The following is a 283,236-nucleotide window of genomic DNA, read 5'->3' as shown; positions in this document are numbered from 1 at the left end:
CCTCGGCCAGGCGATGGAATTTCAGCCCTGTGGGATGGCTCCGGAGGAGTGTCTCCTGTCTTTGGACGTCCTGTCTTGACGCTCTGGGTCTTTTCAGGGCCCGGGAGTGTTCTCACTTGAGCCACTAGAGGGAGGATTTTGTCGTTCTTCACCTGCAGCTCTGAGCTTGAAGGCAGGCGACCCGGGCCTCGCAGGGGGTGCTCCCGGTGAAAATCGAGGGTCCCCAGGCACACACCTCTGGGGATAACAGGGTACTCGAACTGCGGGTCAGTAGTAAGAACGTTGCCCGATGCTGTCAGCTCCCTCCTGAGAGCGTTGTTGCTCAGACGGGGAGTAACTTATATGTGACTTTTAAGGCTCAAGGAAGAGGTTGGGGGCAGGGAAGGAAGTCAAAAGCCTTGCCAGACTTCATGACTGCAGGCGCAAGAAAGTGCTGCCAGGTCTCTGGGCTGCTCAGAATTGAAAACAGGTGGCTTTGGATTAAATACAAACTTTAATGCTATTATTCCTTTTGTGTGTGTGTGTGTGTGTGCGTGTGTGTGTGACAGATTTGATCTAGGTTATTCCACTGCTCATTGACACAAAATACGGATCATAAACGAGACTACAGGTATCTCCTACCCTCTAGTATCCCTGAAACCACTTCCTCTCCTTGAATACCTCCAGTGACTGGGCACTTCCCACCTCTCTTGGCATCCTGTATCTTTTTGGAACTGCTCTCAAACTTGCTTATGGAGTCAAATTTGCATCTTTGTAATTTCTACCTGTCAGCCTTAGTTCTGCCAACTGAGATGCCACAGAATAAGTCCATCATTCCCATTCCTGAAAAGACAAAAGCATAGTGACAGACGACACATCAGTGATTGCCAGGAGTTAAAAGGGGACAGGAGGATGTGACCATAAAGGGATAGCACAGGGGAATTTGGGGGGGATGATGAAACTTTTATATCCTGATGGTGGTAGTTACACAAATCTACATATGAGCTAAAATTCATAGAGCTGTATACCCCAAAATTCTATTTTAATGTACAGCCATTTATTCAAAAAACTTTTTTAAAAATGAGACAAGTCAGTCATTTCTCAAATGTGGAGAACTCCTGGCTCCACAAATCTTCTCTGGGTTGAACATTCCTTGTGGCTTTAACTGTTACTCTTCAGCTCTGGCTCACCATCAGGTCACCCTCCAGATGCACCACAGGTGACTCAAGATAAAACCCAGAACCCCAGGAATAGCCTGGGGCTTCACCTGTCTCCCCGGCTCAGCCCCATCCGTCTGCTGCAGGTGAAATGGTCTCCTTCTTGACTTCCCAGTTCTTAAAGCTTGTAGCCAATTAAAATCCCGGTTTCTTTTTTTTTTTTTGTCACAATGATTAATTATAATAGACATGCAATGGAATATTACGTAGCCATTTTTAAATGAAGACATTTTCACAGCATGAAAAATACTCAGGATTTAAGGTGAACAGAAACTCTCAGGCACAGAACTGTAGATATAGTATGCTCATAATTATGAAGCAGTATTTAAGTATAAAAGATGAGGAGGAGGTACTTCAAAGTGCTTAGCTGTGGGTGAAAGGTTATGGAAAGTTTGTATTTTCTCATTTATACTTTTCCAAATATTTCTAGTTGTCTACAATGAAAACATTTTATAATCAGGAAAAAAAAAGTTTTAAAAGAATGTTGTCAGATCATCCTAAAATTATGCAAGTTGCTATGTTCATTATATTCCAATTCAGCACATTCAACTAATTTTTTTTTCCATTTAAAAGATACTGCACCAGACATCAGAAGACACAAAGAGGACATGATGTGGTCCCAGTCCTCAAGGAACATTCTGTGAGGAGACTATGTATAAATGACAATAGTTCAAGGAGAAGTAACAAAAGTGTGATCTAAATAAAGAGCTTTGGGAGCGCTGTGAGGGGCCCAGACAGCATAAACGCTCTCTCCTGAGGTTCTTGTCAGTTTCACATTACCAACCACTTAGTTCCTTTCTTACTGATCAGAATTTACTCCAAAGCATCCATTTCCTCACTAGTTCCTCTGCCTCCTGACAGATGAAATTGTCGGGCAGACAAATGAAGTCTTTGGTAGCTCTGCCCTCGCCAGAGTGGGACTTGGAGCAGATGTCCAAAGAGTTGACTTCTTTCGTCACTCCTGCTCTGAAAATATTGGGATATGTAACAAGAAAGTGTCATCTTGTTTTGTTTTGTTTTGTCGTGAACAGTCAGGGTGTAGGATACTTTTTCTTAATAATGTCATCTTCTTTAACCTACCTCGGTCAGATGTTCTGCACACACCAGAGTGTGGATTTGCAAACACCTGTGTAGTTTTCTGACTGCCTCCCCCGCAACCTCCACTCTAGTCTTGAGAACTCATGTTTATTACTTTCTTCACAGAAGTCTAGCCAGCAATCTCATCATATCCACTTTGTTACACATTGCTTTGACATGTGCAGGAATAATACGTATATTATTTCCCTCAACTTTCACTCTCCCAGCGATTCGTCTGTCTCTGTTTTACAAACCTTTATTTTTACAAAGGTTTGAAGCAACTTACCAGAAACACAGTAAAATAAATGTAAAAATCAGGGCTTGAGAAGTTAACAGTGAAAAGAGATAAAGAGAGCACAGAAAGTAGCTCTGCAAGCCAAAAGGCCTCCATCATCCCTATAGTTGAACCTCAATGATTTTGAGTTTCCTGGCAGCCAAGGTGACAAGGGAGAAAGGTACATACGTCTATAGCTTTTATTTTCAAAGGGAGCAAAGACTACCAGATCCTCTGGGAAAAGACAGTATTTACTAGATTTCGATAGGAACTCCTGCAGGCAGCACTGGACAGTGTCTTCCGCCACCTTTCTGTGCCAATACAATCGCACTTTCCCAAGGTGGTTTCAGGTAGGGCCTCTGAATGAAAGTCAAGGACAGCATCCCAAAGCACCACTCCGTGAAAGTTACTCTGGAATGCTATAGACTCGTAAGGGACGTTTTCAGTTAAGCCTCTTCTCAAATGTTCTTAGGCGGTATACTTCATCCCTCTCACCAAGCCCATTGCTCTACTTCTGAAGGACAAAAGTCTGTTTTGCAACAGCACAAACATTCCAGGTGCTCCTTTCACTTCCACATTCAGATCCTAAAAGGAAAAAGAGGTGCCAGGCCCAAGTCATCCTGCGGCTTACTGAGCACTCCCAGTGATGCCTAAGGCCCTGTCGTGTTTCTTCCATTCCACTGGAAGCAGCAGCTCGGGGGCAAGTGGCTGGGCTGGCTCGTTTGGTCAGGCACTTGCTCCTTTGTGGCAAGGCCTGTGAGTTGGGAAGCAGGATCGTGGCACTTCCCATTACCTAAGACTGCAGCTTTCCAAAGACTCTCAAAATTAATAATGCTTCTCTATTTTTTCATCAAAGGACCCTTGAGAGGTGAGAAGAAAGCATAGGGAACTCCAGGGATGTCGAAGCACAGCTCTGTGTGGCCCACCATGAACACAAAATTTCTCATGTTTTCTCAATGGGAACCTTGTGTTTACTTTATAACATCTTTCTCTTTTCCCCCGAAGTGGTTGTGCCTTTGAATTTATTTCTTAATTTAAAAAAAAATTTTGAAACACAAAAATTGCAAGTACAGTACAAAAAAGAAAAAAAAAAACTTTTATCCTGATATATTTGAGAGCAAATTATCAACCCAAAGCTCCATGACCCTCTACAAACAAGGACATTCTCCCATATAACCACAATACAACCATCAAAATAAGGAAAGGCATGCTGAAACATCACTAATTATTCCAGTAATGCCTTTGGAGTAAAAAGATCCAGTTCAAAAATCATGCGTTGCCTTTAGCCGTCGTGTTCCTTTGGTCTCCTTCAGTCTAATATATCTCCTCGGTCTTTAGTTGACTTTTGTGATTTGGACACAATTGAAGATTCCAGGCCAGTTATTTTGCAGTGTCCTCAGACTGGTTTGTTTGATATTTCTGTGTGGTTCTGCACCTTTTGCAGAAATATCACCAAAGTAGAGCTGTGTTCTCCTCGCTGCATCCCGTCGGGAGGTGCATGATTTCAATTTGTCTCATTATCAATGATGTTCCCTTTGATCACTTAATTAAGGTGGTGTCTGCCAGGCGTCTCCCCTGTAAAGTTACTCCTTCCCACTTTGCAGTTAATAAGTAGTTTGTGGGGAGATGTTTTGGAACCATGAAAACGTGCTGAACTTCCTCAAACTCGAATTTATTCATTTACTTATTTCTATGAGTATGGACTCAGGGTGTCCTTTTTGTTCAATGGATGCAAATCCGTAATCGCTATGTGTTTTGATGCTCAAATTGTCCCTAACTTGGCCGGTGGGAACTCCTGCAAGCCACCGTCTGTGTTTTTAAAGATGTGTCCCCATTATTCTTCAAGAACCTCCTTGCTTTGCTGGCCCCGCCAGACGTGCCAAGCTGTCCTTGTACTTCCCCTGTTCCAGTCCTAGATTCAGCCATTTCTCCAAAGAGTCCTGGTTCCTTTTAGCAGAGAACGGTGTTTAGAAGGTAAGGTTTGGGCACTAGATATACTCATTGCTACTGACGTGTCACTGTTCTCCAGCCCCGTCAGTAAATGGGGATAAGGAGTGTGTGTGTGGGTATAAGCGTGCAACACACACACTTACATCTGTATTTTCTCCATGATCTATACATATTGAAAAACATACATCTGCATCCATACCTCCAAGTCCTTTCCAACACGACAGCATTCATTTTCCCTTATTTGTAGTTCTCTTTGCTGACACCAAGGAACCTGGCTCCCGACATCCTTGATCTTGTACTCATTCGATCAGATCCCCTGTCTGTGACCAACCTCCCATCTCTGACACCGTCTCAGCAGGACAGATGCCTCAGCCTTACTCTCCTGCTCAGGCTCTCACACCTCACTCTGCGTGGGAGTCTGGGGTGGCGAGGAGGTTAGTTCTCCTCCTACCCTGCCCAGAGGGAGATGGAACCGTATGTCAGGGGACAGGGGTCATTCTGTCATAAGAGGGTGAGTGCTCTCCAGAGGAAGGGGTCCTTTTGTGATGCCATAAATTTGCCCCATGAAGTCTGCTTTCCTCCCACTGTCAGATGGAATGCGGTCAAAGTTTAGAAACAGAAAGTTGAAGAACAGGAATGGTGTGGAAGTGGAAAACCCAAAAAGGAGACATAAAAAGAGACATGGAAGGATGGCAGAAAGAAGAGAAAGAAAGGAAGAAGGAAAGAGCAACTTAGAAAGGGACCTAGGTAGGAAAACGAATATTAGACAGTTTGAGTGGAAGAGAAAAAGAAGATAAAAGGAACTCCGTTGATTGACATCACCCTCGCAAAGCTGTCCCCCAAGGGCCTGGTAAACACGCTGGTCTCTCACAAGCTCTCAGTCACCAAATTTGGTGTGTATTAAATTAAAGAAACAGAGACGTTTCTAAGATGGCTGCACTGAGTTGCCATCTCTCAGGCCCCAAATCCAACATTTTGCAGAAACTCCAATGCAGCAGCCCCCTGATTTCCCCAGATGTTTTTCCAGTGCCTCGCAAGCGAATCCAGTCCAGCGTCACAAAGCGCGGGGTTACTTTCTTACCAAGTTGAACCATCTCGTTACCCATGAGTTAATTCTGAAGTCTCTGAAATAAATGCCTTTGAGTTTTTGAGAATAGAAAGAGCTACAACCTTTTGTGGTCATGGAGAAAGAGTGAATTCACCGATCTAAACCGTCTCATGTCTCTTTTCCTCCAACTGGGCCTCCCTGCAGCAGCGGCCAGGGTGATGTCTCCACTTCCCTGCCTCCAGTCCCACCTCATCCTACTGTGATCTGGGCTCTGCTGCCAGCTCTCCACTGCACCATTCCCATCCCGGCTGGACAGGGACCTCCGAGTCCCAAGTCAGAGAACTCTCAATCCTGATCTGAATGAACTCTTGGCTGCATTTGTCACTGTTGACAGGCCTCCTCTTCTTGAAATTTCATCCCCCTGCTTGAAGACTTCCACAGCCCAAGTCTAAAATGCCTGGCTCCCCCAGGACCTCATTTCCACTGGCTTTGGGACCTCACCTCCAGCCACACCCCATCTCGAACTTTAAAATCTCAGAAGCGTTCTGTAATCTGCACCTTTGCCCCTTCTTGTCTCACTCCTAGGATGGTCTCCTCCACCTGGATAACTTCTATTTATCCTTTGAGAGTCAACTCAGTACTTAAACTCCTTGAGAATAATTAGGCACTAAATAACTGCTTTCTTTTGAACTTTTTTTCAGTTGTGAAATAAGCTTAGAAAAGTGCATAAACCATAGATGTACAGCTCAAAGTCTTGTAGCAAAATGAGTACCTGGACCTCCACCCGAGTTGAGAAATAGAACACGGCCCCCTCCCTAGGTGCCCCGACAGCTGTGCCTCTCGACAGTCATCAACCCCTCCTTCAGCTCAGTAGGTAAGACTCCACAGACTTCATGTTATTCACCTCCTTGCTTTTCTTTATGATTGTATCACCTAAATATGCTTCCCTAAAACCTAGAGTTTATAGTTTTGTCCATATTTGAACTTTATATAAGTGGAATCGTGCTTTCAATATTTTGTTGTGTCTGGCATCTTTTGCTCAATATTGTATCTTGAAGATTTAATCGTGCATTTTTGCTTAGCTGTAATTTATTTTTATCATTGCATAGTATTTCATTGTATAAATATACCAAAGTGTGTCTATTTTATTTTTGATAGACGTGGGAGCTCTTGACTATTCTGAACATGCTATGATGAAAATGCTCGGTGCATCTGTGCCTGTATTTCTGCAGGGTATATGCCCAGGAGCAGAGTTGCTGGTTCATGGGGTATGCCTAGCTTCAGCTTTACAGGATAATGCCAAAATGTTTTCAAAGTGGTCATCACAGACCCTAAGATTAGATGAAATAACTGTCTTTTGTGCAAAGAATACCTCTACTTGAGATTTAAAACAAAACAAAACAAAAACAAAAACAAAAACTAGTAGTAAGGGTCCAGTGGGTGAGAGGTGAGTATTGACAAAGATCAGCAGGGAGGATGAGGAACCAGAGCGGAGGGGTCTAGCCCTCACGGGAAGGGGAAGGTGCAGGGTCAAGGTGTAACCAGTGTACAATCCCACGTAGAGTTGTGTTGGCCTCCCGCTGTAAACGCTGAAAAAGAGCTCCTCTCCTTTCTCTGGAAAAGAAGGAACGGGGCTTGACTAAGCAAGGATGCCATTCATTGTCACGGTGCTCTGGCGCTGCGGATGTTGTTTCCGCGGTGTCCATGGACACCCAAAGCAGCTGTGGATCAGACCAGGTTGCTCCTGGGCCAGCCCCCCTCACCCTCCACCCTTCTTCCCACTGGCTCCCACCCCTCAGCCTCAGGAATGCTCCTCCACTCCTGGCCCAGCAGTGGCTCTCATGGGTCTCTCCCAGTCTCAGCCCTTCCAGCCCAACAGCAGCCTCATGTTGCCACCACCTGGGTGGGGTGTGGAATGTTCTCCTTCCAGACCTTTCACTTCTCAATCACCGATAGCACTCAGCGATCACTGAGAGGGTGGGGCAGGTGGAGGTGGCTCCTCCGGGCATTATTCTGAAGCTGAGGCTGAGGGGGTACCCAGGTGTCCTCCTCTTCACTGTATGGAGAAGTTGGGACCATGTCTTCGTCTTCACTGGGTCCTTCCCTTTCCCCAGACCACTCCAGTGCCCAGCAGAGTTCCTCACACACAGCTACCTAACCTAAGTTGGTCACTTACCCAACCAGCAGCTTTGTAACGACTGGGGACACAGGAGGTACACTGTTCTTAGACCTCCGTACTGCACCTGCCAGAAAATGGTCAAAATGACCATACAAATCTACAATGACTATGTGAATGGCGCCCCCAGAGTTGTGTAGAGCACAGTTTTCTCGCCGTAAGCCGCATTCTGGCTGATGGATAAATAAAATCCAATGCTTATATGCACATCTCCTGTTCGTCAGTAATCCCAAACTCTTAAAATGGGGTTACCAGAGTGCTAACAAGGAACGATTATCTAAATGACATTAATGGCTCCCTTTAGGTGGACGATCCACCAAATTGTTATTTAAGTTCAAGTCAGCCAGAAAATGCCAGCAAAGGGGGATTGATTGATTTAATAAAAGAGGCAGTGATAAATTCTTCTATAGCTTAATGATTCTTCCCATGTGAACTAGAAGGAAACCAGTTCGCAGGGTATAGCAGACAGGACATCAAAGTCTATCCTTCCATTTCTTCATGATGAGGGGCTGGAACGAAGGGCTGATGGCTTGTCGACTCTGAATCTGGGTCCATGATAAGGGTGGCTCCCCAGTGTCCTGCAGGGGGTGCTTCGCTGAGGACGGTGAATGGTGAGCTCATAAAAGGACCGCTCAGCCCAGATGAAGCCTCCTTTCTCCAATTTGTCTGCCCACAGGGATGTCTTTTTCTAATTTTTGCAAGGACTAGTGCTGTGTAAGATTTTCAAACTGTTTCCACAAACCCAAGCCTCATAACAGCATTTCTGTGAAACTAGCATCTCTTTTGCAATCCACAAGGCCAAACACCCTGGTTTATCTGGCTTCTTTCCTTCTTTCTATGTTAAATTATTTATAGCACTATAGGTCAACGAAATCTCTGTTTTCTAAGTTCAGCGCTGCGAGCCAGGTGTTCTCTGTTTGCTCCTCCAGATTACTCTTTTTAACTCTCTGTGTCTCAGGAGACTGACCTTCAGGATGGCATCAAGCTGGCTCCCTTGCCTCTGGCTTCCATCTGGGGTTGGCCAATGTGAGGTACCTGCAACCAGTGGGCTAGAGGGATGATTAATCAAGGTTTATTGCCCAGGCTTCCTCCCTGTGGCCCGCAGATTGGCAGTGTCCCCATCACGGGTTGAATCGTGTCTCCCCTAAATCCATATGTGAAGGCCTGATCCCCAGGACCTCAGCATGTAACTGTATTTAGAAATAGGGCCTTTAGAGAGGTAATTAAGTTAAAATGAGGTCATTAGGATGGGCCCTAATCAAATATGACTGATGTCTCTATAAGAAGAGATTTGGACACAGATACACGCACAAAGGGAAGACCATGTGAAGACACAGGGAGAAGACAGCCATCTATAAACCAAGAAGAGACACCTCAGAAGAAGCCAACACTGCCAACACCTTGATCTTGGACTTCTAGCCTCTAGAATTGTGAGAAAATAAATTTCCGTTCTTTAAGGTGCCCAATCATGGTACTTTGTTAGGGCCTTCTACCAAAGTCACAGGTGCAGACCCTGCTCCCTGTCCTAGAGCCACAGTTCTCTCCATGGCTTGTGTCACCGCTCCCTCCCGGGACTCCAGGCTTAGGGGAAGGAAGAAAGGGCTCCCTGCTGTTGCTGCTCTATCGTGGCTGGTTTCCCTTTGCTTTTATTATGATATGATATAATATAATATAATATAATATGCCGTCTTTATTAAACCCTCTTCAATTACCCCATTTGTGTGCATCAGCGGTTACTTGCCAGAACGTAGACTCATCCACCTGTTTCCAGCAATTTGTCTGGGTTGTTCCCAAAATGTAATCCTACCCAGCAGACCCAGACCAGAACGGTTCATCAGGTGAGATGAACCCTTCTGCCATCTTACCATGTGAAAAACATTTTCTGAAATTTCCAACGGCGACAAGAAGCTATTAGAATACGCAACCTAGTGGTGAGCTCTTCGTAAATAAAGACGCCACATCGGTCTAGCCCAGGAAATGCTGACATCGTTGTACCAGGGAGTGAGAAAGTGACTGTCCTGAAAAAGAAATTCATGCTATGGAGAGAACACTCTGGAAATGGATATTTAGAATTGTTTCCACCATTGTGTAAATCGCTTCTGAAAACAATGTTTTCTCTGTTAAAAATTCCGATAAATACACATTTTAAAAACTTGGAAGTAGGAGTTAAAGAAATTATTTAAAAACCTTTCAAATGTATAATTTCAGAGAGCTTTGAGCATATCTCTATCTATCTATCTGCTATCTGCAAAAATGGTGCTTCAGTGAGGCTTCTTTGCCTTCTGACTTTCTCTAGGTTTGGCCAATTGGAAGCACTTTTTCATTAGATTATAAGAGCAATTGATTGATGCCAAAAAAGATGGAAATTTATTAATAAACTTTCATCAGAATCTTTGCCTAGTTAGTGGATGTGGCCAAAAACATGTCAAGATGGAGTCATTACAGACAACAATGTGCTTCTTGCATATCTTTGTAGCATTGCTTTTAGACACAGTAGTCACTAATCAGGTACCAAAATAAACTGTGCTTAGAATCAGACTTTTGAATCAAATCACAAAGTGGTAATGCAAGCTTTTCGAGTGAAGTGTATAAATATAAAATGAGCATACAATGTTAATAGCTAGTGAAAGCAAGAAGGGCTTTTTTTGCCATCCAGAAAACAAAGAACTTAATATTGTCTCACTTTAAAAAGCATTCTCTTTGTTTGTTTTTAATTAATAATGTATTAGTTCAATAGTACATGTGTATCTATAAACAAATAACAGTATTGGGAGTATCTGCTTTAGCATCTTTTACTGATTCTGGTGAGGCATCCAAAAAGTTGGAGACCACTGAGCGTTCAAGCATAAGGGGCTGCAAAAGAAAAATCCACTGTATCTGTAATCTTAGAACTTCAGGTTCACAGTTCTATCTTGCTCAAACTGACTTCAAAGCCAGCGAAGGAGGAAAGCACAGAGGAATGCTGTGCCCGAGGGACAGCCAGCGCCACCCAGCCTCCTGCCGGAGGCAGGGGAGTCCGCTCCTGGGGTAGAACTGCCACCCCTCAGAGAGTTTGGAAATATTTGGAATGTAGTGGGAGGCCCAAGGGACCACCCAGTAGTAAAAACCCGGAGGAAAGCCTTCCAAAAACAACAGAGGGCAGAATGAGGGTAGCTCCTCCCCAGTTCCACCTCCTGGCCAGGCCCGTGCGGGAGCGGTCCATCTTCCTGCGTTCCTGACTGTCACAGAGGCTACGAGCCTTGGAAATAATGCTATCACAGTTGCAATGTTTGGAGGTGACAGAAAACATCCTGGTCACGTCAGAGAAAATAGCCGTTTAGACTAGACTACGGGAAAATGCCCCTGGCACTCAACTCAGCATGCCTTCTCTCAAATGCCACCAGCAAAACAAGAACCCAGCTCCGGGCAGAGCTCTGGACCGTATGTATGCCTTTCAGGAAAAAGGCTATGAAAATACATTGATGGAGTGGAGATGTCATTATGTGATTTTGAAATCAATGCCACTTCCCAGCTGTTTTTTGTTACTGTTTTTACAGGATGCCTCAGTGATTAAAATTAAAATGTGGTTACAGAACAAGGGACCCAGAGAGCTGTTCATTTCTCTGCATTCCTACAAAGGCATCCTGCTGTTTCCAGCTTTTCTCCTTAAAGGCAGGGTGAATTTAAATCGGCTTCTCAGCACTGAAGGATGCACCAGAGCAGTTTCATCTCCCTGTAGAAGCCTCTAGAGGAGATTATCTGAATGCTTGAAGAATCCATTCTTCTTTACAATTATCCAAAAGAAGTCAGGTGATGTTAACAAGACATTCTTTCTGCTCCCCACATTCAGAGCTGTAGCTTTGTGTCTTAGATACTGGTGATTTGTTGTAGTTTTGTTTTTTAAGTCCATTCAGTGGTGGTCTGAGTAGAGATTAATGGGATTTTGTAATCTAAGTGAGGTGAGCTCATTCCTGAGTTTTGCTAAACTCTACTATTCAGCCTCCTGCTCAGCTCACAGGGGACCTTCTAAACCCCAAGAGCCTCCAGCTGAATGGAAGCACGAACACTCTGCCCCGAGCCACGCTCGGTGGAGCCAAAGCTGGCAGATGCTGCCATTTTACATGACTGTACCCTCCAAACTGGATTTGCCTTCTTTTCACTCCTACAAAGAATAAGAAGGCCACATGGTCCCAAATTATTTTCCAAGATGACCTTCCAAATGGATACCTGGGGCCTCCAAACTCCCTCCTACCGGGAGGTGTCTTTCATTTTCTCCACACACCATGCTCCAGCAAAACCAGACTTCTCACCTTGAAGAATGAAGCACATATTTTCATCCAGTCGGTTTTTTGAAGAATGAAGCTGAGACCTTGATTTACTGTGGTTTGCCTGCCCTGCTCTATAATGCCAACAGATTACTGGGCCTTGTGGCAACCTTGTCCTTCACGTTTTGTGGCCAGGGCCATTCCTATCTTGGCTGGAGAGCTAAGAGTGGAATTTTAACTATGAGTTTCCTTGTGTTTAATAGGCTCACGTCAAAAGGCCGCATTCTGCCTCAGATATGCATGAACAACTTCCACTGGCGTTACTCATGTGTCTCTGAGTTTAGTTAAAATACTCCAACACTTGGGCACTATTGAAAGACATTCTTCTTCTCGTTTAATTGCTTTAATGTGCATGTGGGAGGGTGAAACAGCACGTGGAAATTAATCAAAAATTCACTCCGTTCTAGGTAATGTTTGGTTTTTTAAGGGAACAAAGCCATTTGGACAATCCCGCTAATCAATTCCATCATTGTACATACCAACCACGGAGCCCCTCCAAGCTACTCTTGGAGGCCTCATTAGCCCAGACCCATCTGGTTATTTAAGGGGCAGCTGTGGTAGAATGAAGCACACAACAGGTCTGGACTCAAAATAGGCAAGATCAAATTCCAGCTCTGTTAATATTGTACCGACTTGGGCAAGTCACTTAATCTTTCCCAGCATCTATTCATCTGTAGACTGTTGAATTTACAAGGTTATTGTATGAATTAAATAAATAATGGGTGTTAAATTTGTTTTTTATTCAAAAGTGTTTTGCCTGATATAAAGGCAAAATATGTAAACTAATAAACAAAAGCCCAATAATTATGGAGATAGTAAGGAGAGACTGACTTATGGTCAAACAATGGTAAAGCAAGCATAGATTGGTATAACTCCTTTGGAAAGTAGTTGCAATGCATACTGATAACACTAAGCAAATAAAATTGTCTTCTTTGATCCAATAATTCCACATATGAGAATTTGTCATTGGAAATACAATAAATAAATAAATAAATAAGGGGAAACCTTTGTGTGTAAAGTTTTCTTCATAGCATTTTCTTTTTATCATGGGAAATAAGTGGAAGCAACCTAGATTTTAAGTAAATAAGGAAATGTTTAAGTACATCATCACATGCTTAGATGATACTTAAATTCTTACAGTGTTAAATGAATAAAAATGGATTCAAAATACATATTCTGTATGATCACATACAGAGTCATTTGTACCAAGGAAACATAAGTATTAAAAAGGACTGGAAGGAAATAGGACAAAATTTCCAACAATTATGGGTAGAAGAAAACCAGAAGATGCTTTGGATAAAAGCACTGTATGAACTTTTGCCCCTCTTTGCATTCGTAATACCTTATACATAGATGGCACTCTGTACATAGTAAATGAATTTTTTTTAAGTATTATACCTTAGCTCCTAATTAACTAGAACACTCGGCTCAACTAACTTTCCAATCCATCAAAGCTTTACCTTAATTAGCCCTGCAAAATAGTTTTGAAATATTTTCTTCTGGTGGTTTGTTCTTATTTTTCCATCCAGCTATCTGTAAGATCATAGATATTCAGGAACTAGGACATTGGCATTTGGTCAAATAGCAAAAGCTTGGATTCAGTCATTGAGTGTCACAAGGCGCAACATCAAAGGAATTTTCCAACATTGCTCCCCACATACAGCTGGGCCCATGTCACTTGATCCTAAAGAATGCCAAGCAGTGCGCAGCGGGTGGTGACCGCTCATGGCAGGGGAGCCAATGTATATGTTTCCCTCAACAGGAAAATGGGTGCAAGCCTAACAAGCCGGGGGTTGGGGGGGTGAGGGGGTGGAACGGGGGACACTTTAAGTGTAGACAGCAGTTTTCAGAGAAAGTTCATCAGCATTATCATAGTGAGTTATGCACAAGGAGGGAATGCAATAAATAAAACCTCATTAATTTACAGAAATAGAACCAAAGCATCCAAAACAGGTAACGACATGAATATTCGGTTCTCGGAGCCACTGGAAGTAACATTTATTGCCTTCAGATGAGAGCCACCTTTAGTGGCTTTCTTTTGAAATAACATTATAAAATACCATTTTGTATTTCTAGCACGTCCTATGGGCCTCTCTATGACTCCTTTGGGAACAGAGCGCCATGCTCAGCATACAATGGAGTTTTCCACCCGGGAAATGGAAGCTAGCCTGTGTTGGGGCAGTCCACAGAGGAAATGAATTTTGCAGAGAAGGAATAATATCTCTAGGGCAGAAATTAACTCAGTCTTTGAATTTCAAATAGAAGTGTTTTCTCACTGCTGAGTTCACCTAAAGAGCAAAAGAACAAACTTGCACCTCAATTACAGGAAAGGAAAAGCCCCTTGAAGGCTCATGGGATCACAGAAGGTTAGAAATGAACAGTACTAATATGCCACCACACACAAGACACACATAGATGAGGAGACAGTTGGAAGAGGTTAGAAATTTTTCGGAGATGACACAGCCAGTAAATGGTAGAGTCAGGATTCAAACCCAAGTCTCCTGGATCTCTGCTGCTCTGGCTTCTACACTACTCAAATACCACAGGGCTTGCAATCTGCCAAACGGCCACCAGTACTGTTCATCAGAAGTTCAAGAAGCAGTGTAGCACCATGGCAAGTGCTTTGGAGTCCGACTGGAGTTTAAATCTTAACTCTGTCACTGCCTAGTGCGTGACCTTGGGCAAGTCATCTCTCTGAGCGGCAGGCTCATCTATAAAGCAAGATCATAAACCCAACCCCACAGTGTGGTGGGAAGAATTAAGTGAGATAATGCACCTCAAGCGCTGAGCAGGGGGCCTGGACCACCACGGGGACTCAATGAACAGTATCTGTCATTACTATCCTACCCCTGTCCTTGAAGGCAGACCCAAAGCCCTGAACAATCAGCTCAGCCACGGAGGAAGAATGTGGTCCAAACACTTCATCCTTCTTCACAAAAGCTGTATGGATGTCTCTTGTCCTCCTTTGTGCCCAGCAGGAATAAATCAAACCCAATCTAGACCATTTAGTGCTTGTCACCATTTTTGATACTAACTTCATCAGTTTTTATTTTCATGTTCTAGTCTACCCAAACCAGCCATTTTTAGAGGCTAGTGACTTTAAACCAAGGTTGCCAATAAATTAGACTCATCTTGAAAACACCAGGATCCTTCTGAGGGAATATCAATATAAACACACACAATACAGGGGAAAAATTTTTTTTAATTTATTTTTTATTGAAGTATAGTTGATTTACAATGTTGTGCTATCTTCTGGTGTACAGCAAATTGATTCAGCCATATATATATACATGTATATACATATATTCTTTTTCATATCCTTTTCTATTATGGTTTATTACAGAATGTTGAATGTAGTTCCCTGTGCTATACAGTAGGACCTTGTTGTTTATCCATTCTATATGTAATAGTTTGCATCTGCTAACCCAAACTCCCAATCCTCCCCTCCCCAATCCCCCTCCCCCTTGGCAACCACAAGTCTGTTCTCTATGTCTCTGAGTCAATACAGGAAAATTTGATAGGGGTTTGGTCATCGGCTTGAATATCAGCTCAACTCTAAATTTGCCCAGTACTATTTTGGGGTATTAAAATCTATATGTGCTTAATACCCCACCACCCTGCCGTCCATGAGGTTTGAATGTCCTTTATGGAATGAACTTGATCCTCCCGCCTTACTTTCTGTCTCTCTCCAGAGAAGCTAACACACTGGCATAACTCTGCCATTTGTCAGCCAGAAGTGTTGTTACACATTTGCTCGTCAATCTAAACCTAACTTATTCTCATACAACCACTTGGGGTTTCGTGTAAATCAACCAGACGTTCTGTCATTCACCAGCAGTATCTCTCCATAGTGTTCTACACCCATGTGCCTTCATGAACTAGTTCACTATGTTTGTGGAAGAAACATTCAAATGAATGTGCTTTTTCAGGAATAGTGACACCAGAATGTTATAAATCTGTTCATTACCACAGCAAGGATAAGTGGTATTTCTGCCAAAGACTTTTGATAACGGGTGCAGTAATGCATCTCAGCACTTTCTGAGATTAAAGGTCTGCCCTGAGAGGTAAGTAGGATAATGCATGACTAACAAAAACAAACCCAAATTTCGGAGCTAAGTTTTCCTTGTCAGTGTAACTGATCGTTTCGAGCAGATGCTGCCTTAGAAAGTTCATAATGTTATTTCTAGTCTCTTCATCTTAACGTCCAGGTGAGGCTGACCCCATAGTTTGTAAAAGGGCAGATCCTTATTAACTTAGCATGCTTTATTGTGATGTTTCTTATATTGGAATTCACACATGTTTTTAACAGTTGTGCTTCAAAAATCTGCTATGGTTTAAGGATAATATTTCACAGAACTATTAGTTCATCACTTATTAAAATACCTTAACGTTCAGTTGATTAGTCTCTTAAGAAGCTTTTTAAGATATTTGTTTCTGATTAGAGTGATTAATTGTTAACATTTTTTAAAAAATAGGTGATTTGACTCTAGCCCTCACTAGCTCTTTTAGCATTTGCAAGAGGCACAAAGGAACTAAGGAACTGGAAATTTAAACAAGAAAAATAACAGTTCTCATTGACACACGCTTTACGTTGGGCCAGTTAACTTCAATGTTTCCGGATTGTAAAATGGTGTTTAAATGTAGAGCTAATTCATGAGAACTATGGAGAAAATGAAGGGGAAATCCTTCAATCTAGGATGTCTACAAAGAGCATGTTTTATTCCTACAAGTGTCTGAAAATGCCTGGTGTCATTACTATTCACTTTTGTATCATTTCTATTCACTTTGAGCACTTGGGAGTATCAGTGCTGTAAAAAAAAATCCGATATCTGTGAAAGGTTATTCATCCAAATAACATGTCCTCTCAAGTTAAAGCCTCACAGATAGAGCTATGTCATATTGGCTTTCCAGATTCCTAAAATGGACAGAATATAGATTCTGGTCAGAGAGTAATGGCTGTTATTTACTGTTTTGGTTTCTGATCAGGCTCAGCAGATCACAGTTAAAGTTTTGGGGTACAGGGTTTCAAGTCACTTGGTGATAGTATAAAGATTAGTGTCTACCTAAGTAAAATTCTGAGCCTCTGTGAAATGGAGAAATGCCTTCCTCCCCAGCCATCTCTCCTCTTCATTCCTTTCATCCTCATGGTAGCCTTTTTCCTCTATCTGACGTACTCCCTCTAGCGTTTCCTAGATGAAGTACAGAAGCTAAAGCTCAATTTACAAACAAACAAAAAACATTATTGCAGTCTCACAATATTATCCCCAGTTACCATACACTAAAACAAACTTACCACCAGATGTTTTGACGTGAACTTTAAGTGATTGCCAGAATTTTTCATCTGAGTGTCTCAAAGTTAGATTCTTGTATTCCAACTTCAGATCCCAAAAGGGGACATTGATTTCTACTCTGTTAAGGTTGGATTCCTTCCCTGCCTTTGAATCCTTATATTCTAATTTACTTTTATTGAAACATGTGGGGAGGCGGTAGGGAGAGTGGGGGTGAGATTCGGTACTGAACTAAAACATACAAGCAGGCATTTCTTCGACCTATTTTCCAGGGGTAGAACTTACACTGAATTCTCCTAAGTTACCCAAGAGGTTCAAGGTATTTTGACTCAAGAAAAAAGTGATGAATTTTTTTAAATGGTTTTACGGAAACCATGGGCATATTTTCCACCATAGAAGCCCTTAGTCAAACCAGAAAGAGTAGCTACTTGGGAAATGTATTGCTTATGAGCACTTTTTCTTGACAGAGAAGAAAATATACTTGACAGAGAAGAAAACCTGTCAGCTGCTGTTGCTGCTGCTTTGGAAACCAGCTGCAGCTGATTGTGAGACCTAACTATAGGCCAAGGTCATCTGGGGATCCACATTGCTCACAGGAATGTCACCCACACCTTGCCTGCCAATTCAGCCAGCACAGCCCGGAGAGCTATTTTCAGCTGGCCTTCCCACAAGAAGGCCCTGGACTGTCCTTCATGCCACCGCCATCTAGTTTTATACTTAACTATTCTGAACCATAATCTGATCTCTTCTCTCCTTCACAACATCCTACCTTTTTGAGACCCCCATAGCAGGTTGATAGATATGTCGAATTTTAACATTAACACTGATCATTTGCTTAAACAGCACAAAGCTCACCCACACAGATAGCCCTACTATATCAAATTACTTCAACCAAGTGCCTGAGCAGGAGACCTCAGCCTTATTTAGCCTCCTTCATCTATACAGCCATCTGCCACCTCCCATCACTGTCAGGCCTGGTCCATTCAGATTCCTAAGGATCTGTTGTTGATCCTCTCCCCTTCCATGTTTACTGTCATTACATTTCACCCACGTTTGCCTAGACTTCTGTAATAGCCTCCTAGCCAATCTCCCCGCCTCCAGTTCACCAATATTCTACCCTTAGTTATCTTTCAAAATCACAAATCAGAATGCATCACTCTTCTGTTTAAAATCCTTCCATGGTTCCTCATCACCTATGAGATAAATTTCAAACTGCCTAGACCAGTATGCAAGATCCTTCAAGATCCAGAAACTCCTGCCTACTTTTCCAGCTCATTCCTTATCATTTCCTTCATGCCATCTTTCCATCTCTCCTTTCATCACATAAATATACTCTATGCTTTGACCAAACTAAGTATCTACTCTTCCCTAAACCCACCATGCTCTTCTGTGTCTCCAGATCTGCCTAGTGACCTTACCTACCTAATGATTTTCTAGTTTTCTCCCATCAAGATTCAGTTTGAGAATTACCTTTTTAATGGAGTTTTCCCTGACTCTCTTCCAAAGCAACACACACACACACACACACACACACACACACAGCTCACATAAACATTTTGGACTCTCCAGTTAGACTATGAGGCTTTTAAGGTAGGCACCTTATATTATTCATTTTTGTGTTCCCATCATTTAGAGCCATACCTCAATTGAATCAGTAAATACATTTTGTTGTATTAATTAATAAAAATATAAATCTCATGAACAAATCAGCCAGTTGCCTTCACAAAAGTATATCTGAATCCAAGGCCCATCTTAACCTATGCCCTTCACTAAACAGAACTTGACTTACCAGGTTTGAAGTTGGGTCGTAGTCTAAGGACCCATATCTGCATTACAGAAAAATGGATGCTTCTACCAAGAGATGACCTAGAAAAGTCTTGGGGGCCAGGGAATTAGGTCAGAGAAAAAGAGTCAGGAGCAAGGATGTGTAGGGCTAGGGCTTGTCACCTGATGTGGACTGTCCAATCCTGGAAGACTTAGGAACCCAAGAGGCTGTTAAAATTGAGACAGACATCATGCATGTGTCTTATCCATGGAGTGCCTCTAGGCTGTCTCTTCTTCACTGCTCATCTCTGCAAGTTCCCAGCTTGGATCTCAGGTTTAACCTGGTAACCTTGACTTCAAGATCAATTACCAGCACAGTTTCTACCTTTGCCATTCTGGGTTAGTCGTTTCCCCCATGCAGTTTTCCCCAAGATAAATACTTCTTTGAGAGGTTTCCGAGGTTTAATTAATCATGCCTATCGTGGTGACATTTGGCAACCACAGTTCATGACCCACGGTCTTCTTGGCATCTCCTTATCACACCAAGTATTGACTCTGCTTAAGTTCTGCTCAAAGCTCAGGCAGATGTTGATCCCTCACCAGCTGAGAAAGATTGACTCCCAGAAAAATATGTCAACCATATAGTTCTTCACAAACCTGGCTAGCCTTCATATCCAAACCTCTCTAACTCTTCATCTATACACACTCCCCATTTTTTCATTATATCATTAAAAAAAAAAATTACTGAGCCTTTATTTGCCAGACCAGGGATGGAGACAGTGAACAAGACAAACACAATCCTTACCCCGCAAATCTTGCAGTCCAGCCATCTCTCCATTGTCCCTTGAATCCTGCCTTTATACAGGACTCTTCTGTTTGCATTGAATATGCTCCTACCTGCCATCCCTCTGGGCCTGTGTGAATCCTTGTAATTCATCAAGTCTCCATTCAAGTCTTCCTACCAATGTTCTGTGTAGCCTCTCTCTTACAGTGAAGTGGATATTATGAACTGATTAAAGGACCATATCTAAGGATGCTGTGTGCAGAACCAATGCTGATCCTAAGGAGGCTTCTAGAAGTACCTCCAAGGGCTCCGTCATACCTATAATTTGTATCAGTTGGAGGTTTTGATATATGTAGAAAGTACACACTTACTCCTTGTGTGAACAACATGAAGTTGGACAGGAAGAATGATATCCAACACAGAATCAAGATGTATTAGTTATCTCTTGCCACGCAGCAAATCATACCATAACTGAGGGGCTTAAAACAACAAACATTTATTATCTCACAGTTTCTCTAGTGCAAAGAACTCAGACTATCCCTGTGAGCAGACAAAGAGGGAAACCCCTCAGCCTTCATTGGGGAGCCTCCCATCCACTTGGGGGAAATGGAAGGGCAAGACGAGCCTGAAGAAATCCAAGGAGAGAAATGGCAACATACTCCATGTCATGTAGGGGGAAGAACAGCGCTTTAGAAGATTTTTTTTTAATTAATTAATTAATTAATTTTATTTTTGGCTGCACTGGGTCTTCATTGCTACGCGCGGGCTCTCTCTAGTTGCGGCGAGCTGGGGCTACTCTTCTTTGCAGTGCGCGGGCTTTTCATTGCAGTGGCTTCTCTTGTTGCGGAGCATGGGCTCCAGGTGCGCGGGCTTCAGTAGTTGCAGCACACGGGCTCAGTAGTTGTGACTCACGGGTTCTAGAACGCAGGCTCAGTAGTTACAGCACACCGGCTCAGTAGCTGTGGCTCACGGGCTCTAGAGCACAGGCTCAGTAGTTGTGGCCCACAGGCTCAGTTGCTCCGCGGCATGTGGGATCTTCCTGGACCAGGGCTTGAACCTGTGTCCCCTGAGTTGGCAGGCGGATTCTTAACCACTGCGCCACCAGGGAAGCCCAGAAGAGTTTGAAAATATACTCGGGGCTCCCATTTTCACTTAGCAATAAGGCAACAGGGCCCTTAGTAAGCAGCTGCTCCCTTGTGATAACCTATAATCTCTAACTGGACTCAGTCCTCACGCTGCCTTGTAGCATCTCCAGTCGTCTCAACACTGAATCTGCTGTCGGTTGCCATTTCAATCGGCATTTACCCTATTGTCATCTTATAGAAGGGTTGAGGAAGATAGCCCTGTCTCTTTTAAAAATGTGAAAACCGAAGGTAGACCAACAGGGCTCTGACTTTGTGAGGGAAAGAATATTCTTGTGTATTAAATATACAAGGAAAACCGATGTGTATAAAAAAAGTATCTTAAGATGCTATTATGAAACAGCTTCATTCATTCACTCATTCATTCATGTTGCCCACCTGGCCCTGTTCTCATTTGAATTTTCCACTCTTCCAAGCCAAGCCTTTAAGAACTTGTAGGGTTTTACTTCTGGCTGCACGCCGCCCTTTGTAAAAAATGGGAGGTGGTGAGCGCTGCCAGCAAATATTTGATTGACTAACTGATAGGGTGGGTCAAGTTTCTGGGAGAGAATAAATTTGAGGGCAAGGTACCCCCTTCCTCATTTAGAGAATATTTTGTCAAACCCAAATGGCCAGTTTCTATCTCATCAGTGTATTTTAAGCAGGGACAGCTGGAGCTTACTGCTTGCATCCTGCCCAGTCTTTATTCCTTCAATAAAGACAGGAAACAGCAGGGCTCTGCACACAGCAGTCACAGATCCTCATCAGAGACAAACCACTGACATGGGCACTTAATAAGAGCAGCCTCGCTGGCCCAGTGTTGGCTTTGGTGAGCCACATGCAGGCACACACCAAGGAGCGCCATAAGCAGCCTTCTCCTTTCCTCCTTTGGGGGCCAAGGGCTGAGGAACAAGGCTCCCTCCGTTTTGTAACAAATGACCTATTTCAGTGAAATAAGAAAGGGAGGGCAACCAGTCAGTTATATGCCACGTTGCAGCAATGTTAGTATTTCATGCCAGTAATTCTGTCTAACAGAAACTCATCTTGGCTTTTTCCCATTCCTTTTAGCAAGATTGCAGTTGTAAATCAGCAAGAGTGTCCTGGAGGCTGCTTCAGGTTGGCTGTCAGGAGCAGTCTAAGGGGAAGAATCTTCAGAATAATTTAGAATCTGAGTCTAAGAGGGAAGGTCAATTTTGCTATTTAGAATCGGAGCACTATGCCAATCTTGGCTTCGAAGGGAGGCTCTAAATGTCAGCCTTGGAATTTGAATTTAGAATATCTGAAAACACAGTTCATACTTTTACCCCCATGTGGCTTAGTTCAGGTTCTCAGTTCTGACCTCTGAGCATCCTCTGAATTTGGGAGGCCACTTTAATAATAATCCATTTTGGATTGGTAAAATCCCTTTTTAGGTGTAAGAACAGTTTTATTTGTAGCTCCAAGAGGAAAATAGAGTGGGTGTCTTTCTGATCTGAAAGGCATTATGAACAGAAACTGAATTTGCTGGGAGAGTTCAGGTCTTGGCCCTACCTCTTTTTTTCTTTTTTTTAACCAGTCTCTTCTTATTTCCCTTTTTCCCTACCCCCCAAGCCCCTGGCAGCCACATTTCTACCTCTGTCTTTATGAGTTTGACTTTTTTTTTTTTTTTTGAGATTCCATGTATAAGAGATACCTTGCAGTATTTGTCTTTTTCTGTCTGGCTTATTTCACTTAGCGTAATAGCCTCAAGGTCCATCCATGGTGTGGCCTATGGCAGGGTTCCTTCCTTCTCATAGCTGAATAATATTCCATTGTTTATATAGACCACATCTCCTTTGTCCATTTATCTATTGATAGACACTCAGGTTGTTTCCACATCTTGGCTATTGTGAATAATGTTGAAGTGAACACGGGGGGTGCAGATATCTTTTCGATGTCCTGTTTTCATTTCCTTTGGATAAATACGCAGAAGTGGGATTGCTGGATTATAAGGTAATTCTATTTTTTATTCTTTTGATCCTATCTCTTAATAACAGTGTGGTCTTAGGCAAGTACCTTGACCTCTCTGGGCCTTTCCTTCTTTATCTCTAAAATTAAGAGACAGAGCTATTCAGAGGAATAAATGAGAAAGATTTTTTTTTTTTAAGTGTTAAGAAAGTGGAGTTAGAAACCATGGTGCAGGGAGATAAATGGCTCAAGTCAGTCAACCAGCAGCTGCAGAATAAAGGCTGGAATCTATGTTTCATGACCCAGCACTCACCTAGCAGCAGCTGGTTTGTTAACTGAATGCAAACATGCATTAGAGGTCAGTCCCTCTAAGCTAAGGAGGGATTGGTAAGAGGCACAAATTAAGTAGAGCATAGAAGGATGGATCAACCCACTTCCGAGGGCCCTCATGTGTAGACTGCAACTACCGCCAGATTTACCTAACCCCTGGCAAGTCACAGACCAACGCATGACTTGGTAGGCATTCCTTGATGGAAAGAATCTAATGCAGGAATTTATTATGGCCCCATGGTTGGGAAGCATGAGTGAGGAGGGGACTGGGAGATTTGGAAACAATCCACACAAATAGATACAATCCATAGATGTGGACTCCATTGCAACTCCCTGCTTAAAGCTCCTGCTCTGGCCCCGGCCCTGTATGCTATGAATGCTTCCCCTCAGTAGGGTCACTACTGAATTACACAAGAGACATCTCTCCCCCACTACCATTGCTATTGCACAATATTTCTCACTCTCTGTGGAGTTAAAGAGGAAAAACTGAGATCCCTGGAGACAAAAAACAACCCCCTTTCCATAAAAGCATCATTCTTGGCTAGTTCCACCCTCGCTTCTTCTTACAGAAGCCATTGGGAAAGAAAGAAAGACCTCAAGTAATATTTAACTCTGATCACACTGTTTGTTTTAACTATTAACATTTGGCAGCCAGAGGAAACAAACAACAGCACTTCATCCAGACACTTAAGAAAGAAAAAGGAACAGCTCATACCCTGGTCTTTATGTTTGAGCAATCACTTTGAATGGGCACATGCAGTCTTCATACATACCAGCAAACGCTCCAAAGTGGGATGCCTGATTCACTCACTCTGCAAATATTTATTGAACTGGCACTGTTCTAGGTGCTGGGAATATATCAGAGAACAAAACAGACAAGAATCCCTGTTCTTGTGGAGCTTATATTCTAGTGAGAGGTAGAGGAGGCACATTTTTTCTGGAAGTATAGCTGATTTACAATATTGTGTTAGTTTCAGGTGTACAGCAAAGTGAGTAATATGTATCTATTCTTTTTCAGATTCTTTTCCATTATAGGTTATTACAAGATATTGAATACAGTTCTATATGCTCTACAGTAAATTCTTGTTGCTTATCTATTTTATATATGATTGTGTGTATCGGTTTATCCCATACCCCTAATTTATCCCTATCCCCCTTTCCCCTTTGGTAACCATAGGTTTGTTTTCTATGTCTGTGAGGCTATTTCTGTTTTGTATATAGATTCATTTGTATTACTTTTTAGATTCCACATGTAAGTGATATAATATTTGTCTTTCTGTGTCTGACTTACTTCACTGAGTATGATAATCTCTAGGTCCATCCATGTTGCTGCAAATGGCATTCTTTCATTCTTTTTTATGGTTGAGTAGTATTCCATTGTGTGTATGTACCACATCTTCTTTATCCATTCATCTGTCAATGGACATCAGGTTGCTTCCATGTCTTGGCTATTGTAAATAGTGCTGCTATGAACATTGGGACGCATGTATCTTTTCAAATTAGAGTTTTTGTCTTTTCCGGATATATGCCCAGGAGTGGGATTGCTGGATCAAATGGTAGCTCTATTTTTAGTTTTTTAAGAAACCTCCATATTGTTTCCCTTAGTGGCTGCACCAATTTACATTTGCACCAACAGTGTAGGAGGGTTCCCTTTTCTCTACACCCAGTCCAGAATGTATTATTTGTAGACATACAGATGGCCAATAGGCACATACAAAGATGCTCGACATTGCTAATTATTAGAGAAATGCAAATCAAAACTACAATGAGGTATCACCTCACACCAGTCAGAATGGCCATCATCAAAAAGTCTACAAATAATACATGCTGGAGAGGGGGCAAACGTATAACAACACAACATATAAGGAAATTATATAGCATGTTAGGAGGCAAGAGAAAAATATAGTAGGATAAGAGGAATAAGGAGTGTTGGGGGTGGGGAGTCCTATTTTACATGGGGTGGTCAATGTTGGCCTTAATAAGAGGGTGAAATTTTAACAATGACCTAAAGGAAAAGAAGAAGGCAGCCAAGTGGATATCTGGAAAGCAGTGCTATAGAGAGATAAGAGTAGCCAGGGCAAAGGTCCTGAGGTAGGAGCTGAAGTGTTGGTAGAACAACAAAGAAGCTGGTTTGTTTGGAATGAAGTGGGTGAGGAATAGAACAGAGGAAATGAAGTCACAGAGGAAACAGTGGCCAGATAAGTGGAACCCTGTAGGCTCATATATAAACTTTGCTTTCCTTTAGAGATATGGAGCCACTGGGGCCTTTGGAGAAGAGGTGTAACACTGCCTGCTTTGGGTTTTAATAGGATCCCACTCTGGCTCCTGTGTGGTGTCTTCATTAAATGCTCAGTTAAGGCCAGGGATAGGGCCTTTGCCCACTTTTACTTCTTTTTCTCAAAGATGTTCCAAGTTGGTGGATTTCCATGCTGACACATCAGCATCCCCCATGAACTGAGCTTTTCTGTGGCCTCAACCATGACTCCCCGCCCCCTGGAAGCACAGTCCTAGCATATTACATCCCAGCATCACATGGAGATGGACAAAGAAAGGGAAGAATCTTCTCTTCCCCTCTGTTTGCCGACTTCTCAATAATTCCAGCTCCACCTAGCAAGATCCATTAGAGCTAATTAACGACCCTCCTTTCAGGAGGTGTCTCTTCATGATGATTAATTCTGGGTCAGAGACAGAAAGCTTGTTCCATTATAGTTCTTTTTTAAAAAATTATTATTATTCAGGCTTCTAATACTGGCATGAACTGCGGGTGAATTTCTGAAGTCATGTTACTTAGCTGTCACAACTAGTAATAGAAAAATTCAATTTATAAAGAATTAGGAGAGGCAGGAGAGGCATGCTCTTCGGTTTAGAACAAAGGAGATCAATCCTGACACAATGGCAGCATGACATTCGTGGACTTTGAAGATTCCAGGCTTCCTCTTCATTAATTAGAGAGAATCAAGAGTTCTGGTGGTTAATTATTTGCAGAAATTGTGCTCTGCAAAAGCAGATGCCAACTCACTCCAGCCACTTCCAGCTGCAGCTCTGCATGATAATTAAACTGCGTGTCAGTCCTAAGCTCTATCTGGGCTGGCAAATAAACCCTGGGATAGCCACTGCCATCCCCCATCCCCCAGGTTTAGTGGGGGTCATGGGACTTCCTGGCACAGGGGCCCCAGGAGGCTGACACTGTTCTGAATGGATTGCCCTGGATAGATAGTGCCTTTAAATCCACATCAAGAAACATGAGATCAGCAAAGGAAACCATAAACAAGATGAAAAGACGACCCTCAGAATGGGAGAAAATATTTGCAAATGAAGCAACTGACAAAGGATTAGTCTCCAAAATTTACAAGCAGCCCATGAAACTCAATATCAAAAAAACAAACAACCCAATCCAAAAATGGGCAGAAGACCTAAATAGACATTTCTCCAAAGAAGATATACAGATAGCCAACAAACACATGAAAGAATGCTCAACATCATTAATCATTAGAGAAATACAAATCAAAACTACAATGAGGTATCACCTCACACCAGTCAGAATGGCCATCATCAAAAAATCTACAAACAATAAATGCTGGAGAGGGTGTGGAGAAAAGGGAACCCTCTTGCACTGTTGGTGGGAATGTAAATTGATACAGCCACTATGGAGAACAGTATGGAGCTTCCTTAAAAAACTAAAAATGAAGCTACCATATGACCCAGCAATCCCACTACTGGGCATATACCCTGAGAAAACCATAATTCCAAAAGAGTCATGTACCACAATGTTCATTGCAGCTCTATTTACAATAGCCAGGACATGGAAGTAACCTAAGTGTCCATCGACAGATGAATGGATAAAGAAGATGTGGCACACATATACAATGGTATATTAGTCAGCCATAAAAAGAAACGAAATTGAGTTTTTTGTAGTGAGGTGGATGGACTTAGAGTCTGTCATACAGAGTGAAGTAAGTCAGAAAGAGAAAAGCAAATACCGTATGCTAACACATATATATGGAATCTAAAGAAAAATGGTCATGAAGAACCTAGGGGCAGGACAGGAATAAAGACGCAGACGTAGAGAATGGACTTGAGGACACGGGGAGGTGGAAGGGTAAGCTGGGACGAAGTGAGAGAGTAGCATGGACATATATACACTACCAAATGTAAAATAGATAGCTAGTGGGAAGCAGCCGCATAGCACAGGGAGGTCAGCTCCGTGCTTTGTGACCACCTAGAGGGGTGGGATAGGGAGGGTGGGAGGGAGGGAGATGCAAGAGGGAGGGGATATGGGGATATATGTATATGTATAGCTGATTCACTTTGTTATAAAGCAGAAACTAACACACCATTGTAAAGCAATTATACTCCAATAAAGATGTTTAAAAAAAAAAATTCCCAAGAAAAAAAAAGAAGAGGAAACGTAAGATCAAAGTTACCTATAATCTGCTCTTACAAAGTATATGTTTGGAAGGGAGGGGGTCTAGGGAAGTTCAGGTCAAGGTCAGCTGGTGCACTTGGGTTGTTGCTGCTGTTACCATTGTTGTTACAGGGTTGAGTAATCAATTGTCTTAAAAAACAACTTGAATTGTTCTTAATTTTTTAATTACAAAAGTAATTAAAAGTATACCTCCTTCATATCAAATTCAAGCACTGTAGAAGTGTACACGTAGGAACGGAGGGCTCCTCTCTGCCCCCTTCCCACCCCACCCTCCTGAGAGAACCCCATGAGGTTTGAGACATTTTCTTTCAGACTTTTCCTAGGCTTCAGGTTGCAGCCTTTGAATCCTCTTCTGATGAGCCAGATCCTGACGACTGGATACGACATCTTAGCACCCCTGCTGCTTCTCCTGTACCCCCAAGTCTCCTTACTGTCCTCAGTTTCTCTGCTTCCACAAGACTCAGATTTAACATAAGGGAATCCCTGTTTGGGAGTCTTGCCATTGGATTTGACTGCATGGGCTGCCCTAAGAATGCAGAGACTTTGGTTCTTATTTGTATGATCTTAATGTTTCCACGCAGGAGACAAATGGTAAATCTGACAACCCCATTGTGGTGTTAGCAAGGCATCCCAACTCAATCTGTTGAGCCCAATCTTTAATTTGACCACAGATACAGTTGGAAAGAAAGTAGAAGAGCATGCGCATTATAAAAGCTGTCAACCCTGTTGATGGGAACAGATGCCAGCGGTCTGCTCACATCCACTGGGGCAGGGGAAACAGGACGCAATGCTGGTCTTCCAGAAATAGAAATGTAGTGACGTTAGCCCGGGGCCTCCAGTACCCTCGGTAAGGCAGCAGGCAGAGCCTCGTCTCTAACCTGCCCTTTCAGGCATCAGTTTCTTGGGGTGTTTATCCAGATGACTTCAGATCTCAAGCTGTGGAGGGCCTTGGGTATCTGATTGGCATTCAGGAAGAGCCACGGGTGGCGGGATGAGAGTGGCTTCCTGGGAGGCCTTTCCCCAAATACCCAGTTTGCTTTGAGTGGTTTGATATTTACTGGCATTAAGACCCTTTGGCCATTTCACAGTCCATTTATTTAAGGTATTTGAAACTCTCTCTGCAGAGCAGCTAAGGTTATAATATTAGCCTGGCTGACATCAGACCCTCTCTCGGGTTACCAAGGGTATTCTCAACCCTTAGAGGTTATCCAACTTTAAATGGCAGTAGCAAGTTTTGTCCACATCTTGATTACAGCATTTGTTACACTCCTTTGTAAACTATCTGTCTACCCGACTCTCTCCCCAACTAGAGAGTTACCTCCTGAGGGCAATGAATGTGTTTTAAGCATCTTGGTGTGCCAGCTCTTAGCTGGACATGGGGTACAGGTTTCAGGTCAACTCCGTTTTACTGGGCTTTTATGATATAGTATTTGTTTGTTTGGTGGCAGGTTTTTTGGTGGTAGTGGTGGTGGTTGTTTGTTTCAATGAACATAATTTGACACAGGATGTAATGGTTAGTTTTGTGTGTCGACTTGCTAGACTATAGTACCCAGTGATTTAATCAGACACTAATCTAGGTGTTTCTATGAAGATATTTTGTAGATGGAATTATCATCTACAACCAGTTGACTTTAAATAAAAGAAATTGCTCTCAATAATATGGGTAGACCTAGCCAACCAGCCTTAAGAGTAAAAACTGAGGTTTCCTGGAAAAGAAATTCTGACTTAAGACGACAGCATCCAGTCCTGCTTGCGTTTCCAAGCCACCAGCCTGCCCTATGGATTTGGACTAGCCAGGCTCCACAACTGTGTGAGCCAATTCCTTAAAATAAATATCTTTATATAAATAAATAAAATCTCCTATTGGTTCTGTTTCTCCGGAGAATCCTGACTGATACATATAATATACGTAAGTTCATGTAAAACACACTATTTATCTATTTATCTATCTGTCTATATATTTATTTGGGTCACTCGGCAAATATTTTTTGAGTGCTTGCCACGCTCCGGGTATTGTGCTCAGCCCTAAGAATAATGGTAGGAAGAGACCGTCCCTGAACTCAAAAAATGGTTTGATTTCAGGCAAGTCCAGGGCTGTGCTGGAGGTTTCCTAAAGAAACAAACCCAGCCTAGAATCTGCAGGAACTGGACTCAGGCAGTGAGTCACCTGCAGCTGCCTTGGCCTGGGGCACGGCCAGCCTGGACTGGCACAGAGCCAAGAGGGAACAAAACACACTTGCCCATGCATCCAGGGCACCTGGTTTTCGTGGTGCCAAAAAGGGAAAAAGAAAAGACACCAAGCCAGGGGCAGGGAGAGATGGTTTTTCTTGCTACAGGCAACCTTGAGGCTGAAAAAACTTTCCTCCCTACCAGCACCAATTCCCAAGAATTTCCCTTCCTGCCGCGATGCGATGACCTCACTTCCTTTCCAGGAGCCCTGGGGATTTCTCATCAGCCCAGAAGCTTCCGGGAAGGGCTGGCTCTGGGCTCTATCATTACACCTTTGGCCCAGAGGAACGGCTGGCGGGAGGAGCAGAAAGACCCTCAGCTCTTTGCAGCTTCTCCAAAAGTGGCGCCTTTTAAATGAACCTTGGAAAGAATAGGCAAGCCTGATGTTTATGAGTCTCAGTTGGAAGATGTAGGAGAAAGCACGAGTGCTTGTGAGCACAAAGAGTGTGCACAAGACCAGCCAGAAAGTTCAGAGAAAAGGTATTCAGAGGTGTGTTAGCCTTTCGATGAGCCAGGTCCTGCTCTGACCAGGTTTATGCCCTGCCAGCCCCAGGTCTCTCTCCACAGGGAGAACGTGGCACATTTTCCCTCCTCATCCTCGGGGCTAGTAGCAAGAAGCGAAGGCAAGGCTCAGATTAGGCATTGCTGCTCCTGTGAGCAGTTCAGGGTTCAGGCAGTACTGAGTGAGCCCGCATAGCACTGTTTATGAAAGAGAAAAAATGACACCTTCCTCAAGACACTTGACTGTTGTCTGCCCTAAAATGGTCTCCATCAATATACAAATCTACGCTGCAGAGGACTGAAAGATCATCTTTGGAGTTCTGCAAGGCACAACCATTCACCTGGCCCTGGGACCATCTAGGCTTCCTCTTGGGAGCTCTAGCCTCGAGCCACTGTGGTTTCCTTTACCTCAGGGAGCTGCTGTATTTGGGGGCCTGCCGGATTTAACTAAGAGGCATCCACATGCCCAGATCTCTCCCTAAAGGGGACTCAATCCTCCACGGCTTTCCCTGAGGCTGAGGACGTCGGTGCTACCCACCTGGCAACCTGTGGTAGAATTTTCCAGGTTCCCACAATCATCTTACTCTTGCTTGCAAGTGCTTCTTCTATCTTCCCAGCATAGGTATTTATCTAAGAATCTCAAAAAACTTAACACTTCCTCGGCTGAAAAAGATGCTGCTAATTTTGATGGAGCCATGTCAGCCCAGGGTGAAGCCCAGCACGGTGACAGGCAGACCGGGTGTCCCCCTTCCACTCCCCCTTCAGGGTCTCATCCTGGGGATGCAAATGGTGGGTGAGTCACGCTCCGGACAAAGGCTCTGGCTGTGGACGAGCCACTTAGACTCCACTGGCCTCCAGCAGCCTCAGTGCTGAGGACACAGGCCCAGAGATACCTTCCTCTCAGCCTTGACTTGATCAGCCTGGACCCTGTCACCGTTATCCTTCTGAGAGAGAAAAAGGGCGCTCCCCTGGTCCTCACCCCACACGCTGTTACCGATGCCCACTTATGTGATGTGAGGTGGAGGAGGATATGCCTATCATAGCTCCAGAAAGACTCCACTCTGTGTTAAGGGGGCCCCTTTCTGGGAGTTCTGCAGACAGGTCACCACCAAACTTACCCCTCTTTCCGGCTGAGTCTTTGATTATCCACAGTTCTCCCCTGTATTGTCTTCTATTCCTGGCCTGACAGGCTTCTTAGTAAAAGGAAAAGAAAAGCTACCTGGATGCATGTGTGCCCTCGGCAAAATGATGCCGCCTTCTCTCTCCAAATACACAAAGCTGTTTTCTGCGCTTACAACTCATTCCCAGGAGGGGCCTTTTCCCCAGGCTTCTGGAAGGAATTGCTGCAAAGGAGTAGCCATACGAAAGCCTTAACAAGTGGCTGGGAGAGCGCTAATGGGTCCCGGTATGATTTTTAAGCATCATCACGAATGGAAAGGCAACAGCGAGGTGAATTGCTCACTAACTGGGTGATTTGAGATGTCCGTCATTATTCCTGCTTCATAAAGTTTCTTGAGAACTTTAAATGAGATGAGGTACTTGAAGTGTTTGGTGCACAGTGGGTACAAAATGAGCACTGATTTCACTCTTAGCAAAGTTTCGTATAAAGCCAAGCGACAGAGAGGCCCGTGTGGCATGCGTCCCTAGAGGGGGGGGCTAAAAGCAGGGTTCCTGGGGACAGAACCCTGAGCTCAAAGCCCTCGTCTGTCACTTAATAGTGGTGTGGATTGCGTAGATCTCTTAACCTCTCTGCATTTTGTTTCCCCATCTGTGAAATGGGACCGATGGTAATAGTGCTTTCCTCATAAGAATTTTTGTGAGGATTAAGTGAATCCTAGAGCAGTGCCAGGTACGGAAGGAAGCATATGGCTATTTTACTGTGTTATTACGCTACTGATGATTATTCCATTTCTGTGTGTGCATGAGTTGCCATGTCATCGCAGTTCATTCCTTATTTCACAAATATTCTTGCACGCATCCAAGATAACATTGTAAAATTATGTGCTGCAAGATTATAATTTTTCAGGGTATTAATAGATGCTTTGTGGGGAAAAAAGTAGTTCGGCAAAGAAATATGTGATTCTTTGGCTTAATGATGCTAAACAGGTATTTTTACTGCAGGATTCACAGAACACTTAACATGCTGAACACACCCCAAGCAGAAGCCTTTTCTCCCACAGTCCCTCCCAGGTCTGGTGTCACCAGAACACACTTTGAGAAGTGCTGGCCTAGGATCAGGTAAAAAATAAGTCAATAAGCTTCTCTGGCTGTAAGCATAGCAGGTAGGGACACACGAAAGGTGCTGTCGGAAACAGCAGAGAGTCAAAGCGTCAGGAAAAGCCAGGCTGGGAAGAACTTGGCGGAACTAGCCTGGGAAGGATGAAAGTTACATTGCTGGGAGTTAGCAACACCCAAAGATAAAGCAGGCTGTAGCTCAGAACAGGTAAAAACTAAAAGTAAGGGGGACAAGAAGATTGTGTGAGCTATCACTTCATTCTTTCTCCGAACTCCGACATCAACTTTTTATTGAGCACATACTGTACTCCACACACTGTCCTTGAAGCGGAATGTCCTGCATGCCCAGGAGGACAGCACACTCATGAATGGAGCCAGCAGGGAGGGAGACAGGCTCTATGGAAAGAGCAAAGGATAAAGAGCTCTGGGGGCTTGGGAGGGGAACATGCTCCAGGCGGGGGGTTGGAGAAAGGCCTCCAAAAGGATGTTCTTTGAGCTGAGTCTAGAAAAATGCTTATTATGTCAGGCGGAAATGATAAGAGGAGTGTTTCAGGTATAAGAGGTCCCTTGAGCAAAAATGAAACAATACTGGCGGGATTTGGTGACAGATGCACCGTGAACTTGGTTAGGGTGTGTGGGGACAGGGCGGGGACAGCCACAAGTTCAGGCTGAAGAATATTGTCCAGACAAGATTGTGGATGCCATGAAAGCCACATTTACATGCCTCATTCATTCATTCATTCAGCAAATATTTATTGAGCACCTACTATGGGCCAGGCACCATCCTAAGTGCTTAGGGATAGAACAGTGGCACAACAAAGCTCCTGTTCTCCTAGAACTTATAATCCTGGTATGGAGAAAAACAGTAAACAAATAAACATATAACACAACATCAGGTAGCAATAGGTGCTATAAAGCAAAATAAAGCAAGACTGGAAAATAGAGAGTGAATGAAGTGCTATTTTAGATGGGGTGGCCAGGGGTAGCTAAAAGGAGATGACACTTGAACAGAAACCTGACTGAATTCCTGAATGAAAAGAGGGGGTCAGCCAAGCAAATAAGCAGAGGAATTATGTTCCCAGCAGAGGGGACAGTCAGCACAGAGGTCTGAGGCAGTGGGTACAGGGAGGGTCCTGGAGCAAGTCCCATGGGTGGCTGGAGAGGGCTGTGTGAGGGGACAGGAGGGAAGGACATCACTGAGGCCAGATGGGTCACTGCAAGAACCCTGCATTTTATTCAAAGTGTAATGGGATCTTGGGCTTTATTTTATTGGCAATTGGGGTGTTGAAGGTCTTGGAGCAAAAGGGTGACAGAGTGATATGATGTGAGCTGTTGTTTTAGGTCAGTGGTTTTCCAGTTTGAAGGGCAAGAAGAAATCTCACACAGAGATGTCATACTTCAGTCTGAAATCAAGGGACACTCCAGCTGAAGTGGGGATGGGAGTCCAGAGCCCCAACAACTGCCTCCTTCTCTTGCCTTCCCCAGGGACCCCGTGGGACCCTCAGAACTTGGTATCAGTGGGGTGGCTGGGCCAGGTGTGTGGAATGCCTATGAGCTACAGACACTGGAGGCAGGACAAGAGCTTGAGGCTTCTGCAATAACCCAGAGGAGAGAGGTTGGGATGTTAGGCTGGGGTAAAGGGAGCAGAAATGGAGCAGAGTTGATGAAGCGAATCTGGTCTATTCTGCTTACCCCTCTCAGCTAATGTGCTGCGCATGCTGTGCACAAGTAAGAAATAAGCATATCCATGCCAAAGAGATGACCATCTTCAGGGTTTGGCAGGGATAGTTTTTTTCTGGATGAGTGGTCTGCACAGAGATGAGGGAAACTGCAGAGTAATTTCTACTTGTTGGGAGGATACTATCAGATGGTTGGAATGGTCTCTTCTTCCCTCTCCCCATATAAGGCAAATATTAAATATTGCCTCTTGGAGAAATCAAAGATGACACACACAGATGGAGAGATATACCATGTTCTTGGATTGGAAGGATCAATACTGTGAAAATGACTATACTACCCAAAGCAATCTACAGATTCAATGCAATCCCTATCAAACTACCACTGGCATTTTTTAAAGAACTAGAACAAAAAATCTTAAAAATTTGTATGGAGACACAAAAGACCCCGAATAGCCAAACCAGTCTTGAGGGAAAAAAACAGAGCTGGAGCAATCAGACGCCCTGACTTCAGACTATATTACAAAGCCACAGTAATCAAGACAATATGGTACTGGCACAAAAACAGAAATATAGATCAATAGAACAAGATAGAAAGCCCAGAGGCAAGCCTACGCACCTATGGTCAACTAATCTATGACAAAGGAGGCAAGGATATACAATGGAGAAAAGACAGCCTCTTCAATAAGTGGTGCTGGGAAAACTGGACAGCTACATGTAAAAGAATGAAATTAGAACACTCCCTAACACCATACACAAAAATAAACTCGAAATGAATTAAAGACCTAAATGTAAGATCGGACACTATAAAACTCTTAGAGGAAAACATAGGAAGAACACTCTGACATAAATCACAGCAAGATCTTTTTTGACCCGCCTCCTAGAGTAATGGCAATAAAAACAAAAATTAACAAATGGGACCTAATGAAACTTAAAAGCTTTTGCACAGCAGAGGAAACTATAAACAAGATGAAAAGACAACCCTCAGAATGGGAGATAATATTTGCAAACGAATCAACAGACAAAGGATTAATCTCCAAAATATATAAACAGCTCACGCAGCTCAATATTTAAAAAACAAACAACCCAATTAAAAAATGGGCAGAAGGGCTTCCCTGTTGGCACAGTGGTTAAGAATCCGCCTGCCAATGCAGGGGACATGGGTTCGATCCGTGGTCTGGGAGGATCCCACGTGCTGTGGAGCAACTAAACCTGTGCGCCACAACTACTGAGCCTGAGCTCTAGAGCCCGCAAGCCACAACTACTGAGCCCATGTGCCACAACTACTGAAGCCTGCGTGTCTAGAGCCCGTGCTCAGCAAAAAGAGAAGCCACGACAATGAGAAGCCTGCGCACTGCAATGAAGAGTAGCCCCTGCTCACCGCAACTAGAGAAAGCCCACACACAGCAATGAAGACCCAACACAGCCAAAAATAAAATTAATTAATTAATTAATTAATTAATTTTTAAAAAATGGGCAGAAGACCTAAATAGACATTTCTCCAAAGAAGACATACAGATGGCCAAGGGGCACATAAAAATCTGCTCAACGTCACTAATTATTAGAGGAATGAACATCAAAACTACAATGAGGTATCACCTCACACCAGTTAGAATGGGCATCATCAGAAAATCTACAAACAACAAATGCTGGAGAGGGTGTGGAGAAAAGGGAACCCTCTTGCACTGTTGGTGGGAATGTAAATTGATACAGCCACTATGGAGAACAGTATGGAAGTTCCTTTAAAAACTAAAAATAGAATTACCATATGACCCAGCAATCCCACTACTGGGCATATACCCGGAGAAAACCATAATTCAAAAGACACATGCACCCGAATGTTCATTGCAGCACTATTTACAATAGCCAGGTCATGGAAGCAACCTAAATGCCCATTGACAGACGAATGGATAAAGAAGATGTGGTACATATATACAATGGAATATTACTCAGCCATAAAAAGGAACGAAATTGGGTCATTTGTAGAGACGTGGATGGACCTAGAGACTGTCATACAGAGTGAAGTAAGTCAGAAAGAGAAAAACAAATATCGTATATTACTGCGTATATGTGGAATCTAGAAAAATGGTACAGATGAACCTGTTTGCAAGGCAGAAATAGAGACACAATGTAGAGAACAAACGTATGAACACTGGGGGTGGTGGTGGGATGAACTGGGAGATTGGGATTGACAAATAGACACCAATATGTATAAAATTGATAACTGATAAGAACCTGCTGTATAAAAAAATAAAATAAAATTCAAATATTAAAAAAAATTGCCCCTTGATTTTTATTATCTTCCATTTCCCCATCATTTTTGCCATCTTTGTTGGCTTCCTCCATCCTCCTTGACTACATCAGACATGCTCCTGCCTCAGGCCCTTTGCATCTATTGTCCTTTCTGCCTTGGAGGCTCCACTTCAGAAATCCGATTGGCTGAGCCTTCACTGCCTTCAGGTTTCACTCAAATGTCACATCTCAATGAGGGCTTCATGTCCACTCTACCTCCTTGACGGTTCCTAGCTCCTTTCCTTGCTTTGTTTTCTTTATTCTTTAGCACTTTTTAGTGTTTAATGAACTCTATAGTTAATTTTTCAATATCATTTATTGTCTCTCTCCTCTTACTTAGGATATAAGCTCTCTGAGAGCAGGGACCTCTGCCTATTGAATGTCCCCAAGGCCAGCAGTAGTGTTTCGCATAATGGAAGTTTCATAGAGACTTATGGAGTGAAGGAAGGATTTTTCCTTGCATGAGTAACTGTCACAGGGTCTGGAACCAGTTAAATAATTTAATACAAAGGACTGGTTACTTATACATTTTTTAAGGCAGCAAAACACATTTATTGTGGGCCATGTGGTGATCAGAAAATCATTATTTTATTCCCTGATTTGTTAAAAATACAAAACATATGCTAAACAAGGGGTATGTTAGTCCACTTGAGGATGTGAGACTTCTTTTGGCAAACATTTCCCCAGAAATACCCAGTGGCCAGTATTGTGCTAGGCACTGGGGTGCAGTGATGAGTGAATTTGGTAAAACATGTAATTTCTTGAAGCAATTCTAAGATGCATAACCTACGTCTGCAACTCACTCCTGCAGAATCACTGTACTTACAGACAGCCTCCAACTGACAACCAGGTTGCGTTCTTAAGACTCACTTTTAATTCAACTGATGGAACTTGGAATACATTGTCTTATAGAACCTGCATGATCAATGCAGGAGAGTTTCACAGGCTGGGCTACAAAATCGCATTTAAGAATAATGCAATTGACATACCATAAATTCAAGATGAAAAACTGTAGAAAAGAATATTGTTGGATTACTAAACAAAATATAACTTGAGTTAGAAACTCTGTTGTTATGTATGTTGGGTGGCCACACTTGAGAAAAGCATTCGAAGATGTTGAAGAAAATCTTTGGCTTCCTCAAGGGAAGCTGAACTCTGGATTTTAATTTGGTGACCTCACACTGGATGTCTCATCCTGAGCCAGTGCCCTTTTCCCCCATTCCTCCCCTCTCTTGACTTTTCCTTGGTCTTTTCTTTCCCTTTCCCTTTGGCTGGCTGTGTACATCTTTATTTATCTCTGTCTTCTCTCTCTGAAGGTTGATGCCTCTCCCACCTCTTTACTGAGCATACGGCCTTAGTAAAATCTCCTCCCTTTTTTTCCCCTTACAATAGAAAAAGGGCCACAGGAAGAAAGCCTATCAAGATCACCCATTTGGAAGGATGTGGTCTTTCATCTGGATTCCTAGAGAGAGAGAGAGAGAGAGAGAGAGAGACGTTCCCCAGGTCCTTCAAAAACTGTGGCAAATTCAATACTTTTGGTGGTTTTTTGTTTTTTGCTTTTTTGATTTCTTAAATTCATGTTATAAATAATCTTCATGACTTAGGTCAGGCGATAGAATCAAAAGAGTATGAAGGTTTATATCTACTTTTCGCCTGCATAATGTTCAAGGCAATGTAATAATGTACTATGTTGTAATGGGGTTCAGCTCTTCTCAGGAAGAAAAGCTAAAGATGTCTTAGGTCCTCACTGCTTCTGCTCTCATAGAAAGAAACATACGGGGACCAGGAGACACCTGGTCCTATCATTATCTAGGTGAGTCATAGGGTCAGTTTCCTAGGACTCCATTTCCTTATCTTTAAAATGTGGATAGTAAATCTGTACTTCCGATCTCATTAGACTGTTGACAGGAACAGATAGCCCAGTAGAAATGAAATTGCTCTTTAAGACTTGAAAACCCTAGAAGCCATGGTATTATAAATTATCAAAAAGTTAACTCTGGTCATCTCTGCAATGTTATGATAACCTGGATAATTTGGAAAGTCTCAGCCTTCTTACCTCACCCAGGGAAGTCCCAGGTTTTACGCAAGAAATTACTCAGGATCTGGTATTTGGTTTGGAACCATTACCAATAACATAAGCAGGCAGTTTAAGTCTTAAGTGCCATGAAATGTATTTGCAAAAGGAGAGGCCAGAAAGAATAAATGCTATGTTGAGTGAATGCTAAATTTCATACCTGCATGTTTTTCTACTAACTGGGTTGGGCCATTCCCACTTCAGAATTGGGAAGCAGGCACAAGCATTTAGAATATGCCCTAGGTGAAAATCTTTCTGTGTCAACTGCAGATTCAGGAGCCTTTCTTCCCCTGGGGCCTGACTCAGGTGTCTAGAATGTATACTTGTTCATACATAACAGGAGTATTCAGCTTTGTGATTATTTTTCTCCACTGGGTTGTTTGGGGATTTCAGTTCACTCTGGGTAAATGACGAGTGTGTGTCCTTGTCGAATAAATGCTATGATGTATGAGAGCGCTTCATTAGGACACAAGCCATTTGTACCATTTCCTAGCCAGCCAGAGACCAGTATGGGTATGGCATCTTTTGCTCTAAGACTCACTTACACACCTGGCGGAGTGTTTCAGCTCATCAAGATCCTTTGTTGGAGGCAAACCTTGGTGCAGACAGAAGATACTGTGTGCTGTGTTAAAGGATCAGTGGGCAGAGAATCGGGAGCCCAACATCCTTGTCCTGAGCAAGTGACAGTGTGACTGTGGATGAGCCTCTTGTCCTCTCTGTGCTTCAGTATCTCATCTATAAAGGGAGAGGACTCTTCCAGCTCTACAAATGTCAAGAGGCAAAGTCAATGTTATAAGCACTACCTGTTCAGTTTACCACACATCTCACCAGCTGGCCCTTATATATACAGGTAAATCAAGAGGTAGAAAACTGAGGCCAAATGGGCCAAATAGAGGCCTAAGGCAGATTTTATAGGCCCTTTATAATGTTTGTTAAAAGTTTTATTTTGTTGCAAATCTTTGAAAATCAGGAGACCTCCTATAAGAATCTAGATTTCTGGTTGCTCTTGAAAAATCAAAAGGTCTGGCCACCTTGGGCCCAGATTCCAAAATAGCAACCATTAGCTGGAGCTGAGAGGTGGCTGTTTCCTTTGGATCAGGCACATGCTCTTCATTTTGCCACAGTCCCTACCACTCTCTATTGCCACCTACACATGGTCTACCTTATGGTACCTTCCTGACGCCTGTAGACATTTGAAATAGTAATAGTTGCCCTAATATCTCTCCCTATCCCAGATGTATTAACTTCCACTTTCAGTACCTTTTCTAAAAGGAGATTTTCTGCAGATTGAGAGACGGGGGAAGAGAGAGAGAGAGCTCATTAACACTCTGGCATAAAGTAGGTGAGCAGATCACTGCTCTCCAGACAGGAGGATCTCAGAGTCTTGGTGAGGAGGGAGAAGGGCTGAGAGGCCCAGGGATACTTGTGGAAGGGCAAAGAGTTAGGTAGAGCAGCTCTTTACAATAGAAATATCATGCAAGCCACAAATGCAAGCCAGATATGCAACTGAAAATTTCTAGTAGCCACATTAGAAGGAAGTAAAAAGAAATAAGTGAAACACTTAACTGAACATACCCAAAGTATTTTCATTGCATCATGTAATCAATTTTAAAATCATTAATGAGAAGGACCTACTGTATAGTGCAGGGAACTATACTCAATATCTCATAATAACCTACAATGGAAAAGAATCTGAAAAAGATTATATACACACACACACACATATATATGTATAACTGAATCACTTAGCTGTACACTTGAAACTAACACATTGTAAATTAACTATACTTCAATTTTAAAAAATTATTGAGATATTTTACGTATTTTTCACACTGTCTCTGAAATCCAGTGTATATTTTATACTTGCATCTCTTCTTGGTTCAGACTAACCACATTCCAAGTGTTTATAGCCACATATGGGAGTGGCCACCATAGGGGACAGCACTGAGGCAAGGAACCCCCTTCCCATTGTTGCCCAGAGCTCTTGCTAGCTACCGAATGGGATTCAAAAGGGAACCTCATGTATGCACTATACAAAATACAAATATGGCTTGCTTTCTTTTAGTTTGTGTGTCTCACTAAAAAAGATAGCTAGAGCTCAGGGAAACACCACTGAAACGGTATTGCAACTGGTACCCAACTCTGTCTCCTACCATTGTATGTCCCTGGACTTAGTATTTTTTAGCTTCAGTTTTCTCATATCTAAAGTTGGTAATGATTGTATTTACCCTAAAAGATTATTGAAAAATTCATGAGAGTGCTTTACAAACAGTAAATAACTATAGAGGTTTAATAAAAAGAAAAATAGCTATATTTTATTGAATGTTAGCCTCTGTGCTAACACTTTGCACGTCATTGTAATCTTTATAATACCCTTATCAAATGATATTTTTATGCAGACTTTAAAAAGAAGAAACTGAAGTTTGTAGAAATAAGTGTCTGTGCAAAGTCACACAGGTAGTGAGTGGCAGAGCCAACCATGGCTTTGAAAATAGGCTGGATTATACTCACGGTATTACTCTAGTTAGAGAGAGAGTGGCGGTGAGAGAAAGAAAGAATGAATCTTACCTTTCACTTTCTTAAGTGTTTTCAAGGTGAAGAAATTGGGCTTTATAACTATATTCAGATCACACACGTAGCAAATTAATGGCCCTGATAATTTAGAATTGAACAATATCTAGAGTTGTCATTCTGGTTTTAAGTCCACTGAACCTTCTGAGCCAAAGGAATCTCCTGATTTTTGAGATTATTTTTAATTCCAAAAATGAAGAGCATTTTTGAGGTCGAACCTCTTCAGTGGAGGAAATGAAGGCATAGGCCCGGCAGGTAAATTCATTATCATTTGTTGATTCTGCCTCTTCTTTGCTCAAGTGACTTCAATAATACCAGTCCATCCCAATTCTTCCTACTTCCCGGGAGGTGAGTTACCACTTCTATAATGAGATGATTTATCATCAACATTTCCAGCTCCAGCCTGACTTATGCAAATATAGACGAGAAAGATCACTTGTGATGAACTTCCTCCACAATTGCGCGCAGACTCAGTGTAAGCTGAGGCATTATTGACTCCAAAATGATATTGTTTTTATCACAGCAAATGATGTGACTGGTGTTAGTCTACATTTTTTTTAAATTAATTAATTTATTTATTTATTTATTTTTGGCTGTGTTGGGTCTTCGTTTCTGTGCGAGGGCTTCCTCTAGTTGCGGCAAGCGGGGGCCACTCTTCATCGCGGTGCGCGGGCCTCGCACTATCGCGGCCTCTCTTGTTGCGGAGCACAGGCTCCAGACGCGCAGGCTCAGTAGTTGTGGCTCACGGGCCTAGTTGCTCCGCGGCATGTGGGATCTTCCCAGACCAGGGCTCGAACCCGTGTCCCCTGCATTGGCAGGCAGATTCTCAACCACTGAGCCACCAGGGAAGCCCAAGTCTACATTTTTTTCAGTGCATCCCCACCAAACCTTCTCACCAGGGGGAGCCCTCTCTTGCACACACACTAATCTTTCCCAATGAGGTCCCCTTGTATGCGCTGCTCCCACTGCCTGGAGTGCCGTGTCCCTCAGTCTGTCTCATTCAAATAAGTCTGTCCTTCAAGGAGCACTCAGCTGAGGTCAGGAATCTGATGATTTCCAGCTGCATTGTTTCTATGTCTTTCACTTCCAAGCACATATTCCCTGTACCTCTCATTTTAGCCCATCTCATGCTCCACTGTGTTTTGTCACTGAACTAGTTCGTGTGTATGTTTTTACCCAATGAGATGAAGATTCCTTGAAGACAGGCCCCTCGTATCTACAGTGTTTTACACTTCAGCAGCACCTAAAATATTTTATTTACTGACCCCCTGAATATACTTATTCTGTATAATGGTGCTGGGTTATAAGAGGTGTGTAAGATCTGCTGAATTAAATAAACTTTACATTAGAAAACCATGTAGAATAGTGAGTTCTTCCAGTGGTTACAAAGCTCTGCCACGATGTCAAGGCTCTTAATTGTCTCATTCTCCTTCCCTCTCTGCCCATCTCTTGAAGGTGAGATACTAAATCTTGCGGTATTTCCATTTTTTACATCTATTTATGAGTACTTTGATAATGCTACTCCCCACTTACAATATGTGTTATTAATATCCTCCAGCAAAAGACTGAATTATCTTGTGAAGTATATGATCAGAGTAACATGGAAAGCAATAAAATTGGTATGGATATAGAAAAGCTTTGCTCCAGGTGAAATGGAAAAACTAATTGAAAACTATGACTCAGCCATCTCCATTTTTCCTGGTTTAACAAAACAGCACAGAATGTACAGTTGCCATGAATAAACTCTTAGAGCCCTTCCAGGTAATGAGTAACTGTGTGTGACTAAGACAGATTAGGAGAAAGTCTCGGACCTTGGGAAAGAAAAAAGTTCCCCTGACTAGCTAGATAACTGGGTACTTCCAGTTCTGGGAAAGATGATCATCTCAGAGGCTTTAGGGGCGTTAGTGCTCTTGTTTGTCAATAAGAACCTGTAAGGAAAATATTGTCTCTAATTAAAAAATAAGTACAGTGATAAAATTCAGGGATCTGTAAATTCCTTGAGGTCCAGGGGGTCCTTATTTCATTTACCCTTTTGTGGGGCTTTTCATATTTTCATTGAGTTGTGTTGTGAAGTCAGCAAACACCAGGACACAGGTAAAGCCAAATGTTCCTTTGGGGTCTGGGTTTTCAGGTCCTTGGAGAATAGACAGGGCTGGCAGCCTTCATGAGAACAGGCACACGGGTTTACCTTTGAGTAATACAATTAAATTCCTAGGCGAAGACTGTTATCAGCAGTCCCTAAGCCCAGCCCAAACCCTGAACTCTCCCTCCCGCTGTCAGGGATATTTCAACAGGTAAACAGAACCACTGGCTACTTTAACGCACTCTACCTGCCTTGGGCTATGTTAAAGTTATTTGACTTTCTAGCCCCTGGAACTGGGGCTTTGGTTTGCTTTCAGAAAAAAAGAAAAATCAGAAACCAAATGATTTTTTCTAGCAGGTTCTCTTCTGAGAAGACAGAGAGAGAGAGAGAGAATGAGAGAGAGAGAGAGTGCTGGTGCCCCTTTTTCCTCGTACAGAATCAGCCACCCTCCAGATACTTTGACAATCACCCAAGTCCAGTCCACCCATATTCCACGCTGTGAGGGGCTTCCCTTGCCAGTCTAGGAATCCTTCTGAAGTTCCTCAGTTCCTCACTCTCCACATCCAAATAATCAGCAAGTCATGTCAGCTCTACTTCCAAAGACCCCAAATCTGTCGGCTTTCCAGGTCTGATTCAGTCACCCAATCACCGTCCGATCCCATCTGTCCTCCCACATCAAACCCTGCCCCTTCTCCCTGCTCCACTAAAATCCATTCTTCCCACAGCAGCCTAAGTTATCCTTTTAGAGCATAATCAGATTATGTGGCTCCTCTGTTTCAAACTCCAACTGTTTCCATTTGCCTAAAGCAAAATATGAATGTCTCTCCTGCCTTACAGAGCCATCTGCCATCTGGTCCTCTCGTGCAGACAGGACCGACCTCTTCTGGCACCACTGTCCCTGCCCTAGACACCCTAGATTCTTTCCGTCACCAGATCCCACAGAGCTCGCCTCTGCCCACTTTCCTTTGCTGCCGCTCTGCCTGGAATCCTCTTTCCTCTGATCTCTGCATTGATGGTTCATCCTTCCTTCTAATCTCGATTTACTGTCATCTCCTCATGGAAGCCTTCCCTGGTGTCCCACTGTAACAGAAGCTCCTCATCGCCCTCTACCACATCACCCTAAATCAATTCTCTGCAGAGCACTTATCATAATCTGATATTTTCTTATTTATCACCTTAAATGTATTTAGCATTCATCTTTCTCCATTAGGATATTTTTTCTTACTCACCCTTATATCTCCAGTGTCTAGAACAGAGCCTGTCACATAGTAGGTGCTTAATATGTATTTTTTGAATGAATGACTAGATAAATAGTAAGTGTCATGGCCAGTGGCCATTCTGTAATGGTATCTATTGAGCATCTACAGTAGGCAGGGTCGTAACCTCATATTACGATGATGTGGCCAGTTGCAGTTTAGGTATAACTTTCTCCACATTGTCTCATTTGATCCTTGTGGGAAACTGTGGGGAAATTAATGAAAAGGAATCACAGGACCTTGCTGCCAAGAAGCTATAAGCTGCTTTCTAATGCCAGAAAAAGGAATATGCATGTTAGACGTGTAGTGCTTTGCTTGTTAGAGGCTCAGCAGGGCCCACTGAGCCTAAGTGGAGATCAGGCACGTGAGACCAGGACCCACGCACAGTTTCCAAGTATTTATTTGCACAGCTGAGCTGCATCATCTTGTTTTTCAGCTGAGGGAACGAGGAAGAGTTTAATGAATGAGGGATGGGTGCTAAGGGAGAAGTGGGGGAAAGAGGAAGGGTATGCAAGACAGGGAGGGAGGCCTAGCCGGGCTTGAGCCCTGAGGGAGGACGAGGCCAGAGCCAGAAGCTAAGGACCTGTTTGCACGAGAGGGAGCTATGGATGCCCAGGCAGAAGCAGAGGGGCTTTGGGATGCAGAATATAGAAAACGACACGGGGCAGGCGAGGGCATTTTCCTTACCTCTGCAAGGAAGGTGGCGTGGTCGCAGCATGAGGAGGGATCACAGGAGACAGACACAGAGCCGAGGTGCTTGCAGGAGGGGCAGGGGCCAAGGCGCAGCTTTGTGGCACTGGAAATCAGGCCTAGTGAGAGCGTTTCCATGGGGAATATCATGGCACTCTGCTCTAAGCAGCACCAGAGTCCCAGGTCCACTAAAAGCATCCCGAGGACACTGAAGAGGTCTGCATGGCCTCGGCACTGAAGGCTCACAGATGCCCCAGCCAGCAGCTGTCCCCTGGGACAGGTAGGGCCAAAGCCAAGACGTGGATCCCCAGTAGAGGGGTTGGCACGCAGGGTACCAACAGAGTGGCAGTTTCCAGTGACCAACAAGCCATGACCATGCACGAGCTGTAAACTGTTTTTTGAGCACACTCAATACATCCTGTGGACCCTCCCCAAATAAGTGAAGAGATTTTGAGAAAGGGGAGGCATGGAGGGCCGGCGTTATGAAGGTGGAGCATTCAGCTAGCAGAATTTGAGTGAAAATGTGATTTAATTGGCCTCACAGGCTGGTGAGTCCTGGGGACATTTGGTTACATCCCTGCCAAGGAGCTCAGTAAACAGGTTCAGACCTACTCAACTGGGAGGCAATTAAGTACCAAGGCCAAGGGGGAGCCAGAGGCAATGATGGGCAGAACAACGGCCCTGTTGTGGCACCCAGACCTCCGTGGGCTGCTGGGATGGTGCTCCAAGCCCGTCAGCTGCTCTACTTCTGCACTTAAATAGACATAATTAATAACAAGAGCTAATTGTAATCATTTCTGCCCAAGGGCCACATTCTGCCTAAGTTTACAAACTATGGAAAAGAGTTTCTTGCCCTGCCATGGCACCGTTAACTCCCACAGAAAGTGCCCCAGATTGTCCAAAAGGGTTCCATTCAGATTGGGTCTGCGAAGTCACTTACTAAGGGGTTAACTATAAATGCATGTAATTGCCTTCCACATCACTAACAAAGAAACTCAGCTTTCTTCCTTAGGGGGCAGAGACTGGAACTTATGCTTTTTTATTTATTTATTTAAATTTTTATTTTATATTGGAGCATAGTCGATTAACACTGTTGTGTTGGTTTCAGGTGTACAGCAAAGTGATTTAGTTTACAGATACATGCATCTGTTCTTTTCCAAATTCTTTTTCCATTTAGGTTATTACAGAATATTGAGGAGAGTTTCCCTGTGCAATACAGTAGGTCCTTGTTCATTATCTATTTTTTTTTAATAGATCTTAACTGGAGTATAATTGCTTCACAATACTGTGTTAGTTTCTGTTGTATAACAAAGTGAATCAGCCATATGCATACACCTGTCCCCATATCCCCTCCCTCTTGGGCCTCCCTCCCACCCTCCCTATCCCACCCCTCTAGGTCATCGCAAAGCACGGAGCTGATCTCCCTATGCTATGCTGCTGCTTCCCATTAGGTAACTATTTTACATTTGGTAGTGTATATATGTCGATGTTACTCTAGACATAGAGAATGGACCTGAGGACACAAGGGGGAAGGAGGAAGCTGGGACGAAGTGGTTATCTATCTTAAATATAGCAGTGTATACATGTCAACCCAAACTCCCAATCTATCCCTCTCCCCACCCCTCCCCCCTGGTAACCATAAGTTTGTTCTCTAAGTCTGTGAGTCTGTTTCTGTTTTGTAAATAAGTTCATTTGTATCATTTTCTTTTAAGATTCTGCGTATAAGCAATATCATATGATATTTGTCTTTCTCTGTCTGACTTACTTCACTTAGTAGGATTATGCATTTTTACATCTTCCGAAGCCTCATGGGGATCTTACACATAGTAGGTGCTGAACATCTGTTGCATGAAAGAAGTGAAAGCCAACAAGAATGGAGTGTTCTTTCTAACTTTGAAGCGCACCTCCAGAGGTAAAGCCCTGGAGTGTGGTGTGCAGGAGGCACGTTCCTAATGACATGGAGAGAACCAGGTCCTTTCCCATCAACACCCCCGGGAAAAAGAAAACAATGCTACTGAAACAGAGCTGAATTCTAAGTACAATAAGAAGTTAATGCAACAACGCTACCTTTTGTGGTGGTCTAGCTGTCCCCACTCAAGAAAAGGTTCCCACATTTGGTTTTGTCCCATTGATGGGGAACCTCTGAGTGTGTATGTGTGGGTACGGTCTGTGGGGTGTGTGCGCCCATGCGTGTTTGTGTGTAAAGTTACCACAGGATAGAAATCAACACAGCCTAGGGCCACAGTGGTGAGCCCTGCAAACGCCACTGCTAAGTTCATCAGTGGGCAGGATGGACACTTAAAAGCTAGCCTAAAAGCAATGGGCTACTGCCATCATTGAGTAGCCCAGGGACCTCTGAACGGTCAGAAAAGAAAGCCCTGGGTCAGTGTGGGGTAGAGGAGAGGGTTGGTTTTTGTGACTAAAGAGGGTGAAAATGGTCATAGAGTGGCAGATGTCTGCTGCAGCTGAGTAAGGACCTCACAGCTACACCTCATTTACCCCTCCTTAGATGGGCCTCCCTGGGGCCGCTCAGCGGACCAGCTGGTCACGTTGGTCCCACGTGGAATCCAGGCAGCATGGCCACCAGCTCTGGGAAGTCTGCCTGTCTCAGAGTTGACTTCACAAATGGATCTCCCAGGGATTGTCAGGCGAAGGCCTTGGACTTCAGCATTTCGGGGCTATTTGGTGCACTGCAATCATTATTGTTGCATCACTTCAGCTGCTGTTACCAGGAAGGCAATGTATGCTTTAGGAAACATATCAGTCCTTGTAAGGTAACCCTCCTTTTAGAGAGTTCAGGCTATCCCAAGACCCTGACTTCAAATTCATATGACTTTTGGCAGCCATACATCCAAGTTTCCTAGAATACCCCCAACCTCTGATATCCCGCTCCCTTGCAGGCTGGGTAGACTTTGTGAATGCCGGCGCTTCCTATGGGTTGGGAATGTATAATTGCCCTAGTCAGATCACAAAACTAGCTTCTTTCCATTAGCTGTTCCTTCTGAAATGATGGTGATTCATCTGTCCCCACCACCTTCGGAGCTGAAGGTGAATCATCACAGAGGCCGGAGATGGCTGTCCAGACCGTGAGGGCCTGGGTTAGGAATGAGAAGAGTGAGTCAGACACGACAGGAACAAGCCAACAGTCCTTAGCCACCCTCTCTGAGCTGAGCCACGTTAAGCTTTAAATAAATGGAATCCAGTTTTTCTCCCACCACTTTTCATTTTTATTTATTACTACCCATTGAGCCAGAAGCAGAATGGTCAAAACGTTTCCAATGAAGCTGAATTTTCAGGGTATTTACAGTCAGCCTGGAAGCAGGAGGAAGAGGGATTTATAGATTTGTATTACCAGACAGGCAATCTCCCAAAAGCCTCAGCATTGGGACTTGTTTTTAATTAAATAAATGTGCGGCTTTAATCGGACTGGATCTCGGGAAACCTGGAGGGTCTCCCAATAAATTGAGATAAGATCCTTAACCCAGGGGCATTTGCATCCCCTAGAGAATGCAGACAGGTGGGCGTTCCAGAAAGTGGGAAGGATGATTGCAGTGAAATACATTCCTGGGAGGTCAGAAAGGACTTGGCAGGAATGGAAGGTGCTGTCACATCTATGACTAGGTTAGAAGGGAAAGGTTCTTGAGGCATAATGAGTTTTTTCAGCAGTGGAGAGGCAGAAGCCATTGGTGATAAAAAGCATGGCTCATTCAGCTTGGGTTCAAATCCCAAATATCTCCACCAAAGGTTGCTATCAGGCAAACCTCAAATGGCTGCTGATTTAAAAGCCTTATCTGCATACATAGCATCTCACGTTACTCCTCTGCTCAAAACCCTCCAATGCTTTCTAGCTCATCGAGAGGGAAACCCAAGTGCTCTCTCGGACCTTCAAGGTCTGGTCCCCTGCTAGCTCTCTGCCCCACCTCAATCACTCTCCCCGAACCCATGGCCCCAGCCCACCTGACGGTCCTGGCACACAGAGCAGCCTGCATGCTCCAGCCTCAAGGCCTTCGAACTTGTTCTTTCCTCCTGAAATGCCCCTTACCCCCATGCACTCCTCCTCTAGAGTCATTTGAGATAAAGTGTCACCTCCTTAGAGAAGACCACCCTGACCACACTGGATAAACTTCCCCAACACTCCCTGAAAATTTGGTGACTGAAAAGCAGCAAGATCTCAGCATCACCCAAAGGTCTCCCAGATATTGCCCAGGGGTTGGCTTCTAAATCTGTGAGGTGTGTAGTTATGGCCACAAAGACAATTAGCATCTCTCATCCCGGGGGCCCCCTGGTCCCTGTTCCTCACTCACAAAGCTCCGGGCAACCTCTCTGCCACCAGCCATCCTGGGGTGGGCAGGGTTCCCAATCCCGAGGCCCGCAGTCCTCGGGGGCAGAAGAGTCCCGGGCGCTGGGCAGAGAGGAGAGGGACTCCTTCCCAAGTGGCTGTCACTGGGCCCGAGGCAGTTCACTGGCCACACTTCGCCTCCCGAGGCCTCCTGAGCAGCCTTTGTCTCCTTTGGGCACCTCCCACCACCCCCATGACCAGAGTTCGGAGTCCTCCAAGCAGGAGGAGGATAGAGAACACACCAGTTCCCTCCTCCAGCAGCTGCTTCCCCAATTTCCCTCCCCAAGAGGAAAGAAAAGAGCTCTGTGCAACTACTGGATAGAGACACCAATAGACGCAAACAGAAATCAATAGCGGGGCATGTGTGTGCGGAGGGGCGTGATCCAAGGAGACAGATAGTACCCGTGTGGTACCTTTACGCGAAATTAGAAAAGGAGGTACCCCTTCCTCAAGATACTTTACTTTTATCTCTTAGGAAATTGTCATAATAATTAGACAAATCTACAAGGTCAACAACGGAATTGTTTGCCCAGATGCCCCACTATGCGAGTTACCTGAATTAAGCAGGCACCTTCATCCAGCGCCTGCAACACTGTAAGCAACCTTTGGGTTCTTCAGTTAATCATGTCCATCGACATCAGGGGCACAGTCAACAGCCTGGCCCCTCCCACAATTCTCAGCTGTCTGCAGATGACTGATCCTCCCAGCCTCTCTCTCTCAATCTGTGAAATGGGAGCAAGGACATTGTGAGGGACATGAGGGTCCTGCCTGCCCCCAGACCACTCCCAACCACCTTCCAGGTGTCGGTCATCCCACCCAGAGCCAGAATGAGTAGAAGGCAGGGGCTCAAGGCGGAGGGCAGGCCGGGTTAGGCCTGGAGCAGCTTCCCCCTCCCCTCCAGGCTCTGCTGAGGAGTCAGCAAGGACGGTTCAGGGAGGGAGCCCCGGGGCTGGGGCTCACCTCCTTCCCCATCCCACCAGTCTCAGCCTCACCCACAGCACAGGCCTCCACGTCAGACCTGCAGGAAACTCCCAGGCCTGGAAACCGGTGGCTGGGAGGATGGACTGTTTGCATTGTTCTGCCTGTTTGGTTTGAAGAAGGGCCTTCCAGCTATGGGGCTAAGCAAAACCCCATCACCCTGGGCTGACTTAATTCATGGAGGACCAAGATTTAAAGCCTCAGCTTCCTTCTCAAACACACAGGCCAAACACTTGGGAGCCCCCAGCAGATCCCAGCGCCTGCTCGCTCCTGCCAGGCGTGCCCCCTGCCCCCCACCCCTGCCCCGGGTTCCTGGCTGTCCTGACTGCACACCCTGGTGCTCCATTTCTCTCCACGTGAAGCAGAGAGAACTCTCAGGCAGGGCTGCAAAGTGCCTCCTGGGATGCCAGGTCTTGAACTCTCGACATGGCAGGTGTGGGCCCCAGCAGCAGCTGGACAGGCCATCTCTCTGGTCCCAGACCGGGCTGCACTCATGCCGTCTACACCACCCCCTCCCTGGGCCTGCTACCCTGCACCCAGAGGGGCGGCAGAGGGGGGGAAGAGCAGCCTTCTGAGTGATGGCACACGGGGATACAAAGGAGACAAGTGCTCACAAAAGTGAGCAAGATAATGAGACCCAAAATGGGAGTTACGACCAGGGCTCTGGAGTTAAAAGGGGGGTCTGAATCCTGACTTGAATTCAATTATTATCAGCATGACATTGGGCAAGTTACTTAATGGCTCTTAATACCAAGCATCAGCTATCTTATTTATGAAAGGAAAGAAGGAGAATATTTACCTCACTGTACCAGGTGGAGTCCCAGCAGGAGACAGAAACTACACCAGTTATTTCAACAGAAAGAATTAACTATAAGAAATTGTTGACTGGGTACAAAGTTTCTACCTAGACATCTGAAAGGGTAAAAAGATATTACAGTATCACTGAAGTAGCAACTGCAGGAAGTAGCTCCCACCCTTAGGATTGGGAGAAAAAAAGGAGGGATCTGGAATTATTAATTTAGAAATTTAAGGAGGGTTCTCAAAGGACCAAGACTCAGAGCTCTGAGGAGGGGCATTGCTGGGCTGGCACTGGAGTCTCTGAGTGAGCGCGAGAAGGCTGGTTCTGCCTCCTGGTTCTGACTGTTGAAAAAACAGCAAACTGGATTCAACCCTCATTATTGCAATGAACTCCACTGCCAGGGCTGGGAGGTGCTGCTTGGGAGACTTTGGAACAGGAATCAGACAAGAAGAGGCAGGTCCCTTCTCCCTCCCCTGGCCTTGCAGCCTCCCTCCATGGCTCCTGTTGGCAGAGCCTAACACGAAGCAGCTGGCAAAGCAGAAATGTGGTTTGCAGAGTCCTGGTTTCAGCATTGCAAAGCAGGGTCTAGAGGGCTGGGTCTGGAGCTCAGAGACATTAGTTTAACAAATGGCCCATTCACAGTTAGGGTTAAATGAAAAAATGTACAGTCATCCCCCGTTGTTCTCAGTTTTGCTCTCCACAGTTTCAGTTACCCGTGGTCAATCCCAGTCTGAAAATATTAGATGGAAAATTTCAGAAATAAGCCATTCCTCAGTTTTAAATTATGTGCTCTTCTGAGTAGCGTGATGAAATCTCATTCTGTTCTGCTCTGTCCCGCCCGGGATGCGAATCATCCCTTTGTCCAGCACATCCCAACTGTTAGTCATTTATTAGCCGTCTTGGTTATCAGATCAGATCAACTGTGGAGGTATCACAGTGCTTGTGTTCAAGTAACCCTTATTTTACTTAATAATGGCCCCAAAACTCAAGAGTAGTGATGCTGGCAATTCGGATACACCAAGGAGAAGCCGCAAAGTCCTTCCTCTAAGTGAAAAGGTGAAAGTTCTCAACTTAACAAGGAAAGAAAAAAAAATCACATGCTGCGGTAGTTAGGATCTATGGTAAGAAGGAATCTTCTATCCATGAAATTCTGAAGAAGAAAAAACATTGTGCTAGTTTTATTGTCACACTTTAAACTGCAAAAGTTATGGCCACAGTGTGTAATAAGTGCTTAGTTAAGTCAGAAAATGCATTAAATTTGTACAAGATATTTTGAGAGAGAGAGACCACATGCACATAACTTTTACTGCAGTATATTGTTATAATTGTTCTATTTTGTTATTAGTTATTGTTGTTAATCTCTTACTGTGCCTAATTTATAAATTAAACTTTATCATATGTATGTGTGTTTAGGAAACAACACAGTACATATAGGGGTCAGTACTATCCGTGGTTTCAGGCATCCACTGGGGGGTCTTGAAGTATATCCGCCATGGATAAGGGGGTCTACTGTATACAAGATGCTTAGCGCAATGCCAGGCATAGTAGTTGCTAAGTAACTACTATTATCATTTATCATTATGATAGATAAGTGGGCTTGGCAATTAGATGGAAGATAAGCAGACTCTGTGATGAGTTGATAGTGAGAGTGGAGATAATTTTGGATTCCTTTTTGGAAGGTTCACTGATTTCAGGTGTAATATAAAGGACAAGAGTGACATCAAATAGTAGGAAGTCTGTAAATCAGTCACATGAATTTGATCTCTAAAATGTCCACCCCTCTTCACTCGCAATGCCCTGCACTAGATCAGATACCCTCACCTCTTGCTCAGCTTCATTAATGCCCTTCTCCCACCTCAAGTCCATCTAAATCATGGCTCTAGGTCCAACAGTCATTCTTACTGCACTGTTGTCATCTCATTAGACTCCCATCACCTGCAGATGAAAAGCCAAATTCCTGTGATTGACATTTAACACACTCAGTGATCTGGTGGGAGCCCCAGAAATACTACTTTCCATTGGATCTAGTGCTGCCCTCCCCATGTCAGGGTCAAATTAGAAAAGTGAGGAGTGGGAAGGAAGTCAGGTTTGGTCTGACACCTGAGGAATCTCCCTCCGGTTGCCCTAATGTCAGCTCTAATTCAGAATGTCAGAGCAGGACAACTTTAGTAAGTTCCTTGTCATTGCTGAGATGACATCCTAATGCCCGAAGCCCATGAGATGCTGCTCTTCTTTCCCTCATTAAATTAGCAAATCCCTTCTCCCTGTGTTCTCTTTAATGAAGTCTTCTTTTATTGTTATCTGCATCGTCAGCTAAGGCTAACATAAGTTGCAGTAACAAATAATTCCAATTTAGAGATTATCATACTAAGTAAAGTAAGTCAAACAGAGAAAGACAAATATTATATGATATCCCTTATATGTGGCATCTAAAACACGAAACAGATTATTTACAAAACAGAAACAGACTCACAGACATAGAAAACAAACTTATAGTTACCAAAGGGGAAAGGGGAGGCTAAGTTTAGAGGAAAATTAAGTCATCTAGCTCCTTGTTACTATTCTTCCCCATATCAATTTGCCTTTTTAAATTTATATCTATTTCTCCAACAAGATGATAACCTGCTTTAGGGTGGGGATGTCTCATTAATTATCTGTTATAAAAGACCCTTGACATATATTATCTCTAATTCTAACAACAACGTTGCCGGGTAGCAATTATTCTTATTTTACCAGTGAGAAGACTAAGGGCTAGATAAGTCAAGTTATGGACCCAAGATTAAATAATCAGTAAATGACAAAGCCAGGGTTTATTGAACACTTACTGTGTGCTTGAAATTGTGCTAGTTCTCACTTCAAAAAAAAAAAAAAGAAATACAATTTACTTAAAAAATAAATGCCACAACTTCAATATTGTTCGTAACAAATCCCAAATGAGTAATGTATTTAGGACTATGGAAATTCATGTAAGACAGGCATTGTGGCCAAGATACTTAGAAAGAGATTGGACTTGAGCTTGGGAATTAAGAATGCACAGGATACGTTTAATCTAAGCAGATGTGGTGGATGAGTGCAGGCATTTGCAACAAGGGTAAGGGAGTAAGCAGAAATTGGTAAAAAATGGGTTGCTTGGAAATAGGGAAAAACCTGTTTGGCAGAAGCCATAGTTTTCATAGGAGAGTCATGCACAATAAGTTATAACAATAGATCAGGGCAAAGTTATGGAAGGCTTTGAATGTCAAGTTAAGGTATTTGGAATTTATTCTGTAGGTTATGGGGAATCACCAAAGATAGTTGACATATAAAAGTAGTGTTTTAGCCAGTTGTGTAATGGGTAAAGGGAGGAAAAAGGACTGGGAAATAAGGGATTACTTAAAGACATCATAAAGTGGATTAAAGATTATTTTAATCACTTACTCTAACTGAGAAGCCTGGCATAGGGATGGACAGGTTTGGAGGGTGATGGAAATAATATTATTGATACTGGAATTATTACTGTTGTTTGTGGAGGTGGGAGTTGGCAACATGAAATATAAATATTTTAAGTTGTTTGTTTAAAAGCTGACAGTCCTGTTTTCCTGAAAACATGTATGGAAGTTAAGGGTATAAAAGCTAATCAAAATAATTCCTTGAGAGGCGGGGAGGGAGATTCTGTTCCCAGAGAATTAAAAAGATTTATACCCACAATCCCATTCTACCTATTCTCTGCATGGTCTTCAGTGGTGTGCTTCTAATACATATTCTTTAATTTGGCTCTTTTCTTTCATAAGTAAACCTACAGTTCAACGAGCATCTGTATGAGGCTAGATATGTGCTGCTTTCTACCTAATGGCTTCTAAGTTCACGATATCTCTTCTTCTTATAGATATTACCAGCACCTTTATTTTTTTCTATCCAATTCTTTGAAAAATAAAAGAGCCAAATTTACTTAATTTAACAAAATATTCAATTTGTTGCCCAAATGGGAATCAGTAGGTAGGGTAGGGATGTTATACCCACAATGAAGTTTGAATAAATGTTGAATTTAAGACGTATAAATCAATGCATTAATTATTTGCATACATTTCTTTAAAACTTTCTTTAAGAACTTTTTGTTTTCAACCCTGGAATCATTGTTGGGACTCCCCTCTGGCCCCTCTCAAAACTCAGGGTCTCTCTTAACTTTGGGGTTCAGGAGGGTCTGGAAGTATTGGCCTAACCAACATCAATGGTAGTCAAAATTGACCTCATAACTCCCAAATACTATACCTTATTCAGGTCATGCTTGTTTTACCTTTCACAGGGCCAACTTATACATTTAATTGGGTGATCCAAGAACAACTCTGTGGCCTGCATCTGTATATCTGATGTCTCAATCTCATTTCAGGGATAAAGGGATGAAGAACATTTCAGTGGATTTTTGAAGGTCTAGAAAAAGGGTCTTCAGCCAGCATGACTAGTTTCCTTTCCTTACTTAGGGGTTCTGAACTTTTTTGGTGTGACATGAACCTCTTTGACTATCTAATAAACCTATGGACCCCTTTTCAGAAAAAAAATGTCTGAAAATTTCTGAAATAAAATACATACAATTAGAAAGAAAGCCAATTAGATTGAAAAATAGCTATCAAAATACTGAAAAACAAATTTTTGTTATAGTAACACGCATACCTCTTTATTAACACTTTATCAAAGCCCAGTGGCAGGTCTAGTGACTACTGTGATTTGGACACAATGATAAGTGTTGACAACATTTTGAGATACCTGCAACAACTATAAAGTGATATGAAAAATATGTGTGATTCCTCTTGGTGAGAATTACAGGTACTGTTAATGACAGTGGTTTCTTGTCTACATTTATAATGGAGGAAATGTTTAATTTCAGTTTGGGATAGTGCAAATGAAGATACAACTTATTTCCCCTTCCAAGGTCATGGACTTCCCCCCCCCCCGCCCCGCCACCAAGGTGCTGTTAATAGATAGACCTCAGGTGAAGAACACATATATTAAAGAATTGTTTCTAAGTAAAACATAAGCTATCAGTGCTCATGGGAGATCATCTGGATGCCTACTCAGTGTGGAGGTGACCCACTGTCGCTCTGGGAAGCTGCTCTGTAACTAGCACCTAGCATCATGCCTTACCCAGGGTAGATGCTCAGTACAAATCTATTGACTGACTGAAGAAAGGGTCGAGAGACAATGGAGTGGGGTTGGACTTGGCTCTCTAAAGGCGCTTCCTGCTGCTCTAACATTCTGAGACTCTGTGGCTCTCTGACAAATGCAGAAGGAATTCAGCGAAGCCAGCTCGGAGCCCTGTGGCTGCCAGAAGTGACCGCAGGAGACAGTGCAGGCGGGGGGTGGAGAAGCAATGCAATGCAGTGGGGTTGGAGTGAGTTGTAACTCTGTCCCCAAGATAAAGATCCAGATCAGAAAGGGGGATGGCTGCATCCAGTGACTGCAGAGGGTAACCAAAGGGCAGAGAAACAGCTGAGACTTCCCAGCTGTTTTTTCTGCTGCATGTCTATCAGCCTGGGCAACGGACAGGAAATTCATTCCTCAGCACCCTGGCTCATAATTCTCTTGAAGAGGAAATCATTTATAAGCTTAAAGTCCTTTAGTGTTTCTGACAAGTGTCATTAGCTAAAAAGTGTTGACTGAGGATGCCCCTCACTGCTTAGCACCTAGAAAACGTATAAGAAAGGCTGAATTCAACCTTGTGAAGTTCCTGGCAGGGCTATATGTTAGAAACTGAGAAGACTATAATATGAAGCAATTGTTAAGGATAATAATAGTCATATAAACTAGACATAGATGAATGAATTTATTTCAGTTGAGACATTTACCTAAGTTATCACTTTTGTAACGGGGGCCTCATATTGTACAAAAGAGTAATAATAAAAAGGGTGGCTGTTTTTGAAACATGTCTAAGCCAGCATCAGGTATCTAATGTAATTTTATCTCATTTCATCCTCACAACAACGCTGTGTGCATTACCGGCTCCTATAGTGGTTTGAATGGTGGTCCCATCAAAAGATATGTCCACCCAGAATCTGTGATCTTATTTGGAAAAGGGTCTTTGCAGATGTAATTAAGTGAAGGATTTTGAGATGAGATTATCTTGGATTATTGGGTGGGCCCTAAATCCAATGACAAGCGTCTTCATAAGAAGAGGAAAAGATACAGAGAAGGAGAACACACAGAAGAGAAGGCATTGGAGTGATGAGTCTACAAGTCAAGGAATGCCAAGGGTTGCTGGCAGCCACCAGGAGCGACGAGAGAGGCATGGAACGGATTCTCCCTCAGAGCCTCCAGAAGGAAGCAACCCTGCCAACACCTTGATTTTGGACTTCTGACCTTTTGAACTGTGAGAGAATAAATTTCAGTTGTTTTAAGCCACCTGGCTTCCTCCAGAATCTATCTACTCAAGGCTCTGAGAATCAGGGAGCTATTGTCCTATTACTGAAAACTGCCCACGTGACTATGGCCAGTCCCAGACTAGGGACACCTGGATCAGGTATGCTCACCTCTCTGCTGCCTGAACTGACAAATAACTTAAGAAATTCATGTTGAAATAATACTACTAGGGTAACAATAGACAAAGGATAACCACATGCCTGGAGTCAGACTGCCTAGATTTGAGGCCAACTTTTCCACTTAGTAACTATGAGACCATGGGCAAGTTATTCAGCCTCTCTCTGGGCCACATTTTTTCCTTTTGTATGATGGAGAAAATTCAAGAGGAGCCTGAGGAGACGTGACAACAGATGTAATGTGGTTTCCTGGATGGGATTTTTTTTTTTTCAGATTCTTTTTCATTACAAGTTATTAGAAGATATTGAATATAGTTCCCTGTGCTATACAGTAGGTCCCTGTTTTTTATTCATGGATTGGATTCTTCAATCAAAAAAGGACATTAAGTAAAAACTAAGGAAATCTAAATAAAGTTTGGACTTCAGATAATAATAATGTATTGGTTTATTAACTGTAACAAATGTACTATACTAATGTAAGATGTTACTAATAGGGAAAAATAGAGAAGACTGGTGTGAGGTATATGGGAACTCTCCGTACTAATCTAAAACTCTTCTAAAATATTAAATTAAATTAAATTAAAAGTAAATATTATTTTTTAAATGGGGAAAATTTCAGTACCTCACAGTGTGATAAAGATTTAGAACAGTGCTTGGCACATTGTAAGAGCCATCGTTAGCAATTATTGTTTTACAGACAGTATCGAGACCAAGGAATTAGTATTTGCAGTGTTCCATGAAATAGGCTAAATAATTTTTTTTTAAAGTAAGATGATGCTATATTTTTTAGATGCTATATATTTTCTTTTTATAAATCAAGAACCTTTATTAAACAACCTTTTTTAAAAATTTATTTTATTTATTTATTTTTCCTGCGTTGGGTCTTCATTGCTGCTCACTGGCTTTCTCTAGTCGCGGAGAGCGGAGGCTACTCTTCCATGTGGTGCGCAGACTTCTCATTGCAGTGGCTTCTCTTGTTGCAGAGCACGGGCTCTAGGCGTGCGGGCTTCAGTAGTTGTGGCACGCGGGCTCAGTAGTTGTGGCTCACGGACTCTAGAGCGCAGGCTCAGTAGTTGTGGCGCACGGGCTCAGTTGCTCCGCGGCATGTGGGATCTTCCCGGACCAGGGATCGAACCCGTGTCCCCATCATTTGCAGGCTGATTCTTAACCACTGTGCCACCAGGGAAGTCCTAGATGCTATATTTTTAGAGTAAGGTTGTCCAAAATCTGCTACTAGATTCAATTTTTTTTAAACACCTACATTGCATTTTACCTTCTTTTTTGGCAAATCAAGCAGAATGAGTTACAATGACTCTTCTATTTTGACATCCCACGAGGTAGACAAATTATGTTTCTTATATATTCACTTAGATTCCCATCTCAATGAAAGAATAGCACTTTTATTGTTAAAGAAGGACATGAAACTGACCATTGTAAGAAGAGAGGTTTTTCAGGAGAATGATGATGTCAAGAGCAGAGATCCAGACTCAAGCAAACTGTTCCCACCTTGCCTGAAGCCGTGTGTCCTAAGACCCTGAGAAAGCAGGAAAGGAAACAGATTTGTAACAAATTGTTGCACGCTTTCTCACCTGAAGAGAAGCTTCCTACCCAAAGGAGAGAATGCTGTTGTCTTAAGGGAACTACTCTTCTAGACCTTCTGCAAGCAAGATGGGTTGGTTGATAGACAGATGAGAGCTTGAATACGAGCTCAACTGCTCGAAAAGGAATAGGCAAAGGGTCGACTTATGCAGCAGTGGGGTGCCCCCTGCCCAGGTGAGAGTGTATCATAGGACAGCAACATACAGCGGCGCTTGGAATCCATTTCACGAGGGAAACTAACCTAGCTTAAGACTGTAATGTTTGGGCTTTTAAGTAATCAAGGTCAAGGCCTGGGTATGAGTTTAGAGATGAGTCATCACTACTCCAAGTACTTCATCTCAACTATCATCTAAATGGACCTGCCCTCTGGACTTCCCTCAGAAAAAAGAATTTTCTCCAAGAAAATCCATCTTGAAAGGTCTTTGAATTGGATAATGCATTCACAATGCAGCAGGAAACAAATGAATTCACATGAGGATTTTCTTAAGAAATCTGGCTACAATTTTTTAATTTGATTCTGGGTCTCCTTGACAGCAGGATAGGTAAAATTTCATAAAACTTTCAGTACATCTGTACTCTCTTCAAGCACCCCTGAAACTATATCAGATAGAAATGTTAATAAGTACATGGAGGAAAAAAAGGCTTTCTCTAAGCAAATACTTTTTGTTTAATTGTTACACAAAGGTAAGCAATTTTCTTCAGTGTGGGGCTTCTTAGGGTGCTTAATAGATGAGTGTGTAGCACCAGTTTCTAAGAGGGGAGATTTAATGGTCTATATTAACTAAACTATTGGAACTTTTCATTTTTAGGGCAAGGAGTACAGTTTGCGAAATAATATTGATACATGATTATTATCTAAAGTCCATACTTTATTCAGTGCTCTTCCTCTAGGGACATACATAAAAATAAGTCATTCTGTTGGTTAACATTTAAATCCTGTCTTCCTCACCCTTGATTGCCTGAAGTTTAGGCTCCACACCATTTCAATAGATTATACCATGCAGCAAATGGCCAGTAATCCACCAAGGTCTGGACTGAGACCAGGGCTCACAGCTGCATTTTCCATGCTATTGGACACGACTCTATTAGTGTCCAAGATATCATAACTTCATCCATGTGTAAGGAATATTTGCCCCCCAAACCTCCCAAAATATATGCAACTAACAGTAGTTTTCTCCTGTCAAAAATTTTTCACTATATGTGTTTGGATCGGAACTTTAAAACTTTGAACTTGATATGAAGAAAATTCTTTTTTTTTTTTGTTGTTTTGGCTGCGTTGGGTCAGTTGCGGCATGCAGGATCTTTTCCTTGTGGCGCAAGCTCTTCGTTGTGGCGTGCGGGCTTCTCTCTAGTTGTGGTGTGTGGGTTTTCTCTCTCTAGTTGTGGCGCACGGGCTCCAGGGCGCGTGGGCTCTCTAGTTGAGGGGCGCGAGCTCAGTAGTTGTGGCGCGTGAGCTTAGTTGCCCCGCGGCATGTGGGATCTTAGTTCCCCGACCGGGGATTGAACTCACATCCCCTGCATTGCAAGGCGGATTGTTTACCACTGGACCACCAGGGAAGTCCCAAGAAAATTCTTAATAAATGTTGAAACTACGGTTGAGCCGTTCACTGCATCAGGCATGGGTTGAAACCCTGTCACTCTCCCGTCAGCTACGTGACATCTGGAAGGGCCATCTGCAAACACAGCTTCACCCAGAGTGGTGCTGAGACGACAGGTCGCAGGACAGGCGGGCGGCTGTCATACTGCCTCAAACTAGCCTCTCACGTCTGACAGCTCATTGGAACCACTTTTTGTCTGAAAGTAATTACGCCCAGCAGTATATAGATTCATTGCTTCTGTTGCATAAAAATCCAACTTACCTTTGAATTAGATGCCAGCAGAGTTTGCTTTTAAATGTTTTTCTTCTTTCACCTCTTCTAATCCGGTTAATTTTGAATAGCTTTTTAGAATAATTTACTGTTTAGTCTTTTTAACGATTAGGGTGTTTGCATCACACTCAGTCCTTTTCCCTATCCGATTTTGTGTAAACGTGCTGATAGGATTCAGGGAGTGGGCATCAGCCACAATCAGAGAGGTCCCTACAATGGCAGCTGAAATAAATCATCCATGGACCTCCTCAAGGATATTCCTCAAACGTAATCATTGGTCACCATTTTCCCCAGCTTTTTAAAGAATAACAAGCTTCCTTAGTGTTGCGGCTTCATAAACTGCATCTTTAAGGTGAAAAGAAGTCTGAAATCCTACTTTGTAAGATTTTTTTTTTTTAATGTAAAATATGTCCATCTCACCTGCCTTCCTACAGTGGCCTAATGACGAATATGTTGTTTTGAAACTCTGTCAGGACGGACTCTTTTGCTCCTGAAGCTGACCCCGATAGTCTACCTGTGCAGCCAGAGAGGGCTGCAGGACCACGGGGGTATTGCAGGTTTTCTTTTGCTCCCACAAACCAAGTCATGGTGAATTCCAGAACAGAAGATGTCAGCCAATCAGACTTTCACGGGACTGAAGGAATGCTGACAACACAAGCGTGCAGACGGTCTCACCCTAGAGCACTTCCGGCATAGTTCTGGCCTTTGCTGTTCTGCCACAGAACACCTTTCGCACGATTATGACTTCATGGGTTATGAGAGTCGACTAGAGCTCACTGTGACTCTTCTGATGGGCATGCACTAGACCACGTCTCTCTGACACATCTGGAGAAACCTGTTGGTGATGGTGGGGTTACCACGTGGGAGCCTCCATTACTCTTGGAGTCATCTTTGAGCCCCCGATTTCTCTCCTTCCCCACAAGCAATCCATTTGTAAATCCTGTCTACCCTGGAAGTATATCCAGAAACCAATCACTTCTCACAGCCTTCCTCGTCCAAGCCTTCATCTTTGGCCTCAAAGGCTGAAATGGCCTCTGATAGGTCTCCTTGCTTCATCCTTGCTGCTTCTACAGCCTGCTCAGTGATCCTTTCAAAACATAAGCTGTATCATGACCCACTGAAACCCCATAAAAACTTCCCTTCGCACTCAGAATACAAATCCAGGGTCCTGACCGTGGCCCACGGGGCTCTCCTGACAGCTCTTCACCGTCCCTGTGCCTCTCTGGCTGGTCCCCTGTTACCTCCTTGTGGTCACCCCTCACTCCACTCCAGTCTCACCAGCCACCTTGCCTTGCTTGTCCCCAGACACTCCTGCCAGGGGGGCCTTGTACTAATGTCACCTTATCAGAGGCTTCCCTGGCCACCACACCCTGCTCACTCTCTGACCTCTTACCATTCTTTGTTTTGTGCAGCACGGATCACCATCTGACATCTTTATTTGTTTGGGTGTTTATTGTCTGTCTCTCCTGCAAGAACACAAGCTCCACGAGGCAGAGACCTTGTTGGTTTTAATCAACACTGCGTTCCCAGAACAGTGCCTGGCACATAGTAGGATCTTAGTAGATACTTCCTGAATGAGTGAGTGAGTGAATGAATGAATGAATGAATCAGAGCTTATTTTTGCTAATAATGTCCACCCCATGGCAACCCCAGACGTAAGAGATGGTGCTCATCAGAAAAAAAAGAAAAAATTTGCTTAAAACGAAGGAATTCTAATGTAGGGTTAGACTGCTAGAGTTATCTTTTAAAAAGGAAAGAGAAAAGAGTGCTCAGCAGTTTTGCAAGCTGTGAACGAGTGAATTACTCTGCAATCAAAGTTTCCGTCTGTTCACATGGACTTCCTGCCATGACATACCATTTGCTTCATAGATGGGGAAACAGGGGCAACGAAGAGAGAGTCGTTCTGAGAGTCGAAGCAGATTAAACTCATATTCTCTGATATTTTATGGAAAATCTCATCTGTGGATTTATTCCACAGCTCAAAGACAGAAGGAGCTCAGTTCTTTTAGGATTTCAAAATAAGTTCCCTAACAATTTCCTTGAGTGCTTTTCCCAAGCAGGTCTGACGTACAAGATTGGCATCAGACTTGCTGAGGGAGAACCGTCCTCCTTTTCCTAGTAGGTGGCTGACTCCTGCACTCCAGAGTGAGGTGCAGGGTGGCTGCCACCGGAGGCCCAGGAGTTAATCAATCCTGAGTCATCGCCAGCCCACAGGAAATGCCGGCCACCGCCCTCTCCTGGACACAGTGCCAGGCCCAGCGCTGTCACCTTCCCCTGAGGGCAACAGGTTTTGTTTCCTTTGCTTTTAAGTGATTTTACGGGATGTAAATCAAAGGAGGAGTAAGAAAAATGTTGTGCAATCCAGGACCACATTTCTGTCTCATTTTTGGTGGTGAATGATCCACAGGATGAACAACAAACAAACCAGAAAGGAGACAGCTGGATACAGAGCTAGAGCTGGAACGAGGGGTCTAGAGATGGAGAGACAGACTTATCTAAAGGTTCCTTGGCGAATTTCATTTCTTGCTGACAGCTGCCTTAGGATTCTCCGAACATCTCTTATCTACCAGGAGGCAGTTTGCACGGTGATGCGGAGCTTGGACTGGGGGAGAAATCCGTCTCCAGGGCTCTGCTGCCTGAGCAGCGTTGCAACAGTGGGCAAGTTCCATAGCTTCTCCTGCCTCAGTTTCCTCATCTGGTAAATGGAGGTCAAACTGTTCCTGCTTCTGAGGGGTATTGTGAGAATGAAATAGGTCAATACTAGTAAAATATTGAACAATGCCTGACACTAAGGAAGTGCCCAATAAAGCTATCTACAATAAACACAAATCCTGAGTGAATTCAGATGGGGATTTACCATAAACAGAAGGCGCCTCAGTCCCAGCCCCTAGCTTGCCCAGGTGCCTGGGAGCTGCAGGTGGCTCCAGGTGGGGATGGGAAGCCAGATTACCACCAGGAAGCATTTCTGGGTAAGCATCTCTGGGTAATTGCCTAATGTGATATCAAGAAGAAAGGGCCCGGAATCTCTAAGGCTTCAGTAATTTGTTGTCATGGTTTTGGGTTTTTTTTTCCCCCCTCTCTTTCTCACTTTAAATAAATATACACTTTTATATCCACTTTATTTCCCATTTGCGTTCCTTTTCTTAAACAGGGTCCCCCAAATTATACAATTTTCAGGCCCTACCCAATCTGGATTCATCCCAGAATGGTATAATTAAATCTTCACCATAATCCTGAAAAGTGGATATTATCGCTATTTCACAGACTAGAAACTAAAGTGCCAAGAGATACGTGTTATCCCCAAGGATATACAGTTGGACTAGACTCAGATACTGGTACACCAATATTCATAGCAGCATTATTCACAACAGTCAAAAGGTGAAAACACCCCAAATGTCCAGCGACAGATGAATGATAAATAAAATGTGGTATATCCACACAATGGAATATTGTTCAGCCTTAAAAAGGAATGGAATTCTGCTACATGCCACAATGTAGATAAACCTTGAAAACATTATGCTAAGGGAAATAAGACAGACAAAAAAGGCTTCACTGTATGATTCCACTTATATGAAGTACCTAGAACACTCGAATTCATAGAGACAGAAAGTAGAATGAATGGTAGTTTCCAGGGGATAGTGGGTGGGGGAAATGGGAAGTTATTGCTTAATGGACACAGAGCTTTGGTTTGGAATGATGAAAAATTTTTGGAGGTGGACACTGAAGGTTGCACAACAATGTAAATGTACTTGATGCCAATGAACTATACACTTGAAAACAGGTATAATGATAAATTTTATGTTATGTATATTTTATCAAATTAAAAAAAGTAAACTCCAGACTAGAATGTAAGTCCCAGGCCACAAAAAATTTCTCTAGCACTTAGCATGTTGTGGGCATTACACACTAAGGTGATGATATGAAACTGTTACACATCCTTCTTTAAAAGAATTTTTCTGAAGATCTTGAAATGTGAAATGAAGGTGTCCACTTCCAGATTCTGTGCCCCCAAGTTACACACATCTGAGGTCAGCCATAGCATCCTGTGAACAGCCCGCCATGCAGTGTATCACACACACAGTTACAGCACTGCCAGACACAAAGGGATAGCATTCGTTTCTACGTTTCCTTTCAGCTACTCACTATGAAATGCTTCATAGAAAGACAGCTGGAGGGAGACTTGTCACTGGTACTTGAAAGAAAGCCGGTAACATAGCAAGGCCATCCCAAGAGCTGGCAGTCATTACTAAGTTCCCTATGGTTCAAATTGGCTCCCAGCCAGGTTTACTCAGTGTTTACTCTCCCAGGAGTGTTTTCAGGTGCCCTGGGGCTGGCCCAGCTGACCCTAGATGGTTATTCTCTGATGTGAATGATGGGCTGGGTCTGGGAGAGACCCAAGCAAATACAGTGAGTCAGATGGGTTCACACGGCCTCCTGAGGTCAGGGTTCCACTGAAGACAATCTCAGAAGCAAAAGCCAGCTGAAGAGTGGAGTGCAGGGGATGTTGCTTTCCTGGGCTGTGTGGTGCTCTGCTATTCCACGCACACCTCAGCTCAGACGTCTTGCAGAGGATCAGGCCCCCAGATGGCGTCAGAGTCCCCGGCTGGGGCTCTGAGCATTTGGGATGGTAGGATTCTATCCTATGGGCCCAAGCAGCCTGTCTGAAAATCTAAATGGTGTGACTTAGGATCTCTCGATTTTAAGAAATACAGAGACACCCTTAACCACCCGTAAGCAATGGGAATTTTTTCTAAGAACACACATTGTTCCAAGAGACAAGATCCTGGGGAAACCCAGGAAGGGCCGGGCCTCAGAAAGATCCAATCTGGAAGGGCATTTGGGATCATGGCAGCTGTCGGCCTGGGCAGTGTTCCTTCCCCTCAACAAAGTAAGTTTGTGGGTCTAACTCTAGTGTTTTCCATTCATGTGGCTCAGGGGCCCTTCTCGGCTGCTTTGACTAGTGATACTCTCAACCCACCCCCTTGTCTACTCATTATAGTTTTCCTCTGCCTTGGGCTTCTGTCTCCTCGTAGCTGCCGACTCTTCCTAATATGGACTCACTCCAGAGGCATCATTTTTCCTTCCACCTGAGGTCGTCTCTCTGCCAGCTTCAGCTCCCATTATGGAACCCCAGTTTTAGTCTGTATTTCCCAGTTTAAATTCCGTATGTATACAGAAACAGAGGTAATTAATCTGGTTGGCTTGGCTAAGGGGACGGAGTTTTCATTCGGGAGGGTTTATGCAGCGCTGGCCAGTTTATGGAACAAGTAGGGCTCCCTGTACCCCCAGGGGCGTGGACGGGTACTTTCCAGGAGAGGACACCAGGCACCACGTCTTCAGGAAGCAAGAATACTTCCCCTGTGCCGAATAGCCTGGTACGGATTCTCCACAGTGGTGCCAAGATAAAAACAGAGTGGATGGAGGTTTTCTTGTAGCGTTGTTCTACTTTATATGTTCTCTTAAATTCTGCCCCTGTCCTCCACCCTGCATTTTAAGTCTTTACTCAGCTTCCTCAGAACCCAAGCAGGGGACTTCTTTCCTCGTTCCTAACTGCACTGCGTGTCTTCTAAAACCATTTATTCATTTACACATCTGTTTACTCAGTATTGGAGTAGTAGCTGCTTTGGCACAGGTAAAATACTAGACAGCCAAGACATAAAATTTATCCATTTACCTGATGAATATTAATTGACTACTTGCAAAGTCTGGCATTATGCTACTTGCTGGGACTATAAAGACAACTGAGACACAGTCCCTGCCTGAGACATAGTAAAGAATTCAGTAAATACTTGTTGAATAAATCAATGCCTTAAAGAACTTCACAGTCTACTGGGGGAGAGAGGCAAGGATTTTGGCAATTACAAGCAGATTGGAAAGGGCCATCCTGGGGAAAGTCCACAGGAAGGGAGGCCCGGCGAGACCAAAAAGGTCTCCCTAGGGGCATTGATGTCTGTGCTGAGACTTGGACAGCGAGCTGAGTCAGCCAAGTGAGAAGAATGAGGAGGAAGCACACGCCTCCAGACAGCACAGGTGGTGTGTGCTCAGCCTTGGCAGTAGGGGAGGGAGGGAGCATCACAGGGGCTGTGATGGAGGACAGATAGTAAATAAAGCAGCACAGCTAGGATTTTAGGGGTGGGGTGGAAGTCTGTACGTAGGCTAGTGAAATAACACACCCTTCCTACCCCTCTTTCCTCTTTTTTTTTTTTTTAAAGATTTATTTATTGATTGATTGATTGATTGCTATGTTGGGTCTTCGTTTCTGTGCTAAGGCTTTCTCTAGTTGCGGCGAGCGGGGGCCACTCTTCATCGCGGTGCGCGGGCCTCTCACTATCGTGACCTCTCTTGTTGCGGAGCATAGGCTCCAGAGGCGCAGGCTCAGTAGTTGTGGCTCACGGGCCCAGTTGCTCCGCGGCATGTGGGATCCTCCCAGACCAGGGCTCGAACCCGTGTCCCCTGCATTAGCAGGCAGATTCTCAACCACTGCGCCACCAGGGAAGCCCCCTCTTTCCTCTTGAACCCAGATTTATCATTTTTCATAGCCCTTAGGACAGCCTGATTTTAAGAATCTGTCTGTTCCCCAGCCTAGAATATATGCTTCACAGGCCAAGAGCTTGGCTTTGTTCACTGACATATCCTCTGCTTCTAGAACAATACTTAGCACAAAGTAGATGCTCAATAAATATTTATTGAATAATGGATGAATGAATGAATAAATGAATGATGGCTAATACAGAATACCAGTATTAACCAGAGGTAATATGAGGGACACAGATATCTGTGCCTTAATCTTCCTTCTTCAAGCTAAATCAACTGATTTCATATAACTGTATTTTTCTCCCAAAAGGTATCCTCCCAAGTCTTTAATAATTCTGGTTTCTCTCTGCAGGATTCTCGCCATGTTCTTGCAGATTCCTGTGTATGATGGAGTTCAAAATTGAACATAGCTTTCTGAGAAGAACCCGAGCAGACTATAATTAGTTTTCTCTCTTCACAAGTTTCACATGCTTGCCTAGAAATATACTTTTAAAAGATAATCTCCCAGGACATAAGCAAGCCACAAAGAAGCCTGTCTAAGGTCAAGCAGTTTGGAGAGTAATGAAATAAATATTTGTTTGCAGTATCTGCAAACCCCAAACACTGTCTGGAATATATTAGGAGAAATTCATAATCAAACTCCTGAAATTAGCCATAGATTGTTATATTTTAAATGTGTCACTTTTCTGCTCAACAAATAAATATCTTCTATGGGCCAAGTAGTGAGCTGGGAGCAGGGACCGTACATGAGAAAGAGAACTTGGTCGCTATGCGGAGGAGAGGGATTCAGAATCTTGGGCACCATTGTTTCTGTTTCCATTGTTATTGTTTGAGACTAATTTTGAAATATTATATTTTTTCTAATAATGCATTTAAATAGGAATTTTATACTTATGGAAAAATATCTTTCATCCAACTTAAAAAACAAGGGAACACAGTATTTTGCTTTCCCTAGACTGCCTTCTAAATGATAAAATAATGATTTTTATTTTTCAGAGTTCATCTCAATTCTCTGAAAGGATTTAACAATGGAACATAAAAATCTCAGGTATTTTCCTTTAGCTCATTTTTTAAACCCTCCTTATACATAACTTACATATTTGTGTTTTATTTATCATCTTTATTGTTTACATTAAATTATAATTATTTTAGAAACAACTTTAGATCATATTTCAATTGCTCTTTTGACATCTCATCGATCAATATTTTACTAAAGGTGTCAACTTTCTCTAGGATGCAGAGAGACTAATAGAATTTACACAAAAATTTCTACTGAATGAATTTCCCCCACCTTCTTGGTGATTGTACACCTGCCTTCCTTATAAGGAGAACAAGGAAGTAAATCATGCTGAAGTTGCTCTTAAGCACAGCTTTTCTTCTTTACCTGTCCAGGTAGCTTCTGTTTTCATTTCAGTCTTAATGAAAACTTTTTTATTTACATCTCAAGTTTCTTTTCAAAGCAGTGTAAGTAGTATTTACAATTTTACACTTCAAGAAAGAAAGACTTTTAACGATGTTCAGCTTTAGTCTTGTAATGTTGAAGGTAATTCATTTTTTAATCTGTCTGCACAGCGAGAACTGAAACGGATGGGGATTGAACTGCTTTGCCTGTTCTTTCTATTTCTAGGAAGGAATGATCACGTACAAGGTAAGACTTTAGTTCTCTAATATATTGCTTTCGTAGTGTGCTTGACAAACCTGTTGTGTGATTCAGAAACTAGATCAGAAGTCATTTTTTATTTGATCTGTTCAATTGCTCTTTTGCCATTGAACGAACACTTTAACAAATTACAGGCAGACGCAAGGCTGTTCCCACAGCGAATGCTCCGGGCTTAAGATAAATAAATACAAAGGTTGCATGGGCACCTTAATGAGAGAATTAAACAGCACTACTGCACAAGAGGACTTCTTAATACTCTTGTGACAACCATTTTGGTAACTTTTCTAGCTACCTTATTGTACAACAGGGCCTTTCACTTGAGAGTGATAACCTTGAGAGAGAAAAGGGACTTAGTTTTTAAATAAAAATACAGTACATTTAAGAGAGAAGCATTCTTTAATGGGTGCGAATAATTTTTAAAAAGTTAAAGGGGGATGATACTGAATGAGGATGATAAATATGATGATCCTGTATTTGTGAACGTTGAGATATTTTCATATTTTAAGAAAAAAGAGAATGATTATTTTTGGCTACTAAGACATGCCTATTTTCAATGTGACAGATGTAAAATATGAACTTTACTATGGATTGCTCACATTTTGAGGACTGATCTTTGAAGACTAAAAAATGAACTTTGATATTGTTTTGTTCAAGTACTTTAAGAGCTGTAGATCTCATGAATGGAGTGGCGGAGTGTGCTGAATCCCTTATGTCTTGCTGGGTTTAAAAACAGGTGGCTGTGCCATGGGGGATGCAGAGACCTGTGAGGACTGCTTACTCATTGGACCTCAGTGTGCCTGGTGTTCTCAGGAGGTAAAACAAATGACCTCAGCCTGTTTGTAAAAAGTGCACTTACATTTACGGTAATTCCATCCTTGAGTGTTCTGATAGCGTCCTGCTTTCTCTGGGGTTATAGAAGTAAAACAGATCAGGAAAGGAAAATGTAAGCATTTGTGATTCCAAGTGTCCTTCGTGTGATTACATTCAAAAGCAATTTGAGGACGGAGTGAGTGTCAGATTATTCTGAAATATACATAACTCAAGATTCTTTATTTAACCTGATGCCTCCTCTGATTTTAAAGCCATTTCTAACTGCTTACATGTAAAATGCTGAGGCTCTGGGTAACCAGAGATCATGAAGTTGATAATTTTCAAACATACATTTGATTTCAATATCATAGCTGTATTCCATCTGTGGAACAGCATCCTTTCTGAATCATTACTTGGATCTGAGGGAAGTGTTCTAGGCTTGGGGTAAACTTTACTGTTCAGACATTATCCTATTCTTTTAAAAACTACATGAGCTTGGTGACTCTGTACCACACTGATGACAAAACCCGAAACAGACATTCCTTATCTGATCAAACTGAAAACTACGTGAAGGTAGCAGAAGGGGATTGGGGAATGCATAACAAGCCATCCAGAATCAGTGTCTCCTGTGACACGACTGGGCAATCTGTAAATGATTCCTGGTATGAAGGAGCTGCCTTAGCTTTTTCTGGAATGAAAGGAGTTCTCTGCTGAATCTCATAAAGAGAATCTAAACACAAATCCAACTGTACGAATGCCAAGTTCAGCAAGAATTGAGTAGCATGTTCAAGGGGAACAAACCTGGTCGCCTAACTCAGGTCCAGGCTGTCACTGTTAAAACCCACATTTCGGTTACATGTGTCCATGGAGGGGCTCGCAGACCGGAGTACAGACACAGCTCACTCCCCCTCTATTGCCTCTGCCGAGGGGGCTCAAGCAGAAGGGCAGACAGTTATGCCATTTGGAGCTCACGTATCAAAAGAAGGTTTGGGAATATACAAAGAGGGAAAACCCCACATTTTTTGACATTGACTCTCTGAAGAAGTCAATGTTAGTTTCGTGATAGAGACATAAAACAACAAATCAGTCTAACAGAATGCCCATCTCTAGAATTTTCACTTACGTGCTTCTGTAGCACTTATTGAAGAGAGGGTTTTAAGTTACTATGGATAGCTTTGCTTGTGGACAATACTCCGTAGTCAAATTGTCATCAAATTTGAAGGCCAGATTATTCTGAGAGGTCACTCACTGATATAACTAATAGTAGAAGTAGATATCAGTAGAGACAGTTGGAGCAAAAAGTAAATTAGGCTGGCTTCTGCTTAGAGCAGATAGAAAATAGGTTCCAGGGTTAACACTTCCTCTGACCTTTTGGCAGACAGAGTGATTACAGGTGGTAGCAGTGACACTGTGTTAAGAAGGATTCTGAGGTCTTGTCAAGCCATGGTTTGCTTTGGATACATCATGGGAAGTTACAGAATTTGCTACCTCTCTCTAAGGCCTCAAATATACACAGGCCTTGCCGATAGATAACACATTATATTCTCAAAAAATCAATTTCAGAAGAAATGTAACTTTCTTAGTTGGTGAAACAGCAAGAGTGGTTTAGAATTCTGAATGAGGAAAAACAATATGAGCTTGGTTTGCTTCTCTCCAAGTATGAGAATCAATGGGCCTCAAGTTCAACCTTGCCCAGAGCCTCACCCGCTCTAGAGCAGCCGTGGCTATTAGGTGAGATAGGTGTTTATCTCTCTACTGCATCTCTCTGTTCTGGGTGTTCCAGGGTTGGATGGCCACATATCTGCCTGAAAACACTTCACCTCACCACCTCCAGATACCCAGGTGGATCAGAGGGGAGCTGGGAAACTCCCGAGTCCTACACAGAAAAGCAGTCTTTTACACAATTTCTCTTTCACTTCCCTTCCCCACATCCAAATGTTGGAGAAATTTCTAAAAGACCTTAAACTGGAACACTTTAAGACCCTGAGTTTAAAGTCCCCAAGAGGTCAACTTTAGTGAAGTAATACTGTAATAGAAGGGTAAATATATCCATAAATTAAACTGGGACAGAGAGTAGATAGGGAGATGTCACAATCTTTGCCCTTTAGGAAGCCACAGAAAAAGCTCTTTGTCACTGGATTTGGTAATAGACACACTGAGAGTCTGGACAGTCCTAGGATTCCACAAACCTACAGGTTATCCTGAACAGATAATTCACATGATGATATCAACTCTATGACCCAGCTATTTCAAGGATCTGGTCACAGCACAGGAGACGTTGTAAAGGAGTGAGCATTTTAAAAAAAAGAAAGAAAGAAAGAAAGAAAAGAAAAGAAAAAGAAAAAAAAAACCTGTTAAGTGAATTCACTTGAATATAATTAAAGGAAACTCCAATTTTACTCAGAATTTTACTAGCAGAATTCTCTGGTTATTCTGCTATAACTTTAGACCTACAATCAATGTCAGGCATGTGGGGATATGATATACTATGACAAGATGCCTAACTAGAAAGCAAGCAAAAAGTAATCATAAGAAATGTCTTTTTTTTGTCTTCATTGTCGTCTTTTTCTCTTTATTGTTTTTTTTTTCTTTTTTAGAATTTTACCCATCTATCTGGAGTTGGAGAAAGGTGTGATACTCCAGCAAATCTTTTAGCTAAAGGATGTCAACTAACCTTCATCGAAAACCCTGTCTCCCAAGTAGAAATACTTATAAATAAGCCTCTCAGCGTAGGCAGACAGAAAAATAGTTCCAGCATCGTTCAGATTGCCCCTCAAAACTTGGCTCTTAAACTGAGACCAGGTATGTTATGATTTACACAATCACTGGCTCATGTAAATAAATCTAACATCGCATGTAGTAATACTGCTATTCCATTAATACACCTTGTACCGTATTACAAACCATTGTTTGTGATGACTCAGATTTCCCATTCTTAAGGAAATAGAGAGTTGCTAGGCTAACACTTTTCTTTATTCACATTGGTCACTTTGCACTCCAAATGTGTTACCAAAAAGAGCCTTATCTAATAGTAACCATTTGAATTACTCAAATGTTGCTAAGGCTTACCTCACATTTCTTCAAGTGTTGTAATGTAGTTTTAAACCCCTCTTTATTTTCTTCTCCTTTTCTAAACCCACACACACACACACAAAATTCACCTTATCTTCCATCTAAATGGATGCTAGTTCTCCCAAGGAGATGTAAAATATCCTAACTTTCACCTCCTTCAGTTACTCTAAATTCACTGCTGAAAGATTTTCATGGGTTTGTTCATTTATAAACTTTACCACACAGTGTATGAAATTGTAAGTATCTTCAGTAAGTTCTTATTGAAATGAAATAGCCAGTGATTGCCTAGTCACAAAGAAGTCTCCATGTGTTTTTATGATTTGCTTTTCTTGCGGGGGTGTTGCAGGCAGTGAACAGACTCTGCAAGTTCAAGTTCGCCAGACCGAGGATTACCCGGTGGACTTGTATTACCTCATGGACCTCTCAGCCTCCATGGACGATGACCTCAACACAATCAAAGAGCTAGGCTCCCTGCTTTCCAAGGAGATGTCTAAATTAACTAGCAACTTTAGACTGGGCTTCGGCTCTTTTGTAGAAAAACCCATCTCCCCTTTTATGAAAACAACACCAGAAGAAATCGCCAACCCCTGCAGGTAAGTAAATGATTTCCTGGCATCTTTGAACACTGATTTCCTGTAGAGCTGGCCCTGCTCTGAGCTGCAGGAGCTTGCTAAGTGGCTGGCAGTTCCATCCCATCCAGTTGGATCTCTGCAGCTCTCAGTTGCCCGGGTTTTCAGAGCCAAGGGGAAGTCAACTTAGTACCTGGTTCTAGCTTGGGTCCTCACAGCATCTGCAGCATCTGTCTCACTGCGGAGGTCAGTCTGTGACAAATTTGGCTTTGTGCTCTGCAGACAAGCGGACCAAGTCTTTCACTGCAGGTTCCACTGGCCTGAGCCCTTCCCCAGCCCCTCAGAGGCCTTCTATCCTCAATGACCACCACTCTCTGAGGCTATTTGACAGTAACCCACACTTTCTCAGTGTATATGTCTCCACTCCAATGATTGCTGCCAAAATAACAGCTTTTGTAGCTACCTCTTATATACTTTGGGAAATGTGAATTTCTCTTATTGCTTGGAAAAGCCCTTTGTAGCCTTCACTGTTGTCAAATTCATTAGGAAATTAGGCAATGACTCCATTATAATATGCTCTGATCGGCTACTAAAACCATGTATTATCCAGGTGATGGTCAAGGGCAAGTTGCTTTGTGATGACTTACCTGTACATGTCAATGACATGGTCAAAATAAAATTATTTGATATCCTTCTATTGAAAAAGAGCTTCCATTTGCTCTGTGCCAGACCCTATGCTGAAGATTTTACATACATGACCTCATTCAACCTTCATAATAACTTCAGGTCAAAGCAGGCTTCATCATCCCTATACTCAGAGGAAGTAACAGAGGCTCTGAGAGGTTGGTAATTTGCCTGAGGCCACCTGACTAATCAGTGATCTGTACCAAGATCTGGGCTGGTCCAAAGCCAAGCCCTTTACTCCTATAAATATAGTTTATGTGAAATAGCTTTCCAAACATATATTGACTTTGAACACTAGTATACACCAAAGGAATCAATCTCTATAGAAGACAGTTTTTATAGTATCGTTTTAAGACATTTCAATGCGGTTCCCAACTAGAATCTGACAGCCAAAAATATTTTGACCTTGAAAAGAATTCATCACTGATTGCAACTCTTAGGAATTGTGTTTGGTTGCAAATATCAGAGATAATATCTGTTCCCAACCCCCCTTCTTGAGGTATAATTGACAGGTACTAAAATACACACAGCAGAAATGTTCAGTTTCATGAGTTTTGACAGTTGAATATACGAATGTAAGCACCACTTAAAACATGACATAGAACATTTCCATCACCACAGAAAGTTTCCTTATGCCCCATTACAGTCAGTTCTGCTTCCCCAGAGGCAACTACTTTCTGATTTCTATCAGTTAGATTGGTTTTGCCTATTCTTGGATTTCATACGAATGGAAAAAATGGTATATACCTTTTGTGTCTGGCTCTTTTGCTCAACATAATGTTTTTGAGATTCTTCCTTGATTTTGTGTTTACCAGTAGTTTGTTCCTTTTTGTTTTAAGTAATAGTCCCTTGTATGAATTTATTATACTACACTTTATTTATTCATCTATCGATGGACATTTGGGTTGTTTCCCAATTTCTGGTGATCATGAAAAAATACTGCTATGATCATTTGCATATAAGTCTTTGTGTGGATGTATGTTTTTGTTTCTCTTGGCTAGATACCTAGAATTAGAATTGCTGAATTGTACGATAAGTATAGTTTTAATTTTTTTTAAGAAACTATCAAATTGTTTTCCAAAGTGGATGTACCATTCTGCATTTCCATCAGCAATGTGTGAGGGTTCCATTTATTTCGAATCCTTGTTAATACTTGGTAATTTCAGTCTTTTTAGTTTTAACCATTCTAATAGGTGTGTATCTCATTGTAGCTTTACTTTGCATTTCCCTAATGACAAATGATGTTGAACATCTTTTCATGTATTTTTTTCCCATTCTCATATCTTATTTTGTGAAGTATCTTTTCAAATCTTTTTCCTATTTTTAAAAATTAGATTTTCTTCTTAATATTGTATTGTATAAGTTCTTTATATATTTGGACAAAAGTTCTTTGTCAAATATATTTTGCAAATATCTCCTCCCAGGCAGTGGATTGTATTTTTATTTTTCTATCAGTGTCTTTGGTCAAGCAAGTTTTTAATTTCGATGAAGTCCAATTAATCAATTTTTAGTTTTATGATTAGTGTATTTTTTTGTCCTGAGACATCTTTGCCTATCCTAACGTCTCAAAGATTCCTCCTATGTTTTCTTCTAGAAGCTTTGTGGTTGAAGCTTTTACACTTAGGTCTATGATCTCAAATTAGTGTTTCTATTTGGAATGAGGAAAAAGTCTAGGTTTATCTTTTGTTTACATGCAGCTATCCAATTGTTTCAGCACTATTTGTTAAGCAGGATTTTCCTTTCCCCATTGAATTATCTTGATGCCTTTGTTAAAAAGCAATTGACTGTATGTGTGTCTAATTCTGGACATTCTATTCTGTTCCACTGATCCCTTGAATACACCCATGTAACCAGGTAACCATTCATCTACTCACTCATAATGTCACCTTAGGGAAACCGCTTCACTTCTCAGAGCTTTAGTTTGGAATAACAATACCGATCACACAGAGGGGTTGTAAGGAGTGGGGGAGATAATGAAAGGAAGCATTTGATATTGGGCTTGACCGTGAAGCTCTCAGTAGGTGGTAACTACTATCAACACCAACAGAGTGGGGTAAAGGGAGGCCAGAGCACTGCCCAAGGTTCGGTGAATGGGAACCCAAAGGAGGATCACATATTTGAGCTCTTGAAAGGTCAGCGTCTTCCTATTTCATAGAGGTTTTTCTTTTATTCTTGTTGGCAAAATTTACCATTAGCTAAAGTTATAAGTAATGAGTTCTTTTTTGCTGCAACATTATATTTTTTCCTTTCTAATCACGCCCTTAATTCTCCCAGTTTCTCTGTCCAGATTCCACTTGCCACACATTTACACACCAAGAACCCAAACACCAAACACAGAAGTCAATCCTTTGATCAATCCAAACCTTATAATTATGGAATAAAATGTTCTTTAGTACAAAGGCAATGAGAGGTAAGAGAAAAGAGCATGGCGTTTTCCAGACCTGGGCTTAAATCATAACCTTGGCGCTCCCAACTCTTCATTTATAAATGAGGATAATAATATTCACTTCCTGGGCTAATCATGAGAACTGAATAGGCTCAGAACATAACAGACATTCAAAACCAGTTTTAATTTTTTTTCTCTCATTAACACTTATTTTCTCTAGTTATTTTGGTCTAATGGTCCTCAAACTTTTAGATCTCAGGACTCTCTTACACTCTTAAAAATTAAGACCTCCAAAAGAGCTTTATATCTATCAATATTCAGTGTCTTAGAGTGTAAAACTAAGAAAATATAAAAATAATTATTTATCATTTTATTTAATAATTACAATGAGAAACACACTGCATATTACTATAATAACACACCTTTAGGAAAAATAACTACATTTTCCAAAACAGAACAGAAGTTAACAAGATGAGTGGCACTATTTTACATTTTTACAAATCTCTTAAAATATCTGATTTAAAAGGAGACAACTGGATTATCATACCTGCTTCTCCGTTTAATCTGTTGTAATATTTTGTTTTGGTTGAATTCCATGAAGAAAGTCAAACTTCACACAGATATATAGTTGGAAAAGGGAGAAGCAGTTAATAGATTTTTCCAATAACTGTAGACATTCTTCTTTGATATTACATTCAAACCATACAAGAGGTAAATTTATTTTCAATGTGGAATCTGAAAAAATATCAATGAACTTCATATTTTGTTACATTAAAAACCATTGGTCTGTTTTGCACTTTGAATCTCTCTTTTACTGGTGTGTGTGTGTGTCTGTGTGTGTGTATGTGTGTGTGTGCATGTGGTTTTGTAATATAACGCTTTGGTCATTTGGAAAATGAAGTTTCAGTGAGTTATGGAGATCTTCCAAATTTCATGATATAATATCTAAAAAAATCATATTTGTTAATATCATCATTAATCCCATCAGATAAATCTTGAAGTATTGGGAAGCCATTAAGCCATGGGTGGCAGATGATAATTTTCTGAAGTTCTAATTTTCTAGTTACTTCAGATTTCATCATTGGCAACAAATACTGATAGTCGTTTTCCTGGAAGTAGCAGGCTTACTTTCTTCATTCTTAAGAACATGTCTGCCAAAAACTTAAGTTGGAATGATAGTTTGGCTTTCAGGTCAAATGATTGTTCCATAAAAGAGGCCAGTTCAGTTCAAACAATCGCAAGTGTTTTTCCACTATAAACACGTATTTCAATGTGCAGCAGTAATGCTGTATGCATATTCCCTGTGTGGTCACACAGAAATATTTTTTTAAAAACACGTATCCAAGGGTGTAGACTTAATAAAATTAATATCTTTTACCGCTTCATCAAGGACAATCAAGTGAAACTAGCATTTAAAAAAAAATTATAAGGAATACTAGGCAGTTTGGTGCCACTGCCTTGATCTGTGCTAAGGCACCAGCAGTTTTATTCACCATTGCTTTGCATCATCAGTGAAAATGTCAACAGTGAAGAAGACAAATGATATCTCTTATTATTATGAAAAACGTTTGACCTGAAAAACTCTCTGAAAAGGTCTCAGGGACCTCTGTGGGTCTGCACACCACACTTTTAAAACCTTAGTTTTAATCTAGTCTCTAGTGCTTTTTGAAGTAGCTTGCTTTCTTTATCTTCGTTAGATGGACGGTCACTAAAAAGTCGTTTCACCACGTAAGAAGCCTGAATGGTTTACTCTTTTGAAAGAAGTTTCTCTTATGCTGCTGTGTAAGAAACATCAAGAAAAACCATGTTTTCTCCATTTTCCTATTTGTAATGACTTGTAATATGCATTTAAAAATATTTAACAGCACGAAGATAAAATTTTCTCCATCGAACATTTTGAGGGATTTTTTTTTAACATCATTTCACGTTTGATTTGGTGTTTTGTTTTGTTTTTGAAGACATGAACAGTGAGGAATTCATTGTAGTTTTGCAAAAGAGATAACTGAACCATGAAATGCTTAGATTTCCTATATGTACACACAAAAAAACATATATGAGTATATAATATAATTTTTAATAACAAGCCCAAGTGAGAATACAGACAAAAAGAAGAAAATGGAAATCATTTCTAATCCCATTCAAAAAAGATTGTGTTAACCTTTTAGTATATATCATTATAGTCTTATTTTATGAATTTTATTTAAAGTTTTAATCAAAATATAAGTAGCACTTTTTATATTGTGTTTTACAATTTTAAATTTGAATGCATTTTAAATGCAAATCTATTGCTGTCTAGGGACTCAAAATCAAATTATTCAGCAATGAGTAGTTCCTTCAATTTCTATCTTAGAAAATAACAACCAAATATAAGCATTTGTTGGAGGAAGAACTCTGACCAAAATAGGCAGCCTCCACTCAAAATTTTCTGGTGTGACCCAGCTCTGACATTCTGCTTTGCTTTAGCTACATTCATCTCCCAGCACATGAATATGTTTATTGAATTAAATAAATGTATTCCCCTTTCCAAAAGATTAGAGTTCTAGTAAGAACTACATAGCAAATAATTCTAACCAACAAGGATGCAAATTTCTTACCAAAAGATAGGAATACTAGTTCTCTGGCTCCAGAAGATGCTCAAATGCCATTTTGGTACAGTGTGAACCAACACCGCCAAATAAAAGATTAAACAAAAAATTTCCAAGACTAGTTGGGCTCCAGGGACAATGGTATACTTCACACAGTTACATACCTTTTATAAAATACTTTTTATGTAATTTTTACAACAACCTTGTGAAGTAACTATTATTATCACCCTCATTTTATAGATGAGGACACTGAGGTCTGGGGTAAGTAACTTGCCCAAAGATAGATAACTAGTTAGTCTTTTTATTCTAAATCTAATGCATTTTCTTCTACCCTGTAGCTGCTTTAAATACTACAGGAGCAATTAGGACAAATGCTACATTATTATCATTTAATAGGTTAACTTTTTTCTTAATTCCTCATTTCACATTTCAAAATACATTCATATTTGAAGGTGGGAAAAAATCGACTACATAAAAAGTTTTAAGGTATATATCCAAAAACACTGTAAACAAAATTTAAAAACAAACTACAAAGACAAAAGTTTAATACTATTTAGAGATAGAGCTCTTAAAATCATTAGAAAATAAAAAAATACCCCATTAAGAAAATGGGACATCTCAGACTGTACCATTCAGTGCTGGGCACCTTTAACACCCCCTTGTTCTGAAGTCTGAGGACCCATCAGATTATGACCTACTTTTTGTGAAAGTCTACTGACAGGAAGTAAATGATTATCCTTGCAGACACCAGCATTCTGGTTCTGGCAGAGCTTCATTTTTCAGTGTAAACAAATCCATAGTCATTCTGACTTATATATATATATGGTTGATTCTCATCATTTACGGAAGTCTTGTTCTGTAAATTCTCCTCAACAACTGCATTAGAGAATGCTGAGCATTTCTCCTAGGGGAGACACAGGGTTAGGTTCCTGCGAGTCTCTGGTCACATTTCACCAACTGAACAATACATAACTTTGTTTTCTGTGTGTTTCTGTTTAAAGACATCTTATTTAATATACATTGTTGATTTATTAATGTTGAAATCACAGCCAACAGCACTATAACTCATGCCAGAATAAAGTTTAGCTAACACGTGTATTTTCCCCATAAGACATCACAGTCTTCCTGCACTTAGGAATACCAGACAGCACTTCAGCACTACACTTGAGGGCCACTCTAAACAGCAAAATCACCCAAAAAGCACAAAAACGTAAAAAAAAACCCCATGGCACCAGATAGACCACAAAAAGGACATTTGTTTACAGTATGAGAGCTGGAACAAGAAGGCAGTCTTATTTGACCTCAGCTGGAAACATACGTATCATATCAGGCGACTCAACTTTTTTTTTTTTTTGGCTGTATTGGGTCTTCGTTGCTGCGCGCGGGCTTTCTCTAGTTGCGGCGAGCAGGCGCTACTCTTCCTTGCGGTGCGCGGGCTTCTCATTGTGGTGGCTTCTCTTGTTGCGGAGCACGGGCTCCAGGTGCATGGGCCTCAGTAGCTGTGCCCCGTGGGCTCTAGAGCGCAGGCTCAGTAGTTGTGGCACACGGGCTTGGTTGTTCCGCGACATGTGGGATTTTCCCGGACCAGGGTTCGAACCCGTGTGCCCTGCATTGGCAGGCGGATTCTTAACCACTGCGCCACCAGGAAAGCCCGACTCAACTTTTTTGTCACGCTGTGCATGTACACGGATGATAGAGAAAGTACTGAAAGGATTGATTTGGAGGTTAAAATACATTTTAGCTATATGAATTTTCAAAGATATGGAATCTGTAAATAATGAGAAATGACTGTATACCTCAGGCAGATGAATATGGTGAAAAAGAGCCTACTCCTCAAAGATGCATCAGCTCCTTGTATGCTGACAAGACAGGCTGTTGAACTTGCAAACATGCTCACCTAAGTCAACCAGCTCTCCTCGGAAGCACACCACAGCCTCACTGGGGGCTACTCCTTTTTGTCTCTGTGCTTCTACACCCATGTTTCTCAAACTTTGGAATGCATCAGGAAGACTTGGCTCAACACAGGTCTCTGAGCCCACACCTAACATTTCTGATTCAGCAGGTCTGGATCCAGTCATACCCCAGATTTTGCATTTATAACAAGTTCCCATGTGATGCTCATGTGGCTGGTCCAGGGACCACACTTTGAGGATCTCTGCTCTATGTTATTATCTCTAGTTTACAAAGGAAAACCTAAAGCTCAGAAGGGTTGAGTAACTTGCCCAAAGTCTCATGCACAGCTACTAGCTGGCTTTCAGAATAAAATGTGGCTGATTCAGGATTAGCAATTTCTGTTCTAACGTGATGTCTTTAGGGCAGATCTCATCCTAACATGGCATTTTCCTCACAGATAAACTGTTTTTAGTGGTGGTTTTACCCCAGGCTTGTCCACAATAGTCTGTTCTATCACAATAAAGTTGGGCTTTAGAATCAAGAGCCTTGCTTTGATTTTCAGGCCCTGGGCAGGCAGGACTGAGCAGAGGACGAAGAAGACAGGTTCCTCTCTCAGTCTTGCTACAGGGTGACTCATCCTTGATGACAGTTTAAGCTATCAAAATACAAAGGAATTGTTGTCATCATGTAAACTTAATGGTGGATTTTGGTTGAGCGGCAATAGAAGGTAGTGATTACACACACACACACACACACACAAACACACACGGGGAGTCTGATCACCTGATTATCTGTTTTCTGTGTTTGAACCAATGCAAGCCACACAGCAAGCTCTAAGTGTTAGCTAATGTGGCCAATTTGGAAGGGCTGGGTGGGAGATGATGAAAACAACCTTAACAGTGAAACTCGCAGCCAAGTTACGGAGTCGGGCACTTTAGAAAAATGCATCTTCATTGAAGGAAATGCTGTTAGGCTATTAAACCATTCCTTGTGTGTTGTATCATATTTCATCAAGAATATTTTACATCTTCCTTTTGCAGTAGTATTCCATACATTTGTTTACCTACATTTGGATTCAAGCACATTTTGCCGTTGACAAATGATGCAGAAAGATTCAATGAAATTGTGAAGAATCAGAAAATTTCTGCTAATATTGACACCCCAGAAGGTGGATTTGATGCAATTATGCAAGCTGCTGTATGTAAGGTATGCTGAGGGGAGCAGTGTTTCATTCTGTTAACACAAATTTCATCTCTTGTGAACAAATCTCCTTTGAAAAGCTTAGCTAACTTTATCTTTCCTTTAATCACCGTATTTCTACAACAGATACTTAAAATTTTTGTACGTTTTTTAATTCCATCATGTTGAAACGGGGACAATTTTTTATGCCTAATATTCAAATAGTCTAATAACATTGTAGTACTGTTGGGAAAAATTGGTTAAAAGAATAGTCATGTATGATTAATTTTCAAAGATCCAGATCATATTCATTAGTTTTTGAATTAACCATGGTGAAAAAAAAAAAAACTAAGACGCAATTAACGAAAAAAAGTAAAAATGTTCTGATTCAGAATAAACGTCTACACATGATCAGACATCTATTGTTTCGAACAACAAAATAAGCATCAGAAGCCACAGTGTCTCTACAACAATGCAAGAATACCTCTCCTCCTTGACAATCAGACCCATATCCATGGGAACGATTCCCCTGTCTTCAGATGACAGTCTTCATGGAAAATATCAGGAAACAGATAGGGCCGAAGGTCCTAGAACGTGGGAGGGCCAAAGAATTAAGGAAGGAAGGAAAAAGATAAGGTACCATGGGGCAGCTACGATGAGCTTCTGTCCAACTAGTTCCTTGACTAATCTTAATTAAAGGGGAGAGCTCTGCAAAGAAACAGAAAACAGACCATCTTAATTAGCAGTACTCTGCAGTCATACTTTGATAAGCAGTTTTTATCCTTGTATTACGTTTATAATTTTTGGATGATATCAGTAGAAAGAGAAATAAGTGCCTACAGGTTGGGTGAAATTTTAATAAAACAGGCTTACTTCGGGTCCATTCTGTATTGCATTCTTACTAGCTCTGCTTCAGCTTGGATTTGGGATAATCTATGACCTCCCTCACTCCCTTCTGTCATTTTTCTGGTAAATTGAAAACTGGACAGTAAAAATAATTAACTGTGTAAATGTCAAGATCAACTGGTTACTGATTGTAGTGGAACCATTTTTTTCTGAAGCATAAATCATCTGAAAATGTAATCCAGGATAAAACAAAGGTCACAGAATTTCATGTTTTTAATATGTTAATATTACCAACTCACAATAGATGAAATAGTCTAAAATAGATTGAGCAGCAATATATATTTTAATAATCTGAATGTGTCCAAGCATAACTGATCCACTCTCACCTCGTATGGGAGGTATCCACGTCTGCCTCTCTCCCATACAAGCCAAATGCTTCTTTCTCACTGTAGGAAAAAATTGGCTGGCGTAACGACTCCCTCCATCTCCTGGTCTTTGTGAGTGATGCCGATTCTCATTTTGGAATGGACAGCAAACTGGCAGGCATCGTCATTCCTAACGATGGGCTCTGTCACTTGGACAGCAAGAATGAATACTCCATGTCAACAGTCTTGGTGTGTAACCTACACTCTACACTGTTTTCAGGGCTACAAGTAGGCGAATGGAGCAATTGCTGTAACACATAGCAGAGTAACCCACCCTTGGTAGAAGCAGTGCACATTTTCCGATTTGAGATTAACACATTGGCCTTTCTCAATCCTCATCGCCCTTAGAGGTTCCCTCAAGAGCACAGATGGGTGGTGGGGATGTGTGATACGTTCAGATTTGCTATAGTACGAATGATCCCAGAACCTCCCCAATTTTTCAAAGAGCCCGAGGCCAGCAAAATGTAATACAGTCAGCTCATTCTGTTTGAACCATAGCCCTGGAAAGGAAGGCTCAGACCAGAGCAGTAGTCACCTAGGAGTTGTTTTAAATGATGGTCCCAGAGTCATGCTGCCTCAATAATTCCATGTTTTCCTGGACCCTGGGGCTCCCTGGGAAACCACTAGTCAGGTGCTGCTTGGCTGGTGCTTATTAAATTTGGCTTATTTTTGTCATTTAAAAAATGCTCGTGACATTCAAAGAAAAAAAAAAAACTTGACTTTTGTAAAACAGGGTAAAAATTTCAGAGCTCTTTTGATGTACATGATCTCATTTGATCCTCAGCAGAACCCTATGTGTCTAATTGTTTCCCTTGAACAGACCATCAGGCTGCCACGCTGGTGCACGTGTCATTCCCTCTGTCTGGAATGCCCTTTCCTCCAAGGCTGCTGAGAAACTCTTACTGATCTTTTAAAACCCAGCTCGATCATGACTGCTCCGGGGACGGGGAGGGCCCTGTTTGACCTCCGCTGGGCCCCAAAGCGATTACGTCTCCCCTGGCTCTTATACATAGATGGCTTCTTGGCCATCGCCATACGGAAATGTGCTTGTTGGTTTCTGTCTGTCTTTAACATACATCCTCAGTACCAGAACTGGTTTATTATCTCTATTTGCTGACAGCACAGTGCCTGGAACACACTAAAATAGAATTGAGTTATGAAGCAGCAACCTGGAAAGGTCATATTATCCCAATTTAACACTTGGGGAAAAAAATGGTACAGAGAATTTAAGTGACTTTTTAAAGTGACAATGCTGTAGAAGTGTGTGTAGGGGAGAGAAAGAAAGAGGGAAGAGAACCCAGGATTCTAATATCAGATTGGAAAAACTATCCTCTAAAAACAGGATTTAGTGAGATAATGTACAGAAATTCTTACTACAGTGCTGGCAATTAGTTTTAAAAAATCTAATGGTTCATGAATTATCTGCTCTCATTTCTTGACCTAAATTTCTAAACTTCAACATGGCTGTTTCTACCTAACTTTTGATCAATAGTGTTCACCAAATTTATATATTTTTAATTGTATCGGTTGTCCTTCCGTATTACAGGATTAGTGAGGGTAGCCACATTTTGTCTTTTAGCCAATGAGGGGTAATAAACTGTGAGAAGTGGATCCCTTTTTTGTTACTTTTTTCTTGCAACTATTCAAATGTCCCATAATAGACATCTCAGACAAAGCAGGATCACAGAAGCAAATACTGCCTGTTGCCTAATATGACCTTCTCCTCTAATACATGTTCCAGTGATTCTTATTGAGTAAGTCGCTTCAATGCACAGAGCCGTGGGCTATTTCCCTGCCTGCAACATAGCCCCCGGGGTCCTCTGAGCACTTTCTATGCTCTCAACACTGGGCCAGGCTCCTGGGGCCACAAAATAACAGGACATGATCCCTGGCCTTGAGGAACTTAGAATATAGTTGTGGGAATTAAACCAATAGATCTGGATCAAATAGAAAGCCATATTCACCCACCTATGGAGGGCTACGTGGTGCCATCCTGGCTACGTGGTGCCATCCTGGCTACACAGGCACAGCAGTTGAAAGTTCAGAGAACATATGGAGATAAGGAGGGACCAGCATTGGAGGACTTCAGGCTTAAGGTTGAAGGATACTTAATGTGTGGGCAATTGAAACACAGAGGAGACTGAGAATGTCAGACTCAGAAAGCTTTATAGATAGTATCTGGATTCTGCTAATATCCACTAATAAAAATCCAAATGGGATAGAAAGCACGCATTACACAGCCAGATTTGCAGTTGGGTAATTGACCTATCTCAGGCAAAACTATACTTTTCCCTCAACTTTAATTTTGTGGCTGAAGACAAAAATATTCCGGGAGTGCTGAGAATATATGAACACACCACATTCGTGTGCAAGAAGGCTTATTCGTCAGTGTTCCTGCACTTTGGCTGACTGCGGTCATAACCAACATGGTATTCTTAGTTCCCTTGTTTGCAGGCCACTCCCTCATTTGAGGTTTTTTTTTGCACATTATTCACATTTGGAGTCATACGCCAGGCAAATGTGCTCCAGGTTTTCCAGGCTTGGAAAGTAAAGGTCATCTGCAAATATGATAATTAATGACTTTATATTTTAAAGTACTTGTATCACTCAGGAATGAATGCCTCAATGGAACAGAAGTAAATTGAATACAATGGCTTTTCAATTGCCCTGTAAAAATATTGCAGCATCCCATAAAACCAATTGGTGACATCAAAAAAGGCAGTAAGACCAAACTGGAGAACTGGTACAGGAATTTCTCAAGTCAGAGGGATTTAGGAGTGGCAGTGTGTCCTTCCTCAGCAGGTTGGTCCTTCCTCAACCCTCATCCCGCCCCATCCAATTCCAGTCGGAGTTTCAGAACTGCAAGAGTCACCTTGGTCTCATTCATCATGCTCATGGCCCCTCTCTCAATTGTAACATTCCCTCCGATACTTGCCTGCAGGCAGGTGGCACTTAGAAAAAGACATGTATCTCTACCCTTGAAAAGATGACACACTGTAAGTCTTTAAATAAATTTAGTGATCTCCTTGGAAGTGACAGAGCATTATACACCACGTTGTCAGGCACTGACTCTAAGGAATTAAATCGATTTACAATATCTAGGAAACAATTACTAAACCAATTAAGAAAATAATGCTAATTGTGTATTTGTTTACTTGGAGTGATAGACACAATAATGCCTGTGGGAATTGAAAATGCCAAACTCAGTAAGATATCTTTGAAAGAAATATTCCTTTATTTTACATACTTTTGTTAAGAAGATACTTAAAATCTTTGTGTTAAATTTTAGGAATATCCAACAATTGGACAACTCATTGATAAACTGGTGCAAAATAACGTGTTATTGATCTTTGCTGTAACCCAAGAACAAGTTCATTTGTATGAGGTAAGCAAACATGATTTGGGAAATTCCTTCAGGGAGATTATTGGACATGAAACTTTAACTCTGAATTGAATACATGGGAGGCCAATAGGTAATCATGAACATGTACCAGATATACTGGACGCTGGCAAAGTAGATTCAGTTACTGTTTGCAATTTAAATTATAAACACAGAGGTGCGGCAGAGAGTGGAGGACAGATATGGTGGGATAAGGAAGAAACATTATGGAAATGAAAAGTTGGAAGAGAGTACCAATAAACATAGGACGACCTATCTAACGGAAAATCAATCTATCTTCCCTTGAGCTCTTTCATCTGATGAGGAGAGTTAACGGTGAGCAGAGAAAATTATGAGAATGGGAGGAGACTTGACTTAAATCTCTGACATTTGCAAATTCGATACATAGAAAATACACAAGTAGAGATACAACTCAAACTATTGAGAAGTGAAAAGTTGAAAGAAAAAAACTTGTTAAACCCTGGGCCAAAAAATAATTTCTCCCTTAAAGTAGTTGGATTTGCAGTTCAAGTTTTTGAATGGAAAGCACCAATGGCAGAAAGGAAATTGTTTCGTTAGATGAAAAAAATGTTCATAAATCACTGCACACACGGTAAAACACATATTACAAGTGCAAAAGTTTTCTGTGGCTTCTTTCCAGCCTCAGAAAAACAATATGTCAAAATGCCATGCATTGGAGTACTAGCAAATGATCTATTATTCCTAATGGGCAGTTTCACAGAGGAGGAATCTCTAGCCTGAGTCCTAGAAAATGTTGAGAAAATATGTGTCCGTTAAATTGTCTGTACCTTCTATGCAGAAGCTTCAAATACTCCTAAATTCAAAGTCTGATCTCCCATTCCTTTTGAAAGGACCTCTTAACTCGCTTGGTGAATTTACAGGGCTCAGGAAACACTGAGATTATTTCACAGAAGGCTTTGATTAAATGCCACTCACTGCTCAGGACAGTACAATCCATGAACTTGCATCAGGTTCTGTAGAAAGGATCCAGGAGGAGATCCTATCTTGCATTTTTAATGAGAGGAGGGTATTGTACTCCAGGTGAGATTGCCTTCTGCTGAAAACCAAGGAAGTCCCTTGCAATCAAGCTACATACTCGAGGGCTTTGTTCTACTCAGAGACCATGTGGGTTCACCTGATCTAGGCATTTTCTTAAGGCTTTTTAGTATGTGATACTTGTTTCCAGTGGTTTTAAGTAGTAGAGTTGCAGTAAAGATTTTTTAAAAGTACCCCAAATACAATAGTGAGTCTATTCTGCCTTTGATTCGTAAGGCTAGAGTGAGAGGACCCTGGGGGTCACCACACCTCCTCCAAAGCAAGGCTCCTGTTTAGAAAGGGGAGGAGGAGTTGCACAAAGTTTTCTTAAAAGGGGGATCTGGGAAACACGATTGATGATCATGAACAGAGACACCCATAACTCACTTTGGTAATAGACGTTAAGACACAACTCATTTAAATGCCTCCTCAAAATTGCTATTAAAAAGACAGAGCAAGGTGAAAAATAGCTCTGTGGCAAAACAGAATCTGTCGGATTTAAACAGGTTGCATCCACGGTTCCCTGTTGCAAAGGAAATGATCATTTCCAAGGAAAACACCAGATTAGAGCCTGCCTCTAACGTAACAGCAGGACATTTATTTTGCCTGCCTACTAATCTCATTATGAGGTGAATTTGTGTTCCGTTGTGATCTGCGGTTTTTACCATCTAGGCTCCACTAAATTCAAAGGGACATTTGCAGGGAGCCACGCAGTGGACCAGGTCAGCCGCCCACTCTGCGACTCTGATCCTTTCATTATTTTATTTTTATTCTGATGGACTCATCATTTCCTCTGCATTAGTGGGGGTAGGCGGCAGCCTGGTCTAAGGATAATGACAGCAGCATTGCACTTCCCTGAAGCTTTTGCACAGCATGAAAATGCTGGTTTCTTGTTTTATTGATAATGGAAACTGAAAATAGGCCAATAATGGCTTAGGTTGCCTTTCCATTTAAATCTCTTAGAAGGAGCCCTATGTGTGCAGGAGCCCTATGTGACCTGATGTTTGGATAGCTGTGATAGAGGCAGCATAACAACCAGACAATCACGGAAAAATAAAACCAGTGATAGGATAGATAAAGCAACTAAGTGGTTGGATCTAATGGAAATTCCAGGAGGCAAACTGTTTGCCCCAGTTCTGTGTTAAGCACAGTTATGTGCACACATCCGGGGCAGGAGCTAGGTCAGGTTCAATGGTGCCCATCTTGCAGCAAATAAAGAGTTATGTTTCCCGTTCATGGAATGCAAGAAAAAATGACTATTTTTTAAAATAATTTTGGTAAGATGCCTTGGACTGCCCACGTGTGTATGTTGCCGTACTTTGTGGTAACAGAGATGAACAAACAATGGAAAGGCTACAGTGAGCAGTTTTGCCTCCTGTTCAATATGACTGCAGTGTGTGCCCCAGACTCCAGCAAACAGATGCTTTTGAACAAACTTATTATTATGGATAGTTTCCTGTTTGTCCAATTACAGGGTTCAAAAGATAATGATAGATAATAGACTGAGCAGTAGGTAGTATATTACATTCAACTGCTAAATACCATTTTGAATCAGGATTCAATTACCCAAGCTTAAAAAAAATTTTTTTGTCTCCTCTGTTGTTTTCAAATATTTACTGTTAATTTACATCAGTTTAGTATCAGGCTACTAAGCCCCAACTGTCTAATTTGACTAGTCTTTCCTTCCTAATGAGAGACTGAGAGAAAAGCAATTAAATTAGCATTTTTTACTACATAGTCAAATCCTATTATTAATCACCTGGGATTATTTGCAAGACTTTGAAATATCCCATTATCTTTCAAAATGTCTACCTCTGGCTGGAAAAGATGAGTTTTATGACGTTAATTGTTATTATATATATATATAATAATTGTATGACCTGGTGTTTATGATGTAATGTTGAAACACCACTTAGAAAGTAAACAAGATGTATTGGTAAAAGATACTTCACTAACATCTGTGGCCACTAATTGATGTCCCTGTGGTTATTAGGACAGAATGATGTGTCTAAAGCATGGGGACAGGGGCCCAAGCAGGTTGTTCTACCAACCAAAAGGCCCTCCCCTCTGGAGGTAAAAAACCTTCTATTATTAACTCTGTAAAGAGCATGGTGGGTCTCGCTCATCTTTCTGTTTAGGCCAATTCTCAATACAAAGTAGATTCTCAGTAAATATTTGTTGAATGAATTAAAAAAAAAAACTGCAATGCAAGCACTTCATTTTTTTCTCAAATGGGTTCAAAGTTTCTAAATAGGGATTCGGAGTTTTGTGTGACAAATGCCTGTCAAGGTCAAGGGAGCCCATGTCCAAGAGCAGGTGGGGGAGCCTGACCTACCGTTATGGTCACCTGCAGCCTTGGCTGTTTCTTCTCCACTTGGATCCAGTTGGCACGAGAGAGGAAAGGAACACTCTGCCATCAGCCTTGGGATCACCCTGTTGGATAAGCTCCAGAGCCTTCTTCCTAGTCTGTAAAAGGAAAACCTGAGTGATTAACCACTTGATGGTCATTAATCTAAAAACAAACACAAAGGCTGCTGCAATATGCTATGAGCCTGATGTTTCAGAAGTGTGGCTTCTGACATTGTCTACCATATACAAGTTTCAATTTTTCAGGAATCAAAAACCCAGTTTTTATTTCACCCTTTCTTTCCTCTTTTTCCTTATCTTTTGAGCTTTTCACCATAGCGAGGGAACTGAAAGGAGGCAGAGAAATTAGGGAGGGAGATAAAACAAATATTGGACCCTTTTGCTATTTGTTAGCCTGTTCTATTATTGTTTTGCTTTATAATGTTTACAGTTGGAAAAGACCAAAACAATTTTTTTCCAATGAAAATCCCTTTATCTCTGGGATCGGTTTTTACTGAATAAAAGGACTGGAGTGGACGACCTCCAGCTTTGGTAGTCAATGATTCTGGACCTGGAGGGGGCGCAAATCACCATAAATTCCAATGGTTTACACACGGATAAAGTATAGCTAGCTGTAATATAGCTAATTTTAGGGCACGGTCTAAAAAATTGTTCTTTATCTATGACCCCCATCCTGTAATTATGGGGATTCCAAATTTATGCTTTTAATGAAAATAAAATCATGTAGGAATTAAAAAGAGAACTTCTGGATTATGAGAAACGTCCGTGGAGTTAATAAATTGCTCTCAATTCAAGTGTAATGGAAAAGGATTTTGATTTCTCTTTATTCGCTGGTATCTGGGAATAAAGACCAAGGAGAGCCAGCTGCCTGCACTTTCCTCATTAATAAAAACACCTCTCAGAGACGGAGATTTTGGGGAAAAAACTCGTGTCCTCAGATTATCAGGGCAAAGTGGTTGGAAGTATTTTCCAGACTAATTAATAAACCATAAACATGAAAAATCATCAGTAGTTACCCCCTAGGTTACACAGAGTACTTTTCTTCTAAAGAACACAAGGACTCATAATCCAGAAAATAAACACCCAGACACAGAAAAAAAGATACAGATTTATAGTCAGGGTCTTAATGAGATGCCTTCTTAGGCCAACCCATGTAGAAATATAAAATGGGATTTCATCAGTACTAGGCCTAAATATTTCAAGATTTACATAATACCCAGAATGTCTAACATCATTAGAACCAGGGTGCTATTGACCATAGTCTTCATTCGTTCATTCATTTATCAAACATCCATGACCCAGGCCAGGGTTGGTGACTAGAGAGAAGAAGACACAGCGTCTGCCTCAAGAGCATTAGCAGACTTGTAGGCCAATGATTTACCTAAAGAACACATTTTAGAGGTTGTGTTCTAGAGACCCCAAGGCAGAGTTTTACTGAGGGGCCAGAGTTTTCACATCTGTCAATGTTTTTACTCTTTTCTATTCACCATTTTTATTAGAAGGGGCAGCAAATTAATTGGCAATCTTCAAACTACCTTCGATGCTGAGGGTATCATAGTGCTGGCCCTTCACTTTATAGAGGTGGAAACTGAGGGCCAGAGAGAATCAGCAACTATGACCATGAGAATAATAGGGAAGGTTTGCTGAGGGCTTGTTAGGTGGCAGCTGGGGTTAACTATTTTAACTCACTTTATCATTTAATCTCCTTTTCGGCGCCCCCAAAAATCCAAAAGCAAGTTGCATGTGAGAGCCAGGATTTGAGCCCAGACAGTTTGAGTCAACAGCCCCAAACACTGAGTTGAGTCAACAGCCCCAAACACTGAGTTGAGTCACAATTGAACTTGAGTTTCTGCAGTGAAAGAGCAGGCCCATTCCTAACCACTAGGCCAGCAGAGAAGCAGCCTTTTCACAAAGTAGCCGACTTTTGAAAATCACTGAACAGTGAGAGCACAGAGCCCACGGGAGCAGCAGAGCCTTCCCTGCAAACGGCAGAGTCCTTCAAGGCCAGTAAACACCGGATTTTACTTACTGTTGCTGTTAACTTAGACAAATAGAGCAATTTGAATCTGTGTGGACTTGAAAAGAGACACATCTGGATTCTGCCTTGTGTGATATTTAAGCCCTGAGCGGTAAGAAGGGGTCCCAGAGTTAGGGAGCTTATGCCATTGGCCAACCCACCAAAAATAGCTAGTCTCTAAGGTGACCGCTATCGAGGTTTCGGCCAAAGGGGGAAGAGCGGACACATGGTCTGACCCAGGCTGTAGGCCTCTTATGATGATACCGTTCAAGCACATGGAAAACTAGAGTAACACAGTGAGCACCCACATACCTCCTGCCCAGCTTTCTCCAATCTTAACATTTTGCCACTATATTTGCTTCCGATATTTTACAGAAATAAAACATTTCAGATCCAGTTGCCTGCTGTGTAACTGCCCACCTCCCTCTTTCCTTCCATAGAAGTAACCAGTATCCTGAACTTAGTGTTTATCATTCCCATGTTTATTATGTGAAACATTAAAACCTATGTCTACCCATAACTAATTACATAGTTTGGGCTCACAAGTTTAATTTCATGCTGTATATATTATTTCTACAATTTGCTTTTTGACTCAATGTTATGTTTTGGGTTTTTCATTTTAATTATGGTAAAATATACACAACATAAAATTTACCATTTTATAGGTTAAGTATATAGTTCTGTGGCATTAAGTATATTTACATTGTGATGCTCAAAGTTACGTTTTTGAGGCTTATCCGTGGAAACACTTAGAGCTCTTGTTTACTCTGTTCCACTGCTATACATATTGCATTACGTGTATTTACTGCAGCATGTTCATTTGTACCTGAGGGCTTCAGATCATTTCCAGTCCTGCAGCATTACAATTGTTGCAGCCATGAACATCCTTGCAGGCATGTTCTCTGTTGAGGATCCATGTCTGGAAGTGAAGCCCCTGGGTCACAAGGGAGTGGCATCCTCAAGCCCCCTGGGTGTATCCAAGTTGCTTTCCAAAGTGGTTGTTATCACTTACTCAGTTACTCTCCTACCAAAAACATGGGAGTGTGGGAAAAAAAACCCAAAAAACAAAACAGAAAAAAGAAAAACCACACATTAAATTACTCTTTTTCTGATGATAAAATTAATACATTATTAAAAAAAAAAAGAGGGGGATACAGAAAAGCACAATGAAAAAAATGAAGATCACTCATAAACTCACTACTCAGACACAGCTAACCATTCTTGACATTTTAGAATGTCTTCTCTTTTGTTTTTACATGCATTTACATGTTTTAACATAATTGGTATCAGATTGTACATATTAAGTATGTTCAAATTTTTGGAATGTGTTTATATATTTACAGTCTTAAAAAGGCATAAAAATTAAGTTGCACTTAGTTATATGTCGAGCAACCATTTTTATTAATAAGAATAGCATTAGATGAAATCAGGGTCATTCTACAGAATTCTGAATCTGTGGTTGCCAGACTTAGAGGGTGTGTGTTTTAAAATAAAAGCAAACTTGCTGCCCACCCCTAGCAGCCCCAGAACACCCACAGTTACTACACTTTTACCTACCAGGTCACTTTTTTACATATTCCAATGGTACTTGGTTACTTTTTTATACATTCATGCAACATCTTTAATAGGACCAACAAATTATTTCTAGTACCCGTTTTCTTATCCCTGAAAGTGCCCTACTGGTGAGGACTCTGACATCTGTGAACAAACTCAGTTTCTTCAAAGGCTCTTCTCCGTGCTGCAAAGTGCTCAAAGCTGTGTACATACACTTCCCTTCCTAGGAGGGTCCACAGTGTGAGGGGACTCAGTTACCCATCTATCCCCTGAAGCCTTTCCTATGGCTGCAGGTGGCCACTCTGTATCTGTGAGGCTGGACCAAATTACAGCTATGATTAAAGGAAGCTCACCCCTTCTTGGACCAGCATGCAGAGTTTAACTGTACCCATGCATTCTCCACATGGCACAGCCTTTCACACAATTACAGAGGACATCAAGGCACAAGGGACAAGTTAAACTGACAGCTCCCACACATAAGAGAAATTTGAGAGTATTATATGTTTTAACTTTATGGCTCATTATCTGAAAGAGCTCAAACTATGCTACAACGGGGCCACTGTTAGTTACAACATAGTTCAGTATCTTGTTGCCCTTACAGTCTTGAATCTTCAAAAAGTAAACAGAAAATTTTTGAAACAGAAAATTTTGTTGAGCTTGAACAATTGGGGCACATTTTATTCACTAATTCAGGGGTTGGCATACTTCTTCTATAGGGTTGCCAGATTTAGCACGTAAAAATACAGGATGTCCAATTAAATTTGAATTTCTAAACAACAGATAATTTTTTATGTTTTAGTATGTTCATGCAATATTTGGGCCACATACTAAAAGCTCTGAAAGAATTACTAAGAAAATGGAAAAGAGTGTACAGCAATGGGCAATAATGGAAGAAGAGAGTGTGAGACCTTACTTCCATAGGATCTTCAGGGAAGACCCTTTTTAAGAAGTGATGAAAAAAGCAGCAACCTGAAGGTTAAGAGCAGTCAAGAGGAGAAGGAATGTGCAAAGGCCCTGAGGTAGCAAAGTACTCAGTGCTCAGTGTGTTTGACAAACTGAAAAGAGGTTTGTCAGCCTGATGTGAGCTGGGGTAGAAGGGGATGGAGTGGGAAAGGTAGGCTAAAACAAGACCCCACAGTCTTGAAGGCCAAGGGAGGCAAGCATAGTGCTATTCCATGGGTAGAAGGCATTCGAAAACACCACTTTTGTTGTTGAGTAGAAAATAGATGTCACAGGTGTATGACAAACTGAGGACCCCATATGCATTACAGGTGTATAGTTTTAAAAACATAACACCTTTATTTTCCAAATTGCCAGAGCTATTCCTGGAAGCATCCTCCTGACAACAAGAATGGTGTGGACAGGTCATTCTGTACCAGACATTCTTAAACTTTGGCGCTCATTAGAATCACCTAAGAAGCTTTCTAAAAAACCCAAGGCCCAGGTCACACCCTGATCCAATTAAATCAGTATCTCGGGGGCTGAGACCCAGGCATCAGTATTTTTAAAAATCTCCCTTGGTGTCTCCAATCACCCAGGGAGTCTGTTAAAATATAGACTTTGATTTAGGAGGTCTGGGCTGAGGCCTGAGATTTTGCATTTTTTTCTTTTCTTTTTTTTTATTGAGGTATAATTGATATATAACATTATGTTAGTTTTGGCTGTACAACATAACAATTCAATATTTGTATACACAGCCCAAAGTGATCACCCCAATAAGTCTAGTTACTGCCTGTCATCACACTGTTACAAAATCTTTTTCTTGTGATGGGAACTTTTAAATTTACTATCTTAGCAACTTTCAAATACGCAACACAGTGTTATTAACTATAGTTACCATGCTGTACATTACATTCCATGACTTATGTATTTTATAACTGAAAGTTTATACCTTTTGACTCCTTCACTCATTTCACTCACACTTCCTCCCCCACCCTCACCTCCCCACCTCCGGCAAACACCAATCTGTTCCCTGAATCTATGAACTTGGCTTTTTTGTTTGTTTATTTTGTTTTGATTTGATTAGTTTGTTTGTTTTTAGATTCCATGTGTAAGTGAAATCATATGGTATTTGTCTTTCTCTGTCTGACTTATTTAACTTAGCATAATGCCCTCAAGGTCCATTCACGTAGCAAATGGGAAGATTCCTTTCTTTTTCATCACTGAGTAATATTCCATTGTTTATGTATACAATATCTTCTTTTTTTTTTAACACTTTTATTATTTATTTATTTATTTATTATTTTTTTTTTTTTGGCTGTGTTGGGTCTTCGTTTCTGTGCAAGGGCCCTCTCCAGTCATGGCAAGCGGGGGCCACTCCTCATTGCGGTGCGCGGGCCTCTCACCATCGCGGCCTCTCTCATTGCAGAGCACAGGCTCCAGTCGCGCAGGCTCAGCAGCTGTGGCTCACGGGCCCAGCTGCTCCGCGGCATGTGGGATCCTCCCAGACCAGGGCTCGAACCCATGTCCCCCGCACTGGCAGGCAGACTCTCAACCACTGTGCCACCAGGGAAGCCCCTACAATATCTTCTTTATCCATTCATCCATTGATGGGCCCTTAGGTTGCTTCCATATCTTGGCTATTGTAATAATGCTGCAATGAACATGGAGTGCATGTATCTTTTCAAATTAGTGTTTTCATTTTCTTTGGATAAATACCCAGAAGTGGAATTGCTGGATCATATGATAGAAATAAACCCACTCATGTGTAGTCAATCAATCTCTAATGAAGGAGGCAAGAATATACAATGGGAAAAGGACCATCTCTTCAATAAACGGTGCTGGGAAAACTGGACATCCACGTGTGAAAGAATGAAACTAGACCACTATCTTCCACAATACACAAAAATTAACTCAAAATGGATTAAAGACTTAAATGTAAAACCTAAGACTGTAAAACTCCTAGAAGAAAACATAGGCGGTAAGCTCCTCTTGACATCAGTCTTGGCAGTAGTTGTTTGGATCTGACTCCAAAGGCAAAGGCAACAAAAGTTAAAATGAATAAGTGGGACTACATCAAACTAAAAAACCTCTGCACAGCAAGGGAAACCATCAACAAAATGAAAAGGCAACCAAAGAATAGGAGAAAATATTTGCAACCAGATAAAGGGTTAATAACCGAAATATATAAAAAACTCATACAATTCAACAGTTTTTTAAAAAATCTGATTTTAAAATGGACAGGGAACCTGAATAGACATTTTTCCAAAGAAGACCTACAGATGGCCAACAGGCACATGAAAAGATGCTGAACATCACTCATCATCAGGAAAATGCAAATCTAAACGACAGTAAGATATTACCTCACACCTGGTAGAAATAGCTATCGTCAGAAAGACAAGAAATGACAAGGGTTGCAAGGTGGTGGAGAAGAGGGAACTCTCGTGCACTGTTGGTGAGAATGTAAATTGGTGCAGCCACTATGGAAAAGAGTATGGCGTTACCTCAAAAAATTAAAAATGAGATTTTTCATCTCTCACAAGCTTCCAGATGACACCGATGCTGCTAGCCCACTCCCCACCCTTGCAGTAGCGAGGGCCATTACCTCTTTAGCCGTCCTCACCTAGACACCTGCTTTCTATTTTCTGGTCCCCTTCACTGTGCTACTACCAGTCATCCTTCAAAGTTTTATTACCTGCCTTTTGGTCTGCAGAGCACATAGGTTCCTAGCTACTGAACCCAAGGTCCCTTCCCATTTTGAAAGAAGCTTTCCAAAGCCTTGGGACTTGCATTCACCAGCAAAGCGCTGCAATCCCTCTAAAAAGGCAGGGTAATCTTATTAAGAGAAGATCTGAAGTATCTTCAGGAACAAATACTCAGTGTAGGCCCTTTGTTCTCTCAGCCTCCATTCTCCAATGCCTCTCTGTGCATTTGTTTGTCTCAGAACAGTCACGCACGGTGGGCCATTTGTCTTCCCTTATCGCACTGTGACTGCTGCCGAGCACTCGTTCAGCTGTGCGCTGCAGCTTCTCGTCTGACAAGATAATTACATTCCAGGGCAGACTGGGAGAAAGACAGGGAGTGCTCAAAAGTTCCGAAGACGACTACCTAGTCATCGCTGGTACAGACTTCAAGATCAAGCACCTGATCTAATTAGCACACCCCCATCGCTGCCCGTCTGACTGTGGAATGCTGACAATTAAAAGCCTGAAGGCAAAGCCGATATCAGGCAACCCAGAGACAGGCATTCACGCTACCGCTACCTAGTGCCAGAAACAATTACATATTCTTTTTGGAATCTTGGGAGTCCTAGTAACACAGTCGAGCCTGGGGGTAAACTTTTGCATAATACCGGGGACCTGGAGCCCTGCGTTTACCGATAATGAACAGGAGAATAAAACCTCACAAGAATGAAAGAGCTCACGGGAAGAAAGCCTTCTGATTACCTTCAGAAGGGCTTATTTCAGCCAACCCAGCCGGCCCCCAGCTCTGGAGGAAGCACACTTCCTGACAAAAGCGGGCTTTCACCTGCAAAGAGCTGTTTTCCTTTGACCAGATAAAAAGTGCAGTACAGTCCCCCAGGAAAAAAACATGTTTTTGCCTCTATGGTTTCACGACTTCTTACATTTCTTTCAAGATGTAGCCTTTCAATGTGAAAGTGATTACGGACACAACTCTTTTTCTTCCTTTCTTTTTGCTTTGAGTAGGAAAGTGTTCTATAATCTGTAAACCCCTATATGTATAAATACCAGGCATTATTACCTTAATTTCCCAATGAGACTCCCCCGCGATGGCTGTTGGCATTTGCAAAGTGAGCAGGTAGAGCCAAGTGAGCGCTTGCTTTAAAGTCAAGACCTGTTTCTACCACTTATTAGCCCTGTGACCAGGCAAGGTACTCACTTTTCCAGGTAAAACGAAGGCTTAAAATCTTTAAAGGTTAGGGACTTCCCTGGTGGCACAGTGGTTAAGAATCTGCCTGCCAATGCAGGGGACACCGGTTCGAGCCCTGGTCCGGGAAGATCCCACATGCCGCGGAGCAACTAAGCCCATGCACCACAACTACTGAGGCTGCACTCTAGAGCCCGTGAGCCGCAACTACTGAGCCTGCGCTCTAGAGGCCACGAGCCACAACTGCTGAGCCTGCGCTCCACAGCTACTGAAACCCGTGCACCTAGAGCCCATGCTCCGTAACAAGAGAAGCCACCACAATGAGAAGTCTGCGCACAGCAACGAAGAGTAACCCCCGCTCACCGCTACTAGAGAAAAGCCCGCGTGCAGCAACGAAGACCCAATGCAGCCAAAAATAAGTAGAATAAATAAATCAAAAAATATATATCTTTAAAGGTTAAAGAAATCAAAAGAGCCCTAGCAGAATCTTATGGGTTGAATTGTGCCTGTGCCCCACCCCGCCCCGCCGCAAAGATATGTTAAAGTCCTAACACCTAGAACCTCAGAACGTGACCTTATTTGGCAATAGGGCCTTGCGGATGTAATTAGTTAAGATGAGGTTATACTTGAGCAGGGTAGACCCTTAATCCATTATGACTGGTGTTCTTAGAAGAGACACAGAGACAGAAATACAGAAAGGGGCACCATGTGACTATGGAGGCAGAGACTGGAAGACGATCTACAAGCCAAGGACAGCCATGGATTACCAGCAACCACCAGAAGCGAGAAAGAGGCAAGGAGAGACTCTCCCTTACTGGTTTCAGAGGGAGCGTGAGGCACCTTGTGCTCAGACTTCTGGCCTCTAGAACTGTGAAACAATTAATTTCTGTTGTTGTATGCCACCCAGTTTGTGGTACTTAGTTACAGCAGCCCCAGGAAGTGAATACATTCAGTTAACTTAGGTTTACTCATTAACCTCTCTCTGGCTCACCAATGATATCACCAGACCAGGAGAGCAATTTCCAGGCACCTAATGTCAGTGGCCTGGTTAAGAGATCTAACTCCAGGGCAGCGCATGGCAAGTGGGTCTAGCTCTACTACTTCCAGGCTGGTTGACTTCAGGCAAGTTACCTAAACTCTCTTGGCCTCAGTATCTTCGTATAATAATGGATATTATTATGGATAATAATGGTACCTAAGTACAGTAAATAGAGCTTCTGTGGAGAATGAAAGAGATGACACTGTCAGGTAGGAATGTCAGTGCCAGTTATTCTCTCCCAGATCATGGTAGTTCAGCGGATCAGGCGAGCTCTGGTGCCTTTAGCCCCATCTGCAGGATGGGCTCATCATACCAGACCAGTGAGTGGACGTAGAATGGAGGAGACAAAGAGCAATGTGATGCCCTCCTCGGCATTCCTGCCACTTCCCTGGTGCTGCCCCAGAGTCCCCACACAACAGATGCTCCAGGAGCCTTGGGTTTCTGAGGATGTGGGTGTCGAAAAGCAGGAGGTGCTTGTAGATGTCAGGAAGCTTATGAGAACCTCTCCACCCTGTTACGAGGTTCCCTGAATTGGTAACTGCGGCTCAGGAGGACTCGGTCCTGGGACCAGCTCCTGTGGAAGGAGTGAGATTAAGAAAGAGGCAGGCTGTGCTGTGAATGCCGAGAAGTTTGCCCAGTATACACCTCCCTTGGGTCCACCCCCAGGTAGAAGGAATCCTGGTAGGAACTGATTACTCCTTGTGGCCAAACACCTGAAAGATCTGAGACTGTTTCAGAATTACTGGCACTTTCTCTGATTTAGGTGACATCTTGATTACTGAGAAGCATCCTCTTGACAGCAACAAGAATGAATGCCTCTCTGCACATTTGCTCATCTCAGAACAGCCAAACACTGTGGGTTCATTTCTGTTGTACGGATATACCTAAGAGTGGAACTGCTAGGTCAAGTTCAGCTACAGTAGCTACTACTGGTTTTCCAAAGTGGTTGCACCAATTTAGACTCCAGTGGGAAGTGTGTGAGGGCATCATCAGTTTTTTTCAATTGTAGCCATTGTAGTGGGTGCAGCCTGGCATCTCATTGTGGTTTCAGTGTATATTTCTCTAATGATTAATGATGTTGAACACTTTTCACATACTCTTTCGCCTCTGACCTATCCATTTTTTATCAAGAGATGTCTTCTCCTTGCTGGTGTGTAGGAGTTGTTAGAACATTCTGGTGCTGATCCAGATGCATGTGTTACAGATATTTTCTCCCATTCAGTAGCTTCTTCTCAGTCTCTTAAAGGCATCTTTTCAGAGCAGAAATTCTTAATTTTATTTATCAGTCTTTTCCTTTATAGGTCATGCTTTGGTGTCCTACTTAAGACATTTTTGTTATCCCTAAGGCAACGAAGATATCTCCCCCGACTTCTACAGTGATAAAAGTTAAAATAGTGGGTAGACTTTTACTGGAGAAGTAACGACTAGGAAGCAGTACAAGGGAGGATTCTAGGGGCTGATTGTGTTTTATTTCTTGATCTTGGTGGTGGTTACACTTGCTTGTTTACTTTTTAAATATTCATTGAACTGTATACTTATTCCTTGTACATTGTGTATGTGTGTTATACTGCTACTAAAGTTGAGAGAGAGAGAGAGAGAGAGAGAGAGAGAGAGAGAATGCCCAAACAGGAGCCACTAACTAAAGTGGGTCATCACAAGATGATGACCAAAAAAATACTGTAAAAGATTAGAGAAAATATCTGTGAGAAGCTTACATAAGATCATAGGGTCTTAATCTATACAAGCCAACCTTTTAATAAATATATTTTAGTAAAAAAACATTTAGTAAGTATAGCTAAAGAACAAGAACAGTGGCATTGGTTAATCATATAATATTGAAAATAAACGGCGCTGAGCATAAAATCCCTCCACATCAGTGAGGCTCCACAGAAAGAGTTAAGCAAGCACAAATCCTGAAGAGAAGCAGCAGGTTGCTCTAAATACTTGGTTTTACAAATTCTTTATTAAAATGCTACTAGCAGATATAGGGCCAGTTGACTTCTGACTTCCCACCCTCTGACAAGGCACATGAGTAGTGTGGTCTGTATAAAATAGTGGCTGGTGGGTCTGAGGTGGTGAGGAACCCATGATGCTACAGCAGAAATGTCACCAGAGGAGGACATGAGGGCACGTTAGAGTCACCATCCAAGGCAAGAACCCAATCACAATGCCCAGCAAGGATACAGCTAATAATAAACTGTATCCCAGAACAGAGTCAGACTCTGAACCTGAAGATGAGAGTTAACCCAACAGGAAGTGCAGTCAAAGCAGGAACGAAGGCCCCGTCGGGAGCTGTCTCTTCCATGGGGAGAACAGCAAGATAGCACCAAGAGCAGCCGGGAGGCTGCCAAGGTCCTCAACCTGAGTCTCTTTAAAGAGAAAACCAACCAACAGACGGTCCACGGCTACCTGGGGCTGCAGGTATGTGGGGCTGCAGCTCCTCTGCCCTCAGCCGAGCAGGAGTGCACCCCTGATTTCTGGCAGCCAGACGCCCAGAGGCCCTGAACTTAGAGATGCTCTCCGAGAGGAGCCTGAAGTGTGCAGGTGTGAATCCAGGCACTATCCTCTGAAGCCTTCAATGCCTGCCCGCTAAATCACAGCCTGTCCATTTCTGATCCTCTACCCTTGGCAAACAGGAGATTTCTAGGGAGCAAATGCAGACTGTGGGACAAATACAAAATCTTTTTTGAGGTTGGGGCAACGTGAACAAAAAAATAGGGCTTGATGAAGGAAGTTAAGGAAACGAAGGTGAGCAGAAAAAGCCAACCTTGCAAACACGAGTGAGAAAAGCAACCTCAGGAACTCCTGGGTGGCATGGTGGGGAGGAAAGGGAGAAAATCCATAATTAAGATAATCCAGGGACAGATAACAGGGAACGCAAGCCCAAGAAATTCAAGTCCAAGCATAAGAGTTTGCATTTCTAATCAGCTCATGCCACGTCGCGTTTTCAGAGTTCATCATTTCTAATATCCAAGAGCTCTCTTTTCCGGTCACACTGCTATAATTTATCACATCCAGGCATGCAAAATCATCCTTTTTCTAACATTAAACATGTTTAATCAGGACAATTTATAATAACACTTTAGGGCTTTAGTAACAGAAATGAATTTGACACATGATATTTACAGTAATCATAATACTACTACAAGATTTAAAGTGTAATTTTTTACAGTATTGGATCAAGAAGCCAAATTGTCCATGTTCTTAGTTAGTTATTTGCAATGCTTTTGTGGGGAATCAGCATCCAGAAATTAATTAATAGTCTTCCTCTCCACAATGATCAGTGTCATCCCTGGGTACTGCTCCTAGACGCCAACCCCTTTATACCCTCACTCTGGGACAATCAGCAAATGTGATTAATGTTAAACCACTTGTCCCAGTAGCCAAAAGCCAAATGTCATACCACATGCAGGATCATAATTATGCTTTAGGAAGTAGATGGATTTGGCTTTGTTAACCAAGAATTAACCCAAAATCTGGAGGCCCCTTGAACTATTGCGTCTGGAAAATACCCATTATGTCTTGGCCTTGGGGATACCAGGACGTTTTTCAAGGATAGCAGTTTCATGCAAAGCTAAGGGCCTTGAAATTCTTTTTCAAAAGGCTCTAAACCTTTCTTTGTCAAACTCTAAAGTTTCCCTCCGCCTTCTCTTCTGGAACCAGTCAAATTTACACACATTCCAGCTCCACTTGAGTGAAATTCAAGTTCCCATTTAGGTATTTGCTGTTAACCACGGGTCTCATGCTTCATGGCCCTTTTGACATGTGTTTATTTGAAAAGGTGAGTCGATGAACCGGTGCCTTCCTCATATTTGACAAGTTCTATCTGACCTGGGGACCCACCCCAATAGGCAGTGATGGAGGGGCCCAAAGTAACGGGAGGGATGTTACCTGGATTACTATCCACAGCCCCTTCAATAAGGGGCCGTCCATCAGACGGACGACTGACACTTTTTTAACAGTTCAGCTTTCCATCAACTTCAAACTTAAACACAATTAGGAATGGTGAAATAAGTAGAACATTGCAAAACCCACAAATTAAAACCAAAGCCCATTTTTCCATAAATGAGGAGTAGAAGGTTTGGACTTGAGCCGGGTGCCCACCTCTTGCATGTGCCCAGGACCTCCCAAAACATGTTGGTGTTCCCACATCACCCTGGCTTCATCTGTTCCTCTCTTGGGTTCCCCTCATCCTGATTTATTTACTTAGTATCATGATTATTAATTCTAATTTAGTTTTGTGCATTTTCTAAACTACTTAAATCTTCTTTGGAATAAGATAGGATATCATTATGCTTGAACTTTAGGAGATGCCCTAAATTCTTCACTCAAAGCTTATTTTTCTTTTTTTACCTACAATTGTAATAAATTCAGTCATCGGATTTCACAATACACGGAAACTTTAGAAGAGAACAGCTGACAAAATGAGTGATTGTTTCTTCTTGATGTAGCACAGCATATTAAGCCTACTTAATAGATGTTGGTGAATGCAACAGTAGATGAATAAATGAGTGAATTGGTAGGCGAGTGATACCTTACAGCTTAACAAGAAGACAGAAACTATTTAAAAACAAATAAATGAAACAAAAGCATAGCAGTTGGGGTCCACTTGGTAAGGATGTGATCTATCTGCAAATTCTATGGATAGAAGCCTTTGATGATTATAGAGTTATAGTTAATATTGATAAGTATGACTATTTCTTCAAGAAAAAAGTCAAGGTATGCTTGAATGTCTTTATTTATGAAGACAAGAATGTGTCCTGTACATTTTCGAAAACTTTCTGTTTGAAAATAAAGTTTTAAAACATCAAACTTAAGGAAGGGATAATTTTCAGCTGTCTAGAAAGTTGCCTTCTTTGAAATGCTTCAGTCCTTGGCCATGTTTGGTACCTGAAGGGATGAGCTAATATTGTGAGTTCTCCTCTGGTAGGAACGACATCTCAGGAGAAGCAATGTAGGTGGAGAATGCAGATAGCTTAAAGGTAGGTGCTGATTCACAGCGTCATGATGTGTGGGGAGCGATCCCAACCAACCCCAGTACCATGCTGACATCCCTAAAAGCGTACTCATTACTGCTAGGAAAGGGGGAGTTAACAGCAAGCATCCAAACAATTCACTCCTTTGCTCCACCAAGCGATTGACAATGATTGACAATTAAGACCTCTGGACTGAATGACCTGCAGGGTGACCTGAGAGCAGTGAGGGACACACGTGACCCAAACCTTAGTTTCTGCAATGCTACAAAAAAGAGAAGACAGTTCCTGGTAGTATGCTCAGAACTTTTTAGACAAAGGATACTCCACGAATGGCAGATGTTATATAAGTGTTATTTCTATCTGAGACTTGACTCCCATTGTGATGTAAATCACAGCCCTAGACTAAGGCCACCACAGGTGCTAGATTTCCCCAGCAGCAGCTCTGGCCTTTTCATTTCCCACTTGAGCAAAGGAAGCAGCACCAGACAGGGCTACAGTTTCAGGAGAAGCACCCGTTTATTATCCGGAGCCTGTTTCTCCTGGCCAGTTAAATAGAGGTGATCTCAACCAGCAGGTTGAACCCACACTTAATGCTTCTCAATTACAGTGAGCAAAGATTGACTTATTCCTTTTTGTTTACAGAATTATGCAAAACTCATTCCTGGAGCTACAGTAGGGGTACTTCAGAAGGACTCTGGAAACATTCTCCAGCTGATCATCTCGGCTTATGAAGTATGATATTTTACTGTTGGGTTTTCTTTTTGCATTTCTTTGGTATTTAAACACTAAGATATGTTTTAGGCTGTTAAATGCACTCTCCTTTGTTGGTAGAGACAGTGCTTATCCAAAGAAAATCTCTCTGCATTAATGGATATAAAAAATTATATCCAAAATATAAATTTTGTTCACCTTATTTGCAGATATTCTTCCCGGAAGGTGGGGCAGAATGTAGAAAAATCATAAACCTGATCATAAAGGCTGTTTTTATAGTAATAACCAAAAACAGCACTGTCACCTGCAAAATTTTAATTCTACTGAAAAGGCTTCATGAGTCGTACAATTAAGCTTCCCTCTTCTCTGCCTGAAAAAAAATTAAGTTTAAATTGCCAACGAGTAACAGAGCTCTGAGAACTAACTCCACAGGCTTCATGAGACTAAATCATAACTCAAGGGAAAAAACACCAAAGCACACCAGGAACCACTTTGTAGATTCTCTGCTTTTGAGAACCAAGGAAATTTTCCACTGGTTTTATGTCATATATGTACATAAATACATTTTTTTTTCTTTTGCCTTGTCTTTGTAAATTAGTGCCTGAGGACAGAATTCTTCCCTTAAAATAAGATACATACCTACAGGGTTGCTGTGTTTTCTCTCTATGTCACCGTTTTATAACTCAATCAACAGTGGATGACCAGTTGCCAACTCTTTTTTATTTTGGTTCCTAAATATCATTATCATACCCCCTTTTTGCCTTTACTTACAAAGAAACACACACACACACACACACACACACACACACACACAAAGATGAAGCTCTAAATTAGGACAGGAATGAAAAAAATAAACTTTTATAAAGCAGTAAAGTTCTAATATTTGCTCTAAACAGAGTTACATAATAGCAAATGAATAAAATTCTAACTTTGATCCTTTAAAATGACAAATAAATGACCCATATGCACTCTATGCCAATATTTAGCATATACTGAACCAGTGTTCCTTGACATTTCAGAATCATCTGGAAAGTTTTTTAAAGATAGGTGTGTCCAGATTCCTCTCACAGATGTCTTGGGAGAATTTTAAGGGAAGGAAGAGTTACGTATTTTGAGAAAAACCCCCAGTGTTTTTGACATCACCCCACCAATTTTGAAACTCACCTTAATAGGGTAAAGCAAACTATTTTTTCTTGAATACATTTTCTCAAAGAAGAAAATACAGATGGTCCATTAAAGTTATAGGATGAGGGGTTTTTTAAAATTCATACCCTCAGAAACTTCAGTTTTCTTAGCTCACATAAAAATTTAATCACCATGCTAGTTCACGCTTGAAATTCTTCCAGACAGGAAAGCTTGTCAACAAAATACTATAAAAACCTTCCTCCCTCTCATGCAGTAAAGTTTTAATGTGTAGAATCAATGCCAAATCACATGGCAATTCTTCACTGAATTAGAACACACTCAATTTTCTTTAACTCAGGACTCTCAAAAGTGCTGGCCACTAATATTTTCAAAGGAGTTAAGCAAAGTAGAAAACAGTGAATTGTCAAAAATATTTCCCCTCCTGTCTGACCAGCCCTGTCTGTGCCCCTGCTTGCTCTGTCAGAGTTTATGTCTCACTTTACATCCCCAATCACTCACATAATTTACAGAGTAGTTGAAATCAAGACATCAGGCATTTGAAGTGAATCTTGTGTCTTTATTCTACTGTCTCAAAAATATGAAGTGTCTGTTATTCTTATATCAAATCATCTTGCTCTGGAGTTATGATTGAAACTCTATGAGTCACTGTGAGGTATGCAACAGATCTTGGCACTGGTTCAAATTATTTTTCTGTTGTGTTATTTTTTAAATGTATCCTAAAAGGACCTTAAAATATGGGGATCCATAGACTAGATTTCTTTCCAACCTATAAAAAAAAGAGAGAGAAGGAAAGAGACTATATTGAGAGAAGACATAAAATGCTTCCGACTTGTAGTGGGGCAGAGGCAAACAATTTGTGTTTATGATTAGAGACTATAAACTTCAGCTCAGTATTTTACAGCGCTGCATTGACATTTAAAAAGCCTTAAATACCAGATGTGTATTCACCTGGCCATCATTCACTACTTTCCTTCCTTCCCTAACCACATAATAAAAGCTGCTGAAATATCCATACTCTCAAGGGTAAGGTCCTCTGTTGGCATTTAAGTTCCAGAAGGGAAGTGACTTGTTTTGTTTTGTTTTGTTTTACCTGGTTCATAGTATATGCTCAATAAATGAATGAGTGAAAAGATGAAATATACAAACATTTATGTCCTTTCTTTGGGAAATTCACATTAAAATATTCCTGGTGAAATTTGCAATATGATATTCCAATTAGATCATTGCTGAGGTTTCCTTCATTTTAGTTAGATTATGTCACTCACTACTCCTAATTGCTGTCATCTACAAACTTTCAGGTCATATCCCTCATTTCTCATTTAGTTCACAGTGCCACTGTCTCCAACACCACTCCTGTCTTATTTCTTGATGATTTCAGCCCATGTGTATACATATATATGATCCTTCCCGTACCCTGGACTCTCAGTTTCTTGAACTCTGCTTCTGAAATGATCTTGTTCCCTTCCCTCTTAATTACCTCCTCATACCTTCACGCTCTTGTCACACCTTAAACCTTATCATTGCCGATAGTCTCAATTACATGCAACCCATTCTCTGCTCACCATTTCCAATCTTTTCACCTCACTCTTGCTGGTTCCCCTAATATTTCTTCCAACCCATCAGGATCTCCAATTAATTGACCCTGTCCTCTGTGTACAGTTCCTCATCCCCTTAATGTCCTCTCTCACCTGGCCCCTCAGCTTCAATTCAAACATTAATGTCACTCCTTAGACACACTCTCAACTCCCCTGCACCTTATCACTCCTTTGAGGTGGTTGGCCAACAGTGGTCCTGGTAAAATCCAACTGTCCACTCTGCACAGCTGAATGGGAACGGGAAAAACATACAATCATGCTACCGGGTCTCACTTTAAATTCATGATCACGGACTTCAAGCTGGCCCTCAATGCTGCCCAGCAACCATGCTATATTTCTCTAGTAAACATCCAAATGGAGAGATCTAGGAGTCAGTTGATATGTTAGTTGGCAAATCAGCAAGTAACCTGGACTCTCCCAAACATACTTCGCCATAGTTTTCTCCTTCTCAACTCATGGCAATTCCGTCCTTCATGTTGCTAGGACCAAAAAGCTTAAAACGATCCTTGACTCCCCCTCTTTCTTTTACACTGTACATTTAATCCATCAGGAAATCTTGTTGACTCTACCCTCAAATTTATTTAGAGTTTGATCCAATTGCTGCGTCCACTGTCCTCTGCTAGTTGGAGCCACCATCCTCATTAACCTGAATTATTGCAAAAGCCTCCTAAATGATATTTCCCGTTTCCGCCTTTGGTTTCCTACATTCTGTTTTCAACAAAACAGGCAGAATTTTCATTAAACATGTTAAGTCAACTCCTATGACTCTTTTGTTGGTAACCTTAATTGCTTTCTCATTTTACGTAGAGTAAAAGCTGAATTCTTTATAACAGCCTACGAGGACCCTACCAGGTCTGTTCCCCTCCACCCCATCACCTCTGACTTCACCTCTCGTTACTCTCCTCTCATTCTGCTCCAGTGCAGCAAACCTGCCCTCCTCGCTCTTCTGTTCCCAGAGCAAGCCAGACATGGTCCTGCCTTAGGGCCTTTGCATTGGCTGCACCCGCTTCCTGAAACACTCTGTTCACGTATATCTGCGTGGCTAATTTCCTCTCACCTTCTTGAAATGTGACCCTCTTAATGAATCCCACCCTGACCACTTTTTAAAAATTGTAGCCTATACCCCCTGCCCACACTCTCTTAATCTTCATTATCCCACCCTAACTTTTCTCCATAGCATTTATCACCTTCCTGGTACTACATAACTTTCTTATTTATTGTGTGGTTTCCTTTCTGTCTTCCCACACTGGAGTATAAACTCAGTCAAGGGGTAAGCTATTTTAGACGTTTTTGTTTCCCAAGCACCTAGAACAGTGTCTGGTACATAGTGGACACTCAGTAAATATTTTCTGAATGAATAAACTGGTAATGTAACTAGTTGAGATAAAACAGATTTAAAGGGTATATTTTAATGCTAAATTGGCAGAAATTGAAATCTTAAGACACGATGGGAATAATCTTTAGGACTGCGAAATGACACTTTAATCTCTGACAAAGACTACATTCTGAAAAGTCAGCCTGTGCCCATCTACGGAAGGAGTGACAATGTGGGGCAAATAACAAAGCAGGGAAGAGGAGTGACTTAGAATTTACAGTCAGCAACTTAGAATTAGGAGGAAGGCAGGGTCATCGTAACATGCAGTTGGCAAAATTATACTTCAGGAAAGTTTGAAGCAGAATATGCTTTTAAAATTCTATCAATGAAATGGGTATAGGGACTCAAATCATTTTAGATGAAGTATAACTTAACTCATAGTATTTTACAATTTGTTTTTATTCTGTTTCTTAAAAATAATTTGGTTTTGAAGTTAATTTGAAATTATTTGAAATTAATTTGGTTTTGAAGTCCCCCAAATACAGACTTCTCTTTTATAAAAGAAAGAGGAATAAAGAAGGTCTGAATAATAACACTAGCTTTCCCCAAAAATACAGCTCTCCTTTTCCCTTCCTTGACATTCTTCCTCCTGGGAAACGTTGCCTTTACGTACCCTTCTGCCATAACCCGCACGCCCTGTATCTAGTGTTCCCCTCTTCCACCCCCGCCATCGCATATCCCAGCCACTGCGTCCCTGCTCTTCACGCCTCAGGCGTGGCGAATGCAGCAACATGCCAGCCTCCTTGACTTAAATCTTCCTGTCCCCTCCTCTAGCTTGTCCTGCACATGCCTTCCAGATAACCTCCCTGCAGCTGCATTTTCAGTAAATCAGGCCCCTGCTTAAAAGCTTCATGGAATATTTCCCGCAGATGTTAACTCATCTCTCCAAACCTCAGGGTTCTTTGTGGTCTGGTGTCTCCCCGGACAGTAGGGGTGCAGGCTTGGGCTGAGCCCCTCTATTCTCCATTCTGTACCACTCCTGGCACTGAGCTTTCTCTCTTTTGGTCCCCTCGCCTGAAATACCATTGTCATCCCCTCCACACGTCTAAATCCAACACAGTCATTAGGGACCAGTCTTCTAATACTTCAGCCTTCACTGACCGCCCTCTTTCCTGAACTCTCCCAAACCCTTATGTATTACACAATTTTTTTTTCTAATTTAATGGTACATTGACTGACGTTGTATGTTAACTGCTTCACTTGGCTCCACCTTATTTTTTTCAGCAAGATGATCATCTTCAGGGCAGAAATCCTGTCTTATACCCATTCCCCCAGACCTGGCTCTATACTAAATGTACAATAGGGACTCTATAAATTCCAGCACTGATTTCAAGGCACAGTTTCTCTCACATTTTAACATCTCTAAAATTGGGATACATTTTATAATTAGTCATGTCTTACCAATGCTTTCAATAGAATGGAAGTCACAATGTAGTTTTCATGGTCTGCACATGTATAAACTTGGCAGTAACTGTATGTGTTATTGTCACTTCAATTCGTTAAGTACACTGTTGGTGCTGTAAGTGTTGAGTACAATTGCTATTTTTAAATATCTTCCAAGTTTGCACTATGACTCGATACTGAAAAGTTATTGTTTGTGCAGAAATGTACCAAAACAGAATAAGAGGGAAGCAAATACTGATATCAGCAAAGCAAATATTCATTGTTGGAGGAATGATCTGTATTCCTTATAAAGTAACAACCAGCTGCTTTATGGGACCTAAAAATGTTGATACTTAGGATACAAGTAAAGCAAGCTATTGTTATATTTTGTTACTGAGATACAAGCAAAAGATTTGCCTTTTATATGCCAAGCAATGCAATTCAGGACTGGAGAAATTTGTCAAACCCTCAAAATGGATAAAATAATTTTTAAAGCAATGATAGATGGACAGGTTTGATTCATATGTAGTGCCAAACGATCTTGAGGTATTTTGTCATAGTTTAATTGTCATAAAATAATGGTGTATCTTATAATTGATGGCATCTTAGATTCGATAAAATATGATGTGTGTGTGTGTGTATTGCTTGCTTTCTTGCTTGATTGGTGATATGGTGAATTTCTTTTAGACCCAATTTAATTTTATTTATTTGTTGTTTAATGAACATGATTCACAGATTCTTCTCTTCTGGCTCTATTTTTTGGTTGTGACTTCGTTCAACTCTTTATGTCTTATCTAAAGGAGCTCCGGTCCGAGGTGGAGCTGGAGGTGTTAGGAGACACAGAAGGACTCAACCTGTCATTCACAGCTGTCTGTAACACCGGGACCCCCTTTCCACACCAAAAGAAATGCTCTCACATGAAGGTGGGAGACACAGTAAGTAGATGGCCCATAGGTCATCTGAAAAAACATCCAGATGATCTGTCAGAAGTTACCTTAGTGCACTGAAGCTGGACTTTTCCTTTCAAGAATTTCAAAAGTGATTTTCAAAGATTTCCTAATAAATGCTTTCGCAAAGCTGATCCCCATGCAGCTTTGTTTCTTCCCATGCATATTGGCGGCTAGAAGAAGATAATTAGTATTTTCTTTTTTTCCAGGCTTCATTCAACGTGACTGTGAGTATACCAAACTGTGAGAGAAGAAGCAGGCACATTATCATAAAGCCTGTGGGGCTGGGGGACGCCCTGGAGATCCTTGTCAGTCCAGAATGCAGCTGTGACTGTCAGAAGGAAGTGGAGGTGAACAGCTCCAGATGCAGCAACGGGAACGGCTCTTTCCAGTGTGGAGTGTGCGCCTGCCACCCTGGCCACATGGGTCCTCACTGCGAGTGTGGGGAGGACACGCTGAGCACTGACTCCTGCAAGGAGGCCCCGGAGCTCCCCGCGTGCAGCGGAAGAGGCGATTGCTACTGCGGGCAGTGCATCTGCCACTTGTCCCCCTATGGAGACATTTACGGCCCTTACTGCCAGTGTGACAATTTCTCCTGCGTGAGACACAGGGGGCTGCTCTGTGGAGGTAGGCCATGTCCAAATCCACCTTACAGGGCGACTGTGCACGTATCAAGGAAGGGCTTTGCATCCTTTGCACCTTCCACAGCCACCTGGGCACAGTAGGTGCTCAATAAATGTTTGCTGATCAGTTGAGTGGGGTTGACCTTTAGACTAAGGTAACTGATCTTCCCTTATGTTTTTTTCTGGCTCTGACATTCCCTAAGGGTGAGATCTCTGCCAGCTGAACTTACATCTCTATTATTATTTCCCTGGGAGTAAGTAGGTAAAAGACGGATGCCTTCTCTTTGGTTATTACCCAGACGCCACAAAACTGCATGTAATCGAACTCCATTATCTTCCAGACTATTCTGGATCAGGCTCTTGGTATCTGACTCAACTCTTAAATGCTTATTACTTTGGAAAGATAAAAAGCCAGGCCACTTAAGGAGCATACTGCAAAGGACGAGGGACACAAAAATTCTAAATGGACTTTCAGGGCCTTCATTCACTCCAAGCATATTTATTAAACACCTGTTATGTAACAGATACTAGGTTAGGCACAGGGTATAATAAAGATGAATAAAGACATATGCGAAGAAGGCTATGGAAAGGGTAAAAATGAAAAATCCTTGGAAATTTTTGAAACTGAGAAAAATTTTAAGTAGCAGAAATATTTATGTTCTAATATCCTTTGTAGAGGTAAAAATCACTTTAGTTTAAAACTATATTACATATAACATGACTATTATAAAATCATTCTGAGAGATGCACATACATATTTAAGTACAATCTAGTCAGACAAGAATTACAAATGTGTTAATATACTTTTAAATGATACAGATTTGTGTTACAACTGAAATCGTAACCGACTGCTGAATTTAAGCTCATGTCTTTTTTTTTTTTTTCACAGTGTGTGAGCAGATAGCTTTTCAAAACAGAAAGCCATTATCTTTACAGAAAACTAAGCAAGTTATGTTTTCAAACCACAGTGTCAGGAACATATAAAAGAGACTGATTTTCAGCGGAAAAAGCCTTTGAAAACCATCTGATACCCTTAGAAGTGCACCTCTGTTTCATTTCTTGGCTCTTGCTGTTGCTGCCAATAGACTCCTCTGAGGCTGCCTTCTTTCTTCCCCACCAAAGAGTGAAAAGTTTAGGGTCTGTCCAGATTGAGACACATTTCTCTCCCCTTTCATTCAAAGGTGTTTTTCCTTATCTAATGGGTGTGTTTCCAAACCCACATTGGTCTTCTTTTCACACGATGCAGACAGAACACAGCCTGAAGCCAGAGGCCGTCACCAAGTCTCGAAAAGAATCTATTCAGCGGAACCCCAGATTGCATTTCTAATAGAAATCGTTAATAAAATATATGCTTAAGACATTTGAAATTGCCTTTCAAAAAAAAAAAAAAAATCCGAAGTGTAATCAAATACAGTATAACAGCAGTTCTGACCCCACCTGTATTTCACCCTTTAGATCTGAAGTCAGAGGTCTAAGGCTGTGTAAATCGATGGGTTATGTTCAGCAACACAGTTCTTCCCATTTCTTAATGGTCTTTCAGTTTATTTTGTGTCACGCATGTGGACGGACATAAGTTCAGAGTCAACTTGATCTGTGCATTTGTAGTTCAGATGGCCTGACAATAGTGCCTCTCTTTGAATCAGATACAGTGATCGCTAAAGAAATTCTATTTAGAAAATACAATTTTTTTTCATTTGGACTCAGAAAACTTCACCAATGCCCATTTCCTTCATACACTGGGGTACTTTCCCATCCTCAACCATGACTGTTTCTCGAAAGCTTTTTTGTGTTCAGTAACATCTCAAAGGATGTTCCTCTATTACTAGTAACTTTCTCTTTTAAAAGGTATAATAAAAGTACAATCATTCAAAGTCAACGAAGGCAATGGAGCACCTACTATGTGCCTGGCATTGTGCTTAGTGTAGGGATAAAACTGATCCTGGCCTTGTGAACACACACGCTATTGTTGCTGTTGTTTGCCACAGAGGCCTGACTATGCTACAGCCTTATTTCTCGTGTAGATCTCACTAATTTTACAACTAACATACTCTGCAATGTGCTGCTTCTCTGAACGGCCATTATCACAATGTTCTTTTCATGCACCTTCTTCCATCCATCTGTAAGCACTCAAAGATAGAGGGCTCCATTGATTTTTCCCTTGCCCAAATTCCATTAGTCTTTTAAATTTTGATTCTAAGAGACTGGAAACTCTAACAGGCAAACAGCATTACAGAAAAAACTTCCTGCCCTTGTGCACTTAGTTATCAGTCAATGGCATTCCAGAAAGATCTCTCCCTCTCAAAAGAGCCTGATAATTTTTTCTTGATCTTTGGTTATCATCTTGCCTCTACATGAAGCCATTATGAAGTTTTGTTGTTGTTGTTATTGTTGTATGAACAGGTACCTTAGATAATTGGTTGTTTGTGGATATCAATTAACAACTTTTGTGACTGGGTTAATGGTTCTGGAAGGCCCACAGAAAGGGAGGGTTTCTAAGTTCTGAAAGGAGCTCTTGGAAGGGTTTTCTAAAATTTCTGCCAAGTAATTCTTATATGCAGTGATACACTTGGGCATTCTCAAAGCCTTTGGAAATTCACATTTCATTTGACAATATTTATATACCGTATACATTTTTCAGAATAAACTTCAATAGGGAAATCACCCCCTATCATGAAAGTAAGTTTCCCCTTTTGCTGAGGAAGAAACAAAAAGCAATTGTACTTTAGAGGATAGCTTACACATAAAAATTAAATGAATGGTTTTGGCCTAAATAACCTAACTATTCTTAGCTTTGAATTAATTAGTTCAATTATGAATTAAATAGGTTACGAAATGCAGTCTTAATGTCATGGATCCAGATAAATTTCAATTCATCTTTCATTAGAGAGGTGTAAGTCTTTTTAGTATATATATGTACAAATTACTATATTACCCTCTCTATATAGATATAGATGATACAGATATAGATACAGATACAGATGTAGATATATAAATATAGATATAGATATAGATATAGATACAGGTACACATACACCGGGAGAAGTCAGAATCCAGCTTCAAAATCTTTGTGGTTTATCCTTTGTTCTGTGATTTCCTACTCCATGTCTCTTAAGGCCAGGTCATGAAGATAGAAAAGTAATGACCTTCTAGACCAAAGTTTACAAGAGAAAACCCAGAATCCTTCTTTCTACAATGAACATGGCAGCGTCTCCTACAAATGGAAACCTGCCTCACTTGTGATTTCTTTTACATCTGTTTGGTTTTCAGTATAATTACAGGAGTTTTAATACTGATGGATAATTTTGCTATCAGATTCTTCTTACTGGATAGTGTTTAGGAGTAATGATAATAACTTATATATTGCTTATTTATGGGCCAAGCACTGTTCTAAACATTGTTATATATTATCTCAAGTAATCATCATAACAATCCGATGAAGTAGTGCTATTAATAACCCCTCCTTACCAATGAGGAAACTGAGGCATAGAAAGGCTGAGTAATTTTCCCAACTTGGCCCAGCCCGTGCCAGAGCCAGGACCCAAACATGTGCTGTCTGGCTCTACACCTGTGCACTCACCCACTACATACTCAACCACCGCTACCATGCCCACATGCCTTTGGAATGTTGCCAAAGAGCAAAACTTGGGAGGCGATGGCTGGTGCACATTTCCCTTTCTGAAGAAAAGTGTCAGTTATGAAATTTGTAAGTAAATGCTGTTTGTTTGGAACAGCAAAAGTCAATTTAGGATCTTGGGCATGGCAGGCACCCAAAAAATATTATGAGAGGACACACAAGCCCATTACCTGAAACACTTTATTTAACATTTTATAGTAGTTCAGACACTACTCTGTGGCCAGTTCTTCAGGAGCCCCTCTTGTCTCTCAGCCTCTTCTGTGAGGATCCCTTTCTCTGATTACATTTTAAATGCTGATGCTCTCCAGGGATTTCCTCACTCTATCTGCTTGCCTTAGATGATCTCATCCACATCAGCTTCAACTGCCATCTATCCCTGGTGGATTCCAAACCCCAAACCTCAGGGCTATATATACGTACTCAACCACCCATGGGTCCCTCAAACTCAACAAAACCAAAAATGAACTCATTGTCTTCCCCATCCTAAGCTGCTCTTCCTCCTCTGCCTCAGAACAATCTATTCATTTAACAATTAAGCACTCTCTGTGCCAGGCACTGGGGAGAAGGCACCGCATGAGTTACTTCCATTCCAGGGCAGTAAACAGCCGCCCCATCCAGCTAGCAGCCCAGGGGGGTGACTTGGGGAGGATTCCATCCTCTCTCTTCCCCTCCTCCTCTGCCCTGGGCATCCCATGCCGTGAATTTCATCCTCTTTCCTCTCCATTCCCATGGACACTGTTCAGGGCCTCATATCTTCTTGCCTCTATTGCTGGGAGAACCTCCTTACTTGTTTTTCTGTGTCTAGTTTGACCCTCTCTACTGATGCCAGGACATTTCTGGACACATATCTATCTCTCCAGGTCTCTCCCTTACTTAAAATTTCATAACTTTCGGATAAAACCTCTTACTTTAGTCCACAAAGCTTTTCATGATGTGATTTCTGGTTTTTGTTGACCTTTTCCTCCTATCCTCACGGACACCCCAAATGCACCTTTGGCTTTATTCATGTGACTTTACTATGGGTATTAAGCAGGTCACATGATTACACACTTCTGTCATTTACCTATGCTTTTTTCTCTGCTTATAATGCACGTAACCCTCTTCTTCTATCTTCTATCCTTATCTTCCAAATTCAGCTCAAGCATCACTTCCTCTGGAAACTTCCCCAAATCTCTTGTCTAATTTGGAAACTTCCTCTGGGTGTATGGCACTTATCACGTTGTACTTATTAGCAGTAGTATCTATTTGCCTGTCTCCTAGACTAAGCTATAAGCTCAGCCACCTTGTCTTATTTAATTTTGTATCCTCAAGCCTAAAACAATCTTTGGCACATGATATATGCTCAATTAAAATTTGTTAAATAAATGAATTTGTTGGGCACTCACTGTATGCCTGTAGGACATCTAGTTGGTGAATACAAAGCTAGGAGATTTACACATTATCTCATCTGACCACAACCATTGGAAGCAGCTTTTATTCCCTCTACTTTATAGATGAGGCTTTCATGATTACTCAGCTTGAGTGATGTAGAGGTGGGGTTACTAAAGTCTATCTTGTATGTCTATCCTACGGCACCTTAATTGAAAGCAAAAACTTTTAAAAACTACACATATATATATATATATATATATATATATATATACACACACACACACACACACACACACACACACATACAGTTGGCCCTTGAACAACACGGGTTTGAAGTGCATGGGTCCACTTATATGCAGATTTTTTTTCAATAAATATATTGGAAAATTTTTTGGAGATTTGCAACAATTTGAAAATACTCACAGATGAACTGCATAGCCAGAAATATCAAAAAAATATTTAGGTATGTCATGAATGCATACAGTATATATAGATAGTAGTCTATTCTTACATAAGCATAAGGTGAGTGATATTTAAGATAAAGTTAATAATGTGTTAGTTTTCTTACTGTTTTATAACTTTACTTTCAAAGCATTATATTACTGTACAGTATGCCTTTCTCATAATTGGAGAAACTGCATATCAGCCTACCATTACAGGTAAGTGGTTTTTTAGAAAATGTAATCATGCTTCTATATGAATATGTCTATAATACTGTATGCCATAAACATTTTTAACAATTCATTCGTTGGTGTATAGGCTAGGCTACTGGGAAGCAATTATATCAATTATACTAGGCTACCACAAAGCAATCATATTGCTGCTTCTTCATTGTCAAGGCATGAATAGCTATATCTGTAAATAAATATGAATTTCTTTTTCACATTATCTTTTCATTTTTGATGTCTAATGTTAGTAATTTGTATAATATCTACAGTATTATAAGACAATATTGATGTAAGTACTGCCAGACGATTCGTCTTGTAAATTTACGGCATTGATAAATACAGTACAGTACTGTAAATGTATTTTCTCTTCCTTATGATTTTCTTAATAACATTTTCTTTTCTCTAGCTCACTTTATTGTAAGTATACAGTATATGATACATATAACATACAAAATATGTGTTAATCAACTGTTTACGTTATCAGTAAGGCTTCCCGTCAACAGGAGGCTGTTAGTAGTTAAGCGTTGAGGGAGTCCAAAGTTATCCTCAGATTTTGGCCTTGGGGGAGGGGTGAGAGTGGGGCGGGGGGGTCAGTGCCCCAACCCATGCGTTGTTCAAGCGCCAGCTGTATATACACACACATACTTGCACACACACACACCAAGTAGCTATTATAGGCTTCTGGATTCTCTTATTTCATCTGGTTATAAATTCTGTTTGATATAACATCAGGCAATCAAGTTGGTTCAGTTAAGAGACCAGATCAATGAATATACACAGTTTGCAAAATACGTTCCATAAAATCTACCTACGCTCACTCCCTCCGCACCCACACACACGCACTCACTTTTTTTCTCGTTTTTTTCTTCAGTCTTTTTGATGGTGTTCAAAGAGAAAAGATGGCCCCCAAGATCCGGAAGTGGCTTTAGCCCTAAGAAACCCAGGGCTTTGTTTTGCAGATAACGGCGACTGTGACTGCGGCGAGTGCGTGTGCAGGAGCGGCTGGACGGGCGAGTACTGTAACTGCACCACCAGCACGGAGCCCTGCATCTCCGAAGACGGGGCGCTCTGCAGCGGGCGAGGGGGCTGTGTGTGCGGCAAGTGCGTTTGCACGAACCCCGGAGCCTCGGGACCCACCTGCGAACGTTGTCCCACCTGTGGCGATCCCTGTAACTCTAAATGGTAATGTCTCTACACTCACCAGTCCTTCCTCCTGCCCATAGGGTTCATGGTGATCAAAGTTATAATGACATTTTATACACTCAGACCTCAGATTTCTCTTGCTGGCTTTGGTCTCCAAGCCTCCATCAAAACACACAAACCCGCAGGGCCCCTGCGATTGTCAGCCTGGAACGTCAGCCTCTCCCTTGCCTCTCAGCGCCGATGATCCAGGACCACAAAGTCACATTTCTGCAAGAGAGCCTAGCGGGGAAGCTGAGCTGATGTCCCAGGCTGATAACATCGATAGTCTCTCCCTTACAGTACCAACCACACATCAGGAATGCCCTGGGGGTAGACGGAGGACACTCACATTCAGTACTTTTTTAAGGGAAACAGACAAGCTTCTTTCTTATCTAGACGTTTATAGCCTGACCTTACTGATTCATTCCTATCTATAAACTCATAAAGGCAAAGAGACAGAAAGATGATCTTGGCTTTCCATTCCTTCCCTCTTCTTTACCACTCGTGCTCTTTGGCACCTTTCTTTGGTTGTCATTCTACACAGCTATTGTGACTGACACTTTCTTTTATACAATGTGAACAACAACAGCAACAAAACAGCCACCTTGTTTTTATTTTCCAGTAAAAAAAAAAAAAAGTTTCTTTGCTTGGCAGCTAACTTCTTAATGAAAGCGGGGCAACATTTGCAGGTTAAGTGAAGCAAATCTCCAAATTGGCTGTGTTAGGACATTGCAGGTATAACGTATTATACAGCAAACGTGCTTAAGCAGTTCATACTTTCATTAACTCTGGTACCTAAAATGGGGACATGTGCATTTCCAATGTAAACAAAGTAAGAAAATCAATATTCACTCAGTGGTTGCTCACTATTCAAGTGTCAAAACTTCTCTGTCACTGTGCCTGGACATATGCCAAGAGAAGCATGGGCACAAGGTTAGACTTACTTGAAAAGAATTTAATACAAAATGTCATTTCAAGGTATTTCTTCTATTATTTTTCTATTTTATCTTCTCTGTAAACATGATTCAATCTTCTTTGAAAAATTTTTTATTTAACTATAGTTGATTTACAATGTTGTGTTAGTTTTAGGTGTTCAGCTTCAGATTCTTTTCCATTATAGGTTATTACAAGATATTGAATATAGTTCCATGTGCTATACAGTAAATCCTTGTTGTTTATCTATTTTATATATAGTAGTGTGTATATGTTAATTCCAACTTCCTAATGTATCCCTCCCCTTCCCCCTTCCCCTTTGGTAACCAGAAGTTTGTTTTCCTTGTCAAACATGATTCAATCTTAAATCTGGTTTATAAGACATGAAATTAATAGTCCAAGTAGTTTGAATTTGAGAAATTGGGTAGAGTGATCCCCTTGGTGTTTGTTAGTTTTGAGATGAAACCATTCTATTTATTCTTTCATGCACTTATTTATCAAATAGGTATTAAGTACTTACTATAGGCCAGGAATCATGTTAGGCCATAGACATACAGTGATACTGAAACAGTTATACTTCCTGCTGTCACAGCTGCTGAGCATCTACTGGGAAAGACAGAACATTTTATAAAGTAATTATAATGATATCTGGGCTAACAGTTACAATAAGGGATAGAGAGGGTGTGGTGGAACTATATGGCAGGAGATAAAGCTACCAGACTACCTCGGGCAGCCATCAGTGGGATGCACAAAGGGGTAGAGCTTTTAAGGGCTTCCGCAATCTCCAGCAGCCCCACTGCAAAACCACTCCAAGTAAATATATAACCCAGATAAGTGCAATGTGCTTGCTGTGCAAAGGCAACTTCCAGGTAAGATTGCTATCCCTACTCCACATAGATTGCTGCCCCTAAACCCTTCCAGCAGAGGAATTCAGAGGCTTCCACTCCAAGGAACTAACTGATAAGGATTAGGGAAGGCTTGCCTAAGGAAGTGCTGTTTCAGCTGAGATTTGCTGAGGCATGGTGGGCGTGGCGAATGTTTCCAGCACTTAGAGGAGCATACCTTTCCTGGGCCAGCATAATGCGTGCCCACAGTAAGAAAACTTTTGCAGCTTTGGGTGACTCCAAACACTATCCAGCTGTAAAGTGATTTTCAGCACAAGATTAATTCAGGGTCTAAGCCTTACTTTCCTGTATAGACATCATTAGAGTAGCTTAATTCCTGGGCTATGCTCTTGGAAATATACTTTTCTATAAGTAGCAATCCTTTATTTAAAAACCTGCATTTATGAGGATCCAGGCTGTAATCCTCAGCTTTTGAAAATACCCTTATCAAGGCTTGGACACATTCAAAAGAGTTACAGAAAAGTGAATCTTTAAAATAGTCATTCAGGACATATGAGAATTCTTGGAATTCTTGTTAAAACACAGACCATTTCTATTAAGAAAGTCACACTTTGTCTAGTTTCTAATCATATTTTAGTACCATAAACCCTTCCCAGGAAAATGTTTAATGAAAATATAGCTAAATCAAATACCAAAATAATTGGATTTTTTGTTGTTGTTGGGGAAAAAAATTTTTAATCTAACCAATCAGAAGCAATCAGTACAGATGAATGAGGATAGTAGCTATTTTCAAGGCTGGCTCAGGGAACACTGATTACTGAATGGAATTCAGAATAAAGCAGTTTCCTCTTGGACATCACCCAACCATCTTTCTGAAAGTAACGAAACACAATATCCTCTCTGAGACACTCCTATAGCCAGAACCATAGTAACAGCATTAAAGCAATATCCCAGCTGCGTATCTATTTTCCACCAACACAAACTGATCAACTCTGTTGAATAATGTTCACAGGAGCTGCATTGAATGCTACCTGTCTGCAGATGGCCAGGCCCGAGAAGACTGTGTTGACAAATGCAAATTAGCTGGTGCGACCATCAATGAAGAAGAAGGTTCTACTTGTTTGAAATTGCTTTCCTTTCCTTTGCACAGTTTTGGAGAGGCAGAAACTCGCTGGAGGGCTTTTCAGTAGCTCGACCTCATTTGTACTAGGGTGTTAATTCACTTGCATTCATTTTTAAGAGTAAATGCATTCCAGAAGGCTAAAGACTTGATGGTTTGGGAGACAAGCAATTTAAAGTCCCGGCTATGCTATTTGCTCTGTTGCAAATTCATCTCTGCTTAACACATGCAATTGGAGAGAATTCCAGAATGCTATATTTTTTTGAATTAGAAGAGTGGAAAATTGAAGAAATAGCTAAATGTTAACCTCCTAACCTGAAATCATCCTCTATCGTCCGATTACCTTATTTCACGATAGGACAAAGTAAGGTATAATATGGGTTTTCTGACAGCAACTCTCAGACACCAGGCAGTTTCTGGTTAGTGGCCATTTTTCCTGCCCTCCCCTCCATATGCTTTTACTCCCAGCTTTCCAAACATGGGCATTACATGGTCATCCTTAATTCCCTGTTGCCTTGGTCCCAAACTACAAGAAGGGTCTGTTACCTTTAACTGCTAAGCAAGCTCTGCTCTTGCTTCCACCTGCCATTTTTGAAGTTACTTACTTAAAATCAGATTCTTTCTAATGGCAAAATGTTATCTCAAATCTGTAAATTGGTTGTATTTTAGCTGGGACGGCATTTAAAAAATAACTTGTGAACTTTAAAACAAAGCCGATGACTGACTTCTCCCAAAGGGACCATCTGGGGGGATTTGTTTTTCCATCATCACAAACTCCCTGCCTTATCCTGCTGTTCAGGTAGGGACGTTGTTCTGCACGCCTCAGAGGCACCGCCACGATGCATCTCAGGAAGAGTGGAATAACCAAGACGATAATTTATGACCCTCTAGGATATGTATCTTGAATAGACGAAGCTAGAATACAGAAATTAATCCATTTCCAAAGTGAAATAAGTGAGTGATAGTTATACTGTTTTGAAAATTACCAACATTGTTTTAAAATTGAGGTTTCTGACTGTGCACAGTTAAATAACCCTGTATGGAGGGGCGTGATTAGCGCTCATGAAACCCCTCGCCTGTGCTTTTCTGGTGCCTCAGATAAATATGCCAAATAGCCATAAATTGGACAAGACGGTATGTACCTTACACTAATACCGAAGGTAAGAGGCAGTAAAAGCTCCGAGTAAAGTGGCATTTGTGGCCTGTCCACATTAGTAACTAGTACAAAATCTCAGCATATCCTTCTGGCTTCATTTCACAGCAAACAGTTGGGATATTTACCAAGTGTTTTAAAGAAATGACTAAAAAATTGCAGAAAATGCCCTGCAAATGACTAGAACTGAATTGACTAGCAGCGTGAGAAATCTAATGTGCTGAGGGGAAAAAAGAAGTAAACCTTGGAAACATGTAAATCATGAACAGGGAATTACTATATTTAAATACACAGTTTTCTGAGTATAGGTTATCATAAATGCTTGGATTTGAGAGGAAGACAAGATTCTCAAGTGGCATTTAAAATTTTTGCATTATTCTTCTTGTATAATTGACTAAATTACCTTCAAACTAGGGGACTACAACTTTTTCTAACTCAGAAATCAAAAATAATAATTGGATTACTAGTACCATTTAAAGCACTAATCTTGATGAATTCGAGAGAAAAACTATCTTTGTCAGCCTGTGAATTAAAAAAGTTACTCTTCTAATGGGCCTTTTTATAAGTCCTATTTCAAGTTACTCATCCAGTTATGTTATTGATCATATCATCTTGAAATTATCACAACATATTTGCTCTTCCATGGGGTCTTTTATCAGCCCATTCTTCCCCTAATAAGGACATGGAGAGTAAAGTAAGATAACCATAAACTTCATAATCTGAATAAATTATTCCTCACCTGTGCTATGGTGACTTGTGTGAGTATTTCTAAGGACATGTGGTTTAACTTTATTCATTCCATTTTACTGAAGTAGAAGTTTATAATTTACCCCAATATTCATGTACTCAGAGCATTGTTACTCAAAGTGTGTTCCATGGAACACTAGTTCTGAAAGTGTTAAATGGACAAAAGCACCCATGGTCATATAAATTTTGTAAATGGGAAGCTAAGCTTTTTGTTTTCTTTGCAAGACTGAGAGTTGTCATGTATATTAAATTAAATGTGCATTGTGAATTTGCAGGAGAAGCAAAGGGAGGAATTAGAGTAAGGAGGGATTCCCAAACTTATTTGACCACAGAACTCTTTTTTTTTTTCCCCCCTTGGGAAACTGTTTTCTCTGAGAACTACTGCCTCAGCCCCAGAGGCGAGGTCTTAAACACATGGATATCTTGATTCAATGGTGCAGACAGTTTATATTTTCCACATCTTTTCTGGACCTTCCCACACCCCAGCCTTTTCACCTCCATTCTCACATTTCTTCCTTTTCTAAGTATGATTTCATGGACTGCCTGAGATCTTATTTTCATCGTATTATTCTAGAACAGCACTGCTAGCACTCATAAAAGTGGGTAAAAAAAAAGAAAGGTCCATTTCTAATGAACAACAAAAGAAAACCTTAGCAGCTAATTATGCAAATCTTCAGCCCAAGCTGGACCTTTTCACTGCACATTCAATAATGCATTTTAATACCCAAACACTACAAAACAGGCTAAATCTAGAGTCATAACAGTCATGAAAAGGAGTGGTGAAGTAATTAAAGCAAGAAGGGAGTCGTGACTCAAAGGTCATATTAGCAGTTCCATTAAAACTTTAAAAATCCTGGCCAAGTAAATTAAGCCTCCCTGTGCTTCAGTGTAGCTCTTTAAGGGAAAATAAAAAAGCAGGATTAATATTACTGAAAGGAGTATTATGAGCTGTCCACATATTTTCTACCTGAGAATAAAATGTTCCATTAAGTTTGAGAGGAACAGGGCGGGTGTCCACTGTCACGGCAGAGACGGGGAGGGAAGGAAAAAAACACTCCAAAACAAAAAAAAGCATATTCCCGGAGACTTCACGAATCCTAGCTAACTGAATGGTTTGGTAGGAGAATGTGTGGTGGAGGTCATCTAAAAATGACCAAAGTATGAATTATATATACAGTTCTGTTGCTGTCAAACACATGAAATAACACAAATTTCACTAATCAAGTGCTGCCCAGAGGTGCCCAAACCTCTTCATCAGAATCACCTCATTAAAAACACTATTAACAATTCACTAAAATGCAAGCTCCTGTCCAAACCACGGACTTCTCGAATCAGAATTGCCAGGGTGGGTCCCTGGAATCCATCACTGCAGAACTCTGAGGTGATTTAGATGATGGTAAACATTTAGGACCAGATGAGAATAATTTGTAATTAGATTTCTTAATATTCCTATGTAAGTAGATGCTTCTAATGGATTCAGAGACAGTTTGTTCTCTTAAATTTATCCTCTGAAATCTCATTAATAATGCCAAATGTTTTACTAGTCCCTGTTGTGATAGATAATACAGGCATGTTTCTTACAGACTCTGGCATGAGATGTTTAACTTATAAATTAAATGCAAAAACAACTTAATTTTCTATCTTGCTATGGCTATAGCATTGTTGAACCAAAAACTAGACTATTATTTAATTTTTCTTTGTTAGAATCAGAGGAACACATACAGATTCTGTTTTATTAAAATCTTTTTATGTTGAAGCTAATGAGAAAAGTTATAGGTCTAACAAGACTATGTCCAAGATTATCTGGGACAGTCCCAGTTTTGTATTCTGACCCATTGTGTCATAATACACTAATTTTGGATCATATGTCTTAAAATTTTAGGATAACAGGAAAAGGTCATTCTATTTACAGGTTTCTGAAAAAAAGTGTTTGGAACAGTATCATTAAAAAGTCTCTAACTTAGAAGATAGGAGAACTTTAAGCAAGTTTTTTTTTTTTTAATTAGAAAAATCCTACATAATTTTGGTATAGGTGCCAGATCACTAAAATGGCTCATAAATAGTATTAGCATCTTAGACTGACCATTTTACTATATTATCAATTTCTGTCATGACACTCATTTTCTGCTTCTTGAACAAGCTCAAAATTTTTCTTCTACTTGGAAAAGATTTGAGGAAAACTGAATTTTTTTTTAATTGAGAAAAGGGCTATACTGAGTGGTAGGCCCTGTCATCCTGGTTTCCTTTTTTTTTTTTTAAAGTTATAGTAATTGTTCCTTTTTTTTTTTCCTTTTAATTAATTTATTTATTTATTTTTGGCTGTGTTGGGTCTTCGTTCCTGTGCAAGAGCTTTCTCTAGTTGTGGCGAGCGGGGGCCACTCTTCATCGCGGCGCGCGGGCCTCTCACTATCGCGGCCTCTCTTGTTGCGGAGCACAGGCTCCAGACGCGCAGGCTCAGCAGTTGTGGCTCACGGGCCTAGTTGCTCCGCGGCATGTGGGATCTTCCCAGACCAGGGCTCGAACCCGTGTCCCCTGCATTAGCAGGCAGATTCTCAACCACTGCTCCACCAGGGAAGCCCCTGGTTTCCTTTTATTCTGGGATTTACCTTTATCCTGATGGTCCCTGAGCTACATAACACTTCAATTTCCATTTCCTCATATTAATTTATATTTACTGTTTTGACAATACGTGGCCAGCAATCTTGACTATGCCATTGTGGGAAAGGCCCCTTTAGAAATACCACTATCAGTTTGGACTGTGTAGTCCCTTTCTGAAATATAATCTCAACTTCCTCCCAGATGCTCTCAGCCAAGGAGAACGAATAGCTTCCTCATTACCATAATCAGAGCCATTCTATTCCCAAGACAGCTAAGCGTACCTGCCTTGAAGTACTTCACTCTACTGAAATCCTACCACCATCATTTTGATGGGTGCATTCGATGGTCAATCCTGATTGACCACACCTGGAACTGTTCTTCTGGAACAGGAGTAGAAACTAAAAGCTCAGTGGGTAGGGAAAATTCTGTCTTTTCTATTCCTATTCTACAGTGTTGAAAATTCCTATTTGTATAATAAAACTCAGTGCTACTTTGCTTTAAAAAAAATCTCTTTTAGAATCTCATTTAACCTAATGAATGACTCTTTTATCTACAGATTTCTCAAAGGATAGTTCTGTTTCCTGTTCTCTGCGAGGAGAAAATGAATGTCTTATTACATTCCTAATAACTACAGATAACGAAGGGAAAACCATCATTCACAGCATTAATGAGAAAGGTGGGTGGCTTGCCTTCCCTTGCCAGTGGTAAGAGATATTACATGGGAGAGGAGAAAACAACCAGAAAGATGCTCTGGGTAGCTTGCCAGGAAAGACATTTCCAAATTTTGATGGAGTGCCTCTACTTTCCCAATGACTGAAAGATACCTGTTGAAAGGTTTGATATGTTCCAATGTCTCTTATTAAGACCAAAGAACAAGAGAAGTGTTTTTGTACCAATCCCCAAAAGCTGACTGATGAATTGTAGAAAGGTGGACCAATTAAATGCAATGTAAGCAAAAGGTATGTTTTTAGGAAAGACTAACAGGGAAGAGGAGCATAGCAGTCTAAGAGAACGAGCTTTGACTCAGGCAAACCTTGGCTCAAATCCTGTTCCACCACTTCCTTGACATTCTGGAAGATAATTGTCTCTCCGAGTCTCTATTTCCTCATCTGTAAAATGGGAAAAATAACAGTACTTTCTTCTAAGGGTTGATTCAAGAATTAAATGGAATAACGCATGTAAAATATGTACCAGTTCATAACCTACCTAATGGGTCTTTAAGTGATAATGCTGAGTCAGGAAAGATGTGAAGAGACAAGGAAGGAAGCAAGTGATCTGTAAAGGAAGGCAGAGTCTGTGAGTTGCTTCTGTGAGTTTTTCTCCGTACCAATTCATGGAGTCGGCTTGGGACTCAGGGGACCCTCAAATAAAAATCTCATCTTCAGTGAAGGGGAGAGAGAAACTTGTAGCAGGTAGAAAAGAAAATAATGGGGAAGGTATTGATACTTTTGTTGAGAAGTTCTTAAATTTTAGTAAGTTTCACCTGGGGAGCTTGTTAAACTGCCAGCCTCCTGAGTCAGCAGGCTGGATGTGTGGCCCAGGACTCTGCATTTTAACACTTTTCCAGGCGACTCAGATACAGCTGGCTTCCAGACCTCCTCTGAGTGACTCTGCCCTAAAAGCCCTGGCTGCCTTCTTAGATACGCACAGGTGCCTCACCTTTTCTGTCTTCAGTTAATGATGTGTCCCTAAACCTTTCCGGCAGAAATGACAGCTGCATTAAATCAGACCTCTCCAGATCTGGTCAGCAGCCTCTCCTCCTCCTTCCCTCAAAAGCTTGAGGCCTAAGTTCCGGCCCAGACAATAGCAGCAAGGGCAGGCTAGAAGACAGATGTGTTTTGTTGTGTGTGCTGGTTTATCAGTGGGCTGACAAAGTATTAAGTCCTGAATTTGAAACCAAGAGTACCAAGCTGCCATCACTTAAGAGTGTGAAAAGCAATGACAAAATTACCCAAAAGTAAGTTCAAGACATTATGAACTAACCAAGCAAACACGATTAGAAAAGTATCACATTGCAGTGCTGAGGGTCAGGGAGAGGGAAAGGTCGGCACAATGCAAGAGACAAGTGTATGATGGTGACCTTGTCACTCAGGTGGGCAGAGTGCACCAGGAGACTTGCTCTTGAAAAGCTTCTGTAAATTGACTTTTTTGAAATGCGTATGTAAAGGGCATTGTAGAGGTCATTAGTTAAGAAAATCTAAGGTGAATCCTGCTGTACAAGGAAGAAATACTCTACAGTACGAAAACCGGCCTCCTCATTATGTATTTTATAAAGTCAAATTCTTCAACTACACCCCCATCTTCTGTTTGTGACGGTGGCAGTGGCTGTAGCAAGTTCTCCTGAAATCAAAGCCATTCCTTATAATATTGATTCCATTGGAAAAGCAAGTTCCAAACAAAACTGAACTTCCAGAGTAGGTTCTGTTTTTAATTCAGGGGATTTTGTATCTAGATGGTTTGATTTTGATTTTTTTTTTTTCTTGTGAAACATGCCTTTGGTTGATAAATGCTTCCTCATTACTGAACTGTTGGGTTTTTCTTCTTTTATTCATCCACACAATATGAGTGGTACATCAACATGCCATCTTTCTGAGAGCCCTCAGATGCCCTGATATCTTTTTATTAAAGCTTTTTATTCTCCCTATGCTTTTGTAGCAGGGAAAAGTGAGGGGAAAATGACCTCCCAGAAGTTTAACAGGAGTCACCTGAGGGCTTCAAGGATGCTTCTTTCCTGGTAAATGTTCGAGCTCCTCGATAGGCCCAGAGCTTCCAGGGGCCCTGAGGACAGAGCCCGTCCCCAGGAATCTGTAGTCTCCTCTCACAGCTTTAAGCCCAGAGAATCCCAGGGCAGCCGGTTGGAGGCAAGGAGAGAAAAGAGGCAAAATGAGAAAGGAGGATGTGAAGGTTAAGGATGCCCAGTATTCTCCAAACAAATAGAAAAAATAAACCCAGAGAAGAGTCACCATCAGTGTGTGTGTGAACATAGGGAGAGCTTCACTCGTCTTTTTTCCAGAGGAACTTTCAGCCACATTCATGAGAGCCGCAGTCAGTGAATGATAGTTGGGGAGCCTTCCTAGCAGGGATATGGGTGTGGATGTTACACCCACAGTTTCCAACTTGGAGATTCCAAGCCCTTGAGGTCTTGAGGATAGAAAAGTGAGAAGGGTGCATTTGTTGTAATAATAATAAACAGCAGCTCTCATTTATTGAGCCCTTACTAATACCATATGTCAGGTGTTATGCTATATGTTTTACATGTATTGATTCATGTAACACCCTCAACAACCATATAAAGCAGGTATTGCTATTATTTCCATTTTTCAGGTAAGGAAATTGAGAAGTTAATAATTTGCTAGGTCCTGCAGCAATTAAGTACCAGCCCTGATTGGGGATCTCAGGCAGTTTGGCCCAGAGCCCGTGCTCTTAACTACTGTGCTATACTGCCTCTCACTGGCTGTACGAGCATCATAAATATCTGAATCCCCAAAATAGGTCAGATCAGCACTCTCCCATGTCAGCTCAGCACTCTCCCATAGAAATGTTATGCAAACCACGTTGTAATTTTAAATTTTCTAGTAACCACATTAAAAAACATAAAATAAATTAATTTTAATATGTTTTATTTAATCCATTGCATCCAAAATATTATTTCAGTGTACAATCAATATAAAATTAATGAGATATTTTACTTTTTTCATATCAAGTCTTCAAAACCAGTGTATATTTCACACTTAACACAAAACCTAATTCTGAAAAGTCACATTTCTAGTGACTATTGAGCAATAGCCACATGTGGCAGAGCAACCAGATTGGCAGCATTAGAAACTCAGCACCTTAGAATTAGGCGCAGCGCTGACCCAGACTCAATAGGCAACCCTGGACGGCACACAGTGATGGAGAAAACCTTTTGCCCCACCTACAAATATGTCTTTAGTCCGAGCATCTCAAGAAATACTAAAGAGAGTATGGAAAGTGGAAATTTCTGTTGTGTAATACCTGCTCTGGAGCTTGGGCCCAAATCCTTTCTTGAGAAATGTTTAATTCCCAATGACTCTAAGTCCTTAAAATAATTATCTCCACCAGGCCATGCCTGTTTCTCCATTATTTATTCCCTACTGGAGAGCCCTCCTAATTCACGTTCTGGCTGCAGGGTCTCAGCAAGCTTCATCTTGCTTCGAGCAAGAACGTCCCATGCCCCACCCCAGACATTTCACAGTCAAAGATGTAGCTAGTATATATTCTCATTGACACAAGCCTGCCACTTTCTTTGCAGGAGTGTTGCCAACTTATTAGAAGCAGCCATGGTTCATTTGCTATGCTAGAAACAGTCTTTAGATCTTCATACTGTAGTGCCTATTTTATTAGCTCCTTTACTTATTTCTGCATAATCTCCTTACATGTTTTTTTGGCCAAAGAACAAAAGTGTGTGAGGCCAGGTATCATGCTGTTAGGGGGCCATTAGTTCCGCTCAAATTCAGATCAGCTATAGATCTTACCTTGAAAGCAGCATGACTAGTCCTGTGTGTATAACCCTCCTTATTAAATATCTAAAAGCAATAAGAGTTAGGATAAACTAAGCGTGATTCATTTCCTCCCAAGATACCATGGATTTGCCTCACTTCTTGCAGAGGGAGACAGATATTTAATGGTAATTTTTGTGTGGGATTTTTTTCTCCCATGAAAGCAAAGGGGGAGCTTAATTATAATGTTTCATTAAGAAATGTATCATCTCCCAGGCATATTGCAAGGATTATTAGTCAGTCTGCTGTCAATGAGAGAAGGTACTGAGTAATTGCAAAATTATATTACTATCATCAATAGAGTCAAAATAACATTTCATAGAATGTTCAAGTAGAAAGGACTATACAGAACACCTAATTCCTCAAACTTCCCTGAAGATAAGAATCACTTGGGATACTTTTAATAATAAAAAATTTGTGGCTCCATCCAGACCCACCGAATCAGAATCTCAGGGGTTCGGGCTAGCAATTTCAGGGGTGGGTTTAATAAGCATGAGCACCTGGGCTTAAACTTATCAGGAAGTTAAGGAAACACTAAAGTCCCACATCTTTGTTTTACAGATGAGGGCACTGGGGCTCAGAGAGATGGAGGGACTTGATGGTTTCAGGCAGCTACTGCCCGTCAGATGGGAATGGAACCCACCTCTCCTGACCCAGTCCAGGAATTTTCCAGGACACCAGGGCACTGCATTAGAGTTGAAATAAAACTGAAAGCCATGATTGTCTTCTGTCTATATATTAAAAAAGGAAGCGCAAGTAGTATATTTCCCAGGGGTAGGTTGTATTTAATATTGAGTATAATCTCCTATACGGTTCAAGAAAATCCATGAAAAAGTAAGTGTGTGTGTGTGTTTGTGTGAACACGTTCCATTTCTGCTTTATCATATACCCAGAAGAGACCATCTTTAGTAAGCTATAGTCTTTTTATTGATCCTTTAAATATTCCATGTGTGTTAATTGTCACTGTTTTGAATTCGAATTCTTTTTGAGTCAGCCATTCAAGTGTCTATCCATTTGCTTTGAATAACCAAACTCTTTATCTTTTGTTCTACTTTGAATGAATAGGGCTACCCTTCAACAACTAACTCTTTTTTTTTTTTTTTAATTCAGCAAAACAAAAGGTGTTACAAAAGGAGAAAAAGTATGGTTGGAAAATTTCATGAGAAGTGTTTTCGCTACATCAGAACATTAATTGTACCATCTTCTTAATATAATTTTCTTTGTTTCCACAGACTGTCCACAACCTCCGAATATTCCCATGATCATGTTGGGGGTTTCGCTGGCTATTCTTCTCATTGGAGTCGTCCTACTGTGCATTTGGAAGCTGCTGGTGTCATTTCATGATCAGAAAGAAGTTGCCAAATTTGAAGCAGAAAGGTCAAAGGCCAAGTGGCAAACGGTATGTGCACACTTAGGGGCTACTCCTTTTCCTGTGCGAAAGATGGGATGTCGGCTTTCTTCTGCGCTGGGAGAGTTAGAATGTCATGTTCTTTCTCTACTCCTCTCACCACGTCCCCAACAGCTGATTTCTGTTCTGCTTTGGGGACAAAGTGACATCTGTCCATTATCTGGGACCCAGATAGCCCTCACAGCATACATTTGTCTCTCAGTGCAATGAGGATTTCCCTTACTCTGAAGCATCTCGTGAAACTCCTTATACCGTATAGCTACTTAGGAACATCAAGGAAATGCATTTTATTCTTTACCACCAGGAGGATCTCGCAGGACCCATTTGATAAAGTTTAGGTGCTGTATCTAAATATTTCCATAAATCGGTTGTTAGAGCTAGTGGAATAATGTTCATGAGTAGTATGACAGTTCATGCCAGTTTCCATGGAAATACTCATTACTCATAATAAGTTACAAAGTCAAGAAGACTTTTTAAATACCGTCCAGTTAGTTTTTCTGAAAAACATAAATTTTAAACAGCTACCTGAAAAAAAAACCCTGGAGTATCAACTTTTAAATATATGTACTCAATAAATGTAATTTATGTGTCTCCTCTTCACAGTAGGCAAACACAAAACAGGACTCCAATTATCTGTGTTTCTTTTCCACAGGAGAGATAATTCCATTTCTAGAGGCCCACAGAAACAATTTCATGGTTTTAATTTCATCTCTCTCTCTCTAATGGTGTGTCCAGCTATCTGATAGCAATTATCTTACATTGCTGATTCTAAAAACAGCGATATCACTGGAGGCAATACAGGCAAATACAATGCTCCTTTGGGTTCATCTCCCCAAGTAAATTGATGTTAACACTTTTTTCTCTAGGTCTGTAATATCTTCAATACCTAAAGCAAATTTTCTGTTTTGGATAAATTTATCTTGATAAGGGATGTTTATATCTTGTGCAGTTATTTTGAAACAACCATAATATATGGTGCAGGACAATGGACAATGAAAATTTTTATCTACTTTATCTTCCCATTAAAAATGCCTTTAGACAGAACAACCAAATGCAATGTATGGATCGTGTTTTGATCCTGATTTGAACACTCTAGCTAATATATATTTTTGGACAACTGGAAAAAGTTAATATAGACTGGTTATTAGACTGATAGCTAAGAATTATGGTTAATTCAATTAGGTATGATAATGGCATGAAGCTTTGCTAGAAAATAATTAAGGTTTATAGTGAAAAAGGAGTGAAGGCTGGGCTTGCTTTTAAATAATTCAGCCAAAAGAGAGAGAGACAGGGATAGTTAAGCAAGTGTGGCAAAATCTTCATAACTATTGAATCTGGGTCTACAGAGGTTCTTGATACAGCTTTCCTCTTCTTTTGTGTGTGTGTGGATTTTTCCTAATTAAACAAAACCCTTAGGAATGTCAAGTGAGGATTTGCAATGAGGATATAACGTATCCATCTCTAACGAGGTAAAAATGTAACCTGACAGGTTAGTTTGGTGACTTAGAACCTAGTACTATGAGGCCAAAGTGTTGGAGCAATTAACTTCACCTGACCCCCTGGCCACAGATGTTGTTTTTAACTCTCATCCACTGCCTGGCAGGGGTCAGAAGGCAACCAGGCAAAACAATCTGATTAGTGTGTACTCGTCAATCCCAAACTCCCAATCTATTCCTCCCCGACCCTACCCTTTCCCCTGGTAACGATAACATACGCACTACTGTATATAATACAGATGACCAACAAGGACCTACTGTATAGCACAAGGAACTCGGCTCAATATTCTGTAATAACCTAAATGGGAAAAGAATTTGAAAAAGAAGCAAGCAAACAAACAAAAAAGAATGTGATTACGTTGGCACAAAACACAATAGCAGCAGTTAGTTCAACAACCACGAGCCCTGTGAAGTAGTCTTGACACTCCCATTTTGAATGTAAGAAAACTGAGGCTCAGAGAGGTTAAGAGACTTCCCAAACTGTTGATCCATAGTGGAGCTGAAATCCTAATTGCAGCCTCTTCTTCCAAGCACAGCCTTGACCCTCCTAGAAAGAATAGGCAGGTGTTCGCAAACAAGCGCTTGGGCAATTATGTGATGTGTATCTACTAACCAGCATATTTTCATGTTCTCCTACAAAGGCATGAATACTGACAAATGATTAATATCTTTAAAATAACATTTTAATTAACAGTTAATTTCCCCCAAAACATGAATTGTTTTCCCTCAGGATGTAGAACATGACTGAAATTCAAATGCTGAATTTTTGCTGTCTCTTCACCTAAAATGGAACAAAAATATGCATTAAACAGATAAAAGCATAAAAGAAAAATATTATTCCCTGTTAAATTGAGTTTCTTTGAATAACAAGTGTTTGATGTTCTGGACTAGATAATGACTGGGTCATAATTATTCACTTGGATGCAAAAGAGGTTTAATTCAAATAACTCAATTCAAATTTCACTAATATGTCCTATTGGAAAAAAAAGAATATTGCTCAGTGCATCCATTTTGGGGTCCTCGATTTGATTTTGTTTTTATCTAAAACCTATTTCTTCTTGAAGACCTGAATTTGGTCTTCAAACCCCTGGGGATCTCCGGGGACAGTAGTGGGACCTCTGACCCCTAGGCCCCCATTAGACTCTAAAGGTGACAGAGCTCAGGATGAGAAAGAGCTTTGTTCTTGCCTCCTGAAACCTTTCATTCATCGTACCCATGAAGAAAGGTTACCTTTTATTATGCTTTTAGAAATAACCCCCCCATCCATATTCTTTATGAAAACACAAAGGGAAGATATTTAAATCCATTTTTGATTAGACTTTTTTTCTAGGATGACAAGTCATTAACTAGAGGCAAAAAATGTTCAGTCTGACATTCGTTGCAGTCATGGATTGATTTTGCACTGTGCTAAGCAAATCAGGTCTGCGTTTGGCAGTTAGGCAATCATTAAGGGAGCCGTGGGTCGTGACAGAGAGCTTTCTTATTACCACTTTTTCAAGCTCTAAAAATGTGCCATTGCCTTTGTAAAATCCACAGCCTAAATTAGCAACCCCCAGACTCCTGGGGGAATCAGCCTGGTCAGCCCAGATGGTTGGGGGAAACCTGACCTTGTCTAAACAGTACAGGAGTGCAGACCTACCCGAAATGGAGCTAGACCCAAACATGTGTCTCAGCTGGAAATCTTGGGTAGGGAGGTTGCCACCTACGTGGCACTAGAGGGACATTGTGTGCCACACTTTCTCCTGCCAACAGAATCCTGTTTGAGCTCATTCTCCTGAGTTCTGATCATCAGCTGAGGCCAGGAAACACTACTGCCCCCTGACAATGTATACTTGCTCTTTCCCCACTTTTAAGCTTCCACCTTACCCTCCTACTGTGGTGGGATCTGCTTCATCCCTCACCCCTATTAGCATGCCCAGGCCCTATAACTAGCTTTTCAAGAGATGCTCCCCCCACCACAAATATTGTAGACCTTGATAAACAAAGTTGCTTCAAAACACAGAATGAAAACTGCATAATCAAAATTAAACATTCAACTAAATGTCCTCAAAATAGCATTGTGCATTCAGTCAATTGCAACTCAAGGCACCTCCTTTGTCGTGCATATAAATTATTTTTAGTGTGGGATGTGGGATGTTTGACATGATCTGGGATGGGGCCCACAACAGAACTCCTAGTCCTACAAAGATCTTCCCTGACCCTGCTCACAGACTATTTACTCTTAACCAAGTGTCCTTTCTGTTTCCTAAGTCCCTCTATTCCTCCAGGACAGTACCCCACCCATCATTCCTAGCCTACACATCTTACTTTTTCCATCTTTCCTCTTCAGTTGAGTCCTTTATTCTTCTGTAGCCAACTTAAACTTAATAGCTTGCAATCTCTTAAAGTTAATAGAATTCTACCCATGATTTTTGTTTGCAAACAAGACTCCACTTGCATCTAAGACCACATCAGTCTGCCCTACACCCTCCAAATCTCAAGTTCTTATCGTAGTAGGACTAAATAAGGACTGTAGGGTCCTCATGATTATCCAGGCTGACCTCAGGAGTAGAAGCAATATGGTGACTTGGCCTTCACTCATCATCCACCACCAAGTAACCTCTTCTCTATTTGCCCTCATTACTGAGATAGCATCTCTCTCCAAAGGCACATGGACAAAGGTAACATGTTACTCAGTCAGAGGTCAGGCCACTGGCTCTGGGCAATGTAGAAACAGGTGCAGGTGTGGTTCCTCCTCACAATGAAGACACTGCAGCGAATCCAAGGGCAACAAGTGGGAGAGGCCAGGGAATGGTTTTCAGTTTTATTCAGTTCTTCTGAGAGGTGAGAGAAATGTACTGAGAAGACAAGTACAATTGTGTTTTTTTTCAAATCTATGCCTGGAAATTGCTACCATCTCTGCAGTTCATGGGATAAGGAGACCAATGTATAACATTTAGTAATTTGGAGGGTTAGAGGTGGTACCCAGACTCCATAATACTCAGAAATGGGCTTGGAAATGTTGAGTCCCAAAGCCCTGGGGGGAAATATCTTTAGTACCCTCTCTAGGACCTAAAAGAAAAGGAAATTCCAAATGTGAAGAAGAGTTATAAGTGAGTACTAATAAGAAGAGGCAGCATTTATTAAACACTTACTATGTGCCAGGCACCTGCTGAAGTACGTTACCTCATGGACCAGGTGGGCACTTTGGTAATCTCTCTTATGGATGAGGACGCCAAAGCTCGGAATTGCTTAAGTAAGGTTTTGTGGTGGAGCTGGCTTGAAACCCAGACTGTCTGATGCCGAAGCCTGTGTAGTCGACCTTGGGAAACGGAAACTGCTCCTTACGCAGACATTGTTCCTGCCTGGAACAATGAAACCAAAGGAGAGAAGTGGGAGGATCAGGCTGGACATTTCTCCAAACACCTAGAGAGCTTTGGTCCTTCTGGTCCTGGTGACGGCACCTGGAAACACATCTACAGCCAAATAGCACAACCTAATTATCCAGGCTTTGACACACAACCTTTCTATTGCCCCAAGGGCAAAGCTGTCTTGCCCAACCTGCCTTGGGACCTGTACTCCTTCATGAGCCCAGCGTCCCACGTGTCAGTCTCTTGTGACTCCCTCCTTCCCACACTGTTGTTCTCTAGTAAGGAAAAGCCACTGAATTCTTTTACTATCCACAGCAGGTGTTTGCTGTCCTGGGGATCTTTCCCTGCTTCTCTCAAGCAGCTAGTTGTCACTCTTTCTGAATTTTGATCTCATTTTAGCAAGATTATTTGTGCCCTTGTTTGATGCCTCTCACCAGCAACACATTTCTTAAAGGCGGATACTATGTCGTTCATCTTTGTGTGCTTCTACCAGTTCACTTTTCCCATTTTTATTTTTTACATTTCACTTTTGGGTCACCTATTGGTTCATTCTATTCATTCAATAAATTCCGAGTGCCTACTGTGAGCTAGCTGAACTGTTTTCAGCTCTGGTAAAACAGCAGTGACCAAAACAGCCAAAGTCTTGTTTTCTATCCATGATTTAGTGCATTTCCAAAAAGGGTAAGATTTCTAGGTTGCACGCATGGGACTGGCTCTTCATAATAAAAAAAATAAAGGTGTATACATTTTTAAATGCTAAGATTATGACATATCAAATTAATCAAAACTATTCAAATGGCTTTCAAGATTGAGCCTGACTCTCATCTTCCAATCTGTAATATACAATGAAATTATTTAGCTATATTAAAACCATTTAATAACATAATATACATACTTTCATTTGGACCTTTTTTTTTTTTAGGGAACCAATCCACTGTACAGAGGCTCCACCAGTACCTTTAAAAATGTAACCTATAAACACAAGGAAAAACAAAAGGTAGACCTTTCCACGGATGGATAGAACTACTTTACGCACGGAAAAAGTCTGTTTCACTGATATGAAATGTTAATGCACTATTTAATTTTTCTTTCTTTGTTGTTTCAAAATGAGGTTGGTTTAAGATAATAATAGGTCATTTGGAGATCAGTCATTCTCTGTGTGAAGGTTAGAGACTATGTTGGCAGGTTCAAAATAATCAAGAAGAGAAATATCCTTAGAAAAGGGGTGACTTTGGGGATCATTTCAGGAATACTAACTCTGTTGTATTAATGCCTCAAAAAATCATCAAAATGATTCATGGGGGCCTGATTTGCATTTGAAAAATGTTTGAAATTAGAATCTCATTTGTTGCAGGAATACCTGACGTCTTTGTCTCAGCAAAGTCACAAAGTCCGTACGCTCACATTATATACTCACACTTGCCAATGAATTCTAAACTTTTAGTAAATCTGCCCTTTCCTAAATGAGGATTTTTTTTTTTAATTTCTGAAAAATGAGATGCTGACTTTTATTTCAGCCGTAGGATGCAATTCTTCCAAACCTGTCCTACGTGTAAGAATGAAAATGAAATGTTAATAATTTCTGCGGATTTGAACGTACCCAAAAGTCAAGTATTTTGTTTTACAGATGAAGAAGAAGTAATTTATAAATTAGGAAGTCACCAGTAAAAAACAAAAATAACAAGTCTATCATTAGATTATGTTTAATTACCTGAAAATAAACTTCTATACTCAGTTTCCCTATTGACCCTGAGTTTTCAAACTATTACTCCTTCTGTATTTCTCAACCCATTTTACTCAGTTTCACAGTCATGTAAACCCTGTAAATGTCATGTGAAAGTTTTAATTCCTCGTTAAAAAATTTACTTTAAATGCTTAGATAGCTTATTCAAAAAGAGCTCCAATAATATACAAAAGGACCATGGGTTAAACAGAATAAAATTTTTAGTGGTTTTAAATCAAACACATCAAGAGTACACAAGTCTCTCATGAGTAATAGGCTTATTTAAATCTATATTCTTTTCTCATTTACATAATACAGCTTGCACATTTCAGTTGCATATGGTGAATATGTTACTTTAAAAAGTAAGATTTTACTTGCAAAATACATGTGGGTAATTAGGGATCCATAGGTTAATTGAAGAGATGAACTCTGTAGAATATTATTTTTTATAGTTAATACTGCTTTACAAAACACTTTCATCTCATTTGATCCTCATAAGGAAACTAAGCCTCAGAGAGTGGGTAGAACTGGTCCAGAACTGAGGTCTTCTAGCTCCAAGCCATTGCTTCTTTCCACAGGGTGAGACTGACTCTTGTCAGTGAAATGACAGAAAGATTTTGTTAGGTAAGTGATAACTACCATTTGTTTGATAATGTAGTGACTAAGCAAATAGCACTTAAACTACTGGAATGTAGGTGAGGTCTTGTACTTTTGTGCAATGTTTATTACCTTTGAATAAATTGTAATGTGAAGCCTTTTACTAGGTGAGTACTTCATTAGGTAATGGAGGCTTTATATTTATCTACTGAACTGGCACAGATTAATCTACAGTAAGTCTCTTCAACTCTATCAGTTAGCTTTGTACACATTTGATCACTTGGAGACTTTTCTTTTCAGGTTTCTAAATAACTCAGGTAAATTAGACACTTGGGTAGTATACAGTTATACTAAAAGAATTACTAATCACTTGCGAAACCTAAAGGGCTGATGTACCCATACGTTCCTGACTGAAGCTCAGGGTCAGTGGGAAATCTAGAGCAAGAAGGAAGTTGCAATACCAATGACACAATAGTGGTATTCATCTCTACATGTGATATTTTTGTATTATTACTGGAATGGGATTTTAGAATATATAAATTTCCTTTGTGTGTATATTGGGGAAGGTAGAAAAGAATCTGCTATTTCTCTGAATACTGTTTTGACCCAAGGCTGGACCTTGAAAAGGCCAAAACATTAACAGTAGTACTTCTGTTCACTGAAGAGTTATGTTACGTGATGATAAAATGAGTTTTTTGTAAGTTGTTTTATTGCATTTTGTGTTGACATAAATAAACATGGTAATTTAAACAATGAACTTTAGATGAATGATAATTCCTTTTATTTACCTGGCACAAAACCCTCTTCTTGTATTTCTGGATCCCTGGGTGACCTGTTCTGATCGCCTTGCTGGTCTCAGTCTGGGGCCAAGTAGAAGAGGCAGCCACCGAAGGCAGGAGACAGCAGGGCATGGGCTGTAATTTGCTGCATGTTTACAACACTGACATCACAAGGTTTTTAAACAGGCCTGGACATTACCTCACATTTTGTAAAATCAAGTTCTTTAAGGTAAGTGTTTTGGGCTGAATTGTGATTCTCACCCCAAAATTCACATTCTGAAGTCTTAACCTTTAGTACCTCAGAATATGACTGCATTTGGAGATAAGAAATTTAAAGAGGTAATTAAGTTACAATGAGGTAACCCTAATCCAGTATGATTGGTGTCCTTATAAGAAGAGATTAGGTCACAGACATGCAGGAAGGGAAGATCACATAAAGACACAGGGAGAAGATGGCTATCTACAGCCCAAGGAGAGAGACCTCAGAAGAACCTGCCAACAACTTGATCTCGGACTTCTGGCCTCCAGAATTGTGAGAAAATTAATTTCTTATTTTTAGGCTCCCCAGTCTGTGGTATTTTGTTATGGCTGCCCCAGCAAACTAATACAGTCAGGTAGTGCTGTCTTCCTGGGCATCCATTTGTATTGGGTTAGCCAAAAAGTTCATTTGGGTTTTTCTGTAAGATGCTATGCGAAAAACCCGAAAGGAATTTTTGGCCAACCCAATAGATTCCATGATGCCATGCTCATTTTCCAAATCAGAAAAATTAAGCAGAGAAAGACCAAATGCTCACAAAAGGAGTCAGCTTAGAAAAAAATCCTTTCTCTCAGAAAGACCCTATCTTTACAAAAAGACAGGGGAAGTCAAGTCAAGCGTGCTAATATTCAGAAACAAGCTGTTTCTTGTAGACGAAAGGCCAGATGTCTGGAAATCCAGAAACTGCTTCCATTTTGAATAGCCCTGAGAAAGTCACTTTTCTCTTTAGTTTTTCCATCTGTTAGATGGTGGCAGTTCCTGTCTTTTCTAGCACCTATAACAATCCCCAACACATAGCAGGGGCTCAATAAATTCATTCAATCAGTATTGTTGAGTACCTAACATATGCCAGACACATTTCTTATGAATATGGATTCAGCGATGAACAAGATAACCAATCCCTATACTCCCAAGTCGGGGAGAAGAAAATAAACAAATAAATACACACTATCAGGGTACTGGATCCAGTTTACACACATCCCAGATCCACTTGGCTCCACCTGTTCCCTGGGTCTAAGCTGGGAGTCACTCCAACACCTACTCACACAGTTCCCTTCGGGGTAGAGCCCCAGCTTCCACCTAACTCCCCGGGGGTCGGGGGCCACAACAAGTCCTGTGCCCAAGTCCAGAGTGGCAGCTAAAGCTGGGTAATTAAGAAAACAGAAATGTTAAAAGAAGAATGCAAGAATAAGTCGATCTGAGTTGAGCCATTAAGAGGAGGGGAAAGAAACAAAATGTTTCCCCAGCTAGGTTTGGGGAAGAGGCAGGAAGTTTTGGGGGAAAGGGAAGAGAAAGTTTTGGGGACAGCAACTCTGGGCGATATTGAGAATGAGGTACATGGGGGTGGGAGTGGTTGGCTGTTCATTTTAAATGTATTCATCCATTGGGGCCTGCTGTTCCCCTGACGAAGGCATCCTGCAGGGCTCCAAGGCAAGAGTGAGACGGCCCAGCACCATGGGGATTTCAGCTGAGCCCACGTGGTGCATTTAATCTGGTTCAGGTTTAACCCTCCTCAACACCAGAAACAATCGTGCCCTGAAATACTCTTGTGAAACCCCCCAAATGGAAGACCCCGAATCCTCCCAAAGCAAGCAAGAGTCCTCTGAATCACTCTCTTCACCTCTCCACACCCATTTCTTCCAGCACTTCTTGAAGGGACATGATACGAGAGAAGCGATCCCACCAATAATATTCTTTAACTGCAGGAGAAAGTTGATCTCTCAAGAGGGTAAATTTATTTAAATGTTGCTCATAATGATTTTATATCAGCCTCATTTTATGGACATCTAAATGGGAAAAAAACTCATTATTCATTCCCCTTATTCAGAGGGAATGAGAAACAGGGATTAAATGAAATGCGATAAATAGAAATTCTCCCTTTTATTAAATTTCCTTATACAGCAGCAGACTCAAGCCAACACAGCTAAAAAGCAAGGGAACTTAAGTGGTCGGGGCCTCTTTTAATAGCTGGGCTAGGATGCTCTAGTACTAAATGAGTAGGGTTTTACATGAGGCCAGGATGGTGGACGGTGGTCAAATAGTCACTACTTGGGCCAACGTATGAATTCTTCTGAGCTGTGGACTGTAGGCTGTTAAATGTGGGCTGTAGGCTGCTAAATGCCACCTCCCTTGTGCTTTAGAGGCATCCAAATGTGAATCACCCTAGGCTGAGCGAAGGGTCAAATATGTGATCTTCTGTTCTCTCCCACTTGGCTGCACAACCAGCAAAGAGCGAGCAGCATGGGCAACTTAGGAATTCTTCCTCTCTTAAGCTTGTCCCGGAGCTAGACCCTGGGAGAGACTGGGCCCTGGAAGGCACAGATTAGACTCACACATGCTCTTTGGTGTTGAACAACTTCAAGGCTTTACAAATCCCACAGAAGTTCTAGGTCAGTTTGAAATTTCAATCTGATCTTTGCGATTTCTATGTACACGTTTAATGAGGAGACTTACTGCTCAAACAGTATATGCTTTTTTAGCCTGAAATGTGTTTACATTCATGGTCCTTGTATAGTAGCCAACCCAGTTCCAGGTCAACATTGAAAGACAGTGCATCATGAAACTCCACTGTTTGTCAATAACTGACTGGGGAAAAAGTCACTGTGTTTTTTTTTTCATCCAGCTGGCTTTGCTAGACCTAATATCAGTGCGTGTTTGTGTGCATATATACATACATATATATTTCTTCCTTACTTTAATAGGTGTATCTTATTAGATACATCTATTATTTTAATGGAGGTATTTATTGTTTCTTATTTTAATAGGTGTAACTTACTAGCATTAAATAACTTGCATTGTTAATAAAAATAGGTAACATCTACTATTCCAAGAGCTTTTTATATGCCCATTTATACAGAGCTCACAACCATCCTTCGGAATGGTATTATAAGTATCTCCTGTTTTACAGATATTAAGTAACTTGCCCAGGTCATGAACTTAGCAAGCTTTGAAGCCAGGATTTGAACTCTGGATTTGGAACCCATGTTCTTAACCACCATGCTCTACTGTCTTATAAATCCCAGTTAAGGACATAATAATGATAAAAGCCACCATTCATTGATTATCTACCATAAGCAGTATTATGTAAAGTATGTTATGTATCTTATTGTATTTAGGCTTGTATTGTTTTCCCCACTTTACTAAGAGGGAAACTGGCATTCAGAAAGCTGAGGGAAAAGAAACGAAATTGAGTTATTTGTCGTGAGGTGGATGGACCTAGAGTCTGTCATACAGAATGAGGTAAGTCAGAAAGAGAAAAACAAATACCGTATGCTAACACATATATCTGGAATCTAAAAAAAATAAAAATTGGTTATGAAGAACCTAAGGGCAGGACAGGAATAAAGACGCAGACGTAGAGAATGGACTTGAGGACACGGGGAGGGGGAAGGGTAAACTGGGACGAAGTGAGAGAGTGGCATGGACATATATACAAGGGCAGGATTTTGACCTGAGCGCATCTCACTCTGAAGCCTCAGTCTTAAACACCATCCTATCCTGAAGGTCAATGGCCGCGCTCACCTTTGGCTCTGCCCCTTCCTTTGTATGCCAAGAAAGGCGCTACTACTAATCTGCATCTGGTAGGCTGTCTTAGAGTTGCTTTCCCAGATGTAATCATGGATTTGCCCTGAACCACGTAGGCTTACCTGCAGGCTTATGATCAATCTAGCTATAAAGTAAAGACCCTTTCAGGGCATCAGACTCTAACCAACCAAGTTAGCCAGCTTGAGCATCAGTGTGGGGCGTGTCCAGCTCAGTTCTCCTTCTAGAGCCCTGCCTGTCACCCTTTAAGTCAGATACCTCAGAGGGCTGCCACTATGCACACATGTGATGTTCACATTGTGAGTTCTGGCAGGAAAGTTTAGGATGTTTTGGAGGTAGGGGTCTTGACATGTCAAGGAAACTTCTCTCAGCAGCAAAGGCTTCTACATCCATCCACAGGGGCGTTTTGTGGGACGCTGGTGTTTTATGCTAAGTGGGTGGACTTGGTTATCTGACTGGAGAGCCTCTGTCTTCCTGTAAGTCCTTGCTGAGTGCACACATTGCTCTGCTCACTGCCCCCCGGCCACCCTCGGGGCTGCTCCAGCAGAAGCCAACACCTGCAAGCCCTCATCCGGCACCTCAGAGAGGCCCAGCCTGGGCGGCAAGACAGAGAACTTGGAGGGAAAAGTGGACGAGTGCCCCACTTTGCTAGCTAATTAATTAGAAAGGAGAGGCAGGAGTGGGGCTGGGTTGATGGTGATGGCAAAAGAAATCAGAAAATAGTAATGACTGTGGCAGGAATGGCTCTCCAGTATGGGTAATTCGGAAGCCCTTGTTGTGTTTGTTTGTTTGTTTGTTTCCCCAAACAAGCTAGTGGAGATACAAGTTGTGATTAGTCTTTGAAATACTAAAGGTGATGATTACCATTTGCTTAAAACTTCTTTCAAGAGTTCTTCTTAGGCTACAGTGTTTAAAGTGCTCAAATTAAAGTTGTCATCGCCTTTATGAAATGTCTTACAAAAACCACTTCTTAATACTACTAATAAACTTAACAGTTATTTCATAATTCTCCCCTTTGATTAACAACTATTTTGTTTCATACTTTTTAAAAATAAAAACTATGCTTTTATTTGTTTATTCATCTCCTGTAATAAATGACTATATTCTACTATATTCTCTACAAAATACTATTAGTTTTATAAACACTGCAGTGGGAAAATGAACATTTAAATTAAGCAGACTAGCTATTAAATGTATCTTGCAGAGTTTTGGTATAGTAAATGTCTATTTCATTGATTTCAAGAAGTGTGTCAGATTTTGGAAACTCTTACTAAGAAGATGGAATTGGAGAAGAAAAATATAAATAAAAGAAGACTAAAAACACTGGGAATAATAAAAGAGATGCATCTGTCATAAAGGCAAGAAAAATATACAATGTTTTTCTTCTGAGGCTTTCTTGGTCATGTTCAGTCATTATTTGGTTTATTCAGGTCTAATATTCATTTTAAGAGATAACTAGCCCATGCTTTAATAAAACTCTATGATTAATTAAAAAACCTGAAAATGACTTCAGTTCCAGATGGACACAGGAAAGGATACATAGTAATTTTTATGCTGCAGCTGCAAAGCAACTTTCTTGGCACACAAAGTTACCTTTTAATATCCTAGACTTACATGTAGGCAGTAACAGGGTGTGAATATTTAATGTGTCTAACTTCACATACTGAGAAGTTCACAGGGAAGAGGTAACAATCTGACAGATACTCCTGTCCTCATCCTGCTTTTGTTTATCACTACTGCATGTATTCTCTCACCTATTTCCTAGGGTTGTTGTGAGAATTAAATGAAACAATATATTAAAGTACTTGACATATACACTCAATAAATATGCAGGAAATGATAGCCGTGTTTATTAACTGAGTGCCTCCAATAATCCCTTCTGTCAAAAAGAGCAGAGTATCCAAGGTTGGAGTCTAGGTATAATTGGAGAAGTGGGGATATATAAAGGGAAGAGGTAAAACAGAAGACAAATTTTGGAAAAACCATGAAGTACGTGAAAAAGAATAACATAGAAAAGTCTCTGATACCATGAGCTAGATAACTCAGAACAAGGGTCAAACTGTAAGAGGAGAATGCTGGTTCTGAGTATATGGGGTGACAGCTTCTTAAACCAGCCCTTAAAAGAATTCTGTGTAAACTGAAGTCTGACCTGCTAAACCCTGAGGCCTATTGTGAGGCCCCTTTGAAAACAGAGGAACACAGTAGAGAGGCGCTGCCTCCAAATGGCAAAAGAAAGACAGATGGTCTCTGTTGGCTGGGAAGGCAGAGCATGCAGCTGTGGTGCAGAGGTGAGTGGCCATCATGGAACAGGTCCTGCCAGGGCTGCTTGTGGAGCAGAGCCTGGAGGTGAGAAGCAGGAGGGATCACACTGGGTGACGGAAGCCTCAGCGGGGCCTGGAGGCACATATTTAGCTCAGGCAGTGGAGTTGGAGTAATGTTCCAGGCCTGGGTGTGGTGCCATGTAGGCAGCTGCCAGAAGGAGCACCACCAAGTTGCCATGGGGCATGGGACGTGCCCCCTGGGGATCCCTAGATACTAGAGGTGAACATGAACCTCAGAAGAGGTCCCTTAAGTCTTCTAGGTACCATGATGAAAAATACCACCAGCGAAATTCAGGTCTCAATGTTAAAAAGACTTTATTCAGAACCCACTGGGTGCTGACACTTGGAAGGGTTTGGGACTCAAAGGACAGACATATCTGCTATGGAGGTAGACAAAGGAAAAACAATTTCGAGCAACATTTCTCAAATTAACATTTGTACGCCCGTAGAGGTCATTGCTCAGCTCTAAAAATAATTTCAGAATAATGTTTCTCACTTAGTCCTTTCCCTAGCCAGTCCCCCACGAGGGGCAGCCCAGAAAACAAATCGCAGGCTTTTCTGAGAAACAGGAAGGCAGTAGGGAAAATTGGGGGGTGGGAGACAGAGAGTAGAGGAATAATGTAGGTCGTGAGGACCTATAGACAAAATTAAGAATTCTGATGGAAATAACAAGGCCACAACTATTTATGATAAATAACGAACACAAGTAACAGGTTTCAGATTTCATTTTTTAAGAAACTCAAGCTAACAAGCCAGGACCAGTTCAGATTTGGGCTTAACCTTTCTTGAAAATAATTGCTCTTACTAATAAACTGGAATTTGCCTGAATAGAGAGCACAATCAAAACATAAAATATGTAGTGAAAAGAGATGCAGATTTTCTGTAGCTCACGTAGGTGAGTCACACAACCCCCTCAGGGAATACAATTAAAGGCAGAGGACCAGAGAAAAAACCGGAAGGCAGAGTATTTCATCACACTGGAGGGAGTGGAATGGTATAGAAAGTACTGTCGAGCTGCCTGGGTAATTCGGTTTAAGCACAGCATCCCTTTATCCAGCCCACAGAGGGCGAGTGTGCTGTCCCCAGAACTGGAAGTTAAATTACTCTGGAAATGACACTAGTGAAAATCAGCACAAATGGAGATGATTAACCCCTTGCAGAAATAACCCAAGAGACCATCTTGGAATAAGTGACTCAGGAAAATGTGGATATCCATAAATAGAAATAAGAGAACTAGAAAAGGGCTGGAATGTGATTTCTATAAGAAAGATACAAGACAGTTGATGGTACTTTCTACTCTATGGTCTGAGGAAAGACAATGCTAATGGAAGGCAAATGGTCTTCATGGAGCCTAGGAAAAGAAAGGTGAAGGGAAGACCTGGTCAGTGTTTTTCCTGCACTGCCTAAGATGGACCGGATGCTTCGGAAACAAGGATGCCCTGGCCTGGAACGGGATGGCTGCTGGAGTGCAGGGACCCCTCATCAGGCTTCTCAGGGTGAATGCCTACTGCAGCCCCTTGTCCTTCAAATACCATTTCTGTGAAATTGGATGGAAACCTGATATCCCAATGTTAGAATCATTCATAAGACTATGGGTCTGAAGTGTTCTCCTTAAATGAAACACAGACTTTTAAAAAATTTTTATTGGAGTATAGTTGATTTACAGTGTTATGTTAGCCTCAGGTATATGGCAAAGTGAATCAGTTATACATATACCTATATCAACTCTTTTTTTTTTAGATTCATATAGACCATTACAGAGTATTGAGTAGAGTTCCCTGTGCTATACAGCAGGTTCTTATTAGTTATCTATTTTATATATAGTAGTGTGTATATGTCAATCCCAATCTCCCAATTTATCCCTGCCCCACCTTATCCCCTGGTAACCATAAGCCTATCTTCCACATCTATGACTCTACTTCTGTTTTGTAAGTAAGTTCATTTGTACCCTTAAAAACACAGACTTTTTAGCCCAGACACTTCAGTAACATGCTTCTAAGATTTTACATCTAACTTGGCTGCTCAGATTTGATTGGTTGGTTTGTTTTTTGTTTACTCGTTGGTTCTGAAGTCTACTCATTCTAGCTAAGTGTAAAATGCATTACTGTATGTACTAATCACACACACACACCACACATACTCCATGGGAAAAAACCAAGCAGAGTCATAAGCCATTGAAAAAAAATGTTATTTTACAGATTTCTAGAGTTCCTTATGCTAGTGTTTTCTTCCTGTCTCCTGCTTCCCCTCATCTAAAGCCAGTTTGGAGGTCAAATGCAGATGTGAGAAAAAATATCCCTAAAAAAAAGACATTTCTGCTTTCAAGAAAATACAGAGTAACGGGGACCAACCAGATTTACCTTGCCACCTGTATAAACAAAAACAAACAAATAAAATACATGAAACAATGGTTTTCAAGACAATGGACATCAGGCATTAAAGGGCAGTTATCCCTGAGATATAGAAAACAAACAAGGTGAGTCCCTGTTGGGCTGTATCCCGCAGGCTTGCAAGCCCTCTATTTGCCCAGCCCCAAGACTGAAGAAAGAGCCCGGAGTCAGCGACAGAGACATCAATGGTTTAATGGATGGAGGGAATCTTACATGTCTGAAGCAAGGTCCTGGAGCAACACCCTACCCAGTGAGTCAGATGGTGGGCAAGACAAGGCAGCAGTCTTTGCTACCGGGGGAGAGGGAGGTTACCAGTTATAACGGAAGTTGACGTCAGGTTGGCTCATCGGTTACCAGAGAAACGAGCAAAGGAGCACACCTCTCAATGACCCTTTGACAAACTATCATATTGGAGAGAGTTCTAAAGATTAGAACAACCACTAGCTGGTGCCGGGGGCAAGTATGTAGGCATTTACTGATTAGGCTCTATGATTAAAAGGGAAGGTCAGTCAGATGAATAGGGTGTAGGTAAGGCAGGGACTGCTCCAGCAGGGGATGTAAGGAAAGCAAGAGAACAGCCATCTTGGGTCGCCTGACCATACAGCCCTACAATTGTCCCAGCTTACTTGATTAACATTTCTAGAAAACTCTACCCAAAAACAGAAGAAGACATGATCTTTTTAAGCACACATGAAATATTTAGCATAATTGCAGTGACATGGATGGACCTAGAGACTGTCACACTGAGTAAAGTAAGACAGAAAAAGACAAATATAATATGATATCATACGTGGAATCTAAAAGAATTGGTACAAATGATCTTATTTACAAAACAGAAGTAGAGTCACAGATGTAGAAAACAAACTTATGGCTACCAAGGGAGAAAGGTGAGGAGGGGGAGGGATAAATTGGGAGATTGGGATTGACATATACACACTACTATATATAAAATAGATAACTAATAAGAGCTTACTATATAGCACAGGGAACTCTACTCAATACTCTGTAATGGCCTGTATGGGAAAAGAATCTAAGAAAGAGTGGATATATGTATATGTGTAACTTATTCACTGTGCTGTACAGCAGAAACTATACTCCAATAAAAATTAATTTTAAAAAATAATTACAGATGCTTACAACAGGTATGATATAAATAGCAGAAACTATACTCCAATAAAAATTAATTTTAAAAAATAATTACAGATGCTTACAACAGGTATGATATAAATAAACAAGGTACTATAATTTTCACACTAAAAAATATTTAGCATAATAGACCATACTCCTCCAGGCCATAAAATGATTCTCAATAAATTTAAAAGGACTTAAGTCATAAAGTGTCTTCTTCGACCAAGGAATTTCATTAGTAATTAATAGCAAAAAGATATTTGGACAATCCTCAAATATTTGGAAAGTAAATAACACACTTCTAAGTAACCCATGGTCAAAGAAGAACTCAAAATGAAAGTTAGAAAGGTTTTGAACTGAATGAAAGTACAATATACCAGAATACATAACAGGCCACCAAAGCAGTAATTAGCGGGAATTTATAGCAATAAATGCTTACATTAGAAAACAAGAAAGGTCTCAAATCAATGACCTCAGGCTTCTACTTTAAGAAACTGAAAAAGAAGAAAAAAATAAAGCACAAGTAAGCAGAAGAAAGGAAATAATAAAGATCAAACTGAAAACCAATGAAATAGAAAACAGGAAAACAATAGAGGAAATCAACACACCAAAAGCTTCTTTAAGGTAAATAAAATTGGTAAACCTTTAGCCAGATTGATGAGGGGAAGAAAAAGAGAAAACATAAGTTACCAATATCAGGAATGAGACTGGTGACATCACTATAGATTCTACAGATATTAAATGAATAAATAAGGGACTATTATGAACAACTTTATGCCTATAAATTTGAAAGCTTATATAAAATGGAAAAATTCCTTGAAAGACAAGAACTACCAAAGTTTGTTCAAGAAAAAAAAAATAGGTAACCCGAATTCCCTTATATCTGCAGAAGAAATTGAAATTATAATAAAAACCTTCTCACAAAGGAAACATCAGGCTCAGATAGCATCACAGATGAATGCTACCAAATGCTTAAGGAAGAAAAAATACCTCCCAATTCTACCCAAACTCTTCCAGAAAATTGAAGAGAAGGGAATACTTCCCAAAGCATTCTTTGAGGCCAGCATTAATCTGATACCAAAGCCAGATAAAACATTACAAGAAAAGAGAACTAAAGACCAATATCCTTCATGAACACAGACGGAAAAAATTCTAAACAAAATGTTAGCAAATTGAATCTCACAATATTTAAAATTAAATGGGCTTATTCACATGTAAACAAATGAAACTCATAGTAACAAATATTAACTCAAAATGGACCAGAGATCTAAAAGTAAAGTCTTAAAATATAAAGCATTTAGAAGAAAGCACAGAACATCATCATGACCTTGGATTAGGCAAAGATAACTAGATTTCAAAAGCATGATCCATAATAGAATAAATTGATAAAGTGAACTTTATCAGAATCTAAAATTTCTGTGCTTCAGAAGACAATATTAAGAGAATGAAAAAATAAGCTACAGTCTGGGAAAAATATTTGCAAATTATATATCTGATAAAGAACTCATATCCACAACATATTAAAAACTCTCAAACCTCAGTAATAAGAAAACAATCAAATAAAAAATGAGCAGAATATTTGAGCAGATACTCCACCAAAGAAGATATATGGTTATCAAATAAGTACATGAAAAGATTTTCAACATCATTAGTCATTAGAGAAAGGCAAATTTATTTATTTTTAATTGAGGTATAATTGACAAATAAAACTGTATCCATTTAAATTATACAATATATGTATATATTGTGAAATGATTGCCATGATAAAGTTAATTATCATATCCATCACCTCACATAGTTACCTCTTTTTTTTTTTTTTTTTTTTTGGGTGCGCACACTTAAGATCTACTCTCTTAGCAAATTTCAATACATAACAATACATAAACTTATTAACTACATACAGCACCATGCTGTATGAGAAATGCAAATTTAAGCTACAATGAAATATCACTCTACTCCTATTAGAATGGCTAAAATTTAAAAGACTGACCGTACCAAGTGTTGACAAGAATATTAAATTCCAAGGGCTTCCATAACAAAGTACTACAAATTAGGTGGCTTAAACAACAAGATTTATTGTCTCACAGTTCTGGAGGCTAGAAGTCCAAAGTCAAAGTGTCAGAAGGTTGGTCCCTTCTGAGGGCTGTGAAGGAAAGATCTGTTCCATGCTCCTTTCCTAGCTTCTGGTGGTTTTCTGGCATTCTTTGGCATTCCTTAGCTTGTAGATGTATCACCGTAATCTCTGCCTTCATCTTCACATGGTATTTTCCCTGTATGCATGTCTGTCTCTGTGTCCAAATGTCACGATGACCTCATCTTAACTTGATCACCTGTAACAACCTCATTTCCAAATAAGGTCACAAGTACTGAGGATTAGGACTTTAACATCTTTTGGAAGGACAGAATTCAACCCATAACAGTGAGGAGGATATGGAGGAACTGGAACTCACATACTACTGGTGGGAAGGTAAAATGGTACAACCACTTTGGAAAACAATTTGGTAGTTTCTTAAAAAGTTAAATACATAACTACTCTGTTATCCAGTTATTCTTCTTGTAGGTATTTACTCAAGAAAAATGAAAGGATGTGTCCATGTGAGGATTTATACATGAATGGTCTTCGCAACTTTATTTATAATAGCACAATACTAGAAACAACCCAAATATCTATCAATAGGTAAATGGATAAACAGATTGTGGTATATCCATACAATGGAATATGACTCAGCAATAAAAAATAATTCAAATTTTAATGCATGCAACAATATAGCTATATTTGCAAATAATGATATCGAGTGAAGAAACCAGACCCCCCAAAAAGCATGTACTATATGATTTCATTTATATGAAATTCTGGAAATTTCAAGCTAATCTATAGTGACAGAAAGCAGATCCATAGTTGACTGGGGTCTGGGATGGGGAGGAATAGAAGAGAGGGCTTACCAAGCATCACAGTGGAATTAGTAAGGATGATGGATATGTTCACTCTCTTGATTATGATAACGGCTTCATGGGTGTAAAGATATGTCAAAAATTCTTAAATTGTACATTTTACATTTATGTAGTTTATTGTTTGTCAATTTCATCTCAATAAAGGTCTCCTATAATTTTCTAATTCACTGGATTCACTAGGAATATATTTAAAATGTTATTTAGCCCATCAATCTTAGTTTAAAAGGCTGAGGTTTCTGGCCTTATATTAATAAATTGCTTTTTTTCTAGTAATAAAATGAAAATAAAGCCACTATGCAGGAACAAAACTATATGTTGATTTAATACAGGAAAAATTAAGTTATATTCACAAATTCCTGGCCATTTAGCCAATCATATCTTCCCCTTTTACAAAATCCATACATTCAACAACACTATGACTCCTGTTTTAACTTAGAAAAATTGTTAAGGTATGGAAAAGCTAAGCAGCATGCCTTGGAAGATTCTAGAAGCCGAGCAATATAAAACAGGTTTGCCACCTTCTCAGCGCTCTATTCACTTAGCTTTGCAGACCTTCTTCTCAGAAAGCTACACTGGACTTTAATACTTAACTGGTTTAACCTAAGAAGGGCAGGTGAAGACTTTGTCTAGCTCTTTTTCATAGCCCCATGACTATCTCAGGTCTATTTTTTTCTTCCACGCTGAGCTTTAACATTTTTGAATTGTCTTAGAAATAAAACTTGACAAGTCTCCAACCCTCCAAGCACACATGATAAGACAAGTAGGAACACACCATAGACTCTCTGCCCCTGATCCATTGGGATCATTTTCCCTCCTGCAGAATGGCTGTGGGTCCCAGAGTATCTGGGTGACCCTGCTGGTGCGTGGCATTCAACTCACATTATTTCTCATTTTACAACAACCCTGAATGGTAGGTTTTTATTGTAGGTTTTTTTTTTTTTTTCTCAAAATTGTAATTAGGTATTACCAAATAAAGTAATAAACAACTTTTAACTTAGAGTGCAAAATAAAAGCACCTTATTTTAGAGGTGCAAAAGCAAGAAAATACGACATAAACTTATCCATTTTTAAATAGTCGTCTGTGTGATGGGTAAATGCCATTTCAAAACATTTTCAATAGAAAAATGATTTATAAATCAGTTGTCAGAAGATCAAAAAAAATCAATGTTTAATACCAACTTTAACTATAAATAAAAAGAATATTGTCATCTCTCCTGTTTTTGCTTCAACATCTATATCTTCTGCTCTTTGCCTTTTGGAGAAAATATTGCATTGTAAGGCTGCCGTCTTTTTGGACGAGGACAAGGATCAAGACCTTCTTTAATGTAACCTCTTTCCATACAAGTCTGAGTGGAAGGAAAACCAACTTCCCAGAAATTCTCTGGTGTGTTGGGTGGAATGTAGCGAAATTGGTGTCTTGAGCAGGAAGCCAACTTCTTTTCTCTTTCTTCTGCTGGAAATTTTTATGGTAGGTTTTTTTTATTTATACAGTGAGGAAACTCAGCAAGATTATGTAATTTGACCAAAGGAACACAGCTGAGAAATAATGGAAGAAGAATTTTTAACCCATCACCTCTACCCTGCTCTCTCCTTCTCCTCCTCCTCCCTTTACCTAATCCTTCAACATGTGAACACACCCAGAGACTCTGCTTCGATTTATCAGGGAATCCTTTAGATGAAATCAAAAGGTGCAGCCACCCCTCTATTTTGTTATTGTTTCTATTTAAAAGGCGCATTGGTGATTACAAAAACCACCTTACACACTTTTCTGAACATTAAATGGAATAGGACATCTAAATTACTAGAAAATGATTAATAAATGGTAAAATAAATATTGATCCATCACCAGGCTTTCCCATTAAGTTCTGGAAAGTTATAGCCTGCAGGGTGACAACCAGAGATGCACGGCTTGAGAAGGCTCTTTGGTAGCACAAGTTTCCAAATGGGGCCTCTAGAGTCAGGCAGTCCCATACCCCGTGACAGCCAGGCCAGGTCTCCCGGTCTGCTGTGGCTGCCCACACCTTGCTTCTCCCTCCTTGTGTGATTACAACATAGCGAAGTGGAAACTTTACATCTAAAACTCACCTCTCTCCCTGAACTGAGAGGTTTCTTGTCGGTTTCACTTTTTTTTCCAAGTGCCAGACATTATCTCCTGCCCTCATCTATTCAGAATCCAATGCGTGTTCATGGGAGAAGCAAGAAGTTCCCCACCCCAGCTGCACATTACAATCACTTTGGGAGCTTAAAAAAAAAGTACTGCTGCCTGGGTCCCACCCCCGACCCCTTGAATCGGAATCACTGGGGGTAGGGGCCTCCGTATTGGTGCTTTTCACAAGTTCTCCAGGGGACTCTGACCTCAGTGAGGGCTGAGCACCACTGGGCCAGCTGGGTTTCAGAAAACGTGTTGCTGGTGACATGCTCTCCGGAGGGGTCTCCTCTTTCCTCTACAGACAGTGCCCCTTTGCCTGCTACCTCTGCACATCCTCTACGAGGTTACGTGTGAGAGGCAGAAGGAGAGCATGAGTACGCAGAAATTAGGCTGTGTGCTGACAGGGGAGACTTAAGATACCCTATGAAGACCCAGTCAAGACAGAGGCTCAGCTAAAACTTCCAAGTGAGTGGAACTTTCTGGCTAAATACCACACACTGGGAAAGCCGTTAATTGAATTAAATTGATATAAATTGCTGCCTAGACTAAGGTGAAAAACTAGTTCATTAACTCGTTATGGAAATTGGCCCTTAGCCCAACGAATTTTTACCCCTTAGTACTCCAGTCACTGTGGGTGTTATTAGTTAAAATACCACAGTACTGCTAAATCACAACATAAAGCAATATTTTGAACACATCCAGAAGTGTTTAATAAATGGCTGGGGGAAAGCTGCTGAAAATACATATTAAATAGGTTAGAAAACTCATGTCTTATGTAAACCAATATTCTCTTTTATCTACAGTACATTTTCCTCTTAATGAGATAGCTTATTATGTGAAGTTAATGAGTAGTTCAGGGTAGGGTTTTAACAATAAGTCATTTAAGCTCTCAGTGTCCTCATCAGTATATAATGACTGTAATAATACCTACTTCACAGTGTAACCGTTGTGGGTATTATCTAATCATTGTAGTTACATCTCAGGAGCACTCACTACTTGCCAGGTTTTGGGTGTTTTGCATGTATTATGTTATGGGGTGGGCGCTCTCAGTGCTCCCTTTTACAGAGAGGAAAGAGAGGCTGGGCGAGGCACAGTGATTTGGTGTAGGTCACAGAGCAGACTCCCACCCAGGCAGACTTCCCTCTTCCCCACCACGCTGTGGATACAGCAAGCACTCCAGAAATGGCAGCTCCTCGGAAGAAACAAGGTCTATCATATGGCTTTTCTCTCTACCCAGCAAGAGACCGAATCAATCCTCATTCTTTGTTTGCCCCCCAGATATTTTTTTTATGTAAGTAATAACAATAATAAAAACTACCTTTGCTGAGTGTTTACTCTGCCAGTCACTGTTCTAAGCAGCTTCCAGGTATTTACTCTTTTAATCTCCATAACAGACCAATGAAATGGCACTATTATTGTTCCAAGTTTGCAGATGAGGCAACTAAGGCACCTGGAGATAAAACCTGCCCTAGTCATACAACCAGCAGATGACAAACCCAGGGTCTGAGACTGGCAGTATGGCCCCAGAGCCCCCTCTGTCTGCCTCTGCTTGCCCACCTGTGATCATGGAGCCACGTCCTGTGAGATCCCATCATCATCATCAACTTCTCTCCTGCCAACATCTTCAACTCCCTGTAGGTAATATCCTGATGGGGTGACATCGATCTGGATGAAGCCCAGTGACCACCTTCTCCCTGCAGGTACCTGGGCTACTGAGCATCATTAAGAAAAAAACATCCACTCTAAAATCGTAGTCCCTGACCACATCTGGGCCCCTGGTTATGCCCAGATTTCTGGCCACATTTCCCCAGCAGCTCTCTCTGAGGACGTCAGAGCCAATCTCACCTCCTCTCCCCAACTCCAGCTCTCCACTCATCCTCAGCAGATGAACGCCCCGGCTACTTCACAGGGAAACTAGAGCTTAGCAGAGGAGAGAACTCTCAACTCTACCTTCAGTTTACAGATTTACCTGTGTCTACCACCATTATTTCCTATATTCCTGCTGTAACGGGAGGCATCACCTTCCTTTCTAAAGTGAATCCTTTCACTTTTTGCTCTGGAAACTTCTTCCTTCTCAGGGACCTCACTCTGAATTTTCCAACAGTAAGTATCTTTGAATTCCCCCTCTCTGCTGGATCCTTCCCATCAGCATTTAGATGTGCTCAAGTCTCTCATCTAAAAAATAACAAAGTAACAGAAATAACAGCAACGGGTTCACCCTCATCCCCAACCATATACGCACAGCCTGTACAGCTACATCTCCTGCTCCCTACAGCCACCAGCTACTGGGAAGAGTCGTCTACCCTTGGTGTCTTTGCTCCTATTCATCCCCAAACCACTGATGTGCCTTCTCCTCCAACCATTAGGAGCACTCTCCCCAAGGTCATAATTTCCCTCCCTGTCCCCAAATCCAGTGCACATTTCTGCCCTTAAATCCATTGATCTCTCCAGAGAATATGGAGCTGTCAATGATTCTCTCCTTGAAACACTCTTCCCCAGCTTCCAGACACCTAACTCCTTCTCAGTCTGTTTCTCTAGCTATCCCCAAATGTTGTTCCCTATGATTCTTTTCAGGCCTCTCCTCTCTTCTCTTGACCTACAACAATCACGTCTACTCCCATGGTTTTAATTATCAACAACAGATAACTTTCAAATCTATGCTTTCTGACTTTAATACCCATATATGGAACTGCCCCCTAGACATCTTCACCAGCCTCTCAACATATCCCAGACTGAAACCCTACTCCTTCCCCAAACTTGTTTCTCAGAGGACGAAGCCACTAGGTTGCCATGCCAGAAATGGGACATCATTCTTGATAACTCTCTTTCTCCCCAACACACCTGCTCAAACACTAAGTCTTGTTGATCCTTCCTCTTATACATCTCGCAAGGTGTGTTCACTTTCCCCAGTCTTCTACTGTCTCCTTTCTAGTCCAGACAAGAGCCATCTCTTTATCCAGGATCCTGCCGCAGCCTCTTAACCCTTATGAATTGCTCACCTCCAGTCCATTCTCCATACTATGGCAGGAATGTTCTTTCTAAAATGTAACACATAAATCTGGTCACAATGAAACCCCCTAATGGCTCCCTGCTGGCTCTAGCATAAAGGTTTTTTAACATGATTTAAGACCTAATCTCAGCTTTCCTATTTAGCCCTAATGTTCCTAGAACCTCCCACCTCAATACCCAATCTCCCTGCTAAAAGAACTTCTCAAACACCTCATGTCCACTCTTGCCTCTATTCCCTCTGTTCTGGAACATTTTTCTGCTCAGCTAAGTCTCTCCTCTCCCATCAGCCCCCCATTCCCATTCCCAGGCAACCACTCACCTGCTTTTTGTCACATTTTAGTTTACAATTTCCAGAGTTTTATGGAAATTGAATCATAAATTATGTACTCTTTTTTGCCTAGCTCTTTCACTCAGCATAATTATTTCAAGATGCAGCCATGTTGTTACATGCATCAGCTGTTCATTCCTTTTTATTGATGAGTAGGATTCCATTGCATGGATATACCTAAATCTATTTATCTAATCATCCGTTGATTGGTATCTGAGTTGTGTACACTTTTGGGCTATTACAAATAAAGCTGCTATGAACACTCATGTACAAACTTTATATGGACATGTGTTTTCATTTTTCTTGAGTAAACACTTAAGGGTGGAACAGCTGAATCATATGGTTGTCGTACCGGATTTAATAGTGTCCCCCCAAAACCATGTCCACATGGAACCTCAGAATGTGACTTTATTTGGAAACAGGGTAAATTCAGATGTAATTAGTTACAATCAGGTCATACTGTATCAGAGTGGTCCCTAAACGCAATACTGATGTTTTTATAAGAGAGATATAAAGGGAAGAAATCTATATGATGATGTACTACAAGCCAAGTGATGCTAAGGATTGCCAGCAACCACCAGAAGCTGCTTGAGAGGCATGGAACAGAATGTCCCTCAGACCCTCAAGATGGAACCGATCCTGCCGACACTTTGATTTTGGAATTCTGGCCTACAAAATTGTGAGAGAACTAATTCCTGTTGTTTTAAGCCACCCAGTTTATGGTGCTTTGTCACAGCAGTTCTAGGAAACGAAGTAGTTATATGGATTTTTTTTAAAAGACTGTCAAACAATTTTCCAAAGTGTTTGCAACATTTTACATTCCTATCAGCAGTGGGTAAGAGTTCCAATTTCTCCACATCCTTGCTGGCACTTAGTGTGGTCAGTCTTTCTAATTTTAACCATTCTAATAGATGTGTAGAAGTATATCACTGTGGTTTAAATTTGTATTTCCCTAATGTCTAATGGTCTTGGAAATCATTTCATGTATTTATTTGCCTCCTGTATATCTTCTTTGGTAAAGTATCTACTCAAATCTTTTGCCCATTTGATATTTGGGTTTTTTTTTTTTTCTTCTTCTTATTGAGTTGGAGAGTTCCTTATATATTCCAGATACAAGTTCTTTATCAGGTATATGACTTGCAGATATTTTGTCCCAGTTGGTGGCTTTTCCTTTCATTCTCTTAAGCATATCTTTTGAAGTTAGCTAGCTATTCAAGGTGCCAATTTGGATGCCACTTTTTCTTGGCATCACTTTCTCTGAGCCTCAAGCTTTGATGAGTGGCCCTTCTAAGTACTTGTCAAGTTTCAGACACATTCTCATATCATGACATGCATTGTAATTGTTATTATATTAGTTTGTTATTGTAATTGCTTGTTTACCTATTTGTTTCTCCCCCAGACTCAGAACTCTGTGATCACGGTCAAGGACTCATCACACCCTGCTTTCTGTTGCATCCTCCACACCAGTACTGAGATGGACAGAAGATGCTCACGTTCATAGTCACTGTCTGTCTCTCCAGACTCACCGTCCATAGTTCTCCACCCTGCACTGTGTTCTGGAAAGCTGACTTCTGTGGACTCCTGGACCACTGACTCCCGGCTGGGTCAGCCAATTGGAAGAGATCAGAGGGCAGGAGAAGAAGGGACAGGCTCTTCATTTTCTCAGCTTCCTCCCTGACAGGCTCCAGTCTGGTAACAATTGCTCTTCTCCTGTCCTGCCAGATGGCCCCTGTCGCAGAGGTGCAGCTCTCACGAGGCCCCTATAACTGCTCCCTGCCAGGTTCCTTCAGGCCCCGATACAGTCATGACAGCTTCCAGCACTGGCTAGAACCTAGGTATTTCCCTTCCTGTTTTGGTTCCCTTCACTCTGCCCATAACTTTGTAAATAGTGTTTCACTATAAATCGCTATAAATCAGGGTCTCACCCTTTCTTGCGGAGACTCTGATTCCTACAGTGCTCTAAGTACATTTGTTAATCTTGACCCTCACCATAACCCACACATTAAGTAAGTTTTAAATCCCTCAATCTTCTTCACCGTTTTCATTCAACATCATTCAGGTTTCTAATATTTTTCTCGAGTTACAAATGACTCTATATACACTATATTCCTGTCCACCTCCTTCCTTCCCTCCTTCATTCACTCACTCAGCAGAGACTTTTGGAGAATTTACTAAGTGCCAGGAACTGTGCTGCCCTGGAGAATCAAAGAGAAGGAAAAAGTAGTGGGTTCCTCAAGGAACCTACATTCAGGTGAGAGCTATAAATAAAGAATTCTAATTCAAAATGATGGAAGATGTAGAGGGCTTGCAGGTGCAGGTGTTGCAGGCCGCAGGGGGCAGGAGACATCATTTCAGCAGGACAGAGCCCTGCAGAGCTCGCTCCTGAGGTCCCCTTTGCTCCTTGCTGCCCCGCTTCCTCCCCCCACTCTCACAGCTCCCATGGAAGGACATTGAAAATATGCCAGACTCTGTCCCAAGCACCGCGCAACCTTATCTCATTAAATACAGCAGCAAATAGTTCCATCTGCATCTTACACGGAAGGAAACTGAGGCTAAGGAGACTAAGTAACTGGCTGGTAAGTAGCAAAGCACCTACTTTCACCATCACACTACTCTACCTCCCAAATCTGAAACAGACGCAAGACCCGGGTATGGGGAAGGATCATTTTCTTGAAGGTGTAAAAGTTTTTGCCACAGATTTCCACCTCAAAGCCACAATACTTCAGGAAGAGATGAAAACGAACCCTTTTGGAATCTTCTAATCATTGAATAGGAAATTTGGTGTCAGTAGGCCAGGAAGTTGTCATCACCATTCTTCATTACGCTAATTGCTTTGAAGATGAAATATGGCTGGTCTCTCCTCTTTATCCTGCTCATATTCATAGCTCTGCTACTTTGGAATATTATCTGCTCTGGGTCAGGGAAGGCTTTTTCCCCCCATTAGAGAGAGGATACAACTGAGGCCCGTAGCAGGTGGAGGTCTCACCAGGATCCCACAGCCAGTGGGAGGTAGTCCATTGTCCCAGTGACCGACCTCGCTTGCCAGGCTGCCCAGTAGCCACCCTTTGCTTCAGCCAGGCCCGCCTACTCACACTCTCCCGTGCAAGTGTTTCTCACTCCAGACTTTGTATTTTCTCTCACGACTTCTTCCCATCCTAGAACAGCCTCTTGCTCCTAAATACCCTTCACCCCATCTGAACACATCTAGCCCTGCGCAATCACTCTAGCCCCTCCTGGCCTCTCCCAGTTTTACGTTCACTGCACTGCACCTCACCAAAGATTAATATCAAGGCTGCACTCTCCTACTTAATTATGCCACTTTGATAGCACTCAGCTGCCTCAATAGATGCCAGCCCACTCAGACAGGGCTGAACCATCTATACTTTGGGGTAATTCCCATAACACATGATGTAGTGCTGAGTCACAGGAGAGATTTATAAATACTTCATGACTGAGGTCTATATAGTCTCATATGCTGAAAGCATCCTTTTTCTGCATGTTTCAGGCAGGGATGCTGACTGCTATATGTAATAATATGCTATTGACTCAGGGCACACTTTGGAACTTTTCACATTCTCTCAGCCACACCTCTTACTCCAGCCACCTCTGCAGCGGCCAGCCCTGCACAGGTTCCCTCTGGAGCAACGTGACAGCACCTCACCTCTGGCCATGCCATGCACCTGTTGCTGCCTGCCGCAGGGCTTTCCGGTTGCCAAGGTATGGGACCAAGCTTGGAGCTTACCACTGCTATGGAAGTGTGCAGAGGAGTTAATAACCCTAGGACCACCTTCACCAGCAGAGACGGTCAGCCTAAGGATAAATGTTTCCCCCTTTCCTCTTCTCCCCAGGACAGACAGTTCTGAGACCTTCTGAGGTTCCTGCAGGACTGAGTGCATGTTACTACGACAGTGGCCAAGGCAGTAGCTGTCCTTGCTTCCTTATTTCACTCTGATCTTCAATCCCACTCTCTGCCAGAGATCTCAACCCAGGCTCTGCTTTCTGGAGAACCAGGCTAAGACAATTTTATTAGTCTGTTTGGGCTGACTCAACAAAATATCAGAGACAGGGTGGTTTAAACAACAGAAATGTATTTCTCACAGTTTTGGAGGCTGGAAAGTCCAAGATCAAGTTCCTGAAGGTTTTGGTTTTTGATGAGGTCACTCTACCTGCCTTGCAGATGGCTACCTTCTTGCTGTGTCCTCACATGGCCTTTCCTTAGTGCCTGGATGGAGAGATCTCTCTCTTCCTCTTCTTATAAAGCTGACCTTATCTAGGACCCCACATTTAAGACCTCATTTAAACTTGATTAACTCCTAAAATTCCTATATCCAAATACAACTACATTTGGGGGGTTAGGACTTCCACATATGATTGGGGAGCTGGTGGGACACAATTCAGTCTAAAGCTGACAGTATTACTCAAAAATATTGGTTTGGTCTTGGCCAACAGGCAGCTGAGAAAGGCAAGTTTCTCCAAGACCCCATCACCTTCCTTTTATTTTTTTAAAGCTCCCTTTTGCTTTCTTCCCTCCTCTTATGTTTTAATGACTAGCGTCATAAGCAATGTTTTGTTTAATGACAATCTAGGAAAGATCTTACATTAGCCTGTTCTCATAAATATTGAATGTTTCTAGTGTTCCGCTAGTTATTTGAAAAACTACCCTTAGAAAGACTACATTCTAGTCAGGGTTTTCCTAGTTTAGGGAGGAACTTTTGCCAAGTTAGGGAGTAACCTCTTCTTAGAGCAAATCACTTTGCCTTTCTGGACCGGTTTTCTAGGTATAAAGTGGGACAAGGCAGTAACAGCTGTAACACAGGATAACCCAGCTATTTTGCTGGGTTAGGAGGATCCAAGGAGATGGAAGGGGGAGGTAGTTTTTAAATGGGAAAGGAGCTCAACAATGGAAGAACCTTCAGCGTACTCTGGAGTGAGGAGGGTGGAGACCCCGGCGCACCCCCAGGGATCTCCGGGCTCCACATTCCAGGGGAGAGGAGGTCCAGAGCGCTCCCAGCGCGCCTGGGTCCACGGAGCAGCTCGGTTTACTCTAAACTGCCTGCTGCCAAACCCGCAGTGTTTACCATAATCCGGGTGGCTTGCAAACCCAGATGGCAGACTTCCCGTCCCAGAGATTCTCAACTCGCTCACCCCCAACTCCTATTTGGCCTCCGCAAGAAGGAGAGAGAAGGCTGGAAGCAGGAGGAGCATGCACGGGGCAGCCTCACCCCTCCTCTCTCCCCACCCCAAAGGCAGGAATTTCTGGGATGGGCAGATGGTCCACCCCCTCTTCCTCCTCCTGCTCCAAGCCGGAGTGGGTAGGGCGGGGAAAACCTCCTAGACTTTTCCGCCTTCCAGCCCATAACCCCGAGTGCCCACACACTGTGGCGACAGGGGTGACGGTGACGGAGAGGATCTCCGGGACGCAGGGGTGGCGAGGCCTGGGGGAGGGGTGGAGCGCGGAGGAGGCTGCGGTCCCGCCTCCCCCACCGCAGGGCCGGGCGCAGTGTCCGGCGAGCCCAGTGGTTAGCGATGTCGCTGCTGTCGCTGCTGCCACCGCTGCTGCCGCTGCTGCTGGCGGTGCCGGCGGGCTCCGCCGAGGGCGCGGCGGTGGCACTCACCCCCGAGCGGCTTCTCGAGTGGCAGGGTGAGTGTCCCCCGGCCCAGAGGGACCAGATGGGCACGTCGGGGGCGGGGGTGGGCAAGAGGAGGAAGGGGCGAAGCTGGGGCGGGCGAGGGCGGCCGGGATTATACGGTGGCCCGCATCTCTGCCGTCCGGAGAAAGCCCTGCGGATGGGCTAGTCCTGCAGGGGGACAGGCCCTGCACCCCCTCCCCCGCCCCGCTTCCTCCAGGCTTCAGTCGGGGGCGCGGCGTGGGGCGGGGCCTCGGCTCGCAGGCGGTTTGACTCGGCTGCGGCCGGGGACAAGCTGCGCGTAGGAGGGTAGGAGATGTCTCAAATGTAAACTTTCCTAGAGCAGTGTATTTGGGAGGACCATCTCTGGAATAAATGATGGCAAAAATATGTCCCATTTTGTCCCCTCCCAAAGCAAGCGCTCTGGGTGTACGCTGCCACCTGCGGAGTGGCCCCACGCCTGGCTTCCCCGCTCTGCCCCTTCGGGAGAGAAAACAATCTTCTCTGTTAACGCCTCTCAGACCAGATGGGGAAGAGGAGCCCCTGTGGCCCCAATGAACTTGTGAGCTGGAGCAAGTTACCCTCTTTGCTCTTCAGTTTCTCCCCTTTGAAAAATGGGGCCTGTGACAGACATAGGACCCCTGAGGGTAAAATGTGATCCTTTGCAAGGCACACGGCAGGCCAGTGAGTGGAGCGTTCCTGCGGAGTTACCACTGCCATATACACGTGTACACGGGATCAACTGATCAAACATGTATTGAGCACCTACTGTACATAAGATTCATAAAGGGCTATGGACAGAGGCAGAAAGAGAGATCGCCCGCTTTCGTAAATGACTGTATGGGCTGCCTCTGAGGCAAAGGAGCCAGCGTGCAAAAGTGCAAAGCCCATGTGTGAAGGGAGGAAAGAGGTAGAGAGAAGCTAAATAAACCAGGAGAAGCCTCCAGGCAGCCTCCAGACTCTCAACCTTTGGGGATAAGCTTGGACAGAAGGAGTAGAACATGTCACCAATGTCTGTGTTTATTTTTTTCCCCTCTCAACATATTATGCATACATTTTGGAGGTAATCTTCTCTGGACTGTATTCTCTAGCATTCCTAGGAGGCTTTACCAGGGGCAGGTTGAGCAATTCTTATTCTAAAGTGGCCGAAGATCAGAGGCCTCTTACCTCCTTCGTCAGTTCAATAAAAATGCTCCTGCAGATGCGCCTGCGACCCCATGGGGTGATCCATCTCCACTGACAGTCGCTGTGCCACGCTTATTTCTTTACATTTTAAAATGTGGGTCTTGCCTGAGCACTAAATGTCTCTCTGGAACAGGGCAGCAGCAGGGAGGACAGAAGCTGGCACCTAGCCACACAGAGAGAATGCGCTGGTGATCCTCTGAGCCAGGATTAGCACTGATAGGCTAATCCCTTCTATATGTAGCAGATCCAAATCCCGGCTGAGACAGTTGCTAATCAGTGCCTTCTTTTTAATAGTCAAGGACACTATGAAGTTAGAATCATCCACTACCTCCTGTCCCCTCCAGGTGACAGTTTGCAAATCTGAAGGCATTTGACATAGTTGGCATAGAGATTCTTCAGATGTGAAAATGCTGCTCCTAATTTCTAAAGAGCACAGAGACTGTGTGACGTTGATTGCTCCAATCCTCACACAGGCTCCCCTCCTTGACTCCAAGCACTCACATCAGTGGAATTTCAAGTATAATCCAGATGGGTTTAAAATCAGGTTTTTCCTGTTTGTCCAAAGATGGAAACACAAAATCTTAGCGTTAGAAGGGACCTGAGACATTGTCTACTCCAGCCATCCATTTTTCAGATGTAGAAGCTGAAATACAGCAGTGTTTTTTAGCTGTGTTTGGGTGCCTACGTTTGCCACTGTGTTCACTGGACTACATTGACTTACTCTTAGCCATGATTGGCATCCCCAGAGCAACCAGGAGAAGATATGCACCTATGTCAGTTTCATATCCACTAATAAGGGATAGGTAGTAATACAAGGCAGATTATACATATAGTGTTTTTCATCTGAAAATTTCTTTGATATGTGTTACTGATTGATCTCTTATTTATTATAAGCATCCCAGCCTTGAGAGGCAGATGATGGACAGTACTGTGCTGACTTTTCAGTCATTTACCAATAAATTTGTATTAAAAAATCAGTAGATGCAGTGTCATATAGTAGTTAAGTTCATGGGCCCTGGAACCAGATTGTTGGGTTCAAATCCTGGCTCTACCATTTACCAGCTGTGTGACCTTGGGCAAGTTACTTAAGCTCTCTGTGCCTCAGTTTCCTCATATGTAAAAATGGAACTAATAATAGTACTTACCCAAGTATTGTCCTTTTGTTTCAGTATCACCACGGTGCCCTCTTCCTCTGGCCAGTCCAGACCATTTTGACGTGTTGACAGCCCTGTAACAATTACTTCCCTGTGCACAGCACTGTACGTGGCATGTCTGCAGCCTGTCTCCTACCTCTAGTTGCTATAGCAAGGGACCTCATTGTGGTTCTGAAATCTGAGCCCTTCATTCTAGCAAGTGCTAAAACTTGATAATTTCATTCAAGTACCCCAGATACTGGGAGGGTAGAGGGGAGATCAAAGAAGGGGACAGGGCATCCTGGCGAAAAGTGGGCATAGTCTCCGTGGAGGTTGCTAAAGGAAAGGAACTGGGGGCAAGTAAAAGAATTTTGAAGCGACGTTGAGGGCTGAAAATTATAAATGTGAAATGGCCCCAACCAACATAGTAAGAGAGCTTCCCCTACAGCACTCAGCTTCCCAGCAGCAGGGGGGAGGGAGCCCACGGCTGTGTCAGTGCTCAGAGATGGTCAAGGTAGGCTCTTTTGAATGGCCAATGACCAAGGGAAGTGAGGGTGAAAGTAAGGAGATGAGAGAGATGGCAGAACAGGAAGGGTAGTGATTATACAATGGAAATAATGAATTTTGGAGATGGGTGCATTCTCAGTAGTGACCAGGTCCAAGGTATGGTTGCAGAAGTGATCACTAAAGCGAGAACAAGTGAAAGAAGGTCCTTGGAGCAGAGGGGGTCAAGGAACCGAGCATCCAGAGCAGTACAGACATATACATCTGAAACAAAAGTTTCATTAAAAAACACCCTTACCTAATATGATGTGCTGCTACTTTTCTACTCTGTTCTACTCTATTTTGCTTTGTAATGTTCCACTCTATTTTGATTTCATGATGCATTAATGGGCCACAGCCTGCACTGAAGAAAACACTGGGCCAGAGTGTTGGGAGTTAAAGGCCTTGGGGTGGGGAGGCCAATGGGGTGTTTGCTGGAGTGACATAGTGAATGTGAGGAAGAGGTCCAGGGCGGTGCGCTTGGTATGGAGCAATGAAGAGAGGGTGCCACGAAGGAGAGGTTTCTGAAAGAGGGTGGTGAGAGCCACCCCCTGGAGGCAGCAGTGGGGAGGAGTCGTGACCCTGAGATTTTCCCCTTAGCTCCCATTGCTAATACAAAGGTCAAAATGCCCCTCACCACAGCCAGCTGGGTGCTATTAATGCATACCCTTCCTTCACAGGTGAAGACAGGTTGAGTAACTTGCACCTACAGGAACTTGTAGAGTAGGAATGTGAACCGGACCCACAAGCACTAATGCGGAGGACCCCTGTATAGCCGTGTGACCTGATAAGATAGCTCATTCTTATCCCGCTGTTTGCTGGGAGCATGTGACTTGATTATGTGACAGGAGGAACAGGAGGCCAGCCTCTTGCTCTCTTCAACTCCTCCTTTTCTAAACCTGTACTTCCACATGTAGGAGTAAATATTTTCACAGAGCCGAAATGTGCAAAGCCATTGATTTTTTTTCTAGGCAATTTTTATATCCCTGGGCAATGAGCCATTCTCCTAATCTGGGGATTTGGAATTTAAGTAAAAGCATGATCAGCTCCTGGTTTAGCTGCCCTGCCTGGCCATCAATCACTCCAACCCTCAGACTCTGTTTCTTCCATCTCTGTTCATCATCTTTCAGAAACTCTTCCACTTTATACTTTTCTCATCCCAGTTTCTCTGACCGGCTTCTTTCCTCATGAGCCTTTGAGAGTCAGCATAGACTTCCAATTTTTCTGGTCCTTTTTACTCTTTCTCATTAGCTCCTAACCTCTTTTCCTATTATTGGTTGTCACAGTAACTGATACTACACTATGTGTGTTCCACGCCATTTACCAGAAAGGTTGAGCCATACAGAGTTTCGTTGTCCCCTCAGCTTCCCTTCCTTGAGCTAAGAATTTGCTTATTTATATCAGGATTTCTGAAGAAACAATTCTTTGTTCTGCCTCTTCTGAACTCATCCCTATGTGATGAATCTTCACATGATCTATCAAAGTAATGTATTTGAAACATTTATAGACCCTTGTCTCCATCTTCTTTTAGAAATTATCCTTGAAAGCCTTTTAGGAGATGTTCCAAAACAAAGCTTGGAACATAAATTATATTTTTTCATTGATCAGAGTGAAAAGAAATATTACAGTTCATAAAAGAAACAAACACAAGAGCACCTTATAAACACTACAGTAAGTCACTTAGGGTAGAATATTTTATAAAGTCATTCAAGAAAAATGGAGGAATTTTATGAGAATTCCTATAAACTGGGTTCTGTGATACAGAGCTGAACAAAATAGACAAGAGTTTTCTGCTTTCATGCGGGGCCACATGACTTTCTAATTTACTCTACTTTCCAGACTACTACAGTTCCAAAGAAATATGCTAATGAAAAAATTTCATTACTTCTGGCTTTTTGCATCACGCTCTTGAGAACTTTCCTTTTCGGTTATGAAAATATAAACAGAAAATTCAAAGTAATCATTTAACTATAAACATTGTTGTCTTATTTTGCTGCTATTTTTCACTACCCATGTCCAAAGTTAAGATTTGTTTTTCTTTTACTAACATTTATAAAGGGGTCGTAGTGACTGAGGTAGTCCTTATCAGGATCCTATGAGGACAGCACTATAATTAATTAAGCCCATTGTGCAGATGGAGAAACTAAGGCAGATACTCTCAACCTCAAGCAGTTCTGCCCTAAAAGACTGCTCTGTGGTTTGCCAAGGTCTTTTTTCCACAGTGTTAGCCTTGGCCAGTTAACAGGGCAGTCTTTATGGGCGTGTGACCAGAACTGTCTCATAGGGCTCCATGCTCAGCAGGGCCTTGCCCTTGGGGTTGAATGCTCTGTGGTTTGGGGTCTTGGAATTCTTAGTAATTTTTATTTCTGAATTTGTGCTTTGGGTGTGAAATCCTGTGGGACAATGGCGCACAGACCAAGAGATTAAATCTCAGTCCCTCCTCACGTCACCTCCCCACTTTCCTTGGGTGGGTTTTCAGCCTCCCCCTCCATACTCCTGTGCTCTGCCCACCATGGCAACAGGTTGCCTTGGGGCTGGGAAACTGAAGGCCCAGGGCCTGGGAGTGGACGGCCAGTGGTATCTGGGGGCAGGACAAGGCTGCTGTCCCCACCGGGTTGGCAGCACCATTGCATGTTCCGTGGGGACTGAGTGCGGACCTATCATCTGTCCCCAGTCCAGGTATTGAGTGTGTTCCCAGAGCTTTCTGCCACGGAGGTTGCAACCCCTCACAGGCCCACGGGAAGTGAAGATTGACTGGACTTCCCTGTCCCCTCCAGGGCCCTACATTTTCATTTTACTCTGGGCTCTGTGAATTACGTAGCTGAATAAGAAGCATGGGACTGTTATGAGTTGAACTGTGTCCCCCTCAAAATTAAGATGTTGAATTCATAACCCCCCAAATACCTCAGAATGAGGCCTCATTTGGAGATAGGGTCTTTTCAGATGTAATCAAGTTACAATGAGGTGATTAGGGTGGGCCCTAATTTAATATGACTGATGTCCACCTAAGAAGGGAAAATTTGGACACAGAAATATGCATAGAGAGTAGATGATATGAAGAGACACAAGGAGAAGACAGCCATCTACAAGCCAAGGAAAGAGGCCTGGAACAGATCCTTCCCTCACAGGCCTCCAAGGAGCCAACCCAGCCGACACCTTGATTTTTGACGTGTAACCTCCAGATCTGTGAGACAACAAATTTCTGTTTAAGCCACTCAGTTTGTGGTACTTTCTGATGGCAGCCTTAGCAAACAAATAGAAGGACTAACAATATATCTACCATTAAGAGTTGGATTTGGTTGTGTTTTCTTTTTCTTTCTTTCTTTTTTTAAAATATTTATTTATTTATTTGGCTGCACCGGGTCTTAGTTGCGGCATGCTGGATCTTCATTGCCATGTGCAGGAGTTTCAGTTGCAGCATGCAGGCTCTTAGTTGCGGCATGCAGGCTCTTAGTTGCGGCATACGGGATCTAGTTCCCTGATCAGGGATAGAGCCTGGGCGCCTTGCATTGGGAGTGCAGAGTCTTAACCACTGGACCACCAGGGAAGTCCCTTGGTTGTGTTTTCACTTCTGTCTCCCACTTAAGTAAATACATATTTTTCTTGAGTATATTCTCAAAGCAGATAAGATGGATAGCTCAGTGTAAACACTTTTGCTTTCAATAACGTCACATCATTTCCAGGGTTGTTTGGTTGTTGGCTGAGTTGTTTTCTGCTTTTGTTTGTTTTGGTGACCCAGTCTTTGAATCATATCCCCCAGGGCTTCCACACGAAGGCATGTTGAGGGAAGTTTAACAATGTTCTGTCTTATTGTTTCTTGCCATAACATGGTCTTCTGTAGCAAGACTCCCTGGTGACTGAGATGGTATATTTTCAGCACAGTCTATAAGATGTTAACAGAGCCGCTGTGAATAATGAGTTTTACACCAGCAATGTCTGAGTGTCTGTTAGATACTTTCCAGTTAAATAAAGACAAAAATGATGGAGGAACAGACTAAAAGCTAAAAGGAAGAAAAATGTTTTCAACTCAGTTTAAAAATTCACTGGTAAGATACAGAGACACAGCGAAGAACTTTGAAAGAGAGAAGATTTTCTGCAGAGGTCAGAAGATTTACTGCTAAATGTGATGGACGAAGAGGGGGGGCGGGAAGGGAATGAGAGTGGCAGAGTGGCGAGGACAGTCTGGAAGGGTTAATCTACTTCACACAGGGGTTGGTGACAGGCAATTTGAATCCTGACAAAACCGGAGCCCGGTGGAGCAGATTAAGCCAGGTTTCATTTTTCCTGCGTGCGAGAAAGAGTATTGTATGCCTCGTGGAACTTGGAGTGACGATTTGGGGAGATTAGAAAGAAAAGGGAAGCGAACATGTAAAAAGATTTAGCAAGAGGGGTCCCACGGGCCTGTGGAGGTGGTGATTATCCAGGTTCAGAAGCTGCAGGAGAATAAAGAAGGCTCAAAGTCAAGGACAATACTAGGGCAGGGAAAGAGAAGAAGTTCTGAGACAGGACAAGGGGATATTTTAAAACATACTTAACTTTTTAGTTGATTATAGAAATCAATTGATAGGAAGCCACGGGCTTTGTTAAGTGCTGTCAGATTGTCAAGAGATAAACACCAAATCTCAGATGATCTGGGATAAAAATGCAAGTATTCAGGCAGAGATGGCCAAGGAGGACAGAACACACTTTTCACTTTGTTCTGTCCTTTCAAGTACAATGCACATGCTGCATGCTGCAAACGTCAGAAATTCCTTGCTTATTGGTTTGGAAAGTCATATTAAGAATCCAGCTTCTCTGCATCGTTCAGCCATGAACGGGACTTGATTCAGCCCCACACAGCATCCCTTCCTGCTACAGAGTAATCTAAGTAAGGAAAACAATCAAATCTGAATCTGAGTCACTGGACAGGACAAACCTGAATTTGTGTAGCTGGAAAATGTCGATACATCTCAAGAGAGAAGCTGATCAACTTTAGATTGGTTTCAGGGCAGAGATGCCCTCCCCATACTTCCTGGACCCTTTCCATGCCGAAACTGAGATACTGTCAGAAGAGCAAGGAACTGGACAGATTCAAGAGATGATCCGGGGAAGGAAATGCGTGAGCCCAGCACCAGCTGTGTGGGTAGATGGAGTAGAAGAGGTTTAAACCCAGGGGAATGGAGTAGGAGATTGAAATTGGAGTGCAGTGGGCAAGCTGTGGGCTTCCTGTTAGGAAGCTTGTCTTAAACATTGCACTTGACGTGAACCGTGCATTTGAGCTTTTCCTTCCAGTTCCCATAACTTGGAAGGGCCCAGAGGCCGGTTTATACGTCGGTTGGATTAGGTGCCACCGTCATGGTGTTATTTATTAAACACCAGAAAACCCTTTGCTTGCCTAAAATCCACCATAAAAAGAGGATTTCTTTAGGAATTGTTTCGTTGTTTGTTTCAAGTGTTTTTGGTTTTTTTTCAATCAAAAGAACATACATCTCACCGAGGCTTAACATTTAAATCGTATCTGATTTACGTAACACTTCATACCTCAGCCAGTTCTAAGAGTAGCTGTTTAAAGGATAAGGGGACACTGAAAGGCGGGTGGAAGCTATCAGAAGGGGTGCTGAGCATGAAGTGGAAGGGCCTCAAGAGGAACTTCCTGCAGGGACCCCCAGCTGGCACTCTTCCAACTCTAATCGCAGCCCCAGGCTTTAGACTCCAACCTCATGGTATCATAGGGATTGGCCGGCATCTGACAGTGTATCGGATTCCTGAAGCCAGAAAACAAGTCATTGCAACTACCTTTTCCAGAATCCTCCCATTCTATCGATCACCAAATCCTGTCATTTCTTCCCTCTTTGAATTCTCTCTCTAGTGACTAGAGTCTAACCATTCCCTTCCTTTCTCATCACCACCAGTTGAACTGACACCTCTGTCTCTCTTACCGGATCAAAGCAATAGTCTTCAGACTGTTCTCCATTCTGCACGTGGGCTGTCTCATCCCAGCTGAGAACTCCTCCAGGACAGGAACTTGGACATTTGTCTCACACATCTACTCTCCTAAAACCGTGCTGGGCACACAAAAATGCTCAATAAATGTTTTTATCGAATGATTTACCACCCTGATTCATCTTCCACACCACAGCCTCAGTCATGCCTTCTCTTGTTCCAAAAATTCCCTTTATCTGAATAATATAGAAATTTTTGAATAAAATTTAAGCTCTTCATAAAATGGCCCCAAACCACCTCTTTCCAACTTTGTATTCTACAACCACCAAACGCTTTTAGATAGTGAGGCTCTTGTCACCCTAGAGCTAATTATTTTCATCACCTCTGAGCTTTGATGACTTTTGCTCTATCCACAGTGCCCCCGGCCCAACCCTTCACCTCTCTGTCTATACCTCCTGCACTACCTGAACCCTCCCTCTGTAATGAGGACAGGCACCCATGCTGGGCTAGTTCAGCCTTGTACCTCCATGTGCAACAAATATTAGGTCCCTATCAAATGTCTGTTGAATGAAAGTGTGTGTGTGTGTTCTTGTGAGAGAGTGATTGATGGATTGATTGATTTCTCTGATCTTCTAGGCCAAAGTGACCCCTTCTAACTCCTGCCTTCCACCTTATTGTGCTTATACCTCTTACGTCAATATGTATTTTGGCATTAAGTTATAGTTCTTCCTGTACACTTCATGATGTACTCCCAGGGAGAACATCAGTTCCTCGAGGGCAAACACTATGGCACATATATCCTTCTATCTGCAGGGCTCCTAACACACCACCATATTAGGCGCTCAATTAATGTTTGTTTGAAATTTCAAGTCTCCCACTTCAAATTATTTGGCAACAATCTACAGCAGCTCATTTTCTGCTTTCTAGGTTATAAATGAATGGATGTAAATAGAGTGAGACCTATATGGTTTTCACTAAGTATATCAATATAAAACTTCTAAGAAAAAAATGGATTTGGAAAAAAAAAATGTATAAGAATGATTCAGTTAAATGAGCTTTACAGTCCCATCCAGCACTGAAGTTCATGGTTCTGGGTGTATGGTAGGTAGTCTCCTCTGCTATGTCCATGTTCCTTCCACTTCTGTTCTGCTGTCCCCTCCCCAGAAAATGGGCCAGTACATGCACACACACCCACACACCCACACACACACACACTCTCCACCCAGAAAGGTCTGATGCCACTGAGGCGCCATGTCCACCTCACACATGACACCACTTGAAGATCCACTCAAGTGTTTTAAATTCTGGTCTATTTTCTTTTTCTTATCTTTCATCACTTGTTTTTAAGGGTTTATTTTAAGTGCAGTTGCAATGTTTTCTTTGGAACTGATGGAACTCCCTTCTTTTCGTTAACTAGGAGAATTCCCATGATTCCAGAACGAATAGATATAGTTTTAAAGAACAGATATTCAGATAAATGATTCCTCTATCTCTGGTACCCTTCCACAGTGCCTTCCACATAATCAGCACCCAGTGAATGCTTGTTCAATGAATGAATAAATAAATAAATAAATAAATAAATTCACCTTCTATTCCTTAGAAATACATGTCATCTTGAGGGGCCAAAGGGTGGATCTAAAATGATCTCATCTCAAAAGGCACTCAGAAGTAGAAAGTAGAGCCCCTATCTTCTATGGATTTTATTTTATTTTTTAAGGATGAAAATTAGTTTATAAGTTACTTCTGGTAAACCAATCCTTTTTCTCCTCCTAAACTTATAATTATGAAGGGAAGTATAATAGCATTTTACTGCAAAGAGATTTAGAAATTCTGGCAGTACTTCATTAATCACTTAATCAGTGTTCAAGCAGAACTGATGTCCTTGACATATATAATCAATCTTGATTCCTCCCACATTTGATCTTCATCCTTTTTGAAATCTGTCTACAGACACTAAGGATTGGTGGCTTATTTTCATATTATGTTTTTGTTAGAGATGACTCATATACACATATAATAATAATCCAAATATTGATACCTATATTGGGTCTCCTCATAGTCTATTTGAAAACAGTTGTTTTCTATTCAGTGAATTTATGGAGATTAATGGTGCTAGGACCAGATTCTATTATAGCTTAATGGGAAAATGGGATTGGGCCGTTTTTTAGCTTAGTGTGACATATTATTCTTTTGGAGATGGCATGTTTATTGTTATTGGTAAGCCAGAGCTACTTGTTTATGATATATTCGGAGGAACTTTTCCAAAGCCACATCCTAAAGGCAGCTGGGCTTAGAAATATGATAGCACCCTAAAACTGAGCAGCAGGGAATTAAGTTTGTCTAATATCTTCCGCTTTGGAAAGATGTTTTTATGACCAGTGGTAAAACTACAGAAGCTCTGATTCTACCACTCCTTTTCTCTTAACACTTAATAATTTGGATATTTTAAAACATTATTTATTCACCTCAAATTTTAGTGATTTATAATTTCCACGTCCATTTACTTACAGACCACTCGTTTACCCATCCATACACTGCTGGTCAACATCAAGCATTTTTGTCTTTCTTGTAAGAGAGCTGCAGTATAGACTTTACAGGCTGACAGTGTGGAAGATGAATAGATGAAGACTCAATTCATAATCACACATGTATTTGAACAAATGAGACAAAGATTTTGTCATCTGGTTATCTGAGGAATATTTTTCCTCCATGAAAGGTGATAGCATGGTATTTCTGGATTGTTAACTAAAAAGTCTACACCTACTATGTGCTGTAGAATCTAAAGTAAAAATGAGCTTTTGTGCTAATGCTAGAAGTCTTTGTGGGTATGCTCAAATTAGTACTCTACAGGTGTTCAACCAGACCTACGGCTGGATCTGCAGACTAAGAACCAGGAAGCCAGAAAGATGATAATGACAATAATAACAACAACTCACATTTACTGAGGTCTTCCCGTGCCACGGTAGTGCGTGTTGTGCTTTGCAAGGGTTATTTAATGGAATACCCTTAACATCCCTATGAGGTGACTATCATACATATTCCTAGTTCAAAGAGGAAAGGCAAGGCTCACAGAGATCAAGAAATTTGCCCAAAGTCACAAGTCTGGTCTGTGGCGGATCTGCCTGATTCCAGAGCTCTCAACCACCAGCCAGGTAGTCTACCCACCTATCTTAGGTGTATGAACTGAGGCCCAGAGGGCTATGGTACAGCCAGTGAGTTGCAGAGCTGGATATATTTGAACATATATATTAGATAGAAGCTAAACTACAGAACAATTATAGTAAAATAATTATCCTTTAGTGAAAAATTAATGGGACTCTGGGCTAGCTAGAAAGTAATTAGTAGATTACAACAGAAATTAAGGTTAACATTCTACCCAGGCATGAAAAGGTGAATAGGAGAGCTGGAGAGAAGGTTAATAATTCTCAGAGTCCACACTGCATTGGCGAGAGGTAGATTTGATCTTGAATGACTATTACTAATAACCACACAGACATGGGCTTCATTAGGAAAACAAATTTCCTGATCTAAATGAAATCTCCCTAAAACAGTTCATTCTCTGCCCCCTGCCCCGACTCCTTTCTCTTTTGTTCTGATGTATGGTGATCAAAGCAATTTTCTGACAACTAATTCAACTCCTCAAATAGATGGTTATAAATAAGGTTATCAATTATTACATGAAGTATAGCTTCCATTAATACACTGACAATCTTTTTTCAACAGTGTCTTAAGTGATTTTGGTTATTGTAAATCAGTTCTTCTTGGCCTGAGCAACTTTAGAAAAACAAAAAGAACTTTTACCAAAATGAAACATTCCAGTACATGAGGAGGCTCATTTTGCAGTGTTCCCAATCTCTAGAAGGCTCTGCCTGTGTCCACTATGGCCCTGCCACCGCACACGCCTGGCCCTAAATCACAGCCGTTTTAAGGGAACCTGATAATGTCCCTTTAGATTTTTGAAGAATGGACAGGAAGTAAGACGTGAGAGCAGAGCCTAGTGAATAGGAGAACAAAAGAGCTCTTGGACCTGACCAGACAGTCTGAGCTGAGTAACCCAGCAACCATAAGCCTAAGTAAGCAGCCGCTGCCAGCGTGTTTAATCAACATCAAACATTTACTGAACTTCCACGATGTGCTCAGGACACTCTGAACTTGGACAAAAGAAATCAGACATGATTTCCACCTTCAAAAAACCTGTGGGAGGACATGTTCATAACTGTTGTGTAATAGGTGCCTTCCAGGCCAGCGACTTGAGGTAAAGTCAGGTAGTGGGCAGGTAGATACCACTAAGCCCCGGCTGGGCCCTGCCAGCTTTTCCACAGGAAACTCACCCAAATCTCTTCTTCTGGCTCCCGAAGGTTAGAGGCTCAGGGGTATATCACAAAATGCCTACGTCCTCCACATTCCCACGTGGCCTGTGTGGTTTCTATCTTGTCATAGTGCTCTTGCAGCCTCTCATGTACCTAGCTGAGGGGCCTCACCTAGTGTCCTGGACATTTGTCTGCTGTTGCCCTACAAGGATGCTCCCAGGAAGAGGCCATCCCCGTAGCGTATGTCCCCACCCTTCTACTCCTGATGGACCCAGCACAGAAAACAAATGTGGAGAAGCATTTTTTCTCACCAGCATTGTGTCTTGTATCAAGACACAAAGCAGCCCTTGACTTCTATCCTTTACGTTTTCTACTGAAATTTGATGGTGGAAATTTTCATTTCAGTGGCTCTTGATTCAGCTGCCATATTCCTAACATTCAGGCACTTGTCTGAAGAAAACCAAAATGTCACCATGCCTCTGGGCACCCAATGTCTCTCCCTTGCAGCGCTGAGTATTATCACCAATCCCCGCTCTCTCTTCAGTTGTGGCAAGCTCCTTTTCTATCAGTACCATTCCGGAGTGGATTCACAAGCATTCCTTGTTACTGGAGGGCCAATGCAGTCTTAGACCAGAGGTTTTCCATTAGCTCTAATAAGTCCATGTATGCTTCCCAAGAAACTCCTTTGTTTTGTGCAAATCAAGCCCCTGTGGTGGACCTCACGCATTAACTTCAGATCTGTTTGCGACAGCTGTCAGTGTGACATATCACAGCTCAAACATGCACATTAGGATCCTCCAGACACTGGTTAATTATATATGAAGATTCTATACCATATCTTCTATTTTGCTGTTTCAGATAAAGGGATCTTCATTATCCAAAGTGAGAACCTCGAGAAATGCATTCAAGCTGGCAAATCTACACTGACCCTGGAGAGTTGCAAACCACCCAACAAGTACATGCTGTGGAAGTGGGTTTCAAACCACCGCCTCTTTAACATTGGAGGCAGCGGCTGCCTGGGCCTGAATGTGTCTAATCCAGAGCAGCCACTGAGCATATACGAGTGTGATTCCACCCACATTTCCTTGAAGTGGCGCTGTAACAGGAAGATGATCACAGGCCCGCTCCAGTACATGGTCCAGGTGAAGCACGACAACACGCTTGTGGCCTCCTGGAAATATCTTCATAAGTGGGTTTCCTATACGTCAGGCGGTGGAGGCATTTGTGAATATCTGCACAAAGGTAAAAAAGAATTTCAACCAAAGTACACATGAAATGATATGTTTAGCAAGTTTGCCCATAAGTAAAGATTTGTAAAATATATGAAAGAGGTACACAGCACCTAGAACCTCCAGACACTTCTACTAAACACAATTTAGTTGCTTACTCGCTCATTGTAAAAAGATTACTGGAGTCTTGGAATGGGCTTGCTAAATTCTGCTAAAGAAGCAGAACTGCGAATTTAAAGGTATTAGAGGAGAAAACACTTAAATAACTTTGGGAATCAATGGAAAGGAGAAAGAGGGAGAAAGAAAATAAAAATAGAAGGAAAAGATTTTTTGAAGTTAGACTTTCAGGGTGAAAATAAGAGCCTCTCCTGTCAATATTTCTTTTATTGTAGAAACTTTGTCCCATGTATTGAGTGTGTCTGCAGGGCACCTCAGTGCCTCCTAAGGCCTGGCTGGCGTCCGTGTGGTGGTCATGTTACAAGGCATTTATTTTATTTATTTATTTTTTTAAAGATTTTTTGACGTGGACCATTTTTAAAGTCTTTGTTGAATTTGTTACAATACCGCTTCTGTTTCATGTTTTGGTTTTTTGGCCCCGAGGCATGTGGGATCTTAGCTCCCGGACCAGGGATCAAACCCACACCCCCTGCATTGGAAGGCGAAGTCTTAACCACTGGACTGCCAGGGAAGTCCCATGTTACAAGGCATTTAAAGGCAGACTATTGTCAGGGGTTATTTGGTGTGTGCCAGGGAGCAGGAAAGCATGGTTTTGGTGGTGGGTAGGGGGAGGTGTTTTCATTTTCCATAGTTCTGTGATATTTGGTATTTTTAAACAGAGAAAGAAAGCAGCTTAGTTCTGAAATTCTGAAACCTCAAACCTGTTTGTCAGGTTTTGTTTTGTAGCTCTCTTCATTCATTCATCCACCCATTCACCGTCCATCACACATTCATTGAACACTGACTTTCTCTGCCGGGCATCTGATTTACAAAGGCCAACAAGACAGGTGTGGTCCCTGCCCTCGTGGTGCTCTGTAGAATTATGGCTTAATAAGAGCTTCTATTTCTAAGAACTCTAGGAAGCAGAGCAAGGAGCTACTGAGATCTAAAACAAGACTTTCTCCCGTACCTGCGAGAAATGAGTAAAGAGAGACAGAGCCAAGAGCAAGCCATTTTCAGGACTCACTACAATAAAGCAAGTGCTGCAAACCAGCACTCTGAATAATCTACAGTTCTAAGGAAGAACTTGGCATTTTGTTCCAGGTTAACATTTTAGCCATATGCCCACACTCACAATGCATGCAGAGGAAGACTGAATAGAAGGCAGAGGATGGAAACAAGAGGATGCGTCCTGGTATACCAGTAGTTCCTAACAGCCTCAACCTCTAGGGCTGGTGGTGTGGAGTGAGCTCAGGCAACACCCTTCCCCCACCAGCTGTGGGAGAGGATGGGAATCTCCACAGCCAGCCCTTTCGCTCCAGGACCTACTGATTTAATTGAGGGTGGCCCTGATCCCCCTCACTATAGAAAGCCCCAGCTGAGTCATGAAAAGTTGTTGTTTCCTGCTTAAGGCCAAGGACGACTGATCATTGAAATACTCTGAGGGAGCAGCCAGCCGGCCACTCAGCAGGGCCATCTTTCTCCTAGACCACTGCAGGGGCCTCCAGCCGGGCATCCACTTTGCCCTCTCTCTGTGTACATTCTGTTTGCCACTGTGCACCCCGTGAGTCTTTAAAACTCGGATCATGTGACTTTCCCATTGAAAACCCACTGATGACTTCCCACCGCCTTCCTGGTAAAGGTCAAAGCCCATGATGTGGCAGAGCCGGCCCTCTGTGAGCTGACGCTCCAGTGCCCTTCCTGGTTCCGCTTCGCACTGGGCCTCCCTCCTCCTCCCCGTCCACCCCGCACGGTTCTTGTCACAGGTCCCTCGTACTTCCCCGTACTTGCTGCTCCTTATGCCCCAAGAACTCTTTTCCAAAGACTTAAACCTCCCTTTCCCCAGTTCTTATTCAGAGGCCTTCCCTGACCACCTTATCAAAAATAGTGCCTCCACCCCTTCCCACACACACACACACACACACACACACAGTCATTCTGTTCTTACAGTATTTTGTTTTTCTTCATGGTACTTATCACTACCTGAAATTACATGTTTACTTGTACATTTGCTTTCTCTTTTTTTCTCCCCACTAGAACAGAAGCTCCATATGAAAGCCAACTTTTACTCATTTGTTCACTATTACATCATATACCCAGTGCTGCACACATGTCTGCTGAATGAATAAATTAATAAATGCCTATGAACCTCGAGATTCAGATGCTGATGGCTGATGTATTTGGGGACTGGAAGATATTTTAAAGTGAAATCTCCAACTATATACAATATCTTGAAATAACCAATAATGGAAAAGAATCTGAAGCTGTATACCTGAAACTAACACAATATTGTAAATCAACTCTAGTTAAATAAAAATAATAATAATAGATAAATTTTTTCTTCTCATCCATTCACAAATATGTATGCTACTGTAGCAGTGCACCATAGTGAATGAACAAGGAGATAAACATACAAACAAACCATTTATCAGCATTTCCCCTGAACACAGCACTCAGCCTTGCACTTTTCCATATACTAGACACTGAGGTCCTGAGGGTTCACTGTGGTAAAGCGAGGGCCTTGCCCAGTGTAGGTTTTCAGTCGATAAAAAATGCATTCACTTTATGACAGTTTCCAAAGATAAAGTTGACATACTACTTATTTGACTTTGTCCTTTTCTTTCTCCTAGATTTGTATACAATCAAAGGGAACGCCCACGGGACACCGTGCATGTTTCCCTTCCAGTATAACCGGCAGTGGCATCATGAATGTACCCGGGAAGGGCGGGAAGACAACTTGCTGTGGTGTGCAACGACCAGCCGATACGAAAGAGATGAGAAGTGGGGATTTTGCCCAGATCCCAGTAAGAATAAAATCTAGTCTTCCCCATATGTCATGAAGGAATCAAGGATGATTAGAAAGTTATTTTATCTAAAGGAAAGCACTGAGATTGATCTACTAAAATCTGAATAAGCTCTTTGATTCCATTTATCCAGACTTTGATTTTGTGTTTGTTTTTGCCCTGAAAAGACAATTCTGATGTATATTCCTTTTTTTCCTTAAGTTCAAAAGATGTTAATTAGCCATTCCTCATTAAGTTCAGTACATAAGGATGTTTTAACCGGAATCAAATTATAATACTCTGTGATCTCATTAATCCCAGCTTCCAGGCAGGATACTTCAAAACAAACCTGAATGCATATAAAGCTCAGTTAGCCTTCCAATCCACTTCCTCTTATGAGCTGCCTTAACTTCTCCATGTCCTGACTGCTTGCCTTGCCCATTGTCAAGTCCAGGCATCAGCTGGCCCTTGATGATCTTTTTAAAATCGCAGTCGCCCTCGTTATTTCTCGACAATGAGTTCTTGTCTTGATTCCCTTTCCTTGTTACTCGATTTCTAGCTACAACCTCAAAATCTTTTTCCCTTCTTAACCCGATTTTCAAGGTCCAATGACAGCTGCAATGTTCTAAATTTTTTTTTTGTCAGTTAGTACTTTATTATTTTATTGTATTTTCATTTAGCTTAAAGGTTTCCAGTGGTTCTTAAGTATTGGGGGTTATTTATATATGCCTTCTACTTTCTATATTCAATTTCCTTCACCTTGGTTTCTGCAAGGCAGAGAATATAGCTTTTATAATCTCTTCATGTTCCATGCCTACATTCCCTCCACATAGTTAACAAAATGCCACAAAGAAATTGAAACAAAAAGAAATTGAAGAGATTAACTCCAAAGAATCTGATTTATAAATTGCCTGTTGAATTGTTTTCTAATCTAAGAGCCAGTACAGCTTAGTGAATAAGAAAGAGTGTAGGTTTTGAAATTGGAAAGACCAAGTTTGGAGTCCTGCTTCTTCCCAACAATGAGATCCTGAGTCTCAGCTTCCTCATTATAAAATGGAGATAATAACAGTACCTATTCGGGTTATTGAGAGGATAAAATTAGATGATGCATCTAAGCCACTTATCATAGTACCTGGTACTCACCAGGATTACCATCATCATCATAATATCATCATCAGGCCTAACTTATTCTTTCAGCATGTGCTTCTGAATCAATGATCCTACCTCTTTATTATCTGTCAACAGCACTAAGCTAAGCATAGTGTTAGGACTTAGGACCCTGTCTTCAAAGAACGTGGCCTCTACATGGAATACAGGAAAGACAGATTTGCTCCATGCCTGGAAATGCAGACTATATTTGACATGATGCTCTAGAATCACCTGGGGGATAGTTTAAAACATATATCCTCGCCCAGTCCCAGAGATGCAGTGAGCATTTGCATCTTTGACAAGTGACCCAGGTGATCCTGTGGCAGATAATTCTTCATCAGACAATTCATAATATGCAGGTAGTTCTATGCAACATACATCTATATACAGGGGTGATGTCAAGACATTTAGCAACCAATCTAGTATGAGCTCTTGGTCAATCCAAGTGGAGACCTTAATGTGGAGGTTAGGAGTCCCAGAGGCCCACTGCTGGTATTAACCCCTTATCTGCCGTAACGTGAGGGGATGCTGAGGCAGAAAGGGGCACTTGAGGAGCTCAGGGCAGCAGCTCTTCACCAACCAGCATGAAAGTATTTCATCATTTATTAACTGTCAGATCATCAGCCTTCTCTATCTGAATCTGAATGTCTGTATGGAGGTGTACGTGCATGTAATCCCTACACTCCTTGGATTCTTGAGTCAGATGTCACATTATTTACATCATCTTCTCTTTCCATTTCCATCTCCAGTAGATGTCATTATTAAAAGTAAACAAACCAATACTAATAAGATTAACATGTATTTCACATGGCCCTGATACTATGTTTTAAACTACACTATTCTCTTCGAGATCCTATGAAGAGCACTGTCACCATGCTCTGTCACTTTAGCCAGTTATGGTTTCCCAGGTGGAAGCCTGGGTTTAGTTGTGCCCAGGGCTTTTCAGTCCCTAGACTATCTATTTGTTCAGCTTCCTACAGTTCAGAAGCGTCCTCCGCTTGACAGCCTGCCAGATTCCAACTCTCCTAACCTTTACCACAACCAGCAGAGAGCATGTTTATTTGTGCAGTGCTAAATTACAGTTCCAGTTTTCTTCCTTTCTTGTTACTTTTGGTTCCTGGTGGCCAACTTAACTCAAAATGATGTGCCGGAGACTGGAATCTGAGCAAGCAGATAGCTCTGTCCATGGGGTCAAAAAGTGGACAGAACAGAGAGGAGTGAGTAGATTAAAGCAAAGATTCATACTTCTGTATCTCATCTTTCTTGCACAGAAATTTTTTAGTATCTCAATGTAGAATGATGCCTTTTTTTAAAAACGTTGATTGTAAATAAGCACAATGTAAATTTAGTGCTAATAAACACATACAAAAACACACTAGCAGGGAGGGATATGATAAAACATCTGTCACTATAGATCTTCTGGAACAAGGATGATATAGAGGAATCTTTCTGGGTTTGTTTAGAGGCAATTCTGTGTCATTCTATGTCCATCCTGGTTGTGTGTCTTACATAGCTGGAGAGTCAGGCTTAGTTAGTTTGAGATATTTTTAGGGTACCAACCTCTGGGATGATCTGATTGCCCTGGAACCTTATTCACCTGATACAATTTTTATCAGTAACTTGAATGATGTAACAGAGCAGATAGGTACCAATATTGATGTATGACTGCCAACCCTGGCTTTGTCAGCAGTATTATTACGTGTCTCTTGTCATGCTGCTCTCTCACTCCCGGCAAGTGTCATACAAACCTCTCTACTCTCCCCTGACTTCTAACCCTGCCCTGCATTCTCCTTCCCAACTCTTAAGAGATGACCTCAATCCCTACCTCTCAAAGAAAACAGGATCCATCAGAAGGGAAGTTTTGACAACTTCCCGCTCCCAAGCCTTTAAGCCTACCTGGGTTTGCACCCATCTCCTTTTTCTCCTTCCTGTGCAATAGTGGTCCTCCTCCTACCTAGGGCAAATCTCGCCATCTGGACTCTGGAGCCTCCCGTCCAATCTTCTCCAACTTGTATCTCAGTGTTTCTCAAAGTGTGGTTCCAGCAGCATCAGCATTCTCTGAGAACTTGCTAGAAATGCAAATTACCAGCCACATCCCAGACACCTATATCAGACATTCTAGAAGTACAGCCCCAGCAATCTGTGTTTTAACAAGCCTTCTAGGTGATTCCAATGCACACTCCTACTCTAACATAGATGAATGATGGATCCTTCTCATTCACAGTTAAACCTACTCACGTCTTAAAATAACATCTTAAAATAATACAACTCCTTCATCTCCACTTCAGCCTCCTGAAAATACCTATCTCTCTCATCCCCTGCATAGATAGACTTCTCAAAAGAATTGTCTACACCCCTTCACCTTGCTTTCGTTCCTCAGAGCACTGTCTCTTCTTGGCTTCTATGAAGATGTATGCCTGACCTCCATTTCCACAAACCATTCATTCACTCTTTTCCACAAATATGTATTGAACACCTGCTATGCACCAAGCACTCAGCTGGGTGCTGTGATTATAACCACAAATGTGAAAGATGAAAGTCATGGTGCCTGCCCTAATGGCGTTCACATTCAAGTGAATGCTGCTGAAGGGGCTGATTTGACAAGGTCTGAAACTAAGTGTTTGTTGCATCTGGCAACATGGAGGTCACTGATGGCCTTGACAAGATATACTCTAGTTACCCAATTGAGTGGGTTAAAGAGTAAATGGAAAAACAGACGAGGAAGGAAGGAACACTTCCCGATTCATTTTATGAGGCCAGTATTACCATGGTACTGAAACTAAAGACATCACAAGAAAAGAAAACTACAGACTAATATCTCTTATGAATATACATGCAAAAATCCTCAACAAAATACTAGCAAACAGAATCCAACAACATATAAAAAGAATTGTACACCATGACCAACTGGAACTTATCCCAAGAATGTAAGATTGGTTGAAAAATCTGAAAATCAATTAATGTAATACCTATATAAATAGGAGAAAGGACACACAATTATCTCAATAGGTGCAGAAAAAACATTTGACAAAACTTTACATCCCTTCATGCAAAAAACAAAACTAAACTAAAAACAGAAGAGAATTTCCTCAACCTGATAAAAGGCATCTCTGAAAAACCCACAGCCAGCATACTTAATGGTAGAAGACTAGATGCTTTCCCATAAGATCAGGAATAAGACAGACTATCCACTCTCAACACCTCTATTCAACGTTGTACTGGAGGTTCTAGTCTGGGCAAGTAGGCAAGAAAATTAAAGTCATCCAGATTGGAAAGGGGGTTGTAAAACTATCTCTATTTGCAGATGACATGATCCTGTATGTATAAAATTTTAAGTAATCCACTAAAAAAACTACTACAACAAATAGACTCATTCACAGGATACAAGATCAATATACAAAAATCAACTGTACTTCAATACTGTAGCAATGAACAATCCAGAAATTAAATTAAGAAAACAAATCAAAAAAGAGACAAAGAGAAAACAAATCCATTTATTGTAACATCCAAAAGGATAAAATCCTTAGGAAAAATTTAACAAAAGTCATGAAAAACTTATCTCTAAAAACTACAAAATATTGTTGAAAGAAATTAAAGAAAATTAAATAAATGGAAAGACATTCCATGTTCATGTGATCAGAGGACTTAATATTGCTAAGATGGCACTACTACAGCAATCTTTATCAAAATCCTAGCTGACTCCTTTGTGGAAATTGACAGGCTCATCCTAAAATTCACATGGAAATTCAAAGGACCCAGAAGAGCCAAAATAATCATGAAAAGGAAGAACAAAGTTGGAGGACTTATACTTCTCATTTTCAAAACTTATGCAAAGCAACTGTAATCAAGACAATGTGATACTGTCAAAATGGAATAAAATTGAGAGGCCACACTTATGATTAATTGATTTTTGACAAGGATGCCAAGGCAATTCAACGGGGAAACAATAGTCTTTTCAAAAAATGGTGCAGGGAAACTGGATTCCACATTCAAAATAATAAAATTAAACTCCTATCTCTCACTTTATAAAAAAAATTAACTCAAAATAGATTTTAAAAACGTACATGGAAGAGATAAAACTATAAAACTCTTACAAGAATACATAGGGGTAAATCTTCATGATCTTGAAAATGCAATGAATTCTTAGATATGACACCAAAATGCAAGCAACAAAAGAAAAAAATAGATAAGTTGAACTTCATCAAAATCAAAAATTTTTGTGTTTCAAAGGACACAGTCAAGAAAGTGAAAAGACAACCCACAGAATGGGGTAAAATATTTGCAAATCAGGTATCTAATAAGGGACCTATATCTAGAATATATAAAGAACTCATAACTCAATCATAAAAAGACAAAAATCCCAATTTAAACATGGGTAAAGTGTCTGAATAGACATTTCTCCAAAAAAAGATTTACAAATGGCCAATAACCACATGAAAAGATGCTCAGTATCATTAGCCATCAGGGAAATTCAAACAAAAACCACAGTGAGATACCACTTTACATCCCACAGGATGGCTAAAATCAAACAGACAGACAATAACAAATGCTGACAAGAATATAGAGAAATTGGAACTCTCATCCACTGCTGGAAGGATTGTAAAAGGATACAGCTGCTTTGGAAAACAGTCTGTCAGTTCCTTAAAAGGTCAAACATTGGGTTACCATATGACCCGTAATTCTACTCCTAAGTATATATCCAGGAGAAATGAAAACATATACCTACACAAAAACCTTTACACAAATGCTTATAGCAACATTATTTATAATAGCCAAAAAATAGAAACAACCCAAATGTCTACCTATTGATGAATGCATAAATAACATGTAGTATACCAGTAGTATTTAATGGGATATTATTGGGCAACGTAAAGAAATGAAGTACTGGTACATGCTACAACATGGATGACCCTTGGAAACATTATGCTAAGTGAAAGAAGCCAGTCACAAAAAGATCACACACTGTATAATTCCACTTATATGAAATGTTCAGAATAAGCAAATCTATAGAGACAGACACTAGTTTAGTGGTTGCCTTGGGCTGGGGGTAGGGGTGAGGACTGAGGGAAAAATGGTAAGTGACTGCTAATGGGAATTGGGTTCCCACAAAAATGTTCTAAACTTGATTGTGGTGATGGTTGCACAATGCTTTGAATATACGAAAAACCATTGAACTATATACTTTAAATGGGTGAGTTATATGGCATGTTAATTATATCTCAGTGAAACTGTTTTTTTTAAAGAGTAAATGAGAGATGAGAAATTGGAGACAGCATACGTATAAAAATATGTGATTAATGGGGGTAGAGAAAAGGCAGAGACTGCGATGGGGAGGCCAAGGGAGGGAGTTTTTTGTTTCTTGTCTTTTAAGGATGAGAGCTGCTAGGTCATCTTTGAATGCATCTGGAAAGGATCTAACAGAAAGAGGTTGAGGATGCAGGAAAGTGAAACAATTGGTGAAATAAATATGGTCTCTCAGAAGGCAGAAGGAAGTAGGGTCCAGATCATAGATGGACAGACTGACCTTTTATGGATGTAAAGACAACTTCTCCATGGGAGGGAAGAAGGAGAGGATAGTACAGGTCCAAGAAGGTTGATGGATTAAGTGATGAGGAAAATGAGGAGAAACTAGTCCAGTGGCTGTGGACTTTCTCTGAAGAGGGGGAAGAAAGAGTGAGAGGTTTGGACAACAGGAAAGGTGTGAAATGAACACCGTGGCTGCTGGGAGAGCAAGCTTATTAGGGAAAACCGGTAATGTTTCCAGGAAGTATCGGGGGTGGTTGATAACGAACCCATCAGATGACTTTTCTTGGCAGTGCTCATCTGTTGGGTGCAGGCACGAAGCACGCAGATGATTGGGTTCCTCTGTTGGAACGCGCACCATAAAGTCACTAATGGACTCAGTCCTCATCTTACTGAAAGATTCAACAACGTGTAACAAACTGACACCATCTCTTTCCTTGGGCTTCTGGGACCCACACCTACTAGTTTCCCTCTTTCCTTTGTGGCCACCACTTCTCAGCTTCCTTTGATAGCATAGTCTCCTCTGCCTAACTGCCTTTAAATTCTGATGGGCAAGCTTGGGAAATAACATGAAAAAGATGGAACATGGTACCTGCTTTCCTGATACTTAATTTTATCAGGAAAAACAGACAATCAATAAGCAATCCCATAACGCGTCATTTAATCTCAACTGTGATCAGGGCTACCAAGGAGCATGTAAGGCACTGGGGATGAACAGCAGGAAGTCCTGACTTGGTTTGGCATCCCTTTTACATGAGATTTACCAACAAAGCACTTTTCAGGGAGCAGATATTCAATAACTATTTGCTGAGTGTATGAAAGACCAAAGAGAGAGAAAAATAGTAACTTTGTAGCCTGGAGTTGCTCAAATAGTATAAGAGTTCTTTTTTTTAAAAGAATTCAACCATTTTCTAAAGTGGCAGGAAAGATACACCTGGGACAATGACAAAGCTGTATCCTTAGGGATGACAAAAAAGTCATATTAATAGAGAAGGAGAAATGGCTGCATCTCAGTCATAATCTATAATAAAATCGGTGTTGACATGAATATACTTCAGTTCATTAGAAGAAAGGTGTATTTTGAAAGGGAAAAAAAAATCACTATCATGCAAAAGATTTTGGCAATCTTTCTTCAAACAGTAGGAGATGCAAAGACATATAGGACATAGTTGCTTCCTTCAAGGAGCTCAGAATTTAGCGACAGAAGAGATGATATAAAGACAACCAAAGATGCAAAGAAATATAACAATCTGATGGTATCCCTTAGATTAGAATTTTTCAAGAAAAAGTAAATGTACCAGCCTGCACTTTTCAGTGGCTTAGAAGCAGAAGTTAGTTATGAATAAGCAAGAGGATTAAGAGTAAATATACGCAAATGCCCCAGGCCAGGACGGGACCCTGTGGCAAGGGAGTTCCTGGGGGACAGTCTCCGAGGCCAAGATGAGCATGCAGGAGGCCCCCTGGGGAGGGGTCTCAGGATCGATACACAGGGAAATGAAGGGAAGAGAGCAGGATTGCAGGACGGTGATGCAGGGCTAGTGACTCCCCACACTGACCCACAAGGAGTTCTCAGGCTGGATTTGCTCCTAGTTGGGGTGAGAGGAGGGGTCTTATAGCCCTGCACTGACCAGTCATGGTTTGCAGACTGTCCTTAGGAAGGGAGAGTGATATTGGGCAAAGAGCCTCTTCAGCAAAGGCAATCCTTGAAGAAGGCTTCATGTTGAGAGGTGTCTGCTGGCAGCTGGGGAAATAAAGCCTTTGGTCCTGAAGGGAGATCAGAAGAACACATCACAGTGCCCAGGCCCAAGGTGGCACTTTCATTCCACTTGTTACCATGAAATTTTCAAATCAGATCCATGGAGTCACATGCAGCCCATCTAGAGATGCAAAGAGAGGACTTGTGTCTGACAGCATAGAAATACAAATTCTTATATTTTAGTTAAAACCAAATTTTAATGACAAATGGACTGCCTTGTTAGAAGAATATGGGCACCTTTTGCAAACATTTGACTGGGAGTTTCCTTTTGATTAACCTTAAGAACTGGCACAGATAACACAAAGCCAGGGGAAATCTAACAAAACTGGGCAGTGTAATTTGTAGCACAGACAGGATCACCTGCAAGCCTCTCATCTTAACTGTTTAATGTATAGAATTCAGGCAGATTTCTGCAAAAGGCTGTTTTATGTAGCTTAATCCATGTCCTGTTGAAAGGGCAGGACCAACTCTTGGCAAAAATGGGAATGAGATCAACTGAAGTGTCCTCCGAACCTTTTCTTATCATGGCATGGCTTATCATGGAGGCTTATAATTAGGACTTATTATCAAATCTTTACCCAAGGCAGTAGATGAGAGGCAGGTACCCTATACCCAGATCTCTCCTTTTGACATCCTCCTCCTATCTCCCCTTCTGACATCCTACTATCTTCTAGTAGCCAAAGGCTACTCATACCTGCTCTCCTTGGGAAGTGCTTCAAATGATTTCTTTCAAGCCAGGGTTTCCCAGTGTTTGCTTTGTGAACCATTTGCATTAGAATCAGTAATACGTTAGAAAGTCAGCTTTCTGAATCCCACCCCGGACCTTCCAATTCAAAATCTCTGAGACTGAGAACCAGGAACCTGTGGTTTTTTAAGAAGCTGACTAAGTGATTTTTATGCACACTGAAATTGTAAACACTCCCCTGTTCCTCTTTCATGGCCTCAGCTCTCACACGGGATGAACAGGGCTAAACTGATGTCTGATAATGCTTAGTGTGTTGTTCATCTCATGGATGGCGTAGCTTTTTAACTGAAGACGGTCTCTAAGGATTCAAACTCAATGGGGAAATTTCTGCCACCAGGGCAAGATGATTACTGAAGATGTCCTCCTCCCTTTCTCTTCCTCTTCCTACAGTTTTCCTTGGTGATAGACTTGTCTTCTTGGTGATAGATCCTCCTTCAATCTTGGATCCTTCTATAAATACATGTGTCAGTCAGGAAACTCTGTAGACAACCTTAGATTTATATAATAACTTCTCCTTAACTAACTCAGTTCTGGGAAGGCACATTGCAACCAGACATGAAAACAAACTTCCCACAATCCCAAGGGAGCCATCTAACTAAGTACTGTGGGAAAAAGAAAACAAAAAAAAAGATTTCATTGTCAAATAAGTTTGAAGTCTACTGAATTAAAATTAAGCTGTTTATTAGAGAACTTCTCAGAGCCTTTAATATGCTGTTGTATATTATGAATTCCCCAGAGGAGGCTACATATGCACTATGTCCCAGCTTTTCTTGGAGAGCTCTTGAAGTTGTAATACTCTGTGGATTGTACTTTGGCAAAAGTTGTTCTAGATTTTAGCAGATTGTCTGACCATCAGTTACACTCATGCTGTAGCATGGTTCACATTGTCTACATTATGAAATTCTTTGGCTGAGTTTGATTTCAGGTAATTTTTATGGCTGCTTAGGTTCACCTTAGGGTTTGATTTAAAATTTCAGCAAAAGCACCCAAAGTAGGTCTTCATTTTCTGTTATTTCAATAAACTTCAGATTCCAGATCCATGTTTCATATTTTATTAAATTTACTTTTAAGCAAACTACACAATCCTTGGCCAATGTTTTGCAAGTGGATTTTGCTTCTCCTCCTTTTGACTGAAAGAACTGTCTTAAACTAAATATCAGTGCTCCCGTTCTCAATGTTTATTTGAAAACTTCTGTTCATTTTAGAGTCATGTTTCTACTGTATCCCTTTTATTCCATCTAGCATTTTGGTATTTGCAGGGAAAAGCTTTTTGAAACAATATTTGCATCTATCTCAAATAAATACTTCAGTTCACACAGTTTTCAGTATAAAGTTCTGAATTTAAAGAATTCAGATGTTATTTTCACAAATATCTATACTCCAATTATATTTCCTTCTCTTAAAAATAGCTAATGTCATTTTCCCAGAAAGGATCAGAGCTTCTTTATTGAAAATTTCTTGAATTTCCTTTCAATCTTGAACAAGTTTTACCATAAAGTGCTTATGGGAAAACAATGCAGATTTCATCATAAAGACCTAATCAAGAATAGATAAGGGCTCTGAAGTTTTAGGAGTTGCAAGTTGGAATCATGCCATTCAAATTCATCTTAGAAATATATCGCCGTATAGATAAAATAAGATTATAATGTTTTAATGGATTTTGTTTTCAGCATCTACAGAGGTGGGTTGTGACGCTGTCTGGGAGAAGGATCTCAATTCACACATTTGCTACCAATTCAACCTGCTTTCCTCCCTCTCCTGGAGCGAGGCACACTCTTCATGCCAGATGCAAGGAGGCGCTTTATTAAGTATTGCAGATGAGACTGAAGAAAATTTCGTAAGGAGTAAGTAGGTGGATGATGCACATTGATGTTGGTACAATTAAAATGATTGGTGTTTACAGTTATGTCCATGTATACCAAGATACCTTCTGGGAAAAAAAGGTCCCTTGGAAAATATTTTTCTGTTATTAACATGGCCCAAACTCACACCCAGAATTTTGAACTGAACCCTGGGCCATTCCATTTGACACCTGGCCGTGCCTCTCTTATTTTCTCCCCCTTGGAAAAGAGAAGTTGAGGCTACAGCAAGGGACCCAGGAGAATTTTCAGCTCCAACAAGTGCATAGGGAGACTTCTAAACTTAAGTCCGAATTCCTGCTTTGCTGGGGAGCTTAGCCATTCCGTTTCCATTTATAAATAATTAAGCTGTTTACTAATTAAACAAAATCTTACCTGTCAGTCACTGTGTAGTAGGGTTTCCAGTGGATGCCAAAGAACTTAAAATTTAATTGGAAAAGCAAAAGCACACACATGTTAACTAACACTGTAAAGTAATAACATAAACTGCCAAAAGACTGCTAAGGAGCTGGGTCTGATCTATTTCACCTTCTCACCTAAACTCTCTTTTTACTTCTCTTTTATAGATTAAATGTGTTTGTAGATGTGTACATACAGCATTTAAAAATCTTTCTGAAACATTTGAAAGTGTCACAAAATTAGTCACTTTCATTAAAAGTTTCTGATGCTTTTTTTCCAAATTATATTGCACATGTTTCTTCTAGAATAACAATAATAAAATCATTCTAGGATAATTTTAAAAGTTCAAGTATACAGAAAGAAAACCAAAAGAAAAACTCTCATAGTTCCACAATCCAGAGATAACCATGTTTCTTCTGCAAAAAAAACATACAAGTGCATGCATAATCCATAGTATCTATGAAAAATGATATTAAATAAAAACATGAGGCAGTTGTTGCATAGAGGTTAGGAACAGGGACCAAAGAGCCACCTGCATGGGTTTGAATCCCACCTCCATCACTTACTAGCAGTGCTAAAGAAGTAAATTAACCTCTCTGTGCCTCAACTTCCCCCCTCTATCAAGTGGAAATAATAACAATATCTACTTTTTGGTGGTGAGAATTACATGTTATAGAACAGGTGAAAATTTAGAAAAGTGCCTGGCACACAAAACAAACACTCAGTATGTGTTAAACATTTAACAGCAACTATGCGCACAGTTTAGTAACATGCTTATGTAATTTACCTGCATAGAATGAACATCTGTCCATGTCTATAAATATAGATCTACATCATAGTTTTTAATGGTTACATAGTGATACAGGTTAGAGATAATATATTTAGCTAATCTCCAAATATTAGATAGGGATAGGTATTATTTTGTTTTTATTTACTTATTTGTTGCTATGGAAAACCATCCCTCACATACCTTTGTGCATAGATCCCCGATTATTTCTCTCTAAGTTTGTAGAAGTGGATTCACTGGGTGGAAGAGGAAGCACATTTTAAGGCTTTTGAAAGTCATTAATAACTTCTAGAAGGATTGTAACAAATGCATGAACAGTATATGTCTGCCCCTTTCCCCACAGACTTGCAAAAGTGGGAAATTATCACTGAAACTGATCTGAGTGAGTCATATTGCAGGAAAACACCCATTTCCAAAATCATTATTAGCCTGTAATGGTATTTATAGAAAATTTTGTGCACCATTTATGAATTACAATTGTTATCTATTTTGACTGCTGGGATCTTTAATAAGAGGGTTTAGACTTATCAGACTTGAATAAAGATTAAAGGAATAAGATACGTCAGAGACTTTGATTTAAATACCACAATTTTATAATTAGATTTCGGGGATTGTTTAGATTGGGAAAACAGAGGAGTATTCATAAAGACAGAAGCTTGTTCTGACCAAGGTATTTTTTAATGTTGAGAATAGCCTACTGTTTCTTGTTAATCGCTGATGAACATTAACTATGGTATAAGGAATTATCTAAACTGCCACAAATGCCAGGAAATAGCCAAAGGAATTTAAGTTTGCATTTACTATTACAGAATTGTGAAACAATTTACTTGTAAAGCTAAGTAGACTATTTTTGTAGTTTTAAACACAGATTAGAAATTATACAATGATTTTTTTATATGTACTGTTAAAACAGTCACACAGAGGGTATTCAAAATAACTCTAAGGTAAGAATACTTAATACTTAAATATTTTAAGTAGGTTACTTGAAAGCATCACTTGGTACTTACCCCGATATGAAGTGTGGAAATTTCTCCATCTTGTCAATCCATCTTCCATTCTGCCTTCTGTCATGATGACACCAGTTAGATGATTTAATCAAATGGTGCTATTGGAAGGACTAACCAAATAGACATTAGGAAGAGACTTGTGTTTATGCCCCAGAAACTTGGAAAGGCAGGGCCCATGAATGTTATGCTGTTTCTGTCCAGTGATTTCAGGGATCTCAAAATTATAAAACACCTTTTTCTCTTTCCTTAAAGGTTTAGCTTCCTCCAGTTTTCCACTGTTGTTTCGAAATACCCAATCACAGAAGGTGCTGCAGCCTTGTGATGTGAATGCACTAATCTTTACAACCTTGGTGACCATACAATCGATCATCCAAACTGAGACCCTTTGAAGAGTAAAAGGTTCTGCCATCAATACTTATTCTGGAACTACCAGCATAAGCCATGAATTTTCCAGGCAAACTGGGACATACAGTCACCCTATTTATAACTCTTATCTGTCAGGGTCTCAGTCTCAGGCAGGGCCCCTGCATCTGGCTCAGAATAAATTGGGTTCTGAAGCAGATGAATCATAAGGGATCAATGCTCTCCTTTATAGATTAGAAGATTCAATGGCAACATTTGAAAGTGTCACAAAATTAGTTACTTTCACAAAGTCTCTGACACTGTTTTTTCCCCAAATATTACAGCACGCGTGGTACATGTTTGTTCTAGAGTAATTTTTTAAAGTTCAGGTGCACAAAAAGGAAAACCAAAGAAAAATTTCCCCTAATTCTACAATTTTGATAAGCATATTTTTCGACACAAGCATGTCAATGCACATGTTTCTACATAGCATTGATAACAAAACTGGAACTGAATTAAAACAGGAGGAGCCGAGGCACAATGGTTAGGAGAAGGGGCCCACAGAAAACTTTCTCCCACACCAAGCTGAAGAAGCATTTGCACTGCTCATGGCCCCAACCTGCTATTTTTTTTTTTTAACGTCTTTATTGGAGTATAATTGCTTTACAATGGTGTGTTAGTTTCTGCTTTATAACAAAGTGAATCAGCTATACATATACATATATCCCCATATCTCTTCCCTCTTGTGTCTCCCTCCCTCCTACCCTCCCTATCCCACGCCTCTAGGTGGTCACAAAGCACTGAGCTGATCTCCCTGTGCTATGCGGCTGCTTCCCACTAGCTATCTATTTTACATTTGGTAGTGTATATATGTCCATGCCACTCTCTCACTTTGTCCCAGCTTACCCTTCCACCTCCCCGTGTCCTCAAGTCCATTCTCTAGTAGGTCTGCGTCTTTATTCCCGTCCTGCCCCTAGGTTCTTCATGACCATTTTTTTTCTTTTTTTTAGATTCCATATATATGTGTTAGCATATGGTATTTGTTTTTCTCTTTCTGACTTACTTCACTCTGTAGGACAGACTCTAGGTCCATCCACCTCACTACAAATAACTCAATTTCGTTTCTTTTCATGGCTGAGTAATATTCCATTGTATATATGTGCCACATCTTCTTTATCCATTCATCTGTCGATGGACACTTAGGTTGCTTCCATGTCCTGGCTATTGTAAATAGAGCTGCAATGAACATTGTGGTACATGACTCTTTTTGAATTATGGTTTTCTCAGGGTATATGCCCAGTAGTGGGATTGCTGGGTCATATGGTAGTTCTATTTTTAGTTTTTTAAAGAACCTCCATACTGTTCTCCATAGTGGCTGTATCAATTTACATTCCCACCAACGGTGCAAGAGGGTTCCCTTTTCTCCACACCCTCTCCAGTATTTATTGTTTGTAGATTTTTTGATGATGGCCATTCTGACTGGTGTGAGGTGATACCTCATTGTAGTTTTGATTTGCATTTCTCTAATGATTAGTGATGTTGAGCATTCTTTCATGTGTTTGTTGGCAATCTGTATATCTTCTTTGGAGAAATGTCTATTTAGGTCTTCTGCCCATTTTTGGATTTGCCAACCTGTTGTTGATCCCTCTACATACTCTGGTCCCTTGGATCATGCTCTCCTCTTGGCCGGACAACCCCCATTGGCTCTCCCACTGGACAGCCCTCCCCCCATTTCTTTAGCATACCTTAAATTTGAGGGCTTGCCTCCTGACACTAACAACACTTAATCTGCCTTCCCCTTCCTAGCCAAACCCCTAAGGTAAAGGTCCTCTAAATTGTTCAATTTTTTAACTATGAAATATTTCAAGAGTATTGACAAGTGTAAACATTACGTCTCTGCACACACATACCCATTATAGACATTTAATAGCATTTCTTCCTATTCCTCTTTCTCAGGGCCTGAGGTAGCCTGAGCTCAGCGTACTTGAGTCCTGAGCCTCCAGATTGAGGCCACCAGACACACGTGGCAAAAAAAAAAGGAAGACAGAGGGGCACTTTGTAGGACTGGCCCTGGGCACTTCCTCCTTCCCCCTCTAAAACCCTCAAGTGGGTAAGCTCACACAGGTCAGGTGGTCTCAGATTTGTAACCATGAACTCTTGATGGATTGACGACCGTTGAGAGGCAGCATTCCTGTATGCTTAGATTAAGCACTTCACAGCTGCTGTCAGTGAGCCTTTAGGAGACTGCCATGTTTCTCAGGCTGGCTTTTTTTACTCTGAAGCACCAGTGTGGGGTTTAGTAGCACTTAAACCCTTTTCTGTCATTGATGGAGTTAATTTATGACTCCATGCCCCAGAAACAGGAAAACAAGAAAGACGTGTAACATTGATTTTTTTTTTTGAAGCTCCGTATTTCTCTTATTTCAGAGCACTTTGGCAGTGAAGCAGTGGAAGTATGGATAGGTCTGAATCAGCTAGATGAAAATGCTGGTTGGCAGTGGTCTGATAGAACACCACTCAACTATCTGAACTGGAACCCAGGTACCTGCAGCGTTTTGTTTACCTTCAACAGGTGGCATCGTCCCACAGCCTAAAATAGCAATATTTCCCACATATATATATGACATGTTACTGTGAAAGTGGCTTATAAACATTTTTAAAGCCTGATTGAATTTCTAAAAGGCATGCTTTTCCGAACGAGAAAATGGAGGCCGAGAAGGTAAGCCAAGGTTGCAGGAGGATTTGGGTCAAAACCAAGATTCTAGTCAGTTGTTTTAAAAATAGCAACAGAGATAAGAAATTAAATCTCAGAAGTAGATGTTTATGTACAGATCGTTTTCGTATATTTTTTCCCTCTCTCCTAGTCAATTTCCTCTCTCTTCAGTTAACCTTTGCCCTCCAAAGATATGATCAATTACTGTCTTACATCAGTATGTCTCACACAAAAAAAGGAAAATTGGTTTTTCTTATGGATTCTAAGTCAATTACATTAACTGTGTAATACAACGCACTCACATTCTGTTTAAATGTGTTGTTTAAAAGATTGTTATAGTTGAACCTTGAATAACTAGAAAATATAATAAAGTACGATTGCATTTTGTGAAAAAATAATAGCAACAGATTGCAAAGTATCTCTCTACCTTAAAACAATAAAATCAGCTGTTGCTATCTTTGGGAAATCATTTCATTGTCATGCCTGGACTTCAACTGCAAAATCATAAATATAATATCTTATAGGATTTACTACATATGCCAAAGAGAAGGGCTGTCTCCTTGATGCTCAAACTACATTTCAGTATATGTTGAACTAACTGCTTTTGCTTCTAACATTAAGTACACACACATTGTATTTTCAGAAATAAATTTTAAGCCATTTGTTGAATATCACTGTGGAACATTTAATGCATTTATGCCAAATGCCTGGAGAAGTCGGGATTGTGAGTCCACTTTGCCTTACATATGTAAAAAATATCTAAACCATACGGATCATGAAGTAGTTGGTGAGTGTTTTTATTTTAAGCTGTTTTTATGAGTTGCTTACTTGTCCTCTCAATATATTCAAAGTCCTTTATTTTTTGCTAATAATTTATAATTTAAACTTAGCTAAGGCTAGTTTTTATATGAATAAAAATGTGTAACAAGATAAGATCTGTTATTCCAAAGGCACCATGAATTTAATAAATGCATTTAGGTTTTTACTAAAAACTAAAGCAAAGTAACCTAAGTATAGAAAACATTTTCTCCCTCTCTTTTTAAAAACTTTGCTTTCTTATTCATTCTGTCTTAGAAAAACAAGATATGCTTCATTTTCTATTCTAGTTGAGTTTTATTTATGGTTACCCTAGAAATTAAACATATGAATTAAAAAATGGTTTTATAAAATTCTTTACTTCATTGATCTCCTATCATACTCTATATCTCTTATTAGTAATACTTCCTCCTTAAAATAACAAACAAAACTTTTAGGTGTACCTGAGACTTAAATACCACATAATTACAATCTAGTACCTGAAGCTCAGTTATTTCTATTCTTAAGATCTATTACTTCTTCTTAGTTTCTATGGAATTAATGTCTGAACTCAGGAAGTAGAGATAAAAACACAACCATTTTTAAAGAATCATTACCAGCATAATTAGAAACAACTCTACATTTAAAATAATAATCTGAATTATCTTTCCAAAATATTATCCCTTACAGTTAAGCTTTTTTATTTTATTTTATTTTTTATAGATTTATTTATTTATTTATTTATTTGCTGCGTTGGGTCTTCGTTGCTGTGCGCGGGCTTTCTCAAGCTGCGGCGAGCAGGGGCTACTGTTTGTCGAGGTGCGCGGGCTTCTCCTTGCCGTGGCTTCTCTTGTTGTGGAGCACAGGCATGCGGGCTTCTCCTTGCCGTGGCTTCCCTTGTTGTGGAGCACAGGCATGCGGGCTTCAGTAGTTGTGTCTTGCGGGCTCTAGAGCACAGGCTCAGTAGTTGTGGCTCACGGGCTTAGTTGCTCCGCGGCATGTGGGATCTTCCAGGACCAGGGATCGAACCCATGTCCCTTGCATTAGTAGGCAGATTCTTAACCACTGCACCACCAGGGAAGTCCCCAATTAAGCTTTTTTAAATTGAGGTATAGTTAATTTACGATATTGTGTTAGTTTCAGGTGTACAGCAAAGTGATTTTGTTGTACATATATATATATATTCTTTTTCAGATTCTTTTCCATTATAGGTTATGACAAGATACTGAATATAGTTCCCTGTGCTATACAGTAGGTCCTTGCTGTTTATCTATTTTACATATAGTAGTGTGTATCTGTTAATCCCAAACTTCTAATTTATCCCCCCCTTTCTCCTTTGATACCCATAAGTTTGTTTTCAATGTCTGTGAGTCTATTTCTCTTTAATAAATAAGTTCATTTGTATCATTTTTTTAGATTCCACATATAAGTGATATCATATGATACTTGCCTTTGTCTGACTTACTTCATTTAGTATGATAATCTCTAGGTCCATTCATGTTGCTACAAATGGCATTATCTCATTCTTTTTTATGGCTGAGTAGTACTCCATTGTATATATGTACCACATCTTCTTTATCCATTCATGTGTCGATGGACATTTAGGTTGCTTCCATATCTTGGCTACTGTAAATAGTGCTGCTATGAACATTGGGATGCATGTATCTTTTTGAATTAGAGTTTTCATCTTTTCTGGAGTTTTCAGGAGTGGGATTGCAGGATCATATGTTAACTCTATTTTCAGCTTTTTAAGGAACCTCCTTACTGTTCTCTATAATGGTTGTACCAATTTACGTTCCTGCCAACAGTGTAGGAGGGTTCCCTTTTCTCCACACCCTCTTACAATTAAGCTTTAACTTTTATTTTCCTTTAAGTAGCTAAGCCTAAAGATATTGTAGAATATGGGGGTGAGAAGAAGCATATCATCATTTTTTTACGTAGAGATTTTTTCATTATGTCAAGAATGTGCTGACATTGCTATCACTGTTATTGTCCTGTCCCTCCCTCTTTTCCTTTCATTTTCCTGCCTCAATTTCTTCTGTCTTCATTGTTTTTTCTTATGCCCTCCTGCACTGCCTCCTGCTATCCTTCTTTTCTTCAATTTTATTTGCTCTCCTGATCTATTAATTGAGGTCAGAAGACCAGAAATGATGGCAGCTAAGCTAACTTTGTTTGGATTATTTGCTGTTGTTTCAAGTCCAACAAATACTTTTGATGATCTAGTCCAGTGTCTTCCAACTGTGCATCCAGGGTCCCCAGGTTCCTTCCTTATCTCCACCCTTGCGTCAATCAGAGAAGTTCCTCTTTTATCTTTTTATCTTACCTCTAGAGTGAAGTTTAGGGTTCATTTTTTAAAGGGGTTCTGTGACTGTGTTTTTAGGTTGATATTATCTATCTATCTAAATTTTCTAACATTCATCCACTGTGAATCTAATAGCTGTCAGAGTCCTAGAAGCAATTTTAAAAGAATGTGTTGTTTCCCAAATTAGCAGTGAAGTTGTTTCTAACTAAGTTAGTGCTTAAGGGAGGCACCCAGTTGTGGTTAATAAAATAAAGTAAAAATGCTGTCATCAGGCTGGGGGCAAGCTCCTGGAAGAGGAGAGCCAAAGTTGGCATGCACACAGCTGTCTTCCCTGCCAGTGTCAAAGCATCGTGGCATTATTTTGCTGTAAGTCGAACCCAGAGTCCATATGAACCCAGAGGGACATCAGAGGCACTCAGCCTGACCCCCAAAATAAAAGCTATCATCTCTGCTCTAGAGAAAGTGGCCAGAATTTCAGATTCTTTTCAGCTGAGAATAACTATCTACCACCCCCCACCTACTACTGTATATAAAATCCTTCAAAAAGCATTTAAATTGTGTTCCATAATACTCCTTTTTTAGTGTAAAAAGGTTTTTTTAAATGGATAGCTCTAAATGCTAAATTTTATATCTAGCCCTGACTCTCACTTTGGTTGTACCACCTTTATCAAGTCTCCTTAACCTCTTTGTGCCTTAGATAGCTCATCTGGAAAATGAAGCACTGAGATCCATTAGATCCTAGATCCAGATCATAGATGGGATCCTTTTCAAGTCTGAAGATCTAGAATGCTATGATCTATATCTTATTGTGCCATATGCTTCTGTTTTTCAAATTTAAAAAATAATCATATATTAATGGTGATTTATATTGGGGTAATAAGTAATGTTAAAACAATTGTGGAAAATAACTTCGTTTTTTGTTGGTTCAAAAAGAAAATGATGCTTGGAAATATTATGCTACCCACTGTGAGCCTGGCTGGAATCCCCACAATCGTAATTGCTATCAACTTCAGAAAGAAAAAAAGACCTGGAATGAAGCTTTGCATTCTTGCCAGTCCAATAACAGTGCATTAATAGACATAAATTCGTTAGCAGAAGTGGAGTTTCTTGTAACCCTCCTTGGAGATGGTGAGTGCCAAGTGTCTTTGGTTCAAGAAGTATGAAATATAATGTAGTAACTCTCTTTATTAGTGAAGTTGAAAAGAAATTAAGCTATTTAAAATTGATTCTTTATGGCACATGTATCTGAAATTTCAAATAATATCCAGGAGTGAAAATTCACTGAATTTTTACAAAATACATATTCAGAAACTTTGTAACATCTCATAGATTCCAGATATATTAGATGTTTTCATTTTTGGGGTTTTTTTTTAAGGGGGAAAGGTCATTTCCTAAAACTTCTAATTTGAAAAACCTGAACCTGTAATTTAGCATAATGGGCACTAGATAGCAGTAATGTGCTGCAACCATGTAATCCAAGCAATAAAGGAAATTCCTTACAAAAATGATTAGATTTAAATAACTTTAGCCAGTCAAAATGGGTAATTTATTTGGTGTGGTGTTTTTCAAGCTGTGTAGCATATTCAGGGGTTCCAAGCTCTGAGGCCTCCACCCTGCTTTACCCACCAGAGCAGATCTGCCCCTACCTATGTCATATATGGACATAGAATTCTGCTGGAAAATATTGAAATCATTGACTGAGATTAAATCTTTTTTTAGTGGAAAAATCCAGCGTCTACTCTATTTCAATGTTAGGTTTTAGTTTGGAGTGAAAACAAAACTCCTTCTGTCATTGTTCCTCACCCTTCACATTTGGGATTGAAAGAATCCTGTGGCTGCCGCTGTGTCAGCGGGGCACTGGAACACTCTCCCAGCCATTGAGGGTTTTTTCGCCCTACCTAGACTGGCAAGCTTTATTTTATTTACTTTTCCAGCAACCCCACTGCTCCTATTCAATGCTTCTAAGAATTTCTGCTCCTTTTTTTTTCCTAGCCAAAAGAAAAAAAAGTAAAGCTAGACGTCATCAAAAGTTTTTTTTCTAAGTGCCTTTTCTTAATTCGATTGACCTTCCTATTTTTCCTTTATAGAGGTAGAAGAAAAACCAGACTTTTCAGATCTACTTTCCATACTGTAGCACGAACTAACTAGAGTCCCAGCAATCTGACTTGCTTTGTCCTTGCCCTGGCTTTCACTGACACTCTGCCTCACTTATAAGGCCTATATTGAGCAGCTCTGGATAGATTAAGGGGGGAAAGGTTTAAGCAGGTATTTTATACCAAAACTCAAACAGGTTTCATTCCAAGAAGAAACAAAGAAGAAATCACATACAAAGTGGTATATATTGGTAATAGCCCCTCTGTGTTATCGCCTTTGCAGATACTATGATTCTTGTAAGTAATTTACGTTTATCTCTTGCAGAAAATGCATCAGAAACATGGATTGGTTTGAGCAACAATAAAATTCCAGTTTCCTTTGAATGGTCTGATGGCTCCTCAGTCATCTTTACTAATTGGCACACACTTGAGCCCCAAATTTTTCCAAATAGAAGCCAGCTATGTGTCTCAGCAGAGCAATCTGTAAGTTGATTCATTTGTTCAATGCTCACTTTGCTGGACTTGTACTGAGGGCCACCTGTGCCAGGGACTTGGGCTGTGGCAGAGACCAAGACAGGCACAGTGCCTGCTCCTCCTGGGGCTTCCACGCTAAGCAGTAAAACATATACACACTAAAAACACATGGTAATTATAGTTGTGATGATAGCTCTGAGGACATAGGTTCAAGATGGTGAGAAACTTGGGTTGGGACAGCTACTTCAGACAAGACAGTCAAGGAGGGCTCTCTGAAGAGGTGACATTTAAGCTGGGACTTGAAGAAAAAAAAAATCTCTTGAAGAGCAGGAGAACATTCCAGGCAGGGGGCAGCTGCCCAAAGGCAGGCCAAGGCTTGCCATGTCTGATAATCAAAAAGGAGACCAGGGTGGTGTGGAGGTATGGACGGTGAAAGGTGGTAGGAGATGGGGCAGGAAGAATGCAAAAATGTGAGGCTTATAGGCCTGGGATAGGACCCACTAAAGGGCTTCCAGGAGACAAAAGCATGATCTGATTTACATTTTAAGAGCAACTGTTGCTGCTACATAGAGAATTGATTGGAGAGAAGAGAGTGGAAGCAGAGAGACCAGTTTTGATATAATTAAGGTGACCTTAGTTTCCTATTGACATTCTCCTTTTTTATTTGACAGACATGGGTATTTCACTTAGCATATTCACAAAGCAGGAGCCAACATTTGGACAGAGAAATTGTTTTTAAGAGAGTGAGGATAGGTATTAATATTATTGGATGTGTTAGGACAGTGCTGCTGTAAGTGTGGTATTTTGTGGCCCCTTTTTAGCAACTCAGTAGCTCCTTAAATAGTAGATGCATAAAAAGTAACACTTATTCCCCTGAAGTTGAACTCAATACGAATGTAATTATTATAATTAACTAGTTATCTAAACATGGTCGATACCTCAATTTGAATCTGAGAGATTGGTAACTATTCATTCATCTGTCCATCCAATAGCTACTAAGCAACTACAGTGTGCCTGACAATATCCTATAACTGGATGGTTTGCTGGGGACTCCATGGGGATGGGCTACAAGGCTGCTCTTACAGGTGAAGGTGTCAGCCTCCTACATAGTATGTTTCTGAGGGTCATGGAAGAGCTCTCTACTCACCTAAAACCCTGCATGCCTGAGATACCTAAATTTTGAATTTGAATTGTGTGAAAATTTGAATTGTGTGGTTTTAGCCTAAAGGTCTGATTTGTGTTAAAATAAAAAATCCTTTGGGAGGATAAAATTTTAATCAGTTAGCAGTTATTGTATTTCATCATTAATGAAGGATATGAGAACAGCCTTCATTAGAACTAGGAGAAGACATGAAGGTATCTGCCTGTCATATAAAGAGGAAATGGAGTGGGGCTTTGGAGAATTCGTGATGAAGAAGGGTACTGGGGGTTGAACATGAAGTTCAGCTATGATAATGTTATCTTGGGTGATTCATGGTGCTTTCCAGGCATTTCCCCAGCATCAGGTTTATACAGCATCAGGCAAGCAGTGAAGCATTCAATTTAACACCTAGAAGTGATCGGAGAGAAGCAGCAGCATTCTCACTTGGTCAGGGGAATAGTTTCATATAAGTGGTTCTCAAAGTGTGGCCCCCAGACCAGCAGCATTCACATCACCTAAAAACTTGTTAGAAATGCAAATTCTCAGGTCCCACCTGACTTACTGAATGAGACACACGGATCCCAATCAACTGTGTTTTAGTAACCCCTCCGGGTGATTCCAGTGCACACTAAAGATTGAGAATCACTACTTATCCCATCTTTTAAAAAGTATTGAGAGAAGTTTAACGTAAAGCCAGACCTCCCACTCATATGTAGAGAATCAACCTTTTCTAACAACACAAGATCCTGACACATTACCCCCCCTTGAAACATGCATTAATCATATTTTAATTCAGAATTATTGACTTTGACTATCAGCATCAATAATGAAGTGTATTCATTCATCTTGTAATATTTTTCCTCTTAGGAGGGACACTGGAAAGTTAAAAATTGCAAAGAAACACTTTTTTACGTTTGTAAGAAAACAGGCCATGTCCTTTCTGACACTGAATCAGGTTGCCAAAAGGTAAGAGCTGTGAACATTGGAGGGACTTCATAACCAGACTGATTTATCCACCATCAAATTAAAGTGTATCTCTCTCCCTCTCTTTCCTGCCTTGGCTCCCTCCTCTCTCTCTTTCCCCTCCTTCCCTTCCTTTCTTCTTCCCTTCCCTTCTTTTTTTTCTGAGTGGGCTATTGTAACAAACCAAACAATTATCAGCTAGGGGCACATGAAAGATTTACAGCTCAGCGAAGGATTGTTGTCTTACCATCTACTCCCACCCAAGACTAGTTTTCTTTTGAGATAAGAAATGTAAATGATCCTGTTATACCATCTGTATAAACAATGCCTATCATGTGATACACTGTCTCACACGCGGTTTTCATTGTCTTCCAATGAAGACTGTCAGAGTGAAAGCAAATGCATTCCTTTGAGTCAGAGAGTGACCTTCTGCACCCAGAGTCGTGTTTTCCTTTTCACTTTTCTTAAACTTGAATATTTGAATAAAATACAATAACAAAGAGAAGTGCATGTTTGCAACACATTTATTATTTAGGAAAGGGATAATAAAAATACTTTGTATTTTAAGTAATAAACTATTTTTGGTACTTGAAGTACTATTTTCAGTACTAAAAATAATAAAAAACATATTTACTTTAGGTTTAAACTTTAAAGGTAGAAAATAATCTGTCTTAAATTTCTTAAAATACATTCAATATTCTGCAGTGTTACAAAAAATTTATCTATCAGTGTCCTTAGCACATGCATTCCCTCTCTCTCTCTCTCTCTCTCTTATCACACACACACCTAAAAATTTTGGATTTAACTACTGGACATTTTTATGCTGTGTGTGTCTCAAAATGTTCACAAATCTGGTTTTTATGCAATTCTCTTTTAATTATTTTCTCTTCTAATCCAGTTACTTATGTTCCAATTAAATGATAACCCCTCTCTTCAGAAACTGCATTTGATTCATTCATCAATGTGTAAGCATATTAGTTACTCTTCACACTTTAGCTGAACAATACATGTGCCATAGCTGACATGTGACCAGACGTTTTACCTAATGATTACAATTCCTGAATTAGTTATTACTGATCACTGATCTAATCTAAGGCAACTCAACATTTTTTATTTGTGTTGAAAGAGTAATTAACTTCTTATACAGCAGAAACAACTGATGTTCTATCTAAACTTTTGTATACTGCTTCCCTCTTTCTGACCAGCCTTATCAATATTTAAGGATTCTGGGTTCAGAGCCAGTTCTTTACTCTCATGGCGAAATTCCATTAATTTCTTTATGCATCTATGAATATGGTTTCGAAAGTTTCCTTTCTTTTAGCCATCTGCTTCAGTGCAATTCTCTAAACAGTCTGCACATGCAAAACCAACTTATAAAATAAGTCTGGATAATTTCAAAGCAGAAATTTTTTAAAATTTTATTTCCATCTGAGTCACTTTTGGGGGACTGGATAATATGAGCAATCCTTTCAGTACTGTCACCATCATGACTTCATGTAAAATGAAATGGCATCTCATGTACAAAGGATATTCACAAATACAATCAATTATTCTTCCCGTTTTCATTGTGCGGACAAAGGCTTATAGTAGAGTCTTTGTTTTCCGGTTATTACTATGCCACATTTCCCCCCCTTTCCTTGAGCCTGTTCAAGTTCTTGGGTTTTTTGTTTTGCTAAGCAGCCTATGATCTAAAAACCACTAATGAAGAAGGAGTACTTTGTCAGAAAGGTCAAATTGTCAGCCTTCCTCCTCCTGTCCTTCCAAATACAAAAGCAGTCTAACCTCCCTGCCCCCTCTGGAGTGACCCACGGAGGGGTTCTGGCTGACACTGTCAATTACTCACACAGATAAGCTTGGGGAGAGAAGTTAAGGGTGTGAATTCAGAGCACATCCTGGCAGGCTGGATGTGGTGCTCCTGTGATCCACGCCTCATTTAATAATGTTTTGAACTAAAATAGCTTACTTCTAAAATAAGATTTTTCTCTAATTTACTGCAAGGTTGAGACATTTTCTGAGTAGTATAGCAGAAATCATTTTATATCTGATCAAAATCTGGCAAGTATTGGCATGACACAAAATGAAGTGTATTTTAAAACTGGTGAATACATAAAAATAGACTGATAGAAGTGATGTGATTTTATAATATTGGAAGAGAAAGAACTAAAATAACTCAGTTGAAATATAGAAGACTAATGAACCCATGTCTCCTGTACCGTATGATTTTAAAGAATAGAGCCACCCTTCTTTTCTCCCAGGGCTTAGCCATACATGTTTGTCATTTTTTGTCTAGGTGCCAAAGCTTGTTTGCTTTCTCTCTAAAAGGCTAGCCAGTTGACTTGGGAATAATCTTTACCAAAAAATATATATATATATATATTAGCCAATCTCTATTTGGAAGCTTGATGATCCAGACAAAACCATTCTGGATTGCACCAAAATTAGGTTCCAGGCCAGTTTATCCACTAGTCTCTGACTTAAGATTATCTAAGTCCCTAATCTCAGTGGGATAACATGAAATAAGCAGTATGAAAGACCCTTAAAAAAAAAAAACAGTACACTGTTACCTAGATACTTATGTCCTCTTTGCTCATACGGAGTTCCTGGCTCTATTCTAGGGTCTCTGCCTGCATTTTCTCCCCTTGATTCTCAGAACAACCCCATGAATACTATTATTATCCATATTTACAGAGGGGAAAACTAAGACACGGAGCGATTAAATAAGGTCACATGATGGTGGAGCCAGGATTCAAACCCACGCATTCTGTCCTTAAAGCCAACACGTTCGATTTTTACCATCCCATAGGAACCATTTACAGTAAATCTTATAAGTCTGAACAGAGAGAGAGAGAAGGGGAGAGAGAGAGAGAGAGAGAGAGAGAGAGTGAGAGAGAGAGAGAGAAAGAGGAAAGGAGAGAAGGAGAGATCTTGAGTGAATGTCCCTTTTTTAAAATTTGCTTTTAAGGTTTTGGGCTTAAAGATTTTAAATTAGTTAAAACATCTAGGTTTTAAGAATTAATTAAATAAATGTAGAAGTGGCTGTAGCTAATGGCAGGTAGAATAAATATAAGTATATCAAGACAAACATTCAAGTTTTGAGTTTTGAGTGGGTCAGAGAAGAAAGTGGTAAATGAGATTACACCAAAAATATATATATTTTACTATTTAACTAAATCAGACTGGGTCCTTAATTTTCATTTTCCTTGTTTAAGGGATGGGAGAGACATGGTGGATTCTGTTACAAAATTGACACCGTCCTTCGAAGCTTTGACCACGCCTCCAGTGGTTACTACTGTCCTCCTGCACTTGTAACCATTACAAACAGGTAAAATAGAAATTTTCTATCAGAAACATGCAGTGCTTTTTTGCCGTGAGGGCTCTTAGAATGATAAAATCTAGCCACAATCAGTAACTAGTGAAAATCTAAAGTGTACTGTACAACAGAGTATTAAGTTATTTAAATTATTGATTTAGATGAATTTAAACCATACAATGTTCATTTTAAATTGATTTTTGAGTAACAAATAGTAAAATTTAAGATGTCTTTTATTTTCCATAAAGATTTCTTAATTATCTAGCTTTGCTAATATATTCAGTTGTAATGATATTTTATCTGAGTCCTTGTAATAGAAAAGAAATATGTTATTTAAATATGAAGTGTTTTTTAAATGTAATGTGTATGAGTCATGTGGAGTTTTTTTAGAACAAAAGTAAGTAAAACTAAACTGTGGAGGATTTTCAAATGCTTCCCCATTGCTTCTTAGGTCTAAATTTGTTTAGATTTAGATTTCTCTATGCACAGGTATCTGTACATACAAACAGAGAAACTGTGCCCTTTTTACACTCCATACAATTTGCAACATGTTACAGATGTGTAGCAAGGGGTAAAAGTACCAACATCAGAAGAGACCTCAGTGTCACTATCAATGCCAGGAGGACAGTGAGAGCTGGGAGACAGACTGCTCCAGGCTGAAGACAGAAGCAAGGTAGAACTCTTCAGTGGTTCCGTGGAAAACTATACCCACAAAGCAAGTCGCTTGCCTTTTTACCGAGGTCATTGCCTTTAAAAATATCTGTTGAAGACCAGGAAGCAGGACAACTGGTGCTATGGTTTTATCTAGAGACCCCTTCACATGCAGGTCTAACGTGTAGGAGGAATTCTGTGTGCTTTCTCTGCTCTCCCCACATGGGAAGTCAACGTTCAAAGCCGCCAGTATTTCCTTCCTCCTCTTACCTCTTACCTTCTGTCCCAGTCTTTCCTCCAAACAATGCACAGGAATGCACACACACACACACACACACACACACAGAGGGATAGATTGACCGCATTTGGCAAAATAAATTGCCAGGTGAAATATTTTATGCTCAAGAAACCCTTTCTTCGGGGCACAGCACCACTTCTGATGTATCTCAGTGTTGTTTTTAGTTCTCCTCTCTCCTTCCCAGAATAGCTACCAGCCAGAAGAAAGCCTTTATCCTCAGCCTTGTTCACCCACCCACAAGTTTTCGAGAGTACCTTGGGCTAGAAGTCCTCCAGTCAGTGAGTCAACATTGGACTTTATTCAGGATCTTGACCAATGAAGCTATGCTCTTTCATTAATTATAATGGTTTTCACTGAAGAAAAAGGTCTAATTATTTCACCTGTTTTTACATCTTATTCTTTCTTTTTTTGTGTGTAATATTCATTGAGTGTCTATCACATACCTGGCACTGTGTTAACTACTTTTCATATGTTATCTGACTATGCAAAAATCAACAGTCAAGAGTTTATTAGAGGGACTTCCCTGGTGGAGCAGTGGCTGAGAATCCACCTGCCAATGCACGGGACACAGGTTCGAGTCCTGGTCCAGGAAGATCCCACATGCCGCAGAGCAACTAAGCCCGTGTGCCACAACTACTGAGCCTGTGCTCTAGAGCCCACGAGCCACAACTACTGAGCCCACACGCCACAACTACTGAAGCCTGTGCGCTCTAGGGCCCATGCTCCACAACAAGAAGAGCCACCGCGATGAGAAGCCCGCGCACCGCAACAAACAGTAGCCCCTGCTCGCCGCAACTAGAGAAAGCCCGCGTGCAGCAACGAAGACCCAAAGCAGCCAAAAAATAAATTAAAAAAAAAAAAGTTTATTAGAAAATTATTTATTGAATATCTACACTGTGAGAGGCATCATATTAAACACTGGCATGCTGTACAAAAAAATAAATAAAAATAAAAGGCATAGTGCAGTTGCCCAGGTGCCACTGGCAGGCCAGCAGCTAAAGAGATAGAACATAAACGCATGAAACAAGTGAAGAAAGTGGAATAACACAATAAATGGATAAACTCAAAGTGACATTACAGATAACTCATAGTGCCAAAGTGACCCAAGTAAGGCAGAAACCTGTTAGAGTTCAAACACTTCATTTTCTAAGAATCCTTTGGGGACCGCATGCAAATGATAGAAAGTGTCTAGAAAAAAAACCTACTATGTTTCATTTCCCCGAAAACTGAACACGAGAGTGTGCTGTGAATACTATAAATTTTTTTTATAAACTGTATTCAGTAGCCAAAGCTGATGTGTAGTCCAACTCTAAAGCAGATCTATAGCTTGGATAAATTTGTTTTCATCCCCTCCTCGACCTCCTAGGCCCCCCAGGTGACCTTTCGCTGACATGCTACTCAGTCACCAGTCAAGCCCCGGAGTACTACATGTTAGTCCCAGTGAGGCAGCTCTCCCAGGCAGTTAACATGCATGAACACTGCCTTGCAAACATGTCTGCATCCAGAGCAATGACTCAAAAATGAGACATACAAGTTGAAGACAGGAAGTGTCCTAAGCTCTTGATTTTTATTCATTCGGACCTTATCAGATAAGAAACAAAGACCCATGGCATACTGTTCTTTGAGTGACAATTCACATTTGAGTATTTTTCAACAGCATCTTTTGTCTGAGAAGGTTGGGCAGTAGATGGACAGTCTCCTCAGATCCAGGAGTATCCACTAGCAGCCTTGCTAATCATTTTCTTCCATTACTGATTTCCTGTTTGAGTTAAGACACTCCTGTCACTCACCAGTACCCAAGCTTGTAGTTGCTAATTGATTTTCTACTCTTCCGCACAACTGAGCAACAGATTTGATGGGCACAATTAGAACCACCTGCTACAAATTACGTACTTCTTTTGTTATCGGGCAACTGCTCCTGGTCTAGGACTTTCAACACTTTGTGGAAGAGAGAGGGAAGAAAAACAAACCCTTATTGCCAAATAACAGAATTCTATTTGCTTGCTGTTAGAAAATTTTGTTAGGCCTGGCCACCTGCTTTCAGACAGAGCACGAATGCAAAACTTGAGTTCCAAAGTTACCATGGATAATTGTCTAAATGCATGTATATCTAAACCTTGAATCAATCAGCCTTGGAATATTTGTACAAAATAATCCAAATGACATTCGATTTTGAGAATTTTTCCCAAAATGAGAAATGCTGCAATATCTCATTTTTTCCTAAGTTTAAATGTGCATTATTTGCAAGCAGTTTTATAGCTCTGCCATTTTCTTGCAACCATATCCCCCAAACACTTTTACAGTTAACTTTTTAATATTGTGGCAAAATATAATACATAGCAAAATTATCATTTTAACCATTTTAAGTGTACAGTCCAGTGGCATTAAGTACATTCATATTATTGTACAACCATCACCACCATCCAGCTCCAAAATATTTTTCATCTTCCCAAACTGAAATTCTGTATCTACTAAACACTAACTCCCCATTTCCCTTGCTCCCAGCTTTTGGCAACCACCATTCTACTTTCTGTGTCTGTGAAGTTGACTACTATAGTTACCTTATAACTAGAATCATACAGTAGTTGTCTATTGTGCCCGGTTTATTTCACTTATCCTGATGTCCTCTAGGTTAATCCATGTTGTAGCATGTGTCAGAATGTCCTTCCTTTTTAAGGCTGAATAATATTCCATAGTATGGATATACTACATTTTGTTTATCCATTCATCTATTGATAGACACAAGATATTTCTGCCTTTTGGATATTGTGAATAATGCTGCTATGAATATGAATATCCAAATATCTTTCAAGTTCCTGCTTTTAATTATTTTGGGTACTATACCCAGAAGTGGAATTTCTGGATCATATAATAATTCTCTTTTTAATTTTTTGAGGAACAGCCATACTGGTTGCCATAGGAGCTACAACATTTTACATTCCCACCAGTAGTGCACAAGGGCTCCAATTCCTCCACCTCCTAGCCAACACTTGCTTATTTTCTGTTTTTACATAATAGCCATCCTATGGATGTGACGTGGTATCTCACTGTGGTTTTGATTTGCATTTTCCTAATGATTAGTGATGCTGAGCATCTTTTCATGTGCTTATTGGCATCTTTATATCTCCTTTGGAGAAATGTCTATTCAAGTCTTTTACCCGTTTTTTTTTTTTTTTTTTAAACTTTTTTGGGTTTATTTATTTATTTATTTATGGCTGTGTTGGGTCTTCGTTTCTGTGCGAGGGCTTTCTCCAGTTGCGGCAAGTGGGGGCCACTCTTCATCGCGGTGCGCCGGCCTCTCACTGTCATGGCCTCTCTTGTTGCAGAGCACAAGACTCCAGACGCGCAGGCTCAGTAAATTGTGGCTCACGGGCCTAGTTGCTCCGCGGCATGTGGGATCTTCCCAGACCAGGGCTCGAACCCGTGTCCCCTGCATTGGCAGGCAGATTCTCAACCACTGCGCCACCAGGGAAGCCCTTTTACCCGTTTCTGAACAGAAGTGTTTGTTTTCTGTCATTGAGTTGTAGGAGTCCTTTATATATTCTGGATATTAATTGTTTATCAGATACATAATTTGCAAATACTATCTCCTATTCGTGGGTTGCCTTTCACTCTGTTGATAGTGTCCTTTGATGTGCAAAAGTTTTAAATTTTGATTAAGTCCAATTTATCCTTTTTATTTTTTTGCCAGTGCTTTTGGTGTTTTATCCAAGAAATCACTGCCACATTCAATGCCGTGAAAAATTTCCCCTATGTTTTCTTCTAAGAGTGTTACAGTTTTAGCTCATATGTTTAGGTCTTTGATCCACTTTGTGTTAATTTTTGTAAATGGTGTAGGGTAAGAGTCCAGCTGCATTCTTTTGTAGGTGGATACTCACTTTTCACAACGTTATTATTGAAAAGACTGTCCTTTCCTCATTGAATGGTCTTGGCACCCTTGTGGAAAATCATTTGACCATATATGCAATGGTTTATTTCTGAGTTCTCTATTCTATTCCATTGGTCTATATGTCTGTCTTTATGCCAGTATCACACTGTTTAGATTACTGTACTTTTTAGTAAGTTTTGAAATCAAGAAGTGTGAGGCCTCCAACTTTGTTCTTGTTTTTCATGCTTGTTTTTGCTATTCAGGATGTCTTGAAATTCCATATGAATTTTAAGATGAATTTTTCTACTTCTGCAAAAAAAAAATCACCGGGATTTTGACAGGGATTGCATTCAGTCTGTAGATCACTTTGGATAGTATGGACATTTTAACAATAAATCTTCCAATCCATGAATATGGGATGTCTTTCCATTTATTTGTGGCTTCTTTAATTTCTTTTTTTTTTTTTAACATCTTTATTGGAGTATAGTTGCTTTACAATGTTGTGTTAGTTTCTGCTGTATAACAAAGTGAATCAGCTGTATGTATACATATATCCCCATATCCCCTCCCTCTTGCGTCTCACTCCCACTGTCCCTATCCCACCCCTCTAGGTGGCCACAAAGCACCGAGCTGATCTCCATGTGCTATGCAGCTGCTTCCTACTAGCTATCTACTTTACATTTGGTAGTGTATATATGTCAATGCTACTCTCTCACTTTGTCCCAGCTTACCCTTCCCCCTCCCTGTGTCCTCAAGTCCATTCTCTACATCTGCGTCTTTATTCCAGTCTTGCCCCAGGTTCATCAGAACCTTTTTTTTTTTTTAGATTCCATATATATGTGTTAGCATACGGTACTTGTTATTCTCTTTCTGACTTACTTCACTCTGTATGACAGACTCTAGGTCCATCCACCTCACTACAAATAACTCAATTTTGTTTCTTTATATAGCTGAGTAATATTCCATTGTACATATGTGCCATATCTTCTTTATCCATTCATCTGTCGATGGACTATTTGTGTCTTCTTTAATTTCTTTCAGCAATGTTTTCTAGTTTTCAATGTACAAGTCTTTTGCCTCCTTGGTCAAGTTCGTTCCCCAGTACTTTATTATTTTTGATGCTATTGTAAATGGAATTATTTTCCTTTTCAGATTGTTCATTGTTAGTATATAAAAATGCAACTGATTTTTGTGTGTTGACTTTGTATCCTCCACTTGCTGAATTCATTTATTAATTCTAACAGTTTTTATTTTTTTGGTAGAATGCAGTTAACTTTCTTTTTAAAAACACATTTTGGTTACCCTTTTTAAACTTACACAATAGAAACATTCTCATTGGTATAAATTCAAGCAAGCCAGAAGAATATCAACTAAAAAGTGAAAGTGCCCCCTTACCTTTACTCTTGCCCCCTCCCAGCCAATCTCTCTTCCCTTCCCAAAGGTAACTGCCACTAACAGTTTGGATTGCTCTTCCAGGTTTATTTCCTGTGTACATATTAGATGTATTTTCTAATTCTATATTTTTCTTCTCATCTTTTGAAAGAAACAATATCCAAAAACTTAACATTTCTAGTTCTTGAGGAATACCATCAGAAACTTCTTGCAATAGTGGACATGACATGTCTCCCATTTGAAAACTACTGATATTCTATTGCCATTCTTTATTTAAAAGAAAGAAATTTATCATTTTAATATTAGTTCAGCAATAGAGTTAGTTATTTGAAAATGGTATCAAAAGTGCTAACAAGTGTTTTATTGGGAGAAATACAATTGCACTTACTCAGCTCAAAGCTGAGTCCCTCCTAACCAAATCATGTATGTGTATATATATGTATATATATATATACATATATATACACATACATATACATATTGTTTAAGTTGAAATGGCTCTCTAGTGAAGCTACTTCCAATGCATTACATTTTTTCAATCTCTGGTTTTAGGTACCACAAACACAGTCATTAATTACTGATTTCTGCTAACTACTGTGTTATTCACAGACAAGAAACATCTTTTTTTTTTTCAGCTACATATGTCACTGGCTAAACTGATGAAGAAATATAATGTTCAATTAGAGATTTAAGCATAAAATACCTTTTTCAAAGTGTGCATTTTTGAAATATAAAATATTTACTTTGAAATGAAAAAATGTGTCAAGTATGCCAAAAAATAAGCATTGCTATCTTCAAATTGCATTTTTTTAATTAAAATTTAATGTTTAGCACCATGAGCAACAGATTCTTCTCAAACTGATACAAGTTCAATATATATTTGTTTTTTTCTTGTTTACATTGAAAATAAACATTTGATTTCTTGCCTTTTTAAAGGATTGATGGGAAATTTTTTTTCTGATTTTTAAGAAGTATTCACCTACAGACTTTGATTTTATAAGTAGGTTATAAGCAAAATATTTTATCATTTGTTTTTCTGAAGAATAACAATTTTTACTTTACTGAATTCCTCAAAAAATACATAAAAATATGTACATATGGTTATTGTTTGTTTCTTAAATCATAATAACATTTGAATTAAACAACATCAGTGAAACCAGACAAAAAATCCAGATATGAAACTCTGGAATATTCTCAAATGAAGAATTCTAAAACACAGGGCCCAAAAAGACTTTAAAAGGTCATCTGCTCTATTACCGTAAGCCAGAGTTTTCACAACCCTTTAAGTGTTTGAAGCCAAACAGTGAGTGATAAAGACTATAAAAAGATCTCTTGTTTCTTTATCAGTTGGAAACAGACACTCAAGAGATTGCATGCTGTTATCCAGAGTTAATTTCTTAGAGTACATGGTTTAGAAAAAAGATGTAGTTGCTGAATTTTGTTATTAACAATGCCATCTTCTAAACTGAACCAGGAAAAACTAGAGTCCTGTTTTTATCTGAAGGTTATAGGATTTAATGTATTAGTATTATATGTAACTGCTTAAAAGATATACTTGCCAACTCAAAAAGCAGGTTTGTATTGTTTTGAGCAATGATAAATGGTTATAAAATAGCAAATCAGAGTGGACTAAATAAATCTAAAACCAACAGGGGACAAAAGCAAAGTGTTGTCATGAATAATGATACCAGAGGCCAAGCTCACAGACAACGTTATCTCTCCATTATCCAATAAATGCCATAGTACAAGGTAATGGAAGAACCAGTGATGTCCCCTGGGTTTAGAACCAGCACAGTGACTAGTGGTCCTGACTGTAGCCTCCATGGTGCAGTGCCTTGCTGGCCTCCTAGCATTGTAGTTTCAGGCACCAGCGATGCATGATAATGATGCTACTCTGCCTAAGAAGGGAGAAGGAAAAACAGATCCTATGTTATACGAGCATGAACCAGTGGAAGTGTAAGGAAACTTACACAGCATCTAGAGAGTATTTACTTTTATATACCTTGTTTTTGAAGCATGTTTATGTAAGGTTCTGCCACTGCAATCTGATTAAAAAAGAACTTTTCTAATTTCAAATGTGTGCTATTTAGATTATCAATAGACTATCTGCAGAAAATATTCACTAAAGCATATGCTCTGCAAAGATGAGTATCATGGATGCCTCATATAACTAACTGTTGGTAGTGATGTTCATAAGGCAGTTAAAAAGTTTGCATCTTTGTGTTCTTTTCTCTTTCTCTCCCCTATTTCCTTTGAGACTCCTCTATTCTTGAATGACCCCATTTCTTTTGCTTCCTTTAGCAAGTTAAAGACGCATGGTAATGAAAAAAATCCAAAATCAGATGAAAAAGTCGAATTTGCTTTCTCCTTAGGTTTCCCAGATAATTTCATCAGGCGTTTCCTTTCTTAATGACTCAGCGGGTCTGGCCAAAAGTTACCACTGTTTGAAAGGTGTTTCTTCAAAACTTTACATGTATTGAAAGTAAATTTTTCAAGATAGTTTCCAACTTAGCTTAAAATTTCAATGCTGGTTAAAGCTTAATACATGTTTCTGTTAGGTATTCATGTGGAAGCATGTATACAAATTTTCTAGATTCTGCTTTCAATGCATTCATGTTGAAGAGGGAGCATTGCCAGCAGTCAATGAACACTAATTCATTCAGCCGTTTGGGGAATATAGTGGGTGTACTTCTTTGGATTAGTTCCTAGGGTTTTAAATTTATCTTCAGTGAATATGCACATTTGAACACATTTGAATAAGCCAATGACTCCATGTGCCTGTGAACAAACTGATCTGGGAGACATAAAATTGCTACTCCGATTTCTGGTCCATTCTCACCAGGCAAGTGTGGTGGGTGGGCGCATGTGAACCCTGTGTCGGCAGATGCTCATTCAGAAAAGCATAGTGTCCCTACCCCTCCCTCTTCTCCACCTCCCCCACCGCCACCTCCCCACCACATGCACATTACAGCATGTGTGTGCTGTGTGGCCTAACTACACAATAGAGCACATGTTGTACCAAGAAATGTATCACTAGCTTTCTGGACTTTACTACCTACACTCCGAAACTGGAACCGGACTCTATTCCTTGAAAGAATTGAGCACCACCTTTGAGGATCAAATTTTCCTCACTCATATATTTCTGGGAATTGCACTGACGTTTGGCATTTATTAGTAACGTTCAGGGTCTTTGAGTATTTTTCTGTCCCATGTTCTAAAGAATTCATGAGAAATGCTTACACGGGTGCCATTCTGTGCACCTCATTATGTTTTGTTTTTTTTTTAAACGTTGTTTTATTTATTTATTATTTATCTATTTATTTATTTATTTATTTATGGCTGTGTTGGGTCTTCGTTTCTGTGCGAGGGCTTTCTCTAGTTGTGGCAAGTGGGGGCCACTCTTCATCGCGGTGCGCGGGCCTCTCACTATCGCGGCCTCTCTTGTTGCGGAGCACAGGCTCCAGACGCGCAGGCTCAGTAATTGTGGCTCACGGGCCCAGTTGCTCCGCGGCATGTGGGATCTTCCCAGACCAGGGCTCGAACCCGTGTCCCCTGCATTGGCAGGCAGACTCTCAACCACTGCGCCACCAGGGAAGCCCCCCCTCATTATGTTTTAAAGACATTTCTTTATTGCCCAGAAACTTACTATAATCATTTCTTTTTTCCCTTTTTCAGGTTTGAACAGGCTTTTATTACCAGTTTGATCAGTAGTGTGGTAAAAACGAAGGACACTTATTTTTGGATAGCTCTTCAAGATCAAAATGATACAGGAGAATACACTTGGAAGACGGCAGGGCAGAAGTCAGAGCCGGTGAAGTACACACACTGGAATGCACGTCAGCCCCGTGAGTAGAGGGCACTGTCACACCACTTCTCCCTCCTGTTTTCTTTGCCCCCAAATTCTATCCACCTCATGGTCCACCTCCTCTGATTCTTCCTTAGTGTTTTCTTAATGCATAAATCAACTAAAACAATTACCACCGGTTCTCAGGGGTGATATATGGCTGGCCATTTTTTAAAGTATAATTCATATGAGTCATTTGACAAGTTCAAGGTATAAATTCATTGCTCAAGACCACACATGCCTTTGTTAGCAGAAGTCCAGTTTCTCCCTCCTAAAGTCTTTTCCTCATCCGCCCTCATTGTCCAAGAATCTCAGGGGCTTACTCAGTCGAGAATAGTCTGTCATACTTCAAAGCAGAGTGAATGGGCACATTTGAGCATATCTAACCAGTTCACAGTCACTGCCACGTGACTTTGCTGTGGAATGTCACTTAGGTAACATTCTTGCTACTCCATCTCCTGCATGACTTCTGTGGTACCTTAGCCAGAAATTCAGAGTTACAGGTCTATTAATTCACCATCCTGTGCTCAGCTCTGGATCCCAAAGCATGAAACTGTGCCAGAGAAGCTAATGGTTTCAGCCATAATCTACACTAAAACCAGCCCCTGTGGACCAAGCTTTAGGCCCTTGTGTTAATCTTAGGTCACCAACCTAGATCCAACACACCTTTACCTCAGTGTGAACCCTGTTTGGATGCCTTGATCCCTTTCTTTTTTTAAAAAAAATAAATTTATTTATTTTATTTATTTATTTTTGGCTGCATTGGGTATTCGTTGCTGTGCATGGGCTTTTTCTAGTTGCAGCAAGTGGGGGCTACTCTTCGTTGTGGCTTGTGGGCTCTAGAGTGCAGGCTCAGTGGTTGTGGTTCACAGGCTTAGTTGCTCTGTGGCATGTGGCATATTCCCGGACCAGGGCTCGAACCCGTGTCCCCTGCATTGGCAGGCAGATTCTTAATCACTGCACTGCCAGGGAAGCCCTTGGTCCCTTTCTTGCCTGGGGATCTCAATCAGGGCTACCCAATAGATAATAGACAATAGGCTACCTTTAAATTTGTATCTAGAGGAAATGGGTTAGAGGCTCAAGCTCTTCCCTGAGGAAAGATAACTATTATTATAATATTATAATAATTGTTATCATATATCACATATATAACAATAATTAGAGAACTAAACACCAATTAAAAGATATTTTTAGAGTGGTTCAAAAATAAGACCCAAGTATATGTTGTCTACAAAAACCCCACTTTAAATATAGACACCTATAGATTAAAAGTAAAGGGATAGAGAAAGATATCCATGTTAACATTAATCAAAAGAAAGCAGGAATAGCTATATTAATTTGACACAGAGCAGACTTCAGAACAAGAAAAATTTCCAGGGATAAAAATGGACATTACATAAAGATAAAAAAGTCAGCTCTAAAGAAGACATAACAATCCTTAATGTGCATGTACCTAACAACAGAGTATCAAAATATATGAGGGAAAAACTGATAGAACTGCAAGGAGAAATAGATGAATCTACTGTTATAGTTAGAGACTCTTAACACCCCTATGTCAGAAATGGACAGATCCAGCAGACAGAAAATCAGTAAGGACAAAATTGAACTCAACAGCACTATCAATCAACTGGATATGATTGACATCTATAGACTACTTCATCCAACAACAGCAACGGCAGATTACACATTCTTCTCAAGCTCATGTGGAACATCCACTGAGATAGACTACATTCTAGGCCATAAAACACACTTAACAAATTTAAAAGAAGTCATACAATGTCTGCTTTCAGATCACATGAAATTAAATAGAAATAAAGAACAGAAAGATAGCTGAGAAAATTCCAAAATACTTGGAGATTAAACAATGCACTTCTAAATAACGCATGGGTCAAAGAAGAAATCTCAAGAGAAAATTTTTTAACATTTTAAATTAAATGAAAATGAAAATACATTTGTGAGATGAAGAGAAATCAGGGCTTAGAGGAAAATTTATAGCACTGAATGCACATACTAGAAAAGAAGAAATATTTAAAATCAGTAATCTAAGCTTCCACCTTAGGAAACTAGAAAAAGAAGAGCATATTAAATCCAAAGTAAGTAGAAGAAAAGAAATAATAAGAATTAGAGCAGAAATCAATGAAATTAAAGACAGGAAATCAATAAAGAAAATCAATGAAACTAAAAGCTGGCTCTTTGAAAATATCAATGAAATTGATAAGCCTCTAGCCAGGCTCACTAAGAAAAACAAGAGGAGACACAAGTTACTAATATCATAAATGAAAAAAAGGGACATCACTACAGATCCCATGGGCATTAAAAGGATAAAAAAGGAATATTATGAGCAACTCTATATCCATAAATTTGACAACCTAGGTGAAATCGACCAATTCTTTGAAAGACACAATCTGCCAAAACTCACACAAGAAGAAATAGACTCTCTGAATAAGCCTATATCTATTAAGAAATTGAATCAGTAACTCATAACTTTCCAAAACAGAAAGCAGCAGGCTCATATGGGTTCAACTGGTGAATTCTACCAAACATCGAAGGAAGAAATTATACCAGCTCTTTACAACCTCTTCCAGAAGTTAGAAGCAGAGGGAATGCTTTGTAACTCATTCTATGAGGGCAACATTACCCTAATACCAAAGTCAGACAAGGACATTACAAGAAAAGAAAACTACAGACCAATATCTCTCATGAACATAGGCACAAAAATCTTTAACAAAATATTAACAAATTGAATCCAACAATGTATAAAGAGAGTTACACACCTCAATCAAGTGGAATTTACCCCAGGTATGCAAGGCTGGTTCAACATTTGAAAACTTATTAATGTTATCCATGACATCAACAGGCTAAAAAAGCAAAATCACATGATAGTATCAATAGATGCAGAAAAAAGCATCTGACAAAATTCAACACCCATTCATGTTAAAAACTGTTAGCAAACAAGGAATAGAGGGGAACTTCCTCAACTTGATAAAGAACGTCTACAGAAAACCCACAGATATCATACTTAATGGTGAAAAACTAGAAGCTTCCCCACTAAGATCAGGAACAAGGAAAGGATGTCCCTTTTCAACACTCTTTTAAACATTGTACTAGAAGTCCTAGCTAATGCAACAAGACAAGAAAAGCAATTAAAAGGTACAGATTGGAAGAAAAGAGATAAAACTTTGTTCACAGATGACATGATTGTTTATGTAGAAAATTAGAAAGAATCAAAAAAAATTCCTGGAACTAATAAGCAATTATAGCAAGATTGCAGGATACAAGATTAATGCTCAAAAGTCAATTGCTTTTCTGTATACCAGCATTGAAAAGGGGAACTTTAAATTAAAAACATATTACATTAACACCCCTCAAAATGAAATTTTTAGATATAAATCTAACAATATATATAAGATCTATAGAGGAAAACTATAACCTTTAATGGCAGAAATCAAGAAGAACTAAATAAATAGAGATTCCATGTTCATAGATAGACTCAGTATTGTCAAGATGTCAGTTCTACACAAATTGACCTATAGACTCAATGCTATCCCAATCAAAACACCAGCAAGTTATTTTGTGGATATTGACAAATTGGTTCTAAAGCTTATAATGAGAAGCAAAAGACCCAGGATAACCAACTCAGTACTGAAGGAGAAGAACAAAGTCAGAGGATTGATACTACCTGACTTCAAGAGTTATTATAAATCTACAGTAATTAAGACAATATGGTTTTGGCAAAAAAAAAAAAAAAGACAAATAAATCAATAAAAAAGTATAAAGAGCCTAGAAATAGACTGACACAAAAATAGTCAGCTGATCACTGAAAAAGAAGCAAAAACAATACAATAGAAAAAACTTTTTGACAAATGGTGCTTGGGCAATTGGACATCCACATGCCAAAAGAAACAAAAAACAAAAAAAAATAGACACAGAGTTTACACCCTTAACAAAATTAACTCAAAATGGATCATAGACCTAAATGTACAACACAAAGCTTTGACATTCCCAGAAGATAACATAATAGAAAACCTACATGACCTTGGGTATGGTGATGACTTTTTAGATACAACACCAAAAGCAAAATCCATGAAATAAATAATTGATGAGCTAGATTTCATTAAAACTAAAACTCCATTAAAACTTGTGCTCTGAGAAAGATAATGTCAAGAGAATGAGAAGACAAGCCACAGAATGGGAGAAAATATTTGTAAAAATCATACCTGATAAAGGGCTGTTATACCAAATATACAAGGAACTCTTAAAACTCAACAAGTAAACAAAAAACCCAATCTAAAAATGGACAAAAGATCTTAAAGAAGATATATAGATGAAAAGTAAGCATATGAAAATATGTCCAACATCATATGTCATTAGGAAATTGCAAATTAAAACAACGAGATACTGCCACACACTTATTAGAATGACCAAAATCCAAACCATTGACAACACCAAATGCTGGCAAGGATTTGGAGCAACAGGAGTGCTCATACATTGCTGGCAGGAATGCAAAATGGTATAGCCACTTTCAAAGACAGGTTGGCAGTTGCTTACAAAAGTAAACATACTCTTACCATACAATCCAACACTTGCACTCCCTGGTGTTTACCCAAATGAATTGAAAACATGTCCACACAAAGACATGCATATGGATTTTTTTTTTATAGAAGCTTTATTCATACTTGCCAAAACTTACAAGCAATCAAGATGTCCTTTAGTAGATGAGTGAATAAACTGTTACAGGGGCTTCCCTGGTGGCGCAGTGGTTGAGAATCTGCCTGCTAATGCAGGGGACGCGGGTTCGAGCCCTGGTCTGGGAAGATCCCACATGCCACGGAGCAACTGGGCCCGTGAGCCACAACTACTGAGCCTGCGTGTCTGGAGCCTGTGCTCCGCAACAAGAGAGGCCGCGACAGTGAGAGGCCCGCGCACCGCGATGAAGAGTGGCCCCCACTCGCCGCAACTAGAGAAAGCCCTCGCACAGAAACGAAGACCCAACACAGCCAAAAATAAATAAATTAATTAATTAATTAAAAACAAACAAACAAACAAACAAAACTGTGTTACATGCAGACAATGGAATATTATTCAATGCTAAAAAGTAATGAGCTGTCAAGTCATGAAAAGACATGGAGGAAACTTAAATGCGTATTACTAGGTGAAAGAAGCCAATCTGAAAAGGCTGCATACTGTGTAATTCCAACCATATGACATTCTGGAAAAGGCAAAACTATGGAAACAGTAAAAAGATTAGTGGTTTCCAAGGGCTGGGGGAGGGAGGAGTTTATAGGCAGAGCACAGAGGATTTGGGGGGCGGTGAAACCATTCTATATGATACCACAATGGTGGATATATGTCATTATACATTTGTCCAAACCCATAGAATGTACAACATCAAGAGCGGCCCCTAATGTAAACCATGGGCTTAGGGTGATAATGATGTGTCAATATAGGTTTTAACAAATGTACCATTCTGGTATGGGATGTCAGTAGTAAGGTACGTGGGGCACAGGGTATAAGGGAAGTCTGTACCTTCTGCTAAATTTTTCTGTGAACCTAAAATGCTCTAAAATATATTGGCTATTTATTTATTTTTTTTAAAAACTATACTTTTAAAGGATGCATGCATGGTGAAGTAAGACAAATTAGATTCTTTGTGTATAACCATCGGTTTAGGAAATTTGTATATAAACCGGTGACTGCATAGCTCTAAACAAGAAACATCACAATTCACTCAATAAACAACCTTCTCATTCTACAAATTTATGAATGTTATTAAAATGCAGAGAATAGTAAAGTTCCATGTCACACTATTACTGGAAAAAAATCCCCAGGTATCATTTCTAATATACTTTGTAATTTTGTTAGGAGTGTCTATACCTGTCAAAATAAATTAATACATTTTGAGTAGACAAAATTCTTAGTTTTTAATGTTATCTTCCTTGGGGCATATTTGGATGTCTAAAATTTGGAATTGAAGCAGAACTCCTTGTCATTCATAAGTTTCTGCTGTAATTTATTTGAGTGGCACTACTCTTTTTCTCTTTTCCCTGAAGCAAAAATAATATCGTGATGCTCAGTTTGGCTGTTCAGGCTGATTGACACTGAGTAAATTGTCTCTGAAAATGTAAATCTTTTTTTGAAGAAAATAGCAATATAAAAACCCCTGTGTTTCCTTTTTCCTTTTAAATTGCAGTTTGCAGAAACACCATCCTAAATGACTTTTTTTTTCCTGCCTGTCACAAAAGAATCCATTAGCTTGGTCCCCATGTCAGAACCTTAATCCAGCCCAGACTGACTACATAAATTGACCACTGAACAGGAAGCCTGAAGCTTTTTATAAACTCAGTGAAGACTCTGTCCTTATGTCATATCATCAAAATATTCAATCTGTGGTGGAATCATAGTTCTGCCATTTTTTCAACCTTGTATTATGTTCACCAAATAGCATAATGAACCACCATATATACCCATCACCCAGTGTCATCAATTATCAACCCATGGTCAATCTTGTTTCATCTATACTCCCACCCACTCCTCCCATTTCCCATATTTTTTCATAGAAAATCCCAGATATCATATCATTTCATCCATAAATATTTCAGTATTATCTCTAAAAGATAAAGACTCCTTTTTAGAAACATGACTATAATACAATTATCACAACTAAAAGTAATTAACTATAATTCCATAGCATCATAAATCTTCAGTTAATGCTCAAATTTCTAAATGATTCATAACTATTATACAATGTATTTTAGAGTTCTTCATTTGAATCAAGATCAAGAAAAGGTGCATGCACTGTAATTGGTTGGTATATCTCCTGAAGTCTGTTTTAATCTCTGTGTTTTCCTCTTCCTTGCCCACTGTCATTTTTAAAAAATTTTATTTGTTGATGCAAATGTGTTTGTCCTGTAGAGCTTCCTTCAGTCTAGGTTTTTTTATTGTATCCCCACAACACATTAAAAATGTGTTACTCTTCTGGAAGAGGCCCGCCTGCTATTCTAGGAAGTAACAGTTCACTAAAGAGTATATACTGTTTGTTGAGTTGGAAGAATAACAATATACTACCTTTGGTATAAAAAGTATACATTAGAGTATTCTTTGTACTGAGTGTCACAGTGCTAATAAATGGAAGTCTTTAATATAAAAAAAAAGTTACTCTATTCTTTTTATTTTTCATAAAATTGACATTTTTAAAATGACATTTTTAAAAAGTTAGAATCAGAGGCCTGATCTAAATCAGATACTCTTATTTTTTTGGAAAGACCATTTCATGGATAGTTGTATGCTCCATATGGAGGCATATAATGTCCAGTTCTCTTACTATTTGCAATGTTAGAAGCCATTAATGATCGATGCCTAGATCCATGGATTCATTAGGGATTTCTTCATAGCTTCATAGCTGGGATATTTCTATACAGAGATAATTTCCTGCTATCCTTACTAAAACAACAACAAAGAGACTATGGTACTTGGTATTTTAAGAGAAGTAACTATTCAGGTAAAACAGGAAAAACAGTTTTGATCCATACTAACTAGTGCCACTGATTAAAGGGAAAGAAGACAAATAGGGCCTTTCTCATTTAGGGAGAAGCTAATGCATTAGAAACCTAAATGTACTTTGTACTTAGATTAAGGATTCAATATAAATGGAGGCTGCTCTATGGCGAAAGAAAACAGGTTAGTCCATCCTTTAAGACATTCAAAAAAACTTTTCCAAGTTATATTAGAGTTTCACAGTTATTTCATAGAGAAAATTTTGCATCCATCCATAACTCAGGCTCTGTGACGAAAGGTTTGTGTTTCTAGATCTAGATAGCACTGTGAAAAAGGTATGTTTCACTCATGGGATAACTCCAGAGTATTTACCCTAATTGTCTCAAGTCAATAGAAATCTTCTGTCAGTGACAAGGAAAATGGGATTGCTTAGAGCCAGTCAGATCTGTTTTCTTGAAACTACCCTACACATGGCAAGGAGAAACCTATCTAGCCAGCAGATAGATAGTTATCCATTTTAAGTCTCATCAGAGTACTGAAATGAACCAACACACAAATGAGGACAAACAGCCTCATTTCTGAGCACCCTTTTGGTATTTCCATATCTTTTTATAAATATATAGGTAACTGTCATACACACTAAACACGGGATAGTAGATTTTCAAGGAAATGCTACGGTCTCACAAAGGAGAGAAGCATGACCAGGGGAAAGAGAGGGAGCTCCATAGAAATGGAGAACCATAATTAGAGGGGAAGATTCAAGCATTCATTCAACAGCTATTTATTGAATGTCCACCTCCTCTGTACCTTGACATTGTCTCATGGTAGACTCAGTTAAATATGGTTTCAAATTCCAGATCAAACCCTCAAGAACTACATGGCCCTAAGGCAAGTTACTACACCTCTGTGCCTGGTTTTTCCATTAGTGAACTGTAGATGCTAATATCCACCTCAAAGAGGTTTTGAAGTTAAATAGGAAAGAGACCATATAAAATGCCTAACATGGTATCATGCAGATAAGCAGAACTCCATGAAAGCTCACCTTCCCTGACCCAAAGCTTCACTTTTCTCCACGGAGAAGGAGAGGAGAGAGATGGAAGGTGGCTGGGGCAGCGGCCTGAGATTAAGGATGTGAAAGTTGTTGCAGAGAAAGGGAAATGAGTAGACGGGCTCAAGTAAAATAATTGTCTAAAGGCCCGGTTATGATTTCCTCCTGCCCTGAGGCCACAAATAGATATTGTTTGTTTGTTTTCAGGTATATGGCCAGAGAAGTGAAAGATGGAGGCTTTCCCAGGTTGGTTCAATTTACTATAAGGCTAGATAGTTTTGCCAAATTGAAGAGACTAGACTAGTGAATTGGAATTTCTTAATTGACCGAAAGTGTTCCCATTCGTGTTTGATGGAGAGAGTAAAGTGGCGGGGATAGAGGGAGGCTAAGGCAGGAGAGGAGAATCAGTTCAAATGTGAGATTCACCGCTAAGGGATACGATGACAGTTGTTCTTTTCCAGTGAGAAATGAGTTAATCAAATTGGAGAACAATTTCTCTGGGAGAAGAAACACCTCTGTTCTTTTCCACACCCTACCCTTATTCCCTTATTATTTGGCTTTACAAGCATCCCCACAACATAAGATTATAAATTTGGTTTATATCTCCCTTAGCCCAGTCTCCCTTTATTATACCATTTTACTGCTTCTTTGAGGCTGAGACTCTAAAATTTAGGTCAAATGTTCCATTAAGTTAACCATTTTCGAATACCAATAACACTACTGCACACTTTTTATCTTCATAGCAGTTCACAAACATCTCCTTCTTCACTAATGAAGATGAGTTGAATATCTAGTGTCTAAAACCAAAGCTATTTAATCATTGTCTGATGTGGGAAAGTAAGACAAAATGCAAGACCAACAAAAAAGTATATTGCATTTTAAACTTGCTGATTTGAGCTTTTTAAAAATTCTTTGAACATGCAGGCAGAACTTGTGCCACAAAATCCCAGCTTTTGTAATGAAAACAGTCAAAATAAGAATAGAAGCAACATCTTAGTGATGGTTTTAGCCCTTCATATCTTTCAGGGAGCTTTTTAATATATTATTTTATCAGATCTTCATGAAAATCCATAAGAAGAAAAGGAATTATTGCCCCTATGTTTTAGACAAGGCTTTTTGTGATTTATGAACCTTGAGTTTCAAGTTACTAAATATTTGTGCTGAGACTAGAACCCCAGACTTCAGGCCCCAAGTCAAAGGCTGCTGGGAAGGAAGGATGGAAGAGTCAGGTGGGAGTGTGTGTTTTTTCCTGCTCTTTCAACTAGAGCAATTCCATCCATATACATATTAGGTTTTCGGCTTCCACATGGATTTCCACAGTTCAATTTCATTCGAATTTCATTACACAGAGCGGGCAGCATCTCCTCTGTTGTTCATGACTCAGCTAGATTGTGAGCTGCGTTCCACAATTACACTCAGCAGGCCTGCAATGCTCCATTCACAGCAGGGGCAGTGGCATGCTATACTATCTCCCCTGCTTGGCCCCCCAGACTCCACCTTGAACACTAACTAGCTCTTCTGGCCAGTGGAGCCAAATGATGGCCTTTGCGTGGACCAACTCTCTCTATTGACTTCCGTTTCTTCTGCATGTCACACAATCGTGTTTTCTTGTTTACCACTGGTCATTTTCATCTTCGTGGGTCTCTTTGACCATCAGCGTGCACACACGTTGAGCTTCCTGCAGGTGTCTAACACGGGGTGTGCACCCAGGATTGTTGAAGACACAAACACTCGTGTTGTAGCTTCATTATTCTTTCTCCTTCTTCACAAACTCTTTTCCATTCCTTTAGGAGGAATGTAAATCTTTGTACATCTTCCTCTGCCTTCTTCCTTCTCATTCCACTCCTCATTATCTCTCTCTTTAGTCTTTCTATCAGCATAAAACAACCAAAACATGGCTGGCAAGGATAATGTCAATTACCCTGTATCTACAGAAATTGAAGCCATTACTTCTGAAGGGAAATTAAGCAAGACAAATATCTAGTACCAAGTGACTACATTTTTTACAGTGCCTTTAGGTCCAGAATCGTCACAAGTCTTTAGATGCTTCATCTATAATCACTTGCTTTTTTAAAAGCACCCCTTGAAAACTTTTTTCTCCTTTTCATCCTTCAAAATTCAGCTCAAATGTGATTTCCTGCAAATCCTTTACTGACATCCTGAGGAGACTCCATCACTCCTGCTGAAGTTTCCCCACAGAAATTTTAACACACTGTTACCATAGCACTTAATCCATCATGTTTGCTGCCATTAATCATTTATTGTTTTGTGTCTCACACTAAACTAAATGTTTTTTGTCCTTCTGTCTCAAGCAGCTAATAATATAAAGCCTAGCCTGGTATGTAGATACAGATGTATAATTTTATTGTTGTTGTTGTTGAATGTTGATTTAGTTAACTGAATGATCGCTCTGGATTGATGAAAAAAGAAGCTCATTTTTACTCAATTTTTATTCTGTTTTTGGAATGGGATTGTTTTCTACTAGTCACTGAAATTTGAAGTGCATTTTTTAGCTGTCTTATGAGTTGTATACATTTGATGACAAACTTGAGAATCTTAACATAGAAATTGCTTCTATGGAAAAATATGTTTCATTTTCCAAAATGTTCAAACATATGCAAAAGAATAAAATGGAATTTGTCCATAACTAAATGGTCTTTCCCTTTTCCCTGATGTCTGCCCCTATCCCTGCCCCCAGAATTTCACCCCATTTAGAATATACCTCATTCTCTCCACTCTTCCATGGTGTACAGTTTGGTTTTCTGTTGTGTACCTTGCAGTCTGCTTACTCCATCATTTATGTATTTTTTCCTGTTGAATCTATTTCTCAAAGGATCAGCACTATGCATTTTTCATTGTTAATTTTTCACAGTAGGCTTTCAAAGCACAGTGTACAGGGTAGGTATTCAATAAATGGTGAATTAAATTTTCCTCTGCACAGTTAAAAAGCTCAATAATTCAAAGTAGAGGGATGTTGGCATTTGATGAGATATGGGGGATATTTCAGTCCCAAGTTGGAACAGCACCTAATTTCCAATCATTTGCCATCTGAGCTCAAAATGCCCAAATTTTAGGCTTCATAGTCTCTCTTCTCTCACTTTGCCATCTACTATTCTCTTCTCCAGAGATGAAGAGAAATGAGATGATCATGCCAATAAAGCATCCTTTTTCATCTTTATTGTTCTTGTCTGGATGCTTCATTATGAGATGTCAACTATTCAACACTCTAATGAGCTGTCTTCCAAGCACAAAATGTTCTAGTCATCTGGTATTAAAGTGTTGTTTTCTGCTTTTAGGCTACAGTGGTGGCTGTGTTGTCATTCGAGGAAGGAGTCCCCCTGGTCGCTGGGAAGTGAAGGACTGTAGACACTTTAAGGCAATGTCCCTGTGCAAGCAACCAGTGGAAAATCAGGAGAAACCTGAGCAAGAAGAGAGACGGCCCTTTTCCCCCTGCTATTTGGATTGGGAGTCAGAGCCTGGCCTGGCCAGTTGCTTCAAGGTAATACGAAGGTTACATGGGCATTCTCAATGGGACCAACATTATTCCAATTTTGTCCATGTATCCCAAACTCCTTTATTCCAGGATAGTGCCTGGCACACAGCAGGTACTCAGTTAATATTTGTTGGCTGTCTCCATCCTTTCAGTTATATTCCAAAATAATTTTTAAGTCAAAATATTGACAGATCCCTGGTGACACTGAGGCCTCCTCATGAGGACCGATATCAAGGCCCTGATCAATATTGTTCTTATTGCATATACAAATGAACAAGGCAGACACTCACTGGGTATTGAAATGGTACAATTCCATATTGTTTGTAAGCAAATGAATAATGTCCTTCTTCTGGAATAATACCATTCTCCTGCCAAGAATAGCTTTCGCAGCTTTTGATGATCAAAAGTTTATATAGAGAGATATAGATATAGAGAGATATATAGATACAGATGTAGAGAGAGATATAGAGAGAGATATAGATACAGATTTACAGAGAGATAGATATAGAGAGAGATATAGACAGAGATATATAGATATAGAGAAAGATATAGATATATACACATATGTGTGTGCGTGTTAGAAATGTCTTTTTGCAAATCATCTTTCGATCCTAGATTTAAATCAGTATCTACAATCTTCTTCTCAGAAATACATTTTTGAAATATGATGTTTTTGTTTGGTGGTTTTGTCTTTGGTTCATTTTACAAATAGAGATTTCCAAAATCCTGGGAGAAAGTTCTTCTCCAGCACCTGGGCACATGAAGAGCAGAATGGAGACAGCCTCTATCTCTAGAAATATTGCAGTCTTATAGATGGCCTGAAACACCTGCAATACACTAAATTTAAATGTACACATGTATAATCCTACATTAAATTCATGGAATAATAGGCCCAGAAATGACCACACAGAGCAATAAGTTAAACCTTAGAAATGAGTAAACTGCGGCATGAAGTGAGATGAAGTGATTTGCCCAAGATCACAATTATTTATTGACAGAGTTGGAATAAATTGCGGTCTTGGGACTCCCAGTCCAGTGCTTTTTCTACTACACATCACCCTGATATGTCAACAAATATATGGTGTGTTTGATGGGCATAGCAGTAGGACTTATGAATTTAAAGTGATTCGAGAAAAGGTTCCCAGAGGAGGTGGGTTTTGACATATAATTTAAAAGATGGAAATGCTGTGCTGTGGTCCATGGGACTGGGAAGGTTATTCATCCTGGTCTCAGCAAATCAGAGCCTGGTGAAGCCTGGCCGCAGGGTGCCTGCCTGGCATTAGAGACTCAAGCATAGTGTCAGGCAGTTAAAAATGAGAAGGGAGCAGAGGCCCAAAATCTGAAGCTCCAGGTCTTCAGTTCCTCACCCTTGACCTTAAATAAAGTCAAAAGTATGCCCACCATTTGACTGACTTCCTCCTGCCACCGTGAGGACAGCTGAGAAACAGGAGAGAATTTAGTCACAGCTAAAACCCAAAGACCCTAGAAATATACCTGCCCTAGGTCCCAGGTCTCATTTCTCATTTCTTCGCCTGGGTGAGCCAGATTCATTCAGCTATGGAATACGAGGTCTAATCCTAGCTCTGCTAGTTTGTGGCTGTGTGACCTGAAATTTGTAACCTCTCTTATCCTGACTGTCCTCATCTCTTGACAAACATTTTATTAAGGGACAAGCATATGCCAGTCACAGGAAATTTAGGAGGGGGGGAAAAAAAAGAGATTTCAAGGAGGAAAAGGGTCCTCATCTGTTAAACTGAGCCTATCATATCCTCCGCATGACTTTGTCATGAGAATAAAATGAGATAATGGTATTACAACAACTAGACACACTTTAGTTCAATAAATGTTATTTCTCCCTACTCGGTCAAGCTTTTAAAGTAGAATAATGACAACAATTATATTATTGTCATCTTCTTGTCCAGAATTAAACAGCCTCACCTTATTCATGACCGTGTCAACTTTTTTTTCCTTTTACTACACAGGTATTTCATAGTGAAAAAGTTCTGACGAAAAGAACATGGAGAGAAGCTGAAGAGTTTTGTGAAGAATTTGGAGCTCATCTTGCAAGCTTTGCCCATATCGAGGAAGAGAATTTTGTGAATGAGCTTTTACATTCAAAATTTAATCGGTAAATACTTGTTAATTTTGAAAAATTTCAGTCACATATTTTGTCTCCAAGTAATGGCTTCTTAGGCATGAGTATCCCAAATATTGGGGGTATTTGGGATATTCAAAATCTCAAGTATTTAAGTCTAAAACCAACTAAACACTAGTTGTGAAAGAAAAATACATACTTACAGTTTTATATTTATATTGCACCAACTACTCATTCCATAAAACAAAGAACAAAGTGACGATTGTTTTGATATTTGAAATCTTTTCTGTGTACCTCAAATCAGAATTTTAGAGCTTTCCTGCCAAGTTCAGAAATTATCTAGCCCAGTGGTTTTCAAAGTGCTGTCTGAGGGTCCAGAGGGTCCTGAGCCCCCAGAGCAGGAGAGGCCAAGTGGGCAGAGCTCTTGGTTCCTCGCTCACTGACTTGGCAGGTCCAGCCAACTCCACTTCTAGTTGTTTTGTATATAACAGGAGTCCATGTGAGATTTGGTTTGAAAAAAAGAAAGTCCCACTAATTTTTTTTAAAAATTCCAATACAACCTTCTAATTTTACCTCTGAGGAAACAGGCATTCACTTGTCTGCATCCGTTTTGCAAGTTTACAGAATCTTGAATTTAACGAAGTTGGAAAATCAATCAAATTTAAATTTGAAGAAACATAGGAGGTCTTGTGCTACCTCTGATGCAATACGGGAATTTCTTCTACTACATTCCCGTGGTCATCTACTGTCTACGTCAGGGGTCCCCAACCTCCGGGCCACAGACGAATACCGGTCCGCGGTGTATTAGGAACTGGGCCGCACAGCAGGAAGTCAGCAGCGGGAGAGCGAGCTAAGCTTCATCTGTCACTTCCCATTGCTGGCATTACCGCCTGAACCGTCCCGCCAATCCCCCCACCCCCGGCAGTGGAAAAATTGTCTTCCACGAAACCAATCCCTGGTGCGAAAATGCTGGGGACCACTGGTCTACATAATTCCTTTCAGTTTCAACGTGCTCTTTACTTGGGATAAAACCCATTCCATTGTTGGAAGCTAGTTTCAAAGATGAACTTTCTAGTAAGCCAGAGCAATACAGATCAAGTCTACTCTATTTTCAAATATTTGAAAATAGCCATCATGTTGTCTTTTAGCAAGTCTTCTCATCCCTTGGCCTCTTTCTCTAGAATGTTCTTGTCAGTTAGCATGTATTTTGGGAATATCTTCTATGGAAGGGACCCTATTATATGCATGGGTGGCTGGAGAATGCAATAGACATGACAGACAAAATCCTGCCCCTGAGGATGTCGTGGTCTGGGGGCGGGGGCATGCCTCCATATATTTAACACAAATATAATACCAGGTACTCTGTTCCAAGCTCTGGAAATCTGAAGTCTCAGTGAAACACTTACCTGAATCTTAGAGAAAATCCAGAACTACTTTTTGAGGAAAATCCTGGCCTTCCCCACAAGTTTCCTTTAGGACCCTCCCCTAAGAAGGTTAATATGTAACATCTATCAAATTATTCATCTCCAGCATCTACAAAAATGACCTCAAAGGTGGGAATATGTCTCAGTGTGTGTCTCACGAAGTACTCCAGGGGAAATAGGGGGATTTTGTGGTCAAATATGTTTGCAAAACAAGGCATGATCTTGGAAATTTGCCATATACCTTAGCATTGTAAAGGCTTCTAGAAGGAAGCAATTTCTTTGACTGCAAAACACTTTTTTTTTTTTTTTTTGAGACCACTTACCAACATCCCATGGAACTGCTGGTCCCTGCAGGAAACGCTGGCCTGAGACCATGCTTCCCGGATCTGGCTGATTCTCACACTCACTTGGGAGACTTTTTCACACAGTGCCCTCTGGTCTCACGCCAGAGCTGCTGAGTCAGATTCTCTGAGGCTGAAGAAAAGTTCAAGAAGCTTCCTTGTTGATTGGTTTGCTAGTCTGGTGTGGGGCCTCAGATCCAAGGGAGATGTGATCGTCTCCACTGTTCTAAGTTGTAACTTGGCTTCATGACTTCAGCCCCTTGCAAAACATCCTTTCATACTTGCATATTGTGAGGTATGCTATATGAAACAACACGTGCAAACTGCTTCCAAGTTTGCTGTAACATCAAATTTCATTATAACACTTGTATTTATATAAATTCTCACACTTGGAATGTCTCATAGGATTTAGTGTCAAGTATCTATCAAATTATTGATCTTCGGCACTTAATCACGAAAGCTATATAATGTATGTTTTACTTTTTGTCCAGACTGCCAGGGAGTTCAGCCAAATCTCATGCTTAATTATACCAAATAAACCAATTCTCATAGTTAGCATACATGCTTCTTCTCCTTCTTATGGCACTGCTTTTCTATTTTATTATATTCATATTATATTATATTAATTAAAGTTACATAATTTTAGGAAAATGATGAAGAGAAAATAAATACCAGTTCGTCATTTAGGAGCCAATATATAGCAGGAAAAATGTAAAATTCTGAATTTAGTGAGGAAAGGAATAAAAAGCTCTCAACGCAGGGAGAGTGACGTGAGTTTTCAGCCTGGCCATTAAGATTAATATGCCTGGTTTAACCTTAAGGCAGCATTCTCACCTTCCCACAACCTTAAATGTAAGTTATTATCATGGCAGTGACCAATGCGCCTCAGTGATTCTGACCTTTTCTAAGTCACATTTTACTTTCATTTGTATCGTTCAGGCAAAGGAGCTCAAATATCTGAGAGGGGGATGCTTCAGAATAGGCTTGCTTCAGTGCACTAAGGAAAATAAAGCATCTGTCATGACTTCTGAATCTTTTAAATCTTTAATTCTTCAAAATTATTCTCAGAAAATTATCTTAGTCAGATGATTCGTTGTACAATTAGGCTTTATTGCTTGATTTATTGAGTGCTCTCTGGTTTGATGCATTCGTCCTCAGCCTAATAGGAGGAAGATGGTTCTCTGTGGGGCTTCTCACCAAGTCGAACCAGTGGTGACAGCTGAAGTTAATCTACCGTGCCTCAGACTGGTTTGCTGTGGAATTATTTACATTGGGACATTAAAAAGAAACCAAAAAAACAAATCTGCTGTGTACCTTTTATTAAATGGGGTGGTGGTGATTAACCTTCAGAGAATGCATGAACATTTGACAAAAGAACAACAAATTAAAAGAGTAAAGTAGTATAAATAGTATAGTCAATTAGCAAAGAAATAGTCCTCTAGGGAAAAGATGTTCCAAAATTTCTTACCAGCTTGCTTTCATGTGTCCTTGTCTTAATTGAAAGACATTGCCCTTCCTAATGAACATGCGAAAGCCATGTTCTCAATACGGGCTGACTGTTCCCCTAACTGCCCATCACCAGTGAGCACACCATACAAACCAAGAGAAATGGGAAGTGAGATTAATCTTCTCTCAGTTCATTTTATAACTCAGGTTTTGCTTACAGGAAATGTTCCATAAATGCTTGCTGACTTGACCAGTTCTGCCAGTAGCATCAGCTGTTCCCTACACAACTAAATACTTTAAAATATTTCTTGAACATTTTACATAATGTTGTGAATTCAACGGGAAGAGCCAAGTTTTTGTTTCCTCTCTTCATAGGACAGAAGAAAGGCAGTTCTGGATTGGATTTAACAAAAGAAACCCACTGAATGCTGGCTCTTGGGAGTGGTCTGATGGAACTCCTGTAAGTCTTTCCAAGCTGGAGAAAAGAAAATGAATTCAAAGCAGGCGGCCCTGGAACCACTTGGTAAACCAACCAAGAGAACCTGGAAAGAATGACCATCTTCCCCATGACCCAAACCTAAATCAAAAACTGCACCAGACCTTGGTACCAAAAGAGTTATTTCAGCAAGGTCTCAAGAAACCTTTGCTAGCCAGATAGTTCTAAAGCCAGCTATAAGATCTCATCCCAAAAAGGAATCAAATTCTCTGAAAAAGCCCCCAAAACCATCTCCCATGTGAAGAATCTCCAGCAGAGAAGCAACTATTCTCTAAAATAATACCAGGCTTCCTTTGCACCCCCCGGCCCTGCTGCATAGCACCTGATTGTGTGAGTGTGGGACCGTTGTCTGTGTCGCAGTGAAAAGAAACATTTTCAGTTTCTCTCACTCTGAAAGAACAGAAACGCCAGCCTTAGACACAGCTCCCCCTTCTCAGACAAAGCAAGTTATTTGGAAGGAAGAAAAAGACTTGCTTTTCATTCAGCCTCACGAGTAAAAAAACCTCTATGAAGTAAAGAGGGAACTCACAATTACGTTTTGGTTTTTTTTTTTTTCACGTGCAATGAGGATTTCTCAGATTTCCCTCATAATAGGGAAAAAACAGTAGCAGTATCCCAGATTAAAATGAGATCCATCTGAAGGCACATGCAGAATCAAGTTATTCAGTTTCACCTGTGAACTGGGGGTAGCAACAGCCTGCAGTGAGCATTTAATGCAGCTCCTGTTCCTTGAGCCCTAATTATGTTCTGAGCACTAAGCTGAGTGCACTCCTGCATGATCTCATTTCATCCTTGCAGTGATTCAATATAGTGGGTATTAAAATGATTAAATAGTTTGCCTAAAATAATACATAAGAGAGACAGTAGTTGTACACAGGTTGTCTGCCTCCAAAGCCACAATATCATAATGTCTCCTCGTTGGCAAAACAGCAGCAGCCAAACTTTGAAACAGTAAAGATCAGTAGAGAAAAGGGATCTATCTCTAGGCCTGCTACATAGATGGTGTTCAAATCTGTAGCAAGGAAGGGGTTTGCGGAAAAGCTACATGCTTATAGTGGGAACAAAAATAGTAAGAGTGTGCTAGTTTAAAAAAAATAACGATTCTACCCCAGTACTGCTTCTTTGAAAAGGGCATCAGGACCAGAGAACAGGAAAGAGATCTTAGAGATCACCCAGCCACACCCAACTGTTTTGCTGATGAAGAAACCAAGGCCCAGAGAGTGGAAGGGGCATAGCAGTGTCGACCTACCCCATAAATGGCAGCCACCACATGGCACAGTTGGGTGGTTAACATTAATACGGCACTTGGAGAATAAAATGTGGTACATAGAGGTTGAGAATGCATTTTAGTAAAACAAACAAACAAAAACTCATCAGTAATAGGAGAGGAATAGACAATTTGGTTCAGAATCAATGAGATTAAGCGATGAAGCAGTGGACTGAGTCCCTTGCCACTTCCCTCTGGACAAAATAAATATCAAACTCGTGCCATTCTCTGAATCTGAGCTTATATATATTTAAGTTAGATGAATTGTTGCATGACTGTGTAGATGTTTGAGGAGTATAAATGGTTTCAAAACCCTCTTTTTTTCAAATTTTTTACCTCAGTTTTACTCATGGTCCATCCACTCTTCTGTCAAGTAGTCATCAAATCATTGAGAAGGTTGAATCTCTAGTCAATACCCCGTTATGTGATCATTCCTGGAAAACATTGGATAGTTTCCTGATTAAAACTAGGGTTGACTTAGAAGTTAGTGATTAGAGACTAAAAGCCTAGTATTTATGCAAAAGAATCTACATCACAGGTGAGACTCGATTCTGAAAGATCCTTGAGCCTCTAAACAGTTTACCCAGGATCCCAGGGCTAGCCTAATCTTGCCAGTGAGAAAACAGTGCAAGTTCATCTGACTTTTTCCTTCTGGAGAAAAGAGTAGAATGCCTCTTAAAGAAAGAAAAAAAAAAGGCATCTTCAAGAAAAAAATGATAAAGCTTTGATTAGCTTGCTTTTCACAAATGTGGAACAACCTGTAACTGGCATCATAACCATACTTCCTCCAGAAGTCTATTGTGATTTATTTACAGGGATGCCTTTTTGATCTTTTGAAACTTTTTGCGGGGGATCATTATTAAGGAATAATGAACTTCATCTGCTGCAGGTTGTCTCTTCATTTCAAGACAATAATTATTTTGGAGAAGATGCAAGAAACTGTGCTGTTTATAAGGCGAATAAAACGTTGCTACCCTCATACTGTGGTTCCAAACGTGAATGGATATGCAAAATTCCAAGAGGTAAAAATATTAATAAGATCTTTACTATTTGTTTGCTTTCTAATAATCTATAGCATTTTCCCAAGTGAACAGTTACAGAGGTCTAAAATTTAAGCACCCTGGAGCACAGTACCAACAGCTTTCATGATGAACCAAATTGTACTCTTTTAGCAAATAATGTATCATGGGGGAATGAGAAAAGATGACACCAGTGCAGTATGCTAACTTAGTAGGAAATGAAAATAACTGCCTATGTTGTGGAATACTGTATTTTGCAAGTACAACCTGGAAGAAATGTCACTGTGACATTACAAGCAAACAAAATTACTTATCAAATGAGTAAGTGAAAGCACCTGGCACAGTGTGACACACAGTGGGCTCTCAACAAGTATTCACATCCTTTTCTCTTTAACCAGAGATCTCTCTTGAGCTTCCTCTTCAAGTATGAGAACTTACCACTTTCCAAACAACACCTGGTTCTTAAATGATCTTTTAAAAAGCAAAGTCCAAAATATTGTGTTTAGACCTAAAGTAATTCAGAGATAGTACACCTGTAAATAAAGTTCACTCAAACTGGTTTGCTTTCACTTTGCAGATGTGAGACCCAAGATTCCACCCTGGTACCAGTATGGTAAGGACTATCCTGGCAGTTCTTGAATTTCTAATTATGTGCTATTTTGTAGCATTACTGTGTTATTACATAGCTCCAATCGAGTTTCTCTTTTCTTGTGTCAATTGACAACTAATTTTTTCAAATTAACAAATTCATCATTAATAAATAATCAAACTAATAAATGTCACTAAATATTACTGAAGACTAATATCATAGCTTAACTCCACGTTCATGACACATGATTTTAAAATATGTATCTATCCCAGACTTTTGAATATACGTGAATGTTTCTTATATGAAATAGACCAAGGAAAATAAGTAAATTGTATACTTATTTATGTGTGGGAGTGGGTGTATACACACACATTTTCTTAATGCTGAGTGACCAAATTACACATTTGGGGTCAATCATAGCATACCCTATTTAAGTCTGTATTACATTGCTTAATAATTGTTGCCTCACCTGTGTTGCTTATTTTTCTTTCAGATGCACCCTGGCTCTTTTATCAGGATGCAGAGTACCTTTTTCATACCTCTGCCTCGGAATGGTCCTCCTTTGAGTTTGTCTGTGGCTGGCTGCGCAGTGATATTCTCACTATTCATTCTGCACGTGAACAAGAATTCATCCACGGCAAAATAAGAGCGGTACTTAAATATGATTAACTATGAGAAACTCAGAGCTTAACTCCTTCTTCTGTCCTTGAGGGATTTTCTTTTTATATTACTTCAGACATTTATTTGTTTCATTAAAAGTCTCAGATTTTTAAGAACTGTTTTTCTTCCTGTTATAGAGATTTAGAGCAAATAATGGAAACACAGGTTTACAATGCTGGTCAGTCATTTCACTTCTCCTCATGCTTTTTCAGCAAAAAAGGATGAGTAAATAGCATTTTATTGTTTTTGTGAGGTTCATTCCATCATTCAATGCATATTTATTGAGTCTACTCTTCTAGGGGCTGAGGCTCTATCAGTGATTAAAATAGACCAAAATTCCTGCCCACCTGGAGTTTTTAGTCTAGTCTGGGAAGGAAGACTGTAATCAATATAAATAAATAGAATTACATAATATTTTAGAAAAAGATAAATGGATAAATGCCATGGAGGAAAATAAAGCACAAATGAGGGACAAAGAGTACTGGAAGGTGCATGGCTATTTTAATGTTTCAAATTTGACTTATAAGAGTACAATATTTTTTTAGACTCTATGCAGAAAATGGTAAGGAGTGGTTCTCCATTTCAACTTCAGATAGAGAAATCCTTTGAGAAGCTAGGCTTGTTAGAAAGCAGCATGCAAAATCCATTAAACAATGAATAAGACTGCCAAGGAATAGTGTTGGTTTTCAGTGTATTTCTTCAGCAAGCATTTATTGAGCATTAGGTATGTCTCAGACACTGTGGTATTTGTCAAGGACACAAAAATGTCAAGGACATAAAAATGAAATACAGTCAGTGTCTTTAAAAAGCTGGAAATAACACGATGTAATAAGAGAAAAGGGAGCAGTATGTACAAATTACCAAGGGGGCACCAGGGAGGAAAAGCCTCATTCCCAATTTTCCCTAGGAAATTGTTGAAGGTAAGAAAGAGCCTTTTTTCTTTTCCCATAATTTAACATTAGTTCATGGTCTGCAGGAATCCTTGGTTGCTCTAGCATCTTCTCCTATGTTTGTAAGTTGACTGTTAAAATGAAGCTCTGGATTAAAGCATCCTTGACTTGTAAGAGAAATGTCTCCCCTCACACCTCATTGGGCTTTCCTGTTTCTATAATTCTGTTTGATACACATACAGCCTGTGAGGTGCATGCAGGTTGGGACTACTACTGCATTTTGATGGGAAAGTCAAGAACCAGAGGAGTTAGGTGACAACTGCACGGCCTCACAGAGACTTAGTGGCAGACCACCCACGAGAACTGGATGTTCCCCAGCATTGGTTCATGCATTGTTTTACTACTCTCCATCTCCTACAAATGGAACACTCAAGCCAAAACTGTAATATTAAGTATCAACAAATTACATATCATGACCTCGGAAAATACATTTGTTTCTTTAGCTAGACAGCAGACTCCTCACCCCTGGCGGCAATAACAAGAGATCAGGTGAATGGCTAAAAACTAATCCCTGGACATGCAAAGTGCACGTCCCAAAAGGAGCTGATACTTGGCCAATGCTTATTGTAACAGTGTCAAGCACGGCTAAGTACTAACGTTTAATGGCATTTAATCTTTCTAAGAACTCTCTGTGGGAAGTTCTATCGTCAGCACAATTTACAGATGAAGAAGCTAAGACTCCAAAGAGGTGAAGCAACTTTGTTACACAGCAGCTAAGTAGTGGAATTTGGAAGTGATCCCAGGTCATCTGACTTACAAGGTCATTTTAAAAAATGGCCGCAGGCAGCAGAACAGCATATTCATTACATTAAAGGGCTAGTTCTAAAATCCATCCAAAAAAAGAAACCCTTGTGCATTGTTGGTGGGAATGTAAGTTGGTGCAACCTCTATAGAAAATAGTATGGAGGTTCCTCAAAGAACTAAATCCAGCAATTCCACTCCTGGGTATATATCTGAAAAAAAATGAAAACACTAATTTGAAAAGATACATGCACCCCAATGTTCATAGCAGCACTATTTACAGTAGCCAGGACATGGAAGCAACCTAAATACCCATCAACAGAGGAATGGATAAAGAAGATGTGGCACACATATACAATGGAATATTAGTCATAAAAAAGAATGAAAATTTGCCATTTGCAACACATATATGGACCTAGAGGGTATCATGCTTCGTGAAATGTCAGACAGAGAAAGATAAATACTGTACATTATCATTTATATGTGGAAGCTAAAAAACAAAACAAATGATTAATATAACGGAACAGAAACAAACTCACTGATACAGAAAACAAACTAGTGGTTATCAGTGGGGAGAGAGAAGGGGGACAAGATGGGGTAGAGGATTAAGAGGTATAACCTACTATGTATAAAATAAATAAGCTACAAGGATATACTGTACAGCATAGGGAAATATAGCCATTATTTTATAATAACTTTAAATGGGGTATAATCTATAAAAATTTTGAATCACTATGTTGTATAGCTGAAACTAATAGAATATTGTAAAACAACTATACCTCAACTTTTTAAAATTAATAAATAAAATAAAATAAAATCCCTCCCCAAAAGATGGCTGTCAGCTCTGTCTCAGACATGCACAGTAAAGGGCTTCTTTGATCGTTCCAGCAGAGCTTAGCTCTTTTAGGAACCTCTGCAGGTCTTCTCTCTTAACCTTTCCCTTAATTCACTCTCCCAGTCTTTGGTTGTTGGGAAGCCAGTGGAAATGACAGAGTTAATACCTCCCATTGAAGGGAATAGTAAAACCCCACAGGTTTAGACATTTGAGAAGGCATAGCCAGTGCCATGATCTAGTTGAGGACTAGATCTAGTGATCTCAAACCAGACAAACCTTGTAGTGTCTTATATGGCAAAATTATTACCAAGCCTATGACCATGTTAATAAAGAATGCCCTGTCAGTATTATGGGTGAGTGGCTGACTGATCTAACACTGCACTGTGCCACAGAAGAAAATCATCATAGGGAATGTGCAGACCAAGAATGGAGCCAGAAAGCCAAATGGGAAGGGTATCAATTTAGAAAAAAGAATGCTGTACATTGCTAAAGCAGTTCTTCCTCCTGCTTAGTTTATAGCAGTTAGGCAATTTTTGTTGGTGGTAGTGGTGGTATATACGGTGACCATTTACATTTCTTAACTAAGAAACCCCATATCTAAGAACGTCTTGCTAGAATGAGTCAGTCCAGAAGTTCTGGATGAGGAACTAAACATATAGAGGTCATACCACTCATTCTTGTGGCATGCCCATCCTATAATTGCAGGAAGAATAAGAATTAAATAATTAAATATTTTTAAAGTTACATATGTATTGTATAGCTCCTCTAAGAAGAGTAGTAACTCAGAAATGTGAAAGACAAAGATAACATTCAGTTGGGAGTAGAAGAACTAATTATTGAAAAAGAAAGCTGGATGCATTTTTTTAAATCTGAAGCAGAATTTTTTTAACAGAATATTTCCATCTTGGAAAAGTGATGAGTCAGAATTTCCTCTTTGACTAACAGAAGACCACAAGGCATGATGCGAGGGAATTTTTGAGTACTAGTTTTTTGAGCCATCTTGTTGGTCAGATTAATGCCAAAAAAGTAAAAAAACATGAGCACTTTAGGAGTTGTTTGACATGAACTAACATTTTTATGCTGTGTTGTACAATATTTGCATTTCAAAATTGCAATTTACTCTTACTTTTAAAATTTTATTTCAAAATATTTCTAACAAAAATATATCAAATCTATTAGCCATCCTCAAAAATCTGGTGTTTTAAATCCTTAAAATAACTTGGTTTTCCTATTTTTATGGAAACATTTTAAGAGATGACAGGTTGTTCTTCCTTATACTGCTTAGTAGATTAATATATTGGCTATTGCTGTGGGTTATTTCTTTTTGGTGTGTTCTTCCATACGATGCTATCTATAATGACTGCTTTTCTGTAACAAAACATAATTGATACTATGAGGTACATGGTTGTATCACGTTTTTTATACAAAAGAATACTAATGTCTTCTATTGTTGTGGTTTCATACCTAAACTGAAATTTACAACATCTATTTTTCACATTGGATTTTTCACTTTGGGTGTCTTCTATCTTGTCCTATGAATTTCTGTTCCATATCACAACAGGTTGTGATGTGCCCTGTGGAGGATTACCGTGCTATAATCGAGGTAGTAATAAATATGCCACTTAAGATGCAGTAGTTATACTTCCTCTTTAGAGGTCCTTAATTGGGGCAGTGAACAATCAGGCCATGATTTCCACTATTGTTGCACATGAGACCTCTTTAGATTGAATGAAATTGTTGTGGTTCTTCCACTGAGTTCACAGCCAGTCTCCATGGACCCATTCCAAAATCTGACAATAGGAGTCTAAATTCAGCATGTAAGAACACGTCCCTGAAACAACAACTCAGGGATCCAAAATTATAGTTGCTCCATCTTGCATTATTCTCAAATTGCTGATATGGCAGACAGCCACACTGATTAAGGAGTAAAAATACCTGTGTATAAATTACAATGTTAGAGAGCTATTAGGTTCTCTTGTATGATGACCTGAAATTCACATGGAAAAACATTTATATATCTTAAAATGCATTCCCAAGTCTTTACAGAAGAAATGAAAGTGTAAATTTAAATGTACAATGCCTTCAAATTAATAGGTTTTTAGCATAAAAAATTAAGTTACATTTCACACACAGCACACACACAATAAAGAATATTGATTTAAAGACCTTAGAGAAATCCTTAATGCCTGTTCTTCTTTTATAGTTAAAGAGGGAATTTCAATTTCCTGGGTTATAAGTCCAGTATTACATCTGCTCTAATGTGTGTATGCATGTGCATGCCTATGGTGTTTCAAGTTTATTCTTTATTGTACTTGGATCTATGTGATAAATAATGGTGTAAATTCATAAAATATATAAAGAATAATTTTCTAGTTGTCAAACATTGGAAATACTGTAGTATTATTTTTTCCTATAATGCGATTTCCATTTGAATGGAGAGGGTGCTAATACTTAGTTTGAAAACTTACCAATCAGACTAATGCCTAAAATACAAATTATTTTTACTATTGAGGTCTTTGTGCCTCGAATTGTTTTTCAAGTAGGTGGCATATATAGTAAACTTCTATAAATCACTGAGCGCATAAACCACTAAATTTTTAGTCAAAAAAGGAATCCACATTCTATTTTGCTTTACAATATTACTTTTTAAATCCCTATTATGAGAGTTAGAAAATTTACTTTTAAATATATAGGAAACATTGTAACAAAGTTATGGCATGTTGTATGAAACCAAAATTATTTTCAATATTTGATTCCAATTTTCTTACATAATGAGGAGGGAGTAGTTTAGAATAATGAAGTTTCAGGTCTTCTCAAGATGCTAGGCCTTAGTGTACTCTTCTTTAGATAATTGGGTAAAATACTGAAGAATAGAAAGCTATTAACAGCAACCCCATTAATCTTAATAGTGAAAAGGGAAAAAATGTAGGATAAATGCTGAACATTCTCTCTCTCTTTTTTAAATAGCTATCAAAGTATGGTGTAAACTGGTGGATTGGACTTCGAGAAGAAAGAGCCAATGATGAATTTCGGTATGGACCTAGATTAATTTGCATTTAACTTTGTTTAACGGGTTTTTATTTGCAGAATGATTAGACTAGATCTTAGTGGTTAACTTGTTGAAGAGGAGATTGGTTTAAGATGGCGGAGTAGAAGGACGTGCTCTCACTCCCTCTTTCGAGAACACCGGAATCACAACTAACTGCTGAACAATCATCGGCAGGAAGACACTGGAACTCACCAAAAAAGATACCTTACATCCAAAGACAAAGGAGAAGCCACAATGAGACGCTAGGAGGGGCGCAATCACAATAAAATCAAATCCCATAACTGCTGGGTGGGTGACTCACAGACTGGAGAACACTTATACCACAGAAGTCCACCCACTGGAGTGAAGGTTCTGAGCCCCACGTCAGTCTTCCGAACCTGGGGGTCCGGCAACGGGAGGAGGAATTCCTAGAGAATCAGACTTTGAAGGCTAGCGGGATTTGATTGCAGGACTCCAACAGGACTGGGGGAAACAGAGATTCCACTCTTGGAGGGCACACACAAAGTAGTGTGTGCATTGGGACCCAGGGGAAGGAGCAGTGACCCCATAGGAGACTGAACCAGACCTACCTGCTAGTGTTGGAGGGTCTCCTGCAGAGGCGGGGGGTGGCTGTGCCTCACTGTGAGATCAAGGACACTGGCAGCAGAAGTTCTGGGAAATACTCCTTGGCGTGAGCCCTCCCAGAGTCCGCCATTAGTCCCACCAAAGAGTCCAGGTAGGCTCCAGTGTTGGGTCAACTCAGGCCAAACAACCAACAGGGAGGGAACCTAGCCCCACCCATCAGCAGACAAGCAGATTAAAGTTTTACTGAGCTCTGCCCACCAGAGCAACAGCCAGCTCTACCCACCACTAGTCCCTCCCATCAGGAAACTTGCACAAGCCGCTTAGATAGCCTCATCCACCAGAGGGCAGAAAGCAGAAGCAAGAAGAACTACAATCCTGCAGCCTGTGGAACAAAAACCACATTCACAGAAAGATACACAAGATGAAAAGGCAGAGGTCTATGTACCAGATGAAGGAACAAGATAAAACCCCAGAAAAACAACTAAATGAAGTGGAGATAGGCAACTTTCCAGAAAAAGAATTCAGAATAATGATAGTGAAGATGATCCAGGACCTCGGAAAAAGAATGGAGGCAAAGATTGAGAAAATGCAAGAAATGTTTAACAAAGATTTAGAAGAATTAAAGAACAAACAAACACAGATGAACAATACAATAACTGAAATGAAAACTACACTAGAAGGAATCAATAGAAGAATAACTGAGGCAGAAGAACAGATAAGCGACCTGGAAGACAGAATGGTGGAATTCACTGCTGCGGAACACAATAAAGAATAAAGAATGAAAAGAAATGAAGACAGCCTAAGAGACCTCTGGGACAACATTAAATGCAACAACATTTGCATTATAGGGGTCCCAGAAGGAGAAGAGAAAGAGAAAGGACCAGAGAAAATATTTGAAGAGATTATAGTCGAAAACGTCCCTAACATGGGAAAGGATATAGCCTCCCAAGTCCAGGAAGCGCAGAGAGTCCCAGGAAGGATAAACCCAAGGAGAAACATGTGAGACACATAGTAATCAAATTGGCAAAAATTAAAGACAAAGAAAAATTATTGAAAGCAACAAGGGAAAAACGACAAATAACATACAAGGGAACTCCCATAAGGTTAACAGCTGATTTCTCAGCAGAAACTCTACAAGCCAGAAGGCAGTGGCATGATATACTTAAAGTGATGAAAGGGAAAAACCTACAACCAAGATTATTCTACCCAGCAAGGATCTCATTCAGATTCCATGGAGAAATCAAAAGCTTTACAGACAAGCAAAAGCTAAGAGAATTCAGCACCACCAAACCAGCTCTACAACAAATGCTAAAGGAACTTCTCTAAGTGGGAAACACAAGAGAAGAAAAGGACCTACAAAAATAAACCCAAAACAATTAAGAAAATGGTCATAGGAACATACATATCGATAATTACCTTAAACCTGAATGGATTAAATGCTCCAACCAAAAGACACAGGCTTGCTGAATGGATACAAAAACAAGACCCATATATATGCCGTCTACAAGAGACCCATTTGAGACCTAGGGACACATACAGACTGAAAGTGAGGGGATGGAAAAAGATATTCCATGCAAATGGAAATCAAAAGACAGCTGGAGTAGCAATACTCATATCAGATAAAATAGACTTTAAAATAAAGAATGTTACAAGAGACAAGGAAGGACACTACATAATGATCAAGGGATCAATCCAAGAAGAAGATATAACAATTATAAATATATATGAAGCCAACATAGGAGCACCTCAATACATAAGGCAACTGCTAACAGAGATAAAAGAGGAAATTGACAGTAACACAATAATAGTGGGGGACCTTAACACCTCACTTAAACCAATGGACAGATCATCAAAACAGAAAATTAATAAGGAAACACAAGCTTTAAATGACCCAATAGACCAGATAGATTTAATTGATATTTATATCACATTCCATCCAAAACCAGCAGATTACACTTTCTTCTCAAGTGCACACAGAACGTTCTCCAGGATAGATCACATCTTGGGTCACAAATCAAGCCTCAGTAAATTTAAGAAAATTGAAATCATATCAAGCATCTTTTCTGACCACAACACTATGAGATTAGAAATCAATTACAGGGAAAAAAATGAAAAAAACACAAACACATGGAGGCTAAACAATATGTTACTAAATAACCAAGAGATCACTGAAGAAATCAAAGAGGAAATCAAAAAATACCTAGAGACAAATGACAATGAAAACACGACGATCCAAAACCTATGGGATGCAGCAAAAGCAGTTCTAAGAGGGAAGTATATAGCTATACAAGCCTACCTCAAGAAACAAGAAAAATCTCAAATAAACAATCTAACTTTACACCTAAAGGAACTAGAGAAAGAAGAGCAAACAAAACCCAAAGTTGGTAGAAGGAAAGAAATCATAAACATCAGAGAGGAAATAAATGAAATAGAAACAAAGAAAACAATAGCAAAGATCAATAAAACTAAAAGCTGGTTCTTTGAGAAGATAAACAAAATTGATAAGCCATTAGCCAGATTCATCAAGAAAAAGACGAAGAGGACTCAAATCAATAAAATTAGAAATGAAAAAGGAGTTAGAACAGACACCACAGAAATACAAAGCATCCTAAGAGACTATTACAAGCAACTCTATGCCAATAAAATGGACAACCTGGAAGAAATGGACAAATTCTTAGAAAGGTATAACCTTCCAAGACTGAACCAGGAAGAAACAGAAAATATGAACAGACCAATCACAAGCAATGAAATTGAAACTGTGATTAAAAATCTTCCAACAAACAAAAGTCCAGGACCAGATGGCTTCACAGGTGAATTCTATCAAACATTTAGAGAAGAGCTAACACCCATCCTTCTCAAACTCTTCCAAAAAATTGCAGAGGAAGGAAAACTCCCAAACTCATTCTATGAGGCCACCATCACCCTGATACCAATACCAGACAAAGATACTACAAAAAAAGAAAATTACAGACCAATATCACCAATGAATATAGATGCAATAATCCTCAACAAAATACTAGCAAACAGAATCCAACAACACATTAAAAGGATCATACACCATGATCAAGTGGGATTTATCCCAGAGATGCAAGGGTTCCTCAATATACGCAAATCAATCAATGTGATACACCATATTAACAAATTGAAGAATAAAAACCATATGATCATCTCAATAGATGCAGAAAAAGCTTTTGACAAAATTCAACACCCATTTATGATAAAAACTCTCCAGAAAGTGGGCATAGAGGGAACCTACTTCAACATAATAAAGGCCATGTACGACAAACCCACAGCAAACATCATTCTCAATGGTGAAAACTGAAAGCATTTCCTCTAAGATCAGGAACAAGACAAGGATGTCCACTCTCACCACTATTATTCAACACAGTTTTGGAAGTCCTCGCCACGGCAATCAGAGAAGAAAAAGAAATAAAAGGAATACAAATTGGAAAAGAAGAAGTAAAACTGTCACTGTTTGCAGATGACATGATACTATACATAGAGAATCCTAAAGATGCTACCAGAAAACTACTAGAGCTAATCAATGAATGTGGTAAAGTTGCAGGATACAAAATTAATGCACAGAAATCTCTTGCATTCCTATACACTAATGATGAAAAATCTGAAAGAGAAATTAAGGAAACACTCCCATTTACTATTGACACAAAAAGAATAAAATACCTAGGAATAAAACTACCTAGGGGGACAACAGACCTGTATGCAGAAAACTATAAGACACTGATGAAAGAAATTAAAAATGATACCAACAGATGGAGAGATATACCATGTTCTTGGATAGGAAGAACCAACATTGTGAAAATGACTATACTACCCAAAGCAATCTACAGATTCAATGCAATCCCTATCAAATTACCAATGGCATTTTTTACGGAACTAGAACAAAAAATCTTAAAATTTGTATGGAGACACAAAAGACCCCGAATAGCCAAAGCAGTCTTGAGGGAAAAAAATGGAGCTGGAGGAATCAGACTCCCTTACTTCCGACTATACTACAAAGCTACAGTAATCAAGACAATGTGGTACTGGTAGAAAAACAGAAATATAGATCAATGGAACAGGATAGAAAGCCCAGAGATAAACCCACACACCTATGGTCAACTAATCTATGACAAAGGAGGCAAGGATATACAATGGAGAAAAGACAGTCTCTTCAATAGGTGGTGCTGGGAAAACTGGACAGCTACATGTAAAAGAATGAAATTAGAACAGTCCCTAACACCATCCACAAAAATAAACTCAAAATGGATTAGAGACCTAAATGTAAGACTGGACACTATAAAACTCTTAGAGGAAACATAGGAAGAACACTCTTCGACATAAATCACAGCAAGATCTTTTTTGATCCACCTCTTAGAGTAATGGAAATAAAAACAAAAATAAACAAATGGGACCTAATGAAAATTAAAAGGTTTTGCACAGCAAAGGAAACCATAAACAAGACGAAAAGACAGCCCTCAGAATGGGAGAAAATATCTGCAAACAAATCAATGGACAAAGGATTAATCTCCAAAATATATAAACAGCTCAGCAGCTCAATATTGAAAAAACAAACAACCCAATCAAAAAACGGGTGGAAGACCTAACTAGACATTTCTCCAAAGAAGACATACAGGTGGCCAAGAAGCACATGAAAAGCTGCTCAACATCACTAATTATTAGAGAAATGCAAATCAAAACTACAATGAGGTATCACCTCACACCAGTTAGAATAGGCATCATCAGAAAATCTACGAACAACAAATGCTGGAGAGGGTGTGGAGAAAAGAGAACCCTCTTGCACTGTTGGTGGGAATGTAAATTGATACAGCCACTATGGAGAATAGTTGGAGGTTCCTTAAAAAACTGAAAATAGAATTACCATATGACCCAGCTATCCCACTACTGGGCATATACCCTGAGAAAGCCATAATTCAAAAATACACATGCACCCCAATGTTCATTGCAACACTATTTACAATAGCCAGGTCATGGAATCAACCTAAATGTCCATCGACAGACGAATGGATAAAGAAGATGTGGTACATATATACAATGGAATATTACTCAGCCATAAAAAGGAACGAAATTGGGTCATTTGTAGAGACATGGATGTATCTAGAGACTGTCATATAGAGTGAAGTAAGTCAGAAAGAGAAAAACAAATATCGTATATTAATGCATATATATGGAACCTAGAAAATGGTACAGGTGAACCGGTTTCCAGGGCAGAAATAAAGACACAGATGTACAGAATAAACATATGGACACCAAGGTGGGAAAGCAGTGGGGGGTGGTGGTGGTGGTGTGATGAATTGGGAGATTGGGATTGACATGTATACACTGATGTGTATAAAATGGATGACTAATAAGAACCTGCTGTATAAAAATAAAATTAAATTAAATTTAAAAAAATTTGTTGAATAGCCTTCAAACATTAACTTATAAATTTTCATTTCCCTAACCACAGACATGAATTTTTTTTTAATTTCATAAAATATTATGCCTTCAGTCCATATCCCAGAACTCCAAAAATGGTGTTGGAGATTGAACGTGCAGAATGAGAGAAGACCTTTAATTTTTTAATTTTCCTGCAGCTGGAGAGATGGATCACCAGTAATATACCAGAACTGGGACAATGGAAAAGAAGAATCCATGATTAATCAGAGCCAGAGATGTGGCTTCATTTCATCCATAACAGGTTATTTTGTTCATCCACTTTTGGGTTTATAATACAAACATAATTTTCAGAAGACTTGAAGTCTCCTTTTCATTGCATTAGTTCAGTGAGAAGGTTTTGTTTGGTTACTTTGCCTTTCAACTGAGTGTGTTTAATTTTATAAGTCTTAAGTCTTAAGGATGACCATTTCTACAGTTTATTCTATGCATTCATGTTCTTGAAAATAATTTATAATCAGATAAGTCCTTCCTCTTGAACCAAAACTACCAAAAATGAGCCCACTGAAATGGGTTAAAAATTGCCTGACAAATACTATTCTCTATGAAATTTCAACATGGGCCCATTTTAAAAAATCTCTTTGTAGTATCCAGTTTATAATTGGTCAGAACTTTAACCTCTGAAATTTACTTCCATTTTCCCATTTAAGAAAAATTTTCATTGAATTCAGTATTCTTTTTTTTAACACCAGGCATTAATTGCTGCCTGCCTTAGAACACCAACTCTTTGCCTGTTGGATTTAGAAGTACATGTACATTTAAGATGGGTTTTTAAATTCTATTCATCAATACAGTGTTATTGGGGTTGATTGTCCACTCATATCCATCCCACTGTTTCTATCCAATAAAAGGTAATGATGTCCCTGACTCTAACAGATTCTCCCAAGTCAGGAGAGGGATAAACATGGAAAGCAATCTCTGATGTAAGGGCAGCTGCAGAGAAAGTTAAGAGACGAAAAAGCATGTTGTTAATCAGCTCGCTTTTGCCAGCAGGTGTCACAACAGCCTACAGAAAGGCTATTTGTGATTCTGGAAGAATAGCAGCTAATCGGCATTGAAAATAGCATTCCGGCCCCTCCTTCAGAATGCCAATATCTTTTTGGCTCATACCCCTCACACTAGAAAACTGAATCTGCCCTTGCAATTTACATGCATCCTTGCCCTATTCTGGAATTTATAACTTGAATGCTAATGAAATGCATTCTATAACCTTTACTCTGAAAATATAGCTCTTCTAATTAAAAGAACATTTTCCAAGAGACTGAGGACTTTGGGATAATATTCCTGAGGGCATGTCTCTAAGTGTGTGTGTTTTGTTTAGGGGTCAGGGTTCAGAAGTGCTTCTTCCTTAGAAGTTCCTGAGTTATTTTTTCTAAATTATTATATTTTTAATAATTATAAAGTAGAAATGATCATCTATTGTTTTAGAATTTTTTTACCTTGAGGTTGAATACTTTAAGTCAAAAATATTACTCTACAAAGTATTCTTTGGCTAACCAAGTCAAATATTCTTAAAACTTTCATCAGTTTTGTGATTGCAATCGCAGTATTTGTTTAGATTTTTTTTTTTTTTTTTTGCATTTGCAAAATTTCTACATTCTTAAATTAGAATTACTGATTTGGCACCTTGCCCAGTTAGCTCTTGTCACTAGAGAACTCTATGATTAGTAGTTAAATTTAGTTCAATTTCTAGATTTAACAAAGTCTGGTAAACCACAGCAGTCATAAAAAAACAGTGACCAATAGAGAATGGCTACAAAGAGTCACCATTGTTTCCGGTCATTTCTAACCATTTTCTCTTCCAGGACTCTGGGCTAGTGAAGAGTGTTCAGTTTCTATGCCTAGCATCTGTAAGCGAAAAAAGTTTTGGATCATAGAGAAAGAGAAAGATACACCAAAAAAACATGGAACATGTCCCAAAGGATGGTTATATTTTGACTATAAGGTAAACTTGTTTCCAAAAAGTTGCTTTTGTTTCTCTTTTGTAGGTTTTAATTTTAGAAAGTAATCAAAAAGCAGGTGTGGCTTTGAAAAACTATGAGTTGTCCATTGGACCTGGAATTTTTTTGTCACAATTTTCAAGAGATTTGAGAAGTTTTCTATTTAGGGACAGATCTCTTGAAATTAAAAGGTTTTGTCAAAAACAGCCTTGACACCACCCTTCATATGTATACTCAGTTTTTGCTACTGACATTGTCATTCATTGCGCTGTATGACTGTTTCGGTAGGTGGGATGTGGGTGTGTGCACATGTGTGTGGGCATGTGTGTGCGTGTGGGCATGTGTGTGCATGTGTGCATGTGTATCTAGGCCCTGTTCCCAAATGAGCTGTCAGTTCCAGAGGGCCCAGACTGTGTCTTCTTCTTTTGTGTCTTCCCTGCCTGGAGCCCTCATAGAGCTCTACCCGCCTTGTCAATTGCCTGACTAATAACGTAGCTCCGTCAACTTTGTCTTGAGCCTCATATAGCTGGCACTTCCACGCAGAATTGAATTTTTTTCCTAAATGGCCAGTGGGGATACTGTAAACTAGATTTATTATTTCTGATACTGTCTCCAATTAAGGCTGAGACTTCCCCTCCACTCCTTATGTTTTAAAATAACTTTATAAGCCTTAGGTGGAAGTAATTAAAATGCATCTCAAATTATAAATGTTTAACTCTTTGATAATTAAAAACTCAAACTGTGTCATAATTTCATATGCTAGTAAGAAATTGCTCCTCCATCATGGACAATTTTCAGTCTATGTGTTTAGTTACATTGGCAGGGCATTGCCTCCCTTGTGATCTTCCTCTCATTGTTAATTTGTGAAATGGGGCCATTTGGACTTAATACACATTTATTGAGCACCCACTACATATTTGGCACTGGTATTTTTAATTGTGGTAATATTCACATAATATAGAATTTACCATCTTGACCATTTTTAAATGTATAGTGCAGTAGTGTTAAGTATAATCACACTGCTGTGCAATGACTCTGCAAACCTTTTTCATCTTGTAAAACTGAAACTCTAAACCCATTAAACAACAACCCCTCATTCTCCCTCCCCACAGCCCCTGGCAACCACTATTCTACTTTGTCTCTATTAATTTGACTATTTCGGACACCGCATGTAAGTGGAATCATACAGTACTTGTCCTTTTGTAACTGGCTTATCTCACTTAGCACAGTGTCCTCCAGGCTCACCCATGTTGTAGCATGTGTCAGAATTTTCTTCCTTTTTAAGACTGAATAATATTCCATTATATGTACATAACACATTTTGTTTTTCCATTTATCCATTGATGGACATTTGGGTTTCTTCTACCATGTAGCTGTTTCTGCTGGCAATTTCATATATATATATGAATATATATATATGAATATATATATATTTCTTGTTTTATTGAATTTTTAAAATACACAGAATTGTTATCCCATCTTACCTATGAGAAGACTGAGTCTAATAAAATTGTGTGGTTTTTCTGAAACTTACAGTGAATAAGTGTCAGGCTGAGAATCAACCTTAAGTTTTTTGACCCTGAGTCTTGTCCCTTTCCTACAGCTGCCACTTCATATAAGAACTTAAGAATTACCAATCACCTTAGCCCTATGACACAATCAGTCCGGGGGCACTGTGAAATATTTTCTAAAATAATATAGTCATTCTCTAAAATGTTATATAGTATTGAGACACACTATTTTTAATAGTTGATACCTTCAGTCTGCTTCTTATTTTCTCAAACCATAAACTCTTTCTACCAGTTGTAAATTATTTATACATTTCAATATGACAAACATAGCAAATATTCAATAGAACTTGAGTATAACTAAGGTTTTTATTAAAACCTTTGACAATTAGCTTTTTATTGTGGTAAAATATGTATAACATAAAATATGCCATTTAAACCATTTTCAAGTGTACAATTCAGTGGCATTAATTACATTCACAATGTTATTCAACTATCACTTCCATTTCCAAAACTTATCATCATCCCAGACAGAAACTCTGTAATTGGTTAAGCAATAGCTCTCTATTCCCCATCCCCTCTAGCCCACGGTAAGCTCTAATCTATTTTCCATCTCTATGAATTTGCCTATTCTAGATAATTCATATAAATGAACTCATACAATATTTTCCTTTTGTGGCTGGCTTATTTCACTTAGCATAATGTTTTCAAGGTTTACCCATGTTATAGCATGTATCAGAACTTCCTTTTTATGACTGAATAATATTCCATGCCACATTTTGTTTATCCATTCATCTGTTGATGGACTTTGGTTATTTCCACTTTTTAGCTATTGTGAATAAATCAGCTATGAACATTGGCATACAAGTATCTGTTGGAGTCCCTGCTTTCACTTCTTTGGTGTATATATCTAGGAGTGGAATTGCTATATCATATGCTAATTCTATGTTTAACTTTTTGAAGAACGAGCAAACTGTTTTCCACAGTGGCTGAACGATTTTACAATCCTGCCAACAGTGTATGCTAGCAATTTTTCCTCATCCTTGACAACACTTGTTATTTTTTTTTTTTTGACAACACTTGTTATTACCTGTCTTTTTGATTACTGCCAACACTAGAGTCTAGCATTATCTCACTGTGGTTTCGATTTGCATTTCCCTAATGACTAATGATGTTGAGCATCTTCTCATGTGCTTATTGACCATTTGTATATTGTCTTTGGAAAAATGTTTATTCAACTCCTTTGCCCACTTTTTTATTTGGGTTATTTGTCTTTTTGTTATTGAGTTGTAGGAGTTCTTTATATAATCCAGATATAAAACCCTTATCAGATATATGTTTTGTAGGTATTTTCTCTCATTCTTTAGGTTGTCTTTTTACTTTATTGATAATGTCTTTTGATGCACAAAAGTTTTTAATTTTAATGAAGTTCAATTTCTCTAATTTTTCTTCTGTTGCTCGTGCTTTTGGTGTCATATCTAAGAATATGTTGCTAAATCCAAGTTCACAAATATTTACCTCATGTCTTCTTCTAAGAGCTTTATGGTTTTAGCTCTTATATTTAGGTTTTGATCCATTTTTAGTTAATTCTTGTACCTGATAGTTTTTCACAACTATTAAAACAAGTACATTCCATGTATAAAAAAGAATATTTTAAGGAAATTCATGACAAGTCATATCCTTGGCATTAGAGAAATAATTCTTAGAAACTTACAATGGTTGTTTTTGGTTTACCCTTGGCCATTGTCCCTTCCTTAAACTTTCTTATCTACACAGCTAAGCTCTATTCCATGTTTCCTCCTGTGTAAACATGGGGAGTATGTACACATATGGGCATGGTAACGGTGATGGTGCAGCAGACCCAGGGCAAAAGAGCAAGTGAATGCTTCCTTTGAAAGAATAAGAAGGGGCATGAGTAAAGCACAGACACACACATGAGAGGAGAAGGGCTTTCTGAGGCTAACTATGGAGCAGGATTAAAACACCCTCATGTAGCTCAGAGGGTATTTTTAATTTTTATTGATAACTAGTAGCTAGATTAGACAGCCCTGATCGAATATTTAGAATCACCAGGTGAGCTTTCTAAAAATATCAAGGTGCAGGTGACATCCTAAAGATTCTGATTTAATTGATCCGCATGGGATCCAGGCATCAGTATTTTTTAAGAGCTCCCTCAGTTATTCTAATGTGCAGCCAATAATTGCCCAGCAATGCAACAGTTACACAACTTAGTCTTCTAATCAATCATTCAGAGGATTTGATTACTAAGGATAGGGTCACAGCAGGCTTCATGAGAGGGTGACCTGTTACAGAGTGAGATTTCAGGGTCCCCAAGTGTGTCTCCCCACCCACAGTGCTCTCCCCTGCATATTAATGGCTAAAATCCCACCACTGGAGTCTCATTCCTTTGCCTTAACACTTTCCATTAAGTTTTTTAAGGGAAATATTTCTGAGATGGCCTCATCTGTCACCTAAACTTTGGGATAAGTGGGTTTATCAGATCATTAGAAAAGGTGGGAATAGGAGGGTTAATAGTTGAGAGGAGTGGAAAGCCCAGTGGGGATTGTTCTGACTAACAAAAAAAAGCTACAGAAGGAAAACTGGGAGATAGCAACGACAGACATTACTCACTTCAGAATTATGAATAAGCGTCAATGTATTATGTTCCACTAAACTTTGCTTCTTGTTTGTCAACTTCCTAGGACAAATTTTCATTGGTTATTTCTAAGAAAAAAATCCCACTTGGTTGACTCTTCGCCTTTAAGAGTTTCAAAACTGAGATAACAGAAGTTAAGTGTCTTTTCTCATTTCTCATAAATTATTTTCCCCATGTTTGATGATGTAAAAGAGGCCTGACCAGGGATTCCCCCAGGAAGAGTGAGTCATCTAAGATACTTGTCACAGCAGAGTTGTATGTAAGAGGAAGAAATTCTGCGTGTATATTAGATTAACTCTTGTGCTTCCACTTATACATTTTTATTCAGGGACCTGGATTTAGCGCTGATGGCTGCTTTGCACCATCTAATTTTGGATTAGCCAATATTTGGTTTCATGCACGACATAGTTTTTCCTTAAAAACAAAAAACAAAAAACACTCTCTCCTCTTTTAAATTATTCAAATTCTTAGCACTTTATTCATTCATTGCATTTAACTATGCTGGATATTGGCGACTCAATGGTGAGGAAAGCAAATATAATCCCTTCTCTTTGGGAGCTTACAGACTAGATAGAGGGAGAGAAAACATTAGCAAATCAATCAGGAAAATAACTCTAATTTACAGCTGTGACACAAGCGATGGAGAGTTACACAGTTCCATAAAAGTATATAACAGGAGGACCTGACTGAGGTGGTCAGAAGGACAGGAAGCATTAAAAGTAGGGGAAACTACATGTGGTGAGAAGGAATGTGACATATTGAAGAAAGTAAAAGAAGCATAGAGAACTAGAATGTAGAAAGTGAGACAAAAGAAGTAGGCAAGGGCGATTATTGTGTTAGAGTTTCTGGTTTTTATCCTAAGAGCAATAGGAAACCCTGAAGGGTTTTAACTAAAGAGAGACATGATCATCGGGACTGAGTTTTGAAAAGAATCATTCAGGCTGCAGTACCAAAGATAGATTGGAGGAAGGCGAGGTTGAGGAAAGTAAGAGCAGTTAGAAAGATATTGCAATAGTCCAAGCAAGAGATAAGTCCTTTGGGCTAAGATGATGGTGGCAGAGACTGTGGGGTGGTGGGAATAAGGAGAGTGGTGAAGGTCTCAGAAATGGGATGTCCAAGTGGTAGGACCGAAGGGGTGATGAAAGTGACTGAAGGGTGAGAAGACGCTCAGGTTTCAGTTTTAGGTAAATGCATGACTGACTATGCCATTCAACGTCAGTAAGAACACTGAAAAAGGACCAAATTTGGGAGGAAGATCATGAATTCCATTTTCAAGTATTGAACTGGAAATGACTTTGAGACAAAAGAGTTTTATATTCAAAACTCGTTTGGAATACAGTCAGGTATCCTTAATTCACAGTAATAATCAGAGATGCATTAAACTTGATCACATTTTGCAAATCAGTAAGTAAATAAACAATTTAAAACTGAGGGTGTTGTACTCCATCTTGCTACTTTGCTTTAATTATTGACACAATTTCAAAGTGTGTTAGTAAACATGTTATATTTTTAGAAACAATGAAGTTGTGGCAATGGGGGTCTACACTCCCATACTCAAGCTGGTAAATCCTGGCTGAGGCAAACAGGGTGGGGGGGGGCTGGGTGGGAAGCAGGGGTATATGTGTGTGTTTTCTGGAGAGATTTATTGAGCTAAATGAAACAGTGAGGTTCATTGGTATTTATGAATGGTTCATTAGTGCAACTATCTGAACACAAGGTGAATTCACATTAAATGATAAGACTTCCTAATAATTAGTATGCGCCACTCTTTGGAATTTGTAATTAAAGAGGCAGAATGAAAGGAAATTGATAAAAGGATAGTTGTTATAAAATTAAAACCCTTTAAAGCCAATTCCATTTCTTTGTGAAGCAAATAAGGTAAAGGGGATCAGAAGAAGAGAAAATGTACTTCCTCTCTTAGTTGGCAACTCAAATTCAGGCTGGATCAGAGTTTCTGGTTTTTATCCTAAGAACAGTGGAAAATCCCTGAAGGGTGACATGTTCGGAATTGGGTTCTGAAAAGAATTACCTGAGCAGTATTGACATTAGGGGCTGGATAATTCCTTGTTGTGAGGGACTGACCGGTGCATTATAGGATGTTTAGCAGCATCCCTGGTCTCAACTCACTAGCTGCCAATAGCAGTCACCACCCCCTCCCCCCTTGAACTGTGACAACCAAAATGTCTCTAGACATTATGAAGATATCACCTGAGGAGCAAAATGGCCTTGTTTGAGAACCACTGGACTAAATCTAGAATCCTGAGAACGTCATTTGACAATCATTTCAGGGTCTATTGGCTTTTACTTTGTTGCATAAATATTTATTGGGGACATTGTTTGTTTTGCTGTTCAAAGAGGAGCAACACTTAGTCCCTCTGCATTGTAAGGAGTCTACGACGGTAGGGAAGGGATGGGGGACTGGTAAACTTAGAAATTAAAGAAGGATGCAGAAGGATGCGCTCTCACGTGGCATGGAGGTTGTCACATTAGCCTAGAATAATCTTGTAGCTGGGATTTTCTCAGTGGCAGATCTCAAGATCAGACCTATCAATGAGCAGGGTTGGCTATGTTCATTAATCAGAGAATAATCCACATGGAATATTTTTTGCATAAAGACTCTCCTGACTTCTCTGGAACTTTGCCTGATCTGTTACAGCCTTTCTCTTCTATCTTTCCCTCTCCCCTGACTCCATATAGCCCAACTAACATGGTTAAATTTCACTGAGCTTGGTGAGGGGGTGATTTTCTTCAACTGGCCTGATCTGCCTAGCAGTTACCATTCCATATTTCTCATCCCATAATGAGTAACCCCTGCCACGCCATAGACATGATTCTCTCTTGAGTGAAAATCAACTCTCACTGCCAAACCCCACAGCCTTCTTTTTGAGTTCCTTTTGACATTGTTGGCACCCCTCCCCTTTGTTTCTCCTTCCTAGGTTTCCTTGGTCCTGCCCTTGCTTTTCTTCCCACTGGGCTCATTTTTTTCTTTTCTGCCTCTTCCTCATTGACTTTTGGACCACGTGGCTGACTCCAAGTATTTAGTGAATTTAAATACCTGATGTGGTTTGATTCCTCAGTATTCCTCTCTCACTTAAAGTGAGGAAGTGTATTTGTAAATAAAATTGAACGAATCTATTAACGGCCACTGAAAGAAATTTTTTAAAGATTAAATCCTCCACTGTAAACTTTGCAGTCAGACTGGCTCCTTTTTAGAAGGAATGCTATTTTTCATTGAGCCGAAGACATCGTTCTGACGTCCTGCATGACAAAACACATCCTTGCCTCTGTTCCCACCTGATGCAAATGCACAAAAGGCACTGACTCACCCTGAAAGCTGGTCCTCTTTGTTTTTCTTTCACACCTTTGGAGCAGCTGGGGGAAAAAAAGAGTCATTTCTGTGCAAGAAAATTATAAAAAATTTTCAAAGCTGGTCCTCAGTATCTTTAGAAAACGTTTAATTCATTTAGAAAAATATGGAAATGAATGCTTTTTTGGACATTTTTATAGTGCCTTTTGATGAAAATCCCCAAAGACCCAAGCGATTGGAAGAACTGGACATCTGCTCAAGATTTTTGTGTTGAAGAAGGGGGGACACTTGTCGCCATTGAAAATGAGGTGGAACAAGGTAGAGTACTCAATGTTCAATCAGGCAAAAATCACCATTTTTATTCAAGCGTCTGTTAAAATATTCCTCCAAAATACTAACATTTCCAAATCAACATTTTAAGTATTATATTGCTGGTGACACGTAAGTTTTCAGTGTGACCTATAAAGTTTATATCATGACATCTGTAAAAGTTAGTACACTCCATTGTTTACAAACTGCTGATTTTTTGGAGCCTTTTGTCTCACCAGGCATAGTGGAAAGAATAAGGATATATTTATGATCGGCATTTCAAAATGGCTAAAATAATCTGAGGTATAGTCTATTATAATTGCATGGTATAATTTTTTAGATCGCTTTAGAGTTACCTACACACTTTCATTTGCTATTTAGGCAATAATCGTATACTTTAGTTAAGTATAATGGATAAACCCTCTTTTGTTTAGAAAGGCATTGAATGAACACTGGAAATTGTTTTGCTAATGATATGATGAAATCCCAGGCTTAGCCAGCTAATTTCTGTCAATTTAAACTGAGCAAAAGTGACAGAGACTGCATCATCTTAATAAGGAGAAAGTAACAAATTCCTACAATTGATTCGTAATTAAGTTTTGCTATCATTTAAATAAAATCATAGCTATAAACAGAATTTGATGATTACCCAAATGGTTTATATGGTATTAAATTTGATAATGTATTCTTATTTTTCAGCTTTCATTACTATGAATCTTTTTGGCCATACCACTAATGTGTGGATAGGGTTACAAAATGATGATTATGAAAAATGGCTAAATGGAAGGCCCGTGTCATATTCTAATTGGTCCCCATTTGATATAGTAAATGTAAGTTTTAAGATTTATTTTTTAGAAATCATTTTAGCAAGAGATCCTATTTGAGACTTGTTTACTGAAGTTTTTCTTTTTTTACTTCCTATATTTTGTAGGCATAAATTTTTATTAGTTGGTTGTTAATATATTAATTTTTAATAATGTAATTTCATATAATTTTCATGTGTTCCATGAATATAATCTCTTTACTCATCACAATAATTATTTATTTTGTGGGTTATGAACTGATTTGTGAACAGGTTTATTAAATGCAAATAAAGGAATAATAGTGTTTGAATTTTTAAAATTATGTCCTTAATAAAAATATCAATGTTATGATAACGTTATATGTTACCATTTTTAAAAAACATGTATTCTTTTGAAGATTCCAAGTCATAACACCACCGAAGTTCAAAAACGCATTCCTCTCTGTGCCTTGCTGTCAAATAATCCTAATTTTCATTTCACTGGAAAATGGTATTTTGAAGACTGTAGAGAAGAAGGTTATGGGTTTGTTTGTGAAAAAATGCAGGGTAAGAAATATTTGTTTTTTTATTCCTTTCATTTCCATGGCCCACTCTTCTCTTCCACATTTGTTTTACACGCTGTATAAATGATAGTTTCATAGCTAAGTGCCAGCACTTATTCTTTAAGCTTTACATATATATGGTCACTTAATCTCCACTACTTCAGGGTTGTGCCCCCTAGTGGTGTTCTAAGGACTCCAGAGACCACTTGAGTGATGACCAAGTTTATGCATCCATTTTGGTCATATTGAAAGGCTTTATGCTTGTTCTAGGATTATGTGTCTGTTCAGATACTTTAAAAAAGACACTGAAAAAATGTTGGAAGAGAGTCAAGGACATAAACCAACTCAATAGTTACTCCTTTCTTGGAACCCTAAAATGGTCTCTGTGGCTAAATATGGCAAACAGCACATTTCTAGATCTGATGAGCAGAACCCCCAATGACTTCTGGTATGAAATACCAAAGCTATAGTATTACAGGTAGCCAGTGGGGACATGAACATTGTGAATGCACTGTAAGTGACCTTGAGTAACAAAAATAAAAACAACAACAACAATAGCTCACATCTCATGCTTTTACTGAGTCCCAGGCTTCCCTAGAAGGCCATAATTTGTGTCTGGAGCTGTGTGGAATTCTAGGCAGCCTAGGGTACATATGCTTACTTGGAATATGAATTATACCTCTCAGTGTTGCATACATGTGAACTCTCTGATGATACTAAGTATCAACCCATCCTCAGAAAAGCAGTTCCAGAGAAATCCTCTTTCCTAGTTCACAGTTATCACTTTAGCATGGTAGTGGTCAGGAACTGAAAGATACCAGATCAGCTATAGCAAGAGTATTATGAGAAGAGCAGAGTCTCATCAGAAAAGAAATAATATCAATATATCATTACTTGTACACTTATGATGCACCTGGCACTGTGCCTTGCTTTTTATAAGTATTGTGCCGTAAAATCCTCCCGACACTTCTATGAAGTAGGTAAAAGTCTCCACATTTTACAGATGAGGAACTTGAGGCTTAGGAAAAATAAGTAACATACTCAAGTTCTCTCAAATACAATGATTCTATTCTAGGACCTTGATGTTGATCTCTTCTGGAAATGTACTCTCTGACCACTTTCTCTCTTTGATATTTTTGGGACTAACAATGTTTATGTTCTTTTGGAGATAGTATAGAGCAGTGGTGGTGGAGTTCAAATCCCACATGGGTTCCTATTCCACCTCTATAAATAAACTGTCAGTCAAGTTTCTTATCTTCTCTGAACCTTGATTTCTGCATCTGTAAAATGGAATAATAACTATCTCACAGACTCTACATATATACAATGCTTAGCAAGTTCCTAGCATGTGTTTAACAAACAATTGTTGCTTTTGTTATTATTGTTTCTATTACATTATTATTCAACTACACAAGTTCTTGTAGTCTACAATGAATATCCAAATTCTGACTCCTCTTCTTTGTGTGCCATGTGAGTATGTGTTTACATTGGGTTTCGAACCTAAAGTCTTTGATCTGCCTGAAAGAATAAAGATATCTGAATAAAAAGAGAGACAAGGGCAAAGTCAAGACCCCCAATTTTGAACTGGGTTTCCAATGGATCTTTCTCAGGGCAGCAGATGGCAAAATCATAGTGCTCAAGATCACTTATGTTTTGAAACTGGACGAAATCAATAACATAGGGAGAAATTCATATATGTGAAAATACAGGTGCACGACTTAGTGGGGAAAACCAGTTAAATTGGTATTTGGGTCACACATACAAAGAATTTCAGTTACTTTAATTTGAATAATTGTTATCATTTTTAAATGGCTACTTTGGTATTATGCTGGTTTTGTATAAATAACATTTAGTCTTGGTACATCAGCTGGCAAACAGAGTTCTACAAAGAAAAACAGATGATGAAAGCGTGGTCCATCAGAATTTAATTGGTGAATAGATTAATTTCACTTTGGTTTTACAATATGTACTACTGCTATATTGAGGTAACAGTTTCAGGAAAAGTCAGATCCTCACTCAGCCATTTTTATTTGGGAGAGTGTGACAAGAAGAGGAGAGGAGAGCAAGAAGCAGTATTTATTGAGTGCCTGGTGTGTTCCACATCCTATAGTAAGTGCTCTATGTGAATATCTCCTTGAATTTTACCCACACGCCTCTAACGAAGGCCTTGGTAATCTCTTACAGACCAGAAATTTAAAGTTTAGAGAGATTAACTGATTTGGCCATTTAGGGTCAGGACTGAGATTGAGTCCCAGGTCTTCAGACCTATCCACCGTGCTCCTTTTCAACCCCAAACGTGATACAAACCAGTATACAGAGAGAAACCCCAGCCACTTTGGATCAGACAGTTGAGAAATTCTTACCTTTTTTGTGTGTTTTAGGATGCCTAAACTCAGCCTAAAGATAGTACAGAACAAAAAGGCAAATGCACATAGTAAAGGAGAAACATCTGCATGTAACACATGAGCTTGGTTCTCACTTGATCACAGCCACTCATTTATACAAAGCACCAATGATCATGTGTGGGAAAACCTTGTCTTTTAATTTATAAATCTTGACTCTGATAGGTGGCATATTAATAATAATGGTTTATAAGAACTGTATGTATTTCTAAGCATTAACTTATTTCTTAACTTCTCTTTAGAAATTATACATGTTAGCATTAAACATGATAGCAACTATCATACAGTCTCAAAAGTTTAATAAAGTGTTATATTTGAGAATATGCACTTGTAAATTGTGTTTGCAAAGCAGTGTTTGACTACATTATATATGTTAATATTCTCTTAGTAAGTATTAAGTTCTGCCAGCGGCATGTGTTAGGCTGAGTGTACCTAGTAGAAGTAAACTTGCCTAAGGAGATCCTATCAGTTCCACCAAAAAGTGGTCAGTTTGACAAGGGATTGTCAAAAATGGGAAATCTAGAAATGATTCAATATATGCTTATATATATATTTAAAACTCATTCATTAAATTTCCTAAGTGTTTTCATTCTTTAGTATCACCTATGCTTACAGGTACTGTCTTCATTTTGAAATAGTCAATTCTGGGAAGAAAAACTCTGATGTTAACAACAGCATGGTTCATTGTACAGGGATCCATGCTAAGCTTTGCCTCCCCCTTTCTCATCCAGGTTCTACAAATAATTTTTGTTGTTCTTTTTCTAGATACTCCTGGACACAGTATAAATACATCTGATATGTATCCAATCCCCAATACCTTAGAATATGGAAACAGAACTTACAAAATAATTAATGCAAATATGACTTGGTATACAGCACTAAAAACCTGCCTGATGCACGGAGCAGAACTGGTCAGCATTACAGACCAGTACCACCAGTCTTTCCTCACTGTTATCCTCAACCGGCTAGGACATGCCCACTGGATTGGACTGTTCACTGAAGATGTAGGTGTCCTAAAATCCCTTGGACAATCTTTGCATAATTAAGTTTCATATCTACCTCCTTAGTGATATAGCCACTGAAATTAGCACAGGAAAAATAAAGCCATGAAATAACAGTAAATGTAACATTTAGGTAATTGGATTATACAATAACTACTGACCAACCTCATGAGCAGCATGTAACTACAAAAGGTGTCCCTTTTTAGAATAAACATCTACTTGCCTAATTTCTGGAAATTCATGCCCTTCAAAGTTTCTCTGAAGATGTCTGAAAAATTTCAGGATACTGACTTATATGTGCACTGGAATACATACTGAACTGAAGCACCTGCGTTTGGGTAATTTGTTGCATTTAAAGAATCCCCAAGAAAAATGAATCATGCTTCCTGCATAGAAATTCGGTTATTAATTAATTCAGTACCCCTTGGAATTTAACATGTGCATTACTTTCCCCCTCTAGGGAAATGGTTTGGAAAGTAATATTTTTAAATTTTTTTAAATAAAAGTATTACACACTCAAATAGCGAAAAGTAAATCTATACTATCCTGACCTCTAGTTCTACTCCTCAAAGTTAATCACTGTAAACAGTTTCTTGTGTGTCATTTAGAAATATTCTGTGTATGCGTATATATACACATGTAATGGATTAGTATGTATATTTTTTAAAAATATAAATGAGCTCATACTATATATACTGTCCTTAAGCTTGCTTTTAATTTAATATACGTTGTTCAGCGTTCTATGTCAGCTCATAAAAATCTAATACATTCTTTGAGACAGCAGCATATATGGATATACCACAATTTATTAAACCATTCTCATGTGAATGGACATTTGGGTACTTCCCAATTCTCACAATTCCAAACAATGCACAACAAATATCCTTGTACAAGTAGGATAAATCCCCAGGAATGAAGTTGCTAAGTACCCTGTATAAATTTTAACAAGTGATGGTGCCATATTGTCCTCTTAAAATTTTGTGCCAATTTACATGCTAACAACAGTGTATGATAACATCTAGTTTTTTCACATCCTTGCCAACACTGGGTATGTCAAAATTTTAATCCTTGCCAGTAGGATAGGTGAAAGGATGGTATTTCATGGTTGTTTATTGTATTTTTATATTACAGAATTTTTAACTTTATGTAGTCAATTTTGCTTTATGGCCTCTGGATTTTTTTTATCAGACTCGGAAAGATTTTTCCCATATCAAGAGTATAAAATATTTAGCCAAGTTTTCTTTAGCACTTTTATGTTTTCAATTATATGTATGAATCTTTGATCAATCTTAAATTTATTTTGGTGTAAAGAACAAGATATTGATTCAACTTCACTCTGATTGCTTACCAGGAAATTATGGTGGGAGGGAACCAAGGATTCCCAAAAACTAAAAAAGATATTGCTTATGGCAGATAGTCCTTTTTGTCAGGCCATATCCACAAGCTGTCCTAGACTTCCTGAAATATAAGTCTAGATGTGGAAATATAAATCCATGCATGAAGTGAGAGCTGCTCAGACAGCATTGGGTGATGTTGCCAGCATTCATGGCAAGGAAATGATGGCTCAATTTCCCTCCACAGAATGGTCTTAATTTTGACTGGTCAGATGGCACCAAATCTTCCTTCACTTTTTGGAGAGACGATGAGTCATCCTTCCTGGGTGACTGTGTTTTTGCCGACACCAGTGGACACTGGAGTAGCACAGCCTGTGAGTCATATCTGCAAGGAGCCATTTGTCATGTGCCAACAGGTAGGTTCAATTCTATTCAACTCAAGAAATACATACTGTGAACCTACTGTGTGCAAGGCACTGTGCTAAGCAAGAACTATGAGGGAAAGTAGTAAGAATTATCTGCCCTCATGAAGCATTTGGTCTGGTAGGTGATGTACAAATAAGTGTTACACGAGGCAGGGCTACCAAATGATATAAGAGCCATAGCAAGTGCTGTGGGGGGATAGCAAGAAAATAGACACATCAGATCCACTTGGGGAAAAGCAAAAAGGCTTCTTGAAGAACATGACTGTGAAGATTGGTCTTAAAGAATGGGTGTGATCAGGAAATGATGGGACATGGAGAAGCATTCTGAGCAGAAAAGCTTGGGCAGACATGGGAGGAAAAAAGGACTGGGCATGTAGCTGAGCAAAGCTGGTGTTGAGATTTCCTGCATGGCAGGTTTTTGGTAAGAGAGAGGTAGGAAATCAGGCTAGAAACATAGGTTAGGAGCATGTGTGGCGGACCTTGAATACCACTGAAGATTTATGTTTAAGTCAAAGACTAATAGGATTCTAGGGCCATCATCATCCTCATCATCATCATCATCATGGTAATAATATTTATATTTATATTATATATGTATATATAAAACATGACAATAATGATAATAATATCTCATTACACTGAATGTTCACCTCGCCCAACCAGATGAACATTATTTTAAAGATGAAACTTAAACTCAGAACATTAAATAGCTTCCTGAAGATCTCACAGATGTCTGTCAACAGCACCAGGAGCAGAAGCCAAGTTTCCTTGATCTCTGATGTCGTGTTTATCCCATTAAATCAGGTCCCCTTTCCTTTGATTGCTATGGTGTACAAAAAGAAATTTCCTTAACACTAACTGGTTTCTTTTTAAATCTCTCATTTAGTAAGTGTGCATGTATTTACTTACTCTCTGGATACTATAAGTCAAATAGCACACATATTACATAACCAGCTCAAAACAATTCAGGACAAAAATGTAAATGATAGCCATATGTATTGGGAAAGCTAATTCTCCTTCTAAAACACCATGCAGTTATCCTTCTTTTTTCAATAACGCTACATTTATTGAGTGCTTAAGTGACAGGCACTAGCTCACCTAAACTTCTTAAGTTGTAAGAAAGATGTTATTGTTAGCTCTCTTTTACGTGTGTGGGAGTGTGGGGAAGATAGGTAACATACCCACAGCCATGCACCTAGGATCTCAGTGTGGGTGCGTCTGACGCTCATGCTTGCCCTCTGAAACAAAGACTTCCCTAAATTCCCCTTAGTTATGTGTTGTGTTATGTCATGTCATGATATATGTTATGTTATGATATGTTACATTATGTTATGTTATGTTATACTATGTTATGTTATGCTATGATATATTATGTTATACTAATGTTACATTATGATATGTTGTGTTATGTCATGATATATGTTATGTTACATTATGTTATGATATGTTATGATATATTATGTTATACTATGTTATGTTATGTTATGATATGTTACTTTATTGAATGCTTTATTTTCTCTAAGTTGACTAGCAGGTAAGGATTTACTAAATCTTCAGCACTGAATGGAACACATTCTGTACATTTGGAAGTGTCTTTTACCAACTTCATTCAGCTGCCAGTATTTCTCTGAATCACATCCCCCAGTTTTTCCAACCTTTAGGACACTAATTGTAAATATTAAAGATAACACCCAAACTAAGCCTATGAAGCTATGCATTAATATACCCTGTTATGTGTAGGTAAAGATTATTTCTGCCAGACATGCTATAAGCCATTCCAGTTTTGTAATCATTTACATTAAACCCACTCTTTCAGAGTATTATCATGAAAATCTCATTACATATATTTATCTTGGTCTTTCATAGAATGTAATGCAATGTTTATCTCAATAAGTGAACCCAGTCACCACACTGAAATCATAACTGATTTTGTTCATAGAAACAAGACCATTTGGATACCCAGAGTTGTGCTCAGAAACATCTATTCCCTGGATAAAATTCAAAAGTAATTGCTACAGTTTTTCTACAGTCTTAGACAGTACGAATTTTGAGGCTGCTCATGAATTTTGCAAAAAGGAAGGTAATGCTTTTGTTGTGGTAAAATGCTTTCAATGTGTTCCTTCTTGACATTTCAGTAAACAATGTAGTGTTCTTCATTTGTCTGATTATTTAGTGATTTCAGAAGCAACAAAAACAATTGCAAAAGTAAATATTATTGAATTTGCTTGTTTGGGGGATGGCTAATATGTTCAATGTTCAGTATACAATTAAAAACCCAAGACGTTGTCTCAGGATACTGCACTTTCCCAAAAAAGTGTTCCCTTGGAATGAATTTGAATTATGAAGCTTTAATGTTCCTGAAAATTAATATTCTATTCTTTAAGTACAAGCTTGTATCTTTTAATAATTGTCATACTACTTTTAAAATTCTAATCAAAAATTACTAACAATGGAAACTTTCACTTTTCAAAGCCTGAGCTTTTTAATTTTTTATTGAAGTATAGTTGATTTACAATGTGTTAGTTTCTGGTGTACAGCAAATTGATTCAGATATGGATAGATAGATAGTTAGAAATACAGATATATATTCTTTTTCAGATTCTTTTCCATTATAGGTTATTATAAGGTATTGAATATAGTTCCCTGCGCAACACAGAAGGACCTTGTTGTTTATCTATTTTATACATAGTAGTATGTATCTGTTAATCCCAAGCTCCTATCTTATACCTCCCCCAACTTTCCCCTTTGGTAACCATAAGTTTGTTTTCTATGTCTGTGAATCTGTTTCTGTTTTGTAAATAAGTTCATTTATTTCATTTTTTTAGATTCCACATATAAGTGATATCATATGATATTTGTCTTTTTCTGTCTGCCTTACTTCATTTAGTATGATAATCTCTAGGTCCATCCATGTTGCTGAAAATGGCATTATTTCATTCTTCTTTATGGCCAATATTCTGTTGTGTATATATACCATATCTTCTTTATCCATTCATCTGTTGATGGACACTTTAGGTTGCTTCCATGTCTTGGCTATTGTAAATAGTGCTGCTATGAACGTTGGGGTGCCTGTATCTTTTCAAATTAAGAGTTTTCATCTTTTCTGGATATATGTCCAGGAATGGAATTGCAGGATCATATGGTAACTCTATTTTTCATTTTTTAAGGAACCTCCATACTGTTCTCCATAGTGGCTGCACCAATTCACATTCCCACCAACAGTGTAGGAGGATTCCCTTTTCTCCGCACCCTCTCCAGCATTTACTATTTGTAGACTTTTTGATGATGGCAATTCTGACTGGATAGCATCTCAATATTATTGAGATGATATCTCAGTATAGTTTTGATTTGCATTTCTCTAATAATTAGCAATGTTGAGCATCTTTTCATGTGCCTGTTGGTCATCTGTATGTCTTCTTTGGAGAAATGTCTAATTAGGTCTTCCGTCTATTTTTTGATTGGGTTGTGTTTTTTTGGATATTGAGCTGTATGAGCTGTTTGTATATTTTGGAAACCAAGCCCTTGCTGGTCGCGCTGTTTCCAAATATTTTCTCCCATTCCATAGGTTGTCTTTTCGTTTTGTTTATGCAAAATTTATAAGTTTAAATAGGTCTCATTTGTTTACTTTTGCTTTTATCTCTTTTGCTTTGGGAGACTGACCTAAGAAGACATTGCTATGATTTATGTCAGAGAATATTTTGCCTACATTCTCTTCTAGGAGTTTTATGGTGTCATGTCTTATATTAAATCTTTAAACCATTTTGAGTTTATTTTTGTGTATGGTGTGTGAAGGAGTGTTCTAACTTCATTGATTTACATGCATCAAAGCCTGAGCTTTATGAATTATGGTATAGAAGAAATTATTTTAATTGTATTTACATGTAAACACAAATAGTTATTCATTTGCTGTTTGTCTCTTTTATAGGATCTAATCTTTTAACAATCAAAGATGAAGCTGAAAATTCATTTCTCCTAGACCAGCTTTTAGCTTTCAGTTCTTCTGTCCAGATGGTTTGGCTGAATGCTCAGTTTGATGGTGACAGTAAGTGGCTGGGTAGAGAAGAGGAGAGGGCATAAATAAATACACAGTGGTCAAGGCTGACGGAAATGGCATCTGCAAACCAGAAAACTTTCCTTGGATACATTGCTGTTTAAAAAAATAGCATAAATCCTAAAGCCATTTCTTCCAAAGACATCATTGCTAACCCCTTTTTATACTCTCTTGCCCTTTTGAAATAATCCCAGAAAACCAAAAATGAAAACAAACAAGTTTATCTTATACTTAATCTTGCATTATGAAGATGCTTGGCTGGAACTTTGTGTTCACAGACTTAGTCATAGACACCAAACCATATTTACTTGAAAATACCCCAGGTTTCTAAATGTTATAAGAGCACAATAGAGTTATGGAAATGTTTCAGTGATAAATAGCGCTAGTAGAATTGTTATTTGCTACTCATAAAAACCAGAGTTTGTAATCAGATGAGAGCATGCTATTCTTTTCTTCATGTAACTGATGGTTGTTGAAAGTACTTGTAAAGAAAATTACTTTAACTGGTATAGAGAACTTGTTACAGTGGTGTACCAAGGTGGAGGATGGGTCCATGCTGGCAAGGAAGAGTATTTCAATCACCGACATTGCTTAAAATTTCTAGCACAGGGTGATAATAAAAAGCTGACTGACTTATGCTTAGTTTTATTCTTTGTTTTAAATCCTTTTCAGACAAGGCACTCTCTTATCACCTACACATGGATGGATTCTACCACTGCCCCCACTCCTTGGTATACCACTGGCTTGTTTTTTAAAGAAGCTCACTGTACTCTGTGCTCATAAAGGACTGTTTGCAACTACTTGATTTCTAAGATATTCAATATACTGAAGTAATGAAGTTTTTTTTCTTTAAGCTTTTAAGTTCAAACTACAATTTTATTATTCTATCTACAAATCTAATAAATTTTAAGGGGCACTTTACAAAAAAAAGAAGCTCACTGTAAAATTCTTTTAGAAAGTGATCTACTTTGTAATGATATAGCTGTTAAGACTTTAAATGATTTCTTTAAATTGTTTGTAATGATAGGGAATATTTCAAATTCAAACTGTTACATTAAGAAACATGATATCTTGAATGAACTAAATTAGAACAATATATCTAAAATAAAGAGAGTTGTTCACAAGGCAACTTTACTTATACCTACCTTTTGATGTTGAGTTCATGATTGTACCTACTGAGTTGAATGCATCAGATAAGGAGAGAGTCTCATTAAATTTAGGGGCTGCTTTTTAAGGTTCATTCCAGACTTAGTATGTTTGATAACCATGCACATAATTCATGTTAGCATTTTTTCCACAGATGAAACCATAAAGTGGTTTGATGGAACTCCTGCAGACCAGTCAAACTGGGGTATTAAGAAGCCAGAGATGGACCACGTCAAACCCCATCTGTGTGTTGCCCTGAGGATTCCCGAAGGAGTGTGGCAGTTATCCTCATGTCAAGACAAAAAAGGATTTATATGTAAAATGGAAGCAGGTGGGTAAAGTTAGAAGGTAAATCTTCATTTTGCTTCTACCTTGACTAAAGTTAACCCACCTCTTTAGCACTTAAAGCTTTTAAAATCTAAGTATTCAGAGAATATTCAGATAGATTCTAACGTTATCGTCTTGTTTTACATCAAACAAGTCAGAGAACATTTCAGCTCCTTCCTCTGATATGAAGAAAAAATATCATTATAAATCAAATCAAAGACTATGACTTTCTTGTGTCACCCTAGCTGTTAACTTAATGGGCAAAAAAGAAGTTTACCTCAAGCAAATAGAGCTGGGAATGTAAACCAGCAGCCCTCATTCTGGCAGCTGCTACTCAGAATTTTAAGCTCCATCTTTGGTCCCAGGAAATATAATTCAGGTCTAGGTATCCTTGTTGCGGATAAGTAGATGTGATTCTCTATTGCAAGCCATAATATATTATAAAAGTCATATAACTTCATCTTGAGCTATATACTTAGTTTGTGGTGATTATAAATAATTTTAGAAATATAAGCCAGAAAATTCTAGTCAGTTGCAAATAATAGAGCTTTCTAAGAGAAGACGTTAACAAGGATCATTAACAGTGGGAAGGTGTTTATAGTAATCACAACAGTTTCTAGATGCAGGTATTAATAAAGAAGGAGGGATTGATATGGCCTGGGCTCCTGAAGAAAACTTCATAGATGGGATGAGTCTTTGGAATCGCAAAAGATAATGAGAATAGAGGAGGGAAGGAATATTGGATAAAAGGTCCAGAATGACTAAAGGCAGAAACTGAGAATGAGCCTAGACTGGACCACGTTAGGTGGTGTTGGGAATAAAACCGTATTACTGTAGGATCCATCCACAGAAAGTGCTGGGCTAAAGAGCTGAACTCCATGGTGAAGGACACAGGGAACCCCTACATGCTCTAGAGACACCAACAGTAGAGTCACACCCATCTGATGTAAAGGGAGACTGTTGTAATTTGAGTGATAGAACTGGGAACAAAAAAGGGAAGGTGGAAATGGGAAAAGAGAATCATCAGGCTTTGGTGACTGATTAGATATTGGGAATTAAAGAGCAAAAACTGGTAGGTGTGGGAACCAAACTTTGAAGCTCCGAAAGTGTGGATATCAACTCTGTGTGGAAACCATGACTAACCTATTAGTGTGCCCAAGCAACCACTAGCATTCAACTATCAAGAACAAATCAGAAACACCTCATGTCTGTTCAGGACTTTAAAGCTTCCTGTACTACATAGGACACCTCTTTTATCCTACACAGCAACTTTCCAAGGCAGTGAAGCAGATACAGTATTCCCATGTTACAGATGAGAAAAGTACTTGTCCAAACGGAGACTACATGGAAAACCACACGCCACATTTTCTGATTCCATATGCCCCTTCTATACCTGCCCGCTGCCTCCATCCTGAGAATGAATACTCGTTCAACAGTCTTTCTTTAAAATGTATCTTTACACATACACAATACTACATGTTTTCAATAATATTATGCAAAAGTATACAATGTTATTTTAAAATTGCAAAATCGAGGTGTTTTTTTTTTTAAAGTGTATTTTTGCCATTGGTAATGTTGACATTTCTTTTAAGAGTGAATGGGCATAAGTAGTGCACTAAGGCACTTCCTCCACTCACAAATCCTTTACTGCTCTGCCTCTGGGTCATTCCCTACATATTTCTCTGGATCTTTGCTTAAATCAAAAATAGCAGAGTTCAAACTGTGATATAGAGTCTACTTGGAAAAGATACATTCTTACAGTAGAAAATCCTCAAACAGAAACCCTCTAACTTTTTGAATGGGGGAGCTATTATTCATTTCCCAAGATTCTTGAGATTTAAAAGGTGAGAAGGTGCTGATTTTTTTAATCTTTGCAAAAAGCCAGGGAGGTTACCGTTGCTGGACCAACTCCACATCAGATCCCAACAAAACTGAGTTCCTTGCAGGCAGGGACTATATTTTACTCATATTTTTAATGCAGCACAGTGCTGAAACTGGATGGGGATTCTTCAGCTTAAAAAAAAAAAGCAGTGTATGTGTTTGTGAGCACTAATAATGATTATTATAAATCAGGGGTCAGCAAACTTTTCTTTAAAGGACCAAATAGTAAATATTTCAGGCTGTAGGAGCGATATGGTTTCTGTCACACTGCCTTTGTAGCACAAAAGCAGCCATAGACAATAGAAACATTATTAGTGTGGCTGAGTTCTAATAAAACATCATTTGTAAAAACAGGTGCCCAGATTTGATCCATGGACCATTATTTGCTGAGCCCTGCTATAAGCAATGACATAACTTTGCTGATCAAAAGGAAATTTTCATCTCAGTATTTTTTGTATTTGATTTTAGATATTCACACAGTAAATGAGGATCCAGGAAAATGTAGGTTTAGAACAGTAGAGAAAGTTTTGATTTTTCATAGAAATAATAAAATAGAAAGTAACTATGTGACAGTATCTATCTTACTACTTGTCATTGAAGTTTTCTTTTTTTCATCTTCTTTCAGGACCAAGTCACAGCATTATACCCCTTGCAGTAGCAGTGACACTGATAGTAATTCTGGCGATTTCCACACTTTCCTTCTGCATATACAAGCACAATAGTGGTATCTTCAGGAGACTTGCACAGTTTGGAAATCCTTACTATCCTGCAACCAACTTTAGTACAGTACATTTAGAGGAAGATATTCTCATTTCTGATCTTGAGAAGAATGACCAATAATAATGAAGTGAGAGGATGCCACGGCCATGAGAATGAGTAAAGAAGAGTACTTTCCTTTACAGACCAGACGCCGCTCTAATGTGAATCGTGTCACCATTTTAATTGTTCTTAAAATGATTACTGGTTTTGAATTGTAACCAAATCAGACAGGTGTTCATTTATTCATTTCCTCGAACTGTGATCTATTCTTTAAAAGGGGAGATTTTACAATGGCTATTCTTCAGAAAACAAAAACTATTAAAAGAAACTCCCAAATGAAAGCTCTCAAACCAATGTGAATAATAGTTTTTGCATTAATATGCTTCTACCAAAAATTTTTGGGAATTTTAAAACTAATCTGATATCTATTCAGACATTTACCAATACTCATTCCATTAAAAGAGAGAGACAGAGAAAAGCAAAACAAATTTTAAAGTCCTACACTTGTATAAGAGAGAAAAAAGAAAAGGCTTTTGAGAGGTTTCTTGTTTGTTTTTTAATTTGATCAGATTAACAGCAGGGTTTGGAAAACACTAATTTCTAAGCTTAAAACTCACAGGTTCTGGGCTCTATACTAGTATTTAGGGTGACATTCATTTTATTAGTTCTGACTTCTCAAACTAAAGGAGAAGAAAAATAACCTTTCTTTAAATAGTAAAAATCTTGGTTAGCAGCACAATTTCATAAGCAACCATGCAATGTGGCCTAAAATCATCAATTACTAAATGATGACAAAGTTGGATAGTTAAAAAGATCTTATAGATAGGCTCAGAGGAACTTATTGTGATCCTAATATTGTTAAAATTCACGAGCTTTATCAAAGACTAAAGGTATAAAATGTATACCACTCCTAACAACCAAAAGATATAAAATGTAACTTGAATTTAAAGGGGAAAAATGAAAGATGTGAATTACAGTTTCATTAGAACAAGACAAGTACTAAATAAATTACTCTCCAGTAGTAATCTAGATACCTTTGCTATATAAAGGGAGGGGAGTTCTACTGAGTAAACTATGGTTTGGGGGAACCAACTCCATTTGCATTGGGCTAGTTCATGCAGTCAGTAAAAAATGATTAAAAGTATGATACTATCCATAAATTAAAACTCACAGATTTGATCTTCCTTCATTAATTTCTTATAAAGAAAAAGGACTTCAAAATCAATGTTCAAAAGTTTACTCATTGTGTAAATGTTTATTGAGTTCCTGTTAAGAACCAAGAGCCATTCTAGAAATTGGAGGTATTGGGGCGAGCACTTATTTTCGAATGAAGGAAAACCAACAGTAAACCAGTAAAGAAATGCATAAGAAGAAAATATCAGGTGGTCATGAAAATTAAGTAAGGTCCTGTGATAGAGAGAAACTGGGGGAGTCTCCCTAGAGTGTGCATTTTAGTTATTACAACCAGCTGCCTCAAAACTGGTGGCAAGTAGTCACAAGACGGAGCTTGGGAGAAAGTATGAATAAGTTTCTAAGTGGAAAACTATCATCATTAGAAATACAGTTTGAAGAACGTGTCCTAAGAATGAAGTCCTTGCGGCCTGAAACAATTAATACAGCTTCCAAAAGCAGCTCTTTGCTACTGGTGTGCAGTTTACACACTGAGACAATCTACTTCCACAATTTTGTTTGTTTGGGGACTTTATTTTTTTTTAAGATATTACATTATGTGACAGTTGTATATTTATGACTCAAAAGAAAAATTGGCTTGGACTAACCAGATGTTATAAAAGCTCAATTTAATCATCTGTCAAGTGAAATTAAAGTTCTGTTCTTTTTAGTGGACTTGGCAAAAACTGCTAATCAATTATCCTTCCAGTCAAGGTATATTGAAGTTGAATAGTCAGTCACACATAAAAATTTGACAAAGTACGTCATTAGTAAAGTGGTTTTGCAGGAAAAAAAACTGTACTGCTTGTCAGTGCTCTGTACCTTGATATTTAGTATTGAACCACATCCTAATGGACAGATCATGCGCTGCTTCCCATTACTGAAATTTCAGAAATAGGAATGACTGAAATACTGTTTTATTCACATACGTGCACTTTTAAAAACTTTCTTCCACAACAGTTTTTAATCTGAGCTAGATTTCATGCTATACATGAAAAGAAAAAAGTAGCAGGGTCACAAACTCATTCACACACAATTAATGTGCCCCCTCCAAAAAACAGTCAATTATTTTCTATAACGCTGAGTAAAAGAAACTCTTGGATTTTTCCAATTGAAGGTATACTGGGCTCTTCCAATTCCAACAGTCTTCTTTCAGTTTAAATGTTTCTTCTATTGAAAGTTCCACTCCCTATCAAGGGTGCATTACATGGTCTCATTAGATAAACATTCAGTCTTCCGGAGTTTCCATTCCCTCCTCAAAATGGTGGTTGGATGTATGAGAACTTGTTGTGTCCTTGTGGTACGGGGGGGAGTAGGTGATAACTGACTGTGGCTGTGTTATCTGGTGTCCACTGATGGTAGTTGTCTGGCCCACACCTGGGAATTCTACTGGCATCTCTATGAAGTCTGTATCTGGTGTAACCTGTAGTCTAGTCTCTTTGGACTGGCCCCATCCTGGCTTTCCCTGGCATTGCCTTATCCCTGGCTGTGACTCCCATTCAATTCCCCACCTGGACATTACAGTTCTTGGCAATAAGGCCATGTCACCTCTGCAGCACTATCAGTTACTCCCTTGGTCAGGGGAGGCTTAATATGGGACCAAACAATCCCAAAATCTCATTGGCTTAACACAGCAAAGGTTTATTTTTCATCCACACCAACATGGGCTTGCAGGAAGACTTTGCTCTATTCAGTTATTCATGGGTCCAGGCTCCTCCTAAATAGTAGGTCCTCCATCTCCTAAGGCCTTGGTTTCCTCAGTGGGTCCCCTACCCCTGCCTGACAGAAGAAGTTAGAGATCTATCTTCAATTAATTATGTAGCTTCCATGGGCTATGGAAATACATTCTCTAAGTTAACAGTCTTTAAATTGAGCATATGCACCCTGTGGATACATAAAGACTTCCAAGGGATACAGGGGCATGGATATTTTTAAGGAGCTCAGTTTCCAGACTCATTAACCTTTTTATATATTCTTTCTTAGAATTGACTTGCCTGAGATCAAGGTGTCATGCTGGTTCTTCTTTCCCACCTCTTTTTGTAGAAATGTCCTTTTCTACCTCAAAAAAAAAAAAAAAGACATGTCTTTTACTCCAAATATTATGATGATGCCTTCTCTTGGTAAAATCCTCCATGGCACCAGACAAAGACAAAATTTCAAAATAATGATGTCAGTGAAACTTCTTTTAACAAAGGAATTTATAAACGCATGTAAATTCTCATGTCCTCCTCTGTTTTCATACATTTTTCTGTTAAGGATGAAGTGGTGAATTAGGAAAGGGTTATTTTGCCCCATGTTAGGATAGTCTAAATTAATATGCATTGTGTATATATATATATATATATATATATATATATATATATATAAACAGCAGGAAAGATAACTGCCTTCCTTTGAGACTTTATCTCATCCGGCCCCTGTCTATTATGAAAGACTATTTCTAGAGAGAAAATCTAGGGAAAGCAAAGTAAAGACAGTGCAACTATTGATAAGACCCTGATGTGTTACTTTATCTGGGCTAAGAACTCATAGCAAGACTTTGCGCTTTATTTATCTTAGATTTTTAACTGAGATTTGGGGATGAGTATTATCATGCTTATTTGAATTGAAAAATGAAATCAGACTTTTTTGAACATTGTCTTATTTGGATCATTTCTTTGACAATGAAGATTGGCTTTACCAATTAAGTTTTATGATGAACATTTTCATTAAATTGGATGAACTATATGTGCAACTCCAGTGTTCTGATTAAAACATGTATTAATATAAAGACATTTTAATAGAAAAGTAGTATCAACAAAAGTATGATAAAATTAACAATGTTTTATTTTTCCAAACCTTACTTTGTATGCCAGGTAAAGCAAGGTGCCCATAAGTGAAAGAGTAACAGGCAAAATTGATAGTCATTTTAAAAAGGAGTAGAGAACTCAAGTTTCTGGGTCTAGAAACACAACACGGCACTTCCACTCACATACCATTGGCCAGAGTTAGTCACAGGGTCCATCCTAACTGCAAGGAAGTCTGGGAGGTCTCCCGGTGTGCTCAGGAAGGAGAGGTTAATGGACTACAGTGAGCCCCAGCAATCTCTGCCAGATTTTCTCAGCACATATAGCTACAAAAGAAAGGGAGCGGGGGAATAGAATTCATGCTGAATCCTGGCTCATTCTAGCAATTTTTAATTAATATTAATTAATTTCTTCTATGATACATCCATTTCATTAAGAGATGCATTACCTATAACATTTTAGTTTTATATATACTGATTATTTATTAACCATTGTAATATATTCATGTTGGTCTGATCAACTGTGTGCTGATAGTAATTGAAATGGCAACTCAATACAGAAGAAAATGTATAACACTGCCTATGTTCACAGGGAAATTTTTAAAAATAATTTTAACTTATATACATATTTTACTACAGGCAAATATGGCAAGGAAATGAATAAAACAGTTTCAAGAATAAAAATATTAGGATAAAATTCCGTGTGGAGATTAGAATGGATATACAAGACTAAACAGAAAAAGAAACAAGACTCTCTGACTGCTAAGAGCTTGTTTCTGTGTCTTTCTATCTTTAAATAGACTGTGATAGAATTCAAATTATCATGGTATCACCAATCAAAAGAAATAGGGCTCCTTGGTGAAGTGGTTGATTCCAGGTCTGGGGCAGGAAAAATACAAGATGAAACTGAAATATCTTGCGATGCTAGAAAGTAAGGAAATGCTTACAAAAAGATGGGGTCATGTCCAAAGGACATAGGACTAACCTGAAGGAGTTCCCAATGGCCAAATTTGGAACACTTTGAGAAGCAAAATAAAAATAGTATTGGATTTTAAGCATAGAATAAATATCTATGAATCCATATTAATGTAAATAAATAAATGAATGAATAAATAAGTAAATCGGGGAGAAGCAACAGTTCTTTTCTACAGAAGAATCCCAATTAAAAAAAATGTAGAAGGAGGGGCTTCCCTGGTGGCGCAGTGGTTAAGAATCTGCCTGCCAATGCAGAGAACACGGGTTCGAGCCCTGGTCTGGGAAGATCCCACATGCCGCGGAGCAACTAAGCCCGTGAGCCACAACTACTGAGCCTGTGCGTCTGGAGCCTGTGCTCCGCAACGGGAGAGGCTGCGACAGTGAGAGGCCCGCGCACCGCGATGAAGAGCGGCCCCCGCTTGCCACAGCTGGAGAAAGCCCTCGCACAGAACCGAAGAGCCAACACAGCCAAAAATAAATTAATAAATTAGTTAATTTTAAAAAAATGTAGAAGGAATGACAGAAAAATCACCATTAGGAAAACACAACAGTAATAATTGTTACAGGCAAGATCCACCAGTGGGTGCTAAAATTCGTGGATGAACATTTAAGGAGAAATGGGAAATTTTCATAGCTTTCAAATAGTGCCTCCAAAATAGTCATTAATTACAACTGGAAAGTACTAACTTTACAATGGAGAAAACTCTTTAATCATGTAATCAAGGTTAACTTAAGCAGTAATAAGCCACATCAGCATCATGTATCCTCTAGTATGATGCCCTGAGAAGGGCACATGACTTTTTTGGTATCCACCCCAAAATAATGTATAATCCCAATTTAACAATAAAAAATATCAGACAAATCCGAATTGACGAACATTACACAAAATAACTGATGACTTCAGCAGTGTCCAGGTCATGAAAGATAAGGAAAGATTGAGGAAATGTCACAGATTGGAGGAGAATAAGGAGACATGACAACTAAATGCAAAGTAGAATCCTGGATTGGATCCTGGAATGGAAAATGCACGTTATGGAAAAATATGAAATTAAAATCTATAGTTAGTAGTGCTGTATCAGTATTAATTTCTTAGTTTTAATGATTGTACTATGTTTATATATGTACCATTAGAGGAAGTTGGGTGAATGGTGTATAGGAATTCTCTGTACTGTGTTGGCAAATTTTCTGTAAATCTAAAATTATTTCAAAATAAAAAGTTAAAAATCTGCTATGATATTAGATTCCACTGGATATATTGAAAGGGTGACATGACGTGTTTACTTTTAAATGTCATTATAATTTGATGAAAATTGCATCCTAATTATAAAAAATTTTAGCTGTCAAATTAGAAATGTAGGAAGTGATATACATTTTTTTCAAAATTCTTTTAGGAAGTATGCAAGCAAAAATGTTTGAGGACTACTGCTGTATGACATTCTTTTCTCCTGCCCCAA

The 283,236-nt window shown here is 40.0% G+C and overlaps 2 protein-coding genes across 4 annotated transcripts; both read left to right on the top strand.

Moving 5' to 3' along the window:
• Window positions 1-69,254: 69,254 nt before the first annotated feature.
• On the top strand, window positions 69,255-141,079 carry ITGB6 (integrin subunit beta 6). Of its 3 annotated transcripts, none has more exons than XM_061184438.1 (16): window positions 69,255-69,358; window positions 69,467-69,542; window positions 70,288-70,367; window positions 72,962-73,166; window positions 73,783-74,029; window positions 82,594-82,759; window positions 84,031-84,192; window positions 87,293-87,388; window positions 105,861-105,950; window positions 112,229-112,363; window positions 112,585-113,002; window positions 119,631-119,853; window positions 122,644-122,741; window positions 127,806-127,925; window positions 133,002-133,168; window positions 138,946-141,079. In XM_061184438.1, exons 1-16 carry the CDS (start codon window positions 69,314-69,316, stop codon window positions 139,042-139,044), a joined length of 2,427 nt encoding a protein of 808 aa, XP_061040421.1. In that variant the 5' UTR covers window positions 69,255-69,313; the 3' UTR covers window positions 139,045-141,079. The 3 variants fall into 3 exon arrangements, with proteins under 3 accessions (XP_061040421.1, XP_061040412.1, XP_061040430.1); XM_061184429.1 differs by having other exon boundaries at window positions 119,616-119,853; XM_061184447.1 differs by lacking the exon at window positions 69,255-69,358 and having other exon boundaries at window positions 69,528-69,542; window positions 72,962-72,993.
• A 23,420-nt stretch (window positions 141,080-164,499) lies between these two features.
• PLA2R1 (phospholipase A2 receptor 1) lies at window positions 164,500-283,008 on the top strand. Its single transcript, XM_061184414.1, has 29 exons — window positions 164,500-164,839; window positions 178,777-179,160; window positions 181,934-182,107; window positions 192,930-193,103; window positions 198,081-198,194; window positions 199,010-199,153; window positions 202,397-202,591; window positions 203,882-204,039; window positions 206,039-206,137; window positions 209,344-209,456; window positions 219,329-219,498; window positions 231,336-231,538; window positions 233,515-233,660; window positions 237,214-237,298; window positions 239,491-239,623; window positions 240,198-240,233; window positions 240,703-240,860; window positions 246,363-246,427; window positions 252,603-252,706; window positions 254,268-254,407; window positions 262,074-262,191; window positions 262,882-263,012; window positions 263,383-263,530; window positions 266,694-266,932; window positions 268,511-268,679; window positions 270,628-270,768; window positions 272,614-272,730; window positions 274,040-274,216; window positions 276,719-283,008. The coding sequence occupies exons 1-29, from the start codon at window positions 164,725-164,727 to the stop codon at window positions 276,931-276,933; spliced, it is 4,365 nt and encodes a 1,454-aa protein (XP_061040397.1). The 5' UTR covers window positions 164,500-164,724; the 3' UTR covers window positions 276,934-283,008.
• Window positions 283,009-283,236: the final 228 nt, after the last annotated feature.

This window comes from Eubalaena glacialis, chromosome 1, assembly GCF_028564815.1.
Source record: "Eubalaena glacialis isolate mEubGla1 chromosome 1, mEubGla1.1.hap2.+ XY, whole genome shotgun sequence".
Lineage (NCBI taxonomy): Eukaryota > Metazoa > Chordata > Mammalia > Artiodactyla > Balaenidae > Eubalaena > Eubalaena glacialis.
The sequence above is the reverse complement of the archived record's forward strand: the minus strand, read 5'-3'. Positions and strand labels throughout refer to the sequence as shown.

Bases quoted from the DNA above. Each gene is read 5' to 3' on its own strand.
- ITGB6 (XM_061184429.1), top strand. From the start codon at position 69,314: ATGAAAACTTTTTTATTTACATCTCAAGTTTCTTTTCAAAGCAGT. The intron at 69,543-70,287 runs GTAAGACTTTAG...GTTTAAAAACAG, and splicing joins AAGGAATGATCACGTACAAG to GTGGCTGTGCCATGGGGGAT. The intron at 70,368-72,961 runs GTAAAACAAATG...TTTCTTTTTTAG, and splicing joins GTGCCTGGTGTTCTCAGGAG to AATTTTACCCATCTATCTGG.
- PLA2R1 (XM_061184414.1), top strand. From the start codon at position 164,725: ATGTCGCTGCTGTCGCTGCTGCCACCGCTGCTGCCGCTGCTGCTGGCG. The intron at 266,933-268,510 runs GTAGGTGTCCTA...TTCCCTCCACAG, and splicing joins TTGGACTGTTCACTGAAGAT to AATGGTCTTAATTTTGACTG. The intron at 268,680-270,627 runs GTAGGTTCAATT...TTTTGTTCATAG, and splicing joins CATTTGTCATGTGCCAACAG to AAACAAGACCATTTGGATAC.